We start from the raw sequence: 288,358 nt of genomic DNA on the forward strand, positions 1-288,358 counted from the left end.
CCCATGATAAAATATGCAAAATACTGAACATACTCTCTAAACTTACTTGTTATACCAAGAAGCAGGAATATCTCAACTCAAATGCAGAAATGACAATCAATAAGCACCATCAGTGAGGTGGTACTTCCACTGCAATTATCAGATAAAAATACTGTAACAAGCAATTACAAAGACTCTTGAAACAAACAAAAGAAGCCTCAAAAATGGAACATTAAAATAATTAAATAGTAATTTTAGAGTTAAAAAAACACAAATACAAAAAAGCAAAACCTTCACTGGATGGACTAAATAATAGAATAGAGATGACAGAGGAAAGAAATCAGTAAAAATCTAAAATAGAGCAGAAAGATTATTCAACATGAGCAACAGAGAGAAAACTTACTCAAAAATTTAAATCTCAGAGATCTTTGGGGCAATTTTTAAAAGAGCTAATATTTATGTTATTGGAGTCTCAGACCAAAAGGGAACAGATACTGAAAAAATTTTGAAGTAATGCCTAAAGCTTTCCATTTGATGAAATATATAAATCTACAGATTCAAGACACTGTTTAGACAAAATATAATGAAATTTCTGAAAACTAGAGACCATAACACAAAATACATTGAAACTAACTAGGGAGAAATGACAATGACATTGCGTATAGGACAAAGTTTCTCAGACTCAGCACTGATGATGCATTGAACTAGATCATTCTTTTTTGAGGGAGGTTGTCCTGTGTCTTTTAGGATGTTTATCAGCACACCTGGCCTCTAATCAGGAGATCACTGGATGCCAGTAGCTGCCACCTCTCTGTTCCGACAGTGAAAGATGACACAGGCATTGTCAAAAGTGCCCATGAAAGACAAAGGTACACCAAATTGAAACACTGTTTTAGAGAACAGTGCAAATGATATCAGATTTCTCATCAGAAACCATAAAGGCCAGAAGAAAGTAGCACCATATTTTTAAAGTCCTAAGAGAAAGAACTACCAACTCAAAAACCATAGCCATTTGGCTTCTATGTCCAGCTAAACTATTCATCAAAGGGAAGGTGAAGCACATTCTCAGATAAAGGAAAATGAAGAGAATTTGTCTCCAGCACACCTGCTCTAAAAGAATGATCAAAGAAGACTATTTAAGCATAAAATAAATAATAGATGAACATATGAAATGAAGAAAGAGAAATAAAACAGTAAATGTGGATAAAATAATTTAAAATAAGTACACAATAAAATTACTTTCCTCTTCAGATTTTTATATTGTGTGACAGTTAAAAGCAAAAATATATAAAATTTTCTGATGCGGTCCTCAGTGTACATAGAAATAACACTTAAGACAGTTATATCATAAAAAGAGAGGATAAAAGGACTTAAGTGATAAGCTATGTATGTGTATTTTAATCTCTAGAGCAACCTATTGGGGGGAAAAAACTACAAAGAAATATATTTAAAAACATTATTTGTAAAACAAGTCAGAATCAAGACATGTTCAAGTAACCCAGAGCAAGACAGGGATGGGGAAATAGAAAAACAAAAAACTAAGGGAGCAAATAGAAAGTAAATAATAAAATGACAAATTTAGTCCTAATACATGAATAATTTTATTTAATGTGAGTAGTCTAAATGTAACACTTAAAAAACAGAAATTGGCAGAATGGATTTAAAAAGCTATTCAAGTAAATACTGTCTATAAGAATCTTGCTTCAACTATTTTGCTATAAGTAGGTAAATGATAAAAGAATGGAAAAAGACACCAAGCTAATCAAAAATATTTGGAGCAGCTGTATTATTAGATAAAGTAGACTTCAGAGGAAAGAAAATAGAAAAAAAATATGACAAATAGGAACAATTAGAAACATTACCTAATAATTAAAATAATTCAATTCAGCAAGATGATATAAAAAATTTTAAATGCTTAAAATGTACTTGAAAATACAGTGAAATTTCAGGTTTGTGGTGCCTTGTTTCCATATATGTCAATGTGTTAATTATGTTGGATTTTTTTTATTCTTACTGCTAAGTTTCTGCTTCTGTTGTATTTAGTAAGAGAGTTAAAATATTCCTTTTAGAGTGAAGATTGATTCTTTGCCATTATAAAATTTGTGTTTTTTTAATATATTTTAGTTGTTTCCAAATTATACCTTCTTGCTAATTTAACCATTTAGCATTATGCTCTCTTCATTATTAATGATTGTTTTTACATTAAAATGTGTTAAATTAGTGTTTCCTTTTTGTTAACGTTCGCATGGCATCCATTTTCCATCTTCCATATTTCTTTTCTATATGTTTATCTTTTAGATGTGTCTTTTTTTTAAAACAACAAATGGCCAGATATTTTGTCCAACTTGACATTATCTTTCAGTTGTGCATTTCATTTAAAGCACTTACTGATACATTTGATTTAAAATTTACCATCTTACTACTTGATTTCTATTTATCCTGCCTGGTTAATATTCTTCTCCCCAGTACGGTATTACTGGAAGCAGAAGGGGTCTTCTATGTCCATACTCTATTCTTACATTATTTTCATTCAGATTTTTTTGAACAATGTACTATTGATTCCAGATTCTAATATTTGCCTTTAAAGTTTTTTTTCTGAATTTCAGTTGTCATTCCACAGGTCCACTTGAATGCCAAACATTTATCACCAGCTTAATACGTAAAAAGCACAACCCTTAAATCTTCACGTTATCATCACTCCATCTTTAGACATGGCACTCCCTTGGTTCCATCCTTCTTAGTAAATAAGACCATCTTCCAGCCAACAGCTCACATTTAGATCCTGAGAGTAATACGATTCCTTCTCTTCACTCCTGATGATAATGTGCCTTGCAAAACCCTGTATCTGCTGTCTCTAACCCATCCCCTTCTCACTGCTGACTCTCCCAGTCCTGGTTCTAGACTCTGTCTTTTATTGCTGGACTCCTAAGTGTGTTCTCTGTGTTTGTTTTTTTCTTGTAACCATCAATTCACCATAAAACAGCCAAGGCACCTCTCAAAATGTAAGTTAGATCTTAGCATTTCTGGATGCAAATTGTGCAAATAAAATAAAAGCAAACTACTTCACTTTGCCTAACAAAGCCTTATGTTATCTCATTCCTAACCTGGTAACTCCTGCTCCCTGCTTCCCATGCCTAAACAGTGCTATTTTGGTGGAATGTTTGCACAGCTGACTCTCAGTCATTTCATTCTCAGGTCTCTTTTCCACACTACAGTTATTTCTTGGCTGCCATAGCTAAGGCATTCCCTTCTGCCACTGTTCTGCTGTTTATAGCCCCGTTTTTGTCTTTATGTCATTTACCACCATCTGATATTCTATTACTTATTTATTCACATGTTTATCTCTGTCTCCCGGCGAATGTCAGAGCACCTTTATGTCAGGTGTTTCCCATGTCTTTCTCTTTTGAAGTCACAACACTCTTTTTTGGACTCATTAATGTTTATCTGTATTTCCGGCTCTCTTCCTCCTTGCCCCACATCAATGGTGCACCCTTCCCATACCCTTGTCCCACCACACTTGAGTTATTGAGTTAGGCATGGCCATGTGACTAGAATTGAATTGCCACTTTGAGAAAAGTCTTTAGAAGTCTGTGTGCACTTTGTTAGGACTCCTTCCCTGCTGCAGAAACCTAAAACCTTCCAGATTGTATAGGTCCTATCAGTGTATTTCCTGAATGAGGGCCACCTGAAAAGGACACCTGTGACCTACAGTGGACATGTAGCTTGGGGCAAAAAGAAAACGCACGGTGTTTTAAGGCACTCTGATTTTATGGGTGGTTGTTACTGCAGCATAACGTAGCCTGTTCTGTCTTAGATGATAATGACATTTAACAAACATTCATAGAACAAATACATTCAGCTTCACTATGTGATGTACAAGATTATGCTCAGCCAAGAATCAATTAGAAGGCACCAGATAAGTGGCCTTCATCATTGAATATAAAAGTAGTGATCTCTAAAATAATTACTTGATGTGTTGAACATTCATTGTCATAGCATGTCTCTTTATTACCACTGTGTTTAACGGTCCTGAATTGAGACAGTAATGAAGAAGGAAGAGTGTCACCCATCTTTGTATCTGTCTTAGGAAGTAATTTAAAGCTCTTTACTTTCCTTTTTAATGTTATTGTAGGGTTTTGAAGTTTAAAATAAATATGGATTCCCACCCAGCCTATTCCTCTGGTTTTCCCCTTTCTCATTCTTCTAGGAGATGCAGTATCAGAAATTTAAAGAAGAGCTATATGCAATTAAAAAAAAAAAGAAAAAAACAGCATATTCATCGGTTGGCCAAACTTAATGGGTTATATTTAAAATATCCCTCAATGGATACTTTAATTCCTCTTTCAATTTTTAAGTTATTCTTAAAGTATCTAAAACACGCCTGCTCCAAATCCCTTATTACTACATTTCTGTCCGATGAGTCCTCTCTCCCTCAAGCAAGTAACAGAATAATACAGTAATTCAAAACTACGTCTTTCCAAATCTAAAAGCATGTTCTAATCCACTATGCAATGCAGTGGGTTTTTCTTTTTTTATTTCACTGTTACAAACTTCCCTGTGCTATTCTCTCCACTGGAATGGCTTTCCCCTGTGTTTCTGCATTCCGATGGCCATCCATTTCACAAGGAACACTTCATATTTCCTGCTTTATGGAGGATCCCATGATAATTATAGTTCCCACTGATCTTTTCCCATGAAATGCAGTAGCACTCAAAATTCACAGACTATGCTATGCACTTTGGCAGATTTATGCTCTTCCTGGTAATGGTCTGTAATTGCTTCGTATATGCTAAACTTGCCTCCAAAACTAGCTTTTGAAGATTAATGAGACGAGTTTGCCTTTTCCCTTTCTGTGGAACTCCCATGGCAGCACGAAAATACTAGACACACAGTAGGCATTCAAATCAAAGGTACTCATTTGAATTTAACAAGATTTAAGTGAAATTGTCCAGCTTGTGAAAAAGTGGCAACTCGTATATCTACTCAAAGCATTAAAGGAGATCATGCCTTTTTGCCTAAGTTTTATGTCCAATTTGTTCCAGTCCCAAACCCCTTGACAAAAACAAAACCTTTTAATCTGTTTGCAAAATTTCCCCTCCTTCTTCCCATCTTGCCCCGCGACTCTGTGATATACTGTCCTTCCCTATTACCCCTTTACAGCTGTTTTGTTAAAGTTCATACCGCAAAGACCTGTAAAAGCAATTTATGGCCCCGGGGATTCCAGCAAATTCTAAATAACCATAACAGGACCATGAAGCATTAATTAAACACACTAGAGCCTAAGTTATAACAGGAATCCTGACATTTAAGGCCCTGGTACCATGTAAATTTAAAACGGTGTGGCAAACAGAGTAATTTGATGGTCAGAAGGTTATAATGGATACCTTAATACCTTTGTCGAGAAAAAGTGCCTGTCCTTGTTTTAACCCCTACCCAGGGGCTTCAGGGGCTTTCTTCATAAAACACAGTGATACCTAAATATTTTGGCCGTAACTCACGTATAAGCCAGTCCTTTCTTTAAGTACACCGGAGATTAAAAACCAACCGCTAACATTCACACACCGATTTTCAAATAAAACACTTTAATATTTAGCATGGATTTGCCAGCGAATTATCTATAACTTGGTTTACTGCAGGACTGTATTTAAAGCCAGGGCACCAAGGAACTTAAACCAATACATAGGAACCATTTTTCCCCCAGGAATATGCAGATTCTTACCAAAAAGTGGAACGATATTCCTGAGTCACTCTGTCAAATCAAGCAATGGAAAATGCTTTACTAAATTTGAAACAATAATAAAAGTTGGATAGTAGAGACAACTTGTTTTGCATGTTTGATTCCTAATACCCTTCTTAGAGCATTGAAAACACATTTTATACATAATTGTTAAATAGTTGTTGAAAAAGCAACACAGATCCTCAAGGCTCATATATATAGCAAAGATCTGTCCATCCCATCCCCACCTGTACCCACACGCATTTCTAACTGGGAGGTTAGACTGTTTTCTCTCTGCGAAATTCTATGCATATACAGTAGCATTCATTTGTGATGTCTCGTATTTTGTCCCAACTTGCTAGATTCTGTGTGTATAGACTTATTCCTCAACTAAATTGCAAGATAAGTTCTACGATTTACACGTGTATCTTTTACAATGCTTGGCACTGACTTTGAATACATTAGGTTCTTAATAAATATCTGTTGGCTGATTAATCGATTTACCACACCTGCTAATTGCAAAGTGACACCTTTGTCATTAACAGACACGTAAATGGATTAACAAAACTTGTGAGCATTTGAATGCAATCAGATTAAGCCCCGAAGTAGCATCAGGAAGCCACCCACCCTCTCCTCCAAGCCCTTCTCCTACTTTTTATCTCCTTACTCCCCACTTACAATTCAGCTACGTGCTCGCCTTCTTTCCCCTTTCAGCTTTGTGCTGTTAATATCTCACCAGTTGTGTAATTTCAGCTCCCAAGTTGAATAAGACGTTCCCTCCAGTGGAACCCTCACCTTGACAAATAGCCAAATAGTAATTATTATTCCTTTCAGGGGTTGAGCTATGGAATCATGCCTGCAATATCCCAAGCCTGAGTGCCTAGAAATTTATGCTATACTTCCCTGTGTCGGAGTTTCCATTTGAGCTCGTATTTCAAGCCCTCTCATTTTTTTTCAATATGATTAAGATAATTCCTTTATGAAGTTGGAGGCTCAGAGAGACATGCGGAAAGAAACTTGATGTTTCATATTTTTGCAAACCTGCTCTTTCCATTTCCTTTCCGATCATTTTAGCCACCCTGAGAGGGAGAATTAATTTTGCAATGGTCTCTAATTTTTTTCTAAATGTGTGACCTCCATATTAATAGGAGCCAGAGGACTCATTCATCATATCTGGTCACTGTGAAACTGACATTTACAGGGTGGAATGTTTCTCGCTCAGGACAAATGGGTATCATTTGTAAAACATGCCGCACCCAATCGTAGGCTCCCATGGCTCTCAAACTACATTTTTAAGCAACAATATAAGCCATTCCCCAAACTGAAAGGTCTTTTCAAATATTTACTGCCTACCTATGGAATTTTTATTCTGCCGGCTGCTGCCATCAATAATCCTGGGAGCTCCAAGCTAAGTGTTGTGTGTGACCTCCAAGGAAAGTCTGAGCACTGCAGAATGAGGGAGGTGGTTTCAGCATCCTGCATCCGTCCTCTATCACTTCCTGGGGCCTCTTACACAGAAAATAAGGATTGTAGAAGCCTCGTTTTTATGGTTCATTAGGACAGCCCTCCACCGTTGCATTTACAAATCAGCTCAATGTTTTTGAGCGTTTTCCACCTACAGTGGGATTTTCTTGCTCACATTCTCCATGAAGACTTTGGGTTATGCCACTGCACTGTGAGCCCACAAGCAGAGTTTTGCTTTCATTTTTCTAAAAGGAAAGTTACAAGTTCATGTCACCTGGGCATCTTGGTGATCCTCGCTCAGGCTCCTATCATTGTGGGGAACAGATCACAACGCTCCCCTAGGGTAGCTGCAGATTTTGGAACCCTTGATTTCTTTTGACATGCTCTGTCTGGTGTTTGTATAACCACATGCCATTATGTCCCATGTCAACGGGGAACCAAAACTCAGCTCTTCAAATGGTTTCCACAAAAATGTACAGACACCTCACTAAGAATTCTGTGAGCTTCAGCAGCTTTATTTGAAGAGTTGCAAATCCTCTCTCCCTCCCTCTCCTCCCACCTCTCTCTCCCACCACCCATTTTTCATTCATTTTTCCACCTCTCAGAAGCAAACATCACTTTTTCTTGCCTATTATAGAATAGTTTTAATCTTTTTTGCAAAATTTGGACACAATCTCAACTTCCAAGTTCTACAAGGACTTACACGCTCTAATTAGGATTTTGTTTCAGTAAAAAAATCTTGTTCTTCCTCTGAGGAATTTATGAGGTGGTAAGAGAACAAAATTGCATTCGTCTTAAGCCATTCCTGGAGAATCCTTCTTCCTTCAATTAGAGGATAATTGTTCTGTCTTGAACAAACAAATGGTGAACCTGGGCAGATAGTTTATGGCGACCCATGTCTGTCACTGGTTATAAGCTTACACTGAGGTCAGAATTTAAACATGTTTATCCAGGTACTGGACTTAATAGGTAACAAAATAGATAGATCTCAGCTCTCACAAAAGCTTTACAATGAATCATAGCTTGAGGGAAATATTCTGTAATAATAGTACCTGTTTAAAAGGCATAATCTGAGAATTTAAAGAATAAATACATGTAAAGTACTTTGGACACTGTCAGTAACACGTACTCCATAACTGTCTGCTGCATCATCCCTGTGTATCTATGCATCTTGAATCCTCATAAAAACAACGCAAGTAGACGTAATTAATTTTTTACCAAATAAGATAGTTAAACATTAGGGGTGATGAATCGATTATCTAAGGACATACAGGCAAAATGTAGAGGGCTTTGGGGCTACAATATGGTCCTTTCCGAACTTAAAGCCCCTTGTTTTTGGCTTTTTGTGTATGAACTTCATAATTCACAACATAAATACATATACAGGAAATTTCACGCAACATCAATGTGGAGCTTGATATTTTTTAAAAAAATTACCCTCTGTGTAACTATCACCCTAGAAAAAGACTATTCTTTGTACCCAGAATCCTCTCTAAGCCCCCCCTCCCCATTTATAAACACCTTCCATCCTTGGAAAGAAGCCATTGTAAAGCATTATACCAAATCTGTTGTTTTATTTACACTTTTACCAAATAATTATACAGATCTAAATAATATAGTTCGACTTTGCCTGTTTGGAGATATATAACTGGAATTTTAATCAAAGTTCTTCATTGTTACATTTGTCATAAATCGAATGTCATGTGCCTACAGTAACTGGATCAATTTCAGATTTCTATTTTTTCCTATAGGTCTTTTTTTTTTTTTTACCTTTGAGCAGTAAGCATACAGTATCAATTACTGTATCTTTAGAATAAGATTTATTTTCTAATAGTGTAAGCCCAGCCACCTTGTTGTTTCTTTTCACGAATGCCAGGGCTAATCTTTACACCTTGCCTTATCTTAAATATTTTAAATTCAGCCTAGTAAACACCATCCAATAATAATGCTAGCAAAACATTTGGGCTTTATTTGGTGTTTCATATCGTCTGAAAATTAAGGATCATTGACACCTGTAAAATTCTGAATTCTGAATCCATAAACTTGGGATATTTTTCTGTTACTCTTAGATCATCTTGAATATCTTCTCAGTAATATTTTATGTTGTCACTACAGAAGTCTGGCATGTAATATGTTAGATTTATTTCTAGAAATTTAATATCCATCTTGTTTTAAGTAATATCATTTTAAAAGTTTCTTTTGTGTGTTATTTATTGCCAGTATATGAAACACAATATATTTTGAATATTAATAAACTTGAACTCTCTTAAGTGTAATATTTTCCTACAGATTCCTTTAGACTTCCTGCATCTATAATCGTATCACCTGGAAGTAGTCAGAGCTTTATTTCTTCTTTACTTCCTTACACATCATTTCTTATTCTTTTTTAATATAATTGTGCATTTATATAGATACACGTGTCTGGTTTATAATTCTTTATATTATGATGTTTTGACATCTTAAGAACTTTTCTGGTTGGGGAGAGACTGTCCCTCCCTGGGCCAGTGATGGAGGTATGGCCTGGGCTCTCCCCTTGCTCCTGTCCCTTCTGCCTCCTGACTGACAGTGGTTTTCCCCATTTGCCTTTACCGGCATGCTATGTCCCCTGTTTCTAGGACTTGTGACTATAGTAAACTTTGTTTTCTGGGTATCTCTTGTGTTTTCTTATGATCACACCTGACTGACCAACCATCACATTAAAAAAAATTGAACACTATGAATATGCATATATTTTGTTTTACTGTCTTGGATTTTTCATACAATTTTGAATAGAAGTATTGACAGCAACTACTATCCGATATTTTATTAGACAGAAACAGTTTAATTTGGACTCTCTTCCAATCTTAATTGGCTGTAATAAGTGGGTGTTGAATTTATCAGTTTTCTTCTGTGTGATCATCTGATGTTTCTCTTTAATTCTGTAAATGGCAATTATTGATTGATTTTAAAATGCTAAACTGATTTTACATTTTGAGATTAGCCCAAGTTGGTAATGAATCTTATCTCATTTTATACATTGTTAGATACAATTTTCTATCATTTTGTTGACAATATTTTTTTCATCTGTATTCATGAGAAATATTGGTCTGTGACCTACCTTTTGGTAAAGGTATCAAGTTTTGGTACCAAGTTTAGGATAGTTTCCTAAAATGTATTTGGAATGTTTCTTCTCCCATCCCATTCCCATCATTCTGCAGAAGAATTGGCATAATATTGGAATTATTTCTACTTCAAATGTTTAGTAAAATTTAAAGTCATAGTCATCTGGACCCTGAGGCTTTTTCTTTCTTTCTGGAATTATATTTAATTATAAATTCAAAGTACTTAATAATTATAAGACTATTTATGTATTCTATTTCTGCCTGAGTAAGCTTTGGTAAGTAATTAATGTCTCTAATCAACATTTGCAAATTTATTAACATAAGTGTGTTCATGATGCCTTCTTATATTTTTTTAATGCATACAGGAACTAGACTGACAGTTCTTTTATCTTTCTTGAAATACGTTAATTAAGTTTTGTCCCTGTTAATCAGTTTTGCCTAAAGTTTATTAATTTTATTAGTCTATTTTAAGACAACTTTGGGTTTTGTTAAGAAATTGTGATGAAATAAATGCTTTTTTATTTTATTAATATGCTCTATTTTTACCAATTATTTCCTTCTTTTTTGTGTTTGTTTTGTTGTTCTTATATACATTTGTTGAGATGGATAGTTGCCTCATTTTCAGTTTCTCTTATTTTATAATATATGCACTGGAAAACTTCAAAGAATGTAAAGATAAGCCACAAACTTAGAGAAAATGTCTGCAATATACACATATATATGTATACATATATATGATTAAGGACTTATATTCAGATAGGAATTACTATTACAATTTAATAATAAGAAGACAGGCTGATTTAAAAATGAGCAAAATATTTGAATAGGCACTACCAGGAAGAAGATGGATGGATGACAAATATACGCTGAAATACACTGATTATCAGCCATTGGAGAAACACAAGTTAAAACCACAATGAGACACAATTACACACTCACAAGAATGGCCAAGTGAAAAATAAAAATTTGTTTGTGAGTATGTAGAAAAACTGAAACGAATATGTTAGTGGTGGGAATGCAAGATTATAGCTCACTGCTTGGCAATTGCTCATAAAATTCAACATGTTTTGTGTGATCCAACAATTCCACTCCAAGGTATTTTTCTAGAGAAACAAAAATGTACATCTATATAAAACAATGCGCCAAGTTGTCCTTAAGAGTTTTATTTACAATGGCCAAAACCTGGAAACAGACTGATGTCCATCAACTGTTTTTTTTTCCATTGAAATATAGATGACTTATAATATTTTGTTAATTTTAGGTGTACTAGATAGTGATTTGATATTTGCATACATTATGAAATGATTACCATGGTAAGTTTAGTAACCATCTGTCCCCATCAGAATTATTCCAATATTACTGAGCATTTTCTTTATGCAATATATTACATTCCCATGGGTTGTCTGTTTTCAGCTGAAGGAATGTTTTTCTTAATCCCCTTCCCTTGTTCCACTCCCACCCCCACCTCCTTTTCTTCTGGAAATCATCGTTTCATTTTCTGAATTTAGGACTCTTTTCATTTTGTTTTGGGTGTTTTTTTTTTTTTTGCCTTTCAGATCCCACATATAAGTGATAACATACAGTATTTGTTTTTCTCTGTCTGACATTTTCACTAAGAATAATACCCTCCAGGTCCATCTGTGTTATTGCAAATGGGAAAAAAATCTCATCCTTTTTTATGGCTGAGTAGTGTTCCATTGTTCATATTCATATGCACTACATCTTCTTTATCCATTCTTCTGTTGATGGATACTTTGGCTGCTTCCATATCTTGGCAATTGAAAATAATGATGCTCTGAACACCAAGGTGCATATATTTCTTATAATTAATGTTTTTCTTTCTTCTTTTTTCACACATAGAAACCAAGGAGTGGCATTGCTGGGTCATATGGAAGTTTTGTTTTTAATTTTTGAGGAATCTCCATGCTGTTATCCATGGTAGCTGTACCAATTTACATTCTCATCAACAGGACACAAGGGTTCCCTTTTCTCCATATCCTTGCCAACACTTGCTATTTGTTATATTTTTGATAATAGCCATTCTGACAGCCATGAGATGATATCTCATTGTGGTTTTGATTTGCATTCCCCTGATGATTGGTGATGTTGAGCAACATTTCATGTCCCTGTTGTATATCCACTTGTATGTCTTCTTTGGGAGAGTGTCTATTCAGGTCCTCTGTCCAGTTTTTAATCAGGTTGCTTGTTTTTAATGTAGAGTTGTAAGAATTTTTGTATATTTTGGATATTAATCCCTTATCAGATACATCATTTGCGAATATCTTCTCCCATTCAGTAGACTATTCTTTTTGTTTTGTTGATGGTTTCCTTCACTGTGCAAAAATTTTTAAGGTTGATATAATCCCATTTGTTTATTTTTGCTTTGTGTTTCCTTGCTTAGGAAGTCATATCCAAAACAATATGATGTCAAAAGTATATTGCCTAAGTTTTCTTCTGAGAGTTTTATGGTTTCAAGTGGGTTTATTTTTGTATATGGTGTTATAAAGTAGTCCTGTTTGATTATTTTGCATGTTGCTTTTCAGTTTTCCCAACACTATTTTTGAAGCAACTGACCATATAATTTATCATATTAAATTGGGCTTATTCTGGACCCTATAGTCTTCCATTGATCAGTGTCTCTGCTTTTGTGCCAGTGCCATTATGTTTTGATCACTGCAGCTTCATAGTATAGTTTAAAATCAGACAGCATGAAGCCTCCAGCTTTGTTGTCTCTTGAGATTGTTCTGCTACCTGGGGTCTTCTGTGTTTCCATACACATTTTAAAATTACTTGTTCTATTTCTGTAAAAAGATGCTATTGGTATCTTGATAGGAATTGCACTAAAGCTGTAGATTGCCTTAGGTAGTATGATCATTTTAACATTATCAATTCTCCCAATCTATGAGCATGGTATATCTTTCCAGTTACTTGTGTCCTTTTTAATTTCTTTCACCAATATTTTATAGTTTTCAGATTACAAGTTTTTTTTATCTCTTTGGTTAAATTTATTCTAGGTATTTTATTCTTTTTGATGCAACTGTAAATGGGATTGTTTTCTTAATTTCTCTTTCTGATAGTTTGTTATTAGTATCTAGAGATTTTTGTCTTGTTCTTTCATTTGGAACACACTCCTCTGTCTTCTCATTTGCCCAATTTTCTGTGTTATTTCTATGTGTTAGGTAGGTTGGTTATATTTCCTGATCTTGGAGAAGTGCCTTATGCAAGAGACATCTTATGAGATACAGCAATAATCTCTCCCTCTAATTACCAGAGCTATGTGTGCTGTGAGTGCACTAGAAGGTGTGGCTAGCCCCTGGCCTGGATGGCTGTGAGCCTATGCCTTGTGCAGTGGCCATAGGTCTACCAGAGGGTTGGGCTGCATCACCATGCAGCTGTCTGTGTGGCCTGGGGTTCTTTGGGGTGGTGCTGGCCTGTTGGAGGGTGAGGCTGGATCCTCATCACTAATAGGCTAGAGGAAACATTCCAAAATACCGCTTACCAGTGTCAGGGTTATCATAGTAGAATAAACTCCCCAAAATGGATGCTGCCAGTGTCTCCATTCCCAGAGAGAGACCCAGTTGTCTCTTGCCCCTCCACAAGGCTCGCCAAGATTAGTGAGTGGGTATGACCCAGGATCCTTTCAAGCTACTGCCTTTGCACTGAGACTCACACATGTGAGATTTTTGTGCCCACCCTTTTAGAGCAGTCTCAATTTCCTACAGCTCTCTTGCTCTTCCAACCATAAGTCCTTCTGATTTTTAAAGCCAGATGTTCTGGGGGATCATCTTCCCAGTGCAGAACCCCTGGGCTGGGAAGTCCATGTGATGCTCAGTACCATCTTTGGGGAAGATCCTTCCAGTTTAATAGGTCACCAACCCAGGCTTGTCAGTGATGACTATACTGTGTTTGTGCCCCTCTTACATTTCTTGTGCTTTCTCCTTTATTTCTTTAGTTGTGGAAAATCTTTTCTGCTAGTCTTCAAGTCATTCTCGTATACAGTTGCTCTGTAGGTAGCTGTCATTTTTTTGTGTCCATCAGAGGAGGTGAGTTCAGGGTCTTCTTACTCTGCCATCTTGACCACCTCTCCATCACCTAAAGTTATCAAAATGTGACATAATCGTTCAATGGAATAGCTCTTAGCAATGAACATGATTGGACTTTTGATACAAGGCTGGAACCCTTGAGCACTATGCTAAGTGAAGGAAGCCAGTCAGAAAGGATGGAAACTCCTAATCATGGGAAATTCACTAAAGACAAAACTGTAATGACAGAACTGGCCAGTGGTTGCTAGAAGCTCAATGGGATGAGAAAGAGGGCTTGGCTACAAAGGAGTATTGAGTCATTGTGAGAGAGTTCTAGAATTATAATTCTGATTTTTATGGTAATTGTATGACAGTGTAGAATAAAGCTGATTATAACTAGAGTTTAGATTTCATATTTCTGAAATTGAGTAAATGTAGGTTAAAAAAGTGTGAATACACAGGAAGTGACCTTAGATAGCCCATTTATTTTCATTATTTTACAGAAAATGATTGTTAGTGTTTTGTACAGGTTTAATCAAAGTTGATAAGAAAATAAGAGCTAGAATCTGGCTCAGGCCAATTCCTCTTACATAATTCCCTGCTAAGCTACTTTGATAATATAGGCAAAGAAGTTTATTATTCAGTATATCCAGTTACTGCCTTTATTATGTGCTTTTCTTGGTTCATAATACAGTACTATGACAAAACTGAAGTCTCTGTCTCCCATGATCAAGTTATTTTAACAGTCTTCTTCTACGTCTTAATTTAAAAGAACATAATATAGAAACATGATTTCAACAAACTGTGCATAATATTCAATGTCATAGTAACTGTGGTGGTTGAACAGCATCAGTTTAGTTTAGCTGGAAGTACATATCCCAGAAACCTCTTCACTACATGGATTAGAATTGACCAAGGGGGGAAATTGCATGAAATTTTGAAGGTGAAGTTGAGCCTTTACTCTCCGAAGGTCATCAAAGTAGATTTGGTGAGAGATCGTTGCAGAGATGGTGGCAGATTCTAGCTGCTTTTTCCTGTACTTTGTATGTAACTGTTCTCCCTCATTGTTGACCCTGTTGACCAACAGCAGCGCCAGTCCCACCCTCAGATCCTTGGTGGAGAGACTTACAGAGTACCAGCACAGTATTCCGTAGATCTCTGCATTAGCCTTGCCTCCATAGTCCTTTTCAGTGGCTTGGCTTCTCAGAATGGTCTGTTGGTGACTCCTTTGATGCCCTGCCTTTCCTGCTGAAACTTCACTTGTCCAGTTCCTCCAACAACTGACCAATAGCTAATTCCCATAATAAACCACTTACTCTATAACTCACAAGAGTTCTGTTTTTTCGATTGACCCTGAAATTGCCGTGACTTTAAATACTAAGAATATCACTCCTGCTATGTAAAATCAACCCATATTGTTTAAGAATCACAGTTTTTTGTCACGTGTAGCATCATCTGAAGGGACAGATTATCATATTGCATGGGTGACCTCCATACAGTGCATAATAAATACGAACATCAGCAGAGAGGACTTCAGCTCTCCTATATTATTAACTTAGTCTCCTTAAGCCCTTCCAGGATAAACAGATTCCAGGTTGACGGATGCCTAGTTGGTCTAGAGAGGTCCTCTGCTGTGAGGTCTTAAATCTGTTCCACAATGTTGCTCATCACCCACTAGGTTGGCCCAGAAATGTTCATGGAGTTATCAGGGCCAACAAGAGAAAGGAAGGAAAGCATATGGATTCTCTTGAAGCTCAGGATCAAAACCACAAAATGTTTCTTCTGCTGCATTCCATTGCTCAAAGCAATTCAGAAATCCTGCCTAGATTCAACAGTAGAGAAATGGACTCAGCTGCTTAATGGAAGTAACTTAGAAGTATTGTGGCCATTTTTTGCAAACCACCGCAGTAATTTTTATGTGTTGGATTAGGAAGAAGACATGGAAAAAATATTTCTTTTTTAGTACATGAATGATTCCCTGACATCAACCCTTCTCCATCCTGGAAGAAAGAAAAAAGTCCACCCCTCTTTTCTCTCACAGTATTTTTAAACCACTCCACCCTCAACTTCCCATATCCACACATTCCTCTAAACTGAGATATCCAAATAGGTGTTAGAGAATCCACTGGGAGAAGACAAAAACAAAACAGATAGCTTTTCTGTATACTTTCTTGTCTATTATTCAGCTTGAAGTTTTTGTTCACTCAGAGGAGTAAAAAGACAAAGTCAGAGTCCATTTCATGCCCTTTAGTAGCTTCTGCTCTCCCTGTGTCTGCACCTGTGACTCTCAAACAAAGGTTTCCAAAACCTTGATGATCATCTGATGCACCTAGGGAATTTGATAACACACACGTTCTTGAGACATAATCCCATACACAGTGAATTAAAAGCCTTGTGAATATGGTCAAGGCATCCATATTTTTAGTATCATTGGCAAACAGAGAAACTAGGCTGCAGATAGTTCAAGCTATCTGTCCCAAATCGACAACCATCACCTGGAGAGTTGGTAATGTGATTCAAGCATTGAGACTCTTGGTTCAATGCTCATTTCCGATACACTTCTCAATTCATTCAGTATCCATAAGGAATCAAATTCAGTTTATTCACATCAGGCTCTTCTAATGTAATTCCAAATGATTCTGACACATTATCTTTATTTATACATCATTAACATGACATGATCCATGAGAATTCCAGAATATGTTATCTAGAAGTAATCTGCTTTCCAATTAGATTGATTTTGCAATTTCCAATCTTTACTATGGTTCTATATCTAATCTATTTTCAAGAAATTTGACATGATCCACAAAAATTAATAGATCTTTGATATGACATGCTGTATTTATCATTTATATGACATCTCTTAAATAGAAAAGACAAAATATTATAATTTAGGTTACTCTGGACCATTGTCAATATTGTCAGTGTCTGACAGAGTGTAGCTCTCTTTGTTTCTTATTCCCTTTCCTTGTCCTTCAAGTAAAATTGCCCTTTTATTAATTTTTGCTTTACCCAAGACTGGCAGCTGATTTTGAAGTGTCAGACCATTATTTGTTTTTTGGATGTTACCATTTATTGCAAGGAGGATAAAATCAATGTGACATTTCCAGAACCATGATAGATGACAATAGTGAGTGGTCTTTAAATGCAGAAGACTAATTTTTAAAAATGTCACCAGTGTACTATTTCAGACTTTGTCAAAGATAAAGCAGTAAAAACTTATAAACGTAAAAACTAATAATATTTCACCATGTTACTTGCAGAAAACGACAATATCCTTACATTGTTGTATTTATCTAAATACTGCCTTACTACTAACTAGAATAAACTACAGCTATAATAGAAGTCCATTGATTCGGGCCATTCAAAAACAAAATTATTGATGCTTTGTCTGACTGAATATATATGTACATGTGTTTGTGTACACATACACACACAGTTTCTGATTTTGAATAGGAGGACTTAAACCTATAAGCATGGATAAATGTTCTGCATCTTTTTATGTATCCCTGTCTGTGTGACTCTGGGCAAGCTGCACATCCTGTCTGTGTTCACTTACTCCAACTTTCAAATAAAAAAAAATTATCACTAGAAGTTAACTCATAGGTTAAATAAGAAAGATAAACAAAACTCTTAGAATAGTGCTTGGTATGCAGTAAGCACTCAATAAATGTTAGTTATTATTACTATTGTACTATAAACGTCCAGTTGTTTTAAAACGATACAATGTCAACACTTCACGCTAGAGGAGATTCTTACACTACCATTTTGTTATTGTTTTTGTTGTTCAGGCTTTCCAATTGGTCTTCACATTCATTTCATGCAGGGTTTGGTTTGCATTTCACCTTGTGTTTCAGCGAATCTATAATAAAATTGTGTGCATTCTGGGACTGATGGTCAAGGAGCAGTTGAGTAGGAATCCAGCAAAGAATTGCATAGTTCTCATTAAACATCCATTTTCAGAAATGGTGATGTGTGGTTTAGAGGAATCAAGTGTAAATCAAAATCCAGGATTTACACTCTGAAAATATACCACCTTTTGCAAGAGACAGAGAGGCAGGAATTTAGAACAAACTTATATCAGAGAGGAACTTTCTCCCTCTGCCAGAGATTGACTCCAGGAAGGGAAAAGACCAGAAGAGCAGAAAAGCAAGGGGAGAATTCCCTGTTACTTTCCATGCTGATGGGTTTAACATCCAGTTACCACTTCATCAAGATTTTTCCATCTGAATTTTAGGGGCTTCCCTGAAAATAGAGGTTTCCCTTCTCTTAATTATACATGACGTAGAAAAGCCATCTTGTTTTCTAGAATTTTAATTTTTACTAAGGAGTTTTAAGGAGGAAACCATAGTTCTAGTAACATCTAGATATCTGTTAGGGTCCATAAAGTGGTTGACGCGTGAAATCTGATGTCAGTTAAAGAAAGACTTGAGGTCAAATTTAAACCCTAAAGCTTATGGATTTTGTGATCTTGAGCAAGTTATTTAATATCTCTGCATCTCCATATTCCTCTCCTATTCAATGGGGATGACAGTGTTTAATAGGGCTTGGTGTCTTGAGATTTCTTGAGAATTATATTGTTACACACACACATTGCTTGAGATAATTCCCAAGAACCAAAAAGTTCTCAAGTGGTCTTTGCTCTTTTTCGCATTCTTTTCCCCACCTCCCCAACCCTTACTAATATTTGTATAGTATGTTTTAGTTTGCAAATCTGCTGTATAAGTAACCAATGTTAAAGGTATTCAAGATGAATAGAGATTATGAAACAGAAGGGAAACAGTGTCCTAGATCCCAACAGATGCTGTTGCCACTGCCATCTCTCCACACTCATCCTTGCCCTGCCCCTCCCTCCACAATTTCGAGGCTTCCCCATGTCCAGGCATTCTGCCATAGTCTTCACAAAACTGTTGGGTAGACAGAACAAGTTTCATGAATACCAGTTCCAGCCCAAACAGTGGTACACTAATGTAAGCAGACCAGATGATATTATATGCATTTTACATTGAATAAACCAAATTTTAGAAGAATCAAATAATTTTTCCAAAGACATAATTAGTGACCTACAAAATTAGCATAATAGAAAAATAAGATTAACAATTTTTATTGTGTGTGTGTGAAGAGAGACAGAGACAGAGACAGACAGGCAGAAACTGAGGGGAAAAAAAAAGATACACATAATTTTGATTGTTGAGCCTATAACTTCAGATTCTTTCCTTAGACCTTCTTTCACAACTGCATCATGCATGGCTAAACATAAAAAAAAATCAGTAATTATAAGATGGGTAATTTTATAAGATACTAAAACTCTAAGTCATGATACAATTCAAACTTCTACCCTAGATCTATTTTGGTATATTTAGGAGAGTGAAGAAAGGTGGCATTTAAAAAGAAAACTTCTCTTGAATTATTTGTGCTCCTGTTAGGATGGGTTATGGGTAGGCATGGACACAGCTTCTCAGTCCCTCCATTTTCTCCCTGCATCATTGGGAAAACAACACGTGCCTGCAGACCAAGATTTAGGGCAGTGACTTACTGCCATGATATGAAGCATTCATAATTGTTTCCTTGAGAGTCTCAAGACCCTCACTCCCAAGGTCATCTATTATCTGCACTTTGCCACCTGACCATTTATCTAGTGCCTTGGGATTGTCACTTCAAAGAACTGACCTTGCATTTTGATGACGCGACTGCATATGAAAAAGTGGAGTACATTTTTTGTAAGGATGAGTAAATCACAGTAGGAATGTAACAATCATAGTTGCTTCTAAAGAAGCAATTGTTTACTTACCTGTAAATTCCTATAGTCCAAGTTTTAGAATAAACTGACAAGGTCTGACAGATGCAAAACTGCTGAAAACTTTTATTACTCGGTAAAGATGAATCATTTTTCTTTTTTGTTACAGGAAGATACTCTCCCCATAAGGGAAAAATGAGCTCATTTCAACCTAAAAAAATCAATGGGCCAAAAAAAAAAAAAGAAGAAGTAAGAAAAATTCAATGGGCCATATTTCATATAGGAAAATGATATCACTGATATATTGTCAATAAGACATGCTCTTTGAACTTCTTTCTACGGGAGAGAAAGTTTTCACTAAATTGCCCCCAGCTTTTCATTTGGTTTCTTTTTTTTGAATAAAGACACTCTTGAGCTGGCAACCATTTTTTCTCTATGCAAACTAATTCATTTGGTTCATTAACTCGCCTCTTTAACTCACTAATCCTCAAAGATTCATTAAATGCCCCATCTTCTCCATGTTACCTGACATGTATATAAAGTCCACTAACCTCCTGAAGAGTTACACTCTGTCATCTAATATAGTGCTTGCTGCTAATTATCTCTTACTTACTAATTGATAATAAGTTCTCTAAAACTTATGTGAAAAAGATCTCAGTTTTCTGAATTTTCCATGGATGCTCAGAGCCACCAAAGGAACTTGAGATGAATAAAGCCCAAACATACGAAGGCAAGCATCATGCTTTATTTCTAGCTGGTGTCTCAAACCAAGTCAGTTTGGAATCTCCTACCAAGTCAGTTTGAAGTGAAAGCAGGTATGAGCAAGGAGGGCTCTCTTCTGCTTAGGAACTGGAAAGGAGCACACTGATTGATAATTTTTCACTGAGCCCCACCCTGAATCCTTCTTGACCTAATTATTCACAGTAATTTCTCATTACTAGTTACTCAAAGTAGATTGAGTCAGACACTTGGCTGCTACACTGTCTTCAAGGAAGTGGGAAGCTTTACAGAGAAAACCTTCCTGGTGGAGAAGTATCCCAGCATCAGCCTCCTTCCATCTGCATCCATTGTGCCATCATGGAATCAGAGCACACTAAAGATGTTCCTATTTAATCATCCTTTCCTGTAGCCTATTCATCTCAAAGCATTCATCAAAACCTGAAACGGTACATTCCCTGTTCCCTGTTTTGTTGACAAAGATCCTTAGGTGTAGGGACCAAGATTCTTCTGCTTTCATTTACATATTCAATTGCAATTTAACATCTGATGCATCTCAGGAACATAATGAAAATGTGCTGAATAAATGACTGAATGTGTAACAGAATACTCACCAGATATATTAGAGCTTCTCTGTCTTGGTGGGGGCTCTCTAGAACTTTTGGTGAGCCTAAACTACATGTTAGTGTTCCATCCTTTCATTTACTCCCAGGTAACTGACCAGTTAGGCCTGTGGTTATTTGGACTCTCTTTGGGGCCTCTCAAAGAGGCCAAGATAAGTATCAGATAAAGACTCATGAAGGTCTAAGCAATGACTGACTATATAATTGGCTCTATTTTCCTAACTGGAGCTGGTGAGAATAGCAACTAAGATGCATCATTGTAATGTTTTGCTTTGCTTTATTTTGTTTCCAGAATTGCTCACAGGACACCCTGAGATGCTTTAGAATATTTATATGATTGCTGATAGATATTCCTTGTCCCTATGATATATGGTAGTGTGTATCACAATGATCATTATACATACATCTGCCCCCAAACCCCAACCTGGGATTGATATTCTTAGGGAAAAAAATGATCCTGTATATTTTGAAAAAGCAACCAAAGTGATTCTTGATAAGAACTACCAAATAGACAAAATTGCAATGAAATGATGAACTACCATATATTTTTATTTCTCATTTCAAATAATACCCAGCTTTATTGCCATTTGTCATTAAAAGAACCATGGATTTTTTTTTAATTTTATTTATTTTTATTGAATTACAATTGACTTACAATATTATATTAGTTTCAGGTGTACAACATAATGATTCAATATTTTTATACATTACAAAACAATCACCATACAAAATTACTACAATATTATTAACTATATTTCCTATGTTACAATTACATTCCTGTGACTTATTTATTTTACAACTGGGAGTTTGTACCTATTAATCTCATCTGTTTCACTCATCATCCCCCTCCCCTCTGGCAACCAGCAGTTAGCTCCCTGTGCCTGTAAGTCTGTTTCTGTTTTATGCTTGTTAATTTCTTTTGTTATTTGGATTCCACATATAAGTGAAATTACATGGCATTTGTTTTTCTCTATCAGATTTATTTCACTTAGCCTAATACCCTCTGGGTCTATCCATGTTGTCACAAATGGCAAGGTTCTGTTCATTTTTATGGCTGAGTAATTCTCCATTGTACATATACATACCACTTCTTTAACCATTCATGTATTGATGAACACTTAGGTTGCTCTCATGTCTTAGATATTGTCAATAAAGTTTCAGTGAACATAGAGGTTCATCTATCTTTCCAAACTAGTGGGGTTTTTCCCCCCTTTGGGAAAATGCTTAGAAGTAGAATTGCTGGGTCATACAGTATTTTATATTTTGAAGAATCTCTATATTGTTTTCCATAGTAGCACCAATTTACATTCCCACCAATAGTGCACAAGCGTTCCTTTTCTCCACATCCTTGCCAACATTTGTTATTTATTGTCTTTTTTTCACAATATGCCATTCATCCAGGTGTGAGGTGATATCTCAGTGTAGTTTTGATTTGCACTGATGATTAGTGATTTGAGTATATTTTCATGTGCATGTTGACCATCTGTATGTCTTCACTGGAAAATGTTTATTCAGGTCCTCTGTCTATTTTTTTAATCAAGTTGCTTGTTCTTTTGTTTGTCTTTTTTTGGGGGGATTTTTTTTTTGATGTGGATATGTATGAGTTCTTTATATATTTTGGATATTAACCCCTATCAGGTATATTGTTTGCAAATATTGTCTCTCATTCAATAGGCAGCCTTTTGGTCTTGTTTCCTTTGCTATGCAAATCTTTTTAGTGTAATGTAGTCTCTTTTGTTTGATTTTGTTTCCCTTGTCTTTGGAGACATAGCCAGAAAAATATTGCTAAGACTGATGTTGAAGAATATACTACCTGTTTTTTTTTTCTAGGTGTTTTATGGTTTCAGGTCTTACATTTAAGTTTTTAATCCATTTTGAGTTTATTTTTGTATATGATGTGAGCAAGTGGTCCATTTTGATTCTTTTGCAAGTATCTGTCCAGTTTTCCCAACACCATTTATTAAAGAGGTTACTTTTTCCTTATTGTATATTTTGGTCTCTTTTGTTGTAGATTGATTGATCACGTAAGTGTGGGTTCACTTCTGGGCTCTTTATTCTGTCTGTTAGGACTTTCTGTTTTAATTGGGTGTTTGTTGTTTGGTGGTGGGCCTTGTTTTTATTCATCAACTGCTATTTGGGGAACTGTTTCTTTTTTATTTCAGCACTTTATGCTTTTATCTTTATTGATTTTCCTTTTTCCATCCTTTTATTTTATTGTTCTTTTCTGAATTGATTAATAAGTGCATGTATTTTTTATTTTTCTTCTCTCACACATGGATTCTTTTTTTTAATGAATGTACCAAAATTGTAACTGTCTCTTTGAATATGACTTTGAGTGAATAAAACAGGAATTTAGTTATTATTTTGATTGTTCCAAATAATCTTATTTTCACTTTTTAATTTTTATTCTAAGGCATTTGATTTTTAAGATTTATTCTGTTGTGTTGAACAACTGAAAAAAACATGATCATATCAAAATTTGGTATTTGTTGAGATTCCCCTTATGGTCTACCTCAGAACATTATATAAGTTCTATCTTTGTTAAAAACAATGTATACATTCTACTTGTTTATGTAAATTTGTGCAATATCTTTACTTCCAATCTACTTTGTAAATTTCTTATTTTGTTTCATAGTTTTTTCAATTCCTTTTATAAGTTCAGGTATTTTGCTTTTTCTACTTCATATCTCAAAACTATTTTGTTAGATCCTTAAAGATTCCTGATTTTAATATTATTTGTAGATTAAAGTTTAATAAATATAAACTATCCATTTTTACTCTGTTTAAGGCTTTATATATAATGATATTTTGTTTTTTGATAATATTCCTGTCCTGTGATTCCTTTCAATAATAGACTTTGTATAAGTTTGTTTTCTTCTACTCTTATTATTATTCCTTAATATATCCGTCATCATTCTGATTTCATCTAAATTCTATGTAATTACTGTTTTGTCCTTGAATTGGCTTTCTATTGCAGTTATAATAAATTATCACAAACTTAGTGGCCTAAAACAATGCGAATGTATTACCTCCCCAGTTCCATAGGTCAGAAGTCTGCGGTCCTCACCTAGGTACTCTGGTTAGAGGCTCATGAGGCTGAAATCAAGGTGTTGGCTGGCCTCTGCTGCTTATTGGAGGCTCTAAGGAAGAACTCACTTCCAGGTTCCTTTAGGTTATTGTCAGGATTCATTTCCATGTGGTGATAGGACTGAGGGTCTATTTTACTGATAGCTGTCAGCCGGTGATCATTCTCAGCTTCCTGGGGCTCCTCCCCCTTCCTGTACTCTTACCTTATCTGGCTCAGGAGCTCCATCTTCAAAGCCACCAATGGTGAATAAAAGCCTTTCCATACTTTGCATTCTTCCAACCTCCACTTCTACCTTATTTCTCCTACCTACAGCTGGAGAAAGCTCTTTGCTTTCAGAGGTTCATGTGCTTAATGTAGACTCACCCTTAATTACATCCATAAAACCTCTTTTGCCATGTAACTAAGCATATTTACAAGGTTCAGTGATTAGGGTACAAACATCTTAGGGGGTTATCCTGCCTACCAAAGTTCTTAATGTCCAAACCATGCAGTCTCACCAAAAAGCTTATAATTGTATTACTCTAAAAACATTTCCCTCGTGTGTCCTGTAATTCTAATGTTTCAATGAATTAACAAAATTGATTACAAACACCCACAAAATCTAGAAGACAGGACCAATTGTGGCTATTCCAACAAGTTATGTGCCAATTTCCTAAACAATATCATTTTCAAACTAAAATCACTGTCCTTGTAACCCAAGACATCACAAAAGACAGATCAATATCACTATTATTAGCCATACAACAGAAAAACTTAGCGTTACCTGGTGGAAAGGGTTGGAAAAATCAGAGATAGAGAAAAGTGGAAAAAGAATGGTTTGGTATTTTCAGCTCTCCAGTTCTTGTGAAAAGTTTGTATACATTTAAAAATCAAATAGGGCCAAACTCCCATCAAGAGGTTATATTTGCTGTTACTATTGGGTTTTGGGATATTTTTCAACAAATTGTTATACAAAGATGTCACATTTACTTCATAAAGAAAACAACTTACACCTTTATTTGTTCAAATGAAGGTGTTTTATTTTCTTCAGATTTTCAGGTATCACATCATATAAAGAAACATTTTCCATCAACTCTTCCCTACATATGTTCTTTTACAATATAATTCCATTGAGTGTACTTTCAAAATATTATACAAAAGTATTTCAGGCAGATATTTTCTTGTTCTTATTTTTAATGGTATAGACAAATATTTATGTATTGAATATAATGGCTTGGTCAGATAATGTATAATTCTTGGATTTTTATTGGGATTATATATAAATTATATCAAATGGTTTTGGAACCCCTTGAAAGAGAATATATATATATATATTTCCCTTAGGCATATTAAAATAAATAAAATAAATCAATAAAGTTCTCTTTTGCTAACTGGCATTAAAATCTCCTTGGTCACGGTATATTATCTACTGTGATTACTTTATTTGATGATATTTTGTGTAGGATTCTCGTATCTTGCAGGCTTCTTGTTAAATTTGTTTCTCAGCAGAATTTGCTCTCACTTTGTCCGCCTTATTTACTATCTGTGTATTGCTTCAAAATAGAATATTCCCTACTTTTTCTGAGCTATGAAAAGTTTGAAGCACATGAAAAATATGTATTATTTTTAGAGCATTTGTAATTCAAAAGTATAGACATTGTGAAATCACCTGGATTCTGGACATTTGTAGGCGTCACACCTTGGCTACTTCCCTACCATTTCCCTCATGGCTGTGAAACTCTTAAGATTTAACACTTCTTTTTGAATTTTATTGAACCTGAGTTACCATCAATCATGAGACCCATCATTATTTTATGCCTCTTTTAAGAAAAAAAAACCACTGCTAATTAATGTATTTCTTTTAAAAATGTCTTAGAATTGTATTGTTCATTTAGTAGAAGAGCTTTTGAATACTTGTTCAGACGTAGATGCTTATCATATGCTTCCTCTGAATATACAAATATGCAAATTATAATCCTCGCTCCGTTCCATGATGATAAATTATTACATACCCAGTGACTTGAGAGAGAACTCACTTGTATGACTTTGGGTGAGTTATTCAACCTCCTTAAGTCTCATGTTTTTCAGATAAATTTCATAATACTACCTCTTAAAAGATTCAGAAAAATAATGCATGTGAAGCATGCAACATACTGTCTGATGCATAAAAACTGCTCAACAAGTGATAGCATAGCAATTGTTATTTCTCTGCCTTCACGTATGATGGCGGTATTCATCTCTGCTTTCTAGCTCCGATACTGTATTTTTCTTTATTTCAATTTTTATTTCTTGATCATTTGAATGGGGAAACAAGAGGGCAGAAGTTAAAATATATGGTTTAGATAACCATTTAGAAATAGAAATCTTAGCTATACATTTGGAGCACATAGATCCAAGTTTATTAATTTAAGTACTGTTTAAGTCATGCCTTCTGTTCATCCCAGGCCACACCTAAGCAGTTGAAATCAGCTACCACATGTCCTTTCCATGTTACTGTCCACTGTACTTGGCCAAGAGCTAGGGGGAGAACAGGTGCTCAAGGAATGCATGTTGAGTTAAACCACAACCAAGGCAGTTAAAATGTGATAAATCTCTTCCAAGCATTGGCACTCAGGTTCCATCTTAATCTACATGAGTACTGCAGTAGAGTCATTACCTACCTTCACAGGCCTGTTTCTGGGAGGCATGTTCGCATGGTTGGAGTTTCAACTCTGTTCCCAACAGACAGGCGTACAGATCACAAAACACATTCACTTGCTCTTCTGGTTGTCAGCCTATGTGGAGGATCTAAGGATGAAATAGGCCCCAAAGGCAAAACCAGCTTCTCATTTTCAGTAGCAACTAAAGCCAAGGTTGAAGCAGATTAACGGAGGTGAGGCAGGGCGAGTGCAATTGTCCTCTGGAGGAAAAGAAATTCATTTCCAAGACATGTCAGTCACACTCATGAAAGCAATATCTGCTCCTCTTAAAAAGAGAAAAATCAACCTATATAATTTTCTGATCTTCAGTTTCAGAATGACCAGTTTTTTGTGAGCTTTGATGTATGTACTTCAACCCAATAAAGTACCAGTAGCTTTACTGTGTGTGTAACATTTTATTTGTATATTATTTCACACTTAGAGAAAACTTCCCAGAATAATGCAGGGAACTTTATTACACTCTTTTTTCCAATTTTCCCTTTGCCTCATTTGTTTTATCATTTTCTTTCTGTCTGCATATGTGTCTCTGTGAGTATGTGTGTGTGAATGTATACACACATTTATTTTTGAAATATTTTGAGAGTAAAACTGTGATATCATGATCCTTTACCATTAAATATTTCCATTTAGTTTTTTTAATTGAGGTATAATTGACCTATAATGATATATTAGTTTCAGTTGTACAACCTTGTGATTTGACATTTTTATGTATTACAAAATGATCATCATGATTAAGTCTAGTTACCATCTGTCACCATACAAAGTTACTGCAATATTATTGACTATATTTGCTATGCTGTATATTACATCCCATGACATTTATTTTATAACTGAAAGGTTCTTTTTTACTTTTAAGAAAAGAATATTCTCTTACATTACCAATGTATAATTAGCAAAATCACAAAATTTAACATCACTGACAATAATATTATCTAAATCACAGTCTTAAAATTTTCTCTGTTATGTTCTCTACACCTGCTCCTTGGTACAAAAACACATGTAAGATTTATTAGTCAAATCTTCTTAGTCTTCTTTAATCTCAGCATTTATTTTTCTTTCTTAAATTTGATAATTTGAAGGGTCAACTACTTTATAAAAGATCTCACAATATGGGTGCATTGTGCACCTCATGAGTAAGTTTGAGCTATGCATTTGAGGTGGAATATCACAGAAACGAGCTATGTCCTTTTCCAAGGATCATATCAGGGCACAGCATGCTAGATGTCACTTGGATGATTTTAAGGTGGGGTCCCTCTGATTTCTCCAGAGTAGTGATTTTGCCTCTGGTATTAGTGATTTGTGTAAAGATACTTTGAGACTACTTAAACACCTTTCTAATCAGACTTTCACCTACTAATTTTCACAACCCTAGAAGAGTTTCTACCTCTATCTTTCCTTCTGTATTCTATATTCCTAACTGTTATTCTACAGAATGGAGAGGTTCCCTTTTCCCATATTATTTCATTTGTTAATGTGCTCACTTGTATCAGTGTGGGCTCATGAATTCCTATTTTTATTCAATGGATTATATTGTACTCTTGTTGCTTTTCTTTGAATGATCAAATTGCCCTAGATTTGGTCAACACAAACCCCTTTACTGATCTGTTTTCCCAGCCTACCCCAATCTGCCCTTCTCAGTCTTTCCCATTGCAGTAAATAGATCATTAACCAAGATGCTTAGACAAAATGTATACAGGTTATTGTTAACTCCTTCCCCTATTACTCTCTCATAGCCCGTGTAAAATGTATATTCAAATATATTCCAAATATATTTGCAGCTTCCACTACTGCTTCCTTAGCTCCAGCCACCATCTCTTCCATTCTGGGTTTCTTCAATGTTATTTGTATTCTTGTCTTTGAAATCCCCCATTTTATAGTTTGTTCTTGATACAACAACCAAGAATCTGTATAACATACAATTTATATGACAATGCTATGTATTAAAACCCCATGATTTGTTTACTATGATGTTCAGAATTAAACCCTAATTTGTTAGCATAGCCTAGAAGACCCTCATAATCTTGTTTATACCTATTTCTCTAGTATCAGGTCCTTGTTACTCACCTCTTAGCTCTGCAAAACCATAATTTTCTTTTTTTTTTCTTTTTTAAACTTGTTAAACTGGCTTCTAACTTAGAGCCTTTTACTTCTATCCCTTCTGCTTGAAATGCTCTTATCCTAATTCTTATTTTTTACTTCCTTATTTTATTAAGCTTTATTTAAAATGTTACCACAACATGGATGTCTTCACTGTCCAGCCTACACTGACCCCCTCGTCACCACCTCATGCTCCATCACTTAAGTCTTCTTTATTTTCCTTCCTTATTTATCATTTAAAATGATAGAGAAATAACCAGATAAAAAGATATAGATATGTTGAAATATATAGATAAATGCATAGATGTAAATATAGTTTGGGATTTTTTATACTTGTTTCTTTTCAGATTCCTCTACTAGAACATAAATCCTACAAGCCTGGAATTTTATTTCTATAATTAAAAATATAATTTTGTAAAATGTAAAACTTAGGAGAATCAGGAGGATGAAATTAATTGTAAGCTCATGATTCAAGAGAATTACTTACAGCCAATGCTGTAAGTGTCCTGTGTTTGCGGTCACTTTTATACATTTATTTATTAAAATTGTACCACTTCATACACAGATTTCAGTTATGTTTTTTGCATGAAATTTTATATCATGATCAGTGCCTGATATTGTTCATTCTTTGAAATATGTTTTGATGAAACGTATTATCTCATCTTATGGATATCATACAACTCTGTTGTTCCCTTACTTAAGGGTATTTAAGTTGTTTCTAATTTTTAATAAGTAATAATAGAAAGAATATTCTTTGACAAGTCTTTGTAAATATGTATATATTTGTGAAAACATTGAAGCTGTGAATATATTTTGAGTGTCTTATATTGAAGTAGAAACACACACACAGTTTTACAATGAACTTCACATTTCTAATGAGGGGGAAAGAGAGATCAGTCTCATGACTTGAGCTCATTTGAGCTGACCAATTTTTTTTTTTCAGATGTACAATTTGATAACTTTTGATAGATGTATACACCAATGAAACTACTACCACAATCAAGATAAGCTAACTTTTCCACACTCCCCAAGAGATGCAATTTTTAAATTCTCAACTTAACCCTTCCCATCCCCTTTATCCTCTAGTAATTGTAAGTTTGTTCTCTATGTCTGTGAGTCTGTTTCTGTTGTGTAGATAAGTTCATTTGTGCCCCTTTTGGTTTTTTTTAGATTCTGCATCTATGTGATATGATATTTTTTTCCCTTCTGGCTTATTTCACTCAGAATGACAGTCTCCAGGTCCATCCATGCTGTTGCAAATGGCATTGTTTTATTCTTTTCTATGGGTGAGTAGTATTCCATTGTATATAAGTACCACATCTTCTTTATCCAGACATCTGTGGATGGACATTTGGGTTGTTGCCATGTCTTGCTGATTGTAAACAGTGCTGCTGTGAACACTGGGGTACATGTGTCTTTTTTAATTATATTTTTCTCCAGTTATATGCCCAAGAGTGGGATTGCTGGATTGTATGGTAAATCTGTTTTTAGGCCAATTTTTAAGAGACATGATTCCTGAGAAGCATTGTTAAGTTGCATCTTTTTGTGTGTTCATGGTGGTGGGCTGATGCATTTAACTCACTCGAGTCCAGCTCCCTGCTGTCTGTCATTTACATGGGACTTTGCCAAAGTCTGCATATGTGTTGTTGCAACAAAGAGCAATATTTTTCACAGTCCTTGTTTATCTTCATCATGAATGCCTGTATTTTATTTGTTATAAACTGAAATGGAAACTCTTCCATAAACTAGTTTCCAGTACTATTCCCCCTTCTTTTTTTCCTCTATGAAACCATTTCTTTTATACATGAGGAAATTGAAATGGGAAATAATTGGTTTCTTTTACATATATTCTTAAAAAAAATGACTTGCTTACATTTCCTACATGTGCTGAATATATACCTAGAGATTTCAGACAGTTCCTAAACTTTATAAATGTAGCTTTAATCTATAATCCTTGAAAATAAAAAAAGCAGACAATACACTATATGTTCATTGCACGATGACCAAAAATGTTTATTTTCCAAAATCTCTATGGAGTTATATATGACACGATACATCAGTTTTATGCTTTTGCAATCTTTTATCAGTAACAGCCTTTGTTTACCAATATATCAATGTTAGCCTAATTATACATAACTCAATATAACTCTGAAGAACTGTAAATGTCAAGAAAAAGATATAAAGTAACCTTATCTAGCTAAAATATAAATTTTACACTGTGGGCTGCTCTGGAAGAAGAGAACTTTTAGGGGAATCTATGCACAGTTTCTGAAGAAGCCAAGGGGTTATTTTGATAGTGAAACAAACAAAAAAATCATCTTTCTAGATATCTGAGAATCTGTCAGTTCTTTTAAGTTTTGGTTCTTCAGGGAAAGTTTTGACAGATTGCATTTATAACACATCACTGATGCTACCAGGTGCCTCTGCATAAGATATCCATTTGCCTCTTCTCCAAGGCAAGCTTCAGGCTTTGCTTCATCAGAAGTAAGGCAGGCAAGTCTGGGGGCTCCCTTATGTTACATTCTGGTTAAGCTTCTTGTTTCTCATAAATGCCACAAATAGGTAGTTTCTCGAGTGCCCCAGGTACACAGGTTGGCTCTCCAATAGGCTGGGTGCTGTCTACAATTATGGTGAATGGGTGCCTTCCCTTTTTTCTCACTCTAAGGAAGCCAAACCAGGGCACCAAAACCAACTCTCTCCAATGAACATTCTCTTCCCTGATTCGCTGCTCTGGATATCTGAGCAAGATGCTAAAATGGAAAAATGTTGTTTTAGTGGTTAGATATTTATATCACATACATGATAATAGAAAATTGGATATTTCTATCATGTTTCAGTTAAATGCCACATTAATCCAGTGGGTGGCCTTGGTGGAAATGGTTGATTGATCTGATCATTGCTTGATTGACAATTCCTTTTTGAGATTGAAATTTATCCAATAAAAAGCAGATTCCATTGCCTTCTGCATATTAAATTGAAGTATGAAGTGGGAGCTGTGAACTTGAGCTGCACAGAGGGATGAAATCATGTTAGTAGCTTATGAGAAATCATAGCTGTCTGTTTACTATAACCCTTGCCTTTTAATAATGACATATTCTCCAATTCTTGTAGTCTTTTAATTTACCAGTATACCAAAGGTTTGTACACCTGTTACATTATTTCCAATAACCAACAAAAGGAAAAAGAAAAAAATCATGTTCAAGTGTAGATAATTCAGTAAAACATGAATCAATTTTTTTAAAATATCTACTTGCTTAAAGATTTGGTAAAATGAGATGGAACAATAAGCCATCTTATGGTACTGCTAGTGTCGAAGTAATTGGCCTTTAATTTTGAATATGCTCATTGTTTCATTTCCTGATTTTTAAGATACATTAATACTGTGGTAATTAACAGTGTTGAAAAGTTAAAATAACCACACCATTAGAGACATAAGTAAAGGATGTGTCTAAAGAAAAGCCTCAGTTTGAAAAGTTTCAGCTGGAGTCATCAGTGTGTCCTCTTGCCAGCTCTGTTCACGGTCCCTCTCATGTAGCACCAATACATTAATTCAAATTCACGGAATCATAGAGAAAAGGTACATTTATCAAGTTGTATTGATGATTTTTCTTAAAAAAATAATTATGTTTTATTTTCATGGTAATGGTAGACAATTTACTCTGAATGGCAAAGATGGGTGTTAAGCTTGGGAGGCAGAAAGGTGGGGGAAAGTATATTTAGTGTCACCATGTTTCTTCTGCTCTCCTCCAGTGTCTCCTTTTGCCGTGACTGCCTCATGCTTCCACAAAGGTGATCAATACAGTAGTGGACAGCCCTGAGTTAGAGCCACGTGGTTAGCTGACTCCTGGTGCAGACGCACAAAAGTTGCAAATGGCTTCTGGCAAACTGACCTAAGCATGCGCTCGTCTGTTTCTCCTGGAATGGCCACAGGGCTCTGAACAGTAACTAGGGCATTTCCCCCCACCCGATGACATCCCCAGAGCCCTCCGGAACAGGACAAGCACACCATGTCCGCTAACTAAATCCATGTTTGAATACACAGAAATATTACTCACATTGTTCTCATTGACTCAATGACACTTAGCTGTGAACTCTCAAACATGTGGAGTGATTGGAAAGAACTAAAAAAAAAACATGCCCATCAGGCTGCACGTCTCCCTTCATCCACTGCAGCACATGAACTGTACCTCAGATGCGCCGCCGTCCTGTGTGATGAAGAGTGGGGAGGAGAGATGCCAGAATAATCCAGTGTGGACCAACATGAGCGAGGTCAGTGAAGGACCAAGCAGAGAGAAAAGATGCTCCCTTCCAGAGAGAGAGTGGATAGGGAAATAAGGGGACTGATGTTGAAGATTCTGCCTGAGATACAAACTTTTCTTTATAGCTCGTGAACTCCCCTTCTATGCTTCTATATTATCTAACAGTATGCTATTTTTTGCTTTGTATGTTTGGTTATTATTTTAAATCAGGAAAGGAATAATATCTCTGACCAACCTCAGTGTACAGCAGCCTGGAGCCAAAATGTTTTATTCATGAATGATGTCTTTTTTTTTTAATAAACTATAAAAATGTGAAACAATAAAAGCGATATATACCTAATAGTGAGTGAACCAAGAAACCCACTGGGCAACTTTGCTCTGCAAGTGGAAAAAATTGACTTTGTATAACAAATTGCAGAATTATCAATCCAGTTTGAAACACTTTTTATATCACACCATTTACTTTAATTCTTACTAGTTTGACCATTATCATACATTATGCATTTTTTCCCCTTTGTACTTTTTGGGAGGGAAAGTGTTGACGAACATGTACTCTTGAACTTTCAAAGCCTCTGAGCAGGTTCAGGGGAAGGCGCTGACCAGCTGGAGGAGGGAGAGGGGACAGAGGCCCCTGGCAGCAGTGGAAGGCTCTTTCGACCTCTTGATTGACAGAAACTTCCAGTTTTCCTCTGGAAGGAAGTTCTTTCTCCAGGCAGGGTGGAAGGGGAGGAAACAGGCGAAAAGCATCTGCTTGCCTCCGGTGGCTTCCAGTAAGTTTATCGCATCTGCTGATGAATATTCTTTTCTAATGAAATAAATAAGTAGCAATGATATCAAATCCCTGAAATTTTAAACGAATTCTGAGAAAGAAAACAGCTATGTAGGCATTGAGAAGATAGCCCCCTTTCAAAGGATTGCCCACGTTAGCAAGGGAAAAAAATAAAAAAGGAACACTGAAAGCCTACAATGTCAACATCCTTGGAGGGAGGGCTGTTAGCAATGCAAATATGAAACTAGGGGACGTTGCATTAATGAGTTAGAATGAGAGAAACACAGTGTACTTGCTGGCTTTCTAGTACAAGTTTGAAACATTTTTGAGAGACGTAGATCCCATCCACCCATTTTTTTTTAGCATTTTTTTATTGAGTTATAGTCATTTTACAATGTTGCATCAAATTCAAGTGTAGAGCACAATTTTTCAGTTATACATGAACATCCGTATATTCATTGTCACATTTTTTCCATCCATCTGTCTTTGACAGTGTTCTTAGCAAGAACCTCAATAATGTACACTCTAGGTTTTAGGTTTTTATCAGATCCATGCTGCAGTAAACAACTCTGGACTCGCACGTGGAAGAAAAACAAGGGGGTAACACTGGTAAGGAATATCAGGGGCACAAAATATATGTCTGTTTCTCAGATTCCCAGATTTGTAGGGTAAGAGGGCGATCACAGGAGAATGGGAGTAATTAGAAAAGTGTATGTCATTAAGTTCCCTTTGGGGCATCATCAGCACACAGTGCTGCAGCACTGAAGCATGTAACCTGGAGGGGCTCAGTCCGCTCACCAGGTCTCTGGAGAAAAGGCACCCCCTTTAGTGGATGCTCCCACAGTGCGATCAGTGTGGAGGGATGAATCACCCACCCAAAGTGGGAAAAGTAAACACTCTCAAGGTGAGCACAGGCTGGCTCTGTGAGGGCTTTCTGGAGCAAAGTCTTCAAACTATTTTAGGAATCTACATTTATGGCCATAATGTTGCAGCCCAAGACACCAGTACTACTGATGGAGGATTGGGGTCTGGAGGGGTATCTCCCATTCCCTGTTTTGAAAATCATCACCCATCTTGACAGAGGCAGCTCTGAATAGATTTCTGGTCTTCTGACTTAATCAAGTCTTTCGCACTCTGGTTTGTATACAGGAGCATTCAAACTCACTGACTCATTCAGCCATTGCACACATATTTATTGAGCTTCTATTATGTGTTAGATACTTCTGGACTCTGGGAAAACAGTATTGGCATCATGGGATTTATGATTTGCTGTTGAATTGACAGCTAACAACAATAAAATATCACATAATTTATTTATTAGGCATTGAAAATATTTACACAACAAAAAACAAATCAAGATGAGTTTGTGTATTACAGGAGAATTGTTTTTTTATAAACTAATAGGAAATCTTTGATGAAGAGGTGAAAATTCAGCAGAGACATGAAAACAGTGAAAGAATAAATCCTGCAATAATTTTAGAGACATGTCTGCTAACCAGAGACTCCCTTCCAGCAAAGAAAGTGAAGCAGGGTGGGGCTGAATTTACCAGAGAATCAATCAGCTGGGAAGCTGGTGTGTCAGCAGCAGAGACATCACGCAGAGAATGAGGAGATGAAGTTGGTGGACGGACCAAGCCAGATCTTACTGGGTCTTGTAGGTAACTTCTTGGTGTTTGGATTTTATATTATGAATTACAGGGAACCATGGCAACTTGGGGTCAGGCCATTGAAATTATCTGGTACAAATTTTAAAAGAGTTACACTGGCTCTTCTGTTGAGAGCCAGGTGGTCAAGAATGAAAGTGAAGAGACCAGTTAGGAAGCAAATACAGCTGTGCATTAGAGAAAGGGAGATGATGGCGACTTGCGTTAGAAAAGTTGCTATGTAATTGATGAGAAATGAACAAACTCAGGATGTGCAATGGGAAAGATGAGCCCACATTATTCGTTTTTCGCTTTGATGTGCAAAGTAGTGGGGGTCATGAAGTTCAGCTAAGCAACCAAATGAATGGTGGTGCCATTCATTGGGATAAAAATAAACATTTTGGGGGGTCTAGAGAATATACATTTTATCTTATATCTGCTGTGTTTCTGATGCTTGGGGAACGTCCAGGCAGATAATGTACCCATGTACAAAAGGGCTGGCTTTCATATATGATGATGATAGATATTTCCATAATGTTTCAGGTTATTTGCAGAATCATAAGTTCAAAGAAAGACAGCCCACACAAAATATTTCCTAGCAGATATTCTAGTTATTTCGCTAAATACAATCCTCCATTTCTGCAGTAACCTAAGGAGGGCTTTATCTTCCTCCTTCCTTTCTTTCTTGGAAAGTGGAGGGAAGATAGATGGGAAGGAACACGTCCAGTAATGCTGTGCCACCTCTGTGCGTAATTCCCAGTGCACTGCCATTATGAGACTGTGGAGAACCCAGGGCTGTACACGGAACCACAGATCTCCATGGAAACTAGGGGAAAAAAACTTTTCACGGACTTTCAAGTTGCACAAGTACATTGTGACTGATTAGACTGACCGCAAACTGTGTGGGTGTGAACCTACAATAAGAATATGAATTTAGATGACATGAATTTGATAAACATACTTTGAAAATGAAAGAGGGTGCAGAAATAGTTTAGAAAAAGTTAACTGAGTCAACCAATATTATAAATAAGAGTTTAAAATCATGTATCAGGTGTCCGCAGTTTGTTCCTAACCTGTGAGAATAATTTCAGAGAAATTACAATACCGGGCCTTCCAAGATATAAAATCCTTCTCTGAATGGGCATTGCATTTGAACCATTGTGTCATTTCTCCTGTCATTACGTAGCACAGGGTAGCAATTAACTCTTGCCTTATCTTACCATTAATCAGTCTCATTTCCATGCCATTTACTTTCTGAAATATCCATCTCCCAGACCCCAGTTATTTCTGTTCCATCCAGTGGCCTCTTTGGGTGAAAGGAGAGGAGACATTACACAACTTTAATTTTTTTTAAATATCCTTTGCAATCTAATATTTCTTACAGTGCAGAGTTAGCCTGGCTTTTCAGAATAGAGTTCAGAATAGAGCTTTTCAGAAAGACCTCAGAGCAACTACAAGCATGTTGTACACCAGCCTAAAAGACATAGATTTATTCATTTTATGTTAAAACATTAATTTCCAAATGCTGGCAGGGAGAGAAACACAAACACTGCCATTTCAATGACGGCCTTTGGAAGGTATTTATTTAACTTTTCTAGAGAGACAGGGTTGAGGATTCATGGACTGCTAAAGATTTAAGGATCTGAATCCATCCCTCTGTGGGTTTCATTCTCCCATCTAATGGTCTTGTCTGTCCCACTTTGGCCATAATCGGGATGTCCCGAGGCAGGGACAAAAGTGAACAATTTAAGGCAAGGACTTTGGCCCTGCACGGATGTGGTTTAGCACTTTGTACCAGCAGCAAAAGTGACTTGGATGTATTTTCCTCTGAATATAGCAGACAGCTGGCAAAATCTTCTGCATATTAATCTTTCATGGCACACAGATCTCACGTGCAACAAATAGATTTTCAAAGTCTTTGGTGCATCCAGCAAAGAATCATCTTACTCCATTCTTTAAGGTCTGATGAAAAGTACGGAGTAATATATTAGATTTCTGAAGTTGGTGGGGCTGGGTGGTTCTCAGGGAGCTTGTCCTGTGAGGAGGAAGAGGATATAATGCTCTTCTGCTGCAGCAAAACCAAAATGCTTTATGGTTCTCAAAGTTCCTAAGGGGATCGCCATTACACCCTGGAAATTATTTTTTATCTACATCATGCGAAGGGAGTAAGGGAAAAAGGAGTTTAATGCTTTTCCTTTCAGGAAAGTTTGTGGCATTTCAAAGCCTTTGGTGTCTCCAGCTTAAAGTAAATCAGTACAGCCATAAAAGGGGATCTTCCCCCCCACCACAAACCTTCTCACTGGCTGTTTTAAAACCTACTGCAGTGTGTGACATGGGAAATTTAAGACATTTTATGTGTTTGGACAATGAGCTGGAATACAGAACATTACAAGGCTAGCAAGGTACATGAATTAATAACTTTATAATTTTATGGACTTGGTAAGGAAGCTGGAGACAGAGGGACCAAGGCAAGAAAATTCCTGACTGACGTTTAAGTCCCTGATTTGCGATGTCCCTCTCACATAAATGTAAAGTACGGACATAACTTACGGTGAGAAGAACAATTTGGTGTTATCTGTGGATTAATTTCAAAACAAACTTCCTGAAACACTTTCATCTGCTTAAACTGCATTTCCCCCCAGTTACTTCACATAAGTGGAGTAAGAGATGTGTACGAAGGAATTGTGAAATGCTGTCTTTTTCTTTTAGTTGAAAAATATTCCTAACATCTCTGAAACAAACGGCTGTGCTCCAGGGAAGCCAGTCTGCTTTCTTGCTCCCTCCTGACAGTCTGCCCTCCTGTCCCATTTAACGTGCTGCCCTTCTGTCTCCCCTCCCTCCCACGTGACACTTCCTGAGCACGTACCATATCCTAGATCTCACCCCTTCCTTATATGGTTCCCCTCCATGGAGCTCCCTTCACCCTGAAATTCAGCTGATCCTTATGTCTATCTGAGATTTTTTTCATTTGTAATCTAAGGCACACACACATTCTATATCTAAGCCGCAAGTGTCTATTTGCAATATAACAATTGTAAAAGAGATCTCAAATTATATCTACATTATGTGTGCACATTATCTACATACGATGTACCTTATGTAATTACACAGTATGATTATACACACACGCACACACACATATACAGAGAGAGTGGGAGAAAGAGAGAGAAGAGAAAATTTCATCATTTATATTCTTTGTAGCACTAACTCCGAGAAGTATCATTTTATATAATCAAAAACCCTGTTTCCAAGGCAGGGGCTTTTCTTAACTAAAGGTCTGCGATGTTAGTGTATATAGATGATTCAAAAAATGAATCAAAAATCTAACAAACACACACACACCTCACATTTTTCTTCTTTATGTTTTGGAGAATTGAAATGGGAAAAGTATTCAAGGTCAAATCATGTTCAGATTAAGTTTAAAATGTATCATTTCAAATATTAGGAGACTAGAAGGTTAGGTGCGCTGGGCGTTACCACCAAACCACAGTGGCAGGTAGAGATACTGGGAAAGAGGAAACATTGTGATTATAGACATGAGCCTCAGTTTGCAGCCAGCCCAGCTAAAATTATAAAATGTCAGCCAGAGGGGTGCAAGTTGATGTTTATAATTCATTGAGCTGATATAATTCTTCCATCATTGGTCAAAATGTCATCATTTGTCAAGTAGGATCCTAGATCAACAGCACTTCTGGGGTTGCAGTAACTGTAATGGAGGAAGCAGGTAGCTGTCAAATATCTTCTCCTTTTAGACAATGCATTAGACTCTGTGTGTGTGTGTGTGTGTGTGTGTGTGTGTCTGCATGGTGGGGGATAAAACTGGATTCCTAAAATCTTTATTTACACAAACTTGAATTGATACTGACAAAGAAGACTTTATTGTGCAGCATCTTAGATTGCTAGTCTAATTGGCAAGAAAAGGAACGATGCAAACTTGGAACAATCTTGGGGAAAATGCAGAGCTTGAAAATGATCAAACTGGTCTGTGACTTGAAGCAGAACAAGACAATATAAGCAGGACTTCTGTCAGATGATATCTCCCTCTCCATAGAACGTGTTATTCAGTTCCATTTTTTGAAGCAAATCATGGAGAAATTGTCAAATATGTCATTTGCCTTCATCTGGTAACAGTATTGAACTATCCTGAGCTAAGATGCCTTCAATTTACATGGCTTAGTCACTGACAGGAATGTCCTGGGAGAAAAATTTTCTATTTCCTTTTGAAAAGATGCTTTCCTGGAAGGATATATTGGTGATGGAATTCTACTGGACCCCTCTTAGGAAAGCATTTCCTCCTATTGATTTCTCTGCAGTCAGAAGCATCGCAGACACCTGTAAACACTGAGGCACAGTTTGGGAATTTCTGTTCAGAGGACCTTGATGGTCTTCCTTGACACAGCCTTCCCCTGAGTTTGCAAAGTGAGGTTTCGGAAATGTTACTCCATTTGTTAATGGTGACCTTACTTTTGTAAATCTTGGATTTGCCAAAAATCGGATTCATCAAAATTTGCTGTCATTAAGGGTAAAGTTGGCATTGATGAATTGTCTAAGGTGACATGTCAGCTGGTATGTCAAAGATCGTATGAAAATTTTAACTTTTTCCACTCAGGCAAATTGAAAAGTAATTGAAATTCACTAACGTAATTGCATCTGATCTTTTATTTGCATAATTTTGTTATCCGCCTTTCTTCAAAAAATGACAATTTTTTTAGTAAAAATGAGAGAGACTCTATGAACAAATTTAAACTGAAAATAACAGTATTTATGACAGAACATAAAATAAATATTTGCATTCATACTCAAATATCATACATTCTGATATGTATTCATAATTTTTTTTTGGACAGCAGAATTGAGGGTCATTTTATTTCATTATTTTATTTTATTTTAACTTTTTTATTGATTTATAATCATTTTACAATGTTGTGTCAAATTCCAGTGTAGAGCACAATTTTTCAGTTATACATAAACATATATATATTCATTGTCACATTTTTTTCTCCGTGAGCTACCATAAGATCTTGTATATATTTCCCTGTGCTATACAGTATAATCTTGTTTATCTATTCTACATTTTGAAATCCCAGTCTATCCCTTCCCACCCCCTGCCCCCTTGGCAACCACAAGTTTGTCATAATTTTTTAAATAAATGAATAAATGAAAAAGAAAAGGCAGCTCTTCCTTACAGTAGAATTCCATAAATAAATGTAATATAAAAGAGGAAAAATAGAAAAGCACCATGAGAGAAAGGTCATAGTAAAAAGTGTCACAGAAAATTCCAGTAAATGCCTTCCTAGATAGGATGTTTTGGGAAGGACACCACATAATATCTGGGGTATTGCTACTAAAAATACATGACCTCATCCCAATTACAGTCACGTATCAGATAAATCCAATTTGAACAACATTCAACAAAATAATTGTTCAGTACTTAACACTTTTAAAAGTGGTAAGATGGCAAAAGACAAAGAAATGCTGCTGAACCTTGAAGATTGAGGAGACTGAGGGGAAATGCCAGTACATGAGGGTCCTGGATAGACTCTTTGAATAGAAAAAGGACAGTAGAGGAAAAATGTAAAATTCAATAATGTCTGCAGTCTCATTAGTCGCATTGCAGTAATTCTCATTTTCCGATGTTGAGAATTGTGCAATGGTTATACAAGATGTTCATATTAGGGGAAGCTGAGACGGGATAAATCGGAACTCTCTGTAATGTTTTGTAACTGTTACTCAGCTAATTTCAACTAGTCAAAAAGGTTTGTTTGATTTAAACTGCCAGTGAAAAAATATCCTGTATGTCTGTGTGTTTGTACCATAAACCATTGACCATGGATAATACACATTTGTTTCCATTTTACTGTGGAGATGTTCTTACCATTTTATCAGGTTTTGAAAGTTGATCCTGAAATTTTAAATATCCCTTTCTAAAGATTTAAGATAACTCTGTTCCTTGCTTGGCTTTACGGAACAACTTTTCACATTGTCCGACACCTCCGTACATTTCCTCAAGTATTTTCCCATGTCCGACCTTGCGCTTAACTGAATGTAGCCTGAGGAACAAACTATGGGTCAGTCTGTGTTTTATTTTTCAGATTTCCTAGAAGAAGAGTCAAAAAAAATGTGCCCTGAGAGACCATGTGGATCCAGAAGAAATGTCCGTCGTGTCAAAAAGCGAGAAAACTCAACTAGAAACTGGAACTAGCTTACAACGCTGGCTCTACTTCCAATTTGCCATTGAACCTGGCTTTTCTACTTTCCAGTGCTACAGCCAGTAACATGGAACTCTCCAAAGTTTCAATTTCCTGCCTCTTAAGCAGGAGTAACACCTAACTTGCAGCATGATTGTAAACACCACATGAGAGAGAAGGAAAACTGCACCCTGCTTGGTGGTGGTGACTGATAAGCAACAAGTTTCCAATATCCCCATTTGGTATTCTCAACAGCGAAGTCAAAGTGTGTCTTTCATTAAGGCTGGGACCACTTTCTAAGTGATCTTTCAGGGACACCTGTCAGTGCTTGACTGACTGCAAGAGGACAAGCAAATAGTTTGGAGACTGTCAAAGAGGAAGGGTGCTTAACATTATGATGGAAGGTCTTCTGTAACCAGTCAGTTCCTGGAAAAAGCCAGGGTGAATGGGGTGTTTTTATGGGGCCAAACTGGCACCACAGTTCTTTTGGAAGTGGCTGCCATGACAAGGAATGCCTCAGTCTCCCTTTTGGTCATTTTTTTTTTCCTACTGGAATCAAGAGATTGACCTTGACTCAGGCCACCCCTGTGTGGTCATCACTAGATCCCCATCACTGAGTGTGTTGTGTGGCTTCACAGGTGTTCTCTGTAAAGATTTTATCCTCATGGAATGTCTTGTTGTCTGGTCCAGCGTGGCACAATCATCTGTCCCCAGGACAGCTGCTGCCCTCCAGGATTTAACATCCAGGAGATAACATACTTGATGACTGGTATCTATCTTACCAGCAAGGCTTAAAAGAGCCATCTCTTTGATGTCTCTCCCAGGAAACAAAATCTCCCACATGAAGAGTATGAAGGGGCTGTTTAAGAAGATGGTAGGGTAGCTTTGACCTGTTAGTGATCACACGGGTACAATACATGAGCCATTTGCATCATTTTACCACGTAGTCGTGTGGGCAGAGCAGAATCTAGGGTGGGGGTGTGAGTTACCTACTGTGTTTTTCAGTCACAAATTCATAGGCAGATAACTCACATGGCCCCAGAGGGACGGAGTGGATGGCCGCAACATCTAGGGCTCGCGCTCCCGGCCAGAGGAGTTCAAGGGTGTGTGCGGGTGTTGCTGGTCTCTGCTTAAGAATGCCACTGGTTCCTTCAAGTTTTCTGAAAGATGGTTGTCAGGTGGTGTATGGTGGTCAGGGCGGTGTAGGTTTTATTGTTTTTGTTTTTGTTTTTGTTTTGTGTTTTAACAGTGTAGTAGACAGTGTAGTTTTTGAGTAGGGGTAACACTTAACAGATTTCTTCTCTAATAGCTCCTGAATAAATATGTGCTTCTATGAGCTGATATCAAAGTTTGTCTGGCTCAAGTTGGAATCGCAACATAAACAGCTTTTTAGCAACAGTGAAGGTGAAGGCTGTAGCTTTTCACAGATAATACTTCAGCTCCTCCATAGCTGGCGTTTCTTAAGATACGGATTAATTGATAAAAGTCAAACAAGCCGGAGTCGTAGGTCCTGAGGGGGATTCTAAGGTTTTTACCGACTGGTTGTCTGTCTTTCGGAGGCTCAGAAAGTCCCTGATAATAACTCCATTATTCCTAGGACCAAGGCATAAATTCAATGGTGAAGGGCATTCTAGGTTTACGTTGGACGTGGTAGGAAACTCATAAAGAAAAGGTTCAGGCAACAGAGGGAGAAAGTAGGCGTGAAGGGATAGAGGTGCAGCAGGGTGTGAGACAATGTGAGCACCCAGGAGGGTAGGGTTTTAATGGAGAAAGCTGTCTCTGGTTTAGTATCAACAAAATCTTTTCTAACTTTGGCCAAAGAATTGTTTAAAGGAGCTACTCTGAGTCAGAATTTCACTTGGAAACTTCAGTGTACCAATTAAAAATTTTGCCCATTGGGCTAAGCAGTTTTATTCCCCTTTTCCCCTAAGATTGCTCTCAAATGAGTAATTTTTGCTGAATCAAATGTTTCCCAAAGTGGTATTAGAGACCCACTTTACTGGTGTTTTCTAAATAGCGTTGGTGAAATGCTGCCATTTAGAAACATAAGCACAAGAGTTTGCATAGTGCACGCAGAAGCTAGGAATTTTCTCAGAGGCAGAGGAGGTTTAGATTAAGGAGAGCCCGTGAGATCTGGTCCCAGTCCGTGGGAAGTAGTTGCTTGCTCATGTTGTGTCTCAAACCCCTTACCTTTAGGGTAGTTACATCTGAACACAGATTTGAGAGGTTGTACACCACCTCCACCAATGGGAAACCAAAGCGAACCTGCCCTGTGTGCGGGATCAAGCTCTCAGGTGAATAATGAGGAGAGGAAGGAAATCTCATCCAACTTTCTGGGTGCCTTCGGAGAATGCAGGTCTGGAGAAAGCTACAAACTCCTCAGCCTGGGAGGATGGATGGAACAGACTTCCCTTCTTACAGTTAAATAACATTTAAAGGCACAACAAGCAGAAGAAAATCACCAAGGATGTAAAAAAAAAAATGGTGGGAGGACTTCCAACAAATGCAAATATCCAGGAGTGAACAACTGGATGAAATAACAGAAGAACTCTTAGCTAAAGAGAGTGGATCCAGTGACGAAAACTGGAGCAGCTGCAGCTCAAGGCGCCTGGAGGCAAAGTCTTGCTATCACAGGTAGCCCTGGTGGTACCCAAGTTCGGCATCAAGGTAACTGCCAAAGACAAAACGAAGTCAGTGACATGAACAAAGGCTGTTTATTCATAAACTCACTGCCTGCACCCCTGCCTTTCATCACTGTGGCTTCATCAGGGGTTTCAAGGTGTTAGAAAGGGGAGTCGGTGTTACAGAGCACAAAGAGGAAATCCTGAGATGAGTCTCCGACTGGCAAGTGTTCCATTACAGTGGGATGTTTGGAAGTGGGAAGATTTTCTGATTGGCAGTCCTTAGTTGGATTCAAGAAGGCAAACAGTTTGGGAACATTTCAAAAGAAGAAAGATTGTTCCGTGTTAGGGCAGAGGGTTTTCTGTGGCCGATGGTTTCCTGGAACACGTAAGAGCTGAGCTCGGGGCATGTCAAATGACAAGGACAGTCATGCACAGTCATAATTGTCTTTACGGGGAAGGTAGCGGTGACGTTAGGTGCTTTCTTTTTATCCTATTACTAGAATATTATATGTAGTTACAGAGGGGAGCTGGAATCCCAACTCCTTCACTGAGGACAATTAGAACACACAGATTTCTCCTTCTTTTGGTTACATCTTTCTTTCCATCTTATGAACATGTCACATCCTCTCTAAATCAAAGTCTTCCTTTGGGTTAGTTTTTGTATGAAAAGCAGATGCTGACATGCCTTTAAGGACATCTGAGTAGATCTTGCCTACATCCCAGGAGTTTGTACAGACACTTTGAAGAGCACTTGTACTGAGCGCTGAGAAGCCGGCTACTTGCCTGGATGCCTTCCAGCCCACTTCCAATGAAAACCAACCTGACCAGAAACAAGAGGCTAAGCTTTGCTAATGTGCTCACTAAATACTCCGTCTTAAAGTGATGTGCTCTGGAGGCTTTATTTTGTGGACAGCATATGCCTTTCCTGAACTGTTGAAGCCCCCAGGTACAATGTCACAAAGTGATTTAGTCACAATACTATTTTACATTTATCATTTCATAGTTTTTTTTTCTTTTCTCCTAAATAAACTGAAACTTGCATAAGCCATTTCCTCTCACAATGTGTAGCAGAATACCACCTATCTCTGGCAAAGAACAGTGTGTGGGGAGAAAAATGACATTCTTTGAATTTTTGTTACTTTTTTTGTCTCCCCTATTAAGTTTATATAACTGGTTTCTTACCCTTATGCAACTTGACAAATCAGATGACTATTTTCAAGATTTATTTTTTCTTTAAAATAGTCAATTACATCATGCTTTTTTTTTTTTCCATCTTCACAGTTGAATTCTGTTCCTCCATTCTTTCTGTCTGGGAACTGTGTTTCTACAACCAAGACTGAAGCTGAAACTGCCTGTGATAGAATTTTATTGAAACTGGCCAAATGTGTATAACCTTTTTTTTTTCCTCGTAGAGAACACCAAATTTTTATTTCCTGGTACTTCATGCTTTTAGCTTCAGATTTTGTTTTCTTTTAGAATACAAGGGCTACGTAAAGAGATAACGGTTTAGGAGAAAGCATAACATTATAGGTACAGGGTGCACTCTGTAGCCACGTGATCCAGGAACACACACCGCATCTTCTCTTGGTGCTGTAGAACGTTAGTCAGTGTCTCTCTAAGTTTTCCCATTTGCAAAGCTGAGGGCACACCATGTGTCCCTCTGTGACAGAATGGTTGTGCTAATTAACACATGTAAATATAAATGATTCATGTAAAGCTCTTAGAACAGTGGCTGACTTGTAATAAGTGTTTATGACAGACATGAATGAGAATCACCAGTGCATAACTGGTTCTCCTTTTGGTATAAACAATAGAACTGTACTTACTCCTCCTTGAATTTTGGCGTGGCTGCCTAACTTGATTTGGCTAATGAAATACGAGTTCAGGTGAAGGAGGTCTTTTGCAAGGAGATGTGCATTAGAGCCGATGGAAAGAATCATTCTTCATAGCAATTGCTGGAATTCGTTGGCACGCTCCACACCATGAGACCAAAGGGGCTTGAAACGCTGACCCAGGATCTGGAGGTTGGCTGCCCCAAGGAGTTGCACAGCTCTACATTAAACTTGGAGTGATGAAAACTTTTTCTTTTTAGTTAGTTCACTAATATTTTAGGATTGTTTGCCATCACAGCATAACCCAGACAATTATAACTAACATTCTAATAAATAATAAGCTACTATTTTTATTTACACAATAGATTTGGAAACCAAATAGCAATAGAAAAAGCAAATTGAAAGGGAAGGACTTGTGAATGGGAAGTAATGACTAAAGGAGGATTTAAAGTCTGGGGTCGTCCAAACCTGAATTTCTTTGATATCAATATGGTCTCAAGTGCTTGCCCCACTTTTTTTTTCTTTTTTAATTATGTCACTTAATTGTTAATCAATTGTTCAATCAACAGATATGACTGGTTATCATATGCATCAAATGTTTTCCTCTGTCTCGGCTAGATTATTTTTTTCTCTATTTATGTTCACAAATATCTCCTATCAGGTTACTTTACTGCTTCTTCTCCGTCCTTTCATCATGAAATTCATATCATTAGATGGAATCGATATTTAATTTTATCTTTAGGTAAGAGCAATAACGTCCCACTCACAAAACAGTGATGGTTCACAAGTAACAATGTGACAGATTCCAAACTCCTTAACCTACTACGCAAGGTCTTTCAAATTCAGGCTCCCAACTTGCCTTTTAAATCCTATTTCCAATTACACCCATTGTAAGTTTTCACTTGAACTCATAACACTTGTCACAAGAGTCTCATCAATGATAGCCAACTTTTGTTCCATTTTGTGCTATCATTTGTTTTAAATGTCATCTATTGCCACACATTCAGTTTTACCATCCTCCTAAGTAAACCAGATTAGGATAATATCACTTTGCATGTCATCATGTGAAACACATTCCTTGCATTTAAGAGATTTTCTTTATTTTAAAAATATATGACCCACATTTATTAATTGAATGAATAAGTACATACATTCATAAATAAGAGAATAAATGAAATGAAAATTTTCCAGAAAGTTTGCTAACAACAATTAAAAAAAAAATCTGACTTAGTGTTGCCAAATTCTCTCTCTGAAATTTATAGCATCATATTTATTTTTTATTAATAAATGATTGTAGGGAAATAGTTTAATTCTAAAAACTGCTGAAATACTCTAAGTAGATAGCAGGTTAAAAATATCTGACAACTCAGAACTTCTTATTACTGAAAAATAACATAGAAGGCAGTTTCTTAAATTTCAACTCTGAAAGTCAGTGATTCAAGCTGACGTATACTGATTGATTCACTGTGACACATAACACCTGAGGGTCCTTCCTCCAGACCTCTGTTCTCTTAGTGATGCAATACCGTCTTCTGTAAGTGTTCTCCTTTAAGTTTATACTACGCATTATATTTGACAAAGCCAATAATGTATTTAATTTTAAACAGCCCTGATCAGCTGATGGGGAAGCATTTTATTCCCATATTACAGATGAGGAAATAGACACAATGAGGTCAAAGTCACTGGTCTGGATGTCTTGATCATTGCCATCATTCTCCTGAAACAGGCTCATAGTTTGTTCTCACCTGTCATTCTGCTTGACTTTCCGTGTGGAATTGTATTTATCTCAGGGCCAAAGCGGAAGATTCTCCTAATGGAAAAGCAAAACTAAGAATAGAAGCTGCCTCCCAAGACCATTGTTTCTACTATTTCAGAAATTAACTAGAGGAAAGGTAGGATTTACTGTGTTGTTTGTTCATATCACTTTGCTTTTATTTGTGGGAAATGTTCGATTTCCAGCTGTTGGTCACCGAGGAGTCCCACCATGACTTCCTCCTGTCGCAGTGAACCAGTGGATACCGACTGCGTGGCTGCAGCCAGACGGAATAAGGAAGGCAATCTTTCTGCAGCAAAAGTGATATGATGCAATCTGAGGTCAATTGTGAATAATCTTTTTTCTTTGAATCAATCATGCAACTGTTCCTCTCTAGTAGTGCGTGTAATTGAGAGTCAAAAGTATATGCAAAGAATGACTATTTCAACACTGAAATTCAGATTTTCTCCCAGTTACACTGTTTGGGGAATAGGATACAGTGCCCACATATAGTCATGAACATGTGGGTAATAAAGGACAGTTACAGACCAGTTGGATTTAATGAACTAATTTGACCTTCCAGAAACTATTCAATCCAAAGTATTTACCTGCTGCTTCCAAAAAAAAACACATTGGGGAACTGGAATTCACCTGTCCACAAGTGGTATTACAGAATGAAGGAGGAACTTCTACCCTGAACATGTTCTAAAAATATGAACTTTAGACCACAGACATTTAAAAATATTTACAGGGTGAGGGTGTAGCTCAAGTGGTAGAGCACATGCTTAGCATGCACAAGGTCCTGGGTTCAATCCCCAGCACCTCCTCTAAAAATAAATAATTAAATAAACTTAATTCCCCCCACCCCCCAAAAAGAAACCCCCCCCAAAAAAATTATGAATATTTTGATCAAATTCTCTATCCTTTTTCTTGCCTGCCGGTTATGGGACATTAACATCCTGTTTTTCATCTATTAAAACTAGGTTAACACTCTCCCAGTCAAGCACATTGTGGGTAAAAATAATTTTTAAAAAACCCTCCATAACACATGAAAATGATTAATTATAATTTAGTCAAGAGAACTGTGCTTTAAACAAAGATTCATCTGCCCCTTTCAAATTGAGAGAGATTTATTTATGTTTTCTTGATTGAATTGGCAAGTTCCAGAGTGCTTCAAAAGTTTAAAAATGAAAAGAAAAAAAAAAGCAAGAACTCAAGGATGATTGTTTTGCATAACTTCACACAACAAGCAGGTGTTTGTAAGATCAATTTGCAACAGGGACCGCAGTACCCACCTAGCTTGGATGACTTCCAACCCACTTGCAATTAAAACTTACCTGATCATAAATAAGAGATAAAAGCTTTCTAACCAGTACAGTAAATAATAGATCTTAAAATAATGTATTTAGGGGCTGTTTAGAGACAGTAAATGAATTTCCTTTAGGTTAGAAAATGTATGAAGGAGATTTGAGGTCTGGATTCTCAGGAAGCCAATAGAATACTACTTTTTTTCAGCATCGACTCTAATATTTTACAGTGTGAACTGCAGAATTACTAAGAAGTTTACAGCGTGGGCTGTGCCTGTCACACACCACAACGAGGTGGCTATTTCTCAGCCTCTATGAAAGGTTCAATAAATGTAGTTGCCTGCAGTAAACAGTTTGTAATGGGCAGCCTGAAACAGTGTGGTCAAGTTGGGCAGGAGGTCTGAACATAATTGGTTTCCATAGACCAGGGCATCCATGTATATTTGAATCCCTATTCAAAACAGGAGTTCTTACGGCTTTTTCATGGAGGGATTTCAGTTTTATGACAAAGATGTGGAGAAAAAATTTAGGCAAAAACCTGCCTCTTTCCATACACTGGGAAGTAATTTTGGAAGCTGAAGGAGCAATGAGTATCAGAAAGATGGCACAGAAGGAAAGGGAGATCTTACAGCATGCACATCTTTCCTGTTACAGGTTGAATTAAGTCCCAGTGTCAGTAACTGTGACCTGATGTGGAAACAGATTCTGCAGAATTAATCGAGCTAAGATGAGGTCACTAAAGTGGGTCCTAATCCAGTAGGACTGGAGTGCTTAGAAGAAGAGGGAAGTTTGGGCACAGACACAGACACAAAGGGAAGGTGTTATGTGAAGATGGAGACAAAGATTGGAGTTATGCTGCCACAAGGAAAAGAATGCCTGGGGCTACCAGAAACTGGAAGAAGCAATGAACAGTCTTGTCAGAGAGACTTTACAGAGAATTTGGCCTTGCTAATGCCTTGATTTCTGACTTCTAGCCTCCAGCGCTGTAAGATCATACATTTATGTTACTTTAAGCCATCTAGTTGGTGCTACGCTGTTTTGGCAGCTCAAGGAAACCAAAGCAACTCCTTTTAATAATCCATGGAATTCAGAAAGATGGTGCCAAGACCCACTTTACTTGACCAAAGCATTTCCAACCATCTTTCTAACACCACAAGCCTTGGTGGTGACACTGCTTTAGAAATATTGGAACAGGTCAGCGTCAAGCAACATACCAGCGTGATGTCTTTCTTTAAAAAGCTGTTGCTCCTCCATCTTTTTCCAACAGGATTTGATCATTGAAAGCAAAGAAGCCATTTCTTGTGATTAGCCAGAGTGCTATCTTGGAAATATAAACTTCTATGTGTTTCAAATCAAGAGAATGTAATGTAGGGAAACATGTTAGAAGAGTGATGAGGCAGTTCAGAGATCAGTAACAGTGGAAAACTGCTACGAATGCTAGACCCAAAGGGACAACTGAATAGATGGCACTGAAGCTGATGCTGCCCAGCTGAAGCTGGAAGCACAGAGATCCTGCCCAGTAAGGGCTGGAGCCATGAAGGGGAGAGTTACTCGGAGTACTTCCTTCCTCCCAGTTATCCATCCGGCCAGTACCTCCTGTTAGCCAAACCTACCCAGTGGACAGCTAAATTTGGAAAATGCAGTCTGCAGTGGCATACCCCATAAGAATGAAGTAGGTGGGACCAAATCGTGCAGAATCCGTGGACTCTGGTTGGCAGACTCTGGTTTTACCCCAAATGGGTAAATCATTAACAATTTAAGCAGGGAAATGAGGTGACTTGAAATTAATTTCTCAGAAATAATTTTGGATGCATTGAGGGGAAAATAAAATATACAGAAAAAAAAATGTGAGTTGAAACAAAGAATAGATACCAGGTGTTGCAAATACCCCGAAAGAAGACAGTGGTGGATAAAACTAGGATGTAGACTATGAAAAGAAGTCAACAGAGGTGCAAATTTTTTTTCAAGTACAATTAATAGGATTTGATTGGTCCAGATGAACTTCATCTAGTCCAATTCATGTTCAAAAGTTTCAAGTTTCTACAAAGATTCTAGGAATATGAAAATATGTATGTTATTTAATATTTTTATTTTATTTCTTTCTTCAAATATTTATTTCCTCTCTGTTTTTTTTTATCTCTTCTTCCTATAGAATTCCAATTACATGTATATTAGATCATTTGACATTGTCCAGCAACTCCAGAATCCTTTCTTCTATGTCTTTGTCATTACTTGCCACTCTGACCCCTGGGATGTAGATTGCATAATTTACATTGACCTATCTTCAAATTCATTAACTCTTTCATTAGCTGTGCTGCATCTACCAATGAGGCCACCAAAGATATTCTTTGCCTCTGTTAAAGTTTTTCATTTTTAGCACTTTCATTTGATTTTTTCTTATAGAGATCATCTTTCTGCTTTGGTCACCCATCTTGTAATAGACGAGAACAAATCTGCCTCCATATTAGATCTGCTCCTTTAGTCTTGACCACTGTGCCCTGTTTGCCAGGCTCAGTCTTGGTAGTTCTGCACCCTTTGGGAAACAATGTTGCCTTTAGCCTGAAATAGACAGGAGAGCCTGTTCTCGGGGCTCTGACCTTTAAGGATGTTAACACTTCTGCACCTAGGTAGAGACGGCAAGTTGCAAAATAGAGAATAACCTTTGTTTTGTTGGAGGTTTACAGGGACACCACGGCCTGACTCACATGGACGGCTGCAAGTACAAAGAATTCCTGCAGCAAGATGTTTGCAATAACCAACCACACCCCTTCCCTTTTTTTTTTGTTTTTTTATTCTGACTGGAGCAGGATGGTTCTCCAAGACATGAGTCGGCCATCCTCTCGGTCTGCCGGCTTTCCAAATAAAGTCACTCTTCCTTGCCCCAGTACCTCGTCTCCAGATTTATTGGCCTGTTGTGCGGCGAGCAGAGTAAGTTTGGACTCGGCAACAATCTGATGTTACATGTTCTCTACCTTTTACATTGGAGGGTTTTTTTTTTTAACATATTACTAATATTTATTTTAAGTTATCTTCCTGATTATTCTAATATCGGTGACCTGTCTGATTTCGGTGATTGTTGTATCTTTTTGAGATTGTATTTATTTTCTGCTTCATTGTATAGCCTGTAGCTTTTTTGTTTTAATAGAAAATCTGACATCTTATGTACGACAGTAGACATATAACTTTTCTGTAATGCTTGGAGATGAGTAAAACGTTCCTATTGCTACGTTTTTTAGCGTGGGTTTATTTTAATGCAATCAAGAATAAGGCTTTGCTTGAGACTTGCTGGCCCTACTGTTATCCTCAGGGCACTACAGATTTTAAATTCTTCTAGTAATTACTTATACTTAGGGTGTTGGTTGCAAACCTAAAGGTTATTTTCTCAATGTCTGACCCCCCACCATTGGCTTTGTGTCTTCTCTTTTGTGCTTTGCCCCTGAGATAATCTGTCTCTTATATGCCAAGGCTGCCTTTGCTCTATGCTGGCTAGTCTGGTACTGATGAGTTAAAGAGAGGAATGTCCTTTGCTGTTCTGATTAAACTTCCTTCTTAGGCAAACATTATGCTCCTGAATCTCAGAGTGGAACCCTTGCAAGTTTCCTTACCCCTCCATCCCTGTGGAGTTAGGCCAACAAGTGTCCCTATCTGTCATCCAGGAAAGCTTTCCCCTGATCCTTTCCCAGGTGCCCTAAGGCTTTTGTTCTCAATGAGAGGTGGAAATGAGGATCCAGGCAGGTGTTCCTCCATGGCTCCTCTTTCCTGGTAAAAATCAAGAGAGAAAAAGTCTTCACGAGGAACACAAACACCCCTATAGATGTAATCTGTGGGGATCACACACTCTGGCTCTGTCTCACACTCCATCTTTTGTAATTCATGAAAACGTTTTAGCTGAATTCTCCTTGGCCTGTTTGGCCTCTGGCATCTGCCCTAGGTAAGCAAATGAATCAAGATCTGTTTCTCCATGGAGGCACCTGTCTTTCCCCAGATTAAGGGTGCATTAGCTACCTCCCACCTGAGCTGTCCAATGGATTCAAGAAATCATTACTTGTCAGTTGTCTCAGCCTTTTTCTTGTGGTAAGAGTTCTTGGCAACCAAAAGTCTCTCATTTCTTGCCTTTTCCCACCACCCTTCTTGGGTTCACATTTGAGCAATTTGGAAATCACACGGTCTGGTATTAAAATCTTCCCCTAAACACTTGCTTTTTCTGCTCTCTGGTGGTTATGTCACCCCTTTCTGAGATCATGCCATGCCGGTCAGTCATGGGGAGGAGAAAGATGGAGAAGGACCGTTTATCCAAGGAGAGTGGAAGCTTTGCTCTGGCATCTTTCTTCTGTTCTGTTTTTTTGTCATCACCTGATGACCTTACGGTTTTCTCTGATTTTCACTCATGTGCCACACATACAATTTCAAAATGAAACACTCAAAGGGGTCAAGGGGGTCAAAGCACTTTTAGTAACAAAAAATTAATTTTTGCTAAGAGTGCTCTCAGTCAGTCACAGACAGGAACTCAAGAGATACTGTCAATTTGGCCAACAAAGTATAAAAACCACACTGAAGTCTTGTACTATAGTCCTTTCTTTGAATAGGAAGGGAAATGGTTGAGCCAGTAACAGTTGTATGGGTGGGTTTTGAGAGATCTGTCCAGGAGTGAGGACAGACTGACTCAATGTCATGTACTTTCACTCAGCTTATCTGCTGTGTGACCTCTGCTCTTTGTAAGCTCAGTGGGTAGAGGAGAGCTATGGTTCAATTTCATGAAAGGAAGCTGAACTTCTACTGTTATTTTATTCAGCCCACATAAGTTTCTTTAAAATAGATATTGAAATGAAAACATTTTAATTCAAAATGAAAGTCTGGAAGTAGTTGAAGTCAGCTTATCTAGACTTTGACATTATACCTTTGGTTTTAACCAGCTGATGATCTCAAAAATTTTATTAATCATTCATTAAACTTGCTTCAAAACCAATCAAATAAAAAAAAGTTTATCCTTTTTTCTGTTTCTCATATGTCTTATCTCTGATGCTGGAAAACTGGTTGAAGAGTAAAATGTGAAATACACACCCTTCAAACACAAATACTCAGTAATTAGTAGATTGTAAATTTCTACTCAGTGAATCTTTAACAGAAGAATTTTTTTTTTGTATTGTGGAGACAGTTTACCCTGCTTAGCAGACTAGATTCCTAATCAGTTTATTTCCTAAAACTTCTAGAGATCCCTGAGAAAATAGACTTAACTACTTTGTGGAAATCTCAACCCCAGCTGAAGTAAACGAGAGAAAAGTAATATACATATGTCCATAAAAGGCAATATCTTTATTATCAAAAAGATCGCATGGTTTGGAAAAACTCAATGGGAACTAAAAGTTGGAAATAAAAATTGCTACATTATAGTACTTCACAGCAATATTGAATTTTCATAAGCAATTCAGCAACAAAGGGAAATTAATCCTAAAAATATGATCCTGCCTTATTGAACACATTCATTCCACAAGCATTATCGGGGTTATTACCTTCTGGTCCAAAACCTGGTTACGCCACTTCGTATTTCATTATCTCTGATGGAGCAAGCCAATGTTTAGAAGGAGGAAAAGTGAGTAATAGGTGGAAAGCACGTGTATTCACAGTATTGAGGCATGAGGTTTAGAGAGAATCACAACTGAGGTGACCATGCTTTCTTGCTAGCATGTCCACTATAAAGAGCAGCTCCCCCTTCACCGCGCGTCCCAGCTATGACTGATGGGCGGTGCCAGTCACTTCATGAAGCTTGCGGATGCTTGCTGTCACGACATGAGCTCTGTGACGTTTGTAACAGAGTGACAGGCAGGATTTCAGTTTGTTGGTGGTTTTCCTTAAATAAGGTGGGATGTAGTGATAAATGGGACTTAACAAAGAGAAAGCCCCATAAATTCCAGTGGAATTTCCCTCAAACCAAGCCTGCATCCACACTGAAACCCATACTAAGGCAAAATATTTGGGATGAAGGCTCTTGACATCACCTGTTGAGATGAAATATTTTTTTGGAACTTTTTAAGAAATTTGATTAATAACGTAAATATCCCATGACCTGTATATGTTTCAAAAGGTTTATTTACTTGAGAGCCTGTGACCATTCCTTAGTGTATCAACATTAAATTAAAAGGGTTTTCATGCTTATTTAGTGACCCATTAATAACTGAATGTTTAACATATATCAGGGCCTGTGATAAGCACTTTGTTAAATGTATACGTCATAATCTTTGCCTTAAAGCATTTGCTCATCAGTAGTGATAAGATGTAGGTAATGAATGACATGACACTAACCCATCTCTACAGGAATAAAACATAGAATAAGAATTCCTTAATTCTTCCACGGAAACTAGAAAGACTTCCATGATTAGTTACGTGGGAGATGAACTGCAAAGTTTTGTAAAGTTTAGCTCAATAGTCCATGGGGTGTGTACATGTGGTCTGAACAAACACTATATCTCAAAACGTGGAGGTCAAAACTTGCATGTGTTAAGAATGATAAGCTACACTGATGAGACAGGTATACGTGGAACATAAAGGCGTGTGGACCTTATCTACATACCTAAGCACTTCCTAGATTTAAGGACTCCATTTCATTGTCAAATATCATGCTTTTTGTTCAGAAAAAAAATGGAATTGGGATACAAGAAAGCCATGGGCAGTGAGGTCAAAAAGACAGTCTAGAATTAGCTTGTGAAGAATATTGACCTCGATTCCAAGAGGTTTTTAACACAATTCTGCAGCTAATGGGCAGAATCATTGAAAGGGAAGTTTTGTTTTACCTTTCTTTTTTTTTTTTTTTGAGAAGTTTTGTTTTAATTGCCACTCTACACTTGTAATTTCTGTCAATTAAAAAAAAAATGACCCCAACAACACTGACATCTAATGTAATTCATTTCTCCATGGCTTTGATATATATATATATCTTTTTTTTTTTTTTGCCTATTGCAATGAACTTCTCTTCCCAGCTAATCTCAACTCCTACTCATCTTATGAGACCAACTCAACACCTAGTTCAGCCAGAAAGTTGGGATCTTCTCCACATCCCGCCTCCAGAATGTGGATCCCATCACCGGCGTGCACTTACCAAATAGTAACTGTTGGTGCAAAGTACAGATGGAACTTCCACGGCTAAATATATGTCTGCAGAATTGTGTCTTTGAGCCCAACACTTTTAGCAGAGCAACATTTCGGGACCCTGAGAATCCCAAATTCAACTCGGCTTTTTAGTTTGTTATGAATGCTTATAACTTTTAAATACGTGATCAATGAGTCTTCATCCGTACAACGATTCTGGGCCCTGCAGATAGATCATCAGCTGTTTTTGTGCACAACTAATAGTATTTATTTTTACAGTCTTGTATGTGATCATTTAACTGATTCTGTTATAATGTCGTTTTTACTTAGGTAGAGGTAATGTTCTTTCAAAGAAGAAACGTGGCTATTCAGATCCCGGCAAAATATTATGCATACAATTCTTCATCAATAACTATTTTTACTGAATTGAGAGGAGAAAATTACTTCAATAGTCAAGAGCCTAAACTGTACAACTCTAGACTAGGTGACGTTATGTTGTCCTGGGAACTTTCCTTCTGTGTTAAGAATACATCAGAACGTTTCCTGTAAACATTACGTCCAGGACAATTGCCTATTTGTTTATATAAAAATAAACATAGCTCCATCTTAGGACATGGAAAGAGTGGAGCGGAATCTTAATAGAATGAATCAAGGCTTCTAAGCGTCAGGAGACTAGCACTTAGAATAACATTCTTTTCAGTTGGATGGAACGAACATGTAAGTTAGTAAAGACATGGGTTTTTATTAAAATTCAGTCTCTTTATTAATAATACCTCCTCAGTTTTAATTAGGACCATTTTAAATGAAATTAGAAGAACTAGGTACCTCTGTGGGGTCATTTTAGGGGCATTTTGAAGGACTTTTTCAGAACTATGTCATAGAGTCTAAAAAGGTACTATTCTATATCTTTCAGTTAATCGTTTTTCTCTTTTGTCTTCCTTAAAAAATAATAAAATACAAGAGAAAAATACATCATGATGTGATTCTTGCCTTGGTTCATATATGTTTATCATATGTTCCCACTGTCTTGAGGCAACTGGAGGGCAGCGTGCTTTAGCTGAAGTTAGCCTTAGGCGTTGGCATCTCCAGTTATAAGCAAATCTGGTGGTAAGTTCATTTCCCCATGGTGCAAACTGAATTTCAATCTCTGATTCTGCCTTCTTCCTCCCATCATTCCCAACTGGAGATTTTTTTCCTTTTCCTTTTCCTAGTGGCTTGGAGAAAAGAAGTGTTTTATATTTTCACAAAGATGGCCACATACCCTCCAGTCTCCCGAGTCCCAGCTACCACCTGGATCTTTTGTTCTCCATGACCAGAAACCTAAATGTGGGCTCTTTCCTGAACCATGCCTCCCCTTGCCTTTCCTTAAAGTGCTGGACCGCTCCTGCCTGCCTGTGCCATCACAGTTGGGTTCTGCATTTGGATCATTTCCCACATCACTGCGTTGCCCCAGAGAATCCTATCAGGCCTTCACTACTTTCCCATGCTTCCCTGACCCATCCTCTGAAACAGTTTAGGTTCCCAGCAGAATTCAGAGGGCAGAGAGATTTCTCGTATACCTCCTACCTTCACAAAAACTTAGCTCCCTCCATGATCAGCATCCCCCACCAGAGGGTGGATCTTACATCAGTAATACTGTCATTCCCTCAGAGCCTGCAGTTTACATTACCGTTCATGTTTGGTGTGCATTCTGTGGGTTTGGACAAATGTATACTTGCATGTATCCATCATTATACTGTCATTTAGAGTACTTTCACTGTCATTATAAATCCTGTGCTCCGCCTATTCATTCTTTCCCACTCAACCCCACGTCACCAATGATCTTTTCACTATCTCCACAGTTCTGCCTTTTCCAAAATGACATATAATAAAATCATGCAAATGGAAGCCTTTTAGATTTGTTTCTTTCACTCAGTAATGTGCACTAGTATTTTCTCTATGTCTTTCCATAGCTTGATAGCTCTTTTTTAAGTGCTGAATAATATTCCATCACCTGAATGTACTAAATTTTATCCGTTCTCTTACTGAAGGACATCTTGTTTTTCTCCAAGTGTGGGCAATTATGAATCAAGCTGCTATAAACATCTGTGAGCAGGTTTTTGTATGGACATACATATCACGGAGCGCAATTGCTAGACTGTGTAAAGAGAATATGTTTAACTTTGTAAGAAACTGCCTAAGTGTCTTCCAAAATGGCTGTACCATTCTGCATTCCCACCAGCAGTGAATGAGTGTCCTGGTGGCTTCCCATCCTTGCCAGTGTTGTCATGTTCCAGATTTGGGCCATCCTAATAGGCAGAGTGGTGTACTCTTTGAGATGTATGTTTTGAGAGGCATGCTATGTATTTGGCACACATTTAGCATATGGTAAGAAAAAGACTTGCTTTTGGTGTCGGGGGTGGGAAGGACACAGTGGCTTTTGTACCTTCTATATTTATGATGTGCTTTTCTAGTTTACATTTGTATTTTAGCCAAATGCATTTGCAGTGGTTGCATTTGGTTTGGGCCAAGGATTCCAACCCCTCAAGAAGTTTTCTCTGCTTGTACTTCTTCTATCTCTCCTACCAAAAACAGAATGCCTGGACTTAAATCCAAGTTGCTTGTCTACCACGGACTGGTTGTGAGCTTTCAGAAAGTTACTTCTTTGTGAATTGCTTTTTCCTTTTGTTTAAAAGAGGATGGATATCACAAATTCCATAGGTAACAAGGCTCAAATAAGCCAATGTATTTACAACACTTAACAGAATCCCTACTTAATAATAGTGAAAAGAGTAATGATCCTACGCAGATATATACAATCTAAATTGCACTACTTACAACAGCCAAGACGTGGAAACAGCCTAAACGCCCATCAACAGATGACTGGATAAAGAAGTTGTGGTATGTTTATACAATGGAATACTACTCAGCCATAAAAACTGACCACATAACGCCATTTGCAGCAACATGGATGTCCCTGGAGAATGTCATCCTAAGTGAAGTAAGCCAGAAAGGGAAAGAAAAATACCATATGAGGTTGTTCATATGTGGAATCTAAAAAAAAAAGAACATAAATACAGGACAGAAATAGACTCATAGACATAGAATACAAACTTGTGGTTGCCAAGGGGGAAAGGGGTGGGAAGGGACAGGCTGGGATTTCAATATTTGTAGATACTGACAGGCATATGCAGAATAGATAAACAAGATTATACTGTACAACACAGGGAAATATATATAAGATCTTGTGGTAGCTCACAGTGAAAAAAAATGTGACAATGAATATATGTATGTTTCTGTATAACTGAAAAATTGTGCTCTAAACTGGAATTTGACACAACATTGTAAAATGACTATAACTTCATAAAAAAGGTTAAATAAATAAGCAAACAAACAAACAAATAGTGTGTTTCCAAAACTCTACACAGTCCTACCAAATATGCATTATCTCCTTGATTTTATTTAAAAGACTTTATGCTTGGGCATGAAGAGGACCAGAATATGCCTTCCCAAAAGTATTCTGAGCTGAAGATGATTAGAAACAGTGGACACAGGAAAACTTATGCCTTAATTGCCCAAAAACAGGGCACAAAGTTCCTTTTTGTAAAGGAAATTTCCATTTGGAAATGTGTCCTCTTCTCCTGCACCAGGAAAAGGAGAATGACTGAGAGATGACATTTATGCCCTGAGATCCCCTAGGATCCCCATGGCACACATTTCCTAGTCACCTTCCCATGACCCGCTCCCCCGCCACCCCACCTTGCTAGAAACAAAATTTCCTTCTCCACACTTTGCTAAAATGGTATATAAGCCTCTGGATCTATCTGCCTCTTTGGATTTTCACCCCTTTTCTGTGGAGCTCCTGTATGCATATGTAACAAACCTTTTCTTCCTGTTTCCTGTCAGTTTTATTTCTGTGTCTCATGCACTGAACCCAAGAAGCTAGAGAAAGAGTGGTTTCTGTCCCCTGCAGCCATGAGGGCTTGCTCTTCCCTGTAGAAGGTGTGTGGTGCCCATCTCCTTTCCAATACGCAGGTTCTCTGCTTTGACTTTAGTGCTTCCTCATACACTGAGTTTACAGCACTGCTGCCAGTAACTAGGTTCTTGTCCTGTCACAGAAAGAATTCAGAGACAAAACTCATTGGTGAAAAAAGTAAAGTGAGGATTTATTAACGGATAGACAGTACAGTCTCAAGGGGTGAGCAGGCAGACTCAGGTGAGCAGCTGCCCTGAGTTTCTTCATCCAGTTGGTTACCCAGGGTGTAAAAATGAAAGGGTGGACTATTCATTGGGTTGGGAAGGGTTTGGGGTTGTATTTCCTGATTTTCAGGTGATTCCACCTTCCCAAAGGGAGGAGACATTTTTGTCCTTATTTAGTCTGGATTAGAAGTGTCATGGCATCAGTGCAGGATGGGTACTTCTAACCTGCAAGGCTAATTTTATTGAAATAAGGGCATAATGAGCAAAAGGTGACATTGGGACACTTGGAGATTCCTGCCTTTTCCCACCTTCCTTTGTCAGCCTCCAGGCTACTTGTCACCTCAAAATGTGGGGCCACTTACCAGCCCAGAAGTTCCTGCTCTTCTTTCTCTGCCCCAGGACCCCTGTTGTATGTAGTGTTTCCCGCATTTGGCCCATGCCCCTCCTTTTTCCCCAGTTCCTTCCATTTGGCCTCTGCCTCCCTTTCTCTGCTCATATCTAGCTGTCTGCCTGCTCTGACAGTACCAACATGTCCTGTATTTCTCATCCTAAATTGATGTGCTTACATCACTCATTATTGAGAATCTTGCACAAGAACTTTCTGTAATAAACAGATACAGGTGTGTCTGTATGAATCTGAGTCCTCCCCCATCCTGCCAGTGTCATGCTGTCAATCTTTGACCTAGTCTGCATCAGTGACTTTGTCTTTTCTCACTCATGTGTATCTTTTTTTTTTTTAAAGCGTATACAGTGTGCTTACTCAGCCTTTGAAGATTGGGAATTATTTTCTTAAGTGAGCATTAATGAAAGGAGAATGCATCATTCTTCATCAGCTGATGGGTTGAAAATTGCTGATGGCAAATGTTGTTAATAAAGCCACATTAAGTAGAGAGAACAAATTTGGCAGTTAAGTGAATGATTTTTAATGGTAGGGAGGCCTTATTTTTTTTTAATGATTGGAGAAATTGACATTTATCATATACAGACAGGTATTAGAAATAAACCCAAAGAGGGCAGTTTTTTTCTTTTTTTCTTTTTTCTTTACTTTCTTTTGTTTTTCTTTCTTTCTTTTTTTTTTTTTTTGGTATAAATGGAGAACAAAATGATCACCTGGGAAATAGGTAACCCAAATCTCATTTTTTGCCATTGTTGTAGCTGTTTGTTTCAAAATGTTTTCCTCATGAGAGTCAGCAATCCTTCCCCACCCTGAACTATCAAGTTTCAGACTTCCAAGTTTTCAATAGCAGCCAATCTGGAGAGTTGCATATATCTACCCCTAGACAGCTGCATTATGGAGCTGAAAGAATTGCATCTAAATTCATGAGCCGATAAAAAGTAATCTGGCTAAAGTCTTTTTTTTTTATAACAGAATAAACAATGATGATCACACCCCCTTGAATTACAAATGTTCCATAACCATTCAAACTGGTACTGAGTTACTGACATTATTTGAAGTAATGACATAATAAAACACATTTTAAAAGACAAACCCATAATTTACTTACTTCTCACTTAAAAAATGTTTCAGAAATCTTTTGAGATCATAACTGATAGAATACCATGATTTCATAGACCATCAAAGACTTGAATAGATTTTAATAAACCAGGAGAATTAAAGTGGCTCTGGCTTGCTTGATAGCTGTGTTCATTCCTCACCTTTTTCTGACCTTCTTAACAATCTAAAATTACAGCTAAAAATTAATTAAAACATACAGTGACCTGAAGCTTTTTTAATTAACTAAGTTTTTTTTCTACAGGGAATTCACTAAATCACAAATATCTCTATTCTCTATTTAAATTATTTTTTAGAGTAAATTTGTAAAAGGTCCTTAGTCCAGACACATTAAGCACCATAGTGTACAAAAGCATAGATTCAATAAAATGGAATGCAAGAGAGTTGACCAAAAAAAAGGGTTTATAATTCCCCCTGTGTCCCTATCTTTATGGTTGGGACTTCAAACTTCAGCGTTAAATTATCTTCGGAAATGGCAATCATAATTTTGTATCAGTAGCCTCAGATTGTTCGGGGAATCTCTCGGTGGCTATGTGGATTTCACTGCCTGGGTGAGCTAATTAATTGTGCAGAAATATACTTAATAATTGTTATTCCCAGGGATTTCTTTTATAGCTTTGAGCTGAGAGTTTTACTTCAAATTTCCCTTTCTTTCATTCTAAATAAACACAATCGAACAAACTTATCTTCACCAAGTCTTTAACCCTCGAAGTATATGTATGGTTGCGATGAACAAATGGGTCATGAGCATGTGTCTAGATTCAAAGCAACAGAAGGAAGGCACTTGACACAGATGGACCCCAAATTACAACCTCTAATGCTAAAACCAAGAATCCAAATCAGTCATTTAAAAAATAATACAACACCTGGAAACAAAGTTAATATATAAGGAAAATGCAGCAGATCCTTTGAACAAGGACAATTAAAATAAAAAATACCCGATTTCTGCTCAAGCCCTTCTGAGCAGTGCCAAATCAGTACCTAAGGTTGAAGGATATTCAAAACCATCTCATATGCCTTGAGAGAGAAAGGCAGAAGAAATCAAGGTAAAGGAACCAAGAAGTAAGACATCTGGGGCCAAAATGAAATGGCTAAAGTATGGACATAATGGGGACAAAAAATGGGCAAGATAGAGCATCAGTTTCAGATGGGACAATCATCCGTGCTGTCATTTACTTTAAGAAGGATAAGCTCTCAACTTCCACTAATGTATCCCAAGGGGTCCAGTTTCCACTGACTGACAGGGACAGGGCCAAGACCCTCTGAAAAAGTCAAGTAGGAAGCTAACCCTTTTTACCTTATCTTAGTAAATAATGAGAAAAGATTAATTTTAGCTGTAACATGGCAGAGCATTTCTTCTAAATTTCTTTGAGGATTACCAAATACTTTATCAAGAATATTTAGACATCATTTACCATGAGCCTTATAAGTAACATAACTGACAGTAGGAAATGCAATGGGAGCTCAAAAATCTAACCAAAACGGGAAGGTATGGATATCCGTACCAGGAAGAGATCTTAGAAGGAAACAAGTCCAGCTCTCCCATTTTATAGATAAAGTAACTGAGCCTCGGCCAAGGAGGTGCTTCTTAGTATCAGAGACAGGACTGGACCATCGCGGAGTTTAGAATGTGAGCTCACACTCAGGTTTTCATGCCGGAATGCAGCTGCCCTGTGCCGTTGGCGTTCTCATAAAACATGTGACTTTCCCAAGCACTTGGCTATTTAGTCTGCACTCGTCATAGCTAGTAGCAAATACAGTGATGGGCACACAAAAGAAGTCCCCATTTCTCCATGGTGAATGATTTAAAGGATGTTGGAAGACCCTAAGAGACAGGTGAAAACAGTGCCAGGAAAACAAGCAGGAAACAAAAGGTCAATTGGAAGAAATCAATGAATGTGCTCATCAAAAAAATCTTCAGGCACTGCTCTGGTGTCCTAATGTTCCAAATAGAGTTGTTTTTTTTTTTTAACCAATTACATTGATTTTTAACCAAACACTTTGGATCACAAGTTTCCATCCTCTAGCTCTTTGTATTTGTCAGTGTGGGCAAAGTCTTATGTTACAGTTGTTTTTTCCCTGCGGGTGTGGAAGTTTGTAGATCTCTCTGATCTCCTTCCAGAATGAACACATGGGCTCTCTGGGGACTATCCCCGAGAGACAGTTAAAAGCAATGGTTGTAGCAACATGGATGCTCCTGGAGAATGTCATTCTAAGTGAAGGAAGCCAGAAAGAGAAAGAAAAATACCATATGAGATTGCTCAGATGTGGAATCAAAAACAAAACAAAACAAAACAAAAAAACAAACAAAGCATAAATACAAAACAGAAATAGACTCACAGACGTAGAATACAAACTTGTGCTTGCCAAGGGGGCGGGGGGGGCAGGAAGAGATAGACTGGGATTTCAAAATTGTAGAATAGATAAATAAGATTATACTGTATAGCACAGGGAAATATACATAAGATCTTATGGTAGCTCACAGAGAAAAAAATGTGACAATGGATATATATATGTTCATGTATAACTGAAAAATTGTGCTTTACACTGGAATTTGACACAACATTGTAAAATGATTATAAATCAATAAAAAATGTAAAATAAAAAAAAAGCAATGGTTATAAGTACAAGCCCTTGAACCTGAAATTTGGCTGCAAAGCACATCGTGCGACTAACTCGCTCTTCACACTGATACATGTTACTTTAAGCCAGGGCTTCACATTTTTTGCCTGTAAAATGAGGCTAATAACAGCATTTGTCTCATAGAATTATTGTGCAGAATAAGTATGTTAACACTGATGAAGTTCATAGCACATTGCAAACCTTCAACAAATGTTAGCTGGTGTCTTCCAAGAAGGGTCTACCTCGTACCTTCTGTCACCCTGATGGTAACTTCCACCCTGGAAATTTCAATTTATAAGACAGCTTTTCTATAATTTCCAAAGATTTCAGCAGTAGAGAAGGCAGATCCTTGATTTCAAACATCTTATCAAGAGAAAGAAGGGGCACAGATCACTTGGTCAAAAACTTCTGTTTTTGTTTGTTCCTTTGGGCATATGAAGGAACAGTTCCAGGCACATCCATGACTTGGGAAAATCCACCCATTGGATTGGTGGCAGTGCTTCCTCCCATAAGGTACCATTTATCTCCATGATCATAGTACATTGTTGAATCCAGTATCAATTTTATTAGACAAAAAGGATCGACTAAAGCAAAATTTATGTATCAAATTAAGCTGAGATGATCTCTGGACTTTGGGGAGTTACGGAGATTAAGTTTTAATTTTATGGTGATGCAGAAAGCCCTGAAAAGCTTAGGTGTTCCCGGCTGCCGACTACACTGATGGGCTAAAGACAACCGAGACCCTCCTGTGAACTTCACTAGGCAATGTGTTATAGTATTTCTTGTGTAGGACTTTTCTGTATGTAAGACACAGGAAATAAGAATTCTTCACACTTAAGGAGAAACCACTGGGTGACATTAAATTGAAACTCCAACTCAATCGCAGACAGATTGAGAGTTCTGTGCAAAACAGACCCGCCATGCACAAAAAGGTGAAGATTTGACTGCAGAAAACCTTATAGCACAGGAGGCATATTTTATTATTTTACAAACAGGGGTATTCCTGAATCTATCTACTTTTATATATAACTTGGGTCTCCAAAAAAATAGAGCAGAATACCAAAAAAAAAAAAAAGACTCATGGGAGGGGGCCACAGTTATACTTTTAAAATTTATTATTTCTCCATTTCCATTGAAATATAAAATTCCAGAATTCTGTACTGGAGACATTTTTTTTTTTATGTATGAAGTTTCACCGAAGCTTAGCAGGTGTTTATTTCCTACACAGAACTCCGTGGAACATAGAAAGATGAAAAGAGTTTAGGTCAGCGGGCAAAGCATTGTGCTTTGTAGTCCCCAAACTGCTAGAATTAACTCAATAAATGACATTGGCAACAATTTCACAGCTTCTCTGGGCTTCAATCTCCCACTCTACAAATTGAGGAGGTTGGATGAATAATGCCCGTTTCAACTCTAATACGTTATAAACGTTACGGTGGAGCACACTGTAAAGAACAGTGTATTTCAAAGCAGGAACTCTATTTCTGATTTTCTATCTAAATTATTGTTTGACCTGAAATCAGTTATTTAACTCCTACCAGACTCTTCTCAATTATAAAATGAGATGTAGGACCATTTGATCTCTAAAGTTTCTTCTAGGTGCAAGAAATCTATGATCCAATTCGTGACCCTGTCCTTAAGAAGTGTTCCATCAGTTAAGGAGACAAGGTATGTACATAAAAAGGTCAATGGTGTTATCAGCCAAAAATAGAACAGATGTCACTAGGCAGTGTGTGCCTTCATGCCAAGTAAATGGGGGCAGATGGTAAGTAATATGTATGTGAGACAGAAGAGATCTCCCTTCATTGGAACAGTAAAATTTCTTCATAGAGGAGTCAGCCTAGCAGACTTAAAAGGGTAGATGAGGTGTGCTACAGAGAAGGGCATCTGAGGGGCTGGGCATTAGTGAGCAGAATGCTAAAGTAGGAGATTAGATTCTGAGAGTGGAAAAAAGGCTGATGTGCTGTCAAAAGGGAATGACATTATGGCCAAGTAGTCTGAATGTTTTATCGAGGCATTTCTGAAAATGATGCTTTAGAATGAAACATCTGAGAGTAAGGTGTAGACTAGATGCCTCTTTTCCCTTCAGGATTAAACAATCACCATTTGAGTACCTATAAGAATCTTGATTGTGCATGGAACTGGATGCAAGAGGTGGATGTTATAACTTCATTTGTGAGTACTATTGATGACACTTCTTCATGCATTATTTATCCTAAATATTTACAATTAATTTTTAGCACAAGGATTATTCAATCCAAATGTCATGTCCAGACAGTTTCAGACCAATGCTGGGAATGTCTACCTTTTGAAGCAAACTGCCCTAGGGGTTTAAATACAAGTGTTTGACAAACAAAAGGTGGTGTAGCCCTGGGGTTGATGGTTGTGGCTTCAGAGCCAGTGGTCTGGAAGCTTTACATCACAGGGCATCATATACAGCAGTGTTGTATAATGTTGGTAGAAAAAAAATCAATGTTTGCAGTTGATTTCTTGAGAAAATGTTCTTGAACCCAACTGGAATGAGGACAACATACTCTTTGAATGCCATATGTTGAAATGTGGTTGCAGCTTTGGCAGATGCTGCACAAGATAAAAGCATTTTATTCACTCCTCTTGGATAATTTGTCTAATACATTTCTGGCTCCAAACCAGGTCCTTGATTCAATAACCAAGCTCAATCAGAGATATCAAAAGTTTCCCCCTGCCCTAGAGTATAAATTGAACTTTCAACCTCAGAAACTGTCCACCCGATTAACAATGTATTCAAATTGCAGGCAAGTGTTTAATGAAAGCTGAGTTTCAACAACAGCGTGAAGGCTGGGAGAGCCTTAGGAGCTGCTGAAATGACAGGGCTCTTCTCTTAATTTCAAATATCAGAAGACTCGAACACAACATGGCATCTTAGCCACCTGAGCTTTTTAAATGTGACATTGTCAGGCATACAACGCACAGCTCTGTGGTACCTGAATAAATGAGGCTTTGAAACATCAAAGTGTTGACATCTTCAAACGCTCAAGTAGCTTTATTTGAAAGAGTCTTCTCACAAAAGAAGACTAACTCTGCCATTTGTGATCAATGCATTTCGCTGAAACAGTGTCTCCACTTTCTATTGAAACAAACTTGTTTACCAGATATTGACTAGCTGCGTCTCATGTGCAGAAGGTATTTGATTAAATGCATTTCTTTGTGAGCACATAATGCTCAGAAGAACCGAAAGACTTGGTGGGAGAAAGGCGGCATGGTAACAGCATAACTTATTTCCTAAGCAGTCAACTTTCTTCAGACCTCATGTCATTTAAGAAGTTAGAATGAGGGTAATCAGGTTCACATCAACTATTATACATTCAAAAGCTGCAACAACAACAACAACAACAATAATAGTAATAATGATTCCATTTATTCATTCTTTACATGATATTTAGTGAGAAGTCATTAAATTCTGGGCATTGTACTAGCAGCTGTAAATACAGAGAGAAACACAGTAAGGTAGGTGTTGTTTAAATTCATCTTAGACTGTTTGGGGGGTGTTGAGAAATGATTACCATGCAGGTGATTACCATCCATCACCCTGGAGTATATTGAGGGGAACCTCTGAGTTTGATATACATACAGATCAGGGCATCTGATAGTCTTCCCAGAGGAAACAAAACTGAAGTTGTAGTATAAACTATGAGAAGGAACTATCTAGCCAAAGAGAAAAGGGGACATTACATCATGGCACCTAAGAGTTATTATCTTGCCAGTGGGCAGAGTTGGTAGAGAGATGAGACAGTGTGTCAAAAAGTATCCATTGACTTAGGCTGTCTGGTGCAAAGTGTATGGATTACGAGATGAGGCTGGAGTGGTAAGAAAAGGAATGGTTTTGTACATCGGGATGAGTTTAAACTTAACACTGAGCCCACTGCAGATTTTTAATCATGCAGGAAGGGGCAGGACCACACTTGTGTATTAGAGAAAGATCGCTCAATTTTTATGTAGAGAAAAGAATAGAAATGAATCAAGACTGGAAGAATGAGGACCAGTTCAGCGCCTCCAGACAAAAAATGAAGCACTATTCGACTAGGAAAACAGTGAGCTGGCCGTGGGAGATACATATATATATATATACACACATGTATATATATATATATGTATAACATGTATGTATGGCATATATATATATAGCAATACATATATATAGCATACATATATATATAGCAATATGTATTGTTCTATTTACTAAAACAGGAAACATAAGAGGAGGGGCCAATTTTCGGAGAAGGGGGACAAGTTGAATTTGGGGTCACACGTGCCTCAGATATGTGTGTCTGAAGCTCAGCTTCAGGGATTGCTAAAAATGACAAAGGAAAGTACACAGAATGAGAGGAAACATGGGTCCAGGGCTTAACTTTGAAGGCTATCCCCATGTTAAGGATTTCCAGAGGAAGAACAGCTTAGAAATAAGATCATAGGGCATTGGTCATATATGATAGTGGCAGAGAAATCAGATGTGTCACAGAGCTAAATGAAGAAAGAATTTGAAAAAGGAAGAGAGGGTCTGGCAATGTCAAACGTTCCCCAGAAATCAAGTGATGTTAAAACTAAAATCACCGCCCGCTTGATTTAGCAGCAAGAGGATAACCTGGTGATCTTGGAGAGGGTAGATTTATTAGTGTCCTGGGATAGAAGGAAATGTCAGAAAGATAGGTGAATTGGTGATTAGGAAGTGGAGAGGACAATTTTCGGCAACTAAAGACATCGTGGCCTTAAAAGGAAGATGAAAAGTAAAGATTTAAAGGAAACGTGCGGGTCAAGAGAAGGCTTCAGTCTTTCTATATTTTCAAATGTGAGACCTGAGAACATGTGCATGCTTATGTTAAGAAGTTGGCAAGAAGGGACAGAGAAAAGCTTCAGGAAATAATGGAGATATCTGACGGAACCAGGGTGCCGAGGAAGGAGGGAAGGCAGAAGAGGAGGTGAAAGGGTAGCAAAAGGAAGAAATCCATCTGAAAGTGTTCTCGTCAAAGCAAAGGGCCTCAAATACACAGATGCTCATTCATTCCTTCCGCAAGGATTCTGAACACGTACCCTGTGTCCAGCACTAACCTAAGGCTTGGGGATACAGTAGTGAATGAAGCAGACATACTTGCCTGCCCGGACACACTTTATTTTCTAGTTATGCTCAAATGTAAATGGTGGAAGCCTTTGAGGAAGTCACCCAGAGGGACATGTTCATACCCCTTCCATATAAACAGGAGGCATTTTTCTTAAAGGAGCTTCTGCTTTTCTACCTCAATTGTCCAATTCACAGGGTACTTAGCATAATGAGCCAGGCGAATAGGAGATGGGTTTGGGCAAAACAATGTTGTAGCAAAAGAGTAGTCGCCAACTCTGCACGCAGGGCTGGGCAACATTTAAAAGGGGAAACGTTAAGAGGAGCCTTGAAGAGTTATCTGTTCTGGGGGGAGGGTATAGCTTGGCGGCAGAGCGTGTGACCCTCATGCATGAGGTCCTGGGTTCAATCCCCAAGACCTCCCTCAAAAAGTATAAATAAACCTAATTACCTCCCTCCATCAAAAAAAAAAAAAAAAAAGAAAAAACCTAAAAAAAAAAGAGTTATCTGTTCCCTTTCCAGGAGCCATGGTAGAATTCATTGCCATTCATATTTAACTAACTGCAGGGACAAAAGTGCATTCACTGCCTGCTCATAAAAACGTGAAAACCCACTTTCCTTTATCAGTTAGGGTATGGACAGCTATGAGTATATCAGGGCAAAAACACTGAAGGCTGCTTTGATGATATCCTGAAACTTGTACCCAGAAACTGAATGCTCAGATAACATTTTGCACATCCCATGAGCACGGTGATGCTAATGATGGAACCCCAGGGGACTTATCCTATCCTAAGTTAAGAATTCCTGGCCTATTGAACTGTTGCTGCTTTTGGAAGTAGCAGAGAAAAATATAAATTAAAAAAATATGACAGTACTGGATGTAAGCAAAACGGACAAGAGAGAATTGCAAGGGAATGAAAAATGCAATAACAGGATTAAAATCTATATGCAACATGATAGAGCCCATTTTCATCCAAATAACTGAAGACACGGCAAATTCAAAGTATTTATTATAATACCCATCACCCTCTGCTCCTTGAACGTAGCCAGTTTCTCTTTCTGATACCCTAGTTGCTTTAATTAGCATTCTTATAAACTGCCCAAATTTTGCTTTGACAGAGAGATTTCCAAATGCTAAAGATATGTGTTCTTAGTCTGTAGTAGCACAGTGAAGTCCTAACCAGGGTATGTTCCAGCACATTAAACAAACAAACAAAAATATCAAATAACATTTTCTTTTCAACACAGAAACCATTTTCCTTAGTGTCTAAAAATAAAGATATCAAAGACAGAAGAATTTATAATCCAACCCCAAATTTCAACTCCCCTAGACAGAGATGTTAACATATTCTCCATAATTCTTCTCAAAGCTGCAACTCAACTGCGCCCCATGACGGTAAGAGTTTGGCCACACAGGCTTTCCAACTTCCTTACATCCTTTTGATTTATGAATCTCTGCAGTTTGCTGATCATTGGTTACTCTAAAATTCTCTTCTCTTTCTTTTTTCAATTTCTATCACCAAGGCTTTGGTACAAATCAAGTGTGGTCTCATTGGTAGAGGACTGAAACAGTGACCTGCTTTCTCTCATTAGCCAGTTTGCCCGTGAGTCTCCCTAAAGCACTGAAGAGATTCTTTTTATCACAAAAATGTGAGTGGCCCTCCACCATCATTGCAAAACAACCCTTTTTTAAAAAAAATTGAAGTAGGGTTGATTTGCAATGCTGTGTTAGTTTCTGGCGTACAGCATATTGATTCAGCTATACATATATATGTAGATATTTCATATTCTTTATCATTTTAGGTTCTTACAAGATATTTAATATAGTCTGTGCTCCTGGATAAAGAAGATGTGGTATATTTATACAATGGAATACTACTCAGCCATAAAAACTGACAACATAATGCCATTTGCAGCAATATGGATGCCCCTGGAGAATGTCATTCTAAGTGAAGTAAGCCAGAAAGAGAGAGAAAAATACCATATGAGATCGCTCAGATGTGGAATCAAAAAAAAAACAACAAACAAAGCATAAATACAAAACAGAAATAAACTCATAGACATAGAAAACAAACTTGTGATTGCCAAGGGGGCGGAGGCTGGGAAGGGATAGACTGGAATTTCAAAATTATAGAATAGATAAACAAGAGTATACTCTATAGCACAGGGAAATATATACAAAATCTTATGGTAGCTCATAGAAAAAAATGTGACAATGTATATATATATATATGTTCATGTATAACTGAAGAATTGTGCTCTACACTGGAATTTGATACAACATTGTAAAATGATTATAAATCAATAAAAAATGTTAAAAAATATAGTTTGTGCTCAACAGTACAGCTTTGTTGTTTATGTATTTTATATGTAGTAGCAACATGGATGGACCTAGAGATTATCTTACTAAGTGAAGTAAATCAGGCAGAAAGACAGATATCATGTGATATCACTTCTATGTGAAATCTAAAAAATTTATACAAATAAGCTTATTTACAAAACAGAAACAGACTCATTGACAGAAAACAAACTTATGGTTACCAAGGGTCAGGGAGAAGGGGAGGGATAAATTAGGAGTTTGGGATTTGCAGATACTAACTACTATGTATAAAACAGATAAACAACAAAACAACCTTTTAAGTCTCTTCCACGTCTCATCAAAATGCTCTGGATAAGCTTTTTTGGCATATTTACCTTTCCACAAAAGACACTAGCTCTCCTACCCTAGGTTTTGTTCACCCAAGAACTACTTACAATGCATTTCCTCCATCTCCCATACTGACGTACATAGGTTTCAACAGATATATACTTGCCATTTCTGTTTCCTAAAACATGTATCGAATTGTATCTTTTCCATGAAGGCTCCTTGAGTCATCCCAGTGGAAATAACTCCTCCAATTCTATGCCATTTATTAAAGACTTCTTGGCTTGCACTACAAAACAGGAATGACTGTCTTCCTTTAACTATCGTTGCAATGTTTATAAATTTTATTCATTTGCATCTTTCACTAAGAGATGTTTTTACACATACGCTAATTCAGCCCATCCTGTTTCATGAAAATACACTGTACTAATTTAGACTTTTACAAAACAGTTGCAGGCCCTTTGACCCACTGTCCCAAGAAATAAGAGCCCATCAGATAATTGTGGTCCTTCACGCGCCTCTCTTTCCCCACTGAGCTGTGTTCAAAGAACTTTTCCTGCTGACCTATAGTGATAATGGAACCATGGAAGCCCGATATCCTTTCCTGTGATGCTCTACCTCAGGGATGCTACTGGCAACCAGATGGAGTACTCAGTAGATTTGCCAAGAGTGACGTGGCTTGTAATCATGGCACAGGGTGTTAACTGCATATTTCACATGAGCTAAATATTCTTTTCATCATGGTGGGAAACGGTGGTAGTCAGTTTTTTTTTTCTCCTTATACTTATTTTTTGGCAATAACTATTCCTAAGTACACTTTATATTAGAGCTTATGGGCCAAGTGTTGACATTGAGCAACAGTTTTACTGGATTCAAAACTATTCATGAAATAATTGCCTGCAGAGGATTAGAGGTTATGGACCATGTTAAGTCACAATTAGAGACTTACTGTATCTGTAGGGTTGGGTGATTGTGTCATTATGGTATCTCACTCCCATTCATAGCAAGTTGAAAATGATACTATAGAAGTATGATGTTATTTTAAAAATAGGAAGGTCTCTGAATAAATAATGTACTTCACTAATTACTTCTAAAAAGTTAAAATGTATTAAAAATGAATTTTGTCTTGTGACCAATTAATATATATATAATATTTTATATGTTATATATATATATATATATAGTATATAATATATATAGTATTTTGACATTTAGAAATTTTAGTATTTTCTTATTTCAAACAACTCTTTCCTCCTAAACAGGGCCAGGCTTGCAGTGGAAAAGAAGTGTGAAATTCAGCCACTTTGATAGACACATGAAATCCAGAATATTTTTCCCTGTAGCATTTTAAGACTTGACAGTGCCAAACTTGACTATGAGCTAGCTGTGTAGTCACACATAGCCTTCCTTTTATGGACATCAAGGGTGTAGTCTTGTCACCTCAGTGATGTCAAGGTCAATCTGAAGATGTGGATATCTTGGGAAGGCTAGCTGTGCAGAAAACCCTAATGCTGGAGAACTCACTCTAAGCAAAATTTACAAAGACTCTCCAAGCAAATGTCACCAAGGGGAGCAGGGTTAAGGCAATAGCGCACTTTTGCTTAAAAGATAAGCACTTGTGACTTTGGAATTCATGACCCTTATGTTTTTACTTTTTCTAAACAGGTCACAGCACAGCCACCAAAAACAACATTCTCAAAAAATAATTCATTAGATTCCTAATTGAATGGGAACCCTCTTTTTTGCTTTATATACAGAGTATTCCACAGGGTCAATAAGGTTAGCCTATGGGTGAATTGAAAGGTCAAGATTTTGCCCTTCTGTGTCCTTTCCAATCTTTCATTTGCCCATCTTGGCTCTCTTTGATACCCTTTGGAATGGCCTGCCATGAAGAACTCTTTAGGAAATAAAATCATCTTCTCCCAGACACCCCGTTGTGTTTAATAGGAAAGTCTGGCGAGAGGAGGGATTAAATTGAATATGCCTGCATAGTGGAATTTTTATCTCTGTATTTGAAATGTAAAACATCCTCTGGAAGTGTGTGTGTGTGTGTGTGTGTGAGGAGAAACTTCCAGAAAAAAAATCTGTGTACACACATAACACCCCAGAACTACTGTCTTCCATGGTCTCCTCTTGTGAGGGACATGGGATTGACTGACATTGACTGCTGTCTGCTGTTCCTCAGGGAAGCTCACCAAGGACCCATGTGTAAGGGCTGCATCCGCTTTGCAAATTCACAGCTGTAAGTCCCCTTGCCTAGAATTTTGAATGATGGCTTCTCATATCACTCATGAACATTAGAAACTCATTTTCAACATTAGAAAAAAGTTAAAACAAGCTGATCAAAAATACTTCATTAGACATTTCCATTAGAGATAATAAAAGAGCCAAGAATCCTTTTTTCCAGTCTCCATCTCTTTCCTCCACTCTGCCAGTTCCTCTGCTGGTCCTTGTGGAGGCTCAGTTACATCAAGGCCACTGCTAGGTCATACACCTGACTGAGTGAGCAGTGTTAACCTTGGGGCCCTGGGGCCCGAGTCTGTTAAGACAGTTGAAGCATACAGCCGCCATGGCAAAGGCCAAAGCAGTGTGGGTATCTTATACATGCTACTTGGTGTCACATTTGAGGGGGAATAAAAGATGACCGCAGCATTTTGACCCATCAGTATTGCTTGGATATCCCAAAATATTCCTTTGACTGCATTTAAGAAAAGGTAGGACATACCTTGCATACAGAGGTGAAGTACTTATAATCTAGGCTGACCCTTGCATATTATCCACTAAGAGCACACTCAGTCCATCTTGAAGCTGTGTTCTATACATCAAGTATCTGCAATCTTAATAAGACAATAATGAGATGGAAAAAAAACAGGGAATATTAGACAACAAACAAAAAGCCTGAGAGCATCACCAGGTAATGATCCATGTTTTAAAGTCACTTTTGTTGGAAGTTGAAAGGAATGGTACTTCATCTCAATCTTACAGTAATTGTCAACTTAGTCACTGCGAATAGTAACCTGAAGAAATGTCCCACCTGAAATCATCACATTTCCCTCTAGCATAAGTAGCAGCCCCTACCTCTGTGATCACATTATATTTGCTAACTTTCTCATGACAATATATCAAAATATTACATTGTTGTAGATATTGTCTATTTGATACCATAGACCATCTATGTTTTTGTTATTCTCCACTGTGATGGCCTTAAAAATAATATTTTGTGTTTATACACAAATATAATTTTGTGTCAAATTTAGTGGAATTGCCACTAGACTGGGTTTTCTCATATCAAAGGGAAGTGGAGCTATAAAGACCAATAAAATCCTTATTGAGCTCTATTAGATCAAATATATATGCTCACATTTCATCTGAAGCAATCGATCTTTCCATAGTGGATCAGTACCTATGTTTGCTAATAAAGACATTTTACCTATTTAGATAAGACCATGGTGATAATGGTAAATGGGAAAATCTGAATCTGCAGCAGATGGGCTGTCTAGTATGTGGATGTCTAGCCAGTGTGCTTTACTGCAATCAAAAGTCAGAAAGAAGCAAGGTTTCAAATAAGGAAAAAAATGAGAAGTAGCTGCTGTGGAAAGCTGAATTGAAACTATTTAGCAAAGGGTAGGAAAATAATGCCATGCTCTAGTAAGGGACACAGTAAGATAAAATCTTCTGGCTGGGACGAGAAGGAGACTTGAGATGCACTGTGGGGTTTTGAGACCAAATAAGTGAGACTAAAGTGAGATATAACGGAGATATGGGGCCAGTGGTTTCCAAATGAGCCACTACTGTTAATCAGTTCAATGTTCTTAGAAAAATATTTACTTTTCATAGACTTAGCTCAACTGTTTATAAAATATCAGGGCTGTGTATCCAGACTCCAAAATAGCTTTCAGCTTTAAAATTGTTTGAACATGTAGCAAAGGCGAGATGTTTTCTCCATGTTCCAAAATGCATTCTGAGAAATAGTGCAGTCTAAGATTGGTCAATTAGTTGAGTTCAGTTTCTGGAAGAAAAGTTTATTTTCGGGGACTAATTTACAAATGTTACTTCATAAGAAAATGGAAGTTATGCATCATCATGTGTTTCCCATTTTATTTTAGTTTCTAAGAAACTTGGAAATTAGATTAGGTCTTATAAACTGTAGAGCAAAATGAAACTTCCAGTGACAGTAAAACCACTTCTCAAGAGCTTTGTTTTGTTTCTGGAGATGTGATGTTATATTAGAAGTGTGTATATTTTTCATTTTCTATATTGTTTCGGCTTAAAGCACCTAAATGTTTATGGAAAAATCATAATCATAAATAAATAAATAAATGAGGAAATAATGGTTAGTAATTGTTTCTATAAAAGGAATGAATAGAAAAATTTTGTCACATCTCTAACACTGCTTTCTACAACTTTTCTAAGTTTTACCATTTTTCATTGAGATACATTGTACAATGTACAAATAAAGTTATGTTTTTGTAAAGGATCTTAAATCCACTCTTTGGTTCAAAACCATCTATCTTAAAGACACCACGAGTAAATCAAAGCTCTAAATCTACAATGACGTGAAATCCTTGATGGTGACTTCTTAGACGTGTAGAGCTTCAAAATAAAAGATAGTCTTCAGATGGGCATTTTAACCTCTAAGGCACTTCAATGATGGGAAAATTTGGTACCACTACAGCCCTCAGTCCTTGCAAATAGCCCTTTTCAGCACTCTGCATTATTCCTCCTTCTGCAGTTTGATTTGGTTATTTTGTTAAGAATTGAAGTTAAGAGGTGCAAAAGGGTCCGACGGCCCCCATTGCCAGTTCTTCTGTTGGACTTCTGTTTTTGGTTTTGTTTTGTGTTTTAGTTTGACGATTTGGCTCGCAACCTCCACAGAGATGTAGAGATGTTATTCTTTCAGGAACCAATACTCTTTCACTTGGAGACGATTACCATCATTGACATATGGTTGACTTGGAGAAATTCCTTGCCAAGATTATTCTCCTAGATTAAAAATTTTATTTTGTTATCCACCAATTTTTTTTGTCAGAATTTTGGGTCAAGTTACTTTGAAAACCATGGTATGTATACAAACGATGCTGTCTGTACCCATCTGTTATTTTGATCATTTTGTAAAACAAAGTGCATCATAACATTTTTAAAGCTCCTCTCTCAGAAAATGTTATTTCTACGAAAATTATTTATTCAATGTATTTTCACCTAAATGATATGTGTGCACATATAGGGGCAACTGAATTTATTAAATATCTAATCATTGGCCTTAGGGTATGAAACAGGAACCAACGTCCTAACACTCAAGGAGGTATAAGAGGAAATGACCATGGCCATGCCAGGGACAAGGTCAAATTAAACGTGTCATTTCATAAATTTAACATGGCTTTTTAAATGGCAAAATTAGAGTAGAGTCTATAAAATTTCCACGAGTAAGACAGGAACACCAGAAGCAGAAGCCTTCTTCTCCAGCCTCCAGTGAGAGTAAGGGATGCTTCAATCTAGAATTTTTAACATGCATAACACTTTTAAAAACTCAACTCACAAGTAGTGAATTTGAATTTAAAATATCAGGTGACTCATTAATAAAAAGACTTTAAAAAATCAATAAAACTGGTTGATTAATGAACTCAATCAAAATTGTTGACTTGGAATCCCCCCCAAATGGCCTAACCCACAATAAGCTCTCATCTTCCAAATTTCAATTTTACATACAAAAAATGTGAAATCACCTAGAATGCATTAATTGAAATGACTGGACAATCTGAAATACCTATATGTAGATGGCATTTCTCCCCCCAAATGGAATAGTGTCAGCTAAAGTAAAACTTTTTTTTCTTCCGAATGTTAATTTCAAGAACATTCACTGGATTTTTGTGTTTCTCAGATTTAAGGCAGATTTCTGAAAAATAAACTGAAGGTGCTCATTTCCAACACCGTTGATATTATTGATTAGCTGATAGCCAATCCCGAGGCATTATTTTCATTGTGCAAAATAAGCATAAAAATTACTACAAGCAATTAATTGCCTACTTTTCATATCATGCTTTGCAGTGGCCTATCAGCCTTTTATTAATATTAATGAGGAGAATTAGCACAGAAGATCAGGGAGCCACGATCACGCTGAGAACCTGTGAGGACCCTTTGGCTCTCATGCTTTATTATTTTTTAATCAAAGTAGCTGACTTGAAGGCACAAAATTAAAGAACTGAGTCTTTTATGATTCCACAATGATTCAAATTAAAATGATCTATACTTGCATAATTCCCGTGAACCATTTTGTGCTTGTTAAAAACAGTTAAAAATTGCATAAATTCATGATTTAAGGGCTGTGGTTTTCTTTTCTTAATGAACAGTCCACTTTATGTGTTTCTCCCAACTCACACATGTGGACATAATAAAGCAAAAGAGGGTGGGCAAGAGAGAATTTAAACTTACGGTTTTCACTGAGTAAAAGAGAAATGCTCATTTGTTACTTCTTCTAGGCTCACTAGAAATTCTGGCATTTATACATGGTTTGGTTGAATGTCCTTGAAAAACCTGTGTGAGAGAAAAGAGCCAGAGAAGCCCATTTTTCAGATAGTAACACAGAGCTATGCAATTGATTGTGATGGTTTCCAGTCCATTCAACCCAGAATCTTAAGTCTCTATTGAGCTGTTTAAATTCATCTATAAAAGTTATTATTTTCCTTTCTACAACCAAAAATTAAAATCTAAGGAATTTGTATGTTGTTTCCAATACTGAGGTTCCCATGAAATTTTGTGTTAAAATCATCATGCTGTATCATGTTTTAAAACCACTGACTTACATTAGACAAATGTATATGTGGAAACAGAAAATCATTGACTCAAAATCATCAGCAATGCAGATATTAACACAATGAATTATTGTGTATTAATTTGGAAATGATATAGGTCCAATCTCAATCAGTGGAATTCAGAATTCTAAAATGTTTGTAAGCCAAGTGTCTTGCATCATAATGGCACAAATAACAAGTTTCAAGGAGACAGATTTCGTATATTGCTAAAAAGGTGGGAGTCGATGTTGAGTTTAGAGTCATCAAAGGAAAGTTCCTGTATGTCCACAGAAGGCAAGAATATCTGCATCTGATGAAGGGGAGTCCAGGACACGAGGTGTGTTAGAAGTGTTGAGAAGTACGGATCAGAGTCATCTTAAAAAAAATAGTTTCTTGAGAATTATTTCTCAGATTGTGATCTGAGACCATCTTTATCAATTTCAACCCAAGTTCATGTTTAAACAAAAGAACAACAGCATCAAAAAGGAAATTCCTGGACCAGTACTTCAAACCTATGAACTGTAATCTCCAGGAGTGTTGCCTTTGCACATTCTAAATGATTCTGAGATGGGAAGTTAGGGTAATGGTGTTCACTTTCTTTTTAAATAATAATTTTGCTTAGGTCTTCTGCCCAGTTTTAGATTGGATTGTTTTTGGATTTTTTGTTAGAGTTATAAGAGCTGTTTGTATAATTTGGAAATTAAACCCTTGTCAGTCATATCATTTGCAAATATTTTCTCCCATTCTGTAGGTTGTCTCTTCATTTTGTTTATAGTTTCCTCTGCTGTGCAAAAGCTTGTAAGTTTAATTAGGTCTTATTTGTTTATTTTTGCTTTTATTTCTATTGCCTTGGAAGACTGCACTAGGAGAACATTGCTAAGATTTATGTCAGAGAATATTTTGCTTCTGTTTCCTTCTAGGGGGTTTATATTGTCTTGTCTTATGTTCAATTAAGTCATTTTGCATTTTATTTTTGTGTATGGCATGAGAGAGTATTCTAACTTCATTGATTTGCATGTGACTGTCCAGCTTTCCCAACACCATTTGTTGAAGAGACTATCTTTTCTCCATTGTATATTCTTGCCTCCTTCATTGAAGATTAATTGACCATAGGTCTGTAGGCTTAATTCTGGGCTCTCTATTCTTTTCCTTTAATCCATATGTCTGCCTTTGTGCCAGTACCATGCTGTTTTGATTACTGTAGGTCTGTAGTATTGTCTGATGCATGGATGGGTCATTCCTCCAGCTTTGTTCTTTTTCTTCGTTGAAGCCATACAAATGACCAATAGGCACATAAAAAATGCTCAGTATCACTAATTATCAGACAAATGCAAATCAAAACTACAACAAGGTATCACCTCACACCAGTCAGAATGGCCATGATTAAAAAGTCCATGAATGATAAATGCTGGAGAGGGTGTGAAGGAAAGGGAACCTTCCTACACTGTTGGTGAGAATCTAGTTTGGTGCAACCATTATGGAAAACAGTATGGAGATTCCTTTAAGAACTAAAAACAGACTACCATACAATCCAGCAAACATAGTCCTGGGCTTATACTCAGAGGAAACTCTGATTCAAAAAGACACATGCACCCCAATGTTCATAGTAACACTACAATAGCCAGGACATGGAAGCGACCTAAATGTCAATTGACAGATGACTGGATAAAGAAGATGTGGTTTGTATGTGTATACACACACACAATGGAATACTATTCAGCCATTAAACATTTAAATAATTCCATTTGAAGCAAGATAGATGGACCTAGAGATGATCATATTAAGTGAAGTAAGTCAAAGGAAGACAAATACCATATGATATCACTTATATGTGGAATCTAAAAAAACTGGCACAAATGAACTTATTTACAAAACGGAAGCGGATTCACAGACATAGAAAACAAACTTATGGTTATCACGGAGGAAAGGGGGTAGGGAGGGATAAATTGGGACTTTGGAATTTGCAGATACACACTACTACTTAAAAAATAGATTAACATCAAGGTCATACTGTATAACACAGGGAACTATATTCAATATCTGGTAATATCCTATAATAAAAAAGAATATATATATGTGTGTGTGTGTGTGTGTGTGTATGTGTGTGTATATATATATATATATATATATATATATATATATATGCTTACTGAATCACTATGCTTACACCAGAAACTAACATAATATTGTGCATCAACTATAAGTTAATTAAATAAATAAATAAATAATAGAAAGTTTGCTTGGTTTTAAGTTTTCTCAAAATCATCATCATTGTTCATTTTTCTCCTTATTTACTTTTTAAGATACATTTCTCCCTATTCACTGGTCCTAACAAACGGTCACTTTTGCAGAAGAGAAATAACTTTCTTATTTTTTTTCTTTTTTTAAACTCAGGAAAACATAGTGTATTGTGCTGTTTCGTGCTGTGTTGAGTTGCATGATACTATATTGAGTCATATTGTATTGTACTGCATCCTATTGGATTTTCCCACTCCGGATTCGTATCTAAACTTACACGTGAAAACGCGCCCCACAACTAAATCTGAAATGGGACTGTGCAGGGTTCTCTCTCTATATGTAACCCCTTGGGTGAAAGGGAGTGTTGTAAGAACCACCAGCCAACCTGATGTACAGAATTGTCACATGTCATCATTACTATACTGAAGATTTGAAATCATCTGCTTATCTGTCAGGAGTGGGAATTGTGATGGGCATTCGTGGAGCTTCCCCTGCCAGGAGAGGCTGGCACATTCCCACCCTCTCCCAGGGTGGTGAGTACCCTGCAAACACTGAAGAGTCTGCTCAGACTGGGCCAACCCCCAACGCATCTGAGTACCAATGATACAAATAAACTCCATGATAAACACTCAGGACCTGGTTTAATTTTTCACACTGTATTTTGCATTTTGATGAGGGAAAAAAAATCTGAACTGAGGGCAAAGGAGGGAGAGCAATGGTGGTGGGCGTGCTACATTTTTCATCTGAAACAGCATGATTTACTTTAGCCGTTTCTAGACTAACAAATTCTGTAACTGACATTCATGCTTGGAATGTCTTCAAGGGATGTGAAGGCAAGTTGATTTTTCATCTTAAAAGCTATTCTGGTGAATTTGGCCTTGATAGGGGGTGGAAGGAAGGTAGTATGCCAGGTGTGGATAAAATACACTCAGCTCTCTATTTGAGGTTACAGACTTGAACCTCTTTGTGTGTTTGAGGCATGCAAAAAACACGTGTGAGTTTATTGGAGTGTTCTACTGGATGGCATCCACTTTTTCTTTTGCTCACTCTTCATGGTAAGGACTTCTTAAGTAACAAGTTATACTCCTGGAAACACTGCACCAAAATCGGAATCACATCTGCAAATCTTTACAGGTGATGCTGATGGCGATGGTGATGATAATTGAAATAGCAGTTCACAGGCTGGGAGTAAAAACCACCTAAGATGCTGTGATCCTGAGAGTCACCATGAACATGTCCATAACCATCCTTTTACAAAGTCTTATAAACCTTGTAAATGGGCTAACGTCATACACACTGTCATTATCTGAAATAGTTGGCTTTTTTTTGCTTATCTTTGTGACCATTATTTTCACCTGCAAGATAACCACTATTTACTATATGTTCCTATAATATTATATATACATTTATGTATGAAGATAGATTGATTAATATTGACACATGTACAGAAATGTTTCTTTGCTATTATTTATTCTGTCAAAATGGAATCTCCTATTTGCATCATTATTACTTTTGTTAGTAACAAACTGAAATTTCCTCTCAAGTCAACAGGTTGAACTCTCGTTCATTTATTTAAATGATTGAATAATTATCCTCGGTAAGGATTTACCACAAGTTGTTTAATCTTTTATTTGATTGTCAATATTTTGTCATAAATTGAACTTTTCATTTTTAGAAAATAGATTTCCAGGAGTGGACATCCAGGTTGAGGAACGCCTGTATATTAATTTTGAGAAACATTGCAAAATTGCATTTTCTCTCTTGGTATTCTTTATCACACTTCCCATCATCTAATGTCCTTTATCTTTATTTATTTTCTGTTTCTCCCACTAGAAGGAATGATTCTATGAGACCTAAAGTTGTGTCCTTTGTTCATTGCTGTATCTTCAGCGCCTGGCACATATCAAGTGTGCAATTTGTATTTGTTGAATGAACAAATGACTTAGAATTTTAGATTAGGTATCATCCTTAATGAAGGGCCTCTTTTTGTATTCCTGATTTAATGGCAATGCCAGAGCTTCTCCATTTAAAATAATGTTTAAATCTCATAAAAACTATTCATAAAAAAACCAACATGCTTTTCTTTTGTTCTTCATTGCTTAGAGTTTTTGCTGTCATTTTAATGAAGAGTAACTAATAGACATCATGGAATTAGTTTTCAGCATTTACTATTTAATTATATTTTTACACCTTGAATTAACTTGTGTATTGCATACACTGATAGATGTTGTAATATTGAATCATCCTTGTGTTACTGGAATAAGTAACACCAAGACATAGTATTTTTATGTACCATTGTGTTACTTTTTGTTAATAATTAATGAATAATTCCCTCTATGCTTATAATTAAGATTGTTCTACAGATTTTTTGTTTGCTTCAGGGTTTTACTTTTGCTATATATTTGGATTAAAATAGTACACTCTTAATAAAATGACTTGGTAAGAAAGTCACCTTTTTATAACACTGGAATATTCTACATATTGTTGGAATTGTACATTCATTAAAGCTTAGAAAGAGTTTATAATGAAACCACGTGGCCTTTGGCCATTTTAATGGCAGACCTGAAATTAACATCACCATCTCTTCTAAGGCAATTGTTCTATAAAAGTTACCTACTTTTCTGAAGTTAATTTTGTTATTTTTGGTTTCTAGAAAATTGTTGACCTTTTCTAGTTTTCAAAGTCATTGCCTAGAATGGTATGTATCCTCTTCCGTAACTTTGGCTTTTTTGACTTTTTACATTCCAAATTACATTATGTCTGACATTTTTCTTTTTCTCTCTTTTTTTTTCTTTCTCCAAAGTAGGCTGGGGAGAGTTACCGATTGAATTGCTCTTTTCAAAGACCTACATTTTAAATTTACACACATACACACACACACACACACACACACACACATCTACTAAAAACCAGCTCTGTAGCCTAATCTGTGTTTTGAACACTGTGTGTCTATGTTTCCCTGCATATAGAGCCTATGGGGAGAATAAAAATCCTAGTTGATTAAAAGTACTAAGGTAATATTACATGAGTGTTTATTTAGTGTGGGCAAAGCCAGTGTAAATCCTTGGTTAGCATACTTTGAAATCATTTGGCTAGCATTTAAGACAATAGGAAATAAACTGTTCCTCTGTATTATTACCTTTTATATATTCCAGGTAAATGATCCCTACTTTACAAATTTAGCCTTTTGATACTTTTCTGCCAAGAATGCTAGAGGAAATGGGGGGACAATGACATAAACTCACCTAAACCCGTATTAAAACACTGGAGGTATTTTTACTGTACATAATTCTCAAGAAAATGCCGTGCTTCTACATACCCCATTAAATGCAAAAGTAACACCACACATCTCCATAAAAAATACCATCTCATCAGAGGTGTGAAACCTTGACGCGATAGCTCTCAGGATCATTATGCCAACAACTTTAAGTGACAGGATTTGGTAGACTTACTGCTGTGAATTACTTCCTATTTTTAATTTTTCCAAGAGATGAGGAGATAGGCCAAATACTATACAGGGCTTATTTTGGGGTGGGAAAAAAGCAGCATTTAATTGACAGATAAAAAAGGGTATAGAAAGGGTAATTTCACTTTCCATGAGTGGAAGTAAGGTTTTATTGTTGAGAATTAAATTAACAGCACATGAAATTGGCTTTTACTAAGTTCATATTTTTTGATCAAAAAAAAAAAAAGAGAGAGAGAGAAAAATAAAGGAAGCCCACCCTAACAAAAGTAGAGCTATAAAGCTTCTACCAATGAGCAGTGATTGAATTTTCTTTATTTATTAAAAAGGAAAAACAGCAGAACTCCTATCATCCTGTGTGTTTGTAGGGCTTCTTGCTGAAGTATGGGTAGTCTTTATATCTGTAACGCTATGAGATTCTGCCTGATTCCTGGTACTGTTCGTCACTCATCTTCAGATTGTTTTTGATACACGTTGCCCCTTCTTTAGCTGAAACATCTCCCTTATTCTGTTATAGCTTTTTATGCGGGTGATTTTTTTTTTTTGACATTTTACCTGAGGAAGGAAATATCTCTTTGGTCTTACTGAAGGTCCTGAGAATATCAGTTTGTGAATATTTCTATATCATGATAGCCACCAACATAACCCACCTTAAACTGAAGTTATGCAGCCCATGGGGAGAATCAGATCTTAAAAATGTGAAAGTAATTATAATTTGGAAAGTACTGATTTTTTTTAGTCTTTAACATATGGGAATAAAATGATAAAATTCCCCAGATAAATTTTGAAAGAAAGTTGTTTTTACAATGCCAATTTTTTCACTGTTGATAGCTGTCTATTGACATTAAAGCTAAGGCAGGTGTTTAGTTTTTATAAAGCAATAGGGTATGGTCAATGAAAAAAAGTCAATTAGGGACCTCCAGAAATTCTTACCTTCACAAAAATGAAAAACATGAAAAAAAAACCTGGCAATAACTTCAGAATTAACTTTTTCAGAATTCTGGAAATCAATCAAAGGCTTACAACGATCTGAAGAACAAAATTCAACTGATACTTACTGAGAACCGTGAGCTGTGTATCATTTCAATGCGCCCTTTTCCTATTCCCTTCTCCCACGAACAGCTCACTATAATTTTGAAAATCAATAACTTGCAATCATGGTGAAAACCAGCAGCCAGGCAGTGACCATTGGGGACAGAATGGCACTGGAGCTCTTTCACAGCTTCATCCCAGAAAATTATTATTATTTGACCTGGCTGATATTTCCCTGAAAGACAAAGTTGCAAGGTTGGCTTCATGAAGACACGAAATGGAGCTTTTCCAGTGTGAAAAGCCTTTTCCCCATGCATTTTTTTCAAAAACAGTTAGAGGAAAGTGACTCCCTTTGAAAGGTCCAACATATTGTTGGGTATCCAGAAGGTCATGCATGTGGAGAGCCCCAGACACTGACCTTTGGCTGTACTGAAGCTCTGCACAAAAATGAAGTAGAGACTAAGACCGAATTGTCAACTGCCTGATCAAGTATTGAAATTATGCCCCAACAAACACAGCAAGTCTCTTAGCACAACTTGGAAACTCACTGTCTCATGCATCAAGGAAATCTCTGTCCATTCTTTAGCTGACCCCTAAGCTAACCAGAGACTTCAGTGGCACACATGACAAAGAATACACACTTTACGGAGTTGGTTCAGAAAAGTCACTCAACGAAAAATGGCAGGTACAAAACAATAATGAATTCTAGAGGGAGAGGAATCTGATATCCAGATTGGCTACATGAATATTTAAAATATTCAGGTTTCAACAGCAACAAAATATAAGACATGTAAATTAATAGGAAAGTATGTCCCATACACAAGAAAGATCAATAGAAGCTATCTGGAGCAAGTTGTGCATATATTGGGATTTCTAAACAAAGACTTTAAATCAGTTATTTTAAACATGTTCAAAGAACTAAAGGAAACCAAGTCTAAAGAACTAAAGAAAATATAAGAATAATATCTTACCAGATAGAGAATACCAATGAAGAACTGGAAATTATATTAAAAAATGAAATGGCAATCCTAGCGTTGAAAAGGATAACTGGGAGAAAAAAAAAAAAACAAAGTTCACCAGAGGGGTTAAACAAGCACTGAGGAGTCAAAAGAATAGGTCAATTGAAATTATCCAGTCTGAGGGATAAAAAGAAAATAAAAATAAGTGAACAGAGTCCAGTGGGGATTCCATCAAGCTTACCCATATGCGCATAATGGGAGAAAACGTTCCAATTTTGATGAAAAACACTACACAATCAAGAAGTTTAGCAAATTCAATAAAAAGTAGGAATAAACTCAGAAAAGCCCTGGGTTAGGATTCTCCAGCAGAGCAGAACCAGTGACATTTGGGAGTGTGTCAGTCTGTCTGAGCTGCCATAAGAATATACCATGGACTGTATGGCTTATAGAAAACAGAAGGTTATTTCTAACCGTTTAGGAGGCTGGGAGGAACAAGATCATGCCATGACAGATCTGGGGTGGTAGCTAGTGAGGACCTGCTTCTTGGTTCACAGGCTTTGGCTTCTCATTGTGTCCTCACGTAGTAGAAGAGTGTGAGGGAATCTCTCCAGAGCATCTTCTGTAAGAGCACCAATCCCATTAATGATGGCTCTTCCCGGGCAAAAGCAAGATGGTGAAGTAGAAGGAAGCTTGTAGCTCACCCTCTCCCACAAATAAACCAAAACTCACATCTCTGGACCTACTCAGCCAACCAGAGCACCTGCCAAACTCTGACAGAGTATCGCCCTCTTTGAAAGACAGACACCAAAAATCTGGTAGGAGAAAAGGAAAAAGAAAGAAGAAAAAGCAAAACAGTGTGGGACCAATCCTGCGGGGAGGGAGCAGCAAAGGAGGACTGGTGCTCATTCACTGGGTCTCCCCCCTCCAATGGAGAGGCCAGCGGGACACAGCGGGAGCCTCTGAGGCTCAGAACTGCCCCGAGCACCCCTTGACCAACAGAACTGAGTTAAACGGGCACAAAGTGTCCCCGTGACACCCAACGCGAGATGCAAGCTGGCAGCTGGGGGCCAGGACCAGCCGCCTGAGCTGGGTGGAGGGCGGGAATGGCTGCACTGAGGCAGCCCCAGGGGACTGCAGGGTGCTACGTGCCATGGCTGAGAGGGGATACAGAGCAGAACAACCTCAGCCCCCATAAATTGTGAAAAAAGCAAAGCAACACAGTTGGTGTGCCCTGGGGGTAGGGGTGCCATAGCCTTTGTCTCCTCAGACCTGGGCTGCCATTACTGGCACTTCTCATGAGAAGAGAGGTGGGGCAAGCCACAGCTGCCATCTCCTCCCATGCACAGCACCCAGGCAGGAGTGGGGCTGAGACCTGAATCCACACCCGGGGGCTCTGCACCTCCTGGGCAGGACTGAGGCTTGGTTACAACCTGAGGCAGATAGGATCTTTCCACCCTGGCACCCAGAGAACTTGCACTGCCAAGGCAAACAAGGAGCTGAGATTTGGCACAGAGCAGGGGCGGGGTGGTTCCGCGGTCTTCCTGAGCCTGCCTATGGATTGCTGACCCGAGATGGAGCAGGCAGCTGCATAGAGCAGTGGAGCAACTGGTGCCAGGAGAGGGTGGGTGGCCCCCCACCTTCCTGGCAGGAACACAGCACCTGACCATGGTGCTGGGAGGGGGCACGATCTGCTAGCCAACAGCCACTGGGAGCAGCACAGACAAGGGTGCCAGCAGAGGGCCTCTGGAAACAGCAAGCTGAGTACGTGAAAAGGGCGAATACACAAAGACCTCTTGATAAAATCATTAAGAGCAACCGTCTCCAGGAGGACTAGATAACTGATACTCCTTCAGCCACAGTGCCAGAGAGATATGAGCAATATGAAGAAGCAGAGGAACCACTCCCAATTAAAAGATCAAGAGAAATCCCCTGAAAGCACAATCAAGGAAATAGACATAGTGGTATATTTATACAATGGAATACTATTCAGCCATAAAAACCAATAGCATAACGCCATCTGCAGCAACATAGATGTCCCTGGAGAATGTCATTCTAAGTGAAGTAAGCCAGAAAGGGAAAGAAAAATACCATATGAGATCGCTCATATTGGGATCTAAAAAAAAAAAAGAAGAAGAAGAAGAAGAAGAACATAAATACAAAACAGAAACAGACTCATAGAATACAAACTTGTGGTTGCCAAGGGGGCGGAGGGTGGGAAGGGACAGACTGGGATTTCAAAATATTAGATACTGACAGGCATATGTAGAATAGATAAACAAGATTATACTGTATAGCACAGGGAAATATATACAAGATCTTGTGGTAGCTCACAGCGAAAAACAACTGACAATGAATATAAGTATGTTCATGTATAACTGAAAAATTGTACTCTACACTGAAATTTGACACAGCATTGTAAAATGACTATAACTCAATTAAAAAAAGGTTTAAAAAAAAGTTCAAGAATAGAATGAAACAGTAGTCCAGCTACAGAGTGGGTGGCAGTGAGCAGAGGGGCAGGAACACAGACTTTGGAGTTAGACTGGGATCTACATTTTTCACTAGTCATGTGCTTGGAGACAAATTTTTCAACTGGTTTAGGATCAGTTTCCTGATGAAGTTAGATAATATTGCAAAATACTTCACATATTCTATAAATGCAAAGCAGTACTAACATAGATATTAATGCATTTAAGTACTTCCAGCTGTTTTATCATATGCATAGTAATTTGTAGAGAATGGTTGTGAAATTAAACAGAATTAACCTAGAATTCATAAGTTTTGTATTGCTCTCATCTGTGTGAAGCATGAGCTGTGAGTCTCATGTTCCCTGAGCATAATGTAAGTCTCCTCCCTGCCTTTCTAATGAGTCTTTATAATATGTCCCATCACAAGTGGAACTGCAAGAAGACATTTCTGCTCGGGGCAGAAGCTGGTCTTTCGATCAAAACTCCCTTCTTTCCTCAGTGAGATCCTTTTCTGGAAGCTGGTTTCACATGGCGGCTTAGATTTTTTCATCTTTGTATCTAGCACCATTTGAAATCAATGTTTTAGGAGTGAGAATTGCAGCACAGCCAAGGGCCAACTGCAGAGGAGCTGCCGCTTGTGGGACCGGCTCTCCTCCTCCTGCCGCCTGAGCTGGCTCAAAAAAGAATGAACTCGAAAAGCAAAGTCACTCTTGAGTGTGTTGGGTTGTGGAGGCAGCAGTGCAGGGACTGGGTTGTGTCCAAAGTGAACTCGGTGGATTGAGCAGGGCCAGGCGTTGTTATCTTTCTGAGGACAGGTAGCAGCAGCCACCAGCAGTAACCTGGTGGGGCTTTGGCAGGGCTTTGAGCGCATGACTGGGCAATGCTGGGTTGGGTACTGGATTGCAGTAGGGAAGGGGGAGGTATGTGTCCCGGGAGGACTGTCTCTCCACATCAGCGCCGTCTGCCTGCTCCTAGATGCCCTGGAATGTTCAGCTGCAGGTGCTGTGTAGCTGAAGTCAGACTTGCCACCTGCACCGCCAAGGTGCAGGACCCCCCGGAGCACCACTTGACCCATCTCGTACACAGGCTGACTGATTTCTCCTGGTGTTCAGAGTCTGATTTTGTCTAGCACCATTTGAAATCGGTTATGATGTAGGGGGAAAAGTAGCAGCCTCGAGGTCTCATGCCAAGTGTGGTGAGCAACAGCCTGTGGCTTCCTGGAAGATGCATGGGCAGAGAGAGGGGAGGGGATCACGCTTTTCCTATGAACTTCCTTAGCTGCATTTGTGATACGTTATGCACAGGTAATGGATCATTTAATGGATTTTTCAAAGCAAATAACTATAAGTTTCCTGATGTCCTCAGTTTGCTGAAATGTGGTAGTACTATCAATTCTGTAAATTGGTTGCTGTTAAATTATCCTCTGTTAAGAATAGTCTGTCCATGCATCCTAACCTTAATAAACGTATTACTGTATTCAATTTATCATGACTTTTTTCATGTTAAATTTTCCATTCATAATTGCATGATAATGAGAAGTGAGATCTTGAAAAGTTAATGTGCTGTGCAGACTTACCTACTTCACAGAAAATATCAAGTAGGTTACAGCAGACAGGTTTTAAAATGTAGCCCTTTAAGACGAGAATGAATTCTCTGAGCCACGAAACAGAATGAGAAGAGATCACAGAATAGAGCAGGGCTGCAGACCCGGGGGAAAGAGGCTACTTGCTGATGAGGAAATGGACCTGGGTGCCCAGTGGGCTGCAGCCCCGGCACCTCCGTGGTCAGCGCTCCTTCAGGAATGTGGGCTTAACTGAACCTGTGCTCGCGCAGCTCTTAGAGGGAGGAACACTGACGAATTTAGGTGCAACAGGAGATGCAGGAGCCCTACTTTGGTTCTTAGTTTCTATCAACCCTTGAAGTCAAAGCGAATCAGTTCTGTAAAGGTATTCAGAGAGTAGCCAAAGTCGACTTCACAGGGGAGTAAACTTGGGGACTCTATGTCCCCTTGACTGAGCTTTTTGCACAGGAGATGTGTGGCCACCTCTGAGCACCTGTGGGACTTTTATTTTACGCCAGTGCTTCTTCATAAGTGGTGGCATCTCAGCCACCTGGGAAGCCTGTCTGAGTCCACATCCTGCCAGTCTTCCCAGATGCCTGCCCTGCCCGGTGCAGTGAGGGTGGGACGGGTAAAGCACTGCTGGTTAAGCTCCCCAGTGAATGGGACCCCCCTCAACCCTGCAGCCGCAGCACTATTTCAGGCTGTTGTCTGAAGAGTCACATGTCCCCAGGATGTGGCGGCGGGAATAGTTAGGACCCTGAATTGTTTTATCACTTCTCCACTAAGGTAAATGTAGACCTGTTGGCATAACCACTTTGGGTCAGATGTAACAAACTGAACAACTTTTGATGCATCTACGTGTCCCAGGCTCCAACCTAGGAATTTCCAATAAAGTGAGTAAGGCATGGATTCTGCCAGCAGGTTGCTCTGACTCCAGCCCCCAAATGAGAAAGTGCTAGAAGATGGAGTTCAGTGTCAACACACAAAAACAATGACTTGGGACCCCTTTTCCATAAAAGTAGTTTCTGGTGCTCCCATGAATGCTTAACTTTACACAGTACACATGGGTAGGTCATGAGGAGCAAAATGCACTCCCCAGGTAACCACTCCCACAAAACTATTTTTCTTTGTTCATCTGGAGGCTGACAGTTCTTTACCTAAAATGCCCATTCCAGCTGGTTTTCCCTAGTAACTTGTTTAGCAGAATGTTTCTCCTGGAGACATCTTGAGTCTGGCTTTCAAGGCCGTTCTCCCCACCCAGGTAGAAGATGCTTTGTCAGGCGTGGGTCCTACTTACGTAAGTTTTGCCACTTATTTATTGTAAGCATGTAAGTGGAGAGGGAGTTGGACTGAAGGCACAGCCAGCCTCATGTGAGTATAGTTATTAATACTGTATTTCATGTTTGATAGTTGCTAAGAGTTTATATTCAAAGTTCTTATTCTTTTTTATGGTTGAGTAGTATTCCATTGTATAAATATACACAACTTCTTTATCCAATCCTCTGTCGATGGACATTTAGGTTGCTTCCATGTCTAGACTATTGTATATACTGCTACTATGAATATTGGGTTGCATGTATCATTTCAAATTAGAGTTCCCTCCAGATATATATTCCCAGAAGTGGGATTGTAAGATCATATGGTAAGTCTATTTTTAGTTTTTTGGGGAATTTCCATACTCTTCCATAATGGCTGCACCAAACTACATTCCCACCAGCTGTGTGGGAGGGTCCCCTTCTCTCCACACTATGGACACTTGCGTTGTCTCCATACTTAGGCTATTATAAATAATGATGCAATGAAAATGGGAGTGAAGATATCTTTTCAAGTTAGTGTTTTCATTTCCTTTGGATAAATACCCAGAAGTGGAACTGCTGGATTGCATGATTGTTCTAGTTTTGATATTTTGAGGAAACTTAATACTGTGGAGTGATATCATATTGAGGTTTTGAATCACGCTTCCCTGATGATTAGTAATGTTGAACATCTTTTCATGTACCTGTTGGATATCTGTATGTCTTCTCCGGAAAATGTCCATTTAAATCCTCTGCCCATTGTTAATTAAATTGTTTGATATTCTACCATTGAGTTGTATGAGTGGTCACATATTTTGGAATATTCACCTTTTATCAAATACATAGTTTGCCATTATTTTCTTCCATTCAGTAGATTGCCCTTTTATTTTGTTGATGGTTTACTTCGCTATGAGGAAGCTTTTTTAGTTTGACGTAGTGCTACTGGTTTCTTTTTGATTTTCTTGCCTTTGCTTTTGGTGCCAAATCCAAAATAATAATAATAATAATAATAATAATATAATGATAATAATAATAATAATAATAATAATAATAATAATAATAATTGCCAAGATGGATATCAATGAGTTTCTGCTTATGTTTTCTTCTAGGAGTTTTATGATTTCAGGTCTTACTCTCAAGTCTTCAACAGATTTTGAGTCAATTTTGTATATAGTGTAAGATGGTGGTCCATTTTCATTCTTTTGCACGTAGCTGTCCAGTTCCAAACACCATTTGTTGAAGAGACTGTTCTTTCTTCATATATTCTTGCCTCCTTTGTCATAAATTAACTGACTTTATACATGTAGGTTTATTTCTGGGCTCCGTATTCTGTTCCATTGATCTATGTGTGTGCTTTTATGTCAATATCATATGGTTCTGATTACTTGAGCATTATAATATAGTTTGACACCAGCAAGCATGATGTTTACAGTTTAAGGGTGCTTTGGCTATTTAGGGTCTTTTGTGCTTCTATACAGATTTTTTAAAATTGCTTGTTCTGTTTCTGTGAAAAATGCCATTGGAATTTTGATGGGGGTTGCGTTGAATCTGTAGATTACTTTGCGTAGTATGGGCATTTTAACAATGTGAATTCTTCCAATCCATGAACATGAAATATCTTTCTATTTATTTGTATCTTTCTCAATTTCCTTAATTAGTGACATTTTTGGGGGACTTTTGTGTCTATGTTCATTATGTTTATTGCCTTTGATTTAAGTCTTTCATTAAATTGTAAATTATTTCATTAAAATTTAAGTTTTATGTTTAACATCTCGGTTTTCCTTAGTAGATATGAATTTTTCTTCTTTTTTTCTATTCTTAGCCCCCTGACTTTTTTTCATTTTTACAGATAAAGAGAAGGATATAATTAAAGAGATGTCTTGTAAATATTACCCTTTCAGTAACTTTAGCCCCATCAGTTTTACTGCCGCTTAGTAAATTAAGAGAACATAAAAGGGAAATCAAATAATGTTGCTTTTAATTCCACAGCTTAACTTATATAGATAACAACTCTAAATGAAATGAAACCGAATTGTGGCTACATAGCTTCTTACTACTACCTAAGCTGTGCAGACAAATGGAGATTTTCATCATAAAATGCAAGTGAATACAAATGTTAAAGTTTCTACCATGAACCACTTAAACTTTAATCTTGGCTACTAGCCCAATCTAGGAAGTAGGGTACACTTAGAGTAGTGAAGGCCTCATAATAGTCCATGGTTTACTGCAGAACTTAAACATCAAATGCCACTGAAATGTTTCTTGCAGTTGTAATAGTTGAAGAAACTCTGCATAAATTTCTCCTGTTGCAATGATATGAAAAGTAGCTAAAAATATTTTCAGTAATGAAATGCAATTCAGACAGCATCCTCATGCAGGAACATAAAAAAAAACCCACACAGCATGCAACATGGACTACAAATAATAACTGCGCAAAAGTATGTCAAGAGTAAAAAGGTTAGACTAAGAGAAAATGCACTGCAGTTTACCGTTTCTGCTCTTTCTCTTTCTTCTCCTTCTCCTCCTTCTCTTTCTTCTCCTTCTCCTCCTTCTCTTTCTCCTCCTTCTCTTCCTTCTCTTTCTTCTCTTTCTCCTCCTCTTCTTTCTTCTCCTTCTCCTGCTGCTTCCTTCTTTGAAGACATCTGTACAGGCAGGCCAAAACTAGTAAAATGGCAACAACTGAAAGAAAACAGGAAACAAATGACATGTCACTAACTAATTACCAAGATTCCAAACCTAGCAGCAGAAATAAATGTTAGCTACATTTCCGTGGTCAGAAAATGTTATTTTATTTAAGCATTGATATTCCATCTTGACCCTTCAGTATCTAAATCCAATTCCCTGGAAGTCACTAAAACAGTTTAGAGTAGGTCCAACTCCTTGTTTAATTTAGGAAATAATCAAAAGCATATTCAAGAAACAGACTCACATGACTACTCATCTTGAAAAAAAAATTTATTTTTTACTGCTTATTACCAAGTGGATATACAGAATAAAAAAGCATGTACCATCACCAGCACGGTGGTGCTGTATCATAAAAGGTCGGGTTTTCCTAGACTGTTTTTACTTAATTTCAAGCTATTAAAACTATAGCAAATGAAAAATCATTGAGAAAATAATGCATTTCTTTATACTACATTATGATTTAAATGATATAAAAATTTGGGATACTTACTTACTGTTAGGATAAACACAGCAAAGCTTCCTACATCTGAGAAAAAAATGAACAGTGCTGAAGACATTGAGCATGTATGGGTCCTAAAGAGCAACTATGCTTTGATTTTGATCAGATCATCTAAACACTACAGCAAAAAAAAGGTTTATCAATATAATTTTGGCATGACTGCTAGTGCAACCAAATCATTTTGATCACAGAATCCTTGTAAACAGTTTTCAGGGTTAGGATCCACCCTGTGAAACTCTTAACAGGAACCTCATTTTTCACTGTTTTGTGCTCTAGCGACCATGTCAGGGTAGTTAGTACAGGTTACTAAGATGGTTAGAATTCACTAGATTAAAGAAAATTGCCTATGTGCATCTATGCAAATTGCCACTTACATTTGTCATGGTATCTGCACTACTAAAATAACTATAAATGTCAATTATTACTAATTGTGACACATTGTTTCTTCCCTACCTACAAATGATTGGAACATGATATTTCCATGTAGAACTAACTCTAAGGTCTCATAATGTGGGGTTGTTAATAATTAAAATAATACCTAATTCCTCAAAGTCTTCACATGACAGTAATTCTTTGGGATTGGGATATCCTAGAAAAAAATGGAACTAGGTTAAAAAAAAAGACTAAATATGTCTTGAAGATCTACACATTCACAATTATAATTTATAATTATAATTTAATATTCCTTATACATTATATTAATGTCTCTCATTAAAAGCTGCATCGTAAAATATTATAAATTTATATTCAATGACATTCTTCCTCCTGTCCACTGATGTTCCTTGTCACTAATTCTGTGGTACGGCAAACAAACTATTCATCAGTGTATATTCAAAATTAGCCTGGAATTCAATGTGATTCTACTTAAAATTAAAAGAGGAGTACTTAAAAATGATTTAGAGATTACTCTGGAATAGAAAGACTCCTCAACACACAGGCCATGGATAGAAAAACTCATGGCTAATGTCAAACTCAATGTTGAAATATTAAAATTTTTTTCACTTAATGTCAGGAATAAGACAGGCTGCATAATTCTGCCACTCCACTTCTATTCAACATAATATTGGAAGTTTGGGTCAGAATAATTTGCTAAGAAATAAAAATAAAAAATATCCAAATGGGAAAGAAGTAATAAAATAATGTCTGTTTATAGATGACATGATCTTTTACATAAAAATCTCTAAAAAGATCACACACACATGCACAGAAACACTCCCACACAACTATTAGAACTAATATATAAATTCAGCAAAGTTAACAGATACAAAATCAACACACAAAAATAAGTTATCTTTCTATACACTAATAATGAACAATCCAAATGGGGAATTAAGCAAACAATTTCATTTCATAGCATCAAAAAATTCTCAGAAATACATTGAACCAAGAAGGTTGAAAAACTTGTCCACAAAAATTATAAAAACATTGAAAAAAAGGGAAGAAGACATAAATGGAAAGACATCCTGTGTTCATATTGTTAAGATGTTAATATGACACAAAGTAATTTACAGATTAATTATATGTCTTATCACCATCTTGAAAATGCACTTTACATAGAAAAATACAATTTACTTCATATGGAATCTCAAGGGGCTAACAATAGCCAAGAAAATCTTGAAAAAGAAGAACAGAGTTGAGAGGACTTACACTTCCTGATTTCAAAACTTACTAAAAAGCTACAATAATCAAGCAGAATGCTACTAGCAGAAAGACATACACACGGACCAATGCTCTAAATTAGAATCCATAAATAAACCCTCACTTGTATGGACAAATGATCGCTCACAAGGGTACAAAGAACACTCAGTGGGAAGGGCAGTCTTTTCAACAAACAATTTTTGGAAAACTGGATATCCACATCCAAAACAGTGAAGTTTTACAACTACCTTATAAGGGATTAATATCCAAAATATGTAACAAACTCCTAAAACTCAACAACAACAACAACAACACATTTTACAAATAGGCAAGGGATTGAATAAACATTTCTCCAAAGAGAAATGGCTTCTTGGCAATTTGTATATCTTCACATGAAACGATGCTCAACATCACTAACTTAGGGAAATGCAAATAAAAGCCACAATGAGATATTGCTTCAAGTCAATTAACTAACATAAATTATAATAATTATTATCAAAACCCAGAAATCAATATATGTTGGCAAAGAGGTTGAGAAATTGGAAACTTTGTGCATTACTGGTTGGAATTAAAATGGTGCTGGCACTTAAAAACATTTCTGTATAAGAAAAAGAGAGGAAAAAACCACCAAAATAAATGTATAATTACACATATAAGGATTTTGATCTACAGAAATATATAGAGACACTCTAAACTATTAATAGTGATTAACTCAGGTAATAGGCTAGAGAAAGATCTAATTTCACTCTGCATACTTTTGCAATGTTTGAAAATTTACAAAATTATATTTGTGTACCACTCATGTAACAAAACTTTATAAAAAGCAACCTACATCTAATAGTACAGTACAAAAATCATAAAAAAAAACCGACTAGTGAATATAAGGCTAAAATATAAACATAGGAAAAAAGTTCACTTCATCTTAAAAGGGCTTTAATTTATAAGTTCAAATCAACAAGAAAAATATTTAAGAAACCTAATAGAAAAAGTAAGAAAGAATATAATAAGTAAATGTAGATAAGAAAAAGTTCAATCTCACTGATAATTAAAGAAATGCAAATTAAGCAAGACATGATTTTGTACCCATCACCTTATAAAGTTCTTAACAATATACGAAGGATAAAGAGTTACTGAACCTGGATAGTTTGAAACTGGAGGCTTCTTTGGATAGGTAGGTTTGTAACCTGCAAAATTAAATTTGACTCAATGCACCAGCCTTATCAACACAAAATTATGTATCTATTTTTTTTAATTTTAGAAAAAGGTTAATTATTTCTCAAATGAAAAATACAATACACTCAGAACTTTGCAAGTCTACTCCTGGGAATTAGTCTAAGTGTATATTTGCACATGTAGGTAAGGATGTATGCATAAAATATACAACACAACTTTGTATTTTATAATGGAAATCCTTGTAGTCAACTATAAATCATAAAACTCAGTGTTCTTTAAAAGGGTCAGGCACTATTATATTCCATAATTTGTATCTTTTTTTGTGTTTATCTTTTGACATAGTATTTCTTAGACATTTTTTCATATTAGCACATTTAAACCTGACCTAACATCATTTATGGTGCTACTGATGCTTTTGGTATAGTCTTTCTCAAACTGATGATAAAAAAATTATTAACAATCCCATAAGGAGAGTTGATTTTGATTTTTTTTAAATCCCTGTAGTTTCTTCTTTTCAAAAGTTTTTTTCTCACAAACAATTTCTCTCTTCTTCAAACACTAAACTGTATCAATGTTTTCTAAGTCCTTAAGAAGTGTTTATGGTCCACTCTTTCAAAACAGCATATCAACAAACATAGTAGTTGTAGTGCATATTCTAACTAGGACCCTGTGACTAAACAGGGATGGGTCAATGAATATAACTTCTTTATATATTGTCCAATAAAAGTCATCTCTTTCCCCCCAAATCTTCACAGCCCTCACCTCACCCTGGTACTCTAGGGTGATACGGGGTACCAGATTTACAGCCGTTCTAAAAAGGAGCTCTAATTACCATGTTAATATGAATAATTCCCCTCAATCTTTGAAAATAGTAGGACAACAGGAAAAAGACAAACACAATAAATGCCAGTAATGGAGCTGTGAGTTCCACAACTTCATTAAACAGGAAAGTAAACTCACAGCAGTGATGTTACTTGAGTGAGCAGAGCCTCCCTAACACCCTGAGCACCCTCTGCCCAGGCTCGTGCTCTACCCATTCTTGCTTTTGTCTCGTGCTTCTGCTGCAGTAAAGAGAAGCCAGAGGTGCAGTCCCTAAAATCAGGAAGATAATTCCTTCCATCACATTCAAATAGTCTCTCAAGACTTAAGCAGAGCAGCTGATCAATAGTCCTGGCCAGAAATCACCCAGTTCATTTCAATAAATAAAGACTTTTCCTGCCATTCAGTGGCTATGAGATTTACCCTCTGTTGCCAAATAAGAATGCCTAGGAGAGAGAAAAATAATAACTCTATGCGGTGCAGAATGGTGTGTGTGGTAGAAATACTGGTTTTAATTAGGTGAAAACAGAAATTTCCCAGTTTGTAAAATGAAGCCAACTGATTGCAGTCTGGAAAATGAACCATAGTCCTGGACCTGGAAGATACTCTGTAAAGGGGATGCTGTTAAGTCATGGGAGCTACCTTTAAGAGCTTTCTAGATGCTAGGTACTTTGCTAAGTGTCTCAAATGCCCTCCATTCCAACTTTGCTATTACCCAGTGAGAAAGGTATTAGATCATCCTACATGTAAGTAAATACATTTAAGGTTTACATAACTTGCCCAAGTTTACACACGGTTGATATCTGCAGACTATGGCAAATGCTTTGAGAATTACTAAGTATCACAACTAAAATGACTGTAAGTATATTCTTTATCTTTTCGTTACTAAAAATGATGACTGTAAATCACATGAATTTAAAAGATTTTTTTTGTAAACTATAAACAGGAAATTACTATATCTGAATGGCATGAAACTAGAAGTGTTGTATTGAGAAGAATCAGCACTGAAAAACAAAATAATGTAGGATCAACCACTTGGGATTATTGCTTTCTCCTCATTTATATGAATTATGCCTCTCATTTTTGACCTATTTCAAGGTAAAAATGCTCATGCTTCAATTAATTCTGAAAAGTGATTCCTATCTCTTTTTATACAGTAAAATACTGAACAAGAGGTATTAATACACCTGTGTAATGTGCTAACAAGCAATGTGCTGACTCTCTAACAGCATGCGAAACCACAGCAGCAGAATTGTATGTAAATTTTGTCATGTATCTGCCATGGAAACGAATACATGTCCGAGTTAAGTACTAAAGTTGCTTCTTTTCACTTATTCTTATCAATGTGAACAAAATAAGAACTAAAAGAGAAAGTTAAAAGACAGGAAAAAAAAAAAAGACAAACAGTTGTACCTTTAATACACTTCGGCATCTCAGGTTCCCAAGTATTTTCACCGCCACAGAAGACTGCATGGCTGCCATTAAGATAAAAACCCTGGAGGCATTCAAGTATCACCCACATCTTTGTAGGTAAAAACTTCTCTAATTTCTGATATTGCTTTTCCATGTTCAAGTACTGGAGGTTTACATTTGACCACTGAAAAGTGGAGAAATTTCAGAATTAAAAGAAAGGTAATTTCACATAGAAAAACTAGTGCCAAGCAGTAATTTCCCGTGGGAAGAAAGAGGCAAGGAATGAAAGGCAAGATGCTAATTGAAAAAAAAAAAAGACTTTATTTATGCATTTGAATTCTAGGCAAAAAGATTTAGAGAAAATCTAATGTTTTTTCACCTAGAGCATACTGTCACTATAGTTTATTGTCTTTCCTAATTTTTTTTCCCATTACTGACAAGTTTTAAGAAAGATCTGACTATCAGATACAAATTGAAGGTAAGTTCAAATGCAACTTTTGATACTCTAGCTCTAGGACTGTTTTTTTAAAGATCATGGTGACACTAGTTAGAGTTCCCTGCTCTTTTAGAAAGGTAGCAAAGACTTTTCAGAGAGGGTAATACTTTAAATATTCAAACTTAAAAGTTCAAAAATCCAGCCATGCAAAATGCTTAGGCTTCACACTGGTGTACTCTGGTATTCCCCACTCTACTCTACTTCTTCAGAAGTAAAACACAGGTCGTGCTCTCTAGATTGACTTGAGGATTACTTTTGCAGAAGTTGGAAAAGAAAGAAACCAAAACCAAAAAACACTGGGCTGGGCAGTGAGTTCCAGAGAACATCTTATCAGAATAAATGTGAGCAATAGATGAGGGCCAGATATCGTAAAGCCTTTTAAACCAGAAGCGTGTCCTTCCTCCTTTTCTGTGGATCTGAATTTCCATCAAGTACATGGACTTCCATATCAATCCTTGTGTTCAGGTCAGCTAATGATGAATTTTTTCAGCTTTTGCTTATCTAAAACTGTTTTTATTTCCTCTTCAGTTTTGAAAGTTTTCTCCTTGACAGAGAATTCTAGCTGAAGTGCTTTATTTTTCTTTCAGCACATTTAGCAGAAATTACTGTCTCCTATTCTTCACAGGTCCTTAAGAGCAGTCAGCCTGGGTAAGGTGGTGGTTAGGTAGGTATGTCCTCAATATAATACCTTTTACTCTCTCGCTGACTCCCTTTTCTTTCTTACTCTCTTTCTCCCTCTCTTGTTTCCTTCCCTCCTTCCCTCTCTCCTTTCTTTTTTCCTTCCTTCCTTCCTTCCTTCCGTCCTTCCTTCCTTCCTTCCTTCCTTCCTTCCTCTCTTCCTTCTGTTTTTGTTTTGTTTTCAGTAGGCTTTTTTTTTTTTTACCATGATGTATTTAGTTTGCTGGGAGTTTCTTGGTAAATTTAAAATTCTTATTTATCCTGACAGTGTGTGTCACTACATTTCTTGGGTTGGTTTGGGTAAGGTTGTTGTTTGGATCAAATTTGAAATATTTTGGTACATATTTGTTCAAATGAATTTTTATATTGCCCTCTCTTCTCTCTTTCTGAACCTTCAATTATATGTATATCTGACTGCTTAGACTGCCAGGTTATATAGAAAGTATATATACAACTTTTTGTGAAATTGACAAACTGTTCCAAAGTGGTTGTACACCTTTATATTCTTACCAGCGATGTATGAGAGTTTCAACTGCTCCATAGATTCACCACTACTTAGTATTATTCTTCATTTTTTGTTTTAAATTTCAGCCATTCTAATAGGTGGTTAGTGGGATCTCACTGTGGTTTTAAATTACATTCCTGTAATTACTAATAATATAGACCAAATTTTCATGTACTTTTTTGCCATTTTCTTATCATGTTTGGTAAAATATGTCTACTAAAATTTTTGCTTATTTAAAGAAAATTGGCTTATTTTCTTGCTATTGTGTTTTGAAAGTTCTTTGTAGATCATAAACATAAGCCAGCTATTAGATAAGTACTTTGCAACATTTTCTCCTAGTCTCTTGCTTTTCCCCCCAAATGTCTTTTGAAGTACTGAAGTTTTGAGTTTAGAATGTCCAATTTATTAATTTTTTTCTTTGAAGCATCATGCTTTATGGATTGTATTAAAGGAACATTTGGCTGGTTCAAATATTTTCTATGTTTTCTCATTAAAGTATTGTAGTTGTAGGCTCTACATGTATGCCTGTGCTCCATTTTGAATAAGTGTTTGCATATGGAACTAACACAGGCTGAAGTTCTTTTTTTAGCATATGGGTATCCAGTTGTGCCTGTATCATTTGTTGAAAAAACTGTTTTCCCACTGAGTTGTTTGTATATCTGTGATGAAAACCAGCTGGACATATTTTCAAGGGTCTAATCCTGGACTCACTATTCTATTCCACTGCTCTACATGGCTATCCTTTCACTGATACCAAACTGTCTTGCTTATATGTTGTAGAGTATGCTTTATACTATGTCTTGACATCAAGTAGAGTGTATCCTGCAGTTTTTTCAAAATTGTTTTAGCTATTGTAGTTCTTTTGTCTTTCCATATAAATTTCAGAATCAGTTTGCCAATTCATACAAAAAGCTCTACTGGAGACCCAAGATAAACCCACAGACTCACAGTCAATTAATCTTTGACAAAGGAGGCAAGGATAAACAATGGAATAAGGACAATCTCTTCAGCGAGTAGTGCTGGGAAAACTGGACAGCTGCATGTAAATCAACGAAGTTAGAACACTCCCTCACACCATAAACAAAAATAAACTCAAAATGGCTTAAAGACTTACATATAAGACAAGACACTATAAACCTCTTAGAAGAAAACATAGGCAAAACATCCTCTGACATAATCTTAGCAATGTTCTCCTAGCATAGCCTACCCAGGCAATAAAAATAAAAGCAAAAATAAACAAATGGGACCTAATTAACTTATAAGCTTTTGCACAGTAAAAGAAAGCATAAGCAAAACAAAATGACAACCTACAGAATGGGACAAAATATTTGCAAATTATGTGATTGGCAAAGGCTTAATTTCCAGAATATATAAAAAGCTCATACAATTTAATAACAAAAAATCAAACAGCCCAATCAAAAATGGACAGAAGACCTAAACAAAAATTCTCCAGTGAAGACATTCAAATGGCCAACAGGCACATGAACAAATGCTCAATATGGCTAATTATCAAAGAAATGCAAATCAAAAAGATTGAGATATCACTTCACACTGGTCAGAATGGCCATCATTAAAAAGTCCACAAACAGTAAATGCTGGAGAGGTTGTAGAGAAAAGGGAACCCTCCTACACTGTTGGGGGAAATGTAGTGTAATGCAGCCATTAAGAAAAATAGTATGGAGAGTCCTCAAAAGACTAAAAATAGACTTACCATATGATCCAGAAATCCCACTCCTGGGTATGTATCAGGAGGGAACTCAAATTAAAAAAATGTACATGCATCCCAATGTTCACAGCAGCACTATATACAATAGTGAAGACATGGAAACAAAAATGTCCATTGACAGATGACTAGATAAAGAAGCTGTGGTGTATTTATACAATGAAATACTACTCAGCAATGAAAAAGAATAAAACAATGCCATTTGTAGTAACATGGATGGATCTGGAGATCATCATTCTAAATGAAGTAAGCCAGAAAGAGAAACAAAAATACCATATGATATCCCTCATGTATAGAATCTTAAAAAAAAGAAAGAAAGAAGACACTAACGAACTTGTCTACCAAAGAGAAAGAGACTCACAGGCATAATAAACAAACTTATGATTACCTGGGGGGGAAAGATGGTGGGAAGGGATGAACTGGGGGTTTGAGATTTGCAAATACTAACTACTACATATAAACAGAATAAAAAAACCCAAATTTCTTCTGTAAAGCAAAGGGAACCATATTCAATATCTTGTAGTCAACTATAAGGAAAAGGAATATGAAAGCAAATACATGTATATATATGTATGACTGAAACATTATAAGGTACATGAGAATTGACAATTTTAACTGACTATACGTCAATAAAAAAAGCTCTACTCGGATTGTTATTGGGATTGTGTTGAATTTATAGATTAATTACAAAGAATTTACATTTTTATTATTTTGAATCTCCTTTTCATGGCCAATGAATATCTTTTTATTTATTAAGATCTTGTTTAATTTCTTTTATTAGTGTTTAATACTTTCTTACTATTTAAATCTTTCACATGTTAGATTTAGATGCAGCTATTTCATGCTTTGGGGTTATAAATAGTACTTTAAAGATTTTCAATTTGTAATGAATTGTTACTAGTATATAGGCATTCAATTGATTTCTGTATGCTGATCTTATATTTTGCAACTTTGCTAAAACTTCAGTTTGCAGAATTTTCTTTGTAGACAATCATGTCATAAATGAATAGAAACTATTTTATCTTTCTTTCCAACATACGTATGCCTTTTTCTTTCTCTTGTCTTACCAGAGTGGGTGGGACCTCCAGTACAATATTGAACAGAGTGGTGAGTATAAATACACTTCTTCTTACCTTGAAGGGGAAAGAAATTAGTCTTTTACCTTTAAGTATAATGTTGGTTGTGAGATTTCTGATATTCCTTTCATCAGGTTGAGACAGCTAATTCCCTTCTATTTCTAGTTTGCCAATAAGTTTTATAATGAAAAGATGATGAATTCTGCCAGTTGCTCTTTTTTTTGCCTTTATTGAGATGATCATATTAATTTTTTCTTTATACTCTCTTGATATGGTAAATAATACTGATTAATTTTTTTAATTTGACCAACATTGCATTTGTGGAATAAATTTATTTGTTTATGATGCATTTTTATCTTTATATATGGCAGGATTTGGTTCGTTGATATTTTGTTAAGTTCTATATTCATTAAGGATATTGTTTATAATTTTCTGTCAATGTTTTTGTCTGAGTTAGGTATCAGGGTAATGTTCTCATGAAATCTTACATTTCTTGAAGAGTTTGTGTAGAGGTGCTATTACTTATTTCTGCGATGTTTGGTACAATTCCCCAAGGAATCCATCAGGGCCTCAGTTGTCACTGTGGGAAGGTTTTTAACAACACATTATATGTCCTTAATAGATATAGGACTATTCAGCTTACCTGTATCTTTGTGTGAAGTTATTTTGGTACTTTTTATCTTTCAAGGAATTTGTCAATTTCACATAAGTTGTCAAATTTATAGACATAAGGTTGTTTGTGTACTATTCCCTTATTATCCCCTTAAATTCTGAAGAATATTTAGTGTTGTTCTCTTTTTCATTCTTTTTTGGAAAAACTCATTCATTTTTAATTTTTATACATTTTTAAAGGTTACACTCTATTTACAGTTATTGCAAAATATTTGCTATACTCCCATGTTGTACAACACATCCTTGTAGCCTGTCTTACACACAATAGTTTGTACCTCCAACTTCCCCACCCTTGTCTTTCCCCTTCACCCCTATTCCATTAGTAACCACTATATCTGTGAGTCTGCTTCTTTTTTGTTATATTTACTAGTTTGTTGTACTTTTTAGATTCCACGTATAAGTGATAACACACAGATTTTTGTCTTTCTCTGATTTATTAAATGTCTTTTTTTTTTTGTCAGCCCAGCTGTAGCTTTATCTATTACATTGATCTGCTCCAAGAACTAGGGTTGTTTTCATTGGTTTTCTCTGTTACTTTCTCTTTACAATTTCATTGATTTCTATCTATCTTTATAATCACTTTATTTCTCCTTGTTTTGTGTTTGTTTGCTTTTATATTTTTAATTTTTTTTTAGTTTCTTAAGGTAGAAGTTTAGAATATTGATTTGAGACTTTTACTTTTTTCTAATATAAGTATTTTATGATGTAAATTTCCCTTTACACAAAGCTTTTGTTGTATCACACAAATTTTAATATTTCATTTTTATTCAGCTCAAAATACTTTCTAATGTCCTCGTTACTTCATCTTTGACTCATGGGTTAGTTAGAAGTGTTTTGCATAATTTTCAAATATTTGGGAATTTTCTAGATTATCTCTGTTTTAATTCTACTTTCATTTAATTGTGATCAGATAGTGCACTCAGAATGATTTCAACCCTTTGGAATTTGTTAAAAATAACCTTACTGAATATGGTCTACCTTAGAGAATGTTCCATATATACTTAGAAAGAGTATTTTCCTGTTATTCAGTGGTTGTTTTCTCTTGAGAATCAAATTCCCTCTAGCATCTCCCTACTTTATTTCAGTCTCTAGTGCCTTAAACATTGTTTTTAAAATATATTTTGTCCGGAGTTTATCATCCTTATCAATGAGAGAGTTAGTCTTTTAAAATTTATTCCACCATTATTTGTAGCCAGAACTTTCAGACGTTTTGAAATGTAAGAAGAAACTTTCATATTTTTGAGGTAGTGTGTGTTGAGTTTTTTTATTTTTTTCAAGAAAAAAATCATATACATACACACACAGTAGTTCACAATGTGTAAACTGGAATGCTAGGGGTAAGGGGTGGGAAACCCACAACTGGAAATATTTCCTATTGGATTTGGCCTAAATTAAATTAGTCAGGAGGAAGCACAAATGACTGCTTCCTTTGCTGACAGGTAAAACTAGTTACAAAGTGTTTCACAGTATTTAGAAATGAAGAAGGAAACATATGGAAATATTGTTACCTTTACATTTAGGAGCATCACTGCTCCAATTGCCATGTGCAGAACAAATAAGCTTGCTCTCTCCAACAAGTGAATATTGATCTGGTCCATTTAACAGATCACAACTGTAAGTCACTAATTCACTATATTCAAATATATTCCTGTAGCTATTGGTGTGTTTTCCATTTTCTATTTTTGGAGGTCGTCCGCATAAAACTCCTTAAAAGGGGAAAGAAAGAGAAAATAAAGGCAAAAGAAGGTGAACAATTAAGGCAGCATTAGTAAAGTCCTATAAACGTCCTTTAGTAACTGATTTCATATATGATTTCTAGAAGTTAGCTGTGAATTCAATATCCATTTAGAAGTTTCCATGAGAAAAGGTATTATCCCAAATTCAAATCATGTAGAAATGTACTGTCAAGAACAAAACTCATTTTCTTCAATATCTATATTTATCTCTTTGAATAAAACTTTAGGGCATGCTAAGTTTTATTCTAGTCATCATAAAAGATGAAAATTTAATGAAAGAATTTGTTTATGGTGAAAAATGAAATTCATTGCTAGTTGAGAAGTGCTTTATAATTTATAAACGTATCATTTTACTACATCAGTGGTTCACAATAATACCAAGATATTGTCTTTTTTCACTGTTATCCATGTAAGTGTATAGTGAAATTTTCCATAAACTGTGATTTTTTCCAACAGATTGAGTCCCAATGTCCTCCTTTAAGCCAGATATTGAAGAGATTTGCAAAAACATAAAACAATGCCTCATTCTTACTGTTTGTTTTGGAAACTTTGATTTTTCCATAAAAATATGTGTATATCTTAACATGTATTGAGTTTACTTTTCTTAAAAATGAATTAATAATTAAGTGTTTTTAAATCTTTTAATTCCAATATAAAGAACATCAATAGACATAACTCACATAAAGAAAAGCTCTTTGGGACCACTGTTGATTTAAAAGCATAAACAGGTCCCTAGGCCCAAAAAGTTTGAAAATTCCTGGTCTAAATTCTAAAGTGAGAATTTACTTACTTTCACATACTGGGTACTTGTCATCCCAATAAACTTCTCCTCCAATGAGGTTACAAGTTAGGGTTTTTTTTCCATTTAAGTAATAACTAAATGAAAAAATAAAAGGTTACTGTTTCTTTACCAGTTAACACAATGCCCATAATAAAGAAGAACATTTTTATATGGCTGTGTTTCTGCAACACAGTAGTTTAAGGGAGATGTTCCTTAAAAGACACAATATATGGAAGCGCTAACCAAATCTTCCATTTTAATCAAATAAAGAGTTTCTGCATGTGAACACACATTGGCCCAGAGTAAAATGTTTACTCGGTCACGCCTGTCAGTCTGGCTCCCTTTGCTGTCTCCAGCAAATGCATCACACATTCACTTCTATGCTTTTGCTCACACCACTCTGCTCAGTCCTTATTGAGAAGAGAAACCAGGCTCTAGAACTTGCCTGTCTGCATTTAAATCCCGGCTCTAAGACTGACTTGTTATTTGAGCTTGGGCAAGTCTCTTAATGTTTCTCTTGCTCAGTTTCCTCATCTATATAAAAAGGATAATAGTATACACATCATGGGTTGTTTTGAGAATTAGATGAGTTAGCATCTGACATAGTGAGTGCTAGGTGAGTTTTAGCTCTTATTACATTCTTTAGATCAGAATATCTTTCTAGGAATAAATAGCTCTGAACACTTCTTGATGAAATCTTCTCTGATGGTTTAAATTCACAGAACTCTCTCCTCCTTCTGGACTCTCATTGTAATGATCCTAAATAGTTCTATATTTTTGTCACTTCTTACTTACAATTTTACTTTAATATATTGCATTAGTATATACTGTGTTTCTGAATAGGCTACAACTTTTTTTGAAGAGAGTCTATGACTTGAACTGTTGGTGCCCCTCAAAGTGACCAGTAGGTTCTCTCTGTATAACCATGGAGAGGATGATTTAATATTTTAAATCATTTTTCATTGATCAATTAAAAAACAGTCAGCAAAACTGCTTGTACATGATTCCAGTTGACTTTTGTCAAGGCTCAATCATTTTCTGAATATTATAGTGTTTCAGGAGGGGACTTTGGGAGATGGTAGTTTTGGAAGCACTAAAAATCTGTCTCCATAACTAGACAGTAATTGCAATGTCAGAATATGCCTGATGTCACTATTTTGGAACTCTAGAGTCTGTTGAGGGCTTGCAAATTCCAGGGAAAAGCCCAGGCAGGTAAATTGCATTAATATCAGTCATTGTCAGCTCTTTGCAAAGTAGTAGCTCCCGTCCCCACCCTCAGCAGTGTGGCAGGCAGCTCTGCATAGGTTTCTGAAGCAGTGTACACATGGGTTGCAGGAGTTAGGGTAGCTGAAAAGGAAGAATCTGTGCTCTGTTTGCTGACTGTTTCTGGTCACAGACAAAGAAATTAAGATACTCCCAGATAAACAAAATCTGAAGTAGTTCACGACCAGTAGACCTCCCCTGCAAGAAATGCCCCAGGTGATATGAAAGGATACTAGAAAGTAACTTTGAGCCATATAAAGAAATAAACATCTCACTAAAGGTAAATACATGGGTAATTATAAAGGTAGTATTGTAAAAATAGTTTGTAACTGAAATTTTTGTTTTCTTCATACTTTAAAGAGCAACACATTTAAACAAACAAACAAACAAAAAACTATCAGTGTAAAAACTAGAATTACTTTAACTTTTGTTTTTAACCCCAATTATTATTATATATTATTTATATAATACATATTATATAGAAAACCAAATTTAAAATGACTAATCCATTTTAAAGAACTATTAGTCTATGTTTTGGGATGCATAATAAATAAAGATTTAATTTGCTAATATTAACAACCAAATGGGTGGGGACAAAGCTGTAAAGGAGAGCAGAGTTTTTGTATGTTATTAAGTTAAGCTGATATAAATTCAAATTAGAATGTTATAACTTTAGGATGTTAAATGTAATCCCCACAAGGACAATAGCCGTAGAATATACACAAAAGAAAAGAGTGAGGAATTTAACATTTCACTTTAAAAAGTCAATAAACAAAAAAGAAGACAGTATAGCATGAAATCAGGGGCCAAAAAAGCTATAAGGCATATAGTAAACAAATAGCACAATTACTGATACAAGTCTCCCATTATCAGTAATTACTTCAAATTTAAATGAGTTAAATATTCTAATCAAAAGACAGAGGTTGGCAAAATGCATAGAAACTCGTGATCCAACTATAGGTTGTGTATAAAGAGATACATTGTACATCCACATACACAAATAGGCTGAAAGTTAAAGGATATTCCTTGCAAATAGAAGTAAAAGTAAGCAGGGTTGGCTATACTAATATCAGACAGAACAGACTTTAAATGAAAAAAGCTTACAATAGACAAAGGACATAACATAACAATAAAAGATTTGATACTGCAATAAGGTATAACAGTTATAAACATTTATGCACCTAATGACAGACCATCAAAATATATGAAGCAAAACCTGAAAAAAATTGAAGGAAGAAATATACATATGTGCCTAATAGGCATTTCTATAATAATCATTGGAAATTTTCATTTCAATACCCTACTCACAATAATGAATAGAACAAGCAAACAGGAAGATAAGAAAGGAAATAGATGAAAGACCATAGATAAGAAAGGAAAATGTGTGTTCAACAACACAACATTTGGTGAGCCCTCCTTCGGCTCTGAGTGTTGGCCATTTTAAATAAGATGCACTTTGTGGTTAAGGATAAAGTCACCATGATTACTACATTTTTGATGCTTTCAATAGGCTTAATACTACATATAGTAAGTATACAATTTCACTTTTCTTCAATTTAAATTTCTATTAGGGACACATCTTTTAAATCTTCTTAAACAGCCCTAGGGCTGTCTGGCTACAAGCATAGCTTGTCTCCTAGAAAGTAAAATGAAAGCAACTTTTAGGTGAGAAACAAAGAAATCGTAACATTTACCTTATTTCCTCCAAGGAGCAATTTACTTACCCCACATTACAAGATATCAGAACTGCATTTCCAAACGACAAGCTGTCATTTGGGGCAAATATTTCACTATTTTTGATTTCTGGCTCTGGACATGCTTTTTCTAAAAGAAAATTTTCAAATTCATTTTTAATACCAATTTCAAAACATTTAAATCAAGATCAAAATTCTACACTGCTCTTTTCTAGTGATGAAATATTGCTCTAATTATTATAAGGACAAACTTAAAACAGCAACCAATCATCAAGAGAAAGCTTTCCTGGTGATTTCTCAGAGTCTGAAAAAATGCCTTGATATCTAAAACCTAATTTTGCATAAGAAAATCATCATTGTTGTAGCAGAAAACAGACCTTAAATGGGTAAACATTTCCAGAGAAAGCAAAAAACAACAAACAAAGTGGTTTTGTTTCCTTACTTAAACAAGCTTCTTCAAGAAAGCTCCATGAGCCATTTGGCTCACAAGTAGTTAAGAGGTAATAAGGCCACATATAAATGTATCCTGTTTTACACGCATACTCCAGTGTTTCCCCAGTCTGATAACGGCTTTTAAGGGGAGACTTGAATACATACTCTGCATTACTGGTGGATTAATACAGTAACCTAGGGATAAAAGAATAAAAACAGAAAATTAAAGATTTTATCTCTTTTCCAGCCAAGGACTGTAACCTAGCAGCAAGTAGGTAGTACAGAATAAATGGAGAAGTTCTCAGCAAGATTTTAAATGACTGTCTCATGCTTTTACCCAAATGGTGGTAGCAGTGGAGTATGTGCCTTGCTTACTTTATTTATTTATTTTTGGTATATATTATATTCTTATTGAAGTATAGTAAGTTTACAATGTTGTGTCAATTTCTGGTGTACAGCATAATACTTCAGCCATACATGAACATACATATATTTGTTTTCATATTCTTTTTCACCATAAGTTACTACAAGATATTGAATATAGTTCCCTGTGCTATACAGTATGAACTTATTGTTTACCTATTTTATATATATTAGTAACTACAAATCTTGAACTCCCAATTTATCCCTTCTCATCCCACCCTCCCCTGGTAACCATTAAGTTCATTTTCTACATCTGTGAGTCTGTTTCTGTTTTGTAAATAAATTCATTTGTTTTTTTTTTTAGGGGGGAGTCCACATATGACTGATGTAATATGGTATTTTTCTTCCTTTTTCTGGTTTACTTCACTTTGAATGACAATCTCCATGTCCATCCATGCTGCTGCAAATGGCAGTATTTTAATCTTTTTTATGGCTGAGTAGTAGTCCATTGTATAAATATACCACACCTTCTTTATCCAGTCATCTGTTGATGGACGTTTAGGTCATTTCCATGTCTTGGCCATTGTAAATAATGCTGCTATGAATATTGAGATGCATGTGTATTTTCGAATTAAGGTTTCCTCTGGATATATGCCCAGGAGTGGGATTCCTGGGTCATATGGTAAGTCTATTTTTAACCTTTTGAGGAATCTCCATACTATTTTCCATAGTGGCTGCACCAAACTACATTCCAACCAACAGTGTAGGACAGTCCCCTTTTCTCCACACCCTCTCTAGCATTTATCATTTGTGAACTTTTTAATGATGGCCATTTTGACTAGTGTGAGATGATACCTCATTGTAGTTTAGACCTGAATTTCTCTGATAATTAGTGATAACTGAGCATTTTTTCATGTGCCTATTGGCCATTTGTATGTCTTCATTGGAGAATTGTTTGGATTTCTGCCCATTTGGGGATTGGGTTGTTTGTTTAAAAACTTAGGAATTAATCTGACCAAGAAGAGAAAGACTTATATGTGGAGAACTACGAAACATTGATTAAGGAAATTAAAGAGGACTTAAAGAAATGAAAAGATATCCCATGTTCTTGGATTGGAAAATTAATATTGTTAAAATGGCCATACTATCCAAAGCAATCTATAGATTTAATGTGATCCCTATCAAAATATCCAGGACATTTTTCATAGAACTGGAACAAATAATCCTAAAATTTGTATGGAATAACAAAAGATCCATTATTGTCAAAGCAAAACTGAAGAAAAAGAATGAAGCTGGAGGAATAACCCAGTCAGATGTCAGACAATACTACAGAGCTACAGTAATCAAAACAGTAAACATAGTATTGGTGTAAAAACAGACATATGGATCAATGGAACAGAATAGAGAGCCCAGAAATAAACCCACAAACTTTTGGTCAATTAATCTTTGACAAAGATGCAAGACCATACAATGGAGTAAAGACATTCTCCTCAGCATATGGTGGTGGGGAAACTGGAGAGCTGCATGCAAATCAGTGAAGTTACAGCACTCCCTCCCTCACACCATATACAAAAATAAACTCAAAATGGCTTAAAGACTTACATATAAGACAAGACACTATAAACCTCTTTGAACAAAACATAGGAAAAACATTATCTGACATAAATCTCAGTAAAGTTCTCCTAGGGCAGTCTACCCAGGCAATAGAAAAAAAAGCAAATGTAAACAAATGGGACCTAATGAAACTTGTAAGCTTTTGCACAGCAAAGGAAAGCATAAATAAAACAAAAACCTATGGAATCAGAGAAAATATTTGCAAAAGGTGAGACTGACAAGAGCTTAATTTTCAGAATATATAAACATCTCATACAACACATAAAAAAACAAACAGCCCAATCCTTCCTTACTTTAAATAATATTTTATTACTTTCTGATTTGTTGAAGAGTAAGCTAAATTTACACTCAACAGTAAATGGAAAGAGACAAACACCAATGTATTTGTTATTTTATATATATATATATATATGAATAATGAATATATATATGAATCCTTCCCCACTTTTTTCTAAATTCATTTGAAACCTCCCCTCTCCTCTGAGAAGTCTCCTAAGTACATAGCACTCTGCTCAGATTATCCTTCCATAGTTTGAAACACAAGCATATGTTCACCTGTCACATCAGGCTCAGTTTCCTCTCAGAAGGCAAGTTCCTAGAGGTCAGGGATCATATGCCTTCTTTTTCTATTACTATCTTGAAATCTCTGTATGCAGTGGGTTCTCAAGAAATGCTATGGTAAGAGTTGATTATTAACTAAGCATTGTGGGTTTCATTGATCAAAATAGGTGTGGACTAAGTATTTCAATATATGACTTTCATATACTTCATATTCATGAATTAAAGAGTTTTATGGATGAATAGATGCCATTTAAATATAAAAACTTACTACTTTGAATAGACTTACATTAAAAATTGCTTTCTTGACATTGCTTTAAATATAATTCAATTTTCCTTCACTGATCATTAGATCATGCATTTCCTTAGAAGCTCCCTGAAGTAGCAGTTGGGCTGTTTATCTAACAGATCCTGACAGGAAAGCTCTATATTGCTATGCTTTTAGAATGTTTTATTCTGGGGTGTTTTTTGGGAGGAGGAGGAGTTCCTCCCCTAGAAGAGTGTCATTCCTACTTCAGCAATTCCTCTTCCTTTCAATTATCTGTAGGCTTGACAACCTAACAAATCTGTTAGAAAACTTATGTAAAATAATGTGATGGAGGCACATCAAGTCTTAAAGGGTTAAAGGAAAGCAGAGGCCCCTCCTTTAAGGCTAAGGACCCAAGAGGAAGGGAGATAGACCTACTTTGAGCCCTGAGGAATCTTTTTTTCCTTACTCCCTGGATCCTGGCCGTACTTCAGATTGAGAGACTGCTCAAGAGAGAACTCTAAACAAGTGAAATGTTACCCACTTTTCACACCATATTCTCAATTCTAAACTCCTCTCTTGACATGCTACCCAACATTTCATTTACATCATGGCCTGAAATTGTTTCAACATTTAGCTTTCAACATTCCCACTATGCTGATCTCGATACATGAACGTTCCTCAATAAAATTCCCCCAAACAAAGCAAAAACCAAAAAGCTGTAGTTATTAAAAGCATTGTTTAAAAGCAAGATTAGTATAGAGCTGAATTTTATTAATAGCAGTAAATTTACTGAATACCCTGAGCCAGACACTCTCATGTTAATATGGGTAAAAAACATGGGATAGAAATGCTATCTAATTCCATACTAGAAACAAATGTATTACGTCATTCTAGCATTTCCCAGAATAACCCAGAAAGAGCTCAAGCTAACAGCATGCTTATAATTAAATTATACAAGTGTTCTTTGTTTATGCATTTGATTTCAGTGAGTATCTTGAAGTCACAGGAGAGAGAATTCCTAATATGACTCTCACATGTAGTGCTCTGTCTATATGGAAAAAGAAATGTCAGTTGGAGAGTTTAGTCCCTTCGACTAGCTTGAAGTATTTCTCTTCACTAAAATGCATCATGAGAGACATACTTTCATCCATGTGCAGCCTAGAATATCTGCTTGGGCAATCAGTAGACTGCACACTTCATACACTGTAATAATTGACTCTCATATCACACATTTTTATAATCAAATTCATCTTCTGCTCAGAACATTGAATTTTCTTCTTATGAGGATTTTCAAATTAAAGATTCTCAGCTTCAGAAAAAGAACATCTTGACTGAGGTTTTTCTGGATAGTTTACAATACAATTATTATTATGCTGCAATGCTCTTCTTTAACTCTAGACGCCATTACATGGGATAGGCTGCATTCAGAAAATTCCCCAATGTTCTAGGTGAGTTTCAGGAATGTGAAGTAGTGCTCTGCTGTGAACCAAGAGAAGTGTTTACTCTCTATATACTTTCAAAAACTATGCAAGCACTCTCTGCCTGCTTGCAAAAATTAAAACAAAACAAAACAAAAACCTGTGACATAAGCACACACCCTGCCCAGGAGTTACTTTCAGAGAATCATGGTCTCTGACCAAGACTGGAAACTCAGTGAAACCTGACTATCCTGCTCCTTCTCTCACTGTCTACACAATCTACTTTAAAATTTTCTTTGCTTCCTCAAAGTTCAATCTTTAGTACTGAAACTATAAATTTTATTTCTCAATTCCCACTCATTTATAAGTCACTTAAATTACTTTCAAAGTAAGTAAGCTCATTCTTGGTAAACTCACGCTAATACTTTCTCCCTTAGTAATTTTAGGTACCCTGTCTATAACATCTCTAGCTACTGATCATTCTCTCACCATTCCCTCCTGGCTAAAAATCTCTCTCTCCTTGGTTTCCAGGTAGTAAACCACCACCTGGTTTTCATCCTGTCCTCTGGCTACTCTCCCTTCTCTGCCTGATTGGATAATGTGATATCTCTTGTAGGCTATTGGAGGAACTTTGCTGATTTCATTCTGCAAAGTCCCCCAGGTGAGAATATATACTCTCATGACATCATTACCACTGAAGCGAGCTGCCTCCCAAGTCCCTCTCTCCATCCCACATCTCTAGCTGGGAAGCCACGTCTATGTATTCAGTTGCCTTCCCAGCATGGCTACACTTGGAATGTATTACACTCTCTCAAATAACACAATGAAGCCTCAGTGTGGTCTCTTTTGACTCTTACACCCAGCACACAAGAACACGGTTTCCACAACTGAAAATACCTGTTCCATCTGTTTCTGTCTCTACTTCATTATTTTTTTGTTGTTTTGTTTTTTATTGAAGTATAGTCAGTTACATTGTGTCAGTCTCTGGTGTACTATCTACTTTTAATTCAAGCCACTCTCATTTCTTTTCTGGATTGCTACAAGAGTCCCTGAATAGGTCTCCTTACCAGTATTTCCACTTGTCTCAGGTCACTTTCACAGTGCTACCCGAGTAACACTGACACAGTGCAGTGGCCAAGGCTCCTCCAAGTCAGATTCTTTCAGTGGCTCCCGCACGGGAAGTCTAAGGCTCCATGCCATAGCTTGGAGAGCTTTAACACCAGCTCACTCCAGCACGCTGCTCTAAGCCCTATTCAACCCACTCGCAGTGCCCACTAAATAACTTACTGCAGCACGCTCGACCTCCATGCACCATGTCACTTCAGCTTTGACCACAGACCCTGCTGCTCCTCCCACCCACTCATCTTTCTGTTTCCTCTCAGATGCCACTTCTTCCTCGAGGCTCTTGACATGTCACTCAAAAAACTGGGTGAAGTTTCCTCATGATGCCCCAATTTGGTTCTTTCACAGCACTATTCACACTGTAATTGTTTGTTGTTTATACTCCCAAAGAGGCTGTAACCTTCTTAGCACCATGTCTCATTTATCACTGCATTTCCAGTGCCTCGTGCCAGAGCTGAAGGAGCACTGTTATTAGTTCTGCACACTATTGGAGCAAAATTCAAATTCATTACTGTTCAGCCAAACCATTCAAGAAACACATTCAAATCATCACTTTTTTCACTTCTGTTTTTGTTTTTTTTCCATTTTTTCTTTTCTCTTTGTTAATTTACAGCTATTTCCCTTTATCAGAATTTTTAATTTCATTCATGTCAAATATTTGTTTTATCATTTTATTTTAAACCCATATTCTACATTACTTGTAAGACTAGAAACAGTATTTTAACTTTATTAAAAGTGAACATGAAAGACTTTAGGAAATTTTTCCCTGAAGATTGGTAATAGACAACTCCAGAACTTGTTTCTTAGAACCACAATGGTGATGTTAATCAATTTAGAAATAGCCAGTTAAGGACTACCTGTGACAATCATTATTTTAGTGGTTTTAAACTAACTTATCCTTCATAATCTTCCTATGAGTTGGGTACTGTTTCCACTTCTTTAAGATGAGCAGTCTGAGCCATGGCAAGTTGAAGCAGCTTGCCCAAAAATATATTTCCAATAGGTAGCAGACCAGGTTCAAGCCAGGCAGGCTGGTTCCACTACCAGCACTAATTTCCATCACTGGCTGTCATCTGGAACCCTTGTATGGTTATGCCAGCAAAGTCTGTCTGCAATTTATTCCTCAAAAAACGGACTTCTATTGAGCCCGGGGAAGTTAAAGGAAACTTAGGTTAGATTTGCATCATGCTAAATCAAATGAAAGATCTCAAATTGCCCCAAAACAACAGGGAATGACATCATGCTCTGAATTTTATGATAGTCTTTTTTCTTTCCTAACTATCCTGTTTTCCATAATTATTCACTCTGTGATCTACTCCTTGGCCTTCCTCCTGCCCCCTTTGTCTACTGTTGCCACACTGGGTAGCTAGGCAGCCATGAGCCCTACCACATCTCTCAGCCTTTGCTCACACTGCTCCCTCTGCTCTGAGCACCCTTCCTCCTGCTCAGGAGCAACTCCTGCTCAACTCTCATCTTCCTTGACTTAATCCACTCAACATCTCCTCTAGGAAGTACCCTCTGCTTCCTGTGGGGAGGCAGTGACCAGCCCCTTCTCTTGGACTCTCTTCCACATGGTTCTCTCCACTCACTATCACTTGTTTTTGTGTTTAATACATAATATAGTGGACTCCACTCATCCATGTGGCCATGGCACCTAGCCCAGTATGTCCCACATCGTAGCTATTCACAAGACTTTGGTTTTCAGGTACCGCTGCTGTCAAGCAGAACACAGTGGTAAAGAATAGAATATAATGAATCTAATATTGAAAGTAATCATTGTAAAGCTTTATGCACTGGAGGAAGATTTGACCACCTAATTTGTTTTGTTTCCTATCTGTCAGTATTAATTATGGTAACCTAGCAATTGACCAATAAGCACTGTTCTCCTTGTACTGTAATACGTACAGTAAGGAAACCAAGAAACTATGGTGGAAGCACTTATTGATCTTGGCTTCTTTCATTAGGAAGAATCAAAACACCAAAAATAAGCAGAAGAGATAACACATAAACGGAGACTGTGGATTTTGTCCCCAGACGCAGACCCATTATGGAGCAATGAGACTCACCCTGAAATTCCACAAAGGGTCCCTTTTGTGATCTCCTACCATTTGGCAACTACCTCTGAGGTGGCAGGGCTCCCAGGCACAACACTGTCTGCTTACAAAACCTTATCGTGAGCTGCTTCAGTGAAATGTTTATTTTATCCAATACTTTCCCTGCATTTCTTTACACTAATGATGAATCAACAGAAAAAGAAAGTAAAGAAACAATCCTCTTTAAAATAGCACCCAAAGTAATAACATACCTAGGAATAAATCTAAGCAAAGAGGGAAAGCATTGTACATAGAAAAGTATAAATCATTGATGAAGAAAATTAAAGAAGACTTTAAAAAATGGAAAGATATCCCATGCTCCTGTATTGGAAGAATCAATATTGTTAAAATGGTCATGCTGCCCAAGGCAATCTACAGATTTAACGCAATCCCTATCAAATTACCCAGGACATATTTCACAGGACTAGAACAAATCATAATAAAACTTATAAGGAACCACAAAAGACCTAGAATTGCCAAAGCATTACTGAAGAAAAAGAAAGAGGCTGGAGGAATAACTCTCCTAGACTTCAGACAGTACTATAGAGCTACAGTCATCAAGACAGCATGGTATTGGTACAAAAACAGACATATAGATCAATGGAACAGAATAGAGAGTCCAGAAATTAACCCACAAACTTTTGGTCAACCAATCTTCGACAAAGAAGGCAAGAATATGCAATGGAATAAAGACAGCCTCTTCAGCAAATGGTGTTGGGAAAACTGGACAGCAGCATGTAAAGCAATGAAGCTAGAACACTCTCTTACACCATACACAAAAATAAACTCAAAATGCATCAAAGACTTAAACATAAGACAAGATACAATAAACCTCCTAGAAGAAAATATAGGCAAAATGTTATCTGACATACATTTCAAAAATGTTCTCCTAAGACAGTCTACCCAAGAAATAGAAATAAAAACAAGAATAAACAAATGGATCTAATGAAACTTACAAGATTCTGCACAGAAAAGGAAACCATAAGTAAAACAAACCGACAACCTAAGGAATGGGAGAAAATTTTTGCAAATAAAACTGACAAATGCTTGATCTCCAGAATATTTAAGCATCTCATATAGCTTAATAAGAAACAAACAAACAACCCAATCCAAAAATGGGCAGAAGTCCTAAACAAGCAATTCTCCAAGGAAGCAACACAAATGATCAATAGGCACATGAAGAAATGCTCAATATCACTAATTATCAGAGAAATGCAAATCAAAACTACACTGAGGTATCACCTCACACCAGTCAGACTGGCCATCATTTAAAAGCCCACAAATGACAAATGCTGGAGAGGGTGTGAAGAAAGGGGAACCCTCCTTCACTGCTGGTGGGAATGCAGTTTGGTGCAGCCACTGTGGAAAACAGTATGGAGATTCCTGAAAAGACTAGGAATAGACTTACCATATGACCCAGGAATCCCACTCCTGAGCATATATCCAGAAGGAACCTTACTTCAAAAAGACACTTGAACCCCAATGTTCATAGCAGCACTATTAATAATAGCCAAGACAAGGAAGCAGACTAAATGTCTATCAACAATGATTGGATAAAGAAGATGTGGTATATTTATACATTTGAATACTATTCAGCCATAAAAACCGACAGCATAACACCATTTGCAGCAACATGGATGCTCCTGGAGAATGTCATTCTAAGTGAAGTAAGCCCGAAAAAGAAAGAAAAATACCATATGAGATAGCTCATATGTGGAATCTAAAAAAAAAAAATACAAAATAGAAACAGACTCATAGACAGAATACAAACTTGTGGATGCCAAGGGGGTGGGGGATGGGAAGGGACAGACCGGGATTTCAAAATGTAGCATAGATAAACAAAATTATACTGTATAGCACAGTGAAATACATACAAGATCTTATGGTAGCTCAGAGAGAAAAAAATGTGACAATGAATATGTATATGTTCACATATAACTGAAAAATTGTGCTCTACACTGGAATTTTATACAACATTGTAAAATGATTATAACTCAATAAAAAATATTTTAAAAAAAGGTAACTTGGGCCTGGAAAGACATCTACATATAAAGACAGAAGGAAATATACCAAAGTTTTTAAAATGGGTGTACCTTGTGAATGTTTTCTACAATAAGCGTGTCTTTTTTGGCATATATTTATTTTAAAGTATTTACTCAATTCTATGAAACATGAAAAAGAAACAACAAAATCTTAGTGAATTAGCCTCAGCTTTAGTGTCTCAGCTACATGGGAAAAACTCATGGACATCATTTATTGTCCATTTTCAGGATCTCATTTTTCACTAGGTTTGGCTGTCAATTTTTGTTTTAGGTTGTTTTGGTAAGCCCCATACAAAGCAAATAGCTCATTTCCTTGTCCCACCCTGGGCACGACTGGGCTGACGACTTCCACAAAGCACATACTGGGGTACACTCGGCCCAGGCTCCCCAGTCTCAGCTGACTAGGGCACAAACACCCTACACATAAGGTGTCACCCACCCAGGGCCACAGGCAAACCCTCCACATAGGCACAGCACCAGCCTGGCAACATCTGCAGCACTGGGTACTCAGGAGTAAGCAGTCCCCACCATCACCAGGTCCACGTTCCTGTCCTGAGCTGGCTCAGTTCTGAAAACACCCTACAAGCTTCTGCTAGGGACCCAGCTTGGCCCTGGGTAAACTCCTGTGGTGATCACCACCCCACAAAACTCAGCGCCCACCTCCAAGCAAACCCTTCTCCTCCAGCACTATGTGATCCCCTCCCCCGTGGGTACCAACAGGAAGACTCAGGGACACTCTGGCCATGCCTTCCACCCCAACTCTTTAGAACACCAGCTTGGTGCCTCCGCCCCGAGCTGCCAAATGGTGGTTCCTCCGCCCTCCGTCCTCCACGACACGCTCCATTTTACCACCTGGGCGAATACCCTCTCCAGGCTCCTACCAGAGATCATGTGTATTGGTAGCACTAGGGCTAGCAAAAGAATCCCCACGAAGCGCCAAGGAAAAGGGGGACTCTTGGGGCAGGATGGAGGCTCCTTGCGAGGGGCATAAGATGCTCTCATTTTCCAGGAGATCAAGGGGAAACCTGACACCAGCCAGAAGAGACCTTTTTCTGTTCGGTTACCAGGCGCAATAATCCCCAGATTCTGTGTCAAGTGTGGTCATGCAGGTGGGCATGGCCTGGGCCACTCCAAGGATGAATGTGAGGGTCTGGCGGGGCCAATGGGCGGGCTGTAAGGCAGGGCCTTGTCTCAGGGTGGACTCTGGCCTGGAGTGGTGGAGGACATCCGTGGTTGGGACCTAAACCTCCCTGTGCGAGAGCAGCTTGAGACACCCTCGTGTAGCCGTCTCTGGATCCTCCCTCTGCAGACCTATGGGAGCATTGAAACCTCTTTTGCGAAATGGCTGGTTCACTGCGGCTTTGTAAATAGACTGTTACCACCTATGCAGGAAGAGTAGAAAGAAATCCAGGGCTGGCGCGGTAATCTTTGTCCCATTTCTGGAATGCTGGAGTAAAGAATAGAGCGCATCGAGCTGAAAAAAGAAACCTAGGGCCTCGGCAGCGGGTCACTGTGGGGCAGACACTCCTCAGGACTCCACTTTAGTACTGGGTCCCTCCAGACTGTCCGGATACTTAGGCCTTTGCTCCATATTTGGCATTAGTCAGGCATAATTTCGGAAAATAGTTGAAATTTCCATGATTGAGCCCCTGTTCCTGAAGTCTCTCATGGCCTGATAGATTTCAAGATCAGGTCAGATTTGGCCGTTGCTCTCCCAGCTCTAAGGCCAATTAGTCTCCACTGTACTCCTAGGAGAGCACCCCTGGGAAGGTGAACTATTAAACAACACAGTCATTAGCATATTGATTTTCAACTCTATGGGCCCTTTGCCCTTGAGCAACTGAATGTTTTATTGAAGATGAAATATACATACCTGAAAAAGGTAAGGACTGGGTGCATTAGGTGCCAAATTCATAGGAACAATAAATGTCATTAGAGTTGTGATGGGAAAGAATTGGTTAGGAGAAGCAGATAAGGGGAAGAACTTTTCTGTTGAAACAATCTCACAAACAACGCTGGAAAATTAGCAGTAAGCAAGATTTATTTGTAGAATTGTAAGCAAATCTGCTTGACTATTAAAAGAGAAATAACAGGACAGTTATTAAAGAGCAGACAAAAGAAGTTGACATTTTCTTCCTGTTAGTTGCCAAAGAATAAAAAGGCCAATCAATGTGAGTAAACATACTGGGGGGGGGGGTGGCACCCTAAAATTTATTATTTGACATGACCTTTCTTTATGTCAAAATTTAAAAATGGACATGACTTTTAAACCATTAGTTCCATTCAGGATTTATCCCAAAGAAATCATCAGAGTTGTGAGCAAAAATGTAGAGTTTTGGAAAAAAAATGTATATCCTATGTGTCTAGTGAAAATATTAAGGATTTTATGGTAGGTGGTTTATGGAATGGAACTGTGTGCAACAAGCAGTGTAAAAGTTATCAATGTGGGAAAATATGGTACATCCCTAAGCAGAAAAAGCAGGCTCCAAATCACTCTATACCTTTAGTCTTTTTTTAATTAAAACAAAAGTGATATACTGATACACATAGAAAGAGATTAGTTGGACATATACCCAAATTAATCCATAGTTGACAGGATTATGGATATTTCATATTCTTTGTGTTTTTCAGATTTCCATTTGATGCTGTTACAGTTGAAATCAGGTAAAATAAAATTACATCCAACCTATATTTCAACTGCTATTTTGCTCATAGAATGGTGGGGATAGAATCTGTATCACACAGAGTTAACATATGAGAGGATGGTGAGAAAATGGCTATTCTCCCTATAAACCTCAAATGCTCCAGCTGGAATTACATAATTATATGTATATTTAAATAATTTTATATCTGAGATGTGTTATAAAGATTTAGTGTATCTCAGATATAAAATTTAGTACATCTAGAGAACTCAGGTCCAGCTGCTCACTGCTCAAAAATCAGTACTTAGAGAGACAAATGTTGGTAGAAAGAAAAGTTACTTTTAATCAGAATGCCAGCAGTCTGGGGAGATGGTGGGCTATTGTCTGCAAAAACTAACTTTGAAGATTCTGCTCAGCTGTGAAAGTTTTAGAGGGAAAAGGGGAAGTAATCTCAGTTAATCACTGAGATAGGGGATGGGAGTTGTTGCCATCCCAGACTGTGTGCAAGCAGGCCTGTTGTGCAGGCATGTCAACTTCTTGTGATTTTTTTAGATGCTGCCTTGTTCCTACAGTTTGCGAGATTACTAAAGGGGAAACTGTCTTCTGTTATCTGTTGATTACTTATTCCCCTTTTCTACTTCTTTGATCTCGGTGAGAACCAACATGTTAGGCAAGGTACTGTGTGATCAAGAGATTTGAAAAGTGTGCTAGGGGCAGAGATGAATATGGGGGTGGGTGGCTTAAGGTTAGAGACAAGACAAAAGGGAACTCCTGCCGAGATCTCTTTCTTGTAAGGAGCCTTTTCCTGCCAAAAGCTGCTTACAAATCCCCACTTATCAGAATATCATTCCATTTCTATAGGACTATGGGCAAAGGTCCATCTTCTGTAACTTCTTCATGCTGACATATGGCACTATATTCTTTGGGTGGAAAATGTTAACATGGATTTGTAGTGTCTCTTTACTGACAGATGTAGTTGTCTGTTTACTTATATGGGCGGAACAAGCTACAGTTATTTTGATTCCCATATAGATCATTGTGAGCAACAGTGTTAATCCCATTCTCTTAAGACAATTTCTTGGAATTGTGCTAGCCATGGATTCAGTGCTGCTCAAGATGGAGCAGTTTTTGTGATGGCTGCAGTCTGGTCATCATGCAGTTAGACTTTTTCCCTCTGGTAGCATGTGTAGTGTTTGTGAAACAGCGCATGAAATGTCATCAAACAGATTCTGTGACTCTACTGTCCTAATCACCAGCTACTTCAGCCTACTCTTTTGTGACTCAGAGAGGCCTAGGGGACTTCAGCTTTCCTACAAACAAGATACAGGGTTTGGGGAGCCCCACAGGATCCTGCTCAGCTCCAGTATAAACCATGAAATTTCCTCTTCCTCCCAGACCAACATATTTTTTTGAATCCTTGGAAGAGCATATAAAATACAAAGTATGGATGTAATATATAAAATAACACCCTAGATGAAAAAGATCATACTGTATAGCATAGGGAATATATGCAAGATCTTGTGGTAGCTCACAGCGAAAAAAAATGTGACAATGAATATATGTATGTTCTTGTATAACTGAAAAATTGTGCTCTACACTGAAATTTGACACAACATTGTAAAATGACTATAACTCAATTTAAAAAGTTTAAAAAAATAAATAAAATAAACACCTTAGTCTTTTGAATTATAAAATCTATTATTTTCCATGAAAGGAAATGCAGTGAGGAGGAATTATCATTTCTGTTAATTCTTACAGTTGTGAAGAAGTGATACAACAGAAAAGTTCTGTGTCTCAAAGTTGACATTTATTTATGAAAACAGAGAATCTACTTCTTGTTCTCTGCAACTATATAAATAATGTTATATATTAATTATATAATAATAAAGCTGAAAAAAATTTTCCCATCTATTTTTAGGCTTGAAAGTTAGTTTTTTTTCCTCATAAGAGAATTTAAAAGCAAGGAAAGAAATATAGTTAGTTTTTGGTTTCCTGGTAACAGGTGTATTTTAGATTCAAGGATTGGGATTTTATAGGTGATCTCTTTCAGTCAGTGAAATTTCTGTACTGGGGTTTCATCAACATTTCAAATATAATTGAAGACTTTCACATAGATTTCTTTAACTTATTTCTGATTTAACCCAGCTGAGGCTCCATTTGAAAGGTTCTGAGCCTTGTTCCCTCTTTTTCTGGACAAACTCCATGGGGCAGGGATCGAGTTTTCTTGCTGTGTCTCCCATGCGAAGACAAGTCTAGACCTATACTAGGTCCATAATAAATACTCATTAAATGTTGAATGACATAAATGGGTGTTGCCATCAAGTGCATTTAACATGTTTCTGCTGAATCTCCCTAAGTGTGGATGTACAAATGCTGGGAAAATTCTGAGAGATTTTGATTTTAATTATTTTAGCACTAGGAACAAAGTAGGATTTGTCTCTGAAAGAAACAAGCTACAACTGTCTGCACAGAAAACTTCTAAATCAGGCATGGCAAGCTGACCTGTGAGGGGGAGCTACTGTCTACCTATGAGCCTCGAGGTCATTTTAGTATCTGAGTTCAAAGGGAGAGTATTGACTGTGAACTTCCTAACGTCCTGAGAGGAATAGAACTCAAGAGTTAAGGCTTTGAGTGAAGTAGGGGCTTAAACATTAGTGGTTCCTCCCACTCCCCTAAAGGTCTTGTCAACTGCCAAGAGACAATGAGGAGACAATGGAGAATATGCTTGTTTGTAGACTGGTTTGGAGCTATGTGGTCGCTCTCCTGTAGCTTTAGGAATGGTCATAGGGTGGAGGTAGGTGTCTGGGATATCACTGAACAGAAGCCAACTTTGTTAAATAAAACAGTGTTAGATGATATTTTGCTGTCTAAATTGCTATATTTACATTTTTGCTTTTCAGAGGCAGGGGTAGCAGCAGGAAGGGGCTTTCCCTGTCATGGTGGTTTACAGGTTAGGTATTTGTGAAAACCTGAAAGAGAATGGCTAAACAGAGGATAGTTGAGCCATCTGTTTGATGTTGGTCCTGGGAGCTCTGCCACCTTTACTTGCATCTTGTAGGCACCTGCCAGATGGTTGACCTTCTTATTTAGCTATTATTTCAAGGGCATTACTGTGATATACCACACCCGCCACAGGGATTCTGAACCCAGCCAAGTACAGAAAGGAAGGCTTTTCTCAGAAGGCACAGGTATTCATTTTGTTTTCTCTTGGCTTTTGAAGGCTTTAAAAAGTAAATATATTACAAACCTTATTCTGCAAATAGGTTTGCAAAAATAAAATCTTTCATTCTTTCTCATTGTAATGGTAGAGACAGAAAAGTACATTTAAATATCACAGACTTAAACTAATTTACAGCTCACACTTAAGTGTACAAAAAGACAAACAAGATAAAATTAGAATGTTAGCACTGAGAATGGCTTTGGAGATCAATTGGCCCAGCCCCTACTTTTTGGATGAAATATGTAAAGCCAGAGGTGAACAGAATTGCTCAATAATACAAGTTAAGTTGGGCAATATAGTATTTTACCCACAGTTAGTTGTAAAGAAAAAAATCTTTGCCTGCCATCTCAGTTCTTCAAGGTTCAAACCATTAGCCACTGTGGTTGCTCATGGACAGTGCATCCTGTGGGGAATTTAGGATGGAGAAAAACAGAAAGTATTCTGTACTTTGGATTTATAAGCCTCTGGATAGTTAAGAAACATATCTAAAGAAAACTATTAATGTCCGCAGATTCTTGCATTTTTCCTTTACATAGAAAAGCACTAAAATAATTAATTTGAAATACCTGTTCTTTGTGATTAGCAGTAATCTTTTGAGGTTTGATTACAAGTTTTTTTCCCAGCAAAAAAATTTATGTGTAACCTGACTCTTCTTTTACCTCTTTAGAGAGCAGTTCCTCAGAGCTGAGAGGCTGTTTCCTGGGCTATAATTCTTGATAAGTTCCCCAAATAAAACTTAACTTACAACTTTCACCTTGTGACTTTTTCTTTCAGTGGACAGTACATAAATTATTACATAGTGTACTACTGCATAATTGGTATATATAGAGTTAGTGTGTACATAATTTATACATATGAATTTCCCATAGCTAACTGATGTTTTAAAAATCTCACAGATTTCTTGCAGTTAAAAAGTCACAAGCATCAGGTATTTTTAATCACAATGCTCATTGACATAATACATTCTGGGGGGAAAATAATTCAGAATTTTTTTCTTGTGTTGGGAAATTTTGATTCTAAGAATGGGCAATTTTCAAAGAATTAATTTCTAGTTATCCTATATTTATTTATTTATTTATTTATTTATTTATTTATTTATTTTAACTTTTTTTTTGAGTTATAGTCATTTCACAATGTTGTGTCAAATTCCAGTGTAGAGCACAATTTTTCAGTTGTACATGAAGATATATATACTCATTCACATCTTTTTTCGCTGTGAGCTGCCGTAAGATCTTGTATATATTTCCCTGTGCTATACAGTGTAACCTTATTCATCTATTCTACATTTTAAAGTCCCAGTCTAGTTATCCTTCAATATTTACTTCTTTAGAAACCCAGCAAATAATAGAGATTGTTAAAGTTTTGACTAAGCAAAACCATTGAACAACTTTTCATATATTTGTGAGCTATTTGTCATTCTTTTTTTGATGATTTAGGTATGTGTCCTTTGCCTGTATTTTGCAAGGGATCGGGAAGTTTGTCTTTGAATTTTTAAGTCTCAAGTAAGCCATTTACCCTTTGCCTGTGAATAGGTTGTATTTTTTTTTCTTTCATTTTTCAGTTGACTTAACTTGTGCTGTTTTATTGCCCTATCTTGTATGATTTTAAATTGAAATTTAAATTGATATCCAGTTCACTCTTGATATTTAAGGTAAATGTTGAAAAAATATACATTAAGCCCAGAATTACAAATCTATTGTCAAATATCCAGAAAGATTTCAGTGTTTTCTAGAGATCATTAGAGTGTCTGATAATATCATTCCAGATAAATTTTTGATCTACAGCCTTCAAAGATTATAGGGGCTCTTAATTAGAAAGTGTCTGTACATGCTTATTGTAGGGGAACCAAGATTGTCACCTGAAGAAGTGTCTTTTTGCCATGAAGATTAATTAGGCTGATTATTCTGAAGAAATAGAAGACTCAGAAAGTTACCACCCTCGTAGCTGCTTAAAAAAATTTTAGGTAAAGTAACTGTTCCTGGAATAGAACTATCACCAGAGATATATACATAGAATACAGGATAAGTATGGTGGTGGAAACCACAAGGCCTAGAAATCAGAGTCCACTCTGTGTCCCATTGTCTCTGTATGGCCCAGCAAACATTTATCAAACATTTGTTTTTCTACTTCCATGTAAATTGCCTTCCTCCCCTTTAAAGTCCCAAACCACTACCCTCAACATCCTCTTTTGTCTTTGGCTGAACACAGTAGTTAAGTTGAGGGCTTCAACCATTTTGGGAGTTACTCAGTTTTCCTAGGTTTCTTCTATGTATACATGTTATTAAACCTGTTTTGATTTTCTCCTGTTAATCTGTCTGATGTCAGTTTAATTCTTAGGCCAGTCAGAATTTCCAGAGGGAAAATTTTTCTCCTTGACATTACTAACTTGATAAATTCTTAATAGCCATAGTTAGTTTTCTGTATTCTGAACTGATATAACAGTAAGCTATTTACTTTTATAATAAAAGTGATTCTGTTATTTAAATTTTAGTTTTTTTATACAGAATATAGGTCAAAGTGCTTTTGAAATAGAGCTTAGAAAATATCCAAAGCTTGTTTTTTTCCAGATATTTCTCTTAAATATTCTTGACCCATCTCCTCTATAATTATTTAATGTCTTTTTAATAAATGGAAATGAATTTATTTTCTTTTGAAAAAGTGAAAACTGATATAGCATATATTTTACTCCAAACTATCTAAAATGAGTGAATTCTACTTGATAAAAAAAGGAGATATTTAAGAAAGAAAAACCTATGCGTGTAAAAAGAAACGTATAAAAAGAAAGATTAACAGAACATGAATTGAAATTTTAACAGTGGTTATCAATGGGTAGTAAAATTATATGACATTTGTTTTTCATATCTTCTCCCTGCATTTCACAAATTTGCCTTAATGAACCCTTCCTATTATAAACATTTGAAAATAAAGAAAAATGACAAACTTGTAGACAGAAATCTTAGGGAACATTTTCTTCCTTTGAGTAATTGAGACTATTTATATATCCTAAGTGTAGTTTTCCCCTGACTAAATAATGTGTGCTTTCAGCACAAGAGAACAGGGTGTAGGAATGACAGCAGTCCAACCAAGAGAAGGGTGCTTCTCTAGACACTGGAAGAGCTTCAGCATCTTCAGGTGCACATATTTGCATCTCTGTGAAGTCACTTCAAAGATTGTATGAGTCTCAGACCTTATTCTGTTGAAATGAATTGGCTCCTTTCCAAGTCAAGGTCTTCTCCAGCTTTATAGTAACTTTGTCAAAGAAGGACACTGAAATAACAGGATATTATTATTTAGATGACAGCATGGTTAGCAACTGAACCCCCAGAATTTAAATGCTGATAATCGTGATGCTAGAATTTTATATAAATTACAAACTTAAAAGAAGCATTTACTGCCCTTTGCTGTGGCTGCTACGTTGGGCACAAGAAAGTATGGCATAAATTGATAAAAAAGAGATTAGTAAGTAACTTGAGCTTTCCGCATTGCTTCATCAAAGGAAAAGTGTTCCTGGAGGTGAGCAACCAAATAAAAAGAACCTTGTCCTAGAAAACATACAGGCCACTTATAGTACACAAAATGATTCCTCTTTTCTGCAGGATGGTTTTGTCAGAGGAACGTAAACAGGAGCTGGTAGTTTGGAGGTGAGCCAGCTTCAGATAGCATGTCCTTCTCCCCCAATTGCCGTCAAGACTGAAAGAAGGTATCATGTAGTCCAAGATATCAGAATGCTCCCTTGGCCACGCTGAGCCCTCTCCTGTTTTGTAAGGACAGGATCACTGTCCTTCCACCAATGGACAAACCCTGATGGGGCTCATCAGCTCACCTGACACCCCTACATCCCTCATCATTGTTCTCCTCCTACCTCACAAGACTTCCCAACACCACGTGTAACCTGCATCAGCTTTGAACACTCTCATGTCCTTCAACATGCGGCTATGTCTTTGGAGTCTGCTTCTTTACCTGTATTGCTCTCTCTGCCCCTGCATTTGGCCTGGGGACACAGGTTTTAAGCTTTGTACAGACCGCAACTCATATCCTGTCTACCATATGTTGCCACAAATGATTAACCTTTCTCCTGTAAAGTATTGTGGCCCAAACTCCAATTTTAAAAGGGAAATTTGAGACCAATTCATTAAGGAATGTCTACCTTTTTTTTCAAAAGGTGGTTAAAGTTCAATGTGCACAAATTGAGATGCACCTTGGTTCAAGTGCTTGGGATCCACGAGAAAGAGAAAACCCTATTATTCTCAAAGGTTCATAGCATTATTCACAAAAATATAAAAGTGCTTTGAAAAAATAAAACAGTGCCTGTGCACAGCACTGTCAGTCATTCCAAATCATTGGGAACAACAGTAATCCAAGAAAACACAACAACAACAATGACGTTTCCAGCTCCTGAAATATGTCCCAACTTCTTTGGTATCATATCAGTGATCCAACTAGTGCAATGTTTGAATTTTACTTTCATTTGAGTTACTGAAAATGTTTTGAAATCAGTGTATGTATTAGGTACCTGCTAGTTTCCTGATTTGTTTGCAGAGTTTGAGGATGAATACCACAAACTTCCTCGGGATGTACACAGATGTGCTCTTCTTTCAACTGTATTTTATAGCTAATTGGCAGAGGGGGAAATAGAGAAAATATTTTAAATATATAACATTTTAGTTTTGAAAGAAATCAGTAGCTTTTATTTTGAAAGTTAGGGTTTATTTGGTTCAAGTTTCTCAAATCTTTGCAAGATAGCTAAAAAGAAAAACATAAGCAAACCCCACATTTCAAGATTAAGCAAAAACTTGTATTCAAAACTCATAATAAAAACATTTCATACATTGTGTCAGAAGGCCCTAGAGTGATCATAGACAGCATTCATCACAAGCAAAGCCTGTGTTAAGAGAAGTAGAAACTATTGTTTTCTCTATTTTACAGGGAAGGAAAATAAAGTTTAGACAGGATAGGTATCTTGCTGAGGAACACAGGTGTTCCTTACTGCAAAGCCCAGGGTCTTTACCTGGAGTGCGCCTCTGCCTCTTTGTGGGTTATTTAATGAGCACTTCATTTTCCGTGAATGAAATGATGAATCACACCAAACAGTTCCTTTAGGTTTCAAGTATGGGCTGGCATTAAGGATTTAAGATTGGAACACAGATTGTTCACTCACTCCGCACTTACCAGTACTTCCTCATTCCTCAAGTAGTCTTTACCTTCTCATTGAAATTAGCTGATGGCCTCACTTGAGACAAAGAGGAGACTATGAGTCAGAGCAGAAGTTTCACAGCATGAGGAAGGGCAACATTGAGACTCATGCATGAGGAAGAGTAGAGGGTTGTATGGCCACGTGATATGGGCCTCCAAGGAGAAGTGACTAAGTGGTTCCATGACTAATGGCCTGAAAGTGGTCTTGGATGATGAGTGGTCCACGGGGTGTGAGAGGATGCAACCTTAGTGAGTATATGTTCAGGGAATGGTTGTGCAGTTGGTTGATGGTGGTTAATGTGAACAGAGGGTAATGCAGGGAGCCTTTCCAGAGAGTGGCCTTAATAGCTTTGAACTCCCCACATAATTCCAGTGAAGATTTAAGGTTCTATCTGACTGTGGACAAGGAGGCTTTCTGTATAGAAATGGGAATAGATTAGAAGCAGAAACAAGAGGCAAGGATTAATGGGCTCTGAAGGGACGAGTCAGTATCATTCCTCAGTGATCAGTGTGTGAGTTATCTTGTTTAACATTTGTCACAAATGACTGATGTAGTAAATACACAGTAAAATATCAAATGTGCAGATAAGAACATTTTTTTAAAACAGTGAACTGTCAAGCCAGTGATGCTAAATCACAGAAAGAACTTGTGTGAGCAAGCATGAAAATTGTTACTAAATCTTAACACAGGCGGAGGCCCTCACAGGAATATTGTAATTCTCTTATAGGCTAATCACGCAAAATAGAGTGAAAAGGAGAGTTTGCATATTGTTCTCTAGAAAGATACTGGCTCATTGTAACAGAGTAGATAAAGACAAGTCTAATAAAATAGAGGGAGAAAAAAGAATTATTGAAAGAAAAAAATGAAATATTTCAGCCTTGTACACTATAAAGTTCTGGATACTGAATTTCTGTGATACAGAATCAGATTCAGAAATAGCAAAGAAAATTACCAACAGAATATGTGAAAGGGTTCAAGATTTTAGATCAGCTGGTTGGGACGAAAGCCTTAACTCTTTACAACTTTCTACTGGTATGATTTAAGTAAGTCCCTGAATTTCTCTGCATCTGAGAGTCTTCTCTGCTTTGGATAATACCATTATTGGGCCTACATACTTCACGGAGTTGCTTTGAGGACCAAAGAAGACCATAAATGGTAAAGTATTTTGTAAACAACACTTTAGCTGTTGCTTTTCTTATTATTAATCTTGACTACCATACAAGAGGATATCAAAAATCATTAAGTAAAAATTATTCTGAGTGCCCCTCGATGGCCCCTGCCCACAAGGAGCTCATTATCCTGGACTGTAGTACAGACCAAGAAGACGAGAAAATTTAACACAGTGTGAGAAAGGAAAATACAGGGAGAGGCCAGAAATGACTAGATTTCTTGCAAGAAATTCTGCTGTGATATTCTGCTTTTTAAAAAGTTTATATTGACATCCTCTGTGAAATATCAGAACTTCAATTTCTGTAAGACTTCTTTAGGATAATGCATTTTCTGAGAATGTTTGCTATAGAAAACTGTTCATTTAAAGTTATAAAGTGTTTCTTGTAGAGTTTATGAAGCTTATAGCATTGATCTCATTGATTATGACCTCACTGATTTTGTTATAATTAAATCAATTGATACAAAAGCTGTGTATTTTCTCTTCCCAGTCAAAAATGTACCTTTAAGTCTTAATGCTTTTAAGTCTTCGCAGTTTAAAAAGAAAAGGTTTTTTTTTTTTAAGATGTACATGCAAAACCTCAATTATTCCACACTGGAGCCCATGGTATGTGTGCCAATGGCACACACTATCTACCTCCTAGTGCCCTGAGAAAGGTCTGTGTGTAGAGGTTGGAGTCTGAAATATTTAAGCAAAACTAGGATACCAGCATTCTCATCAACACCCTTATAAAAATTCCTTCCATATTTTCTCTCTTGCAAAATGCAAATCCTAAAATTCTAAGCTTTTTAGAAACGTGTTCTTAGTATTATATATATATTTTTTTTTCTTTTAAAAAAATAATAGACCCCAAATGAAATCATCTGACTCAGACAAAGACTTAACTGCAATTTTGACCTTCTGCAGAAATGTAATCTCAACCAACCACTCTGAAATTTTCTGGTCAGCATCAATGAGGAAATCTTTCATGTGGGCCCTCTTCATCTCCAGAGGAAGAAAAGGCAATCAGCTTCATAAATCCTTGCTATCCACTGCCCCCCACCCCCCACAAAGAAGATGTCTTTTTTCTAACAACGTTATTGTCGTATGATTTCTGTACAGTAAACTACGCATAATTCAGATGTACAATTCACTGCATTTTGATAGATGTATACACCAATGAAACCACCACCACAATCAAGATAGCTAACGTTTCCATCACTCCCCTAGAGGTGCAAATTTCAAATTCCTAATTTATCCCTCCCTACCCCTTTTACCCACTGGTAACCATAAGTTCGTTCTCTATGTCTATGAGTCTGTTTCTGTTTTGTAGATAAGTTTATTTGTGTCCGTTTTTTCAGATTCCACATATAAGTAATACCATATGGTATTTTTTTTCTCTTTCTGGCTTACTTCACTTAGAATGATGATCTCTAGGTCCATCCATGTTGCTGCAAGTGGCATTATTTTATTCTTTTTTATGGCTGAGTAGTGTTCCATTGTATAAATATACCAAAACTTCTTTATCCAGTCATCTGTCTGTGGACATTTGAGTTGTTTCCATGTCTTGGCTATTGTAAATAGTGCTGCTGTGAACACTGGGGTGCATGTGTCCTTTTGAATTACATTTTCCTCTGGATATATGCCCAGCAGTGGGATTGCAGGATCATATGGTAAGCTTACCATTAGTTTTTTGAGGAGCCTCCATACTGTCCTCCATAGCAGCTGCACCAATCTACACTCCCACCAACAGTGTAGAAGGGTTCCTTTTTCTCTACACCCTCTCCAACATTTATCATTTGTGGACTTTTTAATGATGACCATTCGACTGGTATGAGGTGATGTCTCATTGTAGTTTTGATTTGAATTTCTCTAACAATTAGTGATGTTGAGTGTCTTTCCATGTGCTTGTTGGATATCTGGATGTCTTCTCTGAAGAGGTGTCTATTTAGGTCTTCTGTCCATTTTTTGATTGGGTTGCTTTTTTAAAAACATTGAGTTGTATGAGCTGTTTGTATATTTTGGAAATTAGTCCCTTGTCAGTCGCATCATTTGCAAATATTTCCTCCTATTCTGTAAGTTTTCTTTTCATTTTGTAGATGATATCCTTAGCTGTGCAAGAGTCTTTAGGTTTAATTAGATCCCACTTGTTTCTTTTTACTTTTATTTCCATACTCTCGGAGCTGGTTTAAAAATATATATATATTGCTGTGGTTTATGTCAAAGAGTCTTCTACCTATGTTTTCCTCTAGGAGCTTTATAATATCTGGTCTCACATTTAGGCCTTTAATCCATTTGAGTCTATTTTTGTATATGGTATTATAGAACATTCTAATTTCAGTCTTTTACAGGTAGCTGTCCAGTTTTTCCAGCACCGCTTGTTGAAGAGACTGTCTTTTCTCCATTTGTATATTCTTGCTTCCTTTGTCCTAGGTTAATTGAGCATAACTGTGTGGGTTTATTTTTGTACTTTCTATCTTGTTCCGTTGTGTCTGTGTTTGTGCGAGTACCATACTGTTTTGATTACTGTAGCTTTGTGTTATTGTCTGAAGTCAGGGAGTATGATTTTCCCAGCTCCGTTCTCCTTTTGTAAGACTATTTTGGCTATTTGGGGTCTTTTGTGTTATCATACAAATTTTAAGAGTTTTTGTTCCGGCTCTGTGAAAAATGTCATTGGTAATTTGGTAGGGATTGCACTGAATCGCTATATTGCCTTGGGTAGTATGGCTATTTTAACAATATAGATTCTTCCAATCCAAGAACATGGTATGTCTTTCCATCTGTTTATGTTGTCTTCAACTTCTTTCATCGATGTCCTATAGTTTTTAGAGTACAGGTCCTTTGCCTCCTTGTGTAGGTTTATTCCTAGGTATTTTATTCTTTTTGGTGCAATGGTAAATGATATTGTTTCCTTAATTTCTTCTTCTGCTATTTCATTGTTAGCATATAGAAATACAACTGATTTCTATGCATTAATTTTGTATCCTGAAAGTTTACCAAATGCATTGCTGAGCTTTAGTCCTTTTCTGGTTGCTTATTTAGGGTCTTCTGTGTATAGTATCATGCCATCTGTGAATAGTGACAGTGTTATTTCTTCTTTTCTGATTTGGATTCCCTTTATTACTTTTTCTTCTCTGATTGCTATGGCTAGGACTTTCAAAACTATGTTGAATAAAAGTGGTGAGAGTGGGCATCTTTGTCTTGTTCCTGATCTTAGAAGAAATGCTTTCAGCTTTTCACCATTAAATATGTTTGTCATATAAGGCCTTTGTTATGTTGAGACCTGTTCCCCCTGTGCCCACTTTCTGGAGGGTTTTTATCATAAATGGATGTTGAATTTTATCAAAAGTATTTACATGCAATATACATTTGTTTTGTAGGTATTTTTTTCTTCTTTTGTTCTCTTTTCTTGTGGTTTGATGACTGTAAGGTTACATAGGTTTGTGGTTACAATGAGGTTTTGGCATAGAAGTTTATATACGTATATAATATGTTTTTATATATGTGTGTGTATATGTATATATATATATATATATATAAAATCATGTGTGCATATATATATACACACACACACATGATTATTTTAAGTTGCTGATTGCTTAATTTCAAATGCATTTTAGATACCTTGCATTTATTTGTACACTTCTCCCCTCATGATTACTTTTCTTGTTTCTAGCTGTGGCCTTTTCTTTATTTTTACCTAGAGTAGTTCCTTTAGCATTTGTTATAATATTGGTTTGGTGATGCTGAATTCCTTTAGCTTTTGTTTTTCTGTGAAGCTTTTGTTTTCTCCATCAAATCTGAATGGGAGCCTTGTTAGATAAAACATTCTTGGTTGTAAGTTTTTCCCTTTCATCACTAAATATATCATGCTACCCACTTCTGGCCTATAGAGCTTCTGCTGAAAAATCAGCTGAGAACCTTATGACAGTACCCTTGTATGTTATTTGTTGCTTTCCTCTTGCTGATTTTAATATTTTCTCCTTATCCTCAATTTTTGTCAATTTGATTACTATGTGCCTTGGTGTGTTCCTCTTTGGATTAATCCTATGTGGAACTCTCTGCAATTCCTGGACTCAGGTAACTGTTTCCTTTCCCAAGTTAGGGAAGTTTTCAGTTATTATCTCTTTTAATATTTTCTCAGGTCCTTTCTCCCTCTCTTCTCTTTCTGGGACCCCCTATAATGTGAATATTGTCCAAGAGTTCTCTTAAACTATCCTCATTTGATTATTTTGCTTTTTTCTGTTCTGTAGCAGTGATTTCCACTAATCTGTCTTCTAGCTCACTGATCTGTTCTTCTGCATCATTTAGTCTATTCTTGGCTCCTTCTACTGTGTTATTTTTTTCAGTGATTTTATTCTTCAACTCTATTTAAGTATTCTTTATATATTCCAACTTTTTGCTAAAAACTTTGCTCTGTGCATCTATACTCCTGAGCTCACTGAACATCTTCACCATCATTACTCTAAACTCTTTCTTTAATAGAGTGCTTATCTCCTCATCATTTATTTCTTCTTCTGGGATTTTTATCTTGTGCCTTGGCCAGGAAGATGTTCCTCTGCTGCCTCATATTGTCTAACCGTCTACTTGTATTTTTAGGTAGGATAGTTATGTTTCTCGACCTTGGAGAAATGGCCCTCTATGGAAGATGTTCTATGTATCCCAGCAGTCCACTCCTCTCTTTTCACCCAAAAGCCAGGGTCCAGCTGGTCCTATGGTAGAGTCTGGCCTGCACTTGTGGATTCTTTCAAACTTTGAGTTTTTTTTCCCCAAGCTTTGGGATTATTGTTTTCTTATTTCTGGTATCTGCTGCCTAGTGGATGAGGCTGGACTAGAGGTTTATGAGGTTTCCTGGCAGGAGGAGACATTGCCTGTCCATTGCTGGGTGGAGATTGGTCTTGGTGGGTAGGGCCATGTCTATGGGTATGTCTAGAGTCAGTTGAAGGCTCAGAAGTCTGCTGATGGGTGGGCCTGTGTTCCCACCCAGTATGTTGTTTAGCCTGAAGCTTCCCTGGGCTTAAGTCTACAGGCTATTGGGTGGGACTAAATATTGTTGCTAATGACCCAAGCAAGAAGTCAGCCCCCAGGAAAACTCATATAAATGAATGCTCCCCAAATGTCTGACACCAGCTTTTTTGTCCCTAGGGTAAGCCACAGCTTCTAAAACCAGCAGGCAGGTCTGGCCCAGGCTCCTATGAAGTCACTGTCTCTGCCCTTGGACACAGCATGCATGAAATTCTGTGTGCACTTCCCAAGACAGTGCAGTCTCTGTTTCCCTCAGTCCTGTGGAGCTCCTGGGGTTAATCCCCACTGGCGTTCATAACCAAATGTTCTGTAGTCTTCTCCTCCCAATGCTGGAACCCCAGGCTGGGGAGCCTGATGTGGGGCTCAGAACTTTTACTCCTATGGGAGGGTCTCTGCAACTTAATTATTCTTTAGCTTGTGGTTCAGCCACCTTGGGGTATGGGACCTGATTATATTGGAAACACATCCCACCTACCATCCCACTGAGGTTCCATCTTTATGTTTCCAGTTGAAGAGGATATTTTTTGCTAGGCTCCAGTCTTTTATTTTTCAGTGGTGGTTTAGCAGTCTTGGTTTTGTTGTAGTCATAAGGAGAGATGAGCTTGTGGTCTTACTACTCCACCATCTTGACCAGAAGTCGAAGATGTCTTGATTTTAGGATAATCGTTTTTTCCCTAATAGCTCCCTTACTCCACCATTCTTCATATAAAACCCTTCTATTTGGACAACTCCTCTATGCACATTTCTAGTTGCTAAGTGGGATGCTGCCCAACTCATGTATCCTTCAGTGAAGCCAATTAGATCTTCAAATTAACCCAGTTGAATTTTGTTTTTTAATAGTGTGAATACTTTTCTGTGCATAATGTGTGTCATCAGCTTTCTTTATAAGAAATACCATATCTGTTTATGTAGTACTTTTTTTTTGAAATTTTCTTTGTTAAAAAAAATACACAGAAACGTCAATTAAATAGAATCAAAAGACCAAAAAGAGGTGCTTTCCTGCCCTGGAAAGACAGCATAGGCCATCTGGAGGAAGAAAGATTCCTATTCCTTCTGGGCAAAGACTCAGCCAATGAAAAGCCAGGGACTCTTTGTTTACTAGAGCCCTTCTAACTTCCTTTTCCTCCCAAGAAAAGTGCTGTCTTTCTCTCGCCATGCATGGACTTGCATGAGGCTCCCCATGGTTGTAGATCTTCAACTGCAATTCTCTGCAGAGTGCAAATAAACTGATTTGGGTAGAAAAATAACCAGCATTCTGTTTTATGTCCACATCATTTACTTTTCTTTGGCTTCCAAGAAGAAACAAGTACAGTTATAAACAATTTCCAGATGAGTAAGGCTCTGCTTACCTCTTTTTGCACTTTAGACTTATCCAGCAGGGAACAGTGATGGTTAACATAAGGAGGATCACACCAAAGAATATGCCTAGGCAGTAAAACAAGGTAAGTGAAGGCATGGAAAATATAACTTATACATTTTAAGCTCTATCTTAATATCCAGTCCCACTACAGGTTTCCAATGAGTTTTTTTTTTAATTTAACTATAAATTCTACTATTAAACACTACCCTACTCCTCCCCGCCCCTCCACACACAGGGTTATCTTTAAAATTTCCCCTCTGCTCCTGGTTTAATCTAGCACATTAGTCTTATTACCACAGGGTTATAAATAAGCAAGGAGACAGCAGTTTGTAACCTTTGCCCAAAACAAGCCCTGGAGCCCTGCACATGTCTCTTGTGTGAGGTACACGGCACAAGCTATCCTATGCAATGGACTCTACTGACTTTCTGAAACTCGGTCACAAAGCTGTTCCTCTCACATAGGCAGATCACAGAAATAGGCTCACAATATCGGTCTTTACAACTTTTAATGTGTGCAGATGGTCATAACCACCATCCTGAAGACTATTCCCAGGTTATAAGCCAAAGAGGAAGTTGCCTTCTCCTGCCACATTAAAATAGAAAAAATGATTTTTTTTTTGGTAATAGTTCAAAGGTAGTAATAGAAACTTCGATAAAGGACACTCCCTCTATATGCGTATAAGGATACCAATTTTGCCACACTGTGGTCTGAATTCATTATTATTTTCTTTCTGATTGAAATTGAAGTATAAGATATTTTGATCTCTCTTTTTACATTTTACTTATTATAAATGGATACCTACTGTTAAGGATGCTAGGGTTCCTCAGCAAACCCTTCATAAAACTTACCAACTATGAGACCATCACGTGTGCCTATAAGGGAGACAAAAGTCACAAAAACATCAGTGTGGGACACAACATGATCAAACAGGCACTCTCAGCCAGTGACAATTCATCCTATTTTTTTCAATACACAGTCTAATTTTATTTTAACATAAAAAGTCATTGGTTTTACTCACACAAAATCATTTTGTGTACTCAGCAAAATCTGTTTTTTCTTTTTAACTTAATATTTTGTCATCAAAGTATAATTAAAGCAGAAAATTAATAAAACAGGACAAAAGAAAAATATCATCTATCGTCTTACTATCCTGAAATGTTTTGGTACTTTTTCTTCTGGTACATTTTCTCCATGCATCTAAGTTTTTATATAGCTATAGAATCTCTGTATCTATCTAATCTTTGAACAGAAGAATTAAGTGCTCAATCTATGTTAACTTTTACAACCCTTACTACCACCACAACCATCACTACTGCTACATGTATTGTAACACTATTAACCCTTCATTATGTTTTTTATGCATTTCTCATTTGTCTACTGCTTTCTTACTTTTCAAAAGTCTTAAGTCCTAAATCAAATTTGTTGGCTGTTTTTAGTTTTTTCTATCATATCAAAAACTTCAAAAAATTTTTTTCTAGCTGTTTTATATTTTTTTCTTTTTTCTTTTAGTTTTCCTATGTTGACTTTTAAAACTTTTCTTTATTACATCTGATATTACATCTGATATTTATTATATCTGATAAAAAGAAAGGTTCTAAATTTTTTTCAATGCGATGTATGTTATTTGATCAACTTTTTTCCCCTTGGATTGATTATATCTCAGTTATTATATTTTTTCTATAAAGTATTTATATTTTATTTATACTTTTTTAATTAATATTTTTCATTCCATTTTTAATAAAAATAAGCTAATTTTTGCTGGTGTAAAGTGATTTATATATTGTGGCTTTCTATTTTAATATCTGGTAGGGTCAGTCCACCCCAAATATTCTGTCTCTTACAGCCACATTGTTAGAATACTCAAAAGGCATTCAATCAATTAGTGAGTTTTTGTCAAAGGAATAAATATAATTTGATATTAAGGGAATGTCAAGTTTATAATTTAGAAATATTATTTGTGAGTGAGCTTAGTTAACATGTTTAAGGGATTAATTGCAAAAAACCCTGCATCTTGAACAATCTTGGTATTCTACCATATACTTTAAATAAGAGTCAAGAACAAATGGAGAGGGAAGCCTAGCACTAATTTAGATTAAGAAAGGTTACTCACTGTTAATTTTGCCCATCTGATTCTTTATGTGTACAAGTTTAAGGTTTAGGATTTTGTACTTTGCATCACCCTATAGTTGCCAGCAGAGGGCGACTCTTCTCTACAGAGCTCAGTGACACATAGCTTCTAAGTCACTATATCCAACTGTACTATGTTAAAATCCTGTAGCCTACACCAATGAGGGAGACCAACCAGCTAGTCTCTGCAGTTTTGAGGGTGCTCCCTGACTCATGCTGAAAACATTCTTGAAGGCCTGCTATGACACTAATGTGCTGCTAAATTTTAAGGCCCACAGGCTGTAATCAAATTATTACTGTACAATGCATTTAACAATAGAGTGATATGGACATAAAAGGTTCAGAGGGGGCCCTGAAGAGAGATGAATGGGTTGAGAAGTGCGAGGAGTAAAGCTTGCCTTATTCTCACTGCTAAGGATTTTGGGGGAACAATTAGGGGCTCTCATTGCACTCCTTAGCTCTTAGCACATGCCATAAACTTCCACATGCCACATTCAATGACAGTATGGATGAATGAATGAACAGTGATCATGACTGGGAAGGATCTACATTCCTTGCAACTGCACATACGAGATGTACATATGGCCAGAGGAGGATCCCATATGTCATCTTCCTGGCACTGGCTCCAGGGACTGCCTTCCAGAGTATACCCATCTTCGCACTCCAAAGTTACATTATCTCCATAGTGATAAACTTTTCTCATTTCCAGTTCCTTCTGGATTACATTCATAGTCTGTGGGAGGCTACATTTTACTTCTGGAATCAGAAAAATCAGAAGGAAATTGGTATTTTATTGTTAATTGTTAGCTGAAACTTTGACTTCAGCAAAGATGAGTCTTTTTGTTTGTTTGTTTGTTTTGTTTTTTGTTTTTAATTTTTTTCCTTGGAAAGAGGAGGTAATTAGGTTTATTTATTTAAATGGAGGTACTCGAGATTGAGTCCAGGACCTCATGCATGCTAGGTAGGCACTCTACCACTGAGCTATATCCTCCCCCTAGGTCATGTTTTCAATAAAAGATTATTGATAACTTTCCCAAAACATCTTATGATTTAACATTCTCTGACTTTCACTTCATATGTAAAGTGAGGGAATATGAATTTATTGCTTAAAATTATTTTTAATTGTTATACTTTAAATTATTGACAACTCTTTAATGGGAAAGCTGTGGAAAGATTAAGGATTTGGAAAACCATGTTCCAGGCCTGGAGCCACTTGGATCACATTATAAGAAAATAGGAATACCATTTTAACTCTAGGTATACAACTAATACTTGCATTTTGCCCCAGAGTAAATGCATATTTCTGACTCATTTCTATACACAGAACAAAGAAATTAATAAATCATGATTCTGGATTTAAAGTATTATTTCTCTACCTAATTTACTTTACCTTATTTAGCTTGTAAAAATTAATAAACAGAAACCTTAATTAAAGACTAGAGACCAGAAGGGGAGCTTTCACACCCTGCAATGACAGTAGAACTCAACAGGAAAAATACTCCTTTCCTGGCAGCAAGCCAGCCAATGAAAATCCATGGATTCTTTGTTTGGCTAGAGCCCTCTCAACTTCCTTTTCACAACATAAAAGAGTCCTTCTTCTCTTGCTGTGTGAGGACTTGCATATGGCTCACCATGGTTGCAGACCCCACATTGCAATTCTCTGCTGATCCCAAATAAACTGCAATGAGATATCCCCTCGCACATATCAGAATGGCTCATATCAAAAAGATAACAAGAGGAGATCAAGATGGTGGAGTAGAAGGACATGGAACTCACCTCCTCCTACAAAGACACCAAAAATACATCAACATGTGGAACAATTCTCACAGTACATTACTGTGAGATACTACTGAATGCTGACAGAAGATCTCATACAACCAAATTGCAAGAAATATTGCCACATAACCAGGTAAAGCAAAAGAGAGAGAGAAAAAAATTAGGCATGATCTGCATCACTGGGAGGGAATTGTGAAAGAGGAAAGTTTCCCTCACCCTGGGAACTTTGTTCACTGGCTGGGAGAGCAGCTGGGACAGAAAGGGAGCTTCAGAGGCTCAGAGGAGAGTGCAGCAATCAGCTTACAGCAGGCAGAACAGAGAGACACCAGCACAGAGGGTCCGTCTCACCTTGCTGCCTTCCCCAGGCCAACATTCATGTCTGCTGCTGTGTGGGGACTGGGAGCTAAAACTCAAGCTTCAGTGCACAGACCCAGGGAGAGGACTGGTATTGGCTGTGTGCAGGCAACCTGAAGGGTCTGGAGTGTGATCCAGACAGCAACCAGGGGTGTTCACAGGATGGAGCCTGGGTGAGCTATAAAAGCCCCATTTTTAGCATACATGGAAAGGGAGAGGTGGGGCCTTAACATAGCAGCCATTTTGGTCACAGCAGTTGCAGCTCCACCCCTGTGAGCTCTGGGAATGTACAAATGCCAGTGGGTTGCTCATACAAAGAGATGGGGCTGAAATTTGAATAGATCCCTGGGGGCTGCATGACTCTGGAAGCAGGGCTGGAATCTGAGCCTTGTCCCAGTGCCTGTGCAATCCATGGATTTACTCACAACCAGTGACTTAGTAAGGTTCACACATGTGGGACAATTGAGCACATTACTTATGTTCTCATGGCTGGGACAGATCCAGTGTTAGTGGCTGTGGGCTTTGCCAGCACCTGAATGTGGAGGTCAGGCCAGAGTCTGGACTCACTCCAGAGCTCCCATGATGCGTCCAGGTGTGTGACTACAGCAGTCCTGGTATCTGAGTTCAGTGGATCTGAGCTGGTGGTTTTGTGAGCACAGTGCCTGAGGGACACACTGGCTGACTGCCTGCTTTCCCATGGTTGAGGTGGGGCTGAAGGCAGTGTCAACAAGAGTGTACTTTGTGAGTCCACATAATGGGTGACAGGTGACACCACAGAAGGCACGTCACAATGGACAGCCCCTACAGAGGAACACTCAGTGGCTCCTCTCCCACTGGAAGTGCTCCAGTCCACCTACCTCAAATCACAGCTCAGAAACAGACCTGGGGCATCTACTCCAAAACCTGGGGAGCAGACCCTGCCCCCAACAGGGCTAAGACATCCACAGAGCAAAGAGGAAGCACTGCTCAACATCAAGTGCAGGCTCTGATTACCACAATGCCAATCATAATCCCCATCAAGGGGATAACAACCAGTATGTGCTGAGAAAAGATGTGTCAGACATCCATATTAAAAACAGCCTTTGCACCAAAAATATTAGACTCACAATGGCCACACAAGTATGTTCCCACATGAAAACAGCCTTTCAAGACCTCAGTAGATACCTTGTTTCTCTTAAACTCATAGAGTCAGGTAAATATAAGTTAAATGAAGAAGCAGGATCAAATAAAAGATCAAGAGAATTTCCCTGAAAGGACAAACAATGAAACAGACCTCTACAGTCTACTAGAACCTAAATTCAAAAAGGGGATGATAAAAATACAGGAGGAATTAAGAAAAGCTATTGATAGAAGTGCAGATTACTGTAAAAATGAACTAGAAACAATAAAGTGGAGCCAATTAAAATTAGGAAACTCATTTACTAAGATAAAAGCTGAGCTAAAGCAATAAATAGCAAACTGAATGATGCAGAAGAACAAATAAGTCACCTGGAAGATAGAATTATGGAAATTATCCAATCAGAACAGCAGACAAAGACAAATGAAAAAGAGTGAAAGCAATATATAAAATCTATAGGATAATACAAGGTGTGCCAATCTATACATAATAGGGATCTCAGAATGAGAAAAAAGAGAAAGAGGGATCAAAAATGTATTTGGAGAAATTATGGCTGAAATTTTCTCAAACCTAAAGAAGGAAATAGATATCCAGGTACAAGAAGTCTAAAGAGCTCCAAACAAGATGAATCCAAACAGACCTACACCAAGGCATATTCTAATTTAAAATGGCAAAATTTAAAGATAAAGAGAGGATTCTAAAGGGAGCAAGAGAAAAGCAAAGAGTTAGTTACAAGAGATATCCCGTAAGTCTTTCAGCTGATTTCTCTACAGAAATGTTGCAAGCCAGAAGGAAGTGGCAAGATACATTCAAAGTTCTGAAAGGGAGTAATAATCTAGGATACTCTACCCAGCAATATTATCATTTAGAATAGAAGGAGAGATAGAAAAAATTTCTCAAACAAGATAAAACTAAAAGAATATGGTAAAACTAAACCTATAACAAAACAAATATTGAAAGACCTTCTCTAAATAGAAAAGAAACAAGAGTTTATAGGAAAGAGAAAATCACAAATGGAAATGTGATGATAAGTACAATGAACAGCAAAAGAATAAACATGAATATGTAAAAGATAACTTCAAAATCAAAAAAGTGGGGGAGGGGAGTAAGAAGATGTAGACTTTTTTAAAAGAATGTGTTTGAGCCTACATGACTAGCAGTCTAAATAAAGTTGATATAGTAATAGGTTAACATAATTGAGACAAATCAAAAACATAGAAATAATTACAAAGACCACAAAAAAAATAGAGAGAGCACACAAGCATAATACAAAAGAAAACTGTCAAATCAAAAAGGAAAAACAAAAAGACAAAGATAAGAACAAAAAAGAAATACAAAATGAACTGACAAATAAGGTTTAAAATGGCAATGAATACATATCTGTTAATAATTACCTTAAACGTCAATGGACTAAATGCTCCAATCAAAAGACACAGAGTAGCAGATTGGATAATGAAACAAGAGCCTGCAATATGCTGCCTACAAGAAACCCACCTTAAGGTGAAGGACACAAATAGATTGAAAGTGAAGGGATGGAAAAAGATTTCATGCAAACAGAAATGACAAGAAAGCAGGGGTAGCAATATTCATATCACACAAAATAGACTTTAAAACAAAAGCCATAATGAAAGATGAAAAAGGACACAATATAATGATCAAAGGAGCAATACAAGATGAGGATATTATACTTGTTAACATCTATGCACCCAATATAGGAGCACCTACATACATAGAACAAATACTAACAGATATAAAGGGAAAAAAATGAAGAGAATACAATAGTAGGATACTTTAACACCCCACTGACATCAATGACAGATCTTCCAGAAAGAAAATCAATAAGGCAATATAGATCTTAATTGACATAATAGAACTGTTAGACTTAGTTGATATTTTCAAGACAATACATCAAAAACAAACAAAAATCCAAACCCAGAATACACATTCTTTTCAAGTGAATGTGGAACATTCTCTATGACAGGTCACATACTAGGACACAAAACAAGTCTCAAAAAGTTTCAGAGGATAGAAATGAATTCAAGCATCTTTTCTGATCACAATGACATGAAACTGGAAATCAAACATAGAAAGATAAATAATAAAAAATGATTATATGGAGACTAAACAATCTGCTACTAAAAATCAATGGGTCAATGATGAAATCAAAAAGGAAATTAAAAAATAACTTGAGACAAATGACAATTAAAAAAATACAAAATCTAAGAGGAAGCAAAAGCAGTCCTTACAAGGAAGTTCATAGTGATACAAGCCCTCTCCAGAAAACAAGGAAAATCTCAGCTAAACATCCTAACCTACAACCCAACATAATTAGAAAAAGAAGAACAAACAAAACCTAAAGTCCTAAAGGAAATAATAAAGATTAGAAAATAAAAAATAGAGGTTAAAAAATAGAGATGATCAATAAAATCAAGAGCTGGTTCTTTGAAAGGGTGAAAATTGACAAACCTCTGGCCAGGGTCACTACAAATAAAAAGAGAGGATCTAAATAAACAAAATAAGAAATGAAAGAGGATAAATAATGACCAATACTGCAGAAATATTTGAAAAAAAAAGAGAGAGACTATGAACAATTATATAGCAACAGATTGGACAACCTAGAAGAAATGGACAAGTTTCTAGAAACATACAGCCAACCAAAACTGAATCAAGAAGAAACAGATAATTTGAACAGACTGATCACTATAAGTGAAATAAAATCTGTAACTAAAAAAAAAAAAAAAAAAAAAAAAAAAAAACAAAAAACCTCCCTGCAAACAAAAGTCCAGGAGCAGATGGCTTCACTGGGGAACTCTACCAAACATACAAAGAAGAACTCATACCAGTCCTTCTCAAACTTTTCCAAAAGATTGAAGATGAGGGAACACTCCCAAAGTCATCCTCTGAAACCACCATCTCCTTAATACCAAAACCAGACAAACACTATCAAAAAAGAAAATTGCAAGTCAATATCTTTGGGGAACATAGATGCAAAAATTCTCAACAAAATACTAGCAAATCAACTCCAACAACACATAAAAAAAGATCATACAGCATGGACAAGTTGGATTCATCAGAGTCACAAGGATGATTCAACATATGCAAATCAATCAATGTGATACATCACATCAACAAAAGAAAAGACAAAGAAGACATGATCATCTCAATAGATGTAGAAAAAGCATTCAACAAAATTCAACATCCATTCATGATAAAAACTCTTACCAAAGTGGGTATAGAGGAAACATATCTCAACATAATAAAAACTATTTATGACAAACCTACAATCAGCATAATACTCAATGGTGAAAAGTTGAAAGCCTTGCCACTAAAATCTGGAACAAGACAAGGATGCTCACTCTCACCACTTCTATTCAATATAGTATTGGATGTCCTACCATCGCAATTAGACAACAAAAGGAAATAAATGGGATCCAAATTGGAAGAGAGAGGGTAAAACTGTCACTATATGCAGATGACATTATACTGTATATATAAAACCCTAAAGGCTCCACATATAAAACTACTAGAGCTGATAAAAGAATTTGGAAGGTAGCAGGATACAGGATTAACATACAGAAATCAGTGGCATTTCTTTACACTAATAATGAAATATCAGAAAAGGAAAGTAAAGAAACAATGGAGTAAAGAGAGTCTCTTCAGCAAATGGTGTTGGGAAAATTGGACAGCTGCATGTAAATAAATGAAGTTAAAATATTCCCTCACACAATACACAAAAATAAACTCAAAATAGTTTAAAGACTTAAGCATAAGACAAGACACTATAAACCTTTTAGGAGAAAATATAGGTAAAACATTTTCTGACAAAAATCTTAGCAATGTTCTCCTAGGGCAGTCTACCCAGGCAATAGAAATAAAAGCAAAACTAAACAAATGGGAACTAATTAAACTTATAAGCTTTTACACAGCAAAGGAAACCATAAGCAAAATAAATAAATAAATAAATAAATAAATAAATAAATAAATAAATAAATAAAATAAGAAAACCTATAGAATGGGAGAAAATATTTGCAAAAGGTGAGACTGACAAGGGTTTAATTTCCAGAATATATAAACAACTCATGCAACTTAATAATTAAAAAAAACCCAAACAACCCAATCCAAAAATGGGCAGAAGAACTAAACAAGGAATTCTCCAGTGAAGACACACAAAAGGCCAATAGGCATATGAGAAAATGCTCAATATCGCTAATTATCAGAGAAATGCAAATCAAAGCTGCAATGAGGTATCACCTCACACCAGTCAGAATGGCCATTATTCAAAAGTTCACAAACAATAAGCGCTAGAGAGGATGTGGAGAAAAGGGTACCCTTCTACATTGTTGGTGGGAATGTAGTTTAGTGCAGCCACTATCGATGACAGTATGGATACTCCTCAAAAAACTAAAAATAGACTTATCATATAATCCAGCAATATCACTCCTGGGCACATATCCAGAGGGAACCTTAATTTGAAAAGATACATGCACCCCAATGTTCATAGCAGCACTATTTACAATAGCTAAGACATGGAAACAACCTAAATGTCCATTGACAGAAGACTGGATAAAGAAGATGTGCTATATTTACACAATGGAATACTACTCAGCCATAAAAAGTAATAAAATAGTGCAATTTGCAGCAACGTGGATGGACCTGGAGATTGTCATTCTAAGTGATGTAAGCCAGAAAAAGAAAGAAGAAATACCATATGATATTACTTATATGTTGAACCTAAAAACAACAACAACAAAAAAGACAAATGAACTTATTTGCAAGACAGAAACAGACTCTCAGACATGGAAAACAAACTTATGGTTACCAGGGTGGATGGGGTGGGAAAGCATAAATTAAGAGTTCAAGATTTGCAGATAATAACAAATACATACATATATAAAGTAGATGAGAAACCAGCTCATACTGTATAGCACCAGGAACTATATTCAATATCTTGTAGTAACTTATGGTGAAAAAGAATACAAAAATGAATATATGTATGTTCATGTATGACTGAAGCGTTAGGCTGTACACCAGAAATTAACACACTGTAAACTGACTATACTTCAATAAAAATACATTAAAAAACAAGGATACCAACTACCTTTGCCATAGCAATCAAACTGGCTCCAGGCCCCCCTGATGTGTACAGAAAAAGAAGGCCTTTCCCACTGACGTGTAGTCTGAGTCACAAGTGTATTTGACTGTCATCCCAGGAAGATATGGAGATGCATGTCCTTCAATGTGGTGGCTATTGTGAATCTTGGGTGGATGTGGACAAGCTAAAAACAAGTTCACCCAAAACACAAGAAAAGATATTTAGTTAAACTTAGAAGTATGAACATGCCAATATATCTAATAACATCTCTGTCTATTAGAACCACATGAAGACTCAAGGCAGGAAGTTCCCAAGGCACTAAATGTTTGCTGATCAGTGGGAAGGCTGATTTCCTAGAAGAAATACAGTCTGTCTTTACAGAGGATGGAGCTTGTGTGGATTATCACAGCCATAAATGAGCCTGATTCTCGGGTACTGCCATTTAAAGCCAGACTACTACGTGAAAGGAATGAGCTTACAGAGAGGTTAGGAGCACAACTTTATGCTCTACTTCTCTAGGGCATCCTGAGTTCCCTTGGCTAAAGGTGAGATGAAGGGTCAAGAAAATGTGTTCACAGGCTAGATCAGAACTCTTAGGAGTAACCAAAGGAGGATGAGTGCTCACATCAGATTGTATTTCTACAGTATTGTCAATTCTAAAGTAAATTACTGACATCAACATGTGCTTCTTGCTCTGCACACCCATCCATCTAGTATAAAGACAACTAGTAAAAGAGACGGCAAACAGACTATTTTCTATGGTATTTAAGTGCTTTGAAAATATTCCCTATAAAATCTGGGCTTCACTTATTCTCTGCACTCTCTGCCCCCTCCTCTCCTCACCATCCCACACTCCTCACCCCAGAAGGAAGGGTCATCAGAATACCGACAATCTGGGGATGGTGTGCCACATCTGGAGCCATCTGTTATTCATCTGGCAGGCAATTCTGTCTCTGATATTCATAACAAAGCCATGTTCACAAGCAAAAACTAACTTCACTATAGAAATATGGACATTTCACATAGGTATGCTAATCTTTCTAGGGTGTGGGGAAATGTGCACTGACCAGCAGGACCAGAATGTTCACAGAGAGGGGCAGGGCCACTCCAAACCCCATTCCCCTGACTGTCTTTTGTGCAGCGAATGGTGCTCTCCCCAATGAGGCTGAAGGTCTTTCCTCTCTCTTGGTGAGAGACACATGTGTAAGTTATTTCTTTTCCAAAAGGAAAGACTTCCAGAGATTTTCCTGTGCGGTTCCCGTTAAGAATAGCCGGAGGATTTGGACAAAAGATTTCTAGAAAGAACACAAAAGTTTTAGATTCCATTAGTTTTGATCAAAATAATTATAAAATAATTATGCCCTGTGACTGTTGCATTGATATCCTGTTTTTTTTTATGAGAACATAACCAAGTTGGACAGAATTTAAACATGTAAGGCTCTCTCTGAGAAGGAACTAACTTAGGTAAGACAAATTACAGTTCATTATGAAAGTCCAAAGTTCCCTCCAGGTAACTAAGTTTTTAATCAGTTTGGCAGTTAATTAATTAGGTGTTTTTCCAGTAGCCATTTTATTATCTAAGTTATGTCAGACATCAAAAGAGTCCTCAGTTGACTATGGGGTACATGATAGGCAAGGTTTGGCCCTCAAAGATTTGAAGGTCCAGGGAAATCTTGGTGAAGCTTATTAAAAGTGGACCATCATTTACAGCAGATGTAAATGTTTCTTGATGAGTCAAGACCTTATCATCAGTACCAATACCAAATATATAAAAATGTCATCAGAATACATAATTCCCAGAGGGCTTTTTATAGCCAGATTAAAGGGCTCCACAGAGACTTTTTCTTCTTGTTTTGTTTTTTAATTTCAGACTATCAGCTTTCATTTCTTTCTGTCCATGTTTCTTTTTCTGACAGTTCCCTCCCTAAAACTGATTTGGTGCTTTTAATTTAAACCAACTTAGGAAGAGATTTCAGAGCTTTTCAGAAATGTGTGTGTTAACAAAATGAGGGCCTCCAGACATCAAACAATGGTTGACTTCTCATACCTGGATTCTAATTACGTGCTTGTTTTTCCAAAGTTTACTTATATATTTATTTTCAGCTTTAATGTCACAAGAAGGTTGAGCTTGCTGGATATCTGAGTTTAATACATATTTAATGTTCTTATAAAGTTCCACTGTAATCCCATAAAATGTTCAAATAGATTTCTTGTAAGGCATTTAAACAAAATCCAAAATAAAATGAACATTTTCCAAAAATCAGAGAAAGGGTATTTTAAAATAGTCTAGCCTTGCTTTAGTAAACAGAGTAGGATAAATCAGTATTGTTTTGGTATATATAACACTTTAATGTAATTATCAACTTCTGAATCTTTTTTTAAGTGGGTTTTATTGAAATTTATGGCACTTTACCTAATCATTTCAAATACTGACCTACCTTCCGGCACTGTAGTAATTTATCATATAACTCTGTTTTCTTTTCTCTGTAACACATCACATTTTAACAAATTATTTATATATTATATTTTATAACTTGTTAAAAGATTTATTTCCTTGTTCATTCTCTGCCTTTCTGTTCTGATGAACTTCATCAGAACAGGGACAAGACTTCCCTACTCGACACTCTCCCCTCAGCCAAAGTCCTGGCACATGGGAAAACTTCCTCAGTAAATACTATGGAGTGAATAACAAGCTGAATAAATAGTTCAGGTATGTGAGGGGATTAAAGGACATAAACATTTAAGAGAGATTCTGCCCTGGTGATAAAACTGAAAAAATAAATGAACAAGTAAATTTTGTTGTAACTTTTATGTCATCTACTATCTCCCTACATCTTCCCCACTAAATTCTACACCAGAATTAAACTAATTACTTACAGATTACTAAAACATGAACACATGATGTATAAGACCTGCCAGTCCTTTAAAAACTTCTTCCAACAAAGGACTATTTTTGCCAATAATTTAGTTAAATAAAGAACCAGACAATAAGTGATTTCATGACACATGAAACACACTTGAAAAAAAAAATAAGGGAAGCTTTCTAGGCTGCAGAGTTATTCTTTCTACTCACGTTCACACACAGGAGCAGTGCTGTTCCAAAAGCTTTTCACTCCAACCAAGGAACAGTGACTAGTTGAGCTGCCTTTTAATTGAAACCTAAGGAAAAAAGGGGGTAGCAAATGGGTAAGCAATTCCCGTCTCTCCTTCACCTCTTCTCTGATGGGTGCTCAGTTTTCTCACTTCAGACTAACTATCATTTACTTCTTAGGCTCAGGCCCAGTTAAGAGTCAGTTCATTAGGGACCTGAATTCAGTATTTGGCAGAAATTTAGAAGCCAAGTTATTCTAAAGAATCACAGTAGCCTGTGACGAGCACAGCACTCAGAACTTGTACACTTAATAGTCAAACAGACATCATAGCTCAGTGTCACCCCAGAAATCCCTGAACTCTGGGCTGGACTCTCCCCTGCACTCTAGACTCACACCCCATCCCCCAGACAGCCCCCTGACACCACTCTTATCCTCCTTAGTGGGTCATGAGGAAGAACAGCTCCTGATCTGGGTGAGCAAAGCAGAGAACACCTGGAAAGAGACCTGGCATTGTTCTTGCCACTGCAGTTGTAATGGCCAGAAAGAGGCTCATGCAAGTCTCTGCCACCCTGGAATGACTGGATTATTATTGGATCCTGTTGTCCTTCTGAAATCTGCTGACCATTTCTGAGTGGTAGACTTTGTAAAGTCAAAGATTTCCTGGCAATTATTAAAATTAACTGCTGTATTGCCCAGTCTTGTTACCTCCCACAGACAGTGTACACTAACAAGAGTGCTAGAGCCACAGAAAAAACTAATAATGTCACCTGAGACAATAACATTGGCCAACAGGACCCCAATGTCAGACACTCCTGATGCAAAAAGATATGACTGGATTCAAAGTACTTACCCATATACTACTATGAATTCCACTATTGATTAGTTTTTTACTTTCCTAAAACAACCCTTGCCTGATTTATCACATTGCAAACCATTTTTGTCCTACATGTCAAATTTTTTATTAGCAAATTTCCCACAGAAGTATATTTTTCTGCTTCCAAACAACTATCTTCCTGTTTACTTCAAGTTCCAACTGTGGATTCAAGGTCAGTGTCTACATTTATGTGCATACTCGACATTGAATTACATGTGCCATTTTCTTTATTTCCTAGTAATGGTTCCCCTGAGTCTTGACACATTTCAAAACTGCTTAGAAGATAGTCTCCCCAGGTACTTCCACAGGTTAACCTCTCTTTTTGGATTAATTCCTGAATCCAAGAGAGTCACTCTCCAGCATTGTGTCTCTAGTATTTGCTCTAGGTCACACTCACCCTTCATCACAAATGAAGGTCACTTTGGCCCCAGTTTGGAACTTAGGTGGAAGGAGTACATGTCCATTAGGGAGTTGGTCCAAGAAGTCAGCACAGGATTTCACTAGGGGAAAAAAAAATAAGTGAGATGTCCAAGTAAGAGACAAAGAGATTGATCTGTAAACCAGACAAGAGTACAGGCACTTGCACACCCAGACGCTGCTGGGTTCCAGTCTCCTTGGACCTCTAATCTCTTATTCAAATATTAAAGCTACTTGTGGCCTTGTATCTTACCAGTATAAAATTGTTTTTCCTACCTTGTTATTCAAACAGTTTATCTCTCCCTGACAATTTTTTTCCTGGTAGTTGGAGTAATTCATTATTTACTTCTCTACAAAGAATGGACTTTTCTTGCAAATACTCTGAAACATTTTCATGACATTAACATTTTAGCAGAAAATTAGGGATGACCTACAAGACCAACTCCTACGTCCACCTATCTGAACATATTTAGCAAACACATTTATCTTATCTCTAAAATTGGGAAAAATAAAAGAACACCCTACAGATACTTTGATAAATGTGGGACTGCTCCAAGGCAGGGTTTACTCACGTTTGCAGACATCTTTGACACTGGACCACGTGAGGTCTGCTAGACACGTGATAGAGAATGAGTACCTCCGGTACTCAGGGCGGCATTCATACTTTAAAGAAGTCCCAATGGGAAACTCAGATTCATTGGTTGGGATTTTCAATTTGGCAAACTGAAAAGGATCTGGGGCGGTACAGCGACCTAGAGACCAAGAAATCAAGAACATTAGAGTGAACAAAAAGGTTCCCAATGCCATACTTGTCTTTTTCTTGTTAGATTTGATGTCTGATCACAAGAAACTGTTAGTTTTGGAAAGATAATTTCTTTGTAACCTTTGGAGGGGAAATTCCACTAGCATGTGCCCATTAGAGATTATACTATCTGAAAAGGCTCTAAGTTTCACTGAGTATTTTCACCAGAAGTATGCTGCAGGTGCTGTGGTTGGTGCTACCTCAAAACCTGAAGGCTATGGCAGTATACATTAGGCCTTTGATGAGACTGATGAAATGAAATAACAGCCTATAATGAAACAGAATATCAAAAGCCATACACATACACACATACATATAATTGAATCACTATGTTGTATAATAGGAATTAACACAATATTATGAAATGACTATACTTCAATTTTTAAAAAAATTAAAAATAACAACAACAACAAAAAAACCCACATGTCACAGCACGTGAAAAATAAAAAAAGCTATTTTGGCATGTTTTGTTCTCCTGTCCTCTGCTTCTCTCCAAATCCTGTAAAGACAGTATAACTTATATTAAGGTTGACAGATATTTACTTTCAGTTCTTACATTTTGAAAATAAGTTTTTTTCTAATTCTGATTAGAACTAGAGCCATCACCCACTGACTCCCTCTCTTTTCACCAGCCCTCTAGAAGCTAAGAGCATCAGAGACTTGCTGATTCATGTTCATATATCTTAAAACACTTTATTAATGATTTGGCATTTAATTGGTTCAAAAGCACAAATAAACAGCACATTGTAATGACAAAAATTTGGAGTCTGGTTTAGATATTCTGAAACCATTTGGAATGCGGGGCAGTGAGCACTGACCAAGAAGTTCACAGCAAGGGGCAGAGCTGCTCCAAATCCCGTTCCCGTGACCATCACTGGTGCAGCAGATGGTGCTCTCCCCAGTGAGGCTGAAGATCACCCCCGTCTCTGGGTGCAAGTCACACGTGTAAGTCACTTCTGTTCCAAAAGGAAAGACTTCCAGAGAGTTTCCTGTGTGTCTCCCATTAAGGATGTCTGGAGGACTTGGACACAAAATTTCTGGAAGGAAGGCAAAAGCTCTCAGTTTCATTGAAGAGTCTCATCAGAGGTACGCTACAGACATAGGGTGCTAAGGTTGGTGCTACCTAAAGACACGAAGGCTACGACAGCTTACATTCGGCTTTTGATGAGACGGACAAAATGAAATGAGATTTCAGGCTCAGGGTATTTTTTTAATGAAAAACTACAAAAGAACTTGCTTATCCTGAATCTTTCAGATTTTTAAGTTTTCTGGATAATAGGAACTTGACACCTTTAATGAAGCAGTAAAAGTTTTGGTTTTACTACTGGTATGAAAGATTCAGGACAGGCAAGGAGCACAGATGAAGTCTGTCCTCCAAGGTGCATACATTCTCGGGAAATATTTCTACAGAGTATTTCATGTGTATTAATCACCTTAAACAGATGAAATCTCTCCTTGATAGCTTATCAATACTGATCATCAGTCTTGAGTATGACAACAGTGCTGTCACAATGAGTTGAAACAAATATGGTTCATTGTAAAAACTCTAAATAATTCACTGCTTTGTTTTTTTAAATGCATAGATTTGTTTATGATTTATTATTTTTCCTTTACTTTCTGTTAGGCTTCAAATTGTTCCTTTTTTTCAGGGCTCTTCTTGGGGGTTTAAGAGAGTCATTTCCTCACTTGTAACTGGTGATTCTAATGAGGCTTGGGATTTGGAAGGAGCTACTTAAACTAGAAAGAGTCGAGAAGAATAAGAGAAAGAGTGCAATCAACAACTGACCTGAAAGGCACGCCATTATGACAGCCATCTGTCATGTTACTTCAGTGACTGTGGAGTTTCTCAGGTAGCAAGGATCTATACATGTTATGTTTTTTGTAAAGTTTTAGTATTAAAAAGCACCATCTGATGACTGAGCAGATTTCTAGCAACATGAATATTTTTAGTAAAATTTGATTGTTTAAGAATGTTCACAAATTCCAATCTTTAGGATCAAGAGATGAAGCAAATTCCTATCTTCTATTAAGGAATGGACAAACAGCTAGCTTAGGAGAAATCAGTGCAGGCATTGCATATAGAAAATTCATGTTTCAAAGAGGTTATTTCTCAATCTTTCAGCATAATTTATTGGCATGCATGTTTTGAGAGTTTAAACACTCTTAAAATGCAACCTATCTAATGTTGCTTCTCACATCCTCCTCATTCCTGCATTGCTCTGATCTATCATCTCCACATTATTTAATTTGTTTTCTTTTGTCTTTCTCCCCCTTGAGTATAAATAACATGGGCACAGGGAATACACTCAGCCTGTTAACTACTATAACACCAGTGCCTAGAAGAATGTTAAGCACAGAGTATCTGCTCAATAAATGATTAAAGGAATGAATGTGTCTTATTTGTATATTAGCAAATATGTAAGAAGATTGCAGAATGATTGCACCTTGATGGCACAAAAAAGAAAAGGAAAGATGGAAGGGATGAAGAAAAAATGAAATTTGTCTAAGTTTTACATTCTCTAGTCTCTACTGACCTAGAGGCAAAGTATGAGAGGATTTATCACAAAGAATGTAACATTCAAAATGACAGAGACTGATGACGGTTCCCAAAACACACGATGCACAACAAAATGCATCACAACAAATTAACTAACAATGAAACGTTATGAAAATAAGCTGCTGATAGCAATAATTCAGATTAGAAGATAGAAGAACCACATCTTGGGAGGCCATGGGTCAAATTTTCAAACAGATTAAAGGGAGAGATTGGCATGAGGTGCCAGCCCCTCTACTCACGCTCACACACAGGAGCACTGCTGTTCCAAAGGCTTTCCGTTCCAATCAAGACACAGTAACTAGCAGAACTGCCTTTTAACTGGAATCTAAGGAAGAAAATGGTAGTGAAAAGGTGAGTTTCTCAGCCAAAATGCCATCCTGTTTGCCAAGATCTCAGCATTTGGAGGATCTGTAGCCAGTAGGTGACAGAGGTTTAGAGGCCACATCAATCTGGGAAAGTCACGGCCTCCACTGAAGGAGAATGTCCTTAGCACAGCATCTTGGGTACATAATACTGTAGTCCTAGGCTAAACTGAAGAAGGCTGCCATCTCCTCCATCCAGGACCCAGACTCAGAGAAATCTATCTCTCCGTGGTCATTCCCTGATAAAGGTGACAAATGTGCTCAAAGTCACTATCAAAATGCAACAGCCTTCCAGTGCTGATGCTGGAATAGCAAGTAAAACAGCTCCCAGTATGGACTGGAAGAGCAGAGATTAACTGGAAGGAGAATAAAGATTGTTCTTTTGTGTCAGCTTTTAAGAGACATTTATGCAGAAGGCTCACAACAGCATGTTGGGCTATGGAAGCGTGACTCATCCAGAGGGAAAATAAAAGGAGATTGGAAAGGACTTTGGCAGGTAGTCATCCAAAACTCTCAATGTATGTTGGATCTTGATGGCTCCTAAATTTTCTTGGGTGCTTGTATTTCATTCCCACCAAGGACTCTGTGGGACATTTTGAGATCGGGTGCTTTGTTGCTCATTTTTAGAACTTCTCAGGGAGAGGTGTGCACAGTGTAAGGAGTCTGAGGTTCACATAAACAAGTTAATGCGGTACTGAAAACATTAACATCAGCCACCATGACCTCAGTTCAGAGCCCTTGGCCCATTACTAACCAGGTGACACATGATTGGATTAAAAAACGCTTATTCATATAGTTTCATGCCTATTACAAAATACATTTTAGATGATTAATTTTTTTTCTGAAATAAGTATTAAATGATTTTAGTTATTTTAATAAGCTTATTGTCATATATAAAACTTATTCTGGAACTCTTCAAATTTCTTATTTTGCTTTCCTGCTTGGAAAATATAATTTCTTCACTTTATGTATCATCAATATATACTCATAACTAGTAGTTTTATTGGTCTTTGAACCTGCTATTTAATTTATGTCTCAGTTTTAACTTCATATATTATTGGTTCTACCTATTCATTACATTTCTTTCCTATATACACTCCCCAAATTTAGCATCCCTGAATGTTTCCCTTTTTTAAGTCACACTAAAACTTCCCTTTTTGAATAAAGCTCAATTTCAGCTCCAGGAGATCAGGCAACTTCACACTCACCCCTCATCACAAATGAAGGACACTTTTGCCCCAAGCTGGAGATTAAGTGGAACTAGCACTCAGCCATCAGGGAGCTGGTCCAACAAGGAAGCACATGATTTTACTGGAGAAAAAGAAGAACATACAGACATAACACTGGCACATGGACAATAAAAACAAAAGCTAGATTTGTCAGAGCGGCTGAGCATGTAGGCACCTGCACACGTGGGGGCTGCCGGGCTCCAGTCTCCCTGGGGCGTACAGCACAGAGAAGCAGCCCCTCTGAGATCATAGCCGGGCTCACAGCTGTAGAACACTTCCTGCCCAGCAGAAAAGTCATCCTTGTCGTTTGGGCTGTGATGACCATGCAGGATTTGAGGAGGTGGCTGACATACTGCGAAAGAAGAGTCAAGTACCTGTCAGTGATAAGGAAATATCTTTTCCTAAATTTCATCTTTTCCAAGGAGTTAGAGGCTCATGATTAAAGAGGATCAGATATAACAAAGGAAGTCCAGTGATAATCCAGTGCCCCCTTGTTTCCATGTGGAAGTTAAGAGTAGGGAAGAGGTATGGCCAACAACCTCACAGATAGTGAGGGGTAGACAGTTAGAACCCAGCTCTTCCCACGACCAGCTCTAAAACACATCCTTTAGTTTATAGGCATGGGGTCCCTTCTTCCACTGCTGACTACCCCGCACAGAGTAAAAAGTATTGGTGGGCTGCTACCCCACCCACCTACGTGCTGAAGTGGCATCCAAGTTACAGCTTTATCTTCCCAGTCATGAGAAGGTTGCCTGAGCCTAAATCTGTTAAAAAGATTTCCCCTTAACTCTTTTCTTGCACCTCTATTATCAAAGTGCAGTAACAATCCTTATTCATATCTCTGGCCTTTTGTCCTCCAGCTGCTCTGCCAGTGGTTTTAAGAGCCTGATGTGGGTGGGTGGAAAGGTTGTAAGCTCCATCCCTATCCCTAGGTGTCAGCCGCATTTACCCATCCACCCATTAGCCAGCTATTGTGGCATGAGAAGACAGGACTAGTCATCAAGAACAAATTCCACTACAGAAGCCTGTCTGTGTAAGGAGAGGGCACATTTATTAGAGAGTGTGTGACTCAAGGAGTGGCTGCCTCCACTCATAGTCCTTTGGGTGTCTGCTCGGGTACCATCAGAACTCATCTGAACTTCAACTTAAGCTGTAGTTAATTAAAGATGTACAGACTTATAAATCAATGGAACCATGTAGAAACTCTGGAAATAGACCCTTGCTCATATGGTCAATTAATACATGACAAAAGAGACAAGAATATACCATAGAGAAAACATGGTCTCTTCAATAAGTGGTGCTGGCAAAACTCGACAGCTACATGTAAAAGATTGAAATTAGAACTTTCTTTAATACCCTAAGCAAACATAAAATCTAAATGGATTAAAGACCTAAATGTAAGACTGGATACTGTAAAACTAGAGGAAAATATAGACAGATTACTCTTTGACATAAATTCCAACAATATTTTATTGATTATGTCTCCGAGAAAAATAAAATTGAAATATAAAAGCAAAAATGAACAAATGGGACCTAATCAAATTTAAAACTTTTGCACAGCAAAGAAAACCATAAGAAAGTGTAAGGACAACACACTGAATGGAAGAAAATATTTGCAAAGGATGCATTTGAAAAGAGATTAATTTCTAAGATACACAAACAGCTCATACAGCTTAATATTAAGAAAAATCCAAATTCCTCATACAAAAAAATGGGCATAAAACCTAAATCGACATTTCTCCAAAGAAGACATCCTGATGGCCAAGAGACATATGAAAAGATGCTCAACACCACTAATTATTAGAAAAATGCAAATCAAGTCTACAAGGAAGTATCATCTCACAATGGTCAGAATGCCCATCATCAAAAAGTCTTAAATAATAAATGCTGGAGAAGGTATGGAAAATAGGTAACCCTCCTATCTTATTGGTGGAAATGTAAATTGGTGGAGCCACTTTGGAGAACAGTATGGAGGTTTCTTGAAAAACTAAAGAGTTTTTAGAGTTACATTATGATCCAGTAATCCAACTCTGGGACAGTTATCCACAGAAAACTCTAACTGGAAAAGACAGATGCACCCGATGTTCACAGCAGTACTATTTACAATGGCCAAGACATGGAAGCAACCTAAATGTTCATCAACAGATGAACGGATGAATCAAGAAGATGGGGTGAAACCTAACCAAGGAGGTGAAAGAATTATACACAGAAAACTATACACCACTGATGAAGAAAATTAAAGAAGGCTTTAAAAAATGTTCAAGATATTCCATATTCCTGGATTGGAAGAATCCATATTGTTAAAATGGTCACACTGCCCAAGGCAATCGACAGATTTAATGCAATCCCTATCAAATTACCTAGGACATATTTCACAGAACTAGAACAAATCATAATAAAATTTATAAGGAACCACAAAAGACCTAGAATTGCCAAAGCATTACTGAAGAAAAAGAAAGAGGCTGGAGGAATAACCCTCCCAGACTTCAGACAATACTATAGAGCTACAGTCGTCCAGACTGCATGGTATTGGTACAAAAACAGACATATAGACCAATGGAACAGAATAGAGAGCCCAGAAATGAACCCACAAACTTTTGGTAAACCAATGTTTGACAAAGAAGGCAAGAATATACAATGGAATAAAGACAGCCTCTTCAGCAAATGGTGTTGGGAAAACTGGACAGCAGCATGTAAAGCAATGAAGCTAGAACACTCCCTTACACCATACACAAAAATAAACTCAAAATGCATCAAAGACTTAAACATAAGACAAGATACAATAAACCTCCTAGAAGAAAATATAGGCAAAACATTATCTGACATACATCTCAAAAATGTTCTCCTAGAACAGGATACCCTAGCAATAGAAATAAAAGCAAGAATAAACAAATGGGACCTAATGAAACTTACAAGCTTCTGCACAGAAAAGGAAACCATAGTGAAACAAAAGACAACCAACAGAATGGGAGAAAATTTTTGCAAATGAAACTGACAAATGCTTGATCTCCAGAATATATAAGCAGCTTATATGACTTAATAAGAAACAAACAAACAACCCAATCCAAAAATGGGCAGAAGTCCTAAACAAGCAATTCTCCAAGGAAGAAATACAAATGATCAATAGGCATATTAAAAAAATGCTCAATATCACTAATTATCAGAGAAATGCAAATCAAAACTACAATGAGGTATCACCTCATAGCAGTCAGAATGGCCATCATTCAAAAGTCCACAAATGACAAATGCTGGAGAGGCTGTGGAGAAAGGGGAACCCCCCTACACTGCTGGTGGGAATGTAGTTTGGTACAGCCACTGTGGAGAACAGTATGGAGATTCCTCAAAAGACTAGTAATAGACTTACCATATGACCCAGGAACCCCCTCCTAGGCATATGTCCAGAAGGAACCCTACTTCAAAATGACACCTGCACCCCAATGTCATAGCAGCACTATTTACAATAGCCAAAACATGGAAACAGCCTAAATGTCCATCAACAGGTGACTGGATAAAGAAGATGTGGTATATTTATACAATGGAATACTACTCAGCCATAAAAACAGACAATATAATGCCATTTGCAGCAACATGGATGCTCCTGGAGAATGTCATTCTAAGTGAAATAAGCCCGAAAGAGCAAGAAAAATACCATATGAGATCGCTCATTTGTGGAGTCTAAAAACAACAACAACAACAACAATAACAACAAAACATAAATACAAAACAGAAACACACTCATAAGCATAGAATGCAAACTTGTGGTTACCAAGGGGTTGGGGGATGGGAAGGGATAGGCTGAGATTTCAAAATGTAGACTAGATAAACAAGATTATACTGTATAGCATGGGGAAATACATACAAGATCTTATGGTAATCACTGAGAAAAAAATGTAACAATGAATTATATATATATGTTTATGTATAACTGAAAAATTGTGCTCCACACGGAAATTTGACACAACATTGTAAAATGATTATAAATCAATAAAAAGTGTTTAAAAAAGATGGAGTGTACACACACACACACACAGAGAGAAATATTACTCAGGCATAAAAAAGCATGAAATAATGCCATATGCAGCAACATAGATGGACCTAGGGATTATCATACTAAGAATGAAGTAGAAGTCAGACAAGAAAAGACAAATATCATGTGATATCACTCACATGTGTAATCCAAAAAAAAAAAGAGAGATATAATTTATTGACAAAACAGAAACAGACACACAGACACAGAAACCAAATGTATGGTTACCAAAAAGAAAGGGCGGGGCCGGTGAGGGATATATTAGGAGTTTGAGAGTAAAAGATAAACACCACTACATATAAAATAGATGAACAAAAATGATCTGAATAGCACAGACAACTATATTCAATATCTTTAATAACTTAAAAAACTTAAAATGGAAAAGAATCTGAAAAGAAATTATATGTGTATATATACATATATACACACATATGTATGTATGTATAACTGAATCACTTCGCTATACACCTGAAATTAATAAAACATTGTAAAACAACTATACTTTAATTTTTAAAAAGATGAAAGAAAAATCTGCTTGACTGAGCAACAAAGTTTCACTTTCAGATTCCTAATAATAAATGTATGAGGTGGAGCAGAACAGACAACCTCTAAGAGCCTTGTCCCTATTCTGAGGCTATGCTATCTTTCTTCATATATTACTTTCTTTCTGTGATAAATGCTGATAAAAGTGTGGCAAGAAGCAGAGCATCCCGCCTCTGGGCTGACACACTGCAGCCTGTTCCTGGGTAAGCCACTCAGTAGGACATAATTTAGATAATGTATTAAACCTCTGAAAAGCCAAACTAATTTCATTGTCACATGGATGTAAGAATCACACAATTTAAAGGCATGCGGTAAAGAGTAGACCAGATTACTACGAACTATCCAGAAAGTCCTCATCATTCTTCAGTATAACTGAGAGATATTGGAGCTGGTCTTGTGTCTAGAGAATTGGTCAGTAGGAGAGGCCCTAATGTCCCCTTCCTTGATGAATTAAACCTTGCTTCTCAAATGAAGGCACATACACACAAGTGCACACATCCGTACATGCACATACATCCCTTTAATTTCATGCTGCCTCTCCCCAAATGTACTCACACTGCTCACAAAACATCCTTCTCCCAGAACAAGCACTAATCTGATCCTCCTACAACTCCCGTCATTTAGGGGCCCCTTCAAAGCCTCAGTCAGACTCACCCCTGGAGCAGCTGGGCAGCTCCAGCACCCACTGGTCTTGGCCTTGGCAATGAACAGTGGAGGGTCCTTTCATGGTAAAGCCAGGCTGACACGTAAACCTCACCATTTCATGTAAGAATAAGCTTCTGTTCTCAGACATCATGATGCCGTTTTCAACTTCTGGATGCGTGCACTTATTAGGTATAATGCAGCGAGGGGGAGGGCCGCTCCAGATGCCAACTTGATTGTCTTCGCTGGTGCAGTATATGGACGGCTCACCCACGAGGTCAAACAGCTTCCTCTTTCTCTCTCCAAGGTTGCAACAGTAGGTCACAACCGTTCCATATGGAAAATATTCTCTGTTGGTGCTGACAAAGTCTCCGTTGGCGATGGCTGGGGGTGGCCCACAAGGAATACCTGGGAAAAGGGACAGCAAGTTAAAACCCCAATTCCTTAAACTTATATTCAATCATGACTTTTGCTAACCACTTAGAAAAATGACCCGAATGGCAATATTCAGAAGACTTCTGCTCTTCTCTTCTCTTTGCTAATATACAGACATCTGTTCACACAACTGCAGACTAGATAACCACAATATCATGACTCCTGCTCTTCTCAATGTTACTTCAATAAATGTACTCACATATTATTACTGTCCATATACTTTTCATTGCAAGTGAGAACTTTTATATATCACCGAATTCCTTTTCAAATTTAATTCTCTCCCTGTTGAAGGCATTGGTATTTATTCAGTTGGTTATTACTGAGGTACAGCATGGAATATGGATTATCAAATACATAAAGTCCAAAGCTCAAGCACAACTAACACAAAATAGATAGAGCACAAGCATACAAAATACACGTGGCAGATCAGTCACAGATTCAGAGGGAATAAAAATAACTGAACATCTGTTTTATTCTATGCTAATGAATCTGAAAATGAGAATACTAGAAATAAAGATATATTTTGACAATACAGACTTGAGAAGAGGCAGCATATTGAAGAAGCAGGAAGAAAAACATCAAAAACACTGCTAGTAACAAGATATGAAGCACAAGTCTTTTTACAGACAAATTTAATCTAATATACAAGTAACAGATAAATCCTAGGCATTTAAAATCATTCCAGAGCACTCAAATATTTCTATCTCTACGACAGATACCTTAAGTAGGTACTTATTCACTTATTTATTATAACTTTTAAAAGCAAATTTCAGAAGATGCATATTTCTTGTAGAAGATTTGTAACATACAAATGTCAATCACCTTTTAGCCCATTGCTAGAAAGAAGCACTGTTAACTACTTAATGTGTAATCTTTAATACACACGCCTGCACTTAGCTATTTCTACGATATCTGTTAGCTGAGTTTAATGCTTCAGAGTAAGAATGTACTTTCTGATTCCATTTGGTACATTTCTCTCTCTTGTCTATCCATTCGGGCATATTTTAATCTTTCTTTTTTTAATAGATCACATGCCTTGTTCCTTTTATCAGATTATTTCCAGAACATTATTTGGAACAGGCATCACATATGGATTCTTTGAGTTTTTCAGCATAATAAATAATAACGTAGGTAACACCTGTACATTAATCCTTGCCAAAACCTGTGGTGACTATTTTCTTTTAAGAATAAGCCAAATTGCAGAATTTCAGGATTAAAGGCATGTTATTCCTTAAAGTTTCTGATGCATATTCGGTACTGGCCTGTGAGAAAGTTTCTTACCACTAATCCTACTACCAGTTGGGTTGGAGAATGTTGAATTCTTCACATTAGCACCAAACCCAGTGTTACAGCCTCTTTATGTTCTTTGTGAGTTTGCAGCTGCTCCCTCCTCTAAGTGCCTCACAGTGTAGGAATCTCATAGCCCAAACAACTTGTAGGAAACTTGGCCTGTCACTGTTCAGACAGAGAAGAAGAAAGCAGGGAGGGCCCAGGACTTGAACACATGACCTGGGAGTAAGAGTTGACAGAGAAGACGCAGGGCACCTTCACCAATGTTGTGCTCCTTTACTTCAGTAAAGACAGTCACCTTCAACTGGAAGGTGTTCAACCAACAAAGGGAAATTTGGGGCTGTTCGAATTGAGTTCAAGACGACTGTTTAAACTAAATAAAATAAATGATTCCCCAGGATAAGGAAAAACCAGGAGGAACCGGAAGCTTGAAACATCGTGAACACTTTGAAGGATATGAGTGTTTTCTTCAAATACCATCAGGAGTATCCCGTTGCCAAGAGGGATGAAATGTGTTCCTTGGAATTCTAGAGGGCAGCTCTAGGATTGACCATGGAATAAATGGGGAAAGAGATTTCAACTCACTTTCACAAACTGGTCACTCCGTGTCCCACATGACAGAATCGCCTGAGATGATACATTCAGCAGATGAGTGACCAACAAGTCGATACCTGAAAGCGAAAAGGGAACGATCACTGTGCCCTACACATCCCATCAACTTGCTCAGCTCGCATGCATGGCACAGCCGAAAGGCTTCAATCTGAGAGAAGTCCAGGGACTCGCCTGAACTCCATCCATTTTATCTGGCTTTCTTACATCTGTTTTTCTATTCTCTCACTATTGAAAGGAATATTGCCTTTCTAATTGCTCATGGCTCCCACTGCTTCTTAATTTCTTGGTTTCATTTTGGATTAAATGAAGTACCAAAATAAAACAATCCCTTTACAGACCTGATTATTTTCTTCTTAACATCTGGGTTTTCCCCTCTTATTTTTGTTGCCATTTAAATTCATTTTGTATTTTCCTGATACACACACACACACACATACACACACACACACGCTGTATATTAACCCTGTTATGTCATCTTAGTTTAGGCATGTATCTTGTGAATATGTCTAGATTGTGAAGCTTCTGATTCTATTTGGAAGTTTCTGTTTTACGACAAGGAGATTAAACTATCCACCTTTACTGACCTAAATCATGTGTTTGATCTTGCTTTTGTCATCACTGCCTCCTTCATAATGTCCAGTGGTAAGGATGTCTGCCCCAAACATTTCTGACAGAACAGACAGATATAATCTCTGTTATTGCTTTCCCTTCCCCCTCATTTGCTACATGAAACAGAGAGTTGAACATCTTTTGAGTGCTCTAATAATTTGGAAGCTAAATACCTAATGTTCCTTTAAAATTTTCTCAATAAGGAAATGTTAAAAAAATATAAATAATTTTCATTTCATATGCATGTGCTATATGTATACACGATGCATGAATTTAAACCAATTTTCTCAATTTTGGTGTCAAAATAACTATAATCTGCCCCTTTCCTCTAATAGGATAGAAAATAGAAATCTAGTTTGTTTTCTTGCTTTCTCCCATTTTCTAGTTTTATGGATATGCTCTATGACTGTAGAAATTCTAATTACTTTATGATTACATAGAAATGTTTTTCCTTGTACTAATTCATTCTGTCATTATACTTAGTTTTATTACTTTGTTAAAATATTTGATCATGTTTCTTAAAATTTGGTTTTGTCTGTTTTGTTTTGGCCAATATTCTGCCTCGCTGGTACTTATCATTCTCCTTTTTTTTTAATGCTTGTGGACTGCCTGAGTTTATCTTTTTTCTATTTCTCCACAAGTATGCTTCCTGGAAAGTATACAGGTGTGGTCTGGGGACCTTGTTTATACTCAATGTACATCTGGAGACCCTTGACGTGACTACTAGGTTGGCTCATGAGGAAATCTATCTTCTGCAGTTTAGCCATGTGAAAGATCAATGTGATGTCAGCATAAATTAATTTCTTTTGTTGGCTTTTTACAAATTTATTAATTTCCTTTCTGTGTTCTTGAAGGTGTATTTTGGTGGTGTTGTTTTCTCTGAAATGCAAAAGGACATTCCCTAGTGATGGGAATGCTATGGGCTTACTGTTTCCTCTTCTGCAACTTTTGTTACATGGAATTTAAATCCTCATTCTCTTTAACACATATCTTCTTTTTCTCCCTTTCCTTTACCCTTTTCTACTGAATTCTGGGAGGATTTGATTAATTTTTCTTCTTGCATTCTCCTTGAATTTCTATATATTCAGTGTGTTTATCACAGATTTTTTTAGTTTCACAATTGTACTTTTAATTCATATGCAAACATTCTCAATTTTCTAACTAGCTTCACAGAAGCAGTGTGCAACTGAATCTGGTTAAATATGTAAACAGGAGATTGTTCTAAACGATCTACCTACTTCTTGAAAATAATTCTAATTTATAAGTGGAGATACCTTCTCATTTTTTCACATTGATCTTTTTTACAGTAATTTCCTACAACATATCATAAGCTCTATGGTTTTTTCTTTAATACCACAGAGATGTTCACCCTCACTCAGTATTACAGGATAAAAAGGACATAGTCATTAATTGACAGATTGCACTCAGAAATGCTCAGAGCAGTAACAAGGATATAGATTTACTCTAATTTTACTTTGATAGATTATAGGTACTACCATCTGTTACACCTTCTTTTGCAAATATACTGAAGGTACAGGTTTCTTTTCCGTGTTTATCATGGCAGTCCACGTTTGTCCTGTATTCTCTATCTGGCTCAGATGCTTACATTGGGTGAGAGGCTGAAACTCCACTGTGTGCTGAGCAAGACTAAGCATGGAAGGTGGGACTGCTGCCCAGGGAACCCTTTAAACCTGACATTTTCACAGGGGGCTCTGTTATGGGTAGAATAGTGCTCCCCAAAAAGGTATGTAGAAGCCTTGATGTGAAACCCCAGGAATGTGACCTTATTTGGAAATAGGGTCTTGAAGATATCATCACATTAAGATAAGGTCATTAGAGTGGGCCCATATCCAATATGATTGGCATACTTTTAAAAAGAGAGAACTTTGGACATGGACCACACAGAGAGGACAATGCCATGCAAGGACAGAGACAGGGTGAAGATGGCCATGGAAGATGAAGGCAAAAATTAGAGAGGCAGTGCCACATGCCAGGGAAGGTCTGAGACTCCCATGAGAAGCAGGAGGCAAGGAGGGAACCTGCCTCAAGGCTTTGGAGGGAGTACATCCTGTTGACACCTTGATTTCCTTCATAACTATGAGAATATAAATTTTTGAGGTTGCCCTAAGCCACCCAGTTTGTCATACATTGTTATGGCAGCCATGACAGACCCATAGTGAATCTACCTTTAAGATGTTCTTTCTCATCTGGTTGCTCCATGGCCTCCCCTTCCTTCAGTATCTGTCCTGCATCAGGGATTTCGTATGATTTGACTATGCCCTCCGTCCACCCTCCTCCTTTCTACCTGGTGAATATCTTGCTCTTCTTCTATTCACTGCCCTGGTTTCCAGCAAGGATACAGATTATCCCTCGAATCCTCCTGTAACGTTGTTCATTTCAGTCAGGAGTTAAACACCTGTATTCTAGCTTTTTAAGAGCAGATGGTAACAGCCTCGTTTTCCTTTCTGAGATGTGGCCAGAAGGTAGTATTGCTGTTCTGCAACTCTTGACCCAAGAAATGTTGCTGTCAACTCACCCTCTATTACAAGTATACGTAATTCTGGATCCAAACTGGGTGTTTGTGTCTACGTGCACCATGCCATTCATAGGATCTGCAGGAGTTTCACATGACTTTCCTTGAAAAAGAAACAGAGTTTTGGAGCCAGGAAGAATTGTCTGAACTTTTGTTAGTCCATAACACGTTAGTCCCCACCTGACTGCAGCTTCCTGAACAGTGTCTGCAATTCTTAGGGATCCGCACATTTTTCTCACCTTGAGGAACATCACCAGACTCCTCAGATCAGCCACTTCCCAAGCACCACACTAGAAATACCTCCTTTCCAGATCTATCTTATATTTGCCTCAAATCTTTTATCAAACTATTAACGTTATGTGTGAGTTTGTATCCTACCAGTATAAAGATTTTTCTCTTACCTTCTTATTCAAGCAGTTTATGTCTCCTGAAATTTTGTTTCCTGATTTGAAGTAATTCAATATTTACTTCCCCATAAAAGATGGACTTTTCCCACAAGTATTCCTTGAAACATTCTAATGACATAAATATTTCAACCAATATTTCAGGATGACCTACAAGACTAAGTCTTACACTCACCTATCTGAACACGTTTAACGAATAGACTTTTCTTATTTTGAAATTGGGTTAAAAAAAAAAAGTAAGATACTACAGATACTTTGACAAATGTGGGACTGCTCCAAGGCAGGGTTTACTCACATTTACAGACATCTTTGACACTGGACCACGAGAGGTTTGCTAGACACGTGATAGAGAATGAGTACCTCCGGTACTCAGGGCGGCATTCATACTTTAAAGAAGTCCCAATGGGAAACTTAGATTCATTGGTTGGGATTTTCAATTTGGCAAACTGAAAAGGATCTGGGGCGGTACAGCGACCTAGAGACCAAGAAATCAAGAACATTAGAGTGAACAAAAAGGTTCCCAATGCCATTCTTACTTGTCTTTTTCTTGTTAGATTTGATGTCAGATTTGGAATGGTCATTTCCTTGTGACCATCGGAGATAAAGATCCTTGAGCACGTGTCCATGAGGAAAGAAACTATCTGGAACACTCTTGCTCTCTGGGCATTTTACGCATACAATTTACTGTAAAACACAATGCCAGTTCAATTTTCCACATTTTTGTGGAGCCAGAAAGAGTGTTCCCGCCCAGGGTTCCTGTGTGGTTTCCTTGTACTTCAGTGCATCAGACTCCACTGGGGGGCTTAGGAGCATGAATGGGGACCTCAATGTGTTTATTTCTTACAATAAGGAAGCAATCACCGACTTTCTAGGTCTGATTTTCAAGCCGACCATGTCAACACAATGTAGAAAAAGGAGCATCTCTTCAAAGCAAAAACAAAGAAACACAAACTATAGTTCTTATATAAGAAAACACTGTTAGAAGCGTATGTTGAATGTGATTCTAGGTGGAGTTCCCGGCCCCTATAAATTATAGCTCTAAGCTTGAGGAGTACAGACTCGCTGTGGATTCAAGTAGAATGAAATGTAAAAAGTGCATAGGTTTGGAAAAATAGAAGTTGTTTCCTTTTTGGTTTTGACAATAACTTCTCCTTTAGTTTCTTGTGTAGCTGTCCTCCACCTCCCTTTCAAATATCTCTCCAAATAGTAAAAGTTATACTAGAGCCAATTTTGCATCCAGACAGTTCTCCATGTCAAGATTTCAAAAACAGTTTCTCATCCCTTTAATACAGTTTAATACTTTATCTCACTGAAAATGTGCTTAATTTCAACGTGTCATCACAGAAAACTCATTCATCTACTTTACCTGGTTTCCTTTTATTTTTGACGTTGAATTTTAGCTGTAATGGCTTCTAGTAAAAGGAATCCCCCTTTACGACTAAAACCTACCAGCTAAGGCTAAATCACACATGAAGATGGTCTGGCAGGTCTCCGTGTAAAATTCTAGCTGATAAAACTACAGCTGCCATCTTACGATAGGGTTCTGTTGGGGAAAAGATAATCATAGAACTTAGGAGAAGATTGCCTCTGGCTGTTGATTCAGTGAACCTGACAGGTCTCTGCATTTGTCAAGAGGCCCACAGGGACACCTATGTTGAAACCATGATGGTAGAGAAGGAAAGTGAGGGCAAAAAATACCTTCTGAGTGTCTGCACTTGGTCCCTTTTTCTCTAGAACTGCTCTTGTCTCTCAGAGTTTCCCAGGGGTCAGTCTGTTATGCCAGGACCAGGGTCACTTCTGCAACTTACTTTCTCCTTCCCAAATTTACATTCTGGTGTGCATGTCTTAGCTTTGTCGGGTGTCTTAGGAAACCTTCTGCAGACCTTAGAAATACACACTCTATTTTGTACTTTTCCTTCATGTTCACATCCTTTGATCTTTCTTTCTACCAAAGTGGGAAGACATGAATGGCTAAATTACCATGGGGCTAAGGAGCAAGTAAGCTTCACTTTATCTTAGAAGTTAACCCAAGTTGACTAAAGGAATTTTTGTAGGGGTCTACGATGCAGCCCGATGTTCACAGACAATGCACAGTGGTCTCAGGTCAAACAGGTTATTAAAAGCCATTTTCACAGATTTTGTTCTCTGCTGGCCTGTGCTTCTCTCCAAATCCTGTGAAATGATATAACGGGGTCCAGTTAAGGCTCATAGGTATTTGCTTTCAATGCTTAGGCTTTGAAAATACCTTCCTTCTAATTCTGATTAGGAAGAGAGCCAGCCACAACTGCTTCCCTCTCTTTACCTCAGACCTCTAGAAAAAAGACCATCAGAATCTTGCGTGTTCAGATATCTCAAAACATTTTGTTAGTGACTTGGCATTTAATTGGTTCAGGAGCACAAATAAACCCAATGTTATATGACAGAAATTTAGAGTCTGGTTTAGATATTCCAAAGCCATTTGGAATGCGGGGCAGTGAGCACTGACCAGGAAGTTCACAGCGAGGGGCAGGGCTGCTCCAAATCCCGTTCCCATGACCATCACTGGTGCAGCGGATGGTGCTCTCCCCAGTGAGGCTGAAGATCACCCCCGTCTCTGGGTGCAAGTCACACATGTAAGTCACTTCTGTTCCAAAAGGAAAGACTTCCAGAGCGATTCCTGTGTGTCTCCCGTTAAGGATGTCTGGAGGATTTGGACACAAAATTTCTGGAAAGAAGACAAAAGCTTTAAGTTTCACTGAAGAGTCTCACCAGAAGTACGCTACAGATATAGGGTGCTAAGGTTGGTGCTACCTAAAGACACGAAGGCTATGACATGGTCCGTTAGGCCTTTGATGAGATGGACAAAATGAAGTGAGATTTCAGTCTTTTTTTTTTTTTAATGAAAAGGTCCAAAATTTTGGCTATCCCAATCTTTCAGACCTTTAATTTTCTGCAGAATAGAAACTTGGCACCATTAATTAAGTATCAAAACTGTTAAAGAATTAAAAATAACCTATTGGAAGGTAACTAATTCATTTACTCAACGTATATTAATTGAGCACTTATTCTGTGTCAGCCTCTCATCAGGGCCCTGAGGATACACAGCAAAGGGCACTGATAAATTCTTGTCCTCCAAGGAGCTTACATTCTCTGCAAACAGCTCTACAGTGTATTCAATGTGTGCTCATCACCTTACAGACTTGAAACCTTTCCTTTATGACTTATGGAAACTGACCATCAATCTTGGTTATCATGGAAGTGCTGTCACAATGGGTGGAAACATGTATGGTTCATTGCAAATATTCTGAGTCGCTCCGACTGCCTTGTTTCTTCATACGCATATTTGTTTATGATTTATTATTTTTTTCTAACTTTCTGTCCAACATCAAATTGTTACTGTTTTCTGGGATATGCTTGTGTGTTTAAAACGATTCCTCCCTCACTTCTAACTGGGGCTTCTAACTGGGCTTGGGATTTGGAAGGAGCTACTCAAACTAGAAAGAGTCATGAATAATAAGAGGAAGAGTCCAGTCAGTAGCTGAGCTCTAACACACAGCAGTAGGACAACCATTTGTCATGATACGTCAGTGGATGTCGAGTTTCCTGAAGAGCAAGGGTCTCTAAAAGATTTGTTTTTTAAATAAAGTTTTGCTACACAACACAGCAGAGGATGACTGAGTAGTTTTCCAGCAACATGAACATTTTAGTAACATTTGATTGTTTAAGTATATTTATAGTTTCCAGTCTTTAGGATCAAGAGTTGAAGCAAAGTCCTATCTTCCATTGGGAAAATACAAATGGGTAGATTAGGAGAAATCACTAGTGGCATTGCCTACAGGAAACTCAGTATTTAATGGGGTAATTACCTGAATCTTCAGCATAATTTATTTAAATACATGTTTTCAGTGTTTAAGGAATCGTAAACTGTTCACTCTGTGTAATGACATTTCCCACTTTCCCCTCATTCCTATGTTGTGTGACCTATCATTTCCATAGCAATTATGTTGTCTGTCCTTTTTTTTTTTCTTTTTGCTTCTCGATTTCCCCACTTGACCAGAAATAACACAGGGACAAAAATTTTGCTCATCATGTTCACTGCTATAACACCAATGCCTAGAAAAACCTCAAGCACATAGTATGTGCTCAATAAATGATTAAATGAGTGAATGTTTCTTATTTGTATATTTGCCAATATAAAAAAAATGTAGAATGACTCCACTTCATGGAAAAAAGAAAAATAAAGAAATAAAGTAGGAAAAAAGAAAAAATTGTCAACACTTTACATTATTAATCTTTCCTGACCTAGAGGCAACTCCAGCAGGAGTTATGACAAAGAAGACAAAATTCAAAATGACTGAGACTGATTAGATGGTTCCCAAAACATATGATGCACAACAAAGTATATCACTACAAACTGATTCACACTAAACTACTACTGAAATATGTGATACTATTTATCAATAATTCAGATTAGAATGAAACGCTAATGAAGCCATGCCTCAAATAACCAAACGGATTAAAGGGAGAGATTGGCGTGAGGTGCCAGCCACTCTACTCACGCTCACACACAGGAGCACTGCTGTTCCAAAGGCTTTCCGTTCCAACCGAGACACAGTAACTAGCAGAACTGCCTTTTAACTGGAATCTAAGGAAAATAATGGTTGTGAATAGGTGAGTTTCTCAGCCAAAATGCCATCCTGTTTGCAAAAATCTCAGCATTTGGAGGATCTGAAACCAGTAGTTGCCAGAGGCCACATCAACCTGGAAAAGTCACAGCCTCCACTGAAGGAGAATGGCAAAGCACAATCCCTTGGTCACATAATAATGTAGTCCTGGCCTAAACTGAAGAAGGCTGCCATCTCCTACATCCGGGACCCAGACTCAGAGAAATCAATCTTTCCCTGGTCATTACCTGATAAAGGTGACAAATGTACTCATGGTCACTATCAAAATGCAACAGCCTCCCAGTGTAGAGTAGAAGAGCAGAGATTAACTAGAAGGAGAAAGATTGCTCTTCTGTTTTTACATTTGTGGTGTTCATGAAGAAGTCTCACAACAGCATGTTGGGCTATGGATGTGTGAATCATCCCGGGGAAAAACAAAAGGAGATTGGAAAGGACTTTGGCAGATAGTCATCCAAAACTCTCAATGGACGTTGGATCCTGATGGCTCCTAAATTTTCTCGGGTGCCGGTTTTTGGTGCCTGCCAAGGACTCTGTGGATCACTTTGAGGTCAGCTCTGTTGCTCATTTTTGGTACTTCCCAGGGTGAGGGGTGCATAGTGTAAGGAGTCTGAGGTTCACATAAACAAGTTAATGACCTTACTGAAAACATTAACATCAGCCACCATGATCTCAGTTCAGAGCCCTTGGCCCATTACTAGCCAGCTGACATATGACTGGATAATAAATGCTTGTTCTTATACTTTCACTCCTATTACAAAATTCACTTTTGATGGTTAAAATTTTCCCTGAAATATTTATTAAATGATCTTAGTTGTTTTTAATAAGCTTTTTGTCATATATGAAACTTATTCTGGAATGCTTCAAATTTCTAATTTTGTTTTCCTAATTGAAAATATGAATTCTTTACTTTATGTTTCACTTATATATACTCATAGCCAGCAGTTGTATTTGTCTTTGAAACTACCATTTAATATAATAATGTCTCAGTTTTTACTTCATATCTTATGTTACTGGTTCTACTATACATTACTTTTACTTCCCATATACACTTCCCAAATTTAATGTCCCTGAGCGTTTTATTCTTTGTAAGTCACGCTAAACCTTCCCTTTTTAAATTAACCCCAATTTCAGTGTCCAGCAGGCCACACAACCTCACACTCACCCCTCATCACAAATGAAGGACACTTTTGCCCCAAGCTGGAGATTAAGTGGAACTAGCACTCGGCCATTAGGGAGCTGGTCCAACAAGGCAGCACATGATTTTACTGGAGAAAAAGAAAAAACAGAAATAACACTTCCACATGGAGAATAAGACAAAATCTAAATTTGTCAGAGCGGCTGAGTATATAGGCACCTGCACACGTGGGGGCTGCCGGGCTCCAGTCTCCCTGGGGCGTACAGTGCAGAGAAGCAGCCCCTCTGAGATCATAGCCAGGCTCACAGCTATAGAACACTTTCTGCCCAGCGGAAAAGTCATCCTTGTCATTTGTGCTGTGATGACCATACAGGATTTGGGGAGGTGGCTGATATACTGGGAAAGAACAGTCAAGTACTTGTCAGTTATAGGGAAATATCTTTTCCTAAGTTTGATCTTTTCTAAGGAATTAGAGACTCATGATTAAAGAGGATCAGATACAACAAAGGAAGTCCAGTGATAATCCAGAGCCCCCTTGTTTCCATGTGGAAGTTAAGAGTAGGGAAGAGGTATGGCCAACAACCTCACAGATAGTGAGGGGTAGACAGTTAGAACCCAGCTCTTCCCACGACCAGCTCTAAAATGCATTCATAAGTTTATAGGCATGGGGTCCCCTCTTCCACTGCTGACTACCCAGCACAGGGTAAAAAGTATTGGTGGGCTGCTACCCCTCCCACCTACGTGCTGAAGTGGCATCCAAGTTACAGCTTTATCTTCCCAGTCATGAGAAGGTTGCCTGAGCCTAAATCTGTTAAAAGGATTTCCCCTTAACTCTTTTCTTGCACCTCTATGATCAAAGTGCAGTAACAATCCTTATTCGTATCTCTGGCCTTTTGTCCTCCAGCTGCTCTGTCAGTGGTTTTAAGAGGCTGATGTGGGTGGGTGGAAAGGTTGTAAGCTCCATCCCTGTCCCTAGGTGTCAGCCGCATTTACCCATCCACCCATTAGCCAGCTATTGTGGCATGAGAAGACAGGACAAGTCATCAAGAACAAATTCCAGTACACAAGCCTGTCTGTGTAAGGAGAGGGCACATTTATTAGAGAGTGTGTGACTCAGGGAGTGGCTGCCTCCACTCATAGTCCTTTGGGTGTGTGCTTGGGCATCATCAGAACTCATCTGAACTTCAACCTAATGTACATCTAATTCAAGATGAATGAAAAATCGACTGGACTTTGAACAAGTTACTTTCACTTTCATTTTCAGATTTCTAATGACAAATGTAGGAGGTGGACCCAGAACAAAATTTACCATCTCTGTCCCTATTCCTAGCCTAGGATATTTTTCTTTATGGGTCGGTTACTTTCTGTGATAAATGCTGATAAAAGTGTGGCAAGAAGCTCAGCATCCCACCTCTGCGCCAACACACTGCAGCCTGCTCCTGGGTAAGCCACTTAGTAGCACGTAATTTAGATAATTTCTTAAACCTCTGTAAAGTTAAGCTAATTTCATTGTCACACTGATGTAAGAATCACACAATTTAAAGGCATGTTTTAAAGAGTGGACAAGATTATCACAGGACTAACCAGAGAGTTCTCATGATTCTTCAATATAACTGAGAAATAATGGAGCTGGTCTTGTATCTAGAGAATTGGTCAGTAGGAGAGGCCCTAATGTCCCCTTCCTTGATGAATTAAATCTTGCTTCTCAAATGAAGGCACATACACACGAGTGCATACATCCGTACACGCACACACATCCCCTTAATTTCATGCTGCCTCTCCCCAAATGTACTCACACCGCTCACCACACATCCTTCCCCCAGAACAAGCACTAATCTCCTCATCCTCCTACAATTCCTGTCATCTGGGGGCCCCTTCAAAGCCTCAGTCAGACTCACCCCTGGAGCAGCTGGGCAGCTCCGGCACCCACTGGTCTTGGCCTAGGCAATGAACAGTGGAGGGTCCTTTCATGGTAAAGCCAGGCTGACAAGTAAACCTCACCATTTCATGTAAGGAGAATAAGCTTCTGTTCTCAGACATCATGATGCCATTTTCAACTTCTGGACGCGTGCACTTATTAGGTATAATGCAGCGAGGGGGAGGGCCACTCCAGATGCCAACTTGATTGTCTTCGTTGGTGCAGTATATGGACGGCTCACCCACGAGGTCAAACAGCTTCCTCTTTCTCTCTCCAAGGTTGCAACGGTAGGTCACCACCGTTCCATATGGAAAATATTCTCTGTTGGTGCTGACAAAGTCTCCGTTGGCGATGGCTGGGGGTGGCCCACAAGGAATACCTGGGAAAAGGGACAGCAAGTTAAAACCCCAATTCCTTAAACTTATATTCAATCATGACTTTTGCTAACCACTTAGAAAAATGACCCAAATGGCAATATTCAGAAGACTTCTGCTCTTCTCTTCTCTTTGCTAATATACAGACATCTGTTCACACAACTGCAGACTAGATAACCACAATATCATGACTTCTGCTCTTCTCAATGTTACTTCAATAAATGTACTCACATATTATTACCGTCCATATACTTTTCATTGCAAGTGAGAACTTTTATATATCACCGAATTCCTTTTCAAATTTAATTCTCTCCCTGTTGAAGACATTGGTATTTATTCAGTTGGTTATTACTGAGGTACAGCATGGAATATGGATTATCAAATACATAAAGTCCAAAGCTCAAGCACAACTAACACAAAATAGATAGAGCACAAGCATACAAAATACACGTGGCAGACCAGTCACAGATTCAGAGGGAATAAAAGTAACTGAACATCTGTTCTATTCTATGCTAATGAATCTGAAAATGAGAATACTAAAAATAAAGATACATGTTGCTAATACTGACTCAAGAAGAGGCAGCATTTTGAAGAATCAGGAAAAATATATCAAAAACGCTGCTCCTAAAAACATATGAAGCACAGGTCATTTTACAGACAAATTTAAGCTAACATGCAGCTAACAGATAACTCCTAGACATTTAAAATCATTTTCAAGCATTTAAAATATTTCAATCTTTTTTAAACATTTTTATTGAGTTATAGTCATTTTACAATCTTGTGTCAAATTCCAGTGTAGAGCACGATTTTCAGTTACAGATGAACATACATATATTCATTGTCACATTTTTTTTTGCTGTGAGCTACCACAAGATCTTGTATATATTTCCCTGTGCTATACAGTATAATCTTGTTTATCTACTTTGCATTTCAATCTTTTTTGACAAGTACCTTAAGTAGATGCTCATTGACTTATTTATTTTAACTTTTAAAAGCAAATTTCAGAAGATGCATATTTCTTGTAGAAGATTTGTAACATACAAATGTCAATCACCTTTTAGCCCATTGCTAGAAAGAACCACTGTTGACTACTTAATGTGTAATCTTTAATACACATGCCTGCACTTAGCTATTTCTACGATATCTCGGTTGGCTGAGTAATGCTTCAGAGTAAGAATGTACTTTCTGATTCCATTTGGAAGATTTCTCTCTCTTGTCTATGCATTCGGGCATATTTTAATCTTTTTTCTTAACAGATCACATGCCTTGTTCCTTTTATCAGATTATTTCCAGAACATTGTTTGGAACATATTCCACATTTAGATTCTTTTGACTTTTCCACTTTCATAAATAATAACGTAGGTAACACCTGTACATTAATCCCTGCAAAAACCCGTGATGACTACTTTTTTTTAAAGAATAAATCAAACTGTAGAATTTTGGGATTAAAAGCATACAACCCCTTAAGGTTTTTGATGCATATTAGGTACGGACCTGTAAGAAAGTTTCTTACCACTAATCCTACTACCAGTTGGGTTGGAGAATGTAGACTTCTTCACATTAGCACCAAACCCAGTGTTACAGCCTCTTTATGTTCTTTGTGAGTTTGCAGCTGCTCCCTCCTCTAAGTGCCTCACAGTGTAGGAATCTCATAGCCCAAACAACTTGTAGGAAACTTGGCCTGTCACTGTTCAGACAGAGAAGAAGAAAGCAGGGAGAGCCCAGGACTTGAACACATGACCTGGGAGTAAGAGTTGACAGAGAAGACGCAGGGCACCTTCACCAATGTTGTGCTCCTTTACTTCAGTAAAGACAGTCACCTTCAACTGGAAGGTGTTCAACCAACAAAGGGAAATTTGGGGCTGTTCGAATTGAGTTCAAGACGACTGTTTAAACTAAATAAAATAAATGATTCCCCAGGATAAGGAAAAACCAGAAGGAACCTGAAGCTTGAAACATCGTGAACACTTTGAAGGATATGAGTGTTTTCTTCAAATACCATCAGGAGTATCCCATTGCCAAGAGGGATGAAATGTGTTCCTTGGAATTCTAGAGGGCAGCTCTAGGATTGACCACGGAATAAACGGGGAAAGAGATTTCAACTCACGTTCACAAACTGGTCGCCCCGTGTCCCACATGACAGAATAGCCTGAGATGATACATTCAGCAGATGAGTGACCAACAAGTCGATACCTGAAAGCAAAAAAGGGAATGATCACTGTGCCCTACACATCCCATCAACTTGCTCAGCTCGCGTGCATGGCACAGCCGAAAGGCTTCAATCTGAGAGAAGTCTAGGGACTCACCTAAACTCCATGCATTTTATCTGGCTTTCTTATCTCTGTTTTTCTATCCTTTCACTACTGAAAGGAACATTGCCTTTCTAATTGCTCATGGCTCCCACTGCTTCCTAATTTCTTGGTTTCATTTTGGATTGAACCAAGTACCAAAATAAAATAATCCTTTCATAGACCTGTCTGCTAATTTTGTTCTTAACATCGTTTTTTTCTCTCATTTAATTAATGCCACTTAAATTTATTTTGCATTTTCTTGATGTGTGTGTATATATATATTGTATATTGTATATTAGCACTGTTATGTCATTTTAATTTAAGCATATTTCTTTTGAATGTCAAGATTGTGATGCTTCTGATCGTATTTGGAAGCTTTTGTTTTTTGACAGGGAGATTAAACTATCCACCTTTACTGACCTAAATCATGTGTTTGATCTTGCTTTTGTCATCACTGCCTCCAATGGTAAGGATGTAGCAACGAATAAAACAGATCTGCTCCAAACATATTAGGGCTTATTTCTGGCAGAAGAGACAGATATATTTCCCTGTTTTTTTTTTCTTCCTTCTCATTTGTTACAGGAATGAGACAGGTGCATGTACCTCTTCTAGTTTTTCTATTAACTTGGAAGCTAAATATCCAAATTTTGTTCCATTAGAAATTTCATTTCATGTATGTGTTCTATATATATATGTATTATTTATATGTATACATAATATATATACACACATACACAGGTTTAAAATGCATTTTCTCAATTTTGTTGTCAAAATATGTATAGTCTACCCATCTCCTATGTAATAGAAGTTTAGCATGTGTTTTTTGCTATCTCCCATTCTCTAGTTTTATGGATATATTTTTTGACTTTAAAAATGGTTATTAAAGTATGATTACTTTACAAAGTTTTTCTTTTTAATAATTAGTTCTGTCATTATATTCGTATTCACCAAGACTGAACCAAGAAGAAACTGACCACTTGAACAAACCGATCACTAGAAATGAAATTGAATTAGCAATAAAAAAACCTCCCTACAAATAAAAGTCCAGAACTGGGCAGCTTCACCAGGGAATTCTACCAAACATACAAAGAAGAACTCATACCAGTCCTTCTCAAACTCTTCCAGAAGATTGAAAAGGAGGGAATACTCCCAAACTCATTCTATGAAGCCACCATCACCCTGATACCAAAACCAGGCAAAGACACTACCAAAAAAGAGAATTATGGGCCAATATCACTAATGAACATAGATGCAAAAATATTAGCAAATAGAACCCAACAACATAACTTGTTAAATATTTGATCTTGTCTTTTAAAATTTGGTTTTGTTTTTTGGGTTTTTTCAGCCAATTCTCTATCTCAGTGAGATTTACCATTCTTCTTTGAAAAAAAAATATGTGTTCATTGCCTGAGTTTATCTTTTTCTATTTCTCCACAAGTATGCTTCCTGGAAAGTATGCAGGTGTGAGCCCAGGGTCCTTGCTTATCCTTGAATGTGTATCTGGAGCCTCTTGCTGTGACTGCTAGCTTCACTCATTAGGAAATTTGTCTTCTGCAGTTTAGCCTTGGAAAGGACCGATGTGATGTCAGTATAAATTAACTTCTCTTGCAGGAGTTACAGGTTATTAATTTCCTTTCTGCATCCTTTTATTTTGTTACTGTTGTTGTTGTTCTTATCTCGGAAATACAGAAGGACATTCCCTAGTGATGGGAATTTTAGGCGCTTATTGTTTCCCCTTCTGCCATTTTTGTTACATGAATTTTTAATCCTGGTATTCTTTTTCACGTGTCGTCTATTTTCTCCTTTTCTTTATCCCTTTCCACTGAAATCTGGGACAATTCAATTTTCTTCTTACTTTCTCCTTAATTTTCTACAATATTCAGTGTGTTTATCACAGATTTTTTTTAGTTTGATAATTGTCCTTTTAGTTCCTATGCAAATATTCTTGATTTCCTAACTAGCTTCACAGAAGCAGTGTACAACTGAATCTTGTTAAAAGTGTGAACAGGAGATTTCTAAGAGTTCCTCCTGTTTTTTGAAAGTAACTCTATTTTGTAAGCAGAAATTCCTTTTGATTTTTCCGATTGGCCTTTTTAATATTAATTTCCTATAATATATTATAAATTAAACTGTTTTCTGTTCTATACCATTGAGATATTAGTTCTTATTCAGTATATGATAAAGAGGGTATAGTCAGGGGAATTATAGACTGCACTTAAAAATGCTCAGGGAAAGAAACAAGACTGTAGATTTCTCTACTTTTACTTTGTCACATTATGCATTGTATAATCTGTAAGTCCTTGGTTAGCATATATGCTGAAGGCACAAGTTTCTTTTCTGTGTTTATCATGGCAATATATATTTGTCCTATATTTTTTTAACTGTTTCAGCTGGTCACATTGGAAGAGAGGCTGATACTCCACTGGCGCTAAGCAAGGCTAAGCATGAAAGGTAGGACTGCTGCCCAGGGCACACTTTACATGTGACATTTTCACAAGGGACTCTTTGCGAGTTGAATAGTGTTTCCCCCAAAAGGCGTTTTGAAGCCCAACCCCAAACCGCATGAGTATAATCTTATTTGAAAATAAGGTCTTTGCAAATATAATCACATTAAGATAAGGTCATTAGAGTGGGCCCATATCCAATATGATTGGCATCTTTATTGAAAAAAAGAACTTTGGACATTGACTAAACAGACAGCACAATGCCACGTGAAGACACAGACACAGAGTGAAGATGGGAAGATGGAGGCAAAAATTGGAAAGGCACTGCCACATGCCAAGGAAGGTCTGAGACTCCCATGAGCTGCAGGAGGCAAGGAGGGAACCTGCCTCAGGGCTTTGGTGGGAGCATGTCCTGCCAACACCTTGATTTCAGGCTTCCAGCCTCCATAACTGTGAGAGAATACATTTTTGAGGTTGCCCTAAGCCACCCTGTTTGTCATACTTTGTTACGGCAGCCCTGACAGACCAATAGTGAATCTACCTTTAAGATTTTCTTTCTCACCTGGTTGCTCCATGGTCTTCCCTTCCTTCAGTATCTGCTCTGGGTCAGGGATTTTGTATGATTTGACTATGCCCTCCGTCCACCCTCCTCCTTTCTACCTGGTGAATACCTCGCTCTTCTTCTATTCACTTCCCTGGTTTCCAGCAAGGATACAGATTATCCCCCGAATCCTCCTGTACCATTTTTCATTTCAATAAGGAGTTAAACACCTATATTCCAGCTTTTTAAGAACAGGTGGTAACAGCCTCATTTTCCTTTCTGAGATGTGGCCAGATGATAGTATTGCTGTTCTGCAACTCTTGACCCAAGAGGTGTTGCTGCCAACTCACCCTCTATTACAAGAATATGTAATTCTGGATCCGAACTGGGTGTTTGTGTCTATGTGCACCACGCCATTCAGAGGATCTGCAGGAGTTTTGCATGATCTTCCTTGAAAAAGAAATAGAATTTTAGAGCCAGAAAGAGTCATCTGAACTTTTGTTAGTCCATAACACGTTAGTCCCCACCTGACTGCAGCTTCCCGAAGAGCATATGCAATTCTGGGAACCACAGATTTTGCCACCTTGAGGAACTTCACCAGATTCCTCAGGATCAGCCACTTCCTAAGCACTGCTTTCATTTTTTTAATTTTATTTATTTATTTTTATTCTTTTTTTTTTAGGTGTACTTGATTTAAAATGTTAGTTTCAGGTATACAACAAAGTGATTCATTTATACATATACATACATATGTTTATTACAATACATATATATTCTTTCCCATTATGACTAAGCACCACTTTCAAAAAGACCTCCTACCGATCTTTCTCATTCCTATATTGCGCCTCTCTGAAAAATGTAAAACTTCATTTATTAACAAGTGTTTATGTTGTCATTCAACCAGTACAAGTTAAAAATCTTAAAGTCTGGGATTATTTCCCCGCCTACACTTTCCTTTCCTGACACATTTGTGAAAATAGGACATCTCTAGTGAATAGAGATGTTCCTTCAGTCCTGCCTTGTGGTGGTCATTTCTTGTGAAATGAACTTGTAATGAACATGCCAGTAACTCAAGGCAGTAGGAAGAAATGACCAACAAGAAGAACTTCCACATCTATTATAGCCTAGGCGAACTTATCAAGACATGTCTCTGTTCCAAAATTTGAACATTGATCAGATTTATGGATTTTTGACTGACACAGATGAGTCCTCAATCTAGAGTTACTTACGATTACAGCTGTGTTTAGGTCTTGACCAGACAGAGTTTCCTTGGCAAATGATAGAGAGCACTCTCTTGAAGTAGCTATGGTAACCAGGGAGGCATTTAAAATTCACAGATGTCCCGATGGGAAACTCATCCTTGTCAATCTGTTCTGTAGGCATGGCAAATGGAGGATGCACCGGGGCTTTGCATTGACCTCGAGAGCAAGACCACAGTGACATTAAAGTTAGTGGAGAAACCTCAACTCTACTTTCTCTTTCTCCTCCAATAAGCTTCACAGATACAGCTGTCACCACTGCTGAAAGTCTGTTCCCAAGTCAGTTATATTATTCAGCACAAGGAAATTTGAGCACATGCTTTGTAGACAAAGTTCAATAACTAAGACTATACTATATGAAAGGATATTGTTAAGCACATATTTTAAATACTAGCTTCAGCTACTTCCCCTTAAGCCCTCCCAGTTGTTAAGTTAAAGTAATGAAAATGCCATTTAGAGTCAGACAATATGAAATCACAAAGAAATATCTGCTGAAAAAAATATCATTTTATTTTAGTTCTGGAAATCTCTTTATTGTTTTGTTTTGTTTTTTAAATCCCATGTTCCCCTATTGGCACACTCTCTACTAATTAATTCAAATAATGGAGGATATGTTGGTCAATTTTATTAGTCTTCAAAGAATCAACTTTCAGCTTTATTGATTTACTCATTTTTATTTTATCTTTACTGAGATTTTCTTTACTTTATATGCTGTTCTTTTTTAAAAAATAATTTTTTGAGATGATTGCTTAGACCTTTTTTTGTTTTTAGATTTTCTAGTTTCTAAATAAGCATTCAGACGATTATTTTTATTCTAAATATAGTTATTTAGCTGTATTCCACAAGTTTTCACATGTTATATTTTCATTTTTCTGAGTTCAAAATATTTGATAAATTTTTAAACCAAAGCCATTGTTTCATCATTGACCCATGGTTTATTTAGAAATGCTTTACATAATTTATAAACATTTGAGGCAGTTAAAAAATTATATATTTATTTTCAAGTTTTGAAATTGACTGAGTTTATGGCTCAGCATATGACCAACTGAGGCAATTTTATCATATGTGATTGTAAAAACTGTGTTTCTGTGGTAGTGGGTGCAGTGCTCTGGGTATGTTAGTAAGGCCCAACCTGTTACTCATATTTATTTAAATCTTCTAATACTTACTGATTTGTGGGGGTCTTATTCTACCAGATACTAAAGGAGTTGTGTTAAAATGTTCCACCTATTGTACATTTGTCTTATTTCTAACTCTGTCTATTTTTCACTTTGTGCATATACTTTTTTTAACATTTTTATTTAAGTTCAGTAATGTACCTTTATTTTTTAAATCATATTTTCTGGTAGATAGACCCTTTTATCACTAGAAAATCTCTCTATCTCTAGTCTGCCTTTGCCTCACATTCTGTTTTGCCTGCTTTATTTGTAAGGCATATAAGAAACAAATAATAAGTTTGTCAATTTAACCCTCAATACATCTGTAATTATTATAAATATAAATACGCAGTGATAATTTAATGACAAAGATCCTCATAATGCCAAATTTGCCAAATCAGCTTTCTTTTGGTTCTGTATAGTATGTTTTTCATCCTTTTATATTCATCCATTCTGTCTCTGAACATGTACGTTGTTTGTTTTGTATAGAACGTTTAGTTTTAATTTTTAATTAATTGTGACAGAGGTTCCCAAACTTAGTTCACAGGGCTCTTATGGTCTCAGTAATTTTTTCATGTCATTCCTAGTCAAAAAAGAAATACTTAGCATTTCTATTTATTAAATAATTAGGCCCAAACAACTTAATAAGTCTTGTGCCCACCATAATTCTTAATATGGAATGTTGAACACTGCTCAACTTCTCAAAGCTTGGAATCAGATCATAAACCACCACTTAATTTCCTATTCCACATTAATTTTCATTTGGTATTTTCTCTTTATTATGATCATAGCTGAAAACCCAGCTTTGCAAAGATTTGATGTCGACCAAGTGGAACCCTGGGAATCTAATGGAACTGAGCTAATTTGAGCCATTTTCACAATATGTGAGAGAATTCAAGTATTGCTGTGTAACTCACAGGTCCCCTGCAAATTCATAAACACCCCTAGGGCACCTCAGCCCACAGTGTGGGAAATGCAGCAGTATGACAACCTTCGTCTTTAAAGTGGAAATGTCTGTTTATATTTAATATAATTGTTGATGTATATTGGATTCGATCTACCATCTATTTGTTTTTTCATTTGTCCTGTGTTGTCTATGGTCTTTATTCTCTTCTTTTGCCTTCTTTTTGATTATCAGTTATGTTTATTATTTTACTTCTGTTTCTTTTTATTACATGATTAGTGACACATTCCTTTAAAGAACATCCTTAATTATTAATATGCATCCTTAACATATTAACATGTAAGTAGCAATTATAATTTCCCCAACAATTCATGAACTGTAGAAGATGCTAACTCCATTTAGTTCCCTCCTGTCTTTTGTACTACCATTATCATGTATTTAAATTCTACACATATTTTAAACTATCACAAGTCATGGTCAATATACACACTGCAGACTATGTCTTGGACTGTAACCATGTGCTACTAACCTGCACCTAATGTTAATGGGCTCCCTCAACAGACTCAGCTAAGGTTTTGAAAATCTGTGCGGAAATGTGTAGTAGGCTGAATAGTGAGCTCCCAAAAACATCCATGCCCTGATCCCTGGAAATTGTGAACATTACCCAATGAGATTACAGGGCTTGGCAGATGTAATTAAGTGAAAAATCTTGAGATAGGAAGATAATCCTAGATTATTTGGGTGGGCCCTAAATTCAATCACAAAGGTCCTTATATGAAGGAAACAAAGGATCAAAGGAGGCAGAAGAAGCAAGAGTTTTGAAAATGCTACACTGCTGGCTTTGAAAGTAGAGGAAAGGGGCCATGAGCCAAAGGATGTAGGCAGCCTCTAGAAGATAGAAAGAACAAAGAAACCTATACTTACTTCCCAGAGCATCCAGAAGGAACATCCAGAAGGAACACAGCCCTAAGGATCCACTTTAGATTTAGATCTCCAGAACCAGAAGAGAATAAATGTCTATTGTTTTAAGTCCTTAAGTTTGTGGTAACTTGTTACAGCAGCAATAAGAAACTAATACAAAAAATAATGGCATATGATGTTAAAAACTTTGGATTCATAGAGACCTGGCCTTGAATCTGATGTCTTCTACTTACTAGCTGTGAGGTCTTAGATGAGCTGCTTAAATTTCTCTGAGCTTCAGTTTCATCTTCAAAAAGCCAATGATAATATTTACCTAATAAGTTTGCTGGAAGGGTCAAAGATGCAAAACACTTAGTAGCATCTTACACATAGATGGCACTTGATTAATTGTAGTTACAGTTATTATCCCCAGAAAAAGGAAAATGCTAACAGGTAGATTTGGATGTTCTGCAAATGTAGGCATGCTCACTTTGCTTCCAAGAGTTTATTTTCTACCTAAGTGTAGAGAGCTAGTTTGAAATAAACCTACTTTTCAGGAAAGCCCTGGAAGACCTCAGTGACCAGTGATCTCAGAAGTTCTGGATGAGTGTGTCCCAGATTCAACCTGGGATTTGATCTCTGCAGCCCATGAGCATGGTTCCCACTGGATCACTGACAGACAGGAGAATTCCTTAAGAAAGTGGACCCATCTAGTCATTTGGCCTGCATAGCTGCTAAGTTGCCTTTTTCCTGTTTATTGGTTTTAATGAGAATCAAGAAATTTAATCTATGTAATTTACTTAAGCAAAGGATGGTGATCAAAGAAAGCTCATATTTCTTACTTACTTTTCTCTAATATTAGACAGCCTTCCATCTATCACTACACATTCTCATTATTAAACCAGCAGTTGTTAAGCGAGAGTACCCTTGTCTATGTTTCTTGCCTCATCTTGTACCACTGTGTCCTCTGATTGAGCTGAAATCCTTTTGTCCCCCTTCTTTGGGTTTAAGCTATATGTTCTTTCTTCTGTCTATAATATTCCTTCCATGTGATATACTTTCGTCTTCATTCTAACTTCCACTGTTCTTCCAAAGCTCTGCTAAAATGTTGCTTCCTCATTGAAGCCTTCCCTGAGCTTCCCAGGGATTTCAAATCTGAACTACTTCCCTCTACCCCACCCCATAATAATTTATAGTCAGACCATTTACTTTTCCTTTTAAATCACTTATTACAAGTTGTGCTTATTATATTTATGTGCTTTAAAAGATATATCTATTTCTCTCAATAGATATTAGACATGCATAATCTGAGGGCAAGAAACCCAGTGATTTTTGGTCCTTTAGACTAATACCTAGTCCAGGTGCTTAGCACTCGAATATAAGTACTCAGTGCATATTTGTTGCAATGAATAGATGAAAGATGAATTACCTATAAAACTTAAAAAAAAATCAAGAGTCAAGGCTATATCCCCAAAAGCTGATTCAGTGGGTCTGAGTTACAGCCCAGAAAACTGTATTTTGTGATTTTGATAAATAATAGCACTTAGGGAAACACTGTGACAAACAGAAAAAAAAAAGTTAAAAAAACAAACAAAAACAAAAAAACTCCTGTGATGTGATTTCAAATGTTATGCCTTCATCTTTTCTAGGTGATGTGTGGGATGAATGTCATTTTGATATTTGTCTTATTTAGTGATACTGGACAAGGTAAGAGGTTCCAAGTGGAGCTTCTGTTGCCAAGAGTTTTACCAGGAGAGGCTGAATGTCACAACGAAGTTCACAAGGAGAAGACAGAGATCGAAAACAACAAAGCAAATGGGATGAACTATTCTTGGAATGGCATTCCTTTCCTTTAATTACCTAAAATTCTTTCCTGAGTCCTGGCTATGATATATGTAATAATAAAAATGCAAATTTGAAAAATAGTCCAAATAAAAAGGAACACATGAGCCTTCACCAGAGAAAGCTTGATCTAGTTTTCTTTTCCTCCTTCAATACAAATCCCTCAAATTATGGCCCATTCCTATGATAAATATATTAATATGAACTCTATAAACTCAAAATCTACCATCGCTTATCAAAAAATCTTTTGGTTTAGCTTTATTAAGATACATTACATACAATAACTGAAAATATTTAAAGTATACAATTTGATGACTTTTGACACATGCACCATGAAACCATCACCACAATCAAGATGACAAACATTTCCATCACACTCCCTACAAGTTTTCTAATGTTTCTTTGTAATCCATCTACCTCTCTACCTCCTTTTCTAGGCAACCTCCAACCTGCTTCCTCTTACACAGATTGATCTGACTTTTGGAATTTCATATAAACTAAATCACTCAGTTTGTACTTGTTATTTTTGTCTAGCTTTCACACAGCATAATTATTTTGAGAATGATCCAGATCGTTGCATATAAAAATTTGTTTTCTGTATTTTGTTTTTGCTGAGTAACATTCAGTTATAAAAATACATTTTAATTTAGTTTACTCATTCAGTTGTTCAAGGACATTTGAATGGTTTCCAGTTGTTGGCTATTACAAATAAAGCTGCTATAAAAATTCATGTACAAGTCTTTGTGTGGACACAAGCTTTCATTTTTCTCGAGTAAATACTTAAGGGTAAAATGCCTAGTCATATGACACATGTGCATTTAACTTTTTAAGAAATTGCCGAACTGTTTCCAAATTGGTTGTATCATTTTACCAATGAGCAATGTATGATTATTCCAGTTACTTCACCTTATAGCCAATACTTGGCATGGTCAGCTTTTAAAATTTTAGCCATTCTACCAGGTGTGTATTGTCATCTCTGTTATTTTTGTCCTGAATAACACAGTCCATCTTAAAATATTTCTGATTTGAATCTTCCATTCAAGGCAAGAATTGATGTATTCTATGCTATAAGCACAGTCTGCTCATTATTACTTGCATTGCTTCATACATGAGCTATCCACCTGGAGTAGGCTCTGCCTTCCATTCTGCTCATTCTGTTCTTTATTGAAGGGTCCTGCAAATGCTTTCCTTAAGTAACTCTATCAGTTAAAGAAAAAAAGAGCATGTACTTTCAACTTTTATATATTTTATATTTAAATATTTAAACATACTTAAATATATATTATATATTATGATATATATTTGGTGCATTGTATATAATATAATATGTATTATATGCTTTGGTATATAACATAGCATATTATTTAATACATGTATCATTTATTATAAAGAATATTATATATTACATATGAACTATGTATACAAATTATAATTTACTATTAGATATTAAATTTTAGTATATTATATAATTTAATAAAGCTATATAATTATATATTTGTAATATTTAATGTAATTGTATATGCTATATTATACAACAAAAATATCAGTACAACATAATATTATGTATGTCATATAATATAAATGTAGCATAATTTATGTGTATAAAAATTATTATTATAACAATATAATTTATATGTTCTGTTATAGTATTTAATATTTATATAATATGTATAATATATGTGCTATATATATGCTATATAATGTATATAATGATATGCTAATATATGTAAATAGAAATTTTAAGAAATATGATACAGATAAAAAACGTTTTAAATGCTTTGCTACTCACGGTGACTTAACATGACTTAAGATGTCAGAACTAACATCTAAATGGACAAAATAGAGTCTCAATGAGCTTCTCTGTTAATAATAGTGGATATAAAGCTATCTTTCAACTAGTCTTCTTGATGCTTTGTAGATTTTTTGTTTTTTCAGTTCTTGACCAGTTGTGATTAAACTGACCGTGTTTCTCCCTCTTAATGTCTATATGTGTGGAGGGGACTGTCAGCTATGCCATTCAATTCTTTGCTTGAGTTGGCCTTAGAATTATCTTCATTCAGTGTTTACATGAAGGGAAATTTTGAAGTTACTTGTCCAACTGTTAAGGTCATATTTAAAACTAGGTAATACAAACCACAAATCTATTCATCTTGAGCATATGTAAACTAAAGTAGGTCACAAATTACCGAAAACCAACTGAAACACCCCTCTTTTCTACCTTGCATCTTTACACACTCAAGTCACAGAGAGATCTGATCCGACCAAGTGAGGGCACCACAGTCTGCCTATGTTAAAATAAACACGGGTCCTAGTAATGCTTAATCAGTGTGCTGACTTTTATATAAAGTGAATATCGCTGTGAATCATCCTATACAATCTTTTTTGAGGGGCTCACTCCTCAAGTGCTGTTGAAGCCATGCTCCTTCCACTCAGCCTTTTCCTATCATTGGATCTGAGACGTCTCCCTTTTCAGCCACTTTGTGGCCTTCAGGGTCCTGTGTGACTCTCTAGTTGTGCTTTTGGAGATCCCCATGGGGATTCTGAGGTTAATGCACACTGTCACATACATTCCCTCATCTGATTTCCACAATAACCCTCTCAGATAGCAGAGTATCAATTATGTTCATTTTATACATGTGGACTCTGGGAATCACGCAGGGATGTTAATTGACTTGCTGGGTCCAAGGCTCCCAGCTAGTAGGTAGCAGAAGCTGGAAAACCAGAACCCTGGCCTCCTAATTAAGGAGATTTCATAAAACCCTATCACCGTACTTCTCTACACATATATCTTGCAGGCATAGCCCTCTCTTGCATTTCTTTCAAATTCCACAGTGCTGTGCACACTGTCAGCATTCCATCAGCATTTTCTTTACCTAAATTACTTTGGCAAGTAAATACCAGACAGTTTAATTTAGGCTGCTTCATATTTTGAAGTTATTGTGATAATTTTAGTTAATATTATTTTTTTGCAATTAATAGTGTCTGCAATTGTACTCTAACAGTAACTTAATAAATATGGGCAAACTACAACAACATTCCAGTAAGAAGGGGGCAGTATACTCACAAAGTCCTCAAAAATTCTAAGCACAGATTGCTTAATTTACTTGACAGACTTCTCTTCTGAAATTAAAGCTTTAGGTTTTATCCCATCTCTTCACCTGACAGCTTCCTTTATGATGTCTTAGGAGATAAAATATTAACAACAATTTTTGTGGAAACTTGTTTTTCCCTATTCCTTGCTCTCTTAGAAGAGAAGGCCCAATCAAATAGTGAATGCAACATGTCTAGTGACAACAAAGAGCAAACTTGTTGTCCAGAAGAGACTGGACAAAAATAAATACTGTCACTTCAACTAAGAAATTGACAACAGTCCAAGCAACTAAGAAGACTTCTAAGGGAAGCCAAAAATAGGAAGAGAAGGGGCCTCATTAAAGGTGTTTACCTATTCGGAGTTAACGGTAAGGAAGGGAGAATGCTGCCTCGAAATTTTCATAATATCTATAAAAGGCTTTGTTTTGTTCTAAACAGTTGACTAAAATATGACAATATGTAAACATCTCTACACTTCCGTTCTACCTGCAACCAGTGACGCTGAGGGTTCTAGAGCCTGGCTCCCTCTTCTATCCCCAAGCACCTAGGATCCTCTTAATATAGATGCTTGATAAGTGCACATTCATGCTAGTGGTGGTGGCTTGGGGTGTGAGTAGGGTGAATATAGCCCGATGCAGGGCAGTTTTCAGGGGATAACTGCACCCCCTGGACTGCGTGTCCAAACACAATCGTGAACAAAGGGCTGAAATAATGATTGGGGGATAGAAATTAAGTGGCAGGCACTGCGTAAGACCTTTGACATGCTTTATGCCATTTAGGTTAGCAGCCCCATGGGGCCGAGATCTCAGCATTCCCCTTGTACAGATGAGGAAACAGTGTAGTAACTTTCCGCACAATTAATCTATTGCTAGGATTAGAACCCAAGTTGGTCGAATTTCCAACCCGACTTTCTTTCACTATGATCAGTGCTACACTCTGCCGTGGCCAGAGACAAGGAATTCCGTGCAGCACCTGTTGAGCGTCTGCACCCTTCTCTGCACTACACACAACAGAAGTCCCCGCAGAGGGGAACTGACCAGCGCCATCAGGGTCTCCGGGCGCAGAGCGGATCCCAGAGCCGACCTGCCTACTCGCACACTCAGCCCCCAAGAGCGACTCTGCGAGGCGCGCGAGCGCCAGCCGGGCCGTGCCTGCACCGCCCCAGCTGCCCCGGCCGCCCCGTTCGCTGCGCCGGCTCCCGCGCCCGCCAGCATCTCACCCCAGGCCGCCGGTAGCGCGAGCAGCGCTAGGACCGCCAGAAAGGCTCCTCCGGAGCAGGAGACAGAGGGCGCTGGCGGTCGGAGAGGCCCCGGACTCCTCTGGGAAGAAGTTCCCATCCTTCTCAAGCGCCTCTAATAACCTGACGCGATCTCGGAGAAAAGTCCAGATCGGGAGAAAGCAGAGCGAGGATGAGAGATGTCCAACACCGGCTCTGCGCCCAGGGTGTGGGAAGTGCACCCCGCCTTATAGGAGGGGAAATAAAGCCCTTTGACCACAACTTCCCCTTGGTGGGTGAGACCTTGCTTACTCCCAATTTGCATTATTTCTAACAAGTCTAGCACCTGGAGACCACCTTAGAGGAGAAAAATCTGGCAGTGCTTTTAGTTCCTTGAAGTATTCTGCGAACGAAGATGGGCAGCTCCTGGTTCAGAGCTTCACGTCCACACACCTCTGCACATTCCCTCTTCGCAAGAATCCGCGTGGGTAGGGCAGTTAATGAAATTCCTGCTCTCTGTGTTGAAGACACACTTGCAGGCAACATGTACAGGGAATATGAGGAATCAATTTCTTCGTGTTGAATTGAGATATACCATGCCATTGAAAGATTTTTAAAAAGAGAATGGTTTAATCAGATTTGCATGTTTAAAAAATATAATTCTGTGTATTGGATAGAGACCAGATTGGAATAACGCAATAGTGGCTGGAGAGACAAGCAAAGAAACTCTTGCCAACATGGGGTGAGATTTGATGGTGACCCTGACTAGAGATAAAGTAGACAATTAAGAAAGATATTGGAAATGCAACGAGCAAGTTTTGCTTCAGCATTGGGTTTTGGTTATTTCCTTTCTTAAAGTTAGTGGCCAGAAAAAGAAGGAAATTAGTAATTAGCCCTGGGATTCCAAGTGAACGGTAGTGCTAGTTATTGAAATAAGAAACATGGGAGAGGGACAAGTCTGGGGCAGAGGGTTAAGCGTTCAGAGGTGAGAGAAATGGGGGTGGGTGGTAGGCAGAATAAGGTCCCCAAGATGTCCCTGCCCTAATCCCAGAACCTGTGATATGTTACCTTCTGTGGCAAGAGGGATTTCACAGGTGTGCTTAAGTTAAGGATTTTGAGATGGAGAGATTATCCTGCTTATGTGGGAGGATAACAGTCATAGGGGTACTTATAAGAGGAAGGCAGCAGAACAGAGTGGAAGAAGGCACTGGCTGAGGCAGACTGGAGTTATGCTGCCATAAGCCAAGGAATGCCGCTACCTCTAGAACCCGGAAGGGGCAAGGAAAGGATTCTCCCCCGGAGCTCTCAGAAGGAGTCAGTCCTACCAACACCTTGATCCAGCCCTCATTTTGGACTTTGACCTCCAGAATTGTTTAAAAAAAATACAAAAAACAAAACCAAAACTGTGTTGTTTTAAGATTCAAGGTAATTTGTTATGACAGTAACAGGACAGGGGACTAATATGGAAGGGGGAGGGTACCCTCAAGGGAGAGTGTCAACGGTTTTTTGGATTTTTAACTGAGAATGACATAGTCAAGGGACGAATGGATTTTAGTGAGGGCCAGGAAGTGCGGGAATGTTATGGCAATATTCTAGGAAAAGGTTGGGAACACAGGAGTGGATAATGAAGCTGGACTCCCAGCAAGAGGACTTTTGAAAAGCACATGAGTGGAAAAGTCTCAAAAAAATCTCAGGAACTGATGGGTCTGTTGAAGAAGAACATGTCCAGTAAACAACAGGAAGGTCAGGATATGTTTATATGAATCACATTGATCCAGAGTTTTGTAAACTTTTTACCAAGGTATAGTGATACAGAATATTATATCAGTTGCAGGTGTTCAACATAGTGATTAAAAAAATTTTAGGTTATACTCCGTTCATAGCTATTATAAAATAGTGGCTATGTCCCTGTGCTCTACAGGATATCCTTGTAGCTTATTTATTTTAGACACAGCAGTTTGTATCTCTTAATCTCTACCCTTGTTTTGCCCTCCCTCCCTTCCCTCTCCGCATCGGTTGCCACTAGTTTGTTCTCTGTATCTGTGAGTCTGTTTCTGGGCCACTATTTACTATTGCACATCCATTCAGAACTTCCTTTCCTCTTTCTCTGCTTCATATAATTTTAAAAAATTTTACTTCTGTTTTCATTTAATTTCCATCTGACAATCTGCTTATAGTCTGTCTCTCCTCACTAGAATAAAAGCTCCGAAGGGTGTGTCCATTTATCACTGCTCTCTTCCACAACCTAAAACACTGCTTAGCACACAAGAATGATTTTCATAGCTACCTATTAAGTAAATGAATAAATGATTAAATAAGCTAACATCAACCACTGTTTCAGAAAATTTGGTGGTTTGAGAAGAGAGATGGTTTAAAAGAGAAAACCTGGATGGTATGGGGGAAGATTTGTTTTCAGATAGAAGGTATGGTGGGTATTTGTTGCTTTAACTGGGCCCCTTCTGGAACTGTGGCCCCTGATTTTTGCTCTGGGAAGTCGCCTCCTTAGCAGAGTTCTATGTAGCCATGGTTTCTCAAATACAAAACTATTGACACACTGAACCAGATAATCCTCTGTTTGGGGGGCTGTCCTGTGTACTGTAGGATGTTAAGCAGCATTTTCAGCCTCTCTCCACCAGTAGCTCTTCCCTCCTCCAGCTGTAACAATCACAATGTCTGCAGAAATTGCCCAATGTCCTCTGGTGGGGGAGGGAGGCAGGGTATGAGAGCCTCTCTTGAAAATAACTGAGGTAGCTCAGTCCTATCCCCAGCCCCAAGCCTAGGCAAGCAGCTCAAGCCTTGTCATCTGCTTGTTTCACTGCTCTCACCCTAATAAGTGGTTCAGTTGGGGGGGGGCAGGTGACCCTATTTGGACAAATCAAAGATAATGAAGGGATTTTTGAAGGAGTTATTAGACAAGAGAAGCTCTTTATGCTGGAGTGTGTGTTTGGCATGGTCAGCAAATATTTTTGCCAGTTTCCAAGGAGTGTCTACCAGAGAATGAGGCCAGCAAGGAAAAACAGAACCAAAGAATAGAACAGATTCCTGAGGATGTAATTAGGATATTTAATTCTCATTTTGACTGAAGTGAGCTGCACTGTTCACCTTTTCTGTCACGTAATATAATAAAAATCCCTTTTTTGCCTAAGCCAGTATGGGATGGATTTCTGTCACTTGCAGCTGAATGGGTACTGGCTTGAACATGTTTGTAGGTGGGAAAATGAAAAGAAGAAGCCAGTAATAAGAGAGTGTATTTGATGGAGCAACATCCTGGAAGAAACAGAGAGAGATGAGAGGAGAACTGTAGAGTCTGTGAAAAGTGGTTTGTGGAAATGAAGATAAGGATGAGTGGATATAGATAAGCTTGGAAGTAAAGGGAGAGGAAGTTGAGATATTTTCATCATCTGTTAAGATGAGAACAGAGATGAGTAGAGATGAAGTTATAATAAAATAGAAGGCTGGAGGGTAAGTTGGAGAAATGACAATGGTGCTATGAATGAACAAAAGATATGAAACAGCATTCTACTTCTAGGTATATATTCAAAAGAACTGAAAAACATTCCTTGAAGAGATATTTGCACACCCATGTTCATAGCAGCATTATTCACAATAGCCACAAGGTGAAAACAACCTACATGTCCATCGATGGATGAATGGATACACAAAATGTTGTATATACATAAAATGAAATGTTATTCAGTCTGAAAAAGAAGGAAAATTCAGATACATGCTACAACATAGATGAAACCTAAGGACATACTAAGTGAAATAAACCAGCCCCAGGAAGGAAAATACTGTGTGGTTCCACTTATGTGAGGTATCTAAAGTAGTCAACTTCATAAAAACAGGAAGTAGAATGGTGGCTGGCAGGGACTGAAGGAAGGGGGGAATGTGGAGTAATTGTTTCATGGATATAGGTCAGTTTGGTAAGATGAAAAAGTTCCGGAGATCTGTTGCATAACAATGTGAATACACTTAACACTTCTGAACTGTATGCTTAAAAATTATTAACTGTAAATTTTATATTACATGTTTTTTATCACAATTATAAAAACAAAACAAAAGATGTCAAACAGAATGCACAGTCTTGGAGAAGTTGGGGGTGAGGAGCAAATTTGTGGTGGCCAGTAAGCAAGATTTTATTTTCTCAATAATTTAAATGCTGTAAAGAAAAAAACTGACAGCTGGATCTAGCGTGTGGTGGGGAAGAATGAATGGGCTAGGTGAAAGCGTTGGCTGGATAAATATAAAAGGAAGTCTCAAGGATGACTGCCTTGAGTCTGTGGGTTGAGAGTCTGACTAACATGACAAAGTGGTGGGATCCGGAATGCACAAACATTAAATCAGGAACTTGAAAAACCCTAAGACTATGTCTGTTATTCAGGAGTGCACTGACTCCAGGGGGAAAGAATAACATAGGGAAAATGTTTTTCTTTAAAGATAAAATTTATTTGAATGACTAACGTACATACTATTACATGACATTTTACAAACAACTACAGCTTCTGACAAAGCTTTCAAGGAAACATTGAAATCTTGGATTGTACACCGAAACTTTAGAAATAACACTTCACTCATGATTTTAAAAATAAAGTGCAAGTTGAAATTACTGAGTGATTACATATTATGAGAAAATCTCAAACCAAGGGGAAATAAGTGAAATGTTAAAACATATCAGAAAAAGATGCTACTGTAAAAATAAAACTAGACTCCCCATCAAACATATGCCCATGATAACCACAGGATATGCTTCATACTTTGCTTAAATAATTAAAAACACACTATAACTAAAAGAGTATGGTAACAGTAAGTATGCTGATTATAAAAGAAGAGTCTGGGCGTGAGGACAGCTCTTTTTAGTGCCAGAAAGGCGGCACTTTTCAGAGTTACATAATTGTGTATAGTCAGAGCCCAGCTCCAGGCACATCACAAGTGAGGCTTCGAAAAGTTCTTGAAGAGCATGTGGAGGTAAAACTGGGCTCCCATCTTTATCATCAAGCACACTTTCTTTGTTCCACTTGAGAATAAGTGCATATAGGAGTTGAAGCTTATGATAGAATCTCACTGATGTTGAGGACATACAAAAAGACTTACTGATATTAGAATGGCTTCTTTCCAACTGATGTTCAGTTGAGTTCCAAGCAACAAGGCACACTGAAATAGATTAATTTCTATTTAGGAAAGGCATTGGTACAACTTGAAGTTTAAATATGAGTATCAACATTCTCTTTATATATACCAGCTATAAGTCCTATAAACAATGAAGCATCAAGCTTCAATTAAGCATCAGTTAAGTGGTCCTTCTTTGGACAACATGAAGTGAAGCAACTAATAACTAAATTTTTTGTTGATAAATATGAACAAAATAAATGAGGGAGAAGTTGAAACAATGTTCTCATCCTCACTCATTCAAATATTCATTCAACAAATATTTATGTCATAGCTCTACTTTGGGCTCCCACTGCTTTGGACCTGGAGATCACTCTGCAACAGTGTCTCCTGTTTCCTTCCCTTTTGCTCACCAGCAACAAGGCATCCTTTTATTCCTCAACTGCCACAGCAGTTTTCCTGTGTCTTGTTTTTGGTACTTATTCTTACACTATGAAATGTATATGTCTTATTTTTCTGACTGAAATAAGTTCTAAGAAGGCAGAGGTGGTATCTTTATTGTGTATTTTATAGACTGAAGGAGAAAGCAGTTTGAAGTCAGATTTGAGCTTGAATTCTACTTTTGCCAATTACTGACCCTGAGACCTTGGCCAAGAGAAACTTTTAGCCTTGGTTTTCTCATCTGGGATATTATATTCTCACCTAGGTATTATCTTGGGATAATATACACCTTTCAAAGTTATACTGAAGCAAAATGAAATCAGGCATGAAAGACCCTCAGCATAATGCCTGGGTTTAATAAACCTTCACATGTTCACCCTTATTTTCTCCTGGGAAACTCGAGGGGACCCTTCACGTTGCATGTCAACCTTTCTTACTTCCTGTCATTCAGTCTTCACCTCTCATGGTGCCTACTTAATACCTTCTTCTTTCTCCTTATATCTCTGATGTCTCAGTTGATCAATTTGCTTTTTATTCAGTGAGAAAACAGAAGCATCAGAAGAGAACCTCCACACATGCTTCTACCATCACATCTCCCTGTATGTTTTGCCGCCTCTCCTGTTGCTAATGCCACACTCCTATGTAAGTTCTCCTGCTTGAGTACAAGATCCCAGTCCTTCTAGCTTGCCCAGATGTGGCTTCAGCAATTCTTCCTTTTCTTTCTTGCCATCATCTCCCCCTTCCCTACTAGATCGTTCTCAACCACTTATAGGATTGGCAACATCACTGCTATTTCTTCATTCTTAAAAAAAATACTGCCCTTGACTCTACTTCTTATTCTTGCCATCATTCTACTTATCCTCTCCTCTTCATAGAAAAACTCCTTGAAAGAGTTGTCTGTGGTTGATATCTCTAATTTCTCCCCTTTCATTCTCCACCAAGCTCATTTCAATCAGGGTTTTGCATCCTTCCTCTACACCAAAACTGTTTCAGTAAAGTTCACCAGCAAAATTTGTGCTGCTAAACACAAAAGTCGGTTTTCATTACTGATCTTTCTTGATCTGTATTTGACAGAGTTGATCACCCTCTCCTTCATAAAATTCTCTCTTTGCATGACTTCTAGAACATTGCTCTCTGGAGTCTTCTCCTGTATCAGAGCTGCTTCTTCACCCCTCTGTTGGTTCCTTCTCACTCCACGACTCTTAATGTTGGAGGATCCAGGGCTCAACAGTTAGACCTTTCCTCTTCCCCAGCCTCTTTTGTCCCTTGCTGGTCTTATTTGGTTTCATTATTCTGTACATCCATACATGGAAAAGCTCAAATTTGTGTACTGATTCTGGATCTATTCCCTGAAATGCTGACTTGTACATCCAGCTGCCTTCTCAGCACTTCTACTTGGATGTCTATTAGCTATCTCACATTTACCATCTCCAAAGTGGAACCCCTTGTTTTTCTCTCTAATCCTGCTTTTCCCATTCTCAGTTGTCTTAATTAATGGCAATTTTATCCTTTCAATTGCTCAGGCCAAAAACCCCCGGCATCATCATTGATTTTTCCCTTCCTCTTTTATCCTGATACAAACTGTTGGGACACCCCACTGGCAGCATCTCGAAAATGCATGCAGAATTTGACCTCTTCTCACTAGCCTGGTGGTAGCCACTCACAACTCCTTGCCAGGATTTTTGTGATAGAACACATATTGATTCCCCACCTTTCACCCCTGGCTTCCTCCGTTGTCTTCTTAATACAGCAGTTAAAGTGATCACTTGTTTTTCTGCTTAAAACCCTCTAAGAATTCTCATCTCAGAATAAATACCAAGTTCATTACAGTGACCTAGCATATAGGTCTCTACAGGATCAGTCATCCTCACCTACCTCCCTGTACCTCTCTGATTTCATCTCTACCACTGTCTCCCTTGGTCAGTCCATGCAAGGCCACACTGGCTTCTTGCTGTGCCTCTGACACAGCAGGGACACACCACCTTATTATGGTCTTTGTACTTGCTCTTCTTTCTTCCTGGAATGCTCTTCCTCTACAAGGCTAGCTCCTTACTTCACTCTAGTCTTTGCTCAAATCTCATTTTCTGAGTGAAGACTTCCCTTCCAACTACCCTGCCCCCGTCCCCTTTTCCTGCTTTATTTCTCTTCATAATACTTACCATCTTCTTACTTATTTTATTCTTAGTTATTTTGCTGCTTATTTAAATATTTGTTGAATGGATGAATAAGTTTAAAAAAACCCAGGGACAGAAGTTGGCAATGTGAATTAGGTAAGTTAAGAATTTGTGTGCATAATTACTAAAGACTTGTGCAACAGAACGTTATACACTGAGTACTATGCTTATTGAGAAATATAAATTTAAGGAAACATTGACATAGAAATTAATAACAATATTCCAAATTTCATTGGATACCAGTTTGTCTTCTGATTAGCTTGCTGGGTTGTATGGATCAACAGAATATACGTCTAGTGTTTCTAAATGAAGATCTTCTTTACGTCTTTCCTTTGTGTAGTAACTGCTAAATGGAAGAAAAAAAAGAATTATTTGCTCACTGATTACTATAAAGGTGTAAAAGTTGTTTTCTTTCCATAATTCCCAACATGGTAAATACTTTTCATGGATGATTTCATTTTATTGTCTTAAATATACTATGATGTAATCACTAAACCCTCACTTTTTGGAAAGACCCAAAAAATAACTTGCTAAGCTGTTATGTGTCCAAGTCAGAAGTTGACATTAGGCAGCTTTATTCAAGATGTTTAATGACTAATATCTATGACTCCCAGATCGAAAAAAAATTGATTTTAGAATATGATCATAAATTTACTTTTCTGGGAGCAATCTTTCAATATAACTTAAAATTTTTTTTATATTTGATGTTTACTTCAAAACCCTTGCAAAGCATTACAGCACTAAAAGCTTAAAATGATTTTTAAGATTTTTTACTTTTATTCTTTGAAAGCACATATAGTTTGCTGTGCTTTTAAAACACTTTGCCAAAATTAGCAAAGGACAATAAATATGTGATTGTGCAGTGGGGAAGGTAGAGCTCAAATGATAAAACACGTGCTTAGCATGCACAAGGTCCTGGGTTCAATCTCCAGTACCTCCTCTAAAAATAAATAAATAAATAAGCCTAATTCCCTCCCCCCAAAAAATAAAAATATGAAAATGAATATATGTATGTATAGGCAGGACTGGGACATTGTGCTGTACACCAGAAATTGATATATTATAATTGACTGTACTTCAATCTTAAAAAGTGTGATTGTGCTATAATGAAGAACTCTGAAATTGCAAAAGTACAAAATTACTGCTGAGAAAAATTACTATCAAAGCGTACTTACAGCATGTCACTCACTATCACATTTAAGAGGTCAACTTACTTATTTAAGAGGAATATACATTAAGATGACTAATAAATGGTAATTTTTAGGTCAATATGAAGTTTAGGTTTTATTAAAATATCTTAGATGACAAGAAAAGAATTACATAGTCTCTTCCTCAAATGTTTGGGTGACTTTTCAAAATATCTAATTTTGTTACTAGACATCCATTTTAAATGATCCATTTCCCATCTCACAAAAAGTATTTAAGGCAGCTCAAATGTCTATGTCAACTATCAGAAAATGAACTGAAGTCAGTTAGAAATTGGACATAGAACAAATGAGTGATGCTTAGGAATTAAGTTCAACGTACGTTTGGTTCCCATCAACTGCGACACTTAAATATAGTATTTGCTATAACTATGTTAATAAACTTAATAATCAGACTGCAACATTATGAATTTTTTGAGTTTGTAGGCATTGCTGAAGTTTGCAAAGTTTTCTACATATGCAGTGCCCTGATAGCAAACTTAGTAGCAGGAAGGAAAGATATAGAGATCACATTTTCTATTTATTTAAAATTTTAATTACTCTAAAATTATCTTCTAACTTCCTGTGAGGAAAGCCATACAAATGACATCCTTACTTTTGTTTTCTTGGGACCTTTTTCTCTCTTGGATTCTATGAAACTATTTTCTCCCAAATTTCCTCTTCCCTCTGACTGTTCCTTCTCCTCCTCCCACTTAAACATTACTGCCCTTCTGAGATCTGTTCTCATCTATATTTTAAAGTTTTATGTTCTTCTTGGTCCCAAAGTTTCAACTGTGATTTAAACGTCACCTGCCTGAGTCCAAAGCCCCTCTCGAGTCCTACCTATGTCATGGGTGCTTCAAAGTAACAAGTCAGACCTGCGTCTTTTCCCCACAAACCTGTACCTCTCCTTTTTTGGTGAACCACTGGGTTTACCCAGTGACATCAGCTTGAATCATTCTTTGTGCCTGCCTCCTTTTCCCCACATTCAGCAGTTCACTAAATCTGATCTTCTTTATGGTAAAGATACTTCATACAGCTGTTCCATCTTCTTGATCCCCAGCACTGCTGCTTTGGTTGAGACCCCACTACTACCCACTCTTCTGAAAATACAAATCTGAACATACTGTTTCCTTGCTTAAGCTCCTACAGGATAAAGACCCAACTCCTTGTCCTGGCACGCAAGGCTTTGGATGATCTAGCTTCTGGCCACCTTTCTAGATCTCCTCAATGTTAAATTAAACATTAGTTCCATGGGATGTTAAAAGCATTATGCAAGAAAAAAGAGTTCTGCAGTTCAGTTCAGTTAGTTTGGAAGAGTATTTTTTTTAATTAAATAGGCTTCTTTATTGTAGGACTTCAAACAGTCTCATGATCATTGCGAATCTCCATAATTAAAATGTAGTATGAAGTGTTTCCCAATCTTATTTGGTCATAGGACACTGTTACTCCTGAAATCAGTTATAGGACCAAGGATATGTGATGCACACACACTCTGATAAACACTGCAGCCTAAAGCTCATCCCAGTTGCAGACCCTCGAAAGACCTACTGTGCTCAGGCTCTTCCAGGCTTAGAACAAACTATCCAGGTTCAAAGTTACGCCATTATACAGATTCAGTGTAACCCTTCAAGGGTTGCATGAGGCATTATAAAACCACAAACAGTGTAATTAGATGGCACTGGTGGCATACTAAATGATGGATCCAGGTGACTTGGCATGTTAAAGTAACTTTGCTGGAGTTTGCAGATGACAGGTTTGGGGTGACGTCATCTCCCATTGCAGGTTGCCTAAGACCTGACAAGACTTCACGTGATTATCCTCCCTAATGCTAATATGTTCAGAGACTTAAGAACCTGTGTACAAGGAACATTTCCAGGCTGATGCTTGATGGTATCATTTGCTGAAAATGTATCCTTTGCACATATCACAATACTCTGTAATTTCCACAAAACTTAAGTGTCAGAGGGGTCATTTATGCCACTCTTTCACCTAAAATTATGCCACCTTCACTTTCAATCACCATCACATGTATTATTCCTTAGTCATATCAGATTCTTATGCCATTCTCATAATATACGGTGGAATAACAAGCTCTGGGTCTTTACTCTAAATGCTCCTTCTACCTGGAATAACTTTCTCCCCTTGTCCATACTCTCTTGAAGCTCACCTGAAACATCTCCTCCACTATGGAATCTTTTCTGATTAAAATTCCCAAGTATTGACCATTTGCTTGTGTCCCCACCAAATATCACACAACCCACTATGGCAACATTACTTTATGGATACAAATGTTTAAAAATTAATAAATTAAAAATAAATGCTAAAAGTATGTCTAAGTTCTAGACAATAAAACATAACATAACGAAACATAGAAACCTAGTAATGTATTAAGTCATCATGAAAACAACAGCTGAGTGAGTTAAAGATTACTTGAACAAGTAGAAAGGCCTAGTATATTTCTGAATGGGAAAGCATTATAGAAAATACGCCAATTCTCAAAGATTAATCCATAGATTCAAATGCAATCACAAAATATCTGTTTTTAGAAAATGGCAAGTCGTCTAAAGCTCATCTGTAAGAACAAAGAGGAGATAGTAGAAAGGAAAAGCCCAAAAAATAATAAACAGTGAGGGGCTTCTTGCCTTATCAGATATTAGGATAGGAGACTATTTAAACGCAAAGTGGTTTGTGATGGAAGAATGGATGGATCAATAAAACGAAAAAGGAGTCCAGAAACACAATATATCCAGATACATTAATTATTTGATATACGATTAAGTTAGAGCTAACTTTCCAGAAGGTCATATGAATATTTTTTAAGCATCTAATGTTCATACACTTATCCCTAGCAATTCTAGAAATCTAGGCTAAGGAAATAAGTATGAGAAAAGTTTATTCAGGTGTGTCTCATACGTTATTCATTATCAAAATAAATGTGGAAGCAACCTAAAATATCTACAGTACAGAAATACATATAATTGAACAATATGCTATTAAGTACCTAAAAAGAAAACATGATTTAAAGACACGAGAAAAACTGTACATTAAGCTAAATAATTTTTTTTTAAATGGCTGGAGACTATAAAGCTAAAATTTCAGTTTTAAAGGGGAAAATGGAGAAAGAATATAAGAAAATGATCAGATAGGAATATACCCAATATCTGCAGTTGTTATGATGGGATTTTTTTTCTATTTTCTAGATATTTTATTGCATATCATCTGAATAAACGTCTTTCAAATAAAATAAGAATTTGTTATTTTTTAAGTTCTTACAGAAAGTCTTCTATTTAACACAAGATACCTTATTATAGTTATCACATTGCAATATTTATTTCATATAATTTGTGCTTCTGTGTTTAGTTTCAGGCAAGGAGTCAAAACCTTTTATGCTTTTTGGTCAAGTATGCGCTGAACTTACCAGCATCCTCTGTATTTTAGTATCATGCATAAGGAGACAATAACCAAGCAGATGAGAACCACTCCACCTACAGAAAGCCCTAGAAAAGAAAACGGAATGTCAAATGCTAGAAAAAATGTGATCATCATTGTTTGAAGTGATTGTGGGGCCTAATCCTAGTAGAGGAAGATATGTTATGTGACTTTTATACTTATCTTTTCTTGTCCATAAATACCGAATTCATGAATGAGCATAGTGGGCTTAAAGTTTTTCGGATTCAACCCTGGTTAACACTTAATCTAAAGCACCGAGCATTTGATCACAGGGTTCCAGTCAAGCTCGTGTTGAGCTTTTCTGTTCCTTTCAGTTTTATTAGTACTATTCTCATCACTGGGGTAAAATTAGGAGCTCAGGACATGAGGATCCTATCACCTTGCACAACATTTGACTCTCAATTGTGAAATATATTTTGCTGCTGCAGAATAAGCCAGTCTATTTTGATAGTAATCAAATCATGCAAAAGATCAAGAGTTGAATGCAAACTAAGCTTTCAGTATAGAAACTGGGAATGGCTATTTAAATCATTTATTCCATTCCATCCAAAGGTGACAGTTTGTGATGTGAAGTGCACATTAAAAGATCCTTAAAACACCAAAAAAGATCATTTCTTATACGTGAAAAAAATTAACAGGCCAGATACAGGGCCTCAAATTATACTTTTTTGTATATAAAACACCATTAGAAGTCTTCTTCAAGTATTTAAGAAAACTTACCACCAAGAAGAGGAGAAAGTGAGCCTACGAAGAATACAAAAATTACAAAACTATTAGTCTAGTTGCATGGTTCCACGTAGCTCAGGGTCCCAGGGTAACGTCCCCAAGTTAACACACAACTCCCTCCTCTCTAAATCTACTTAAGAAGATGTACTGGAAACCTGGGTTATACCCAATCTTCCTTCATTTCTTGTGTAACACTGCCATTGGATTTAAAAAAAAATTTTTTTTTCACTTTAAGTTGGGGTAGTTCACTAATGAAAAAAACAATAAACTCAACTTTATAATCAGGGATTTCCCAGGTCAGAATGCAAACATTAATTGTTACAACAGGTTGGTTAATGTATTTTTGGAAGTCCCTGTCATATTAGTAAGCACTTATAAATGAAGATTCAGGAATAACGGAAGTCTTAGCAGTCAACTGCTTTCAAAATACAGTTGGTTCTCCATATCTGTATCTGCAGATTCAACCAACCACAGACAGAAAATATTTGAAAAAATCAAAAAATTCCAGAAAGTTCCAAAAAGCAAAACTTGAATTTACTGTAAGCTCATCAACTATTTACATAGTATTTACAATGCATTGGTATTATAAGTAATCTAGAAATTATTTAAAGTATATGGAAGGATGTGCACAGGTTACATGCAAATACTATGCCATTTCATATAAGAGACCTGAGCATCTGCAGATTTTGGTATCCAAGGCGGTTCTGGAACGAAGCCCTCTGCGGATACCACGAGATAACGGCATAAGGTTGTTAGTTTTGCACCTTTTCAGTTAGTGCTCTTCTCTTTTTATGTTCTGTCTTTACTTCTCCCATCCTCAGAATAGACCACCAACTTCAAATTCGTCTGTTACTGTACCACTGGTCACAGTCCGAAGCCAGTTTAAAACCCAGGAGTCCCTAACATTGAGGGGTACCCCTTACTCTCTTCTCTCCAGTGAAATGAGTAGGAGCTTAGTCAAGCCCTTTGTACTCACTTGGTGATTTGCAAACAGCCAGGGGAGGGTTCCATCGGTGATCTTCCTGACACTGGCTCTGAGGACTTTCTTCCAGGGTATACCCATCTTCACACTCTAGAGTGACGACAGCTCCATACTGATACATCTTTCCAGGCTCTAGCCCATTCTGGATTCCATTTATATGCTCTGGGAAGCTACAGTTCACCTCTGAAATCAAAGGAATCTCGTTGAAGCTGGGTCATACTTTGGCTTTTTGCCATGAACATAAATACTGCCCTTAATGGAAAGGTTTATGAAACCAACTTAGTTTATTCTCAGTTAGTAAAGCTTCACTGAAACACAAAATGATGTCCTAGGCATTGACTTTTAGCATCAGCCATCTACATCAATAACTTCCAGGTAATTATGCCAGACTACATTCCTTCTTTGTGCTTTAGTTCTAAACCAAAACGATAATTTTAGTGGCTTCTTAGAGAAACTATGAGGGCTGAAAGGGTCATGTTAAGAACTCTGAATTATTGCTCCACCAACTTCTACTCTTATTATCTAATTCTTCTTACTTGTAAATGCTTCCTCATCTCTCCTTCCATCTTTTCAGTGTAGGGGTCAATAGTGTGAGATTTTGGATTTGAACTTGACTCTAGGACTTCCTAGCTGTGTGACTTTGGGTAAGTTACAGATCTCTCCATTCTGCTGGGATCTCATCTACAATATGGGGATAATCAGGGCACCAATTTCATATAGTTCTCATGAGGATTAAATGAGATAATGCATGCAAAGTGCAAGGCACAGTATCCAGCATGTGGTAAAAAGTGCTTACCAAGTGTTCGATATTAACTCACTACTCACATTTCATATGCATTGCTAATGAAAATGAAAAAGATATTCTGAAGCTTTAATAAAAAATATACCTATAATCTTACCACCACTTAGAGGAAATACACTCTAACAATCATTGTACTTTTTACTAGTATTTTGCCAGATGCACACTTACCATAACTGTAACCACGGTGTAAATTCAGTTTGTACCTTAGTTTTTTAATTTATATAGACTTCAACTTTCCATATTTAAATGACTACATAAGTGATAGCTCAGATAGACTAAAGCCTCAGACACTTTCTTATTTTGTAATATTTAGATTACTTGATGTATTAATCCAATTAAATCCAATTCGATTAATTCAATTAAATGCATTTAATTCAATGGTCCAATTAATGCACTTATTTGGCTATTTTAAGTGGAAAGTAGCTAACAAATATATCTATTTGGGACAAATTTGATTTAAAAATAAGGAAAAATAAATAAACAACAAACCTTTACAATAAGGGGCAGGTCGGTTCCAGGTTCCCTCGTATGTGCAAAGAAGGAGTGCTTCACCTACCAGCAGGTAGCCTTGGCTGCATGTGTACAGGACTGACATCCCAGGAGAAAATCGAGCTATGTCTCCACCAGTATGATTCCCATTGGGGATCTTAAATGGATGCTGACATCCTGTGAAAGCTTAGATACCAATATAAAAGGACCTTTAATTTAGTACAGAGGAACACATAGCCAATGCTATCTGTGGGTCATAGCAATACAGAGTGAAGGCAGGCAGCAAGCCAACTAATTGGTTTCTAGAAATATTCATTCCGCCCAGATCAAGCAGTACTCAGGAGAGATTTGCATTTCCTGCCTATATCATATATGATCTGGAGACAAATCTCAAATGTAAGATGATGAAACATCAATGGTTTAAGCCCACAGTTTTAAACTATCAACCAATAATATTCGTTTTTCTTTTCTTTTAAATGGTAGAAAGGCTGCAGTCAAGGGTCACACACTCAAATGCTTACAGAAGCTGACAAGTGAAGCCACCAGATATGATAAGTCAGAAAGCATCTGTCCTTCTAAAAAGGGTAGCCACTGCCCATTTCAAGCTACTAGTGCCTTGCAGGAAGGCAATGGCAGCCCTTCCTATATCACAGATCCACCCTTTGTCTTGGGCAGTGGAGACTGGTTTCACTTTGAATAAGACTACTATGCTAGCCAGAGAAACCAGGTTTGAACTCAGTTCTTGGGTCACCGACTGGCAGCCTCTGTTGTAGATAGACACTAATGGAGGTAAAATTACCAATGATAACTAAAATTACAAGAAAGACAATTCAGTGGGTCCATTCTACAGAACATCCAAAGATCTCTTTCTGGCTAGTATCACAGCCTTAAATATCAAATTATCAAGTAATATTACTGCCAAACAATTGCACTCCCCAAAAGGCATGTGCATTTTCCTATTCTAAATTAATAAAAAATAACAAACCGGGGAGACTCCATCAATTTAGAAGTTAACCATTATCTTTTCATGTACTTTTGTTCAACACACTTAGAAAGGAAAGGGAAAAAATCATGAGGTGAGATGGTAAGGCAGGTATTTCATAAAATAATGATTACATCTTAGCTTTTACTTAGTTTTCTTTAGGCAGAATGGCAAGTGTGATTCAAAACCATTTTTCTTTACTTTGTGCAACATCCCATGTTTTATTCCTTAAAATATCTTACCCTTTTTGATACAAGTTGGTACAGCTGGCTCCCATTTGTTGTTGGTATTACACTTAATCAAGTTACTGCCATTCATGATGAAGCCAGGATTGCAGGCAACATACACTATGTCATTGTGGGAATATGAAGACTGAGTTTTATTTAGTTTGTATCCATGTGTGACTTCTGGGTTAAGGCAGTGAGTCACAGGGGGAGATTTTAAGCACCGTGGGGGAGGTCCACTCCAAGATCCACGTCCTTTAGAATCCTTTATGCACTGTATACTTTTCTCTCCCAGAAGATAGAATCCTTGGTCACATTCAAAAGAGACTTCGTTTCCATATAGAAAGTGTTCTACCATCACACCTTTGTGTCTCCCATTGTTAATCACTGGTGGAGGTTGACAGTCGATAACTGCAGAAGAGATTTAGGAAATTCTACTTCAGCTGGTACACCAAGGTGGACAGTCTTCATTCAGAAACAAATAAAACTATGCAACTGCATGTACTGCACATAGCTAATAAAATTATTTAACTTTTAGACCCTGGATTATGTTTTCTGTAAAACAGCTTTATTACATTTTCTGACCATATGAGTAATACACACTCATTCACTAAAAATTCAGAAAATTCATTAAAGTATTAAGAAAGGGATAAATACAGCTATGTTCCCATGAAATAGAGAAATAGTCTACATTTGTTATTTTAAAAATTTTGAGCAATTATCAGGTATATGGCAAATACGGTCATTTCTCAGTATTCGCAGGGGATGAGTTTCAGGACCCCTCCCGGCCATCGATAACAAATTCCAAGGATCCTCAAGTCCCTTATATAAATGGCATAGTATTTGCATATAATCTATGCATATCCTCCCACATACTTAAAATCATCTCTAGATGACTTATAATACCTTCTACAATAGAAATGCTAGGTAAATAGTAGCCAGCACACAGCAAATCCAAGTTTTGCTTTTTGGAACTTTTGGGATTTGAAAAAATATATTTCTGACCTGCAGTTGGTTGAATCCATGGATGTGAAACCCACAAATACAGAGAGCCAACTGTACTAATTTCCTACTTAATAATTTTGTTTCCCAAAACAAATGCTAGTGCCATCTAAACACTAAAAGATGTTTCTTAGTTTATGCACACTGAGCTAGAGTGCATAGACTGTTGACATACAGATTAGTTCTGCAGTGGCCTGTCATCTCTAACCCCTACTACCCCACCGATTTTTTCTAACTTACCTTTACAAAGTGGACTCTTTTTGAACCAAACCCCATTCTTATCATCTTGACATTTCCAATAAGCATATCCAGTCAACTGGTACCTAGAGAGAGAGAATATAGTTTCTCTTCCCAATATCAAATCTCTGAAACCTAGCCTTCTCAAACCACAAATACAGAGCCACTTCTAAATAAGAACTTCGGCAGAGAGAAATTAAAGCCTTCAGCCCTCCAAGTAAGAAAACTACTTTAAACTTAAAATCGCTCACAGCAAAGCCATGTCCATGTCAAAAAAGGACTGAGACGTCAGAGTTGCTGGTTAGATTTTGAAACCTCACATTCTCAGTTAGCGTGAAGATGAGGAACCACTAAAGGGAGTCATCAAGACAAGCTGAGGGTAGAATTAATGCATAAAGCAAGATGAAGACCCTTTCTCAGGATGGATCATCTTGTACTCACCCATCTTGGCAGGATGTATTAACTGGTACCACAGATGCATCAACTGGAAGCTCTCGAAGATCTTCTTTCAAAGGCTGGCATGGTGCTTCTAGAGGAGCGAAGTTGGAGTTACTTATACATGCCTGATATCAAAGACAAAGACAACTCTCGAACTGAAAGTATCTTCACACCGAGGGGCAGAAGGACTCCAATTTCCTGAAGGCATACAGTGAATGGATCTGTTTCCCACAAGCAAGTAGCCAGAGTCACAGGTGTAGTCTACAGTCATCCCAGGGGTAAAGAAGACCCTGTTTCCACCTGTATGCTGACCATGGTAGAGCCCAGGAGGTGGCTGACAGCTTGAAGATAAAACTTCCCACAGAAATACCAACAAAAACAGAATTTATATTCAAGAACTTCAAGTATACAATGTTTGCCAATAGACAGTGTGAAACTTTTAAGCCAATGATCATCAAGTTCTTATTCATTATTGAATGCTTTCTGTGCCTTGGAAGGAACCTGGCACCTTCAAAAAGATCCTCTCAATTATTTACCCTGAATATACCCCAGATCCAAAGGGGCGTTTGCACAAAGAACATATACAACAACACACAGAATATTCCATTAAACAATGGAAGAAATGGGACAGTAATCTATGCCCCCTTGCCTTTTTCCATGACTCTAGCTTTCAGTGAGTGATAATAAACAAGAACAAACAAGTTGATACTTGATATTGCTCCCCATAGGGTTTTTACCTTTTTCACAAACTGGTAATTCAGGATCCCAGATGTTATTGGCTTTGCAACGAACCTGACTTCTGCCATTCAAAGTAAATCCATTATCACACTTGAATGTCACAGTGTCATTGTAGAAATACGGGGCTTCCTTGCCAAACATCTTGTATCCATTTGCAATGTGGACATGTGAGCACTGAACAGCAGGGAGGGAGAGTTTACAGAGAGGAGCAGGGCCACTCCAGATGCCTGTCTCTTGATCGTTGCTTGTACAACGGATGGTGCTCTCCCCAGTGAGGATGAAATCCACTTCTCTCTCTGGCCCGGGGTTACATGTGTACGTGACTGTGGTTCCATATAGAACATCTTCTGAGGAACTCCCTGTGTGTGCTCCATTGTAGATAACAGGGGGTGGTGGGCAGGTGATTTCTGGAGAGATGAGAAGTTACTATACAATTCTGTTCCAGTATTAAACCCCAAAGAAGAGAAACGAAGCTGGTTATGAGTTATCAGGTTTCCTAGAGGACATGAGTGAGTCATGATGATATGTGTTACATCAAAGCTCACTGCATATGTAAAATCCAACTTAAAAGACTTCATAGGAAAGATACTTGTAAGTCTTTGTTAATAGTGAACATGTACATTGATATCAGATTGTGAGGCAGTAAAGTCTGGTGGTAAACTATTAATTTAAAAACAGAATTATTTCTTTTTAATAACTATTAGGTCAATAAAAAGCACAGGGAAATAGAATTAAGCTTTTTTGAGTATCATCTTTGTGCTGAGGTGATATGATAGGTTAGCCAAGAATACTAACTTGATTGAACATCTACTTTTTGACAGGTAATTTTCTCAGCTACAGGGTAGGAATAGTACCATCTAATTATAATAACTTTGAGATCTGCAGCCTTATGCTAAGGTTGTAGATAAGAAGCTAGAGATCAGAAAAGTTACACAAATTACCCCAAGTCATGTGAAGGAGCAGAAATAGAATCTGAGTTTGGATCCCAACCAGTCCCCTTTCTCTCCCCTAAACTACAGCGTGCCCAACATTAAGGATGGCAGCTCATATATTCACTGACCTCATTATTAGTATTCTCCTGTATCATAAAAAGAGAATCAGTAACTAAATTGCTATGTTTTGAAGTAGAAAAAGGTGACAACAGAAAGCAAATCTTGTGCAGCTATAACTATTGACAAAGTGAATAGAACAAAATCTAATATTCTTTTTCCCGTAACATGGAATCTCACAGGAAATGCAAACAGCTCACATTATTTTAGATCCTCTGTTACTTTTTTACTCACCTTTACAAAGACGAATCTCCATAAACCAAGGAATTGTGCCTTGACACAGCTGATAAACACTCTCACTTAACCGGTACCTAGAGACAAAGAGCCATGATAGTTTGCCATCTGGTAACCACTAACCTAAGCGAGAGCTGTTGGCTCACAAGCAGACTCATTACTCTCAGGACAAGAAGCAATAGGAACAAAAATGTGCACAGCATCAGCACGACCTGTCCATGGCATAGCACAGGTTCCATTAATGGAAAAACAGAGTGATCAATGCTTCCACGAACACGTGATGGAGCGGGAGGTGGTCTCGGAAATGAACTTTTACACAGAGCTTGCAGTATGCACTGATGAGTCAGACCTAGTTCAAGCTGAAACAGCCCTCACTTACCCTTCATCACAAGAAGAGTTAACATCTGCTCTAATTGGGCCTCGGGTTTTTTAAAGACTTGCTTTTCTATGGGTTCGCACTCTGCCACTAAGAAAAGAGACTAGGATAAGAAATCAACTCAAGGAATCTCAAAATAAAAAATCATCTGCATCCAAAGCCTGCTACTTCTGCATGTGGGGGCAGCAGGCCTCCACACTCCCTCAGAGGTACAACGTATGGATTCTTCTCCCGCCAGCACATAGCCAGGGTCGCAGCTGTATCTGATGGATGTTCCAGGGCCAAAGTGGATCATGTGTCTGTCTTTCGTTTGCCCATGGAGGATCCTGGGAGGAGCCTGACAATCTAAAGAAAAGGCAGAGAATTTTTCTGATGTAAACTACAACAGAGAGAAACTGAGCCAAAGAAATTAACATTAATGCTACAATTCCACTTTGGTGGCAGTTGTATGGTACAAAAGTTATCTTGCAGCCTCATTTAAGGTAATTTTAAATCTGTGGTTTTCAATCTTTTTTTAAATTTTCTGCATTTAGGCTGCTGCAGATTTTGTTTGATTCTCTCTATGTACACCAACTCCTCTCCTGTCTCTTTCTTTTTTAAGGAATCATCTTCCATGATTTTAATGTGAGATTTCCCTGTAGGGGAAAGTCTTTGCTGACATCTCTTTTAAGAAATCACTGTTAAGACAAACAAGCATCTTTGCCAGTTTTTTCCTTAAAGAAATGGGCAACTTAGTGACCCCTAATATTTTTTCCCCAATGATACTCCCACAAAATGAATGGAAGAGAGTGTTTAAAAAAAAACTTCTATATAATTTATATTCACTATATTCAGTATAATTGAGGAGACTGGAAACTGTAAAAGGCCCTGCTGAAGTCCGTAACCCCTTCTCTTATGCTTCAAATGGATGAATAAGCAGCACCTGTTCCAAGTATGGGGATACCTACCCTTTTCACAGACTGGTACCGATGGTTCCCATGTGCCTTGGGCATCACATCGGATTTCCTTGCTGCCCTTCATTTTGAAGCCGGATACGCAAGCGAATACCACAGTGTCGTTATAGGAATATTGATCTTTCTGCCCAGATAATATTTTGCCTCTTAGGATCTGGGGAGGTGGGCAGTGAGCCTCAGGAATAGAAAGTTCACAGCGTGGGGCAGGGCTGCTCCAGGTCCCAGTCTTCTGACTACCATTGGTACAGCGGATAGTGCTGTCCCCAACAAGGATGAAATTCACTCCTTTCTCTGGGCTCGGGTCACAAAAGTAAGTGACTGTGCTTCCGTACAGAACGTTCACTGAAGAGCTGCCTGAATGCCTTCCATTGAGAATAGGAGGAGGTGGTGGACAAAGAATTTCTAGAGAAATTATGGAGAGAAATGACAAGATTGCAGCTGTATTAAAAACAAAGAATACCTCAGGTGTTGCTTAATGTCATTTTCATCCTAGATTTGAATCTAATGAACCGGTCAAAGCAGCTGTATATTATTCAAAAAAAGTATGATTTAGAGTTTTATTCTTTTGGGGAGGTAGGAGGTATTTAGGCTGATTGATTGATGGGGGTACTGGGGACTGAACCCAGGACTTTGTGCTTGCTAGGCACATGCTCTACCACTGAGCTATACCCTCCCCACTAGAGCCTAACATACCTTCACAAACTGGCATCTTGGTCCAAAAAGTTTTCTGTCCAACAATTACACACTGGCTAGAAGGTTGGCCGTGTAATTGATACCTGGAGACAGAGGGAAGTCATTCAGAACTATCAGGCAGAACAAAAGCTTCTATTTAAGGCAAAATCACTTAATTTCTGTGTACCCCTTTTATCAGCATTCTCTCTCATAACCTCAAGCTGTCCACAGACCCTCACAGAAGAGCCTTCTGCAGGTTTCACGGTTCACACCAGGCATATGTAACTCAAAGGAATTAAATCTCACTGGCTCTCTTGACACTCACCCTTCATTACACGAAAAGTCCACAGTTACACCAACCCAAAAATTTGTGGGCCTCTTTACCTGCCCATTGAGAAGCTGTCCTGGAGGTTCACACAGTGCCTCTAAGAAAACAAGCCAAAGATGAGCAAAATGTGGCAAGTAACATTATAACCCAAATCCTTAAAATTGATTGTAAATTTAGGGTATCTTTACACGTGGGAGTGACAGCACTCCAGACTCCTGAAGACAAACAGCGAATGGTCTTTTCGCCAAGAAGCAAGTAACCAGGTTCACAGCTGTAGGTCACAGAAAATCCTGGGGCAAAGGAGCTAACACGCTCCCCTGTGTGATGTCCGTGAGCGATTATGGGAAGTGATGGACACTCCAGGGGAAAATCTTTACACACACACAGTAGGGAAATCAGATGATAGCTTCTACCCAAACTATATTTTGACTTAGTACATAAATCCAAGTAAATGATACATGATCTATGGTAAGCAGATATCATTCATTTTCAACTCAGTCTTTGAAAGATCAAACAGGCGTGGTTTAACTGTATCCATTTTACACCATAAATAGTACATTATTTATTTTTAGTTACACCTTATGAATTATCTTTGCCACATTTCAATAGAAAAATTTCAGTTACCAAAAAAAAAGTCCATTTTCACTCATACCTTCATCTTACCCTTAAGCCTGTTCTCTGCTCCAAAAGTGGCATGTTAATATAAGGGGTCATCCTGTCAGATATTTGTAATATAGTTTCTTTGGATCCTCTATGTGATTTATATACACACATATTTTGGGTGTGTATGTATACTCAATACATATTTTCCTATGCCTTACTTTCTTTGCTTAATAATCTATATCTTTCCATATTAACACATACAGGTCCGTCTAACACTTGATAAGGCTTAATAGTTTTCCGTGGTCACTCCATTTTGTGACTATCTTCAGATCTTCCCTACCTCCAAGTTTACATATCTATTTATGGATAGATAGACTCCTATTTCTCTAATAATAATTTGTTCAGTTCTTTAATCAATTTAGAATTTATCAATAACATTCTTTATTAGGAAAATAAGTACCTAATTTTGATGGTATAATTTTTGTCAAATGTTGCATGGTTCCTGTCATTACATAACTGAAATTCAGATTTAGATTTCAGGAGCAACATATACCAGACCAAAGAAGAAGGAAATGAAGAGCTTACAGAAGTTCCTATTTTCAAACTTACTTGATTTGAAATGTTATGACTTAGGAGACAAGTTGGGAAGATTAGCGGATCACTCAATGAGGCCGAAGACAACAGGGCATCATAGCAGCCAGGTGATATTAACAGCTATTTTTGGACGAATTCTAAATCCACTGGGTGTGTTTTTTGCTATTGAGCCCATATTTCTTCTCATTTTAACAATAACCCAGATATATAGTTTAAAACCACCCAATTCTCATAGTTCCAGTGAACTCTGGCCCCCATCCTTGTGACACTCATTCCATTCAGTTATTAGTTGTGATCAGTCAGATTTTTCCGTTGTACTTAAGATTCTTTGCTCCATTGATGTTTGTTGAATGAACATTTATACCCCCCCAAACTAAGAAAAAACAGGAAGCCATAATTTTCACCCTTTCCCTTGCTCCTTCCCTCCACCCTACATTCACACATTCACAACGTTTTTACTTCAGAATGATACCAAACTTGATCTGCACAGAAATACAAGGACCCAACCTCCTGACTCAGTTTTATTTTTTTTCTACTCACCACTCTCACAGGTTGGCAGTGGTGTCGGCCCCCACTTTTTATTTGCTTGGCACCAAACAGTTTTGTTTCCTTTCATGGTGAAGTTGGTATTACAGGCAAATGTCACAGAATCACCATGTCTGTATGGTGGTCTAGACTTTTTACTTCTGTAACCCCCTGGTACTGTGGGTTCAGGGCAAATAGAATTTTTATTGTAATATTCACAAATGGGAGCAGCTTTATCCCAGATTCCATTTACTTGGTCTTTACTTATACAAAAGAGAATACTTTCTCCAATGAGGCGGAAGGCACCCTGACAGCTGTACCTCACCACAGTGTTAAGAGGTGTGGGGCCAGAATGATAACTATTCCGTCCATTCTTGACAAGAGGAGGAGGGTCACAAGAAATCCCTGCAAAGGAGAAAAGAAAATATGTGGTCACACTGATCATGACAAGAAGAAGATTCAAATTTAGATGAAGGGTCCAAACTGAAGTCATGCCCTTTTTTCAGAAACAGACTTAGAAATGTGTACAGTCCGTTTCTTATTCATAGTCCCTACATAACCCCAGCCTCCCAAATTCTTACCTTTCCCTTGCTCCTCAGCAAGAGGAGCAGTGTAAGACTATGAGTCAACCTGACCAAACAGTAACAATGAGACAGAACTTATTGAATAGTTCTGTGTCTAATGAAAAACAAAAGGCAAACGGCACATGAAAAGAACATGTTAATGACACACTAACCACACGTGGAGAGACACCAGGGACTAACGAAATTTGGGCTCAGTAGCCCTGGTTTCAAACGCCCACAGTCATTCAATAGCTGTATGGCCACAAGCAAGTCTTCCCCTATCCTAAGCCTCAGTTTTCCAGTCCAGTATAATTCAAGGCTGTAGTGAGAATCCAGTAAGACAAAAGTACCTGAAAGGGGCAAGTACAATATCTGGAACATGCTAACTATGCAACGCCTGTTTCAAACACACAACTGGGACTGTAAGTAGTGAAACCACATTCTGAAAAGCCACAGGAAGTTATCAGATGTTTTGAATAATGGCCTCGTATCCTTTATTTACTTATCCTAAAGGGTATGAAGAATATTAATTGTTTATATTGGTATAGATACACCTTTCCTGAGTGGGTCTCAGAATAAAGGGAAAATTGCCAACCTCCAAAACTTCTGGTTGATTTCCATTTAGCTCCAAGAGTTGTTCATACTGGCATAAGAGGAACTGGCATAAGAAGACACAGCCAAACCACTGTAGCACATCAGTGCTACTCATTTTCAGTACGGGTAACTTTTGAGAGCCTCTATCTCTATGCACATAGACTACTCAATGCAAAATGTAATCAGTTGAATAAATTTAGTTTTAGTCTGCATTCTACAACGTACAGAAGAGCGGCATATATATGTTCAAAGCACACATATAGATAAGGTTTTATAATTGATAAATGCATGAGAGCACACCAGAAATCAAGAGGCACAGTCCGCACTTGATTATTTTTGCTTTCTACTCACGTTCACAGACAGGAAACTTATTATTCCAGAGTACTCTCATTCCTTCTGAGACACACTGACTGGAAGACTGGCCATTTAACCGGTACCTTAAACAATAAGGGGCAGAAAATCAGCTGTAGAACAAACCAGTTCTTGGTTGTATGGAATTAATCACTTCTTTCAAATATAAGGTATTGGTGGGCTCTATTTTTGTAAGCATTTCTGGCTTAAGGAAAAAGTCCAAGATTGTGAATCAGCTCAGCCACGTGAAGACTTCAGACCAGCTAAAAACCAGAGGAAAAAGACCCTAATGATCATATTCTTTTCTTTAATTTTTTTCTTTCTTCCTTGGCATCCAAATATCAAGATTCTCTTGACCGTGTAGAAGGAAATAACCTCAGTTCCTAGTGAAGAAAATATCAAAGACCTCGTTTCCTAAGCTCACCATGAAGATCCCCTCTCACTAAACACCCATTGTCCATCCATTCTCCTAATAGAAGCCTTAACTTCTGAGCCCAAATCTTGCTTTTTTAAGTGATGAAAAGACAATTCCCAGCTTTGCCTGGCCATGTGCAATACATACACATGGAGAAAGCCAGTGTTATTTGCTTGATAACAGAAGTCTTAATCATAAAGTATAAAGAAAAGGAGAAAAAAATCAGAGAAAGAAAAAAATTAACTACCGTTAGAGATCACAGTTTGCAATACTTAGCTATGGATCATAGACTCTAATTCAAACCCCATCAGCTTGCACTCACCCCTTATTACAAACAAATGAAACCTTTGCCCCAGGCTGGAGATTAGGAGGAGCTACCACACGACCGTTGAGAAGCTGCTTTGGAATGGCATCACATGATTTCACTAGGAGAAAACAGACAAGGCTGATACACAGAGTCAGGAAACAGTTGCATTTCCTTAAGATGGAATAAACCTTTAGGCACCTTCACATTTGGGAGCTGTATGGCTCCAGGTTCCCAAGGATGTACACTGCATAGTGTTAGTTCCAATGAGAGTGTAGCCAGGCTCACAGCTGTAGGACACTTCCTGTCCGATTAGAAATAATTCCTTATCCATGTTTTTATAATTGCCATGGTGGATATGTGGAGGTGGTAGACACCCTGAGGAAAGAACAGGACCAGAGGCCTTTTATTTCTGAAATAAGAGCGTTCTTCTCTACAACCTAAGCCAAGCTGGGATTGGCAGGAGTAAGATGAAGGTCATGTCAATTCTCCTAAGTGTAAGGAAGAGACTCTTTTGGGTGAGGTGGAGTGGGGTGAACATGTGTTACATTTTTAGACATGATGATACATGCAACTGTCTGCCTTCTATATCTTGATCTATACCAGGAAGCATTACTCCCACTCATCATTTTCCCATTTCATTTAAGTGGATATCATCTCATTAAAATAGTCAAGGGAACCAAACTACTATAATGCATTTTTACCACCAAAATCTCCTCTTTCTTCCTGCTCCCCAAATCACTGATGAAGTTTCTGAGCCTCGTGGGACACTCCCAATGTTGCCAGGTTTTTACTAAGTCGGGTGTTTCTCAATAAAAGTAGGGAAGGAAGGGAGAATGGGAAAAGAGACTCAATCTTAAGTCTAGCCTAATTCCATAAAGGCTATATTTTTCAATAGGAGAATGTATAATACCTCCAGTAATTTGAATCAAATTCTGATCAGTCAGTTTGCCCCATTGACTTAGACAATAGGATTGAAAGTTTATTTTCTCCTCATTTAAATAAAATCTAATCATACATGATTTTAATCATATAAAAATCTCTGATCATTGGCTCTGGTACTATCTGCTTTTTTAAAAGTGTCTTCTAATTTCCTCCACATTAATGCCGACCTAGCACTGTCCCAGAATGTAGTAAATTTCCCACCTTTTTAACATTTATATACTACTTTTAAGGTTTACTTTTAAATTCTTTAACCAGGATATCCAACCACATACACTATCTTTATCCTCCTCTTCTCATAAGTACCATGTATCTATTCCTCTAAAAGTCTCATTTTATTTCTAGATCCCCAAAATTTCAGCCAAACTCACCCTTGAAGCACTTTGGCAGTGGAGGATTCCCTGTGCTGTTTGGTTGACACCTTGCTATGTTGCTGCCTTTCATGGTAAAGCCAGGCTTACACTTAAACATCACAGAATCACTTAAGAAAAATGAAGGCCTAAATCCAGATTCCACGATTCCATTTTCAACTTCTGGAATTGGGCATTTGACTAGAGGAATACACTGAGGGGGAGGGCTGCTCCAAATGCCAACGTGATTATCTTTGCTGGTGCAATATATTGACTTCTCACCCACGAGGTCAAACAGCTTTTTCCCATTCTGTCCAACATGGCACTTATAAGTAACCACCATTCTGTAGTAAAAATTCTCTCTATTGCTGGTGTGAAAGTCTCCATTGGAGATGGCTGGGGGCGACTCACAAAGAATAGCTTTTGGGGGGGTAGATAGGAAAAGAGAGAAGTCATTTAAATGTTATACCTTCTGGGAATTTTGTCTGAACTCTTGCAAGCCAAACCTCCACTTAACCTACAATTAACCCATATTATTGAAATTCTGGATGATCATCTCAAAGATGGTTCTAAATGGGCAGTAGCAAGGTAGGCAAATACACAGAACTGGCCTGATAAAACCCCCGGAATATGATCTGGTCACCAGTCCCTACCCCCAGAATACAGATAAACTGTTCCAAAAGACACCTAGGATGGTGTATGTTTTGCATAGGGTAAAGTTGGCAGTGTGTAATCTTGTGGCATATATTATATTTAAGCACTTTTTCACTATGAAATAACTTATCATCAAAGGACAGTAAGCAAAGGAAAGTGTTGTGGAATTGAGGGCACTGAATAAGATAAACCACAGGTCTGCATCCAGAACTACTCAAACCAAGTGTAACCCTCTTGGGTACTTATTTTGACTGTGTAGATGTCCACTTTCCTCCTAGGAGAGACAAGGGGTGCAAGAAAGGGAAAATTTTACTCACATTCACAAAAAGGCATGCTCTTATCCCAGACTACAGCATTGTCTGAGATAATACATGTAGCGGATGAGTCACCAATGAGTCGATATCTAAATACAAAGAGAGGAGTAATCACCTCCCAGCTGGACATTTTAGGAAAGCTTAGTTCTTTTTCCACTGAAAGAATGGCAAAGAATAGAGTATCATATGTAACAAATAATGGAGACTAAGGACTCATACAAAAGATTCAATAATCTAAATAGAAATGAAAATTGACCTCCTGGTCAGTAATACTGAAGATTTAAAATTGGAAGAAGAGTGGCCCAAACTCCTTTCTCTTCTAGGAATCTTCACTAGTGGGTAATCTTGAAGAGTTGTCTCTGGGGCAGATCAGAGAGGTGATTCTCTTTTTGCCTATGTTTAAGGGTAGGTGGCAATTACTTAAGACTGGTGATTTCTGGTTGAAATTACTGTGCTAACATCCATGTATTCTGGAGGTAGCTCTTGCCAACTCACCCTTTATCACAAGAATATGTAATTGTTGACCCAAACATGAAACCCCTGGGTGCAAGGACAGAGCCATGGAGAAGTTCTCTAGGATTCATACATGATTTACCTACAAGGGAACATAAACAAAACAGAATTTGGAACTGGGATTTAGGGGACATTTTGTGTTTTATATTAAACTCCAACCTGACTGGACTTGCTTAGTAACCTAAGTTTATTCAGAAAAAAAATCTGACATTTACAAAACTTCTATCTTCCGAAGGATCAAGTCAACTCCATAACACTTTTCATTCAAAGTACATCGTTTATATTTCTGAGCATGGATCAAGCATTATTTGTAGTCAATCATAATTTATAATCTCTATTTCCCCTTTTTATATTCTGTAAGTGATGGCAAATTCTACCAAATCTTCTGGCTTAAGAAAAAACCTCACAGTCATCATTTCCTTTCTGTAACTCATTCTCTATCTGCTGCTCTTCATTCAATTGGTCATGAAGTTTTCGTGATTGGATTCCAGATCCCTCTCTCCAAACCAACTATTTTGCCACTGCTGTAATCTCTCACTGGATCATTAAGAAATAAAATAAAATTCTAATTCTGGTTGCCATCAGTCCAGTACATCTTCTGTACCACTGCACACATTATCTTCCAGAAGCACAAATGTGGTCATGCCACTCCCCATATTTAAAAACTTACAATGACTTGCCATTGCTTATTGGAAAAGAATGAACAGCCCATCACAATTAAGCTCCAATCCACTTAATCAACTACTGTCCCTCACCATGCACCCTATATTCCAACGACAGTGAATTTTTCTTTTTTCCAAAGACATCATATTCTTCTACACCTTTATGTGTTGGCACATGCTGTTTGCTCTGTCAATAATGCCTAGATTTCCCTGTTCTCCTAGATAGCATTTATTATTTACTTCTCTATGATGTTTACAGACTTTTATCTCTACAAATAAAAAAAATACATCATAGCACAGTATATGTTTAAAGTCAGTATTTATAACTAGCAGAGGAGTTCCTCAAACACAGAAACTAGCTGATTAATTTTTATGTCTCTCCCTAGTCCCATCATTTAGCCTAATGTTTCATATCTAGTGGTTACTCAAAAATATTTCTTTGAATTGAATGGGGTGATAATGAGGTGAAACTAGCATTCCTTGTATACTAACTTCTTAGCTCACACTAACACAGTACAGAAACCATAGAACAAGGTCAAGGAGATGATAGGATAAACAGAGTTGATCAGCTCTGATGACTTAACCCCAATACCCAATACTCTTAGGAGTAAAAGAAAACATGGGAACCCAAGAGCCCCTTTATTGAGTTATCACTGAGATAAAATTTGCTCATATTTTATCTTGAAAATAACAGGTTAGCCCATAGAGACATGTTATAGATCCAAAGATTCCTCTATTACAGATTACTCACGTTCACAGAATTGCTGAGTATTTGACCATTTGGAGCTCTTTAGGCAGGTGATAGAGAATGACTTCTTCTTATACCCAGGAAGACATTCATATTCCCAAATTGTCCCAACAGCAAACTCAGACTGATCACTCTGAACTTTAGGCTTAGCAAAAGGATAACTTGGCGGGAACTTACACTGACCTAGAGACAAAGACCACAGGAATATCAAGACTAAGAAAGGCTAAGATCTCAATCTGTTTCTGTTTTGTCACCAGTTACACTAACAACTTTGATCTTTAGAGATTAAACCTAAAATGGCAATATTTTCTGGGTCAAAGAATGTATATCTTGCAGTATGAATGCATATACAGAGAAATAAGCTCAGGAGTTCATAGATTTTTAGGATAGACTTTTGAGGAAAAGCTGGAGAAAATCATTTTTTAAACCAAAATTCCATGGAGACACTGGGGTTGTTCCATCTTCTTACAACCTCATAAATAAAAAGTTAAACCTTATCAATAAAGACTTTTCTGGGATAGCACAGGGAACAAATACATGAAAGGCCTTATAATCTCATCACATGTATGACCTTCTAAAATTACTTCAATGAATTAACATTACTGTATTATTCATTAAATTTTAAGGTCATAGCAAGAAGAAAATGAAGTTATTTGTTATCCTTCATTTATTTTATTCCATTAACCTAGGAGAGTAATATGCCCCCAAAAGAGCTTAGTAAATACTTCCTGATGGGTACCAGGTAAGATGAGCTAGCCATTTCAAGACACTTCCTTGTGATTTAAAATGATGATGATGATGATGATGACAATGATGACGATGATGATGAAGGAGAAGAAGAAACAAATTTTATTCTAGGAAATGGGTAAGAAACTATAACGCCCATACTGTAACACTTGAGGATGTACCTGAAAAAGACATTTTTCTAAGTATGAAAGAGAGGTAAAGATTCAACTCCAAAATGGTGGTATATTTGAATATCAAATTTATAAATTTCCTTTCTTAAAGAAGTCTGAAACAGACACAGGTGAAAGTCAGATAACAAACATGGACTAACTGACACAAAGGCAAACACGAGGCTCCCAAGCCAGACCCAGCCTTTTTACAGCCCAACACTTCTGCTGAGAAGCCACAGACTGGATCTAAGAATAGCCGTCACTGTTGGACACAGATCTCACTGTAGGTCTCCTATTTCCTTCTCCAACTTCTTTGGTTTCCTCCATTAACACCTACAAATGTCCCCAAGTGCATATTTTTGCAAACAGCAAGACTCTGGAGAGAAAGTCTGAGTTTGTCTTCAACGAAGGTCAAGTTCAGGACCCTGCTGTTATTTGTACCAAATTCACCCTAATCAAGTGATTTAACCTGTAATTATCAAACGTGAATAAGGACAATCCCAAATAATTCTCCACAAATTGGAAAATCGATTTTAGTTCACAAGATTTAATCAGTTTCAATGACATAGACTAAGATGCAACCAAGATCTTGAAGTAGCAAAAGTAGAAGAGTACTTTATAACATGACATTCGGAGGTGAAAAGAGATAAGAATCACACTTTCTGGATAAGAAACAGTGGGAAGTTCTTACTCCTAATAAGGAGACTTAGGGACTCTACCTCTTTTGAGGGACACTAGCTCTTCTTAGTAATGAAATTGACAAAATCCCAAGTCATATGACAGAATTTTCAGCAATCATGTTCTCTTCCACATCAGAAAAGGGAAAGTCTATGAATCACTTAGTAACATGAATTTTCTTAAGGTTCACTGCACCCTCTTCACATCTTTTTTAAAATCAGGAGGAAAAATTAGTGTAGATCTCAAAACATGTTAAAAACTAAGGAGGCAAAGGAGTTTCTGGAAAACAAGGATACATTTTACTCTTTATTTGGGTCCAAGGGGGTTTACCTGGAATGGCTTAGAAATCCGTTTGAAATGAAGAACAAATACATAGGATAATAAAAATAAAACTGAAATTGAGAAAGCAGGTAGGAAGATAAACTATTATTGAGGATGAGAATTATTATAATCAAATACCATAACACAGGATTTCCAGGCCACTTGATCGTTTTTGAATGACGGTTATGCAGATTAACGAAGGTATTTTCTTAAGCACAGAATATGCATCAGTGACCATTAGATATAGGCTCCCACCCTCATGGAATTTATATTCCAATAGAAGGAGATAGATCATAAATAAATGCCAATAAGTAAATAGGTGGTATGTAGAAGAAATAAACAGAGTGATGTGTCAAAATGGAATCTAATGGAAAAGGGAGGGGACAGGGTGGCATACAATTTCAATTATGACGGTTAAGGAAGGCCTATGAGGAGGAGACATTTGAGTTGTGACTGAAGGATAAGGAGGAGTTAGCCAGGTAAGATGCCAGGTAAAGCCAGGTAAAGATGAAGATAATAGACCAATGGCCATAAACACAAAACAGACTCATAGACAAAATACAAACTTGTGGTTGCCGGGGTGAGGGGGGTGGGAAGGGACAGACTGGGAGTTTGAAATTTGTAGATACTGACAGGTATATACAGAATAGATAAACAAGATTATACTGTATAGCACAGGGAAATATATACAAAATCCTGTGGTAGGTCACGGTGAAAAAGAATGCAATCATGAATATATGTATGTTCACGTATAACTGAAAAATTGTGCTCTACACTGGAAATTGACACAACATTGTAGACTGACTATAACTCAAAAAAAATAAAATTAAAAAAATAAATAAAATAAAAGATGAAGATAATTTCTTGGAGAAGTGTTCAACTAAGGGTCCGGAGAAAGTTAAATGTCAGGAAGCAGACCATGTAAGTAGTAATGGAACCAAAGTGTGCAATAACCCTTAACAAGCTAGGGATGGATAAGCTTAGATGCTGGCTTCATAAAAACAGGTCCAGACAATAATCTTATTACTCATATTTAGTAATAACATCCAACATCTAACTTTCATTTCTCTAATCTCATCTGATTTTCAGGGCAGCTCAGGAAGGGTAGGGCTGCTAATCCCCACTAGCTTCATTTTACAGGTGAAGAAACTGAGGCTCAGGGAGCTAAATGACTTGCCAAAAGTCACACAGGTATTGAGGTCTGCATGCAGTAAACTTGTTAATAAACTAGGAATCCACTGGTCTCTGGAAATTATTAGAAAGTTAGACCTATCTGGTCACCAAGAGACTCTAAGTTTAGCAAATCACAATACTTCTTCAAAATTAAGGCAATCTGGAAGGGAAAAAGTTATAAAAAAGGTAGAATGACACCTCCTGGACCCCTCGCCATTACAGAAAGTAAGTAACACAAAGTACTGTCATTTTTATTCACGTATCAGCTTTTCTAAATTACTCCAGGTGTCCATCCTTTAGGATCTCTTTACTTACATCATATTAAAGTTTAAAAAAAAACAAAACAAAACAAACAAACAAACAAGCAAAAAACATGAGCACCATGCCTGGGGAGTCAGACGTTATTCTTATTCTGGGAAGGCAGCGGGAAGCCGTGCTGCTTTTACTGGGCGGGAGCGAGTTCACTGTGAGCAGAAACTCCCGCGCCCAGCGGAGCATGCAGCCGAGTTTTGCACTCATCAAGAGACTAGGTTTTGAATACGTGCCTAGCGTTAACTCGCAGACCTCAGACCCAGAGCGCGGAGCACCTGCTGAGTCCAGGGGGCGGGGAGCGCAGAGAACACAGAGAGCACACACCACCAGCCACACAGGGTAGATCATATAGCCTCTCTATGCTGCAGCCCGCAATTCTGACGGTCTCTGCCTGGGGAGTGAGTGAGGACATTCAGGAGCAAGAGATCCAGAGATCCCCCAAAGCGAGCGGGAGGCAGGCAAGCGTCCAGCACGGCCCCCACCCCACTTTGTCGCTTTTGGTTCGGCTTTGCATCCCGGCACAGAGGCCGTCCTGGCCCCAGATGCTTCCCTACCTCCGCGCTCCCCTTCCCAGCTCACCGAGGACCCCTGGCACGATGAGAGCCAAGAAAACCCCGAACAGGCCCGCAGCGCCCATGCCACGGCGGCAGCCCCAGCGGTGGGATGCGTTCCGAGACTCGCGAGCCTCCGGCAGCTCCGGGAGGGCAGGATTGGAGGAGGAGACAGCGGCAAGCAAGGGGAGGTGGCCCCTTAAGTAGTGTCTGGCACCACGTGCTAGCTTGAGCGCACACCTGCGGGCTGCTGGGGGCCGGACACCGTGCTGTGAGGATGGCACAGGCTAGGAGGAGGGGTTGGCCGGGGGCGGGCAGACGGAGGAACTCTGACCCAGTCTTTGGCTCAGGCTCCAGTCCTCCTCAGTGCCACCAGCGACTTTCCAATTTCTTTGACCGCACAACCCAGTGTATTCACTTTTGCCTCTCTTGAGATGCGGAACAAAATTTCACAAAATAGTACGCACCGTTATTAATCTACAATGCTCTATTCTACTATTTTTCTTTTTCTTTCCTTTTTAAAAATTCTGATTTGGATTCACTAAGTTTATTTCAAAAGCTATTAATGTTCCCAACTCTCCGTCTGAGAACAGTTTACTTAGAAAGGAAACTGAGGAACGGCAGCCACATTTTCTTTTGACATAATTTCTGCAGAAAAGTTGCAAGAATAATAAAAAGAATTCCCATCACCTAGATTCTTCAAATGCTAACATCTTCTCTTTCTAGTTAGATAGGTACAGATAGCATAATACAGTTTTATATATATACACACACACACACACACACACATATATATATATACACACACACACATACACACTTATATGTGTATATAAATATAATTATATACGTTTTTTACTTTGGGACTCTGAGGTAAGTTACAAGCATGACACTCCTACTCTATATAGTTTGGTGTCAGTTCCCTGAAAACAAGAACATACTCTTGCATAACTATAGGACTAGTATGATGAGCAAATACAGGAAATTAACACAATACCTAAGGGACAGACTGTGCTCAGATTTCTCCAGTCAGCTCAATATTCTCTATTATAGGAAACAGACACACACACACCCTTTTTTTTTTTTTTTGGTCCAAGGTTATTCTGGGATGATGCGTTGCATTTGATTGTCGGTTTTTCTTATTTAATCTGGAAAAGGTCCTCCATCCTTTTTTGTTTTTTATGATCTTGACATTTTTGAAGAGTACACAGCAATTACTTTTGTAGAATGACTTTTAAATTAGTTATCTATTGCATAGTAACAAATTACCCTAAACTTATTGATTAAAAGTGGGAATAATATTTATTGTCTCACACAATTTCTGTGTGTCAGGAATCTGAGAGCAGCTTAGTGAGGTGGTTCTGGCTTGGGGTTTTTCATGAGGTTTCAGTAGGGACATCCACCAGAACTCCAGTCATCTGAAGGCTTGACTGGTCCTGGCTGGACAACCCATGTCTAAGATGACTCACTCACATGGCTATTGGCTGGAGGCCTCATAGCCTTACCATGTGGACCTGATGTCAGGACCGTTTGAGCGCCCTTGTGACATGACAGCTGGCTTCTTGTAAAATAAGAGAGAAAGGCAGAAGCCACAATGTCTTTTATAATCTATCCCCAGAAGTTCCATTTGGTCATAAAGAAGATGAATGAATCTTGCCTATATTACTATATTACATAGTAAATTACTTCCACAATATCCTATTGGATACTGTGATGGTTAATTTTAAATGTTAACTTGACTGGGCTATGAGGTGCCCAGATATATGGTCAAACATTCTGGTCTTTCTGTAAGGGTGTTTTGGGATGAACTTAACTTTTTTTGGTAACTGATATCTTTATTTTAATTCTTTCCGTTTTTTTAAGTTTTATTGCGGTATAATTGAGATATAATATTGTATCAGTTTAAGGTATACAACATAATGATTTCATATATGTACATATTGCAAACTGACTACCACAGTAAGTTTAGTTAACATCCATCACCTTACATAGTTACAATTTTTTCTTATAACTTTTAAGATCTGGTCTCTTAGCAACCTTCAAATATACAATATTGTTAAGCATAGCCATCCCACTGTACTTTTTTATCTTGTAACTGAAATTTGTGCCTTTTGATCACTTTCACCCATTTTTCCTACTCCCCCACTCCTTTGGCAACTATCAATCTGTTCTCTGTTTTTCATGAGTTTTATTTTTTTAGTATCCAATTATAAGTGATATACAGTATTTGTCTTTCTCTATTTGACTTATACCACTGGCATAATGAATTCAAAGTTCTCCCATGTTGTCAAAAATGGCAAGATTCATTCATCTTTTTATAGCCAAATGGAATTTTTTATGGAAAAAAATATATATATACTTTCTTATTCATGCATTCACCTCCTTGGAATAGTGATTTTTTTTCTTCTGATATATACTCAGAAGTGGAATTGCTGGATCATATAGCAGCTCTATTTTGAATTTTTTGAGGAACTGCCATACTGTTTTCCATAGTAGCTGCACTGATTTATATAAGGGTTCCTTTTTATTCACATCCTCTCCAATACTTGTTATCTCTTATCTTTTGAATAATAGCCATTCTAACAGGTATGAGGTGATACTTCATTTTGGTTTTAATTTGCATTTCCCTGGTGATTAATAATATTGAGCACCTTTTCATTTTTGCCATGCAGAAGCTTTTTAGTTTGATGTAGTCATCGTTGTTTATTTTTGCTTATGTTGCCTTTGTTTTTGATGTCAAATTAAAAAAAAATCATTGCTAAGATCAGTGTCAAGGAGCTAATCCCCTATATTTTCCTCTAGGAGTCTTATGGTTTCAGGTATTACATTCAAGTCTTTAATCCATTTTGCATTGATTTTTGTGTATGGTGTAAGACTGAAATTTCATTTCACTCTTTTTGCATGTGATGGTTCAGGCTTACCAACACCATTTATTGAAGAGACTATCCTTTCATCATTGTATATTCTTGGCTCCTTTGTTTTGAATTAATTAACCAACCATATGTGGATATATTTCTGGGTGCTCTATTCTATCCCATTGATCCATGTGTCTGTTTTATGCAAATACCATGCTGTTTTGATTTTTATAGCTTTGTAATATAGTTTATGTTAGATAATAGAAAATATATATGTTGGTCTCTGTTCCCTAGTCCTGGCAGAGAGCTTCTAAAACTCTTGAAATCTTCTAAGTGATAAGAGCACTAGGGGCATCTTTTGTTCTAATATTTGTCTCTGATCCCATCCCTGACACAGGGCTCCTAAAATCCTTGTCAATTCCCATAATAGGAGCACTAGGAGCATCCTTTGTTCTATTGAAGTGACTCTGGATGGCTCCTGCATGGCTCCTGTATGGGGACTGGTAACCAGAAAGACCAAGCCATCATTAGAAGCTTGGAAGTTTTGCTCCATGCCCCACTGTCCTCCAGAGAGGAGAGACTAGAAATGGAGTTTATAATTGACCTTTCCTATGTGAAGAAGACTCCATAAATCCCAATAGTGTGGAATTAGGAGAGCTTCTGGGCTGCTGAACACATCCACACCAGGGGATGACACACCTCCAGCTCCATGGGAACAGAAGCCCCTGCACTTGAGACTCTCCCAGATCTCCTCCTGTGTATTTCTTCATCTATCTGTTCATCTGTATCCTTTATTATATTCTTTAATAAGCTGGTAAATGTAACTAAGTGTTCCCTAAGTTTTGTGAGCTGTTCTAGCAAATTAATCAAACCCAAGGAGGGGGTCATTGGAGCCTTGAATCTATAGCCTGTTGGTCACAAGCACAGGAGATAAAACTGGGATTCTGACTGGCATCTGAACTGAGATGGGGGCAGTCTTACGGGACTGAGTCCTTAATCTGTGAGATTTGACACTATATCTGGGTAGATAGTGTCAGAATTGAGTAAAAGTGTAGGATACCCAGCTGGTGTCACAGGGACTTGCTTGATATGGGGAAAAACCTCAACACATTTGGCCACCAGAAGTGTCAGAAGTCACCAGAACTGTTCTATTAAAAGTGAAGGAGACACGCAGGAAAGAAACACACAATGGGGAAGAACTGGGTTTTTCCCTACATAGAAAAGAAAAAAGCTGAGTTTCTTCTTTATGGTTTGAAATTAGGAAGTGTGATGTTTACAGTTTTGTTTTTCTTTCTCAAGATTGCTTTGTCTATTTGGGGTATATGGTGACTCCATATAAATTTTAGTATTTTCTTTTATTTAGGTTGAAAATACCATTGAAATTTTGACTGAGATTGTGTTGAATCTGTAGATCATTTTGGGTAGTATGTATAATATAACAATATTAATTCTTCCAATTCATAAACATAAGTTTTATCTTCCCATTTATTTGTGTCTTTTTTGTAAGTATTTATAATTTATTTTATTTATTTTATTAAAGTATAGTTTATTTACAATATTATATTAGTTTCAGGTGTACAACATAGTGATTCAATATTTTTATAGATTATACTCCATTTAAAGTTATTACAAATAATGGCTATATCTCCCTGTGCTATTCAATATATTCTTGTAGCTCATCTATTTTATATGTGATAGTTTGTGTCTCTTAATCCCATACCCCTATCTCATACCATGCCTCTTCCCTCTACCCACTGGTAACCACTAGCTTGTTCTCTGTATCTGTGAGTCTGTTTCTGTTTTGTTACATATATTCATTTGTTTCATTTTTTAGATTCCACATATGTGATAATATAAAATGTTTGTTTTTCTCTGTCTGACTTATTTCACTAAACATAATACTCTCTAGGTCCATTGTTGCAAACAGAATTTCATTCTTGTTTAAGGCTGAATAATATTTCATATATATATTTCCTTGTTCTTTCATGGACACTAGTGTTGGTTCCATATCTTGGCTATCCTAAATAATGCTGCTATGAACATTGGGGTGCATGTATCTTTTTGAACTAGTGTTTTCATTTTCTTTGGACATATTCAGGAGGGAAATTGCTGGATCATATGGTAGTTCTATTTTTAGTTTTTTGAGGAACCTTCATACTGCTTTCCTTAGTGGCTGCAACAATTTACAATCCCACAGTGTACTAGGGTTCCCTTTTCTCCACATCCTCACCAGTGTTTGTTACTTGTAGATTTTTTGAAGAAAGCCATTTTAACAGGTGTAAGGTGATATCTCATTTTGATTTTGATTGTCATTTCTCTTATGGTTAATGATATTGAACATTTTATTTCATTTTCTTGTTTGTTTTTGGCTAGGACTTCCTATACTATGTTAAATAGAAGTGGCAAGAGTGAGCATCTTTGTCTTGTTCCTGATTTTTTTTTTACATTTTTTATTGATTCATAATCATTTTACAGTGTTGTGTCAAATTCCAGTGTTCAGCACAATTTTTCAGTCATTCATGGACATATACACACTCATTGTCACATTTTTTCTCTGTGATTTATCATAACATTTTGTGTATATTTCCCTGTGCTATACAGTGTAATCTTGTTTATCTATTCTACAATTTTGAAATCCCAGTCTATCCCTTCCTACCCCCTACCCCCCCACCGGTAACCACAAGTCTGTATTCTCTGTCCATGAGTCTATTTCTGTCCTGTATTTATGCTTTGTTTTTGTTTGTTTTTGTTTTTTAGATTCCACATATGAGCGATCTCATATGGTATTTTTCTTTCTCTTTCTGGCTTACTTCACTTAGAATGACATTCTCTAGGAGCATCCATGTTGCTGCAAATGGCATTATGTTGTCGGTTTTTTTTTTAACATTTTTATTGATTCATAATCATTTTACAGTGTTGTGTCAAATTCCAGTGTTCAGTACAATTTTTCAGTCATACATGGACATATACACTCATTGTCACATTTTTTTCTCTGTGATTTATCATAACATTTTGTGTATATTTCCCTGTGCTATACAGTGTAATCTTGTTTATCTGTTCTACAATTTTGAAATCCCAGTCTATCCCTTCCCTATCTATGTTGTCGGTTTTTATGGCTGAGTAGTATTCCATTGTATAAATATACCACATCTTCTTTATCCAGTCACCTGTTGATGGACATTTAGGCTGTTTCCATGTTTTGGCTCTTGTAAATAGTGCTGCTATGAACATTGGGGTGCAGGTGTCATCCTGAAGTAGATTTCCTTCTGGATACAAGCCCAGGAGTGGGATTCCTGGGTCATATTGTTCCTGATTTTAGAGGAAAAGCATTCAGCTTTTCACCATTGAGTATTATATTAGCTGTAGGTTTGTCAAAAGTGGCCTTTATTATGTTGAGATATGATACCTCTATACTAACTTTGATGAGAGTTTTTATCATGAATGGATGTTGAATTTTGTCAAATGCTTTTTCTGCATCTATTAAGATAATCATGTGACTTTATCCTTTTTGTTAATGTGTTGTATCACATTGGTTGATTTTGAATATTGAACAATCCTTGCATGCCTAAAATAAATCCCACTTGATCATGGTATGTGGCCCTTTCTATACATTGTTAAATTTGGTTTGCAAATATTTTGTTGAGGATTTTTGCATTCGTCAAAGATATTACTTGTAATTTTTTTTGTAGTGTCTTTGGTGTTGGTATCAGGGTCTTGATCTCATAGAAGGAACTTGGGAGTGTTCACAAAGGAAGAAATGAAGAGAAGAAGAAAGGAACAAAGGAATTACAAAATTCAGAAAATAATTAACAAAATAACACTAGTAAGTTCATACCTATCAATAATTACTTTAAATGTAAATTGACTAAATTCTCTAATCAAAAGACATAGAGTGACTGAATGGATTAAAAACACACACACACACACACACAAGCTCCAACTCTATGCTGCCTACAAGAGACACATGTCAGCTTTAAGGGCACACCCACACTGAAAGCGAAGGGCCCGAAAAGATATCACCTGCAAATGGAAACCAAAAGAAAGTGGAGGTAGCTGTATTTGTATTGGACAAAATATATTTTTAGTTAAAGACTGTAAAAAAAGACAAAGATGGTCATTATATAATGATAAAGAAGCCAAGCCAACAAGAAAGTGTAACATTTGCAAATATTTATGTCCACAACATAGGAGCACCTAAATATATAAAGCAAATATTAACAGACCTGAAGGGAGAAATAGACAGCAATATAATAATGGTAGGGGACTTCAATATCCCACTTTCAGGAGTGGATATATCATCCAGACAGAAAATCGATAAAGAGACATTGAACTTAAATGACATGTTAGACCTGACTCAGCAGCACTTTACAGAATATTCCACCTAGCAACAGCAGAACGCACTAAAGCAGGACTTATCTATTCTGATGTTGGACTACTCTAATGAATTTTTCAGTTCAGTTTTTGTACTCTTCAGCTTTGTGATTTATGTTCTGTTGTTTGTTATATTTTCTATCTTTGTTGAAATTCTCACTTTGCTTATATATTGTTCTTCTGATCTCAGTGAGCATCCTTATGACCATTATTTTGAACTCTTTTCTGGGTAAATCACTTATCTCCACTTCATTAAGGTCTGTTTCTGGAGTTTTATCTTATCCTTTTGTTTGTAACATATTTCAGTTTTGTTTTGCTTTGTTTTTCATTTTCCTTTATTCTCTCTGTTGGTGTCTGTGCATTAGATGAAACAGCTACCTCTTCTAGTTTTTGACAGAGTGGTGTTATGTAGATGAATCTTACTGTTTAGCCCAGCCCTAGCTCTTGGTTGTCTCTCAAACCTTCTTGATTGCCCAGTCTACCTCTTTGTGCTTAGTGGCTTCAAGTAGTTGCAGATGTACCAAGATCCTTCAGTGTCCCAAAGGGAAAGATCTCAGTCAATACGTAAGTGCTAACCCTCAGGAAGCAGCTGTTAAAGTATGCATGTAGACCTCTTTCAGGGAAAGCCTGGTAGCTGGGCATTTGTCTGCTCCTCCTGCACTGAGCCCCACAGAGATTACTGGTTAAGAACTGTTTCCTTATTTGCTTCAGTCTTGTAGGCACATGAACACAAGCCCTGTTTTCTACCACAGCCAGGTGATAAAGGGCACCTGGGTGACGGCCACAAAAAGCCAGAATGCCAGACGTGTACAAATTTGTTCCAGGGGGACTCTGGCCATCAGGAGCAGGTCAGAGGGAGAACATAGAGATGATACCATCCAATCTCCCTGGTTTCCAGGGAAGACTACAGTCTGTCTGTAGGTGTCTGCTAAATTAGAAGCCTGACACTGGGGAAGGACTATTTAAAGGCTTCTTTTAGAGAAAAACTAGAAGATGGCCATTTCTGTCTGCTCCCTGAGTCCAGGGGAGTGGGGTGGAGATAACTCATTAAGAAGTGGTTTTTTATTTTGTTTTGTTTCGTTTGTTGTTGCCAGTCCTGTGGAAACTGGCACTATAAATATGCTGGTCACCAGGTGATCAAGGGGTACTGCCAGATGTGTACACAAGTGCTTTCCAGGGTGATGCCAACAACCTGGCTACATCTTTTAAGATATACAAATAAGCCTCTTTCAGGGAAAGATGGGGAAATGGATGTTTTGGTGCGTCCATGGGAAGAGGTGAGTTCAGCAGCCTCCTAGTTCACCATCTTGGACCAGAATCCCTGAGATGAACATTTAAATCAGTAGACTAAATAAAGCATATTGAGCTGCCTAACGCAGGTGAGTCTTACCCAATCAGTTAAAGGCCTAAATAGAAGAAAAGGCTGACCATTCCCTAAATAAGAGAGAATTCCTCCTGTCTGACTACCCTCAAACTGGGACACTGGCTTTTTTCTTGCCTTTAGACTCAAATCAAGTCAGCTTTTCCTATGGTTGAAGCCTACTGGCCTTCAGACGTAATCTACACTATTGGCTCTCCTGGGTCTCCATCTTGCCAACTCACCTTGCAGATCTTGGGGCTTGTCAGCCTCTGTAATTGTGTGTGCCAATTCTTTATAATATATCTCTGCCTGTCTCTGTCTCTCTTTCTGACTACTTCTGTCTTTGTATGTATGTGTGTCTCTCTCTGTGTCTTTGTGTCTCTCTGTCTCTCTGTCTCTTTCTCTGTAGAGAACCTTGATAATACAGACATGGACTAGCCCTCCTCAGTGTGAGAGGGCACTACACATGGATGGGAATACTAGGAGGCAAGGATCACTTGGGGCCATCCTGGAGGCTGGCTAGGACAAGCCTCAATTTGGTTTTGTCTGGTGTTTCTTCATTACATTAGAGTCAGATTATGCATTTTTGGCAGGAACACCACAGAAGGGGTGTTATGTCCTTTTCAGTGCATTATATCAGGATATATAGATTATCTACTTGTCCCGTTACTGATGGTGTTAATTTTGATCAGTTAGTTAAGGTGGTGTCTGCTCAGTTGCTGGAGTGTTAAGTTAATACTTTACTTTTGTAACTAATAAGCAATTTGTGAGGATATTGTTAAAAACTATGTAAACATCTCATTTTTCATTAAGTTTTTACCCACTAACTTCATTATTTAGTATTTTTACAATTTTTGCCTGAATCAGTTGTTCCCTTGATGGATGCCAAATTATATTTTTTCCTCATTCAATCATTACTTCTATGTTCATTAATTAGCATTCTACTACAAAAAAAAGCTTTCCCTTCTCTTCCATTTATTTATTCATTGATTTATCTATATCACCATTGACTCAATATCTATACCAATATAGACTTCATTTATTTAATGGGTCAAAATCTATTATGATCATTATTTTGATTGCCCTTGATTTGGCCAGTGGGAGCCCTCAGTGTAGCTCCTGTGTCATTTCAATCAGTTCCCCTCATTATTTGAATATTTCCTTTCTGGAGAAACAAACTATCCCAGGCTCCCCTTGTGTATTTCCAGATGCAGCACTGGAACTTGCCATTTCTCCAAAGATTTTTGGCTCCTTTTAGCAGAGATTGGTATTTCAAAACCAAGACACAGATGCTGAGTGTGTTCATTGCCTTTGGAGTATCATTGCTTATGGACTCTTTGAGAAAGCAAAGCGAGGAAATATATGTGTATATATATGTGTGTATATATATATATATAATATATATTTACATATATATATGTGTGTATATATATATACACACACACATATCTATTCCTATACCTATTTAAATCAAATTATATCTATATCTATATCTGTATCTATATCTATATCTATATCTATATCTAAGTCATGAACTCATCAGTTCTTCAAATTCCAGTCCAATATCATAGATGTTATTTTACCCTTCCTTTTTTTCTACATTTGTAACTCCCTTCTCCAACAGTCAGATACCTTGTTCCCATTATCCACAATATATAAACTTTTTTGTTCAGTCCTAGAATACATAGAAAGAAGTTTTGGAACTGCCAATCCTATATCATGGTGGAAAGCAAATTTACTAGTTAAAAAGTTTTGGTTTGTTTTTAGCCTGAGAGCATAAAACATAACATTGTTCTGTTCAAAAGTTGCTTAGATTAATTACCTCTACATCCCCCACAGCGTGGTTATGTTATACCGCTAGATACATTTGTTTTTCTCTATATTCCATTTTAGTTTTTTCCACAGCCTTTTTTATTTTATAATTTTTCCATAGGTACATATTGACATAGTTCCAAATATCAGAACTAGATAAAAAGATATGACCAGAGAAATTTTCCTTTTGCCCACCATTTCTACTCCCATCCTCTTCCTTTCCACCCCATTTCCACCCACTTTTTCTAGGTACCCAATTTCAGTAGTTTCTAGCCTATCTATCGTCTTTAATTTTGCCCAAATGAACCGACCCATGTGTGCCTTTTTATTTTTCTTTATTACATAAAAAGAAATAATGCTGCAGACACTTTTCCCCCCATTTAACAGGTATGCTGGAATTCCTGCTCAGTTCAGTGATATTTCTCATTCTTTTATAGCTTATAGGACCTCATTATGTTGATATACCATAGTCTATTCAACAGTTTTCTTATATATGGGCATTTAGATTGTATTTAATGTTTTTCAATTCTGTGTAATGCTGTAAAGAATAACTTTGTGCATATTTTTCTATTGTTGGAAGTGTATCTTCAGTGCAAATTCCTTGAAGTGGGTTCTTTGTTCTGAAAGTAAACATGTGTTTAGTTTTGTTGGATACTGCCAGATCTTCTCAATAAGAGGTGGACTGATTCACGTTTCTACCTGGAATGTGTGAGAGTGCTCTGCTTCCCCAGAGTCTCACGAACCAAACGTGTTCTCATCATGGTTTTTATTCGTAGCCAATCTCATAGGTGAGAAATTTTATATCAGTGTACTTTGAATTTGCACTTTTCTGAGTGAGTGTGAACATATCTTGATAGGTTAAATAGCCATTTCAATTTTTCATTCTTTTGTGAATTCTCTGTTCATGTTTTTGTCCTTTTTTCTATGTTTTGCAGGTATTTTCTCCTGGTTAGTCAATTATCTTTTGACTTTTTTTTTAAAGGTTGAACAGGATGAGCCTGAGAATCCGTTTTCAGCAAGAAGCTTCAGGGTGACCTGGATTCACTCATCAGCCCTTGTAGGACATGACGGTTGCCCATCATTAAGAAAGCCAGTAGCCATGCTCCTCAGCCTGCAAGTCTCCATCCTGCCCATGGAAACAGCACAGGGAACTTTGTGAAACCTCACTGAAATCTAGGCAGGCACGGCGTTGATTCTTGTTCATTCTTTTGAGGGTTGTTATCATGCCCTAATTCAAGGCTGTGTGATCTTAGGCAATTGCCTTGTCTTCTTCCTCCATCTCATTTGGGGTGGGGCAGGGGAAAGTTCAGGTGTACACGTTTGGCTTAGTCATGCTTCTTAGCATTATTAGTCCCTGAAAGACCCCTCTCTTGTTTTATTTAATTGATTATTCAGAATAGGTTAGGACTATGCTGCAGTAACAAACACATCCAAATCTCCAAACCTTAAAACAACAAAAGTTTATTTCTCACTAAAAGTACCTGTCCGATGCACTTTAGTGGGCTGGGGCCTGGGGGAGCCTCAGCTTCTTGTATTCACTCAGAGATCCAGGGTGATGGAAGTTTCTTCTTAATATGTGCCTTTATGATTATTAGCAGTACAGGACTAGAGCACTGGACACTCTCCCATGAGAAATTAACTCCTCTGCTCTAAAACTGGTGCACATGAATTCCACCTACAACTCTTCAGACAGAATTAACCCATGACCTTGCCCAACTGAAGGGTTGAGGAGGGCAGGGAAGTGCTATCCTCCCATGTGTTTGAGAGGAAGGGAGAATTGCCTATAGGTGAGCCTTAGAAGACTCCATGACGTTTGCTTTTATTTCCCTTCTTCTCGCCCAAACCTCTTCCCCTTCTCCATAAACAGTCATTCTTTTTTTTAAAATTTTTAATTGAGTTATATTCAGTGTGCAGTGTTGTCTCAACTTCCAATGTAGAGCACAATTTTTCAATTATGCATGGACATACGTATATTCATTGTCACATTCTTTTTTGCTGTGAGCTACCAGAAGATCTTGTATATATTTCTCTGTGCTACCCTGTACAATCTTGTTTATCTATTCTACATATGCCTGTCAGTATCCACAAATTTCGAGCTCCACAGTCATTCTAATGTGTTTAATGTGTATTCTTTTATTTGCATGTGTTCTTTCAAAATATATAGTTTTATTTTATGGGTGTTTGCTTTTAATTTACATAGATGCTATTGTCCTATAGACCTAATCCTATTTCTTTTTTTTTTCACTCAACACTATGTTTTTAATATCCATCCATTTGTTAAATGTGCACTTACTCTGTTGCATCTGACTGCTGCATGCACCATTTTACTTATCTACTCATCGTGGGGTTGGGCACCTAGATTGCCTCCAGCTCCCTGCTATTACAATGCTATCATGAATATCTTAACGGCACCTTATATTTGTACCATATGGGATTATAAAAGAATTTCTTTGAGAAATTTACCTAGGAGCAGAATTACTGGGTTATAGAGTAAGTGTATTATTCAATCCACAGTACCTCCATTAAAAAATAAATAAATAAATCTAATTACTTCCTCCAAAAAAATTTTTAAAAAGCAATTTATCATTGAAAAAAACTAATATATATACATATATATATATACCCGCTCTCCACAAACTGATCTATAGATCCAATGTAGTTTTAATCAAAATTTAACAACATTTTTTCTAAGAATTTGATCATATAATTCAAAAATATATATGGAAAAGCAAAATGAAAGAAACAAAGTGCCTCTTGGTGATACTTGTTCTACTAGGTGTCAAGACATAAATACTTAATATTTAGGGCACTATGGTATTCATAAATGCACAGACAAATATACTAGTAAGAAAAAAAAAGAAAGACCTCATATAAAGAAGATAGATATATTCAATAAGTAAATAGGAGAGTCAGTTACACATAATGAAATAAATTGAATACCAACCTCACACACACTAAATTTATTCCAAACAGATAAAAGCTTAAATGTGAAAGACAAGACATTAAAACATTTAAAAGAAAACATGTGATGGTATTTTTATGACCTTGGGGTGAGGAAATATTTCTTACAATAGACATAAAAAATAAAAGCCCTATTCAACTATATTAAAATTTAGAACTTTGTTCATTGAAAGACAGTATTGAGTAAAACCATATAAACCACATAAGATATTTGCAACACACATCATTAATATTATTATTCAGAATATGCAAAGAACCCCTACATATCAATCAGAAAAAATTCCCTCCCAAAATGGACAAAAGAACAGATTTCTACTTTCAGTTATATTGTGTCCTAGGTTAAATAGACAAATCATTCCACTGAAAACAACTCTAATGCTAGAATGTGTGTATGTGTGTGTGTGTGTGGATATGGATCTATCTGTCTAGATATCTATATAAGTATATGTGATCAGAATATATAAGTAGAATTATCAGGGAAAAATAAAAGAGAAAGAGGGAAGCCAGTTGGGCATTTTGGGGGATGTGGGAGAATTTAAGCTTTGATTCTGAAAGACTTTTGGGCCACTGAGGACAGAAATCAAGACTCACTAGGATGGCTAGGATAACAAAATCACATAGTACAAAGTGTTTTAAGATTATGGTGTAATTGAAACCCTCTTACATTGCTAATGGAAAGATAAAAGTGTGCAGATTCTTTGGAAAACAGTCTGAAAGTTTCTCAAATGATTACACCCAGCAGTTTTACTCCTTGGTGTATACCCTAGAGAATGAAAACATTTGCCCGTACTAAAACTTGTACACAAATGTATAGCAGCTTTATTCTTAATAGCCAAAAGGTGGAAATAACCCAAATGTCAATCGAGTTATGAATGGATAAACAATCCATGCAATGAAATATTATTCTGCCATAAAATAAATGACTTACTGATACATTTACAGGTTGGATGAACCTTGTAAACATGCTAAGTCAAAGAAGCTAGTCACAAAATTCCATACATTGTATGATTCCATTCATATGAAAATCCACAAAAGGGAAATCCGTAGAGACAGTAAGTAGATTAGTGATATCGCCTCTTGGCCTTTTGGCTAAGATCAAGTGTGTTATCTATTCTTATCAGAAAGTAGATTAGTAATTGCTTATTGGTAGAGAGGAAGATAATGAGGGGATAGGAGGGTGATAGCTGAACAGTACAGATTTTCTTCTTGGGGTGATGAAAATGTTTTAAAATCAACAGTGCTGATGGTTGCATATATTTGTGAACATACTAAAAATCATCAAACTGTACATTTTAATTAGAATAACTATATGGCATGTGAATTATTGCTCAATAAAGCTATTTAAAAAGAAAACCTAAGGATACAGAAAACTTGAAAATAAATAATGGAAAAGGTTTTAGATACAAATACAGGAAAAGGAAACATATATAAGTATATCAATTGCTGACAAAATAGAATTTAAGGCAGAAAACCTTAGTAGAGAGAAACAGCATCACTTAATAATGATAAAAGAAGAATCCACTCAGATGATGTAATGATTTTAAATTTCCCATATAGAATAAAAGAGCCTCAGAGCATTTAAGGCAAGGACAGAACTATAAGAAGAAAAAAGACAAATTCATAATTCAAATTCAAAATCACAGATAAATTTTAACTTATTTGTCAATAACTGATAAAATAAGTAGACAGAAAATTAGCAAATATATTGAAAATGTGTACAATATGTAACATGTTTGATATATATAGAACACTATACCCAACAAATGCAGAATACACCTGTTTTTCAAGTACACAGGGCTAATTTGCATATACTGATAACACACTAGCTAACAAAGCACTTCCCAAAAAAACCTCAAAGCTTGAAATCATGCCGTGTATATTCTCTGACCTCAATATCATCAAGATAGCAATCAGTAACTAAAAGATAAATAATTTTAAAAATCTATGTTTGAAAATTAAGATAGGCATTTCTAAATAACACATGCATCAGAGAGATCACAATAGAAATTAATATATATGTATTTCAAACTGAACCATAAAGGAAATAATCACATTAACATTTGTGGAATTCCAACTAATGCAGGGTTCAGAAGAAAATTCAAAGTCTTTAATGCCAAGGAAAGTATTAAAAAGAAAAAATGGTCTGAAAAACACCTATTTCAAGAAATTAGAGGAAAGTTAGAAAAAGAAATCCAAAGAAAGTAGAAAGAAGGCAATACTAAAAATAAGAGTAAAAATCAACCAAGTATCATGTTTCAGTCGTACATACACATTATGCTGTACACCAGCAACTGACATGTTATAAACTGACTATACTTCAGGTTGTTCATCCTGGTGATAGCTTTCCAGCATCGAATCTGCAGAAATGGAGGTGATTCTGATGCATAGCTTTCCAGCATCAAATCTGCAGAAATGGAACTGATTCTGAGGCACACCAAAGTTGGAAAACCAGCATTCTAGGGCCATCTCTGCAAAGCCAACAACCAGCCAGCTGCTTTCTTTTTAGCCAGAGCTTGGACCAGATGGCTGCTGAATTCTGCGTGCACCTCCGGGTGCTCAGTTTAAGGCTGGGGCCAGCCCTGAATCTGTTATCCAGAAGGCTGCTGGTGGCCAGCCTCACCATGGGGTTGGCATTGCTGGCGGAAGGAAGCCAGGAGGCTAAGGCACCATGAAAGATGCAGATGGGTATGGGGACCACTGTTCTTTCAAATCTGTCACCTTCAAGTTTTTGGAAATGAGCTTCTGAGGAAGTTCCAATGGTTCTATAATAAATGCTCTTCATTGGTAAAAACAAAACAAAACAAAAACAAACAAACAAACCAACCCTCTGGTCCTGGGCAGGCTCTAATTTCCAGTGTATCTATCAGCCAGAGTGAAATTTCTTATAATTCATGAGGCATCCGGCAGAGAAGGACTTTGCCTTAGGAATCAAGAAAAATTAATCCTAGACCAAATGTTGTTTTTTATCCTACCTAACAAAGCTTTCTAGTGAAACCTGAAAGTATCGAAATGCTTCCAAGTGACTTAACTGTATCCCAGAATAAAACTCAATACTATTTACAGGATATAGGGATACAAAAATATTCAGCACTCAACAAGTTAAATTCTACACTGTCTGGTATATGATCAAAATGATCAAGCGTGCAAAGAAGCAAGAAAATAAAATTCATAATGGAGAGAAAAGTCAATCAAGGGAAACTGACTTAGAAATTACACAGATGATAGAATTAGTAGAATAGGACACTAAAACAGTTATTATAATTGAACCTTATATGTTCAAGAAGTGGGAGGAAATATTGAACATGTTAAGCAGGGACATGAAAGATATAAACACAACCTAAATGGAACTAGTAGAGATGAAAATTACAAAGTCCACTGTGAAAAATAGACTAGATGGTATTAATGGCAGATTAAACATTGCAGAAGAAAGTGAACTTAAAGTCACTGCAATAGAAACTTTCTAAAATGAAATATTGAAAAAACAAAGCGAGAGGCAGAAAGAGAGAACCGTAGAAATAAGTGAGCTATAATTAGAATTCTTGAAGGAGTCAGGAAACACACACACTTAGAAAAATAATGGCTATATATAAATATGTATTTTTTTCAAATTTGATGAAAACCAAAATCCCACAATCCGAGAATTTCAGTGACCTCCAAGACCTCAAAGCGGAAGGAGACTAATGAGTCATGCCATAATTTAATTGCTCAAAACCATTAACTGAGAGAAAAATCTTAAAAATAGCTAGCAAGAAGGAGTGGAAGGGATGTTATGAACAAAAGAACAGAGCTAAGAGTGACAGTGAATTTCTTGTTGGGACCAACGTAAGAAAAGGTATCAGAACATTATCTTTAAAACATTAAGAGAAGAAGAAGAAACCGAACCTAAAAATCTTTATGCAGTGAAAACACCCTTCCTAAATAAAAGAAAAAAGTAAAGACTTCTGCTTATACAAAGCTAGAGGAACTCACCACCAGCACACACGCATTATAGGATGTGTTAAGGGAAGCCCTGTAGGCAGAAGGGAAAACTAGATTTAACACGAGGGAAAAAATAAAGAAGATTGGAAATGAAAACTGGATAAATAGAAACACTTGTTATTACCGGAATCACTTTCAGATATGGTGGACTGTTTAAAGCAAACATAAAAACAATAAAAAAAAACCATAAAAACAATATACCATAAAAATAATAACAATATATTACAAGGTTAAGCATACATAAAAGTTTTATATATATATAAAAAAGTGTATATTTTATGTATAAATATATATATATATGCCAAAAACAGTTTGAAGTTCACCAGGGAAGATATAGAATTACACGACTGAAATATTCTTATGCTAAGCATGGCATAATGTCACTGGAAAAAAGACTACTATAAGTGGAAGAAATCCTAAAGATAAACTTCTAAACAACCAGTAAGATCACAAAGAGTTATAGCTAATAAGACCCAAAAGAGATAAAATAGAATTAAAGAAAATACTCAGTGATTTCAAAAGAAGGCAGAAGAGAAAAAAGGAGAACAAAAAATATTTAGGCCACATAGGAAAAAAACTAGCAATATGGTACTTAAACTGTGCCGTTAAACCCGATCATATCAATAATCACTATAAACAAAAATAGTCTAAACATCCTGATACAGAGTGAGAGAATGTTAGTGGAACACAAAGCAAGACGAAACTGTAGTTTCCCTATAAGAAACCTTTAAATATAAAGTCACAAATAGGTTAAAAGTAAAAGTATGGATAAAAATATACCATGTTAAAAGTAGTCATTATCAAATAAAAGTAATCATTTTATTATATTAACCCCATAATGGTGCCAATTCATTAGGGGGAAAAAAACCAATTGTAAGTATTTACTCATTTAATTAAAAAATACCTCAAAATACTGGAAGCAAAAACTGACACAGCTGCAAAGAGAAATATGCAAATCTATGCAAAGACGTGTATACAGTATTCTATAGTCATTTTATATTTAATAGCCAAGAACTAGGAAGAACCCGAAACTTTGTCAGCTGGTGAGCAGATAAACAAATTGGAGTATATTGATACAACGGAAAATTACTAATTAATAAAAAGAATGAACTATGACAACATACCACCACATGGGTGAATTTCAAAATAGTTATTCAGAGCAAATTGATTCAGACTAGAAAGAGAACCTACTGTGTGATTCCATTTATGTAAGAGTCTACAAAGTTCAAACTAACCCAAAGTGAGGGATAACAGGTGCGGGGCCATCTTGGTGTGGAGCAGAGTGGTGAGGAGAGATGAAGACAGAAAGGAGAGATTACAAGGGGCAGCTGAAAACGTTTATGTGCGAGGCGTAATTTCTTATCTTGATTGTGGTTATGGTTTCATGCATATACAGATATGTTAAAAAAAATCAGCAGTTTAAACAGATATACAGTTTCTCTTATGCAATTAAATACTGTGATTGAAATTTACTGTTAATGTGGCTAAAATTAGTTGCCATAAGTAGCTATCCTGTGTTCTATGGAACACAAAATATTTTGTTTATCTTCAGTCTTACAACAGTCTTGTGAAGTAATCTGATTTATTTTTCATGTACTTTAAAATAGAAATAATTATCCTATTTTAAATTTTATTTAAAATAAGATGAATGCTCTACAGCAGCGCTATCCAATATAATAGCCACATTTGGCTTTTTAAAATTTAAATTAACTAAAGTTTTAAGAAAATTAAAAAACTGTGTTCTCCATCACGTTAGTCTTATTTTAGGTGGTTAATGGCCAGTTATGGCTGGTGGTGGTGGCTACCACCCTGTATGGTGCAGATACGGAACATTTCCATCATCTCAGAAGGTTATATTGTGCAGTGGGTGAAGTTTATTATATAATTTAAAGTATGGGGAACACAAGTGCTAGTTGAGCTCTGCCTTAAGACAATGTCTATGTGAGACACTTCACTCAAGCCACCTTATTTTTTCCATTAGTAAATTCATAGAATTGATCCTTGATAAGGTGTCTTTCTGTTCCTAGGACCTGTGATTCTAGGAGGTCTCCATGCATTATTGGGAAGATATCTGTGCGTAATTTGGGACGCCAACATGTGCCTCTCACCTCATCTGTTGTGAACATCTACCACTTCTTTCACATCAGCACGGGCGGATAGGTGAATAACTTCACTGCACCTTCCTGGTTCATCCAAGCCATCACCCATCCTCAGATTTGCACAAGTAGGCATGTTTTGTGTGTCTCTGTCAGTGACGTATATCCAGGATCTGGAATGCTATCTGGAACTTAGCAAACATGTAACATTTAACTAGTGCCTAGGAATTTGAAATTGAGAATCAAGGGAGATGTTTTCAGGCCACTTTATGTAAAGATTTCTGCTCTAAATCTATAAATGAATATAGAGATGCGTTTGTGGGAAAATATAAAGTTGTGCCTTTGAAAAATTATCTCCAACCAGCCGACTGCAGGGTACATAGCACGATCTATGCAAATAAAGGCTGAAACAGTACGAATGCTCAAACCCTTCTTTCAGAGGTCAGGTAATTGCAGGCCACAGAGACTAAGTAACTCCCGGTGGGTTGATTTGATGTAAAGATGAGTTTAAAACTTCAGAGCAATTAACAGTAGAAGGAGCTGTCTTGTTATATAGTACATACAGCTAAACAGCTTTGAGAATAGATTTTTCAAACCAGGTTCTGCATATCTTCAGCCCAGACTGAGCTAACCAATGGAGTATCGAAACAAAGTTTTGAAAACAATGTATTTTTTTAAAGAACTCTTCAACTCCAACCTACTATTCCCAGCGCCTTCTCTTTTAAAGTGGTGTCTACTGAACAGCATGTAGGTAATTTATTCCATCCCTGAGAGCTGGATGCCACGTTCACAAGTCTGGGGTAGTTTACCCATAAATGAAAAGATAATAATGCTTGACTTCCTTAGGAAATAAAAGCAAAGAAAATTATAAATGAAAGATTTTTAGAAGCATGAGGTCTTTTGAAAGTAATATAAAATGTTCGGGGAAAGAGGCAAATGTGGATCCAAAGAAAATATTATGAAATAAAGGTCAAGCCATGCTTTGGCTGGCCTCCACGTTATCAAACACAAAACCCTGAAAGATGAAGCAAAATTCTCAAAAAGACTCTGTCTGCTTTGTTAGGTTACTCTGGAGTGATCTGCTTGGGTAGAGGCTACAATCCCCATGGGAGGAAAAGCCAGTCACGTAGGGTCACCAAATTCCTCTGACAGTGTGTGTATTTCAGGGTCCCACATTTCAGGACACAAATGAATAACCTGTTGTTTGCTCTGAGGAGAGCCAAAACAAGTTTAATGTATTTAATTTCCCAAAAGAATTTCAAATTATAAAAGCCACTCGTTAGGAAATGAGGTTTTGAAATCACTTACTATGAGGGATGTTCGAGGATAGTGGAGTGGTTAACTTTCAGAAAAGAACACAGGGATTTTCTTCAAATACATAAAAGAGTGATTAGATTTATTCTGAATGTATCTTATGGTCACAGAGGGGTCAGGAGTAGAAACAATACCTGGACAATACAGCAATTTCAGCTTCATACAAGAAATAAAATTTTAATAAATGGAGCTGTAATTGGATGTCTCAATATGTTGAGTTGTCCATTCTGAGAAAGTTAAAAATAGACCAAATATTAATGTCACCCTGAATATTGCAGTAGATAAACCCCCAGGTGGGAAGTTGAGCCAAATAAACTCCATGGTTCCTTCTAAAGTTGAGGTTTCATGAATTCTGATGAGATTTTTCTACACTCAAGATGGCAGTTGCAGCTAGATGCCGGCCCCATGATTTGTAGGTATAGAATGGTTTGGGAGCTTTCCATTTTACATCCCAACCAAAGTCTTAACGTTTCCATCAGTTATTTAAAAAAAAAAACCTGCCTGATTTATTACAACATATACAACATCTCCTAACTTAATCAACGCACTGAAGAGATTATTCACCACCTGTAAATATCTCTTTTTCCATTATTGGATTATTGCTCCTATTAGACATTGTTTTCTTAGTGTGATGAACTTGGGCAAGTCATCTCACCTTCCTGTGTCTCAGTTTCGTCATCTATAAAATGAAGGATCTAGGTTCCAATTTCTGTGCCCCCAGCACAAGCCTAGCCACCATCCAAGGCTAGCCAGCTATGAAAAGCTGTTCACCACGGTTCAGTTTCAGACCTCTGTTCAGGATTCCTCTCAGTGCCACTTCTTGGCACGAGAATATATCTCATTAGGTTACAATCAAATCTTGTTTTTAACCAAAAGCTGCATTACCTAGCTTGATCACCCTTCGTATTCACTAGACTTGGCTCTGAGTGACTTTTGGCTATTTCCAAAAATTGAATCCATCTGCAAGAAATGAAGATTTACCATTACTGAGGTCTTTATAAAAAAAGATACTACAAAGAAAAAGGCTTTGAAGAAAATTCCAAAAGAAGAGTTCAAACAGTGTTCTGAGCTGCAGCAACATCATTAAAAATAACTGTATTATTGCCCAAGGAATAACAACTATTTGAGTGGATAAGTTCTGATAGGACAAAAAAATAGTGACATAGCATATTTCATTCACAAAAATATTAAAAAAAAAAAAGTGCCAAGTAGCCTTGTTTGGGCAGAGGTCCAGAGGAGGAGGAGGGGAAACATTTTATATTGAAGAGTCAAAGAGGGTTGAATGGAAAAGATAAAATCTGTCTAGACTTTGAAGAGTGGACAGACTATTATCATCCATTATCATTTGAATTTTTTTTTAAATGGCCTTATCTAAAAGCATTCGTTAGTAATACTAGTCAGGCTTCACTTAGAAAAGAGTTAAATTCGGTAGGATTAGAACCAAAGGAAGTTAACCTTTGCCTTGGCATTGGTCTCAAAGAGCCAAGATCAGGAGCCATAGTCAGAGCAGACTGACACGGGTAGAACACCAAAGGGATGGTCCTCACTCTGTCTCCCGAGCGACGTGTCCAATTCTCTTGCCTGCAAAGGCCAACGTTTCCTTAAGGAAGTAACATCTCGCCCACCAAGTATGCCAACAAGCAACATTAATGAGAAACAAGCAGGGTCTACTTTTCCTGCCAACAAGGCAAGAGAGGACTCCGAAGAGCCAGACACATCTTCTTTTACCTTAAATAGTGATTTGGTCCTTTATCCCTGTTTACCCACCCTAATTTAGAGTTTTTGCTTTTGTTTTTCCCTAGAAAGAGGCTATGGAACAGGACTGTCAATTCTGACTTTTATAATGTGACAGAAGGATAGCTATTCAATGACAAGGTTATCAGGACACTTAGAAACGCAGAGATGAGTTAAACAAAAGGAGGCTGGAGATAATGAAAATGATCTTTCCACACTGAGAAGTGTCACTCAAGTGAACTCTGCTTCCTCTTTCTGTGTCTCAGAGAGCAGGGATGGGAGTGTCAGTAAACTGGTGTGCTTCACGTATGTAAATCTCTCAGTGTTCTAAAGGTCATCTGCAATTCACATGGCGTGGCATTTGCCTTCCAGGACACTTAAAGAAATAATTTAATTAACTTTTCCAAAGAAACATAATCAGACTTAATTGGATTTTATGCCGATCAAAATATTTGAATCTACAGTCTGGATAACTGAAAAATAATTCGTACAAAGAATTTGAGAGTTGATGTCAGTAAATTAAGGTTGAGAAGTACTTGACAAGGAAATCAGAACTTAACCTAGAAGAGTTCGCCCTCCGTAAGAATTCAGTTGAGCACGTGGGTAGTATTTTTTTCTTGGTCCCTTTTCCCCAAAACTCTTAATCTGTAGAAAATATGTCAAAAGTGAGTCAATAACAAAGCTTGCCTCTGAAACAGGAAGCCCAACAACAAATACTGTCCAGCTGTCATTGTTTAAGTTGTAGTTTACTTATGAGCAATTGAATCTCATTATTTCAGCCAAATTATGTTTCACTGCAGTGAGAAGCCAAAAAAAAAAGTAATTTAAACTGTTTTTTTTTCCCCCCTTGCACTTCAGACTTCAGTGATATGGAAAAACACTGAGCTTTCAAGAAAACAAAAAATGTCTTTAACCAAGAAAAGTACCCCAGGAATAATAACTACATCTTGTTGACCTAGAAGATAGGGGAAAAAAAAATTAACATTTTAGTCAGATCTTTATCATCCAGAAAGGTACTTACTTAGAGACTGCTTGTCCCCATGTAGAAAACAAACAAGGATATTTCTAAAAGTTTTGTGTGTTTGGCAGAAAATTGCAAGGCACATTATATCTTTCATAACATTTGTCTTGCTAAATGACTAAGAATTTTCATCAATATTAACAAAACTACTATAAATTGAGTAAGATAATGTGTTAAATTATGGAGTCTCTTTTTTTTAAGTGTTATAGAACACCATGTTTCTACAGATGAGAAAACTGAGACAAAAAATAAGCAGTTTTCTCAAGGTTACCCAGCTAGTGAAAGGAGTTACACTGCTGTCTTAGTAAATTGCAATAGAATTCAAATAGGCTTTGAATGAAAAAAAAAAGAGGAATATATTATTATATTATGAACCTGAGCAGTCCAATGGTAAATGTATTCTCAGCATGCCAAAGATATTATTGAGATCCAATCTTTTTCCTTGGTCCATTTGCCTAAAAATGAAGATCACAAATCCATTACTGCAGCAAAGGAAGAAACTTCATTAGGAAGAAGGGAGAACACATTGTCAACGCTGTCATGCAAAGAGGACTTCTTTCTTAATGGCTGTAGTAAAATCCTGAGTATGACTCACGGTGATCCTGTGTGGGTTCGAAGCCCAATCTGAACCCACCATTGTAGAAAGGAAATGAAACACCCTGATTGGTCAGATCCAAGTCAAATGCTAACATGGTATGAATGAGACAGCGGTGATAGGGGTGAGAGAGCGATTAGGATGGTTCCATCCAAATATAGACATAGTTTCAGAAAGGAAAGGTTAGAAAGAAGTTGAGTGATTTGTTACAGACTATACATAATTATGCATTGTCTGCACAGTGGATACAGGGGAATGCCTCATTCTACAATTAACTTACATTCATTTCACTCTACATACTTGGGTAAATGTCTAGACCAAGATCTATTTCCTATCCATCTATCTATCTATCTTTCTATCTATCTACATCTTTGTATCTCAGCAACTTGGTTTCTGCTATCCTAGGGAAACGTAATCTTTGGCCTAAATGCAAAGCCAAAACTAAGTAAATCCAATGCTTCTGAATAGCTAATGTCCCAAATTCTAGTGATTGGTTATTTAAGCATTTTTTAATAGAAGATTTCACTATGTGAGGTTTTTTAACTTATACTTTAGCTTTTCAGTCAAATTGCCAAGTGAATTATCCCCCACCTTATACACCGGCAACATGCATGTATACCTCAAAGGCTAGTCTTCTGGATCCAAAGACACATAATCAAGGGCAGACAAAATATCTGCATTAGCAGCATTCTATCCTAAATTGTGGCAATAGCTTTAAATCATGATGTTATTTTTGTTTGTTTCTTTGTTTTGTTTTGGTACCAAAACTCTCTTCTGTATCTAAACTTCTCTCTCTCATGAGCACAAATGCCTTTTGCTAAATTATATGTGGTCTCTCTGCTGTCCTCAGAACAGAAGCCAAAGTCCCCAGTCTAGCATTTAAGACCCTTTATAATCTGGACCTGATACACATTTCCTAATTTTTTTAAACTAACATTTCTGTGCACCATTAGTTGTAAACATTTAGGAAGCCTAGCATTTGTAGATCTTGCTAAAAATTGAGAATTCCAGGCTTCAACTGCTCCAGATTCTAATTCAGGAGGTTTAATGTGGCCTGAAAATCTCTATTTTTAAGGAGCAGTTTTGTTAGTCAGGATGGGCTATGTTCCACTGCAATAACAAGCAATCCTCCTAAATTTCAGGAGTCTTGATCAATCAAAGTTGTATTGTTTATTCTGAGCAAGTTTGTCCATTAAAGATTTCAAAACCTGCCTTTAGTTTTCCTCTGTACATTTGGCTATCCATTCCTGATGCTGAATGTGTCTTCCCTGCTTCCAAGTGCAACAGAAGTTCCAACTATAAGTTTACTTTCTGGAACTAAGAAGTCAAAAGACATTTAAGACATTTTCTGCTCAATAATATGTTTGCTTATATTGTATTTTTTTAATACTCAACTTATTCAAAAATCATTAAATCTATAAAATGCAATGTAATCTTATTTTTAAGTAAAAAATATCTCTCAGGAAGCAAATCAGGGCAAAAGAAATATCAAGGAAATTAACTTTATCTGCTCAGCAGAATGCAACTACCAGCAGATTATTTTCTGAACATTTCTCTATAAATCAGTTGTTTGAAAATCTTTTATATTTTCCCATTGGGACAATATTATAGTGATTGAGATTTCGGAGAGAGTATTGCCAATGCCTAATTAACTCAGGCTGTATGTTGAAAAGGAAACAATGTAAAATAAAATAGTATAAAATGAAATGCAACACCTTGACAATGCTAGTAATTTAATAGAACAAAAAACTGCTAAAATCCTAACCAGCTTGAACTTCATAACTAAATGCAGGCATGAAGCCCTTTAGCTACAACCTGATCTGCGGGCTGTTTTACATATTCTCAAGCCACGTAACCCTGATGGTTTTAGAAAAAGGACGTATGTCCTAAAAGAACATGCTCAGCTCTGTCCACTGATTCCTCAGGGCCTGCGGATCCACGCGTTTCCTTCCTTTGCTTTTCCCTCTGTGCAAATCAGGAATTGCCCCTGTGCTGGAGCTTCTTCTCTGTGTTATTCATTTTATGTTCACTTTTGCTTATTTATGTTTGATTAAACATCACAATATTCATAATAATAAGGTACATTTTTCTATCAGGAGGTTTATAGTTTTCACCCCCAAAAGATGAAATAGAGTTTTTAAAAGCAAAACAGAATTTTCTTCATTTACTTGTGCTTCACAAGGTCAGTCATTGCTGTCAGCTTATCCTTCCAGGTCATTTCTAGGCACACGAGATATATGCATATTTCTATGCATTATAAATATATATGTGTGTGTGTGGATGTGTGTATATATATATTTAACAAACCGTCAGTCATACTAAGCATATTTTCCCTGAATTCTTTATTAAATTTTGTAAAATATCACTGATACTTCCATGGCTCCACATGTATGCATCTGCTACATTCTTTTTTAATGTCTGCATAACTAAATGGCATGTGGTATGTCTGTACTATTATTTATTTAACACAGAGCCTATCAATGGCTTCATTCTTTGTGATTTCAAAAGTGTAAAGAGCAACTCTGGACATACATCCTTGTGCACTTGTGTGGTATAGCCTGCAGATGGAATTCCAGAGATGGGAAGACTAAATTTTAAGCTTAGGTAGAAAGAGCCAAACTACCAGTAACTGCAAACATTCCGGCTGCAGTCATCAGGTTGTTGTTTGCCACATCCAGTCCTGATTTTGGCAATGCTCGATTTTCCACAAGGCAAATTTTGCAAGGCAAAAAAAGTTTTCTTACTAATTTATTTTGCATATCTCTGATTATTATTGGGATCAAATGTCTTGTTATATGCTTTTCATCATTTATAAATCTTTTATGACTTGCCTTATACCCTTCACATATTTCTTAAAGGATACTTTACCTTTTCTCACTTCTTTTAGGTTTCTGGTTATTTATATTTGCCTTTCATATACTATACATTTCTAATGAAACAAATCTGTTTATTTGTTGCCATCATAAAGTCACAGTTCCTTAGTGCTCCTTACGGTACATGTGAAGCTGTGAAGTTTCATCTCCTTTGATGATTTTTCTCTGATATTTGTTCATACATTCATCACATATGTCATGCCTTAGGGGAAAAATGATTAAAGTAACATCATCTCAGGTGTCTTCATGGAACTGACAGTCTGTAACATGAGACAGCAAGGAAATATAGATTATTGTTGTTACAGAGCGTGAAAGGTGCTGTGATTGGAGTAAATATACTTTGCTTCCAAAACATGTGGAAGCGAAGCTTAATCTCAGTAAGTCAGTGTGTGTTTATGGAAAAGCTGAGCTCAAGGGTGTTGCAGATTTCCACAGATTCAGTCTTTGACAGTGTCTGAAGGCCTTAATGCTGCATTTTTCACACCTTAACATTGAATGTCCCCTCAGTCAATTTATACTTGAAAAACAACAAAAGTTTACATGGTATGAGTCACACTGGCAACAAGAATTTGGTGAACAATATAGACTTTTAGATGTTTTCTTTTTTCTTCCATGTCTGTATTTTACCGTTCCTGCCCAGTACAAAACAATGCAAGTGACTGTGATGTTTGTATGATGTTTTAAAATTTCTTCTGTTTTCTTTTGTGCTAAGTTCCATGCTAGAACAGCATTCACACTTGTGCTTATTTTTTACTTTTGTTCACGCTTGTGTTTGTCTACTGCAGTTGGGCTTTTGTGCCCAGTTACATTGACAGGACATCAACAAGGTCACGTTTTTATGAACACACAACATGTGTGTGATACAAACTTGTCATGTTAAGAACTCAGTCATAACAATTAACCTTTTTTATTGCGGTAAGCAACACAATATAAAGTCTGTTTTGGAGTATATTTTGTTATACAGCAGCTCTCTAGAACTTTTCACTCTTGCTTTAATGAAACACTATATCCATTGGTCAGTAACTCCTAATTTCCCCATACCCCTAGCTTCTCACAACTACCATTCTGCTTTTTGCTTCTATGAATTTGACTACTTTAGATAGCTCATGTAAGTAGAATCATGCAGTATTTGCCCTTCTGTGACTTGCTTGCATCACTTAGCATAATATCCTCAAGGTTTATCCTTGTTGTAGACTATGACAGAGTGTCTTTCTTTTTTAAAGCTGATTTCCACTGTATATACATACCTCATTTTATTTATCCATTCACCCTTCAATAGATATATGGAGTATTTCCACTTTTGGGCTATTAGGCATAATGTTGTAATGAACACAAGTGTGCGCTTACCTCTTTGAGATCCTGATTTCCCTTCCTTTGGATAATACCCAGGAGTGGAACTGCTGGGTCATATGGTAGTTCTGTTTTCAGTCTCTTGGGAAACCTCCATACTGTTTTCCACAGTGGCTGCACCGCTCTACATTCTCCCATCAGTAGCAAGTGTTCCAGTTCCTCCACATGCTCACCGATATTTTTTTGATAATGGCCATCCTAACAGGTATGAGATCTCATCGTGGTTTTAATTTGCAATTTTCTGATAATTAGTGATGTTCAGCATGTTTTTATATAGCCATAGGCCATTAGTTTGTCCTTTTTGCAGAAAAAGTCTATCCATGTCCTTTGTCAATTTCTTAATTGAACTGTAGTTATTGAATTGTAGAAGTTCTTTATAAATTTTGGTCTTTGACCCTATGTCAGATATATGATTTGCAAATACTTTCTCCCATTCTGTAGATTGCCTTTCCACTGTGTCACCTTCTCATTTCACATAAGCTTTTTGGCCTGTAGAATACCACTTGTCTATTTTTATTTTTCTTGCCTGTGCTTTTGGTATCGTGGCAAAGAAATAATTATCAAGACTAATGTCAAGAAGCTTCACCCCTAAGTTTTCTTCTAGGAGAGTTATAGTCTGCGTCTTATTTTTAAGTATTTAATCCTTGTTGAGTTGATTTTTGTGTGTAGTGTAAGTGAAGGGCCCAGTTTTATTCTTTTATGTATGGATATCCAGCTGTCCCAACACTGTTGAAGAGACTCTCCTTTCCCCACTGTGTATGTGTGGTGCCTTTCTCAAAGATCATTTGGCCATATATGGGTTGGTTTCTTTCTGGATCCTTGGTTCTGTTCCATCTGTTGATATTTCTGTCTTTATGCTGAAACCATGCTGTTTTGACTGATGTAGTTGTGTAACACATTTTAAAATCCGAAAATGTGAGGCCGACAGCTTTGTTTTTCTTAAGACTGTTTTGGCTATTTAGATTCTTGGTAGTTCCATATGAATTTTGAGATTGGTTTTCTATTTCTACAAAAAATGCCATTAGAATTTTGATATGGTTTGCATCGACTCTATTTATTTGGGTAGCATGAAAATTTTAATAATAGTTTTATAAACACAGGCTGTCTTTCCATTCTTGTGTGTTTTTCAAAGTTTCTTTCTACAGTGTTAAGTAGTTTTCAGGAAGCATGTTTTTGCTTTTTTGGTTAAGTTTATTCCTAAGAATAATATTCTTTTTGATGCTGTTGTAAGGTGGTTGTTAATTATTTTACTTTCTAGATTGTTTACTGTCAGCATATAGAAATGCAACTGACTTTTGTGTGTTGATTTAATATCCTGCAACTTTGCTGAATTTGTTTATTAGTTTAACAGTTTTTCAAAGCAATCCTTAGGAAAATCACAGCAGGGTTTTGTTTGTTTGTTGCTAAAATTGACAAGCTAACGCTAAAAGTCATATTAAAATACGTAGGACTCAGAATAGTCCAAACAATCTTGAAAAAGTAAAACAAAGTTGGATGAGTCATACTTATTAATTTAAAACATATTTCAAAGCTACAGCAATCAACATAGTGTGCACCTGGCACAGGGATGGACATACAGCTTAATTCAATAGAATTGAGAGACCATTTATAGAAACTTGATTTGGGGAAATCAGATGGGAATTGAATAGCTTTATTTCTTAATAAAACTCTCAATTTTAAGATACTTTAAATCCACATGCAGTTACAAGAATGTCTTTTGACCATATTCTAATTGGACGATTAGTGTTTTTTACTGTTGAATTTTGAGGTTTTATGTATTCTAAATAGAGTGCTTTTCTCCACTATGTGATTTCCAAATCTTTCTTACATTCTGTAAGTCATCTTTTCATCTTCTTAATAGGGTATTTGGCACAGCAAAAGGTTTAAATTTTGATGAAGTCCCCTTTATCAATGTTTTCTTTTATGGATCCTGCTTTGGCATAAAGACAAAGGTTTTTGTTTTTGTTTTGTTTGTTTGTTTGCCTAGATCCTGAATATGTTCCTTTGTTTTTCTAAGAGTTTAATAGTTGGCGGGGGTGGGAGGGTCGCGGCGCGCATGCTGGGCAGCCTGGCTCCGCGGAGGCCCAGCGGCCGCCGCTGCTGCTCCGAGCGGCGTCGCTGCCGAGCGCCCAGGCGCCCTGTCAGGCGAGAGGGAGCGGCCCGGCGCGAGCGCGGGCGGGCGGCGGCGGCGGCGGCGGCGGCGGCGGCGGCGGCGGCGCCTGAGGAAGGCAGCGCCGGCTCTGGAGGAGCGAGGGCGGGCCAGTGCGGCGGAGAGCGCGGGGCCCCACCTGGGCGCCCTGCGGGCGGTGCCCGGCGGGCAGCGGCAGGCGAGGCCGAGCGGCGGCCGCGGACGGACAGCCGGCGCCCCCTGGGAGGAGGAGGAGCCGGAGCGGGAGGAAGCGCCGAGGGGCCGCGGGGCTCCGGGCGGGCGAGGAGCGGCGGGGCCGCGGGCCACGGACGCGGCGGCGGCGAGCCGGGGCGGCGGCGCGGCGCGGGGTCAGCCCGCCGCCGGGTGAGGCCGGGCGGAGCGGGCTGCGGGCGCCGCCGCCACTGCTGGGCCGCCGGGGCGCGGAGCGAGGCGGCGGCTGAAGCGGCGGCACAGCAGCCGCCACGAGCCGGCGGCCTCGGAGGAGGAGGGGTCGCCGCCGGGGCTCTGGTGGCCGCGGCGCTGTCGTCGTCGCAGGACTTCCTGTTCGGATTACCTGTTGCTTCTCCCCAGCTGCCTCCTTGCCTCCCATTGCCACCCTCTCCCACTCCTCCCCGCCTGGGTTCTTGCCCCTGCCCCGCCCGGGGCGCGCCCCTTACCGCCCCTCCTGGGCTGGGGGGAGCCCCGCCGAGACCAGGAGGACATTGAACATCAGGAAGGTGCCGGACGGCCTGGCCACCGGCTCGTCGTCAGCCTCGCAGCAGCAGCAGGAGCAGCAGCTCCACCAGCCTGGGAACCGGGAGCCCGAGATGCAGGAAGCGCTCCAGTCCCAGCACTTTCAGCTCTGCAAGGCTGTTCGCCATGGATTTCCCTATCGACCCTGACCCCTGACCTTTGACCCTGTGCAGAAGATCGTGGCATGGAGAACTTAGACTGGGGCTTTAAGGCTCTTTGGTCGTCCAGGAGTAGAATGTTACTGCCAACGTAACAGTGGCCCGGCAGTAATCCAGCTCCGGTTCCTGATTAACGAGTGCCTTGTGAGTGCCTTGGCTGATGACATCTTACATTTGTGGAATTTACGTCAAAAGAGACCTGCCATACGACATTCGCTTAAGTTTTGCAGAGAAAGTGTTACATTTTGCAGCCTGCCTTTTCAGAGTAAATGGCTCTATGTGGGCACCGAAGGAGGTAAGATACATACTGCGGAGGTAGATGCCTTCACACTCTCAGGCTACGTCATCGAGTGGAATAAAGCCATTGAACTGTCATCTAAATCTCACCCAGAACCTGTCGTCCATATAAGTGATAATCCAACGGATGAAGGAAAGCTTTTGATTGGCTCTGAGTCTGGAACAGTGGTTCTATGGGACCTCAAATCAAAGAAAGCTGACTATAGATACACATACGATGAGGCTATCCGCTCTGTAGCCTGGCATCATGAAGGAAAACAATTTGTTTGCAGTCATTCAGATGGCACCTTGACTAAATGGAATGTGAGATCCCCCACTAAGCCGTACAGACAATAACTCCACGTGGAAAACAGTTAAAGGATGGGAAGAAGCCAGAACCATGCAAACCTATCCTCAAGGTGGAATTCAAAACGACTAGCTCTGGGGAACCTTCTATTATTTTATCAGGTTTGTCATATGATACTGTAGGAAGAAGACCTTGCTTAACAGTTGTGCGTGGGGAAAGTACTGCAGTGCTAGAAGTGGACTATTCAGTTGTTGGTTTTCTAACACTCTGTGAAGCACCATACCCAAATGATTTTCCAGAACCGTATGCTGCGGTTGTTCTACTAGGAAAGGATTTAGTACTTAGAGATCTTGCATAAAATGGATATCCTATATTTGAAAATCCATACCCTTTGGGTATACATAAATCCCCTGGTACGTGTTGTGAATATTTTGCTGATTGTCCTGTGGAACTTATTCCCGCACTTTATTCTGTTGGAGCCAGACAGAAACGTCAAGGTTACAGCAAAAAGGAATGGCCCATTAATGGAGGTAGTTGGGGCTTGGGTGCTCAAAGTTACTCAGAAATAATTATTACAGGGCATGCTGATGGGTCAATTAAGTTCTGGGATGCTTCTGCAATAACTTTACAAGTATTATATAAACTAAGATGTCTGAACTATTTGAAAAGTCAAGAAATAAAGATGACAAGCCAAACACAGACATTGTATATGAAGATCCGTATGCCATTCAGAGCATCTCTTGGTGTCCAGGAAGTAGGATGCTGTGCATAGCTGGAGTTTCAGCTCACGTCATTATAGCTTCAGCAAACAAGGAGTGATTACAGAAGTCATTCCAATGCTTGAAGTTCGATTGTTATGTGAGATAAATGATGTGGAATCCACAGAGGGTGAACAGGCTCCACCTTTGCCAACACTGGTGGGGAGTGCCAATCCTCAGCCCATCCCTCCTCAGTCTCACCCTTCTACCAGTTGCAGTTCATCCAATGGACTTCACGATAATGTCCCTTGTTTAAAAGTTAAAAATTCGCCACTTACACAGTCTCCAGGTTGTCAGACAGAATTAGTTGGTGTGGGTGGATGGAGAACCACCACAGCAAATAGCCAGCCTGGCAGTTAATTCTTCCTATGGATTGGTAGTTTTTGGTAATTGCAATGGCCTTGCAATTGTTGACTGCCTCCAGAAAGCAGTACTTCTCAACCTGGGCGCTGTTGAATCATATGGCGCCAGTGATCCTTATCGGAGAGAGCCCCAATCTCTTCGACAAGCTCAACAACCTTCAGGAGCAGGTCTGTGCAATGTTAGCGAAGGGGCTGTAGTCCCAGAAGATTGCTGCAAATCTCCGACTTCTGCCAAGATGTTGAGGAAGTTAAGCCTGCCTACTGACCTAAAGCCTGACTTAGATATAAAAGATAATTCCTTCAGTCAGCCCAGAGTTCAAGTGTAACCAGCATTGATAAAGAATCCTGAGAAGCAATCTCTTCTCTTCATTTCTGTGCAACTTCTATTGGAAAGGCAGATTCATCTCCGTCACCATGTTTGTGGCTGGTACAACATTGGGAACAGTGCTTGTCATGGCGCTGAACCTTCCCCCGGAGGACAGCAAAGGCTTCTTCAGCCAGTAATCATGTCTCCAAGTGGTACTGTATTGAGGTTAAAAGAGGCGATCCTGAGAATGGCATTCCTGGATTCCACAGGCTGCTTAGTGCCACCTGCATGTGAGCCCTGGAGAGAACACAATGTTCCTGAAGGAAAGGATGAAAAGGAGAAACAAAAAATGAAGACGTGTCTCTGTGTCCCCCTCCTCAGCAAATAGTGAAAACCAGTATGCAGTGGTATGTTCTGAAAAGCTACCAAAAGGGAGAGTGGGGGAGGGATAAACTAGGAGTTCGGGATCAGCAGACATCAACCACTATATATGAAATAGATCAACAACAAGGTCCTCATGTAGAGCACAGGGAACTACACTCAATATCTTGTAATAGCCTATAATGCAGAAGAATGTGAATATGTGCGTATAACTGAATCACTATGCTGCACACCAGAAACTAACACAACATTGCAAGTCAACCAAACTTCAGTAAAAATAAATAAATATATTTAAACAATACCCTTAAAAACAAAAGAAAGACCGGGCCTTATGAATATCAGGTAAGTACTGCTATGGGGAGGGTGGAAGGCAGTTCTGAATACCCACTCTCAGCTTTTTAAAAATGAAATCTCTTTTTAAAAAATAAAACCCACTGAGTTCTTGGGACAATTAAAGCTTTGGTGAAATACATTATCCTTTCTTTTAAAATGCCCGAAATATCAAAGGCCAGGAGGAATCTCTCCTTGAGCAAACAAATCCAAAATGTTCAAATAGGTTCTCAATCACCAAGGCCCTCAGGAGCCGGGCATGTGAGCCAATGCAGGATGGAGAGGGGCAGATGGAGGGCTGGTGCCCCATTAAAGCCCACAGCCCCTCCTCTGCTCCCACTGACACTCAGGTATGTGAGCCAGCATTTCCAGATCTTCTGATTTTCCAGCAGAAGCAGAATATCTGGACTTCTCCATGAAACCTGCCAACTTTTAAATGCTGATAACTAATAATAATTTTTTTTTAAAACCCTGTGTTTGAGCCAAAAAAGTAAGAAGTTACTTGGCTGGCCTCTTTCTTCCCCATCCCTGACTTAAGGCCCAGCTCCTGGATGAAGCTCAGCAAATAGGCAGTGTTGTCTCCCAAGGCCCCCTGAGAGCAGATCCCGGCAGCCCAGCCAGCTGTCTAATGAGTTCCTGACCCATCCACCTCACTTTTCCCTGCCACCCCCTAACCCTGCCAGTATCTCTTCAGTCTGGAGAGTCCCCCCTAGCCCCTCTAACCCTCACAATGGGGCATCTCTTGGGGCACAAGGCTTCCCAAGCGGACCCTTGCTCCTCCCGGGTCTGGGCTGCTGCAGGCAAGCACTGTCATCCCGCTGCCTGGATCTGCCTGGGCAGAGCTCTGTAGTGGAACACGGTGACATCCACCCAGGCCTAGTTTTAGGGACCTGGGCCCAGTGGCCCTAACATCTCTCCTAATCTGGGGAGACTTGTGTTCCTGGCTTGGGAGTGAGACAGGCAAGGAAGTGGGATTTCAGGAGGGATGTGGAGTGGGTAAATTGAGTGCCCAAGAAAGTGTGAAAAAGGAAAGAGAAGACAGAACGGTTGGGCTTGGCCTGAAGTTGCACTTCCCAAGCACACAGGCCTCAGAATACGGGATTCCAAAAATGTTTTGCACATGACTGTCCTGGGGTGAAACAAATCCAAATTCGGGGGATTCTGTCCTAGACTTCCCTCTTGGAGATTCGCTGTGTACATTTGCATCCGAAAACCGTAAAGATTCCTTCTGGATGACTCCGACCACCCTGCAGCCCCTCAGCTGCTCCAGGGCTGAACTCAGTTGTGGATGGGCGGGAGCCCCAGGCTGCTGAAACCCGTGCCAGGACTGGCTCCGCTGCCCAGCGTCCTCTGCAGGTGGCAATTAAAGATCTCCTCCGCCCGCCGCAGGTACTTGGTAATTTTCAGCTTTGCAGCCTCGCGTCTCTCCTTGTTGGGATGGACGTGCACGCCTCGGAGCAGAACGTCCATGCCATTCTGGTAGTGATTGAAAGCTGCCTTGTAGCCCTGACTGACATCGCGTCCAGGGCCAGCCGGATCTGCGTGGCTGCGTCCACCAGGTAGTCGCGTTTGGTCACATCAGGCTCCCCCGGAGCCACCTGGCTGTGAATCTGTTCCAGGTACATTCGGGCCTGGCAACGTGCTTCTGATCAGGACTGGGCTCCAGGCAAGGGCCAGGGCCAGGGCCGGGGGAACCCTCGCAGGCTACCAGGCTCATGGCTGCCCTGCAGCTGGGACCTGCCCGAGCCAGGAGTTTGGTCCGCATGGCCAGACCTAGCCCTGCCGCCACCGCCCCTTCGCCCCCGTGGGGGACCTCGCGCTGCCTGCGGCTGCTCTCGGCCCTCCAGCCCCAAAATATGCCTCTTGAAAGTAGAAATAAGCAGTGGAGAAAGCTATTAACATGGCAAATGAAATTATCTTAGGTAAATATTATCAGATTCCATGTAAACACTAGCCTGTAATGTCAAAGGGAGGAAATCAGTGGTCTCCTGTTGCTCCCTAACTTCAATACACGATTCTCTGATACATTTTCAAAAGCACAGAATACTGCTTCTGAAATAAATATTCCCGGTGAAAACTGTGAAAGTTGAATTATTTCTATGGTATTATCTATATATTTATATAAACAACTCATCAGGATATTATTATAAAGTTAAGATCAAGAAAAAACTACAATAAAATTGTAAATGATTTTAGCTTGTTTGAATTAATGCAAAAATATTGAAGAGCAAGGATAACTTATTTAATAGCAAACATTGGAATGAAATAAGATATGCTAAGGTGTATTAGTACCTCAAATTTAAACTTTCAGAAATTGTGGGTTTTATCAGACACTGACCACAGATTTCACATTCTACCTCTAATGATACATACATTACATCTTTTCCCCTTGGACTAAAAGAACATTTAGTCTATTATGATGCTTTTTATCATATTTTCTGTCATTAATACTTTAATTTTCTTCTGACCTTTAGCTACTAAAATGGATATTAATTATAACTAATCATACCCCATGAACCAGATGCGCTCTTGTTGCAGCAAAGTGTATCAAAGCTCAGTGTTACAGCTCACTGTGACAGCAACCTAGATCCGGGCAAGAGACCAAGCAGCACTCAGAGAGTTGGAGAACTCAGGTTTATGACACTGGTGGGCGCAGAGAACTTAACACTTCAAGCTCTGGACCCCATCTGTAGGTTTACACAGACTTTTATAGGCTGCCAGTCTACACTTTGCAACATCATATGCAAATAAGGTGTAACAAAGTTGACTACTTATGAAGAGCTTTGTAGAAATGGACTGACCAGGAGTGAGCTCCATGCAAATGAGGTGCTACAAATGGACCAATCAGGAGTTAGCTTAGGGAACCAATAGAATCTTAGGAGTAAGTTCCACTTTCCTAGCAGCCATTTCAGGGACAAAAAGCAAGATAATGCCACTGGGCCAGGGAAACAGATTGTGCTGGCCGGAGACTAGTGGCCTTGCCTGGGGGTACTGCCTGTCTTTTTCACGGAGCTTCCCACCTCGCTCTAAACATAAAGCCTTTTGGCACAATTCCGATGCCTTTGAATAATCCAAAGACTTGATAAACCTCATTCTCTCCAGATGGTTTTGCAGTTCTTTTGAATACATTTTAATAATTGGTTTTTAGTTTGTGTTATTCCTTTACTCTTTAAATGTCATCTACTTTAACATCAATCATCCCATTAGCTTAATTGTCTTTCATACTCAGTAGCTTGCACTGTGAATAAACTAAACTTTGGATTTACATAGAACTGGCCTTTACCACTTAACAGCTGTGTGATCCTGGGAAATTAAGCCAGTCTTTCTGAGACTCAGTTTCCTACCCTGTAAATTAAGAAGGATAATACTTAGCTTAGAAAACTCTTGTGAGGATTAGAAAAACATGTATAGCTTCTAAGGAATTAGAAAAATGACTATTACTTTATCTTCTAAAATTTTATCATTTATGCCTATCTGCCTTTAAATTTGCCTCTTAAATCTTTAAACTTATTCGAGCTCTAGAATATTTGCAAAATCTATAGAAATATCAGTTCATATTCCTCTGAATAATATTGAGCCATTTTACATGTATATAGTGTTATAGTTCCACGTAATGAACTGAATGTTTATGTAATTTTCACAGTATCCTAGTGATTACATAAATATGTGAATAAAGATATTTTCCATTATAAATTTAAAATGATGTATTGTACTAGATTTAGAAATGTCCATATGCTGGTTATTCCTTTCCCCTACTCAAATGTCTTTACATCTCTCCTGGCAACACATTTGTCTTGAGAGCCTGGCCATAGACTGCATCACCAGCCCTTGCCCTCTAGCCAAACTGCTTCAGTTTGTGTTTGGCCAATGCAAGACACAGTAGGACATAAAAGTTCAAGAGAAGAGAGAGGTCATTGTAATCATTGCCCTTAGCACGTTCCATACTGGGAGCTGGCCTTGGCTACAGAAGTCCTCTTCCTTTCTGAGAAGAAGCCCTGTTTGCACAACAGTAATCTCCCTATATTTCCTGTATTCCGCAGCCTACTGCCCTACCAACTCTCTGCTGAGAACAGTGTTCCAACAGTGGTATGGAGAATTGGAGTTTGCAGAGTACCGTGAGCCACTGAATTGAGGAGGAAGATTTCAGAGTCCAGGGCAAATAGAGCAACTTGTTTGTGGAATAGACCATGGAGAAGATAGAGTTGTGCAGAGAAGGGTGCCCAGAGTCCAAGTGCATATTCACTATAAATGTATGTTTCAGGACAATGCTATAGATACACAGAGCAAGATCATGCAAGGACTGTGCACTGGAATAGAGAATGTAGAGGTTGAACACATCAGGGAAGGGATTATCAGCAGATCACTAGAGTGCTGGTCTTCCGAGAGTAGCAAGGTCTAATTAACTGATTGTTACCATCGCTAATGTCCAGCTGAGACACCTGGAGCCTCGGCAGTATGAATCCACAACGTAGAATGGCATCTATTCTAGACCTTCCTCAATAAAGCCTAAAGGTAAACTTTGACAAGATCTACAGGGACACAAAATTTGGAGACTGGGTCCTGACAAATTATAGGGCTTGGCAAACACTTAGGGTTTTCCATAGATCACTAATTATAAAAAGTATAAAGTACAAAATCCAAACTGTCAGGGTGATAAAATAATTCCCATCTCTTCTGAGTCAAGAATGAGCAGTCTTCAGAAGAGAGTAACATATTCCAGTCTCTAGAACATATTACTCCCAGAGTCTATTCATCAATCAAATTTACTGGAAATTCAAACAAGTGAGGAAATGCAATCCATAGTCAAAGGAGATGAAGAGGAAAATGAATAAAGGGAGTAGGAGAGGAGGAAGAAAATAGAACTTAACCCCAATTAGCTCAGCATTGCACTTGGCACAAATGATTCTAAAGCAACTATGTTTAAAGCTGCTTAAAAGCTTTTATTGAAGCTTTTATTTCATTTAAAAACTTCTAAAGCTATTCTAAAGTATTAAGAGAAAATAAATGGTCTTAATGAGTGAATGAATGGATAGAAAATCTTAGTAGAGAAAAGTAAACTAAAGAAAAATCAAACAAAATTCTAGAACCTACTGAGTGGACATGAGATTATATACAAAAGAAAAAGAAAAAGAAAACTAGTAAACATGAAGACATACAATATAAATTACCTACTTTGAAGATCATAGAAGGAAAAAATGAAACAAAATGAGCAGAACTTCAAGTATCTATTGGGCCAAAGTCAAATGGTTTAAAATAAGTAATTGGAGATTTGAAGGAAAAGGTAGTGCACTTGAGATGGAAAAATATAGGTGAAATCAGCACAGACCTCCTGCATTTGATATAAAGCACAAGTTGACAGAGCTTAGAAGCTCAACAAGATAAACAAAAAGATAGCCACAGCTAGGTAGGTCTTCATACTTTATAAAATCCAGAGGTGTCTTACAGTCCTCCAGACATGAGCTGCCTGTCCTGTTTATGGCCTGAACACTTCTATTTAAAAAAAAAATCCTTGCAAGAAAGGACTGAGCTGGAAAGAGCAGAAAAAATATTTCTATATCAGTAAAGTAACTGAAAGACTTTCATGGTTGTATTTTCCAACTCATCTTCCTTTTGACATTTATTTTTCTTCACAGCAGCAACAGTAACATGATTTTCCTTTCTTTTTTTCCCATCTTATTGTTACCCTACACATCCCAACCTAGTGCTAATCACAGCTGTTCTGGTTATTATCTCCTTCCACACCTCCCTGGTTCTTCCTTTTAAGCCAGGAGTTTGCTTTAGAAGGAAGAGTACATTGAAGGGCTAAAAAAAAAAAAAAGGTGAAAATCAGGCTTTTTGTGATTCCAAGGAACGGTCATAGCTCTTGGCACATCAGCAAACAAGTTGCAAGGACTTCTGAATTCCCTTGCAGGCTTTCTTTCTTGTATGGCTTGGAAGGCAAGCATGTGAGTGACAGCTAGAATGACATTACCATTTGAGGGACACAGTCCTGCAGGTGACATAGTGCAGAGAAATAAAGAGAGGTGAAAGCTAGGTTGTCTTGAGTTGGTTTTCACACCACTGAAAGTATATTTTAGTTTAAGTGTAGTGACAGCCCAGCTCCAACCTGCTGACAGGTGGCTGCTAGCAAGAAAAAATATTTGAGTCTTACTGTCAAGGTACAAGCTCTCATGTTAACCAAAGAACATTTTTTAAAAAGAGTATTTCAAAGAACAATGAAAACAGAGAGAAATATATTTAGCACATACATTGTGCAAAGACTATCTGCAAGCCCTAAGCAGTGCCCCACTTGGCAAAGGGCAGGTAACTGAATTCCCCAGGGGTGACTGCCTCCGAGAATGAAGGAAACCCTTACAGAGGAGGGCTGGTGCCAGGCTTGGGCACTGTGTGGCTAGGAGAGCTCACTGCAGGTGGCAGAGTCACCAGAGAAGTACCATTGAGAGAGACAGTCACCTTGGTTTTCTAACCAGAAAATTAGAAAATAAAGTGAGTAAGTTTAATATACTCTGAGCATTATGTGCATGTGGCATACATACTGCTGCTGTCTACTCACTAGAACCTTGGATTGTCATTAATGAGACTGAAGGCCATTATCAACTGATACGTGTGCACTTCTAAAGGGCTCACCATGCATGACCCTAACCTAGAGTTTTCATCACAGCACTTTGAGGCTCCTGCTGTTGTTATCCTCATGTTACAGAAAAGGACGTACAAGCTCAGGGAGTTGTTGATATAATTTCTCAATATCATACAGCTTTAACAGGTAGTGACCTTTGTCTCAAACAGAGACAAAATGAACCATGGCCCTTGCTCTCAGACATTTAGTGTAGCTTCCTATATGTGCCATGAATTCATTCTGGATGCTAAGTTGCCTATCTACCAGGACACACAGCTTTGGGAAGCAAGGATGAGGCTGAAAAGAGATACCTTGATATCAGGAAAAACAAAATCGACACTGGAAATCAAGGGGGCAGGTGTCTGTGGCTGGATGAACAACCATATTGTCCCCATATTCAGTTAAAAAGATTTGAGCTTCTGGATCACTGAATCACTGACCCCAAAAGGGTTAGTGGCAGAATGCGCAAGGCCTCAAGGTGACTTGGCGCTTTGCCTTGCTGCTTGTTTTGGCTTTGTTTTTGGTGTTTTCTGTGTGTGTGTGTGTGTGTGTGTGTGTATGTGTGTGTGTGTGTGTGTGTGTGTGTGTCAGATTTATTAAAATCTGCCTCTTAAATTTTAGGCTTATATATAGCATACAGAATTTTCTATGAATTAAATTGCATTCTAATGAGTCTATGAAGTGCATTCATTTAAGGACCCTTAAACAATATGCAATAGACTCCATATAATTCTGCCTCCTTCAAATAAATACTTGTCTGTATAAGTGTAAAATATATTTATTAATTTCAGAGCCTAAATAATATTACTAGTTTATTGCTATTTGAGTTAACATATAGGAAGGCAGGTTGGAATGGTGGTCATGAAAGGATCAGAGAGAGGAGAGGAGGGCCAGCCGGCGCTAGTCCTCCTAAAAGAGAGTAATTATCAAATTACCAAAAAGGGGGCTCCTCCACACCTTACAATTAAAAATGTTTGTCTAGAGTAAAAAGGATGCTTTACTGACTTCTGAGAATTAACGACTCTTCATCTTCCATCACTGGTTTTGTGTGCTCCATTAGCACTCACATTGACCAACGGTTATGCCAAAGGGACGTATAAACCACTCCTTTTAAGGTTCGTAATTGGAAAATACTAGACTATAAGGAGATTTTTCTCCCTGTGTAGGATCGTTATAAAATTTATATCTTACAGCAAAAGAATTGCTAGTTCATGAAATCTTATCATCACTTTTGAAGCTGAAGAAAGTACAAGCAATGGCATAGATGCTTCATGCACCAGCAGTGGTATCTAAGCCATGTGTCTCAAGAATATCTTACAGGCATATACAAAGAAAGAAAGGTTTTACATCCCTACATCAAACTGGTATTCTGAGGAATAATCTGTTTTGTAAACATGTACATGTTGCTGTATGCCCTTAAATCGATATTATTTACCTCGCAGAAGATCATAGAGAAAAGAGAGTATCCGCTTTGCAGAGGCAGCCTACAGGATGGGCCAGCGCAGATGACGGCGCGTGGGAGAAAGCCTGCAGGTAACTCCTCTCGCTCCGTGTACCCCTGCCAGCCCTGCCGTCAGAAGTGAAGTCTGTCTCTCCCTCTTGATCAGGGTAAGCTGTATGAATTGCTTTTTTTTTTAACAGACAGCAACTATAAAGTAAGTCTGTTCCAGTTCTCAGCCTAGCCCTTAAGAGGCCTCACAGTTTCCAATTTCAGTGTTGGAGCCCCGGGCCATCATGTAGAAATCTCACTCCTCACTGAAGAGACATGGCCTTTCCAGCCACCCCACAAGAGCTCCAGGGCCTGTGTGTAAAACCACTTTGAATGTTGCAGTTCTAGCCGGGGTCCTGGGTACAAACAGCTCAGACAACTTCATATGTAAAAGAACCAGCAAGCGGAGCCCAGACAGCCCGGAAAATGATGAGAGCCATACATCATTACTGTGTTGAGCCACTGAGTTTGGGGTATAATTTCTTTTCTGGGCTTAGATAACTGGAGCATACAGGAAGCTAAGAGACAATAACTGAACCTAAAGACTTAACTTCAAGCTCTCCTTAGGGGTTTCAGATTCTAAAATAGAGAGATTTCTCCAAAGCAACAGGGTAAAATCTGTTACTATAAGTTAAGAAGAACATTATTTAGCGAGGGAATAATACATGTTCAAATAAACTTAAGCAAAGTCACTTAAATTAATTGAGGAATGACATCCAATTACATGCCAAGTATTAGTTGCTTTCGTAATGTCTCTTGAATACAATCCCTTCTTTTCAACCTCACACACAGGGCAAAGAGCAGACCCTTCAGGCTTCCCTTAAGGATAGCCAAGGAGCTCCTGCTCTCCCACCTCTGTTTAGCTCTTCTCCAATTTATTTCTAATTCCTAATGTGCTGCTTTCTAAAATATAGATAAATTAATGACACTTAATATTCTTCAGTGACTTTTCATTACCTTAGGAATAAAGTCAATGCATGTCCAAGGAGTGGCTTTCCAGCCATCTGGGCTCTGACTCTGGTTCTTGCCCGCCCTCAATTCGTGCCACTCTCCTCAACGCCAGACTCCAGGCGTGTAAAGTGTCTGCGCCTCTGCATCTGCTGCTCTTTCTCTCTGAATTTTTCTTTTCTCCTTTAGGTCTAATACCTATGTACTAATGATATACCCTTTATCTGACAATGCCCTATACTCAACTCTGAGACATTTATCCTGCCTTTAAACTACCACAGCACTCGGCATGTGCACCCATCCCGGTGCTTAGCATATTCCATTCGTGTGCTTCCTAACTACTGGAGGAGAGCTTTTAGATCTATTCCAGCTCCCAGCTTAGAGCCAAGAATGCTACCAAAAATAGTTCTTGCTGGATGAGCACGTGAATAATAGATGAAGTGGGTAATGCTTGTGGCCATACTTTACAAAGTTAAAGGTACATTGTAAATATTATTTTGATGATTTCTCTATAATGGATTATAAAGTTAGTTCCTATTAAAAGTGAGTGAAACCCAAGAAAGTTAAATACATACATCTCAGATTACAGTGGAAGTGGTTACATCTACATCCAATGGAAGTAGGCTTGAGGGTTGCGTGTAAAATAAAAGTAAAAATAAAACATATTTATCTTATATATATTTGCCTCTAAAATGAGTATAAAATAATTTTACACTGTTTTTTAAAGAAACTGGGAAATAATGAAAAGAAAAATGTTAGGACTGGGAAGTGATCTTTCAGCTTATGTTGCATTTGCCAGAAAATTAAACTGTTTACAACTTGATCGTGGTAGTTTTAAAAATGATTGGGACAAATAGAGATAGAGTAAAAATAAATTAGATATATTGAAATAATAAGAAGCAAGTATTTAAACTAAGCAATATTTCACTTAGTCACAGAATTGAATTTACCATCAGAATGAGAAAACATTTGTTGAGTGTTTCTTAAACACCAGGCATTGTACTAAGTGCTTTGTAGGTGTTATCTAGTTTAGTTCTTAGAAAATCTTAGGAGATAAGAACTAGCATCTTCTATTTAAATGTGGAAATTTGGTGTGGAAATGTGGAAATGTGGAATTTGCAGATTTCATTAAGGTAAAGATCTCAAGATGAGATCCTGCATCCTGCATTGCCCTAAATCCAAAGTTAGGCATCCTTATAAGAGCCAGAAAAGAAGAAAACCCACAGAGGCACTGGGGAGAAGGCCAGGCAAGGATGGAGGCAGAGATTGGAGTCATGCTCTCACAGAGCAACAGCTGGCATCACCAGAAGCTGGCAGAGGGGGGGAAGTGTCTCCCCTAGAGACCGGAGGGAGCACAGCCCTACCAGTGCCTCAGTTTCAAGCTTCTGGTCTCCAGAACTTTGAGAGAATAAATGTCTGTTGTTTTAAACCACTGTGTGTGGTCGTTTGTTACCACAGACCTAGGAAACGAACAGAACACCTATTTCCCATTCCCTCCATCAGGCAAGGGCGGTGCTATGCCTCGGGCAGAGCAGCAGGTAACTTCCTTAGTTGCTTAGGTTCAGTAGCTAGTGAAGGCTCTCCTGAGGAGGTGACATTTAAGATTATACCAGGAGTATGTTACACAGGAGGGAACAGAAAATAAGACAGCTAGAAGGAACAGGCAATGCAGAGCCTTGAAAGAACTTGGTATTTGCAAGACAGAAAGGAGAACAGTATGGCTGAAGCGCAGTAGGTGGTGGAGCACAGGAATCGGGTAGTTTGTAGGGCAGTTGAAAACCAGCCAGACCGTACAGGTCTCTGTACAACTTCTCAAGGAATTTGGGTTGCATCCCCAGTTCAGTGGAAAGCCATCCAATGATTTCATATTTAGGGTGGAAAGGTAAGAGAGACACAGGCAGAATACATGATCTCAGTTTGTATCTAAAACAGGTGAAGTTAAACCCTACGGACAAGGAACTGGAAGTCAAAAGTGTGGAAGGAGGGGGACGAGGAAATAGGCTTTTTCAGTTGTCAAGGAGGCGTGACTGGACTCTAAGTAGTGGCCATGATGATGGAGACGTGTCTCTGAGGAATTTTGTGGAGGTGCTACTCGACTTGCCGACAGACGTGAAGGAAGGAAGTGAAACATCGGCTCTGCAATAATACACCAGAGGCCATGGTGGAGCACAAAAGTGAGTGACTTGGAGTGGAGACAATTAAGAAATGTTCCTTAGAGGAAGAGATTCTTGTATATATGAGTAATAGCGGCCTGCTCCTATTTTTTTTTTAACTGTGGGAAACAAGAGGCTGTAGGAAGAAGTACAGATAAAGGATTTTTGTACCAAATGTTCTTCTAACAAAACCAAGTTGCAGTTGAGCTGTTTATATCCCTTTGACTATAAAGAGCAGTAATTATACACAACACTGAAATGCTAAATTATTCAATTGCCTCAAACTTGTTAACTTCACATTCTTTCACTATGTGCCTGTTTTACGTCCATCCTCGGCATCAAGACATTTTTAGATTTGTTTTAAACCTGGAATTGTTTTATTCAAAGTAAGCACATTCAAAACTATTTCTACTTGATTCCTGGAAACATTTTTGCTCTTCTCAGCAGTTCTGCAGGATGACCTTCTAAGGGTCCTGTTAAAGTGAACTCACTCTATAGACAAGGTTTCTTATCAGCTTTTCACACTTACTAGAGGGGGCATTTTTTCCTCCAAATCATGTAATGGTTCTATGAATGGTATTCTGTGATTTTGAGTCTTAAGCTATTCTATTTTTAAAAAGTCACTGGCTGGAGTATTTTTTTTTTAAGAATTACTTCATTTTTAAAAAGATATTGCATATTTGCTGCTAGTCTCAGTGGCCTACTTTGCTTTTCCAAGCTCTTCACTACCTTATTTCCTTATCTCCAAGCTGCCTCATATTGTCTGCTTGCCTTTTAGGAAAACATTCTAGTTTGTTGTTATCTATAATAAAGGAATGCAAAGTTATAAATGCCCATAGGTGGTGGTTTGCACAGATGTGAATCGCCTACTGAAATCAGTGAAAGACCGCTGAGTATGTATGAAAGGAGACTCCAGGTAGAGTCAGACCACACCGTGTCAGAGAGAGAGTCTGCGTGACTGCCGCCATGTACACAGCGCTCTCATCTCTGGAGCAGAAGATGACTACAGGAAGGCCCTTTCACACTCAGTCTGCTTAGTTTTACACTCCTGAGTTTGAATGCCTGAATGAAGAACTCTGAAAAAAAATTGTGCCTTAGAGGAAAGACAGAGGTTTTGGAAGAATTCATTTACTCTATCTAGAGGAATATCCTTGAAATTTAAAGGAAGAATGCCTGAGGCTTTAAGAGAAAGGACAAATTATAGAATTATTTTCTGGAAAAAGAAGTATAGATTAAGAATGGAACTGAATTATGAAGGGCTTATATAAATTAATGAATGATATAAGATGATCCTGCTAACCACTGATGTTTTTAAAAAATCCCTTATTTTGAAGAGAGCAGGGGCTAATTTTCCTTTGTCAGTGAGCATCTTAAAGGTAACATAGCACAGAAAAATCTTAATATTCCCCATTTACTCCCCAATCCTGAATATGTGTCTTCTCAAGTCCTTTTTATCTTAATATATGTCAGAACTGTTCTCAGAGTTCCACAAGGCAAGAAACTTAACAAATCTCATGAAATATGAGATTAGATTTAAAAAGCAATATTTCAAAATTAATTAGTACATCGTTATATGTCATATGGTTTTAAATATATATGTAATGCGCAGCAAATATTATATTTGATTGATAATTTAACAATTCCATCTACATTTTAAAAAGTGTATGTGAGTATATATGAATAGATTCATATCTCAAAAAATACATGTACAAGAGACTTTCAACTTTGAAGAAAAAGTCAGATAGATTAGAGCAATTCTCATTTTCTTAATTCTCCTCCAAGATTTCTTGAGAGAAAGTAGGCACTCAGTAAGAATTTATTGAATGAATAAAATAACTGAGTGCTTGAACCAACAAATAAACTATATATGACACTTATGCTCACTCAGAATACAACAAGTCTCAAAAAAGTGAAATGAAAGTCTATGTAAATCATTTATGTAAAGAGTACTAAGTTTGACTCACTGATAGCACATTATAATGCAGAATACTTCTAAGTCTAAATCACATCTTGTGAAGGAAAAGTTAGTAACATCTGCAGTAGAGTTACCAATAGATGCTGCTGTCTATTTCTGTGAGCACTCCGAAACGCAACTGGAAGAATTACCTATATGTTCCTTGAAGCATTCTATGGGGTCTACAACATAAGAATGATTTTTGGAATAAAATGTGAGTTGTAAAGTTGGCTCTACAGCTAGTTTTTTAAAGATATTATTAATAAATAGGCAAATATGACCCTAAGTGAAATATATATAAAAAAACAAACTGCTTCAAACTCCTGGAAATGAAAATAGAGATTTATATCTATATATATTTGCATATTTATGTACATGTATGTATATTCTTACGTGTGTAAATGCACATGAAGATGTCTCCATGGAAGCACACTAAAAACAAAAGGCTAAAAGCCGTGCTGTACTTGCATCAGTGCCCAAGGCAAACTATTAGGGCAGCTGACATCATTTATGTATTACTAGAAGTTGTTAACAGCAAATGTGGTTTCTTTAATAATGCCTAATGCAGGTCATATGTCAAATCTTGTAATAAACACTTCACATACTACTACTTAGCTCTTTCAAAATTTATGTGAGATAATTACATTTTTCACCTTTGTTTCCAGGTGCAGAAACTGAAGCTTAGGAATTTAAGTCATTTTCCCCTGATCATATTAAGTGGTAGAACTGGACATTGAATGCAGACATGCTCTAGACCATGGCTGTTCAATATGGTATCCAGGAGCCACTTGTCTTTATTCAACACTTGACATGTGTCTAGTATGAAAGAGGAAATAAATGTTTAACTTTAATTTGGATCACATCAATTTAAGTTTAAAAACCAAGAACTGTAAATTTTTTTTTTATTAAACACAACTTTGTTGCATTGGTAGGACCATACTTTTGACATTGACTGCTTTTTGTTTTCTTACTGGAGTTCACAAATCAAGTGCCTGAGTTGTTTCTAGTGCTTCACACAAATGCATCATCAATCTAGTAAATGTCACTGGATGGGCAGTTTGTGTGATGTTTTCAAGTACCAATGTCATACTTTACTGTGTATATTTGAAAAGTATATGAAGACAGTGTGAATTATAGTGATGCCTATGTAATTATAAATGGTAATTGAGATACTTTTTAATTATAATAGAATGAAATTAGTTTTCTAGCTTAAAGTAAGTGTGAGCAAATTTTGAAAATTTAAAACAAAGACTACTTATGCAAAATCAAGTAGAAAAGCAACAGCTAGTATTGCAGACAGAATAGGTGGGGGGAAAAAAGAGGATTGGAAACAAAGAGTGTATATAAGACTGACAATTCATAAGTTTCCAATTGTGGCCATTCTGAGAAGCATGGTGAAATCTTGGTCAGCCGGTGCCTTCAGCTCCATCTCACCCTAGACGTGAATCATCCGTTTTCCAGCATATCCTCACTGCATACTCGAACCTCAGTCACAGTAGCCTTCCCTCCAGTGTGGGACTCCAATCTGCAGTAAGTCAGGGTGGAGCGTTTGCTGGGCTAAGGCTGTGGTGCCTGCTGGGGTGGCCACAGGATACCAGTAAGCCAGCCGTGCAGTTTCAGTCTGCCTTCCCTGCCCCATTTCTGGAGTAAGCAAGTATGCGCGTATGTTCCTTATGAGCAGAGTCCAGGCTTCCCACAGCCTCCCTTTTCTTCCCACCAGCCCTCCAATCAGCCACTGGGGGGGAGAGCTTCACATCCTCCTGCTCTGCCATCTTGATCTCCTTCCCAGCTTAAGTGTTTTTAAATGTACACTCAATGTTGGTTCCCTTCTTCCTCATATAGAGCCAAGATTAAGGCATTTTTGTAAACTTTCCTTAACTTTGCCAGTGCTGGCAGAGGCAGAGTGGAGCATCACCTTTGGAGTCAGATGAAGCCCAACTCTGTTATGTGTTAGTGTGTGATTTGGGTGGATTACTTATCCTTCCTAAGAAACAGTTTCCCATCTGTAAAGTGAAATATTGCATACATAGTGCTATTGTAAAAATTAAATCATCCTCATAGCTTATACATTAAATTGCCCATTTTTATTTTATTATTATTATTTTTCTATTAGTATTACAAAGGACATTAGTCACTGGTGTAGCTTTCCAGCCCCACTGGCCCCCATGAGTCAAGGAAATCAGGCAGGTGTTCAAAATATCTCACTAGTCCTAGTATGCATCTGATAATTTTTTTTCTTAATCCATACTTAGGCTACTTCCCTCCAAAAGAACTATGACCATCCCACATTTTCCAGTCCTATCTATTCTTTAAGTCTTAAAAAATAGTATCTACCCTACTCAAAACACATGTGCACACACATGCGCACACCCACACAGACACACACACAAAGTTTTTTGCAGGTAACATTCTCTAACTGCTGTAGCCCACACTCATTTTTCCTTCCTCTATACACTAGTTATATAGTACTATCCAAGCGGGATGTACTTACACGTTTATTATTTCACCTGTCTTTGTTCTGTCCCCAAGTCCAGGCTGAAGCACTCTAAAGTGAGGGAAGCATTTTGCAAGTCTCCATAATACCACCCACTGGGCTTAGCTGGGAACAGAGGGAGCCCTTCACGCAGGCTGTGCTTAATTAATTCATTTTGATAATACATCATCCACTGATATAATCTGAATTCTTCTCCCAGTTTGAATTCATCAAATGGCTAACACTTCTAGATTCTAGGACCCACATGAACTCAGAGTTTTTCTGTGTGTAACTGTGTGTATCTGTTTCATCTGATATCCACTTTAGAAAACATTTTGACAGTTTCCCAGTGTGAAGAAAAAGGATTTTTGTTTAATAAATGAAGCTTTTCTCAGGTCCAGATTTTACTCTTTTAATGCACTTTCAGCTGTTAGAAAGATATTATTAAAATGCCTTAGCTATTGACTAATGTTTAATTATCCTCTTTCTGGAATAGATCACATTTGTAATGTAGATCAGTCCTTGACTTTCTTAGTAGGAAATCCTTTAGTTTAGTAATATATCAGTAATACTATGTTTATTTTCTTTTTCCCCTTGTCTTATTTTAAATGGGAGTTTCGCAGTGGGGTGCACTTAAAGAAATACATTAGGTAAGCTTGCACCTGTCTACAGGCACAAGCAGGGTGAGCTGTATGGTTAATTAAATGTAGCCACACCACTCCCCTCACCAAAGGTTGAGAGGGGGTGTGTGTGTGTGAGTGTGTGTATGTATGTGTATGCACACATACATATATATTTATATCTGTAGTGTATGTATTTTTTTCATTTGGCGAACCTAGATATGCTGAGGTTATTAGTTAGAGCAATTTTCATTAAATTAATCAAGAAACCAATAATCTGGTTATTTGATGTGCCAGTATTTAGTATAAACACAGATACTAATGTAAAAAGAATGCTCAAATGGTTTGGAGGAAAATAAATATAATAACTAAAACCATATTTATTCCAAGATAATTTGTCTTAAAATAGCCCATGTGTCAAGGATTTTTTTCAAGTATAAATTTAGACCATAAAAAGAGGCAAATTTTGGGTCAGTTTAGTAGGTTTCTAGCAATTTCTAATGCAAGTGATGAAAATTCTGCTTCCAGTCATGTGCTGAAGCCAATTGTGTATATCACTTCCCAAATTTGCATTTAGTGATATTCTAGTTCATAGTTTAAAATTATTCGTGGTAGGAGCACTTGTATATGTTGTAAATAAGCACTTTATTGTCTACAAAGATCCAGGTGCAGAGATGTACCAGCTTACACAATTAAAATGTCCCTAATCTCTTGAAGTTTACCTTCTAATGGAGGAACTAGGCATTAAATGCCATCCAAATAAAATGTATTACTAATTATGATATGATATTGTAAGAAAAGCATACAGTGCAATTGGAAATGAGTACACAGTTGATTTTTTTTTAAATTACAGATTTAGTTTGGAGGGAGGTTGTATCAGAACAGGCTACGCTGAGGAACTAGAGTTAGCACTAAAGGCTGCAGTGAGGACAGGAGCTAGTTTGATGAATCCACAAGTAAATGGAAATTTCCTGCCAGAAGTTCTTTGATACTACCTGGAAGCAACACCCTCTTTCCTTTGATAGGAAGGAGTTAAAAGTAACTATCCTGATGAGAAAAGTAGCACATTGAAACTGTCAGGATAACCACTAAAATGTTAATAAATGAGTGTTTATCTTCTGAACAAAGAAGAAAAATTGAAAAAAACCTAAAAGAAGGCAAGGAAAGAGAGAAAAAAGATCAAATGCTAGACAAGATAAATAGACAACATATGCTAGAATGTAGCTTTAAATCTGTGTCAATAATTGCATTAAATATAATTGTCTTCCTATATGTTCCAAATAAAAGATAATGCATGCCAAATTGATTTTAAATAAATAGATATAAAAATAAACACATATAAAAATAAGTATATACAGGATTTGAAAGTAGGGGTGGAGAAATATACACTAAACAAAAACCAGCCAAAAGAAGGACAGTGCAGTCCTATCATTACTGACTTTATAAGTAGACTTTATAAGAAAAAGCACTACAATAAGTAAACAGCATCATTAAGTAAATATAATCATGGGATGTTTTAAATGTATCTAATGAAATCTTAATATGACAGGAAATTGAACACCATGAAAATCCATTTTAAAAATATAAGGATGAGCTTTTTACTTCTTTTTCTCCTTGATATTATGTCATCATTCTACTTGTCTCTTAGAATTTTATCCCAATGTAATATATTTGAATATTTGTATCTCGTATAGGTCACCATATCATGTAACAGAAATGGGTAATCAAATATATGTTTTTATTTCCTTCAAATTTGTATAATTTAAAAAATATTTTAGAGTGCATTATAGTTATAACTGAAGCAAACAACTTAAATTTTGGTAATTATTAACATAATAACTTAAATTTTGGTAATTATAAATGTAATCACTTAAATTTCATTGGAAATGTATCTTGCATGGATATGGTGGGTGATTTATAGAGCTTTGATTAAAGAAGGCTTTTCTCATGTTAGTACTTCTAATTTTCTATGACAGTTTAGGGATTTCATTTGTCTTGTTTTGTTTTTTGTCATTTCTGGCAGTGCACTATGGTGATTCTAGATGTTTCAGAGTTAACATATTTTTCCATTGTAGTGTGAGACAAAGGCAGTTATGAAAAAGGATATAGAAGAGAGAACCACAGATAAGGTCGCAGGCAAATCCACTGGAGGCCTGGAAAACAGGTTCCTTGGAATACAGAATACATGTGTCCAGTTTGAGACAATCAGTCTAGCCCAATGTATTTGATACATTAATCCCCTCTTACATACCCCTAATGGGTAAGTCCATGGTTACACACATGCCCAGTATACTTCCCACTGGACTGTTAGAGAACCGGAGTCTTATATTATTTGTAGCCTGGAGCACAGGAATGGTATTACACTGATATATTGAATAAATTCAACGAAGATGGCTTTGTTCCAGGTTTTATTCCAGAGCCTGGAAGAAAGAAGATGCTGTAAAGTGAATAAGGATTATAGGGTATATGCAACAACCTTTAGTGGAAAAAAAACATTAAAAAGAGACTAGAAGGTAAAGTGTTACAGCCAATACACTGTGTAGAAACTTACAGTAAGTTTTTTGTTTTTAATGACAAATGCTGGAGAGGCTGTGGAGAAAGAGGAACCCTCCTACACTGCTGGTGGGAATGCAGTTTGGTGCAGCCACTGTGGAAAACAGTGTGGAGATTCCTCAAAAGACTAGGAATAGACTTATCATATGACCCAGGAATGCCACTCCTGAGCTTGCACCCAGAAGGAAATCTACTTCAGGATGACACCTGCACCCCAATGTTCATAGCAGAACTATTTACAATAGCCAAAACATGGAAACAGCCTAAATGTCCATCAACAGGTGACTGGATAAAGAAGATGTGGTATATTTATACAATGTAATACTACTGAGTCATAAAAACAGACAACATAATGCCATTTGCAGCAACATGGATGCTCCTGCAGAATGTCATTCTAAGTGAAGTAAGCCAGAAAGAGAAAGAAAAATACCATATGAGATCGCTCATATGTGGAATCTAAAAAACAAAAACAAAAAAACAGACAAACAAAAACAAAGCGTAAATACAGGACAGAAATAGACTCATAGACAGAGAATACAGACTTGTGGTTGCCAGGGGGGTGGAGGGTGGGAAAGGATAGACTGGGATTTCAAAATTGTAGAATAGATAAACAAGATTACACTGTATAGCACAGGGAAATATACACAAAATATTATGATAACTCACAGAGAAAAAGATGTGACAATGAGTGGGTATATGTCCATGAATGACTGAAAAATCATGCTGAACACTGGAATTTGACACACCATTGTAAAATGATTATAAATCAATAAAAAATGTTAATATATATATATATATAAAAATTTAAAAAATTTTTTTTGTTTTTTTTCTTTTAAATCAAGTAGCACTTGTTGCATAGGAATGAGTCAGTCTCTGAAGCACAGGGAAAGAGCCAGAAAAGGGGACAGGGGTACAATAACAAACAGCAGATGGTGACTTAGGCCATCCACCCACTCTCCCCATAGGCCCTTTTGAAATCACAGCAGCTCCTTCTCAGATTCCATGTTCTGGAAGTTATTCTGCTGCCTTAGAGATATGTCCTTGGCTCAGTCAACCATGCCAAAAATCCCAATCAGAGGAAAAGAACAGAGAAATATGAGATGAGTTAGGGAAATGAGTCTTGAAATACTGTTTATCCTTGCTTCCATCTCCCTTTAGTCCCCTCTGTGTATTGCCTCATTTGTCTAATTCCCTGATTGTTCCGTTACCAACTGGGTGACTCCCACGTCTGACTGAGCCCTCTGCCCTTCTGCTTACTTTGCTTGCTATGACTTTTTCCCCCTTTTAGAGAATCTTGCCCCCTAGTTCTGTGTAATTAATAGGTCTACTGGGATTCCTGTCTCAAAGTAGGGATGATCGATGCATCTCAACCCCTCCCTCCATTGACTCTGTCCCAGGAAGCTAAATTAGATAACCAAATACAGAGGGCCAGATTAAATGCTTAAATGATTTCTGACGCATTGGATCATCAACTGAAGAATCTTTTTGCAAAGCCCCTCCCCACTTTCTGAGGGGGTCTTTGGTTGTTAATTCTGTGTAACTACTTACACTATAGAAGTAAAGTGAACACCAAGTTCATTTCAGTGGTGTCATTGAATAAAGACTGCTGAAGTTCTAGGGAGGCCTAATCGCTAAATCGCCCTTATTCTTTTCTGAGATAATTAATTCTTTTGCAAATGCCTATTTGTATCCCTGTGTTAATATTTTCATTTTCTCTGGCTTCAAAAGAAACAGATCTGTTGTCACAAAATTAATGAGCTCTGACTGGATTCAGGCTTAGATGGTTTCCTTCTTTCTGGCTGCACTCTTAAGGAACCAGGGTGAAACTCTGCTTTTTAGTCAACTAGTAATTGCATTTCCTTTGATCGGTCAAGACAACTGATATGACTGATAAATATTACATTTACTGTCTCTTCCCCTCGTGTCTTCACAGCGTGAGGTTTCAAATAAGAAGAGGCATGTTGTTTTGAACCAAAGAAATGCATTTGGTTTGAGCTTAACTCAGAAATGGTCTTTTTACCAAGTAGCTCTATTTTGGTGCCCACATACCTGCCATGCACCAAGAGCTTCATGTTACTTATAAAAGTTACAATAATGCTATAAGCTCCGTGCTATTTCCCCCATTTTACAAATATTGCAGCTGAGGCTTACAAAGGTTAAATACTTGTGCAAAGAAGTTCTAATTTCTGGTAAGTGACAGAGCTGAGGGTTTGAATTTGTCTACCTCCACAGAGAGGATGCCAGCCCCTCCTATTGAAGAAGTGTAACTACAGCAGCCTCCACTTATCTGTGGCTTTGCTTTGCACTGTGTCAGTTACTCAGTCACCTGCAGTCTGAAAATACTGAATGGTAAATTCCAGAAATAAACAATTCATAAGTTTCAAATTGTGGCCTTCTGAGTAGCATGGTGAAATCTTGGTCAGCCTGTGCCTTCAGCTCCATCTCACCCTAGACGTGAATTATCCGTTTTCCAGCATATCCTCATTGTATACTCAAACCTTCTCTTAGTGTAAGGGGGGGAAAAAGCAAAAACAGTATATATGTAGGATTTGATAGTATTCGTGGTTTCAGTCATCCTCTGGGGGTCTTGGAGTTCATTTCCTGTACATAAGTGGGGACTACTGTATCTTAGGTTACATTTGTGCTCTAAGCCAAACACTTACTAGTTTATTTATTCATTCAACACATATTTATTATAATACCTTCTTCAATTAATGATTGAAAAAACATACAATTGATAAAGATAGAAGTGAAGAAAATTATAAAGGGGTGTGTGTGTGTATATATATATATATATATATATATATATATATATATATATATCTCAGCCCCTATCCTTCTCAGTGTGTCTCATTTTCCATGGTAAGACACCCACATAGTCCTTTTAAAGGTGCATTATGAAACGTTCATATTAGCACTTAGAGCAATCCCTTGTACATAGTAGTAACTAAAAACGTATCATATAAGTGAATGGATACTGTTGGCCTCAGCGAGGCTAATGAATGACATCCTTTTTCTCTGCCAAGATTCCTGCACAATTTTAGCAATAACATTAAAAGATGGAAAGATAAAACTGTAATATTACCATAATTACTAGAAAGAAACCGACTTGGAAGACCTGGCTTCAGGTCATAAGACTCCTGGACAATGAAGTCCTCTGTACACTGACAAAGAGCCCTTAGGGAACCAGCAAAACCTTCTCTAAGGGCAGCACACTGCCCCCAAAAGGGGAGAATTAGAGACATGAGCCTCTTCCACAGATGTGTTTAGGGTAAAATTTCTCTCCTTGGAAGTATAAAATATTATCGCCCAGCAAATGACAAAGTTGAGCATGGGGAATCTGCTGTTGCAGGCCCCAAGGCCATGATTAGAAGGGGCTGAGCTCTTCACCCAGACATGCTGCCAAGCAGAGGGTCTAGTCACCATTTCCTGCGCAGTGAACGTGAGATACAGGTCAGTAGTAGTCACTGAGCTGTGCCTAGTAATATGTCTTTTTTCCACGTAGGATTACTCTCTCTAGCTCAGCCATCTCTGCTTCTCCTCTCATAATGTCTAAGACATTGCTTCTCTCATCCCCTCTCCACCATTAGCCATCCCTCCAACAAAAGACATCTGATCTTCTGATGCTATGAATTTCAGCTGGTATTTTTTTTTCAGTGGGGAAGGACAGGCCTGATAGTGCTGAAATCAAACTTTTCTGAATGAGAGATGGATGGTGAACTAGCAAGAAAAAAGAGAGAAGGACATTTCTTTCATTTATTCTTTCTTACTCTTGAGATAGGAACAAAACATACATACACTAATCCCATCATTAAATTGTCCTGCCATATGTGAAAAGAGCCTGGAACAAAGCAGCTGTTGTAAATCATTCACTTCATTGTTACAATTATGGGCATGACTCAGATCAGAATAATGCCTTGTTAAGCACAAGTACTGGATTTCTGGAGGGAATTCTCAGGGAGTAAGTCTCCAAATTGAACTTTTGATGTCACCCCATGTAAGGGGCTCTGAGTGATGCAAATACTGCATCTGGGCAAACATATCTACTTTCTGAAATGCTTTCATCTTGAGTTTTACTTCTTCCTAGGAAGATAAAAGAGTTCACTGAGTTAGAAAAGAGATGAGGTCTGCCTTAAGCCAAAGAAATGGATTTCAAAGATCTATAAAGATCTGAAATTCAATGTTGCCTTGGTCAATCCCCCAAGAACGTGTTCCTCTGTAACTCTGGAAGTATAACGAAGTACCACATATTATTCAAGATAAGGGGAAAAAAATCTTTGAAAAATTCTGGAGATAGTAAATGTGCAGAGAAAAGATGATAGAGATTGATCAATTTATAGTTCTGGGAAAAAGGATTTTACGTAAAAGTTGTCTTTACTTTTTAAATGCCTTTTTTAGAATTAAAGATATTCTCAAAATTTAAACTTTCATTTGAGTGACTTGCAGTAGAGATAGTTTAAAATATCGAAACCCTATTCTTGGTGTAGTGGAAAGAATGTTGAATTTAAAATCTGAATTCTAGTCTTGATTTGACCATTTACTAGTAATTTGTCTTGGAAAAGTCTTTTAATATCTCTGAGACTCAAGTTTACTCCAAAAATCAAGATTACAAATTTTACTTATATCAAAAGTTGTGATGAATATTATGTACAAAGCTTCTTTCAATGTAGCATTTATTTGTGCTTGATTTTAAGTTATGTGGTCAAGATGCTCACCCCTGATATTTCTTGACTTTTGGAATAAAGGTAGAAATGAAGGTTATTATCTCTAAATAATTAAGTTTATAACCAAACAACTAGATGTTGCATTAGATATTATTTTTCTTGACAGTATAATCTCAAAATAATAAAATTATATATATGTGTATATATATATACACACACACACACACACACACATATAACCAAAAACTAACTCAATATGAGGGACATCTGAATAAAGTTATTTTTGCACACACATAGATATCCTTTGGGGGCTAATAATGTTTGAATTATAAATGAAATAGATATGATAGTATTGTTATAATAGAAATTTTCACTTAATTTGTGCTTTACAAATAGTAATGATCTGAATGATAATGTAGTATGATAGTAATGACCTAAAGGGTTTAAGAAAATGTAAGCTATCAAATATTACTAAGGGTAACTCAAAAGGTCTCAGAAGCCAACTAGAAAAGACTCTCACTGACCAAAAATCAGAAATTATAAACAATCCCAAGAATGATAACTGTAGTGGAAGAAAACATATTAAATGTTAACAAATGCACAAATTTAAATTATACTGAAATAATGTTTATGGAAGATGTTAGGAATCCAAAAAACTTTTTAAAACCAGTAAGTAAAGGGAAAGAATCACAATTTATCCTGCCATTAATTTCTGCATAGGTGTATTCAATAAAGCAAAAATGGCATAATTAGAATATTGCCATTTTGCAAACTCTAATGAACTAAGATACCTAAATTTTGACCATCCAAGCCAGCTAAAATAATAAATACAAAGACTGCCAGCTAAAGTCACAAAGAGGAAGATGTACCTCTGAAAGGAAGACCATAAAGCCATCTTTGAAGAATTCTTGTAAACAAACAAAGGAAAAAGCAAAAAGCAGTTGGACCTGATTAAGCCTCTGGTTTGGATCCAACCGCCAATTTACAGAAATTATAAAGCACAGAGAAATTTATTCAATTATACTACAGCTTGCAGTCAACAAAATCTAGCACTGTGCTATCCAATGTGGTTGGCAGTCACAAGGCACTAGCACGTGTAGCCATTTAAACTTAACATTAAACATTAAAACAAAACAAACCTATTTCAATTCCTGGGTCACACTGTCCACATTTCTTTCATGAATTCAAAAGCCATATATGGCTAGTGTCTACCCTATTGAGGAGCCTAGAGCATTTTTATCATCAGAAATTTGTGTCGAATAGTGCTGATCTAAACTGTGCAAAACACTACAGGACCATATCAGTTTCTGCAACACTAAGTGGATGAAGACAAGAGAGTCCAGAGAGTGAGGAAGGGCACAAACAAAGAAAGAGAGAGAAAATTAAGATATACCTCTCAATTACGATGTGTGGAATTTATTGTGATCCCAATTCAAAATGATTATGAAAATAATAAGTTGTAACATTTATGAGTCCATGGAATTTTTAAAACTAGCCAGATATTTCATAATATGAAGTAATTCCTATTAATATGTTTTGATATAACACTATTAGAATGATTTTTATCATTTAATAATACAAAGTGAAATATTAATGGATGATTTGCATTTGTTTCAAAATAATATTGGGGAATGAATGATGGTTGATAGGGAAAGGTTGT

At 37.4% G+C, this 288,358-nt stretch overlaps 1 protein-coding gene and 4 pseudogenes across 1 annotated transcript; 1 reads left to right on the forward strand and 4 right to left on the reverse strand.

Annotated features, from left to right (window-relative positions):
* Positions 1–91,462: 91,462 nt before the first annotated feature.
* On the reverse strand, positions 91,463–122,317 carry LOC140688918 (membrane cofactor protein-like; annotated as a pseudogene).
* Positions 122,318–122,368: 51 nt separating this feature from the next.
* Positions 122,369–194,616, reverse strand: LOC140688919 (complement receptor type 1-like). The gene is given in 26 exon segments (XM_072948890.1): positions 122,369–122,588; positions 139,855–139,930; positions 140,715–140,738; positions 142,564–142,749; positions 151,400–151,627; positions 153,406–153,491; positions 154,696–154,798; positions 154,879–154,920; positions 155,288–155,467; positions 156,336–156,554; positions 158,314–158,399; positions 159,645–159,747; positions 159,841–160,017; positions 164,890–165,285; positions 167,188–167,273; positions 170,360–170,459; positions 171,056–171,235; positions 173,246–173,464; positions 175,299–175,384; positions 176,587–176,689; positions 176,779–176,955; positions 178,458–178,856; positions 180,959–181,044; positions 184,478–184,573; positions 185,353–185,545; positions 194,499–194,616. Coding segments are annotated over 26 exon segments (3,969 nt in total).
* Positions 194,617–198,923: 4,307 nt separating this feature from the next.
* LOC116278417 (complement receptor type 2-like) lies at positions 198,924–221,320 on the reverse strand (annotated as a pseudogene).
* Positions 221,321–260,291: 38,971 nt separating this feature from the next.
* Positions 260,292–262,916, forward strand: LOC140688920 (syntaxin-binding protein 5 pseudogene; annotated as a pseudogene).
* Positions 262,917–264,204: 1,288 nt separating this feature from the next.
* On the reverse strand, positions 264,205–264,945 carry LOC116279543 (ribosomal protein S6 kinase-like 1 pseudogene; annotated as a pseudogene).
* Between the last annotated feature and the right edge of the window lie 23,413 nt (positions 264,946–288,358).

The sequence above is a fragment of the Vicugna pacos genome, chromosome 24 (genome assembly GCF_048564905.1).
Source record: "Vicugna pacos chromosome 24, VicPac4, whole genome shotgun sequence".
Taxonomy (NCBI): Eukaryota; Metazoa; Chordata; class Mammalia; order Artiodactyla; family Camelidae; genus Vicugna; species Vicugna pacos.